Source organism: Eretmochelys imbricata, chromosome 14 (genome assembly GCF_965152235.1).
Source record: "Eretmochelys imbricata isolate rEreImb1 chromosome 14, rEreImb1.hap1, whole genome shotgun sequence".
Taxonomy (NCBI): domain Eukaryota; kingdom Metazoa; phylum Chordata; order Testudines; family Cheloniidae; genus Eretmochelys; species Eretmochelys imbricata.
This window is the reverse complement of record NC_135585.1, coordinates 41392561-41666667: the sequence shown is the minus strand read 5'-3', so window position 1 is coordinate 41666667 and position 274107 is coordinate 41392561. Positions and strand designations below refer to the sequence as shown.

Sequence of the window (274107 nt, the reverse complement as noted above, 5' to 3'; positions counted from 1 at the left end):
ACAGCACACTTACTGGCTACCAGCCCTGGGCTGGAGCTACCAGCTCTGCTCCCCTAGCTCTGGTCATGGAGCTGTCAGAGCTTTGCCACTGGCTTCTGCTGGTTACCTGTTGGTCCAGATGAACCCACCCTGGGCTCTATTTAAACCCCTTCATGTCTGCCCCCCTCCTAGGGATCCCCTCTGCCCATCTCCCAGCTGGCTCCCCCATGTGGGCACTGACTGCAGCTCCCTGTCAGGCACCTGGATGTCAGCAGCAAAGCTCCTGTTGCTCTGGGTCAGGAACTGGTGCTCTACCCTCTCAGGATTGTCTCCTTTTCCCCCCTCCTCATTTTCCAATTGTCACCAAAATCATCCCCCTTTTCCTGATGGCTGCCTAGAAAATCCACTGAAATGTTGGAATTGATCAGATGCAGCCATCAAAACAGACCAGTGTCATCGGGTTAAGTGCAGGGCCCAGGGATTTCCCTATATCCCCCCATAGGGGTGTTTGCCCCCCTGAATTTCCCCAAGCCCGCCCCCAATTTTGTGAACTAGTTACATACATTGTTGCCAATTTAGTGATTGTTTGGAAATTTGAATTAAAATTGAAACATTAATACACACTTTAAAAGCATATAAAGTGTATCATAAAATACATGTATCTGAAAAAGTATAATAGATTTGGAAAATATGAACATAGACTAGTTTCCTTATACAGCTGTTGTTTTTTGTGACAATGTCAGTGCATTCATTTCGGTAATGTTGGCCAACCTAATAATTTCAAATTATTATTTATAAGCAAAGTCTAAATGAGCTCTCCCTGACAGCGAGTGATGAGCTGGAGGCTGGGGGGAAAGACTTCAGAACCAGATTGCATTTACATTCACACCTAATCTACCTAGGTATCCAGCAAATAGATCTGTGTTGCCCAAGTGATAGATTTTGGCTGGGATTGGGTTACAAATCACTTGAATGTGGGGGGGTAAAGAAATGTTGTTGTTCTTATTGTCTGAGTAAAGGGCAGAAGAACTGTACTTAGCCTGTGCCGATTTCGGACATCAAGAGAGAGGGTGGGGACAGGTGTTTTGCTTGATGGTCTGCCTGAGTCACAAGTACTATTTGACCTGCCCCTCTCAATTGTTTAAAGACAGAGCTCTTTAGGCTCCATAGATAGGCTCCACTTTTGTTTTGTTAAGTGACCACTACAACTTAAATCACTGATAATCAGGTGTAAGTGCTTAGACTGCTGTGGAAGAGATGGCCCAGTCTGCACTAGCAGCAAGGTTCCCCCGCTGAGAGCTCAGCTGAAATCACTGAGAGCTGGGTGGAACCGCAAGAGACCAACTCACAGAGGTCACAGTGGCAGGTGGCAGCAGAAGGTGATGGTGCAGGGCCATTGGCAACAGAGCGATGGAGTGAATGGTGGCACAATGAACAACAGTGGCCACAGCGAACAGTGAGCAGTTGGAGGAACGAACAAGGTACCTTCTTGCCCCCCCACCTGGGAGGTGAACTCATGTGAAAGCACCTCTGAACTCTGAGTCTCCACTGACCAAGGACAACACCGGTGAGTGTTCATGAGGCTGTTAAGAATGCTGGAGACACAACACAGTTCATGCAAACAAACATGGCCATAGATCATACTTTCTATTTAAGCAAGAGATACCGCACACTACAAACTGGAGGCCAATGATAAGTGCATGGTCAGTTGTTCATCCTGAAGTTGAACACTGGTTCCAAACAAGACCAGCAGATGCTCACTATCTTTCTGCAAGAAACTCAACTGACTGGCTAGATGCAGATGGTGCAACAGTGAAAGACTCAACAGTTGAAGAAGTGAAGAACTCTCTCATCACATTCAAAAAATTTGCATACATGGCTGATGAATGCACCAATGCAAATGGGCATCAAGTATTAAGTCACTGTGTATGTTATCTTGATGTCAGTGGTAGGCCAGTAGATGCATTTCTAGACGTTCAAGTTATAGAAGACAGATTGGCTGCATCTGTGACAACCCACATCTTAGAAGAGTTAAATGCTTGTCAGCTGGACCCCAAACAGATGGCTGTGTGTGCTTTTGATGGAGCTGCAAACTTCTCTGGAAGACACAGTGGAGAATAAGCTTTGCTCAGAGAAAACTGTAACCCTAATTTCTCCTATACAAACTGCAGAGATCATCTACTCCAACTAGCACTAGTACGAGCTCCAGACTCTTCAAAAGACATTAAAAAAGCTATAAATGTAATGTCTTCATTATATTCTTTTTTCAGCAAGAGTCCAAAAAGACTGAATATCTTGGAAAATGTAGAAGATACGCTGGGACTGAAGTTCAATGGGAAAACCCTCTGGCTTTCTCATGAGCGATCCTTGGCTGTTGTCTTAAAATTACTCCAACCATTATTACTGGCTTTGGAAAGTATCTACCAAGATGGGATGGATCTAAGTAATGAGGCTGGTGGATTACTTTTGCTACTACGTTCAGAGAAGACTATTGCCATACTCTGTCTTGTAAGTCTACTGTTGAAACCACTTGGGTCATTAAACAATGCCATCCAGGCATCTGCTACAACAGTTGTAAATCTTTGTCTCGCAATAGAAGCTACATTTGGATCAACCAGAGAGCTATCCATTGGAAAAGTACTGGAAGAAGCAAAGACTTCAGTCCAGAAGTTGACTAATGAAGGCATTTATATTGAATCCTTAAGTGAAGAGGACAAGAAGTGTTTGTTAAGACAACTGAAAAAGTACAGACTTGATTCTTAAAAATCTACAACAGTGACTTCTAGATTCTACTCAACCTCTACGTAGCTTTTATAGATCCCTGTCTTATAAAACACCAACAGTTGAGTGGAGTGAGGCACTACCAGCAATGGGGCTGCTGTGGGATCAGGACAGAATAGAGAATTTGAACACAGAGTGGAATATCATATGACAATGTATGAAGATTTGACTTAAACTTCTTTTCTGTCATCACTAGTGGCTCGACCTGATCTTTGTGCTGTGTTTCCTGGGCTGAAAGAAGTAGGAATTCGTCTCTTGCTACTCCCAGTCACAACGCTACAGGTGAGCGTTCTTTTTCATCATTGAATAGAATTGTGTGTTTTGAAAGAAGTCGCCTTCTGCCTGATCATGTGAATGAACTAATGAGCATATCACTTGAAGGAATGGAAGTACCGGAGACACGAGAAGCCACCAAAGATGAACGCATTGCATTCAAGAAGTTCATTAACAGAGTTGTGCAAAATTATAACAAGAAGCCAAGAAGGATGTAGATGTATTTCATAGGAGGCTTGAGCAGCCAACTTTAATTTGTGTGATGATTTTAAAAATCTAATAAAATGGTCATGAAACATTTTTCAGTTTTTACTATGGTGCCATACAGCCTATCTTCACCCTCAGGGTCTCACCCCACATCGGCCCTGACACCCCCACCCCCGTAAATTTGACCCCCCCCCCATTTCAATTCCTGGGGAAAACACAGGGCCTCATTTTGCTAGGCCAAAAAAAAATCAAGATATTAGAGCTACTGATGCAGCTGCACCCCTGTAAGCTCTCTTGGGCAGGGGTTCTCACAATACATTTTCTGGTGGCCTTAGAGCACGGCCACCAGACCTTGTCTTGCTTGTGGCTGCTCTGACAGGTAGGCAGGGCAGCAGTGGGGGCCAGTGGCAATGGGGATGGTGTTGAGGCCCAAAGCCCTGCAGCCAAGGTCTGGAGCCTGCTGCCACATGGCCAGAGTCCAGGGCTAGAGGAGGCAGCAGGGGTCAGGGGTGATGCGGGTGAGGTTGAGCATGCAGTAGGGACTGGAGCCTGATGCCCCATGGCTGGAGCCTGCCACCTACCACTCCAGGGCTGAAGCTGGAAACCTGAGCCCTACCGCCCTCGACAACATGGGAACTCACACCAGCTGCCTGCTCCTCCTGCCTTTGTGGCTCCAGAAGGGGACAGAGCCCAACCCCAGCTGGCAGCCCAGGGAGGGGCCACTGCTTCTCCTCCCCATCACTGCCCAGGAGGCTGTGGCCTCAAGAAAAGCCCCTGGTTGCCACATTTGAGAAATGCTGCTCTCATGTACCTGCTCTAAGCCGGCAGGAGAGCTAATCAATCCACCCCCAATTAGGGTTGCCAATGTTCTAATTCTATAAAACCAAAGACCCTTGCCCCACCCACTGCCCTGCCCCTTCCCAAGGCCCCACCCCTTCCTGAGCCCCCCCCTTCCCTCCCATTCACTACCTTCCCCCTCCCTCTGTCGCTTGCTCTCCCCCACCCTCGCTCATGTGCTCATTTTCACTGCAAGGCCCAAACAGGCACATTTATTGTTTTGACAGGTGTATTATGCGAATTTCAGGTTTTATTTGTTACAGAATGCTAGAGTTGGCAGCAAAATAGTCAAAAAGGGTCATTTTTTAAAAAATGAAATTTCACAAAGGTTTTCATGATTCTTTCCCTCCGCTCTTCCCATTTTTGATAACCAGCTCCGTGTTTTTTGTTCACTAAAAGTGATTGTAATTTTATGTGTGGCCCACACATTAAAGGCTCGCTAACGGCCCACTCCTGAAGTCCAAATACAAATCCGTAGAGCACAACCACAGAAATGCACCTGTTCAGATACCTGTATAAATAAATCTGTAGAAATTGACTCCCACAGCTACACGTAGATACCCACGTCTATTCATGTGTACACATCTAGCATGCACGGACACATATACTTCCACATTATTTATTGTTACAATTGTTGTTTAGGGTCTAGAGACCCCAACTAAGATCAGGGCTCCAGGGTATTGGGGTACTACCTGGGGGTACGGGGGATGGGGAGGCAGAAGGCTACAGGTGCATGAGGATGTGGGGGGCACAGGGGTATACAGTGATACCAGTCAGTTCTATGTTTTTGGGGAACCAGGGAGCAGTATCTAGCCTGTCTGACTCATGAAAGACACCCCCCACACCCCACCTCCCCAGTCTCTGCTTGAACCAAAACCAATCAGAGAAAAGGCTTGCAGAGAGCAATGAAGGGCGGATGGGAGACACACCTAGACCCCTCCTGACAAGGGTGACAAGCTTAAGACATCTCCATTAGCATACAGAAAGGAGAACAGAGAACCGCACTAAACTCTGGAAACAGAAAAGCCGGGAAGCACTGCATCATGGGGGATCTCTGCTCCAGATGTTAACGAACCTATGCCTGTACACACCCAGCTCAGCAGTTATCAGACCAATTCTAATAATGAAGCCTTGACTGATATCCAAAATACTATAACATTATATATTATATTATAATATTATAATTATGTTATAATATTTTATATATTAAAATATTATAACATTCATAAACCAGTCGGAGAACACTTCAATCTCTCTGGTCACACAATTACAGACATGAAGGTTGCTATCTTACAACTAAAAAACTTCAAATCCAGACTCCAGCGAGAAACTGCTGAATTGGAATTCATTTGCAAATTGGATACCACATCGGCCCTGACACCTGACGAAGTGGTTTTTTTACCCACAAAAGCTTATGCCCAAATAAATCTGTTAGTCTTTAAGGTGCCACCGGACTCCTTGTTGTTTTTGTGGATACAGACTAACACAGCTACCCCCCCGATACTTGTAACTCTTATGTTTGTTTCGGCTCTCCTTCTGTAGTTATCACTATTATTCAGTAAATAACTTTTATGGTTAAGCTGGTTGCTTCTCTCTCTGAACTCTACTCTTTTGTGTTTTTAGCATCCCTATTTACTGTGCAGCAACGCTTCTTTTACCTAAGCTAAAGATCCCTGCAGCACCCAAAAATACTGCAGGGTTTGCTCATCAAGTGGGTTACTACCCCTACAATTGTGATATGAAAGTGGGGATAGGGACGTGCTGAACCTGTAACTTACGAGGGCAGCAGCTTGAAAGTGCTGCTTGACCCAGTCCGCTCAGACGTGTGTGTGTGTGTGTGTGTGTCGGGGGCGGGGGGGTCCTGCAGGACAGCTCCATTGGGAGGGGACTTGCAGAAGGGAGAAGTGGAGCTCCATGTGAAAACACAAGGGACACAAACAGTACATTGATAGAATTAAAGACCCCCACACACATGCACACCAGAAGAGTAACCCTAATAAATGAGCGTACCCCGAAGCAACGGGCAAATCTGGTAACAATAGGGACCTAATGGGAGGGCAGCAGTGTATGGAAGTGAACAGGGTGCAGGGCTGTGGCGAGTGAGGGACATGGGGCTGGCGGCTCTGGGAGATGGAGAGGATGGGTGGGAGAGTGCTGTAAGGGGTACAAAACTGGGATGGGTAGGGATGCACTGATGGCGGATAGGGGTGCAGGCCTGGGATGGGGAGGGAGGCAGTGAGGGGGATGAGGGTGCAGCATGCTGAGACTGGGATACATACCTCCAACTCCTGGGGGACGGCGACAGGGCGACAGACCACGCATCGCCTCAGGCCCCATGCCAGAGTGCCGGCCCAGCCACAGGGGGAGCGCAAGGAGAAGCGGGCCGGGCAGCAGCAGTGCCCGCCACGTGACCCCCTCAACAGCCACCTGCTAGGCGTGCTCATTTGTCCCCTGCCCAATGGGAGCTACACCTGTGGGGGGTGGGGCAGCACATGGCTGCCCCCAAGCCTAGGAGCCGGACACGCCAGCTGCTTCCCAGGAGCCACAGCATGGAGGTTAGCAGGGAGCCTGCAAGCCCCGCTGGAGGGTGCCGTCAACTGGACAGCCTACGGCCTGGTCAGCGGTGCTCACCGGAGCTGCCAGGATCCCTTTTTGACCAGGTGTTCTGGTTGAAAACCGGACACCTAGACACCTGGCGTTGTGTCTCCAGCATTCTTAGCAGCCTCATTAAGTTCTTCTAAAATTCGCTTTGACCGTGACAGGCTTATAAGGCTTTCTGCATGTTGATGCAGTCCACAGGCACGGTGTTTTGTAGCCTTTTCATATAGGCTATCAGTATTGGCTTGGCTGATCAGTCTGGCAAACCAAGTTCTCCATTTTTACTACATAAATCCATGATATGCCCACATCTTGAATAGTGCGTGCAGTTCTGGTCACCCAATCTCAAAAAAGATATATTAGAATTGTAAAAGGTAAAGAAAAGGGCAACAAAAATGGTTACAAGCCTGGAACAGATTCCATATGAGCACAGATTAAAAAGAGTGGGACTTTTCAGCTTGGGAAAGAGACGACTGTGGAGAAAATGAATAAGGAAGTGCTACCCTTTCACTGAACACAAGAACCAGGAGCTGCCCAATGAAATTAATAGACAGCAAGTTTAAAACAAACAAAAGGAAGTATTTCTTCACACAACGCACAGTCACCCTGTGGAACTCTTTGCCAGAGGATGTTACAGAGGCCAAGACCATAACAGGGTTCAAAAAAGAACTAGATAAGTTCATGGAAGATAGGTCCATCAATGACAATTAGCCAGGATGGGCAGGGATGCAATCCCATGCTCTGAGTGTCCCTAGCTTCTGTCTGCCAGAAGCTGGGAGTGGACGAAAGGGGATGGATCACTTGATCACCCTGTTCTGTTTATTGCCTCAGAAGCACCTGGCATTGGACACTGTTGGAAGACAGGATACTGGGGTAAATGGATCATTGGTCTGACTTGTTATGGCCATTCTTACATAAAAATGAATTATTATAATGAAGTTTAGTACAGAAACTCCAAGACAATGGCCTCTTGAGATAGTGATGATGTGAGATAATGACCTGGGCAAATAATGCATTTAAAAAATCTGGCCTACTAGGAAACCTATATTTATGTAAGTTTCCCAGTCACAAATGTAGCATTCTGGAGAGAAGTCACTAAAACACAGTCCAACAAACAAATGGTCTGGCCACTGTTTGTCGTGCCACTGTTCACTCCGCTGCTCCGTCCCCAGCCCCGGCAAGCCCTAGCACAAATTAAGCACTGAGGGAGACCCCCTCATTCAGGCAGGCTAAGTACAGTTCTCCTGCCCTTTACTCATACAATAAGGATAACAACATTTCATGACCCCCCACGCACACATTTAAGAACAGATTTAAAAACTTTATGAAAGCTAACCCTAAAAATGTATATAATACCCAGGTTAAGAAAAGGGTGTCTGTACATCCGGGTATGGTGCTTAGATTATCCACAAATACAAAGATTGTTTTTAAAGCCATAAGATACATATAGTGCATAATCAGCAATAACCCAAATTTAGGTGAATGAATTTAAGAATACAGTTTAGATATTACCATCCAAGTACAAATTCAGGTACATTTTGCATAACTTTTCATGAGTGAGTTGGTTGTGGAAAGCACAATATATCAATGAGTGAAGATTGTCCCTCAGTAATTGAGAATTTCGGATAGGTTGTCCATTTAGAACAAAAAAAAAAAAAACCAAAAAATACCAAACAGTCCATCAGGAAAGTATTTGAGTTACTTTCCCCACTGCGCTTCTTATCGGCACTCCAGCTCATTCCTCCTGGTATTGCTGATGTCCCCAATGTGTTCTAGGTAGATGTCCCTCGATCACCTGATGGTGTCCGACGCCATGAGTTGCCACATCAGCCGAGTGTAGCGTTTACCAACTCCACATTCTCTCAGCACTCGCTCGTTACCAGGGTCCCATGCGCCCTGGGCTCCGATGATTAGCGTCTGAATTTGAACCTGGTAGCCCCTAGCTCTCAAGGGGTCGGCTAAAGGGGCATATTTCTCCAGCTTTCGAGATCGGGCATCGTGGAAGACCAGGGTCCTGTTCTCAAATGGCATTTTGACATCCACCATGATGATCTTCTTCCAATCCTCGTTGGTGGTGACAATGTCCAGCCACAGTTGGCTGTCGGTACCGGGAATGGCGGAGTTTACGGCAACCTTCCCCACAGGTGGCGGGATGGCTCTGACCAGGCAATCTTGGATGGCGTTGTGTCGCAGATGCCAGGCTCTGGAATGGGGCTTGCAGCTCCGTAAGACCTGGGGTAGCGTCTTGTTGGCATAACCGCACTGCCTGCATCGCTTGTCCCGATTCCCGTGGCAGACGGCTCCGTTCAGCGGGACACAGTTGAGCTGGGCCCTGTGAATGAACCTCCAGTCAGCAAATGGGGTGAGGCTGTCCCTCGGAGGAAGTGGTTGCTGGCGTCCCACTCGCGTGTCACCTCGAACGCCTTGCCCTGGCCCGGCTTCCATTTCAGGTTTTCCACATACTGGCAGTGGATGGCATCCTTCAGGGTGTTCTCCAGCGTGGTTCTGGCTCTCGGAGCGATGATGGTGTGCTCCGTGTTCTTCACCCGCGGCACAAGGACTCCCAGCTCCTGGCGTTCCTCGCACCTCATCCAGTGGCAGCCGATACGCTTCTCCAGCTGTTGCATAGCGTTGCGGGCACATACTAGAGTGATTTGTAACCCAACACAAGCCAAAACGGATCACTTGGGCAGATACCTCGGCAGAGTAGGTGTGTTCATGTAAATACAATCTAAAGCCTTTCCACCCACCCCTGGCTCCTCACTAGCTGTCAGGGGAGATCTCATTCAGGCCTTGCTTACAAATCATCATTTGAAATGATTAGGTAGGCCAATATAGCCGAAACAAATGTGCCGACACTGTCATAAATAACAGCTGTGTGAGGAAGCCAGTCTTTGTTCAGACTTTTCAAACCCATTGTACTTTCTCAGGTACAGGTATTTTCTCATATACTGTATATGCTTTTAAAATGTGTATTAATGTTTCAATTTAAATTTAAAATTCCAACCAATGACTAAATTGGCAACACTGCATATAACTGGGGGGAGGGGGGAGCGTTGGGGAAATTCAGGGGCATGTAGGGAAATCCCTGCTCTGGTATGAGCATGGGCAGCAGGTATAATAGACCAGGGGAGGCTAAACATCCCCTGGCACAGTCGCCACCGGACACCTGCGCTGTGGTGGTCCCATCTGCGCTGCACCTCTTCTCCCCTCTGCTTTGCCCCTTCCCCAAGGCCCCCACTGCCTGGTGAGCCCTCCTCTCCTCCACTCCCCCTCCCCGAGGTTCCCACCGCTCGCTGTGTCCCTCTTGCGGGTGGCCCAGGCAGACGGCTCAGGCTGGTGCTCAAGCCAGCTTGGGAGTCGAGATGGCGCTTGGTCTGGTGCTCCTCCAGCTGTGGTGGGAGTGGGGGGACTCGGGGCTTCGGCGGGTGAGGAGGGGTGGAAGGTGCAGGGCCTCAGGCAGAAGGGGTGGGCCCAGTGTTGACCGGGAAAGGGTGCATTGTTCTGTGATGGCAACCCTATCAGGCCTGACAAACTCACTCATCCTCATGCATTGCGTTCATAGTATTTATCCACAACGGGTCATGGGAGGACGCTAATAAAGGCTCATGTCACACTGTTCCCAAGGATCATTGCAAGAAGCTTGGGGAAGACGATCTTTAAGAAAATACGTTTATATACGAGAAACTGTTTTAAAGTCTGAATCCAGGCAGGGCTGACAAACCAGGTTTGCCAGACAAAGGGATATCTAGTGTGACAAAGTTCCTCCTCTGCCTTGGTGGGTCCTGCACTTATTGGCAAATTTGCTCACCTCAGAGATTCACAGCAGCCCTCAGTTTGGCCACTCTTGGTAGTGGCTCAAACCTGCCATCCACTCAGCTAGCCTCATCACTGGCCAGCATGGGGAAACAGAGAACAATCCCCACAGTCTCTGTGTCCCACCTAGTGGGTCAGGGACAGGGCAGATCCCTTTCCAATTTAGGCCTTCCCTTCTGGTGCTTCTCACAGGCCAGGTCAACTCCTCCTGTGTCAGATCAGGAGTTGAGGGGATGGGGGGAAACTTGGGCCCACCCTCTACACCAGGTTCCAGCCCAGGGCCCTGTGGATAGTAGCTGTCCACAATGTTCCCTGTATCAGCTGCGTGACAGCTACAACTCCCTGGGCTACTTCCCCATAGCCTCCTCCCAGCACCTTCTTTAGCCTCACTGCAGGATCTTCCTCCTGAAGCCTGATCACACTTGACCTCTTCACTCCTCCAGCAGCATACCTTCTCGCTCCCTGCTCCTGGGACACCCCCCTACGAACTGATGGGAGGTCCTTTTTAAACCAGGTGTCCTGATTAGCCTGCCTGCCATAATTGAATCTAGAAAGTTCTTAATTGGCTCCAGGTGTCTTGATTAGCTTGCCTGTCTTAATTGGTTCTGGCAGCTTCCTGATTGCTCTAGGGTAGCCCCTGCTCTGGTCACTCAGGGAACAAAAAACTATTCATCCAGTGGGCAGTATATTTGCCTTCGACCACACTCCTGTACCCCACTGGTCTGGGTCTGTCACACTATCTCTCTCTCTCCCCCCTTAACCCTAACATGTAGGTTAAGCATTGTAAGCCCTGTTTACATATACCAGTGCTTCTCAACCAGGGGTAGTTGCACCCCTGGGGGTACACAAAGGTCTTCCAGGGGGTACATCAACTCATCTAGATATTTACCTCATTTTATAATATGTATAACTCCATATAACAGCCCTTAACATGGCTGCAGATCATCACCAGTCTGCTTTTCTCAAGACTAATAGACCCACCTCTTTTAACCTTCCCCCACCGGTCAGGTTTTCTAAACCTTTGATCATCCTTTGTTGCGCTCCTCAGGACTCAATCCCATTTGTCCTCATCTTTCCTAACGTGTGGTACCCAGAACCGGACACACGACTCCAGCTGCGCCCTCCCCAGTGCCCAGCAGAGCAGGACAACAACCTCCAACAACTTACCTACAACACTCACGTTAACACACCCCAGAATGATACCAGCCTTTTCCCCAGCTGCGTCAATGGGTGACAGCCAGACAGCGTCTGAGTGAGACCATCAAAGACCATTCTCCCTCCCCCCCATTATTCAAGACAAGGGGCACTGGGAGTTTGAGAAACTAAATTCAACTTTATTCTTTTCAAAGCAAGAAATAAAAGCTAAATCCTCCACCCCCACCCCATCCAACACCCAGCTCACAGAGAGTCTGCAACAGCTCTCAGTGGGAGGACTCAGCTTGGGCAATGGCCAGCACTCCTGTGCTCACCCCCTCTGGAGTGTAAACCCAAAATTATATTACCTTACGCTGTATAGAAATCCATATAGCATAAGCCATGAAATTCACCCGCTCCCTCAATGTGCAGGAAGACATGCACGGCTTTCTCCCCCATTCTGAATTGCACAAACTGGGTTTTGGTATAAACAAGAAATAAGTTGATTAACTACAAAAGGTAAATTTTAAGTGATTAGAAAGGATAGCAAACAGAACAAAGCAGATTACTGAGCAAATGAAACAAATGGAAAAAAAACCACACAAACTAAGCTTAGGTTTCAGAGTGGCAGCTGTGTTAGTCTGTATCAGCGAAAACAACAAGGAGTCCTTGTGGCACCTTAGAGACTAACACATTTATTTGGGCATAAGCTTCCGTGGTCTAAAACCCACTTCATCTGATGCATGGAGTGAAAAATACACTAAGCAGAATATATATTACAGCACATGAAAAGATGGGAGTTGCCTTACCAAGTGGGGGGTCAGTCTAACGAGGTCCATTGAATCAAGGTAGAAGTGGCCTAGTCTCAACAGTTGACAAGAGGGGTGAATGTCAACAGAGGGGAAATTACTGTATGTAGTGCTAACGAGGCCAAATCAAGGTGATTAGGTTAGCACCACAAACAATAATTTCCCCCCTGTTGACATTCACCCCTTCTTGGCAACTGTTGAGAATAGGCCACTTCCACCTTCTCACCCTAAATGTTGTTTTAGACAGGTTGCAGAGTTTCTACAGCTCAGAGGTCCAGTTATGTCTCTTTACAGGCTAGACCCCTGTCTCAGCCTGGACTCAGCCCTTGCCTTTCCCCTGCTTAGTTCCTTTGTTTCTCCAGGTGTTTTTAGCAGTCTTCCTTCTTGGGTGGGCAGGCAGTGGAGAAGACCCCGGATTGCCTTACTTCCCAGCCTTAAATAGAATTTACATAAGGCGGGAATCCCTTGTTTCTAGTGGAAAAGTACCAGCAGTATCCAAGGCGGGACTCCTTACCAGGTGACCTCATCACCTGACCTTGCAGGGTCAAAGCAGCATCCCAGGAAGCTTCTCCGGAAGGCGGGAGATTAGTGTCTTGAAAGTTCTATTGTCCTTAATGGCCCATCCAGGCTGATTGCCGACTGTCTGGTGGGCGTTCCCCCAAATACACACACAGTTGTAATTGTTACATAGTCAATATTCCTAACTTCAGATACAGAAACGATACATGTTTCCAACTGGATAAACACATTCAGTAGATCATAACCTGTTCAATGATACCGCACATGACCCATCTTGCATAAAACATATCTTCGCTATGCCATAGTCATATCATAACAATATTTCTATGAAGAATATGGGGTGTAACGTCACACAAGGCCATGCCCACCCACCCTCTCCCCCTCCTGAGTGTATCTTACATCTCTGCAGGGATCAGGCAGCAACTTCCTTCCCCGTTTCAGTCCCTGCCTCTCGGAGTGCGTATCCAGCACTCGCCCTCAGTGTTTTTGCGGATACTGATCATTTTCTTTGTTCAAAAAACAAGAAAATCTCATGACAAAGGCTAGGGAAACGTGAAAAGAAAATCAAAAGGACTATTTTGGCAAGTGCTCATTTGTCTTTTGAAATCCCTTCCCTGGTGCAGGCACCCCCGAGGTACGTGAGGCCCCACTCACCCACCCACCACCTTGTGCTGCCACCTGCCTGCCTGCACTCCACCTCTCCCCCCACAGGTCCCCACTGCTCACCATGTCGCTTCTCCTCAGGGGCGGGGCAGTGAGGAGGGACGCTGTGAGCAAACGGCGGGAATGGGAGTCTGGGGGAGGGCGGGGGAGTGAGGCGGCTTGGCTGGACACTGAGGCCATTGGCTCAGATGGGGGAGGAGGGTACCAGCTCTGCCTGGCACTCGGGCAGGGAGTGGAATGGTCCCATGCTCGGGTGGGTGTGGGGGAGCGGCTTGGCCTGGTGCTTGCTCGGGTGGCGGGGTGGGTGGGAGCGGCTCAACCTGGCGCTCGTTGGGGAGCAGCTTGCAAAGGTGCTTAGGCCGCCATGGCCCGGTGTGGGGGAGCCGCCTGGTATGGCGCTCAGCCCGGTGCTGGGCCTTTGGGGGCTGGCCTGGGGTGGGCAAGCCGGGGCTCCTCTGGTCATGGGTGTGTGTGTGTCATGGCTCCTTCTGGTATCGGGGGGTTTGGTTTGGGGGCTCTAGTGTGCGGGGGGAGCAGAGCTTCGGGAGGAGGGGTGGGGCCAGCAGGCTAGCCTCCCCAAAGCGGGGGTTCACCCACAGCCCATACCTGTCAAACTAATTTAATATCAAAATATGTGACAGAACAGCCTTCGGGAAAGAAAGAAATCCACAATGCAGGGTGGGCTCCAAACCACTTCCCCAAATTCATGAGGTGAAATCCAGAGAATCTTAAGACTCAAAATCTGGAGAACAAATTTACCCATTTCCTTCTGAACAGCCTGAAGCTGCTTTACTCAGCACCACTGCATTATCTGGCTTTGTTATTGACAAAAGATTTAGCATCATCATCATCATAAAAGAGGAAAAAAAGACAATCAAAAACTTCCTATCTGCAAATGATCTGGATTTAGCTGGAAAAAACTCCAGATGTCACTTTACCAATACCTGGAGGCTGGGCTTGCAGCTCAAACCGTGCTTTGGGGTTCATTTGAATTCCCCCTTCAGGAATGTGACATTTTCTTCTCCAGCACCCAGGGGCCTGATTGAGGATCAAAGAAATCAAAGCCTGATTCCTAAGCATGGTGGGAAAAGGACACTGGTAAATGACACACATGAAGGTGGAGGGGTAGAAAGGGAAAAGGATAAACTCTCCACGGCTTGGGCAGAGGCTGCTCTGTGAGAGAAGATGTGTGAGGTTGATGGGGGTAGGAGGGAATCCCCCAGACTCACCCCGTCCCCCTCATATAACACAGAAGTTAAAACACCACATTATTTTACTATCCCTGCTCCAGCTCTTATAGAATCTATTGAATTCTGGTGTATAAGGGAGAAACAGCACAAAAAATTAAATGTTTTTCAGCATAACATGGAGCAATGTGAGGATGTCTGGGAATGAGACAATCTCACTCCAAAGGGGCCACTAAGTGACTCTAACAATCACTTTGCTAATGGGGGATTGGAATAAACTGCTCAGGGTCAGTCTAGACTAGAAAAAGGGGAGGAGGAACAAAGGAGACGCACTAGCTAATCCCAACCACTCGGAGGCTGATATCATCACTCCCCATTTATTCCCTCTCTGGAAGGCACAGATTTGTGTCAGGTCACCGCGCAAGCTGCTGGCAGAGCTGGGAACAGAGCTTAGGTCTCCTGAGCCCCAGGCCAGTGCTCTATCCACTAGGCAACGCTGCTTCCCTCTCAGAGGCTGATGCTGCTGTAGCAGAGGTGGGAAATCCAGACTTCCAACAAAAGGCCCTGCGGGAATCAGTCTCTGCTAATGGTGCTGTCTGAATGCAGCGGGGGCAGGGAGAAGGGGCAGAAGGGGAGAGTGAGGAGGCAGCACCTCTCTACCCCTGTGCTCTCCCTCGCCTCTTATCCCATCATCCCCAAACACTCGACAGCCCAGCACCCAGCTCCCCCTGCTTCCCAGTTCCACCAGCCCCAACCATTCAGCCCCCAGTGTCCTCCCCATAACCCATCACCCTGGTCCCCTAATGGTTGATCCCCGGAGCCCAGCACCCTGGGGGATTTGGGGAGGGAGGAGTTACCAGCCCCCAGGGACACTCCCCCTGCAGGGAACAGCCCCAAGTAAATGGTGGAGCCCAGACCAGCAGCTGGTGCATTGGGGACAGAGGTCTAGAGTGAAGCGGCTGGGGGATGGGGACAGGGGTCTAGAGTGAAGGTGGGTCCTGAACCAAGTATCCTTCTCTTCATCTCCATGGCAGGGGGATCCCATCTGGGAGGGGAAGGGAGAGGGGGGGAACTTCAGCCAGGCAGAGGGAGCGGCCGGAGGAGTTTCTCTCTCTCTCTCCCTTACCCGCCCTGTGGCCCATCAGCTCAGCAGCCAGGGCTGCAGCAGGGAGGAGGGGCTGATCAGGGCTTCTCCTCCTCTGCCTGGGGTTTGCTTAGACCAGGCAGACCCAGAGGGTCACTGACCAGCTGATGCTCGGCTGCTGCTGGATCCTCACCCCAACAATGGGCAGTTGGGTCCTTGGGAGCCAAATGCCCCGGATGTGTGTGGGAACGAGGAAATGGGTTTGTCACCATGGCCAGCCCCAGTCAGGGCCCTGAGAGAATTTCCCTGCTGTGTGGAGGAGTCTCTGATGTCCAACATGGTGTTAACTCCACTTGGAGCATTTTCCACACTGAGAACATCTCAGAAATTTCTTCCCTGCGCAGATTTGCGGATGCCTGATACTCCAGGAGCACCAAATGAACCTTCCCCCACATTCAAGGTCTCTGTTGTGTGGGTCACTGAAGTATGAAGTCAAATTGAATCTTTTCCTGCAGCCAAGCTATTCCTAGGGTCTCTCACCCTTGTGCATTCTCTGATGTTTGGTCAGCTCTGAGGTCTTACTGAAGCTTTTCCCACAGTCAAGGCATTTAGAAGGTCTCTCTCCTGTGTGGATTCTCCCATGTTTAGTAAGGTGTGGGCGCTGACTGAAAGTTTTCCCACAGTCCAAGCATTTATACGGTCTTTCTCCTGTGTGGGTTCTCTTATGTGCAATAAGATTTGAGCTCTGACTAAAACTTTTGCCACATTCAAGGCATTTATAGGGTCTCTCTCCTGAGTGGGTTCTCTGGTGTGTAATAAGCGCTGTGCTCCGAATAAAACTTTTCCCACATTTACAGCATATAAAGGGTCTCTCTCCTGTGTGCACTCTCTGGTGTAGAATAAGTTGTGACTGCTCAATGAAGCTTTTCCCACACTCCAAGCATTTAAAGGGTCTCTCTCCTGTGTGCACTCTCTGGTGTAGAATAAGTTTTGACTTCTGAATGAAGCTTTTCCCACAGTCTAAGCATTTATGGGGTCTCTCTCCTGTGTGGATTCTCTGATGAACAGTAAGTTTTGTTCTGTCAGCAAAATGTTTCCCACACTCAAGGCATTTATAATGTGTCTCTCCGATGTGGATTCTCCCATGTTTAGTAAGGTTTGAGCGGTATCGGAAAGTTTTCCCACACTCGTGGCATTTATAGGGTCTTTCTCCCGTGTGGATTCTCCTATGGTTAGTAAGGGCTGAACTTGCGATAAAACTTTTCCCACACTCAAGGCATCCATAGGGCTTCTCTCCTGTGTGGGTTCGCTGATGCGTAATAAGCGTTGCACTCTGACTAAAACTTTTCCCACACTCACGGCATTTAAAGGGTCTCTCTCCTGTGTGCACTCTCTGGTGTACAATAAGCCTGGACTTGTGTATGAATCTTTTCCCACAGTCAAAGCATTTATGGGGGCTCTCTCCTGTATGGAGTCTCTGATGACTACTAAGTTTTATTCTGTCAGTGAAACTTTTCCCACAGTCGAGGCATTTATAGGATTTGTCGCTTGTGTGGATACTCTGATGCTTAATAAGGTCTGAGCACTTAATGAAAGTTTTCCCACAGTCAAGGCACTTATATGGTCTCTCTCCTGTATGTTCTCTCTGGTGTACACTAAGTTTTGACTTCTGAATGAAGCTTTTCCCACAGTCCAAGCATTTATGGGGTTTCTCTCCTGTGTGGGTTTTCTGATGTGTATTAAGGGTTGATTTCACACTGAAACTTTTCCCACACTCCTGGCATTTATAGGGTCTTTCTCCCGTGTGGATTCTCCTATGTCTAGTAAGCGCAGAGTTCTCAATAAAACCTTTCCCACACTCAAGGCATCCATAGGGTCTCTCTCCTGAGTGGGTTCGCTGATGTGTAATAAGCGCTGAGTTATGATTAAAACTTTTCCCACACTCACGGCATTTAAAGGGTCTCTCTCCTGTGTGGGTGATCTGATGTCTAATAAGCTCTGCGCTCCGAATAAAACTTTTCCCACACTCACAGCATATAAAGGGTCTCTCTCCTGTGTGGACTCTCTGATGTACAATAAGTCTTGACTTGTGTATGAAGCTTTTCCCGCAGTCAAAGCATTTATGGGGTCTCTCTCCTGTGTGGATTCTGTGATGACTAGTAAGTTTTATTCTGTTAATGAAACTTTTCCCACAGTCGAGGCATTTATAGGGTTTGTCGCTTGTGTGGATTCTCTGATGCTTAATAAGGTTTGAGCGGTGACGGAAAGGTTTCCCACACTCAAGGCATTTAAAGGGTTTCTCTCCTGTGTGTACTCTCTGATGTACAATAAGACATAGCTTCCTACTGAAGCTTTTCCCACAGTCCAAGCATTTATAGGACTTCTCTCCTGTGTGGGTTCTGTGATGTGACATAAGCTGTGACCACTGCCTAAAACTTTTCCCACACTCAAAGCATTTATAGGGTTTCTCTCCTGTGTGCAGTCTCTGGTGTACAATAAGACATAGCTTCCTACTGAAGCTTTTCCCACAGTCCAAGCATTTATAGGGCTTCTCTCCTGTGTGGGTTCTGTGATGTGACATAAGATATGACCTCTGACTAAAACTTTTCCCACACTCACGGCATTTATAGGGTTTCTCTCCTGTGTGCAGACTCTGGTGTGTAATAAAGTTTGACTTCTCACGGAAGCTTTTCCCACAGTCCAAGCATTCATAGGACTTCTCTCCTGTGTGGGTTCTCCAATGTCTAAGAAGGTTTGCACTGAAACGGAATCTTTTCCCACAGTCAACGCATTTGTAGGGTTTCTCTTCATTGTGACTTGTCTGCTGGACTGTGGTTTCCTTGGGATCCTTGCATCCTCTGCCACATTCAGTGGATTTATCCAGTTTCTTCCTGGGATGGTTTCCCAGCTGCATCTCTGAGCTGTGTCGATCTCCCCAGGTATTTCCCTGTTCCAAGCCCTGGGAAAAATTCTCTTCAGCTTTTCTCAAAAACCTCTCCTGTGGTTCCACTTGCTCAGGACTTTCCTGCTGCTGATTCTCCTCCTTGTTCTCACTCACTGTCCTATCACCTGCTGGGAGAGAGAGAATCCAGACAGGAGTCACTGCCTGTGCCGGGGAGAAAGGACCGCAAGGGGAATAGCAAAGAGGGAAAACACCACACAGTGACTGTTGGGGAGATGGAGACATTGGATTCTGCCTCCACATCCCACCCAAACACTCCCAGGGAAGGAAAGTCAGGGAGGAAATTCCCGACAGTTAACAAGATGGGTGGGAAGCCATGACTGATATTTGCCTTGATGATACAACACCTGCTGACTGCAGCCCTGACCTGGGTGAGATGGGACAGAACTGGGGGCTCTCGCTCACGGCACGTTTTGGGAGTCCCAGCTTTTTCCTTCACTTGCCAGAGGGTTCTGTCTCAGTTTCCCTGACTCCTCACCTGTGTGGATGTCTCTTGGGCTCCCACTTTCCTCAGAGACCTGGAGATCCGGGACCCACGGCTCTTCCCCTCGTTCCAGCCGGGTGATCAGGTCAGGTTTGGGAATGGGAAATCCTGCTCAGGGAGTGAAATCAGGGAAGCTCAGGGTGCATGGAGCATTGGTAGAGTATTTCTCACAAGGAACATTCCCCGAGATTAACCTGACGCTACATGGGATTATGGTAACTCAGACCCCTTGAGAGCAGCAGACATTTGGGGGTGAGGGTTCTTTTTACCCCCTCACTAGGAGATCTCAGGGTAGATGCGCTCTGGGGTACTTCCTGACACACAGACACAGTTCAGGTGTTAAACTCCTGCCTATTTCCAAGCTTGCAGAACCTAGAGCTCTCCCCACGGATGGAGCAAGGTGAACGGTGTGTGAAGGAGAAATATTACAGACAGGGCAATACCCTGCTTCTGGCCCCTGGACAGCTGGAGAGATGGGAATGAGTTAGCCTGTCCATTTCTGACTCCCCTGTTCCCTTGAATGGGGTCTTGAGACGCAAGTCTCTCTCACATTGGCATAGGCGCCGACTTCCCCTCTTTTCCGTGGGTGCTCGACACCCCCCTCTGCCTCTATCCCCATCCCCACTCCACCTCTTCCATGAGGCCCCGCCCCTTTCCATCCCTTCCTCGCCTCCCATTTCAACCCCTTCCCCAAAGTCCCCACCCCAACTCCACCCCTCCCCTATTCTAACTCCTTCCCCAAATCCCCACCCTGGCCCCGCCTCTTCCCCACTTCCTCCCCTGAGCACGCCACATTTGTGCTCCTCCCCCGCTCCCAGAGCGGTCAAACAGCTGGTTGGCAGCAGCCGGGCGAGAAATGCTGGGAGATAGGCGGAGGGGCGGGGACGTGGCGAGCTCGGGGGAGAGTAGGAGGTAGGGCAGGGGAGCTTGGCTGCCACAGGGTGCAGACCACCCACTAATTTTTCCCCGTTGCGGCTCCAGCCCAGGAGCACCCACCCACCCACGGCGCCTATGTGCACTGGAGCTGTGGACTATGCGACCCTCCTCCTCCAATCTAACAGACCAGGGAAGAACCTGACCAGATTCAGACACACAGACCCCACGGCTTCCATTAGCTGAGGCACAGGAATCCCTTACCCAGCGAGGTCACCGTCTCATGGTTCTCCTGCATGACGTCCCTGTAGAGGGCTCTCTGAGCGGGGTCCAGCAGAGCCCCCTGCCCCTCGGTGAAATACACAGCCACCTCCTCGAAGGTCACCGGCATCTGAAACATCAGTTCCCCCACTCAGCACCTGCTGCCCCAGCCACAGTCCCTCTAGTCACAGGGGAGGAATCCCAGAGAAGCAGAATCCCACCCCCACCCTGCTCAGAGCAGCCAGGAGGCTTTAAGGCATGGGGAGAAGGTGAGAGCTCCTTGTTCCCCCCAGCAGACGAAGCAGGGCAGGGTCTTCTCATTTCCCACACACCTGCCAGCCACAGGCTGAGACGGGAAGCAGAGCTTAAGCCGGGGGCAGGGACAGGAATCCCGACAGCTTCCCTTCGTATTTCACAGCAGCCTCTGGCCAGTGGGGTCAGGCTCCAGCACTGGGAGTCTGGTCAGTTTTCCCAGCCCTGCCCAGGGGGGTGTTTCCTGGTTCAGAAATGGGGGGAATGTTCCCCCCTCCCCCCACCCGGCCAATGGGCCTGTTCAGAAAATCATGCTCCAAGTTAAATGTGTCACACCCTGTCCTGCCCCTCCCCCTGTACAGCAAATACCCCTGCAGCTCCCTGAAAATCCCCTGCCTGAGCTGGCTCCATCACAGCCATTTCCCTTCCCTGTCCCCTGGAAGATGGGACGATCTGGAGCGAAACGTGGACATGATTCCTCAGCCTGTCAGGGTGAGAGGGGTGATGGGGGAGGTTTCAGAAGGGGCTTGAGTCCATTTCACACTCCGATTCCCCCCAGGCTCCCCCCTGCAGACAGACGCTCTTGGCTCTGCCAAGCTGGGAAAACCCTCAGTCACTTTATTCCAACACAGACCTTGCCCCTCCCACCAGCACTGAACCCCTGAGACTTTTAAACCCTCCCAGGGACAGATTCACTAAGACAAAGGCTAGAAAAGAGCAGAATCAAAGGAACCAATTTGGGGAATTCCCCCTGACATTGGCCCCAGGGCAGGGCAGGGCACTGCTGGAACTAGGCCGGGGCAGGGCCTGGCTTTTCCTCTGTCAGCTCCTCCCCTTGTTCCCAGGAGAGTCAGGCTGCCCAGAGGTGATGCAGGGAATGGATCCAGCAGGTCTGGGAGCTGGGAACCCCCCTCCCTACTTCTTGCTCCTGCTGCCCCTTTCCGTCTCACCATTCCCCTTCCTGTTTCCTTCCCTCTCCCCTCTGCCTGGGAGAACTGAGGACTGTCCCATTCACATGGGCATTCGCTCTCCAGTGTGAGCTTGGCTGTGTCACTGAGGGCAGCAGCTCGGGGATCCGCAGGTATGGGGGAGCCCCTCCCTCTTAGGTACAAACTCACCAGCAGGTCCCTGAAAGGGGCCCATTGTGCAGAGTCACTTTCCTGCCTGGCCCCAGCCCTTTCGCCCGGGTCTCTCCCAGTCACCTGCAGGCTCCGGCTCAGGGGCTGGTGTTGGCAGAGCCCAGGACTGCCCCGGGGCTGGTTCCAGCCACGGAAGTTGTCCGCTCATCCCATCCCCCTTCTCCCCCCTCCCCTGGTTGGACACAGAGGGGGGTTAATGAAGGTCTCTCCTTGGCAAAGACCCCGCTGGGGAAGCAGCAGCTGCTCAGTCTGGGCCCCAGATCACACTGCAGGAGGCAGCATCAACCGAATATCATGGGTAAGGCTCCTTAGAGTCACGGATATTTTTAGTAAAACTCAGCGACAGGTCACGAGCTGTAAACAAAATTTCACGGCTCATGATCTGTCCATGACTTGTACTATAACCCGGACAAAATCTTGGGTGTCCTGCGGGTGCTCGCGGCGGGGTGTGGTGGGGGTGGCTGGTCAGGGGAGTGGCCTCGGGGGCACTGCGGGTGCTGGGAGTTAGCAGCCCAGGAGGCTCCGCGGGAGTTCGGGGGGGCAGTCTAGGGGTCGCTGTGGGTGCTCGGGTGGGAGCAGCCCTGGACCCCCGTGCCGGTGCTGTGGGGTGGGGCTGGCAGGGCTCCCGGGCTCCCTACCCGGCTTCTCAGAAGCAGCGACATCTCCCTCCCTAAGCTTCTAGCTTCCATGACCTCCGAGACAAACTCGCAGCCTTAATCATGAGCAGAGACAGACACCAGCCTCCTCTAGGCAGTTTCCACAGTATGCATCCGATGAAGTGAGCTGTAGCTCACGAAAGCTTATGCTCAAATAAATTGGTTAGTCTCTAAGGTGCCACAAGTCCTCCTTTTCTTTTTCCCCAAATGAGGACAGTTCAGCAGCTGCGGATTTCATTGGCCCACCTGGACTCACACCAGAACAGAACCAGAGAACCAGGTTGAACCGATATGCTTAACTGAACTGGAACCAGAGTCAAACCATCATTTTCCCTCTTCCTCAGTGAACCTGAATCTGAATTGAACTTGGAAAAAAAATGGCTTCCTGTTGAAATAAAGTTTCAGCAATTTTTCAGCTCAATATTTGACAAAATAAAATAAAACCTGCTCTGATCTCACTCATGATAAAACAAGACAACAAAACAACACCCAGGCATGTGATCGCTACCGGAACGGCCTGTCCCAGTAGGAGAAGAGAAGGGGGCAGCCCACAGGAGCAGGGAGGGAGGGGGGAGAGAAGTGGGGCTCCCTGTCCCAGAAGTTAACATTAACTCTTCAAGCGCAAAGGAAAAGGCTGCTCAATTCTTCTTCCCCTTCGAGAGGCCTCCTCTCACCCGTCCCCACCCCTTGGGGCAGCTCCTCCCTCCAACTGCCCCACCTGAGGCAGGCCCCAATTTCAGTTCCCCACTGAAGCAAGCCACAGGGCTCACTCCTAACCCCCTCCCCCTTCTGCCACTGAACCCAAACCAAACCCCAATTCCACTCCTTGCGGCTAGCAGTGACTCTGGTTGGACACCAAATCCTGAGCAGAAATCAGACCAGCCCCTGTTCAGTCCTGTCAACCCAGGAGTCAGACCCCCTGAAATAAGGAGATAGTCTGTAAACACAAATATGAAATTGGAAGCAGGGTGTGAGTGTGGGGGGATTCTGTGTGAACATTTGCCTAGTAAATTCTCAGCCCTTTGGGGTAAATCTCCTGCCTGCCCCTATCTCTGGGTGACCACTTTTTCTAAAGGCAAAAGTGGGACACACGCAGGAGCCCCGGCCCTCCTCTCCCCACAGCCACACCCCCTACTCCACCTCTTCCCCCTGAGGTCCTGCCCCCTGGTCATACTGGAAGCTGGGCTGTGATAATATCTGCACAGGGAGCCTAGGCCACTGCAGAGAGCCCTGGACCCTCCACCTGCCCTTGGCAGGGGGCTGGAGTGCTGATTAGGGTGACCGGGTCTCTGATTTTGGACTGGAACAACCCGGTCGAAAAGAGATCCTGGAGGCTCCAGTCAGCTCCGATTGTGGTGTCCCACTCCATGTATCCGATTTCCACTAAGCTGGGGTGATGGGACAGGGGGAATCTGTGTGTGCTGCTGCCTCTCTGGGGCCCGCAAGTTTGTGTCTGAACAAGCCTTCAGGTGCCTGACCGACCCTGGGTGCTTTCTTAAAGAGACCGTGTGATGATGTCAGCATCAGGAGCTGCTGCTCTCCTGCCCTCTCCTTACACAGCCCAGGCGGGGAACAGGATCTGGATGCAGGGCGTCCCGACCTCGCTGCCCCCCTCACAGCCCCCTTGGGGTGCATTGGGCAGACAAGCATCAGTCCAGTGGGGGAGCGAGCAGCAATGCCAGCTGCTCCATCCCTGCATCCAGGTCAGTTTCCCCATGTGGGTGCAGGAAGGGGATGCAGAGCTTGGGGGTAGGAGTTGGGGTGAAGGGGGCACAACGTAGGGGTTAGCATGCAGGAGGGGGCAGGGTTAGGGACAAAGGGGGCTCACTGCAGGGGTTGGGGTGAAGGGAGGGTAGGGAGGCAATTGGGGTGAGGGTGCTCCATGCCCATGGGGGCCAGGGGCAGCAAAATGCAAGTTCGCCCAGGGTGCCATTTTCCCTAAGGCCGGCCCTGACATGAGACTGCCCATCTTGGGGCCCTGTGGCCTGTGGGGACTCCTGTGCCAGCACCTCCCCCGTAGGGCCCCGAGAAAGTTTGTGGAGAAAGAGTCTCTGTGTAGGCAAGTGTGTGCATCTCCCACATGCAAACCGTTGCACTCCTGGCCTTCTCCTGGTGCCCGTTTGGGCCTTGCAGTGAAAAGGAGACAGGAGAGAGGGTGGGCGAGGGTGACCAACGGAGGGAGGGGGGATGGAGTGAGCGGGGGGCGGGGCCTCGGGAAGAAGTGGGACGGGGCGGGGCCTCAACGAAAATTGCGGGGGCGGGACAAAGGTGTTCAGTTCTCTGGACTTAGCAAGCTGGCAACCCCAGTGCCCCTAGCATCCCCCGGCCCATCTGCCGGCCCCCCAGGGCAGGCGGAGAGTCTGGGACTCCCCACTGCAGACGGGGCAGCTCTTGTTATGGCCTGGATCTAGCTTCTGGCTGGCCAGGGGGCAGGGAAGAGGAGGAGCAGGGGGCGGGGGCTCGAGGCCAAGGGGGGGTCCCACCTCAATCCCACCCACGGGGAACAGGCTGGCGCTGCCCCGGAGCCTCGGGCAGGCGCAGAGCCCTGGCCCAGGGAATCCGGGACAAATGGTGTCCGGGAGTCCTTCAGCCCAGGACCGGGACTTGAACTCTGCACTTCAGGACTGTCCTGCCCAGTTCGGGAGGGACGGTCACCCTGCCCATCCCCCACTGCTGGTCTGACCATTTGTAGGGGAACAAATCCCCACTGGCCGCTGGGCAGGGCAGCCCCCTCACCCTCCCTTACCCCACGGGGCAGGGGAGCTGCCTTGTATCTCTCCCCACCCCTCTGCCTGCAGCCCTCTCCCTGCCCCCCGGCTCTCCCTTCCCCAGCCAGTTTCCTCTTGTTCTCGGTCTCCCCCCAGCCTCCCCTCCCCACATCCCCCTTTTCCCTCCCAGAGCCCCCTTATGTCTTCCCTCCATTCCAGCCTCTTTCCCCTTAGCCCCATAATTCCCCCCCTGCCCCCTGATCACCCTGAATCGTCCCAACCTCCCTGCAGTGGAACAACAGCCCAGCCCCGTCTCATCCTGCCCCCTGCATCCCCCTCTTAGAGCCACCTCCCCCTGCCCCCTGCATCCCCCTCCTGCCCCCTCTTAGAGCCACCTCCCCCTGCCCCCATCCCATCCCCCTCCTGCCCCCGGCCTCACACATCCCTGTTCCCCCCTCAATACCCCCTTATCTGACCTCCCTGCCATCTTCTGCCCCCTCCCGGCTCCCCCCTCCTCTGCCCCACCCCTCAGGTGTCCCAGCCCCACCCCCAGCAGGGCCCGGCCGGGCTCCCCCCGCCCCGCACACACCGGGGGCTGGCGGCAGCTTTCCCGGGCCCGGGGCAGGGAATCGCAGCCGGCTCCGCGGGGAGCAGCCCGGGGCCAAACCCGCCCCCTGCAGCCCGGGGGTGACGGGGGGGGCGGGTCTCTCTTACCTTCCCTCCGAGCGGGGCCCCCCCGGGGCCGGGGCTGGGCCGGGAAGGGGCCCTGGCCAGGCTGGGGGCTCTGCCCTGGGAGAGGCTCCTGGGGAGCAGCGGGCAGGGCCCGGCTGGAGGTTCCCCTCTCCCGGCTGCAGCCCGGGCTCCGGGCTCCCAGCACCAGCCGCCGGGGCGCGGGGATCTCGCCGGGAGCCTGGGAGCCGGAGTCCCCGCAGCGGCTGCGAGTCACTTCCTGCGGCCGGGCCCGAGCCCCGCGATCCTCCCCCCAGAGCCGCCTCCCAGCCGCTCCTGGGTCCTAGCGATCAACCCACAGATCTGCAGCCCCCTGGGGACCCACCTCCACTGGGCACGGGCAGCTTCTCCCCGCATTAAAGGAGCGTCATGCATAGAAGCAAATGTACCATTGGGCAAACAGACAAGAGACAATCCCAGAGAGCAGGGAGAAGGGGGGGTTTCTACAGAGACTGGGGATTGTTCCAGAGAGTCCCCAATGTCTACATGGACACAGGGATGATGGGGGTCCTGGTCCTGGAGACGCAGCCCAGAGATAGACCTGTAGACCGCGTTTCTCGGTGACACTGACACTGTGTATGATTTTCTCTGGTAACAGACGGGCACAGGGAGCAGTTGGCCAGAGCTGGTTTCTTGTCTGCACCCCACGCTCACTGGCTATCAGTCCTGGGCCGGAGCTACCGGCTCTGCTCCCTTTACTCCATGGAGCTGTCAGAGCTTTGCCACCAGGTTTCCTGGAGTTATTTGTGGGGCCGGATTAATCCATCCCTGGGCTCTAGGCAAAAGCCCTTCATGTCTTCCCCCCTGCACTAGGGATCCCCTCTGCCCCTCTCCCGGCTGGCTCCCCCCTGAGGACACTGACAGCAGCTACCTGTCGCACACCTGCATATCAGCGGTGAAGCTCTAGCTAATCTGGCTCAGAGGCTGGTGCTCTGCCCACTCAGCTTTGGCCTCATTAACACTCCCCCCACCCCCAATAGGACAGGGAGCATGGCATGGGGGACAAAATGGAGTGAGCTGTGTTGTGACCTGGTGCATGGGAGGTCACATTGCCACTCGTTCAACTTTGGCCTCATGCACCCTCCCCCCCCCAGAATGGGGTGCAGGCCTTGGGCCCTAGGCATATACTTAGGTTGCCTATGCCTTAATTCAGCCCTAACTGCACTTGATCTGTCCCAGGCTGGGGGCCTGCAGGGGAGTTATTCAGTCACTGTTATGTCCAGAGGGGTCTGGTCCCTGTTCAAAGAGAGAAGGGTGCGCTCGTATAGTGGATGCTTTGTCCCAGAAAGGGGTACCTGTTCTTCCCCAGCTCACTGGCTAAAGTGATCCCCACTCAGTTTGGCTTTGAAGGGGGAAGAGGTGTGACACAGTGGGAATTTTTTGTAATATTTTTGTATGAAAAGTGTCCGTGCCTCAGTTTCCCCTATACTTGTTAACTAGGTGTCCGGAAAAGATTGTTTACTCTCTGCAGAGATCCAGCTGTGACTGATGCCTAGATGTCTGCACTCCATGTCCATGGAGAGTCTGAGAACACAATGGCCACTTGAATTGCCCAGACATTTGGTACTTAGCACCTAACAACCATGGAAGGCCCTCCTCCCCTCCACAGTAAGCCAGCCCTGTTTGACCAGCTGGAGAACAAAGGGATGAGGAGGAGGACCAGGGAACAAGGTCTGCCCAGGGACAAGAACAAAGGACTGAGGAGGGCCCAGGTCAGGGGTTGTTAAGTGTGGGCTGTTGGAGGCTTTAGACTTTCTGGAACTGGGACGAAAGAGAGGCCGCAGGACTGTGTGCTCTAGGCTGGCCAAGATGGACCATGCTGTAACTTTCTGATCTCTGTGCTAACCACGGATGCTCTATGTCTCCCAGAAATCTATATCTATCCCTCCTGCTTTCCCGACACTGGCTGAGAGTCCAGTCCGATGCTGAAGGTGGGGGTGTGTCGCTCCCTTTGGGTGTACAAGTCTCCCTCGGGTGTCCAACTCAGGTGGACTTGCTGGGTGGGAAGGGAGCTGAGGGTTTGGTGAAACTAAGTGGCTTGCGGTCAGGAAAGAGTGAGACCCGCAGAGGGGGGCTGGCACACTGCAGAGGTCCTCGCGGGGCCTGTTCCAGAGCACTGGATTGGTAGATCCATGGCAGGATCTGTGTCTCAGTTTTTCATCTGGGGTCACATGCTGCTGCCTCCTCCCTTGAGACCTGGGAGCCTGAACTGAGCAGCTGCTGCTCCCCCAGCAGGGTCCGTGCTGGGGAGAGAACAACTCTGGCAGGCCAGTGGTGGGGTCCAGTCCTCTTTTTCAAGGACTCTGTAAAGACTCCTCCAAAGTGTCACAGGTTCAGCAGGAGAGATTAAGGGACCCCCACATCAGAAGATCCCATGGCCCAGAGGTGAGAGCACTGGGAACCCCCTGTTCAAATCCTTTCTCCCCATCAGGCAGAGGAGGGAATTGAACCTGGGCCTCCCACATCTGGGTGATTACTCTGACCCCTGGGCTACATGCTTAAGGGAGGGATCACACACACAAGGGCTATCACCAGCAGGAGAGTGAATTTGTGTGGGGGGGTGGAGGGTGAGAAAACCTGGATTTGTGCTGGAAATGGCCTAACCTGTTGCTCACTTTAGATAAGCTATTACCAGCAGGACAGTGGGGTGGGAGGAGGTATTGTTTCATATTCTCTGTGTATATATAAAGTCTGCTGCAGTTTCCACGGTATGCATCTGATGAAGTGAGCTGTAGCTCACGAAAGCTCATGCTCAAATAAATTGGTTAGTCTCTAAGGTGCCACAAGGACTCCTTTTCTTTTTGCGAATACAGACTAACACGGCTGTTACTCTGAAACCACACACACACACACACCCCACTCCTCTGGCTGTTTTGTGCAGCTTGACATCTGCCTAACTCATTCTCACAGGCAGGCACCTAGGCCACCTGACTCCAGCAGAGGGGTTCCCAGCGGTACATTCGCAGGCAGAGAGAGGTGCTGGGAGGCTGCTGAGTGCGCCCAGGGCTGGGATTCACCTCACTTCCAGCTGCCTCCGATGCCAGGAATCTTGCCTGTGCCAGCTGGGTGTTAGACCCAACCACAGCCAGCCTCTCACCACTGGAGCGCTCTCCCCCGGGCTACACCAGCCCTGCAAGCTAAGAATAGACCCACTCCAGCCCCTGGAGGATCCCTTTGACCCTGAGAGCATCCCAATGCCAGAAGCCAAGGGGCTCCCTGGTATTGAGCAGTTTTAGCTGGCTTAATCAGCCCAACTCACTGTTGCCATAATGTGGATCTAAAAGGTGCTGTGTCGTATAGCATTGGAAAACTACAAACTCACTGCTCAGTGATATTCTTGCATGAGGTACGTGCATATACAGGAGCAGGAATATGTTCTTAAAAACCTGGCTGTCAGGCTTAAGTCATCTTGCCCCAGATAAAGGAATGTGGTTCTTCTGCCTGCCTGAACCTGTCTGCAATGTAAATGGAGCGAGGGCAATGAAATTACATTTACACCAAGGGGGGACAATGTCAACCAAAGTGGAAGATGGCACTTCCCACTCTCAATGGGAGATGGAAGCCACAGCTCCAAGAAACCTTCCAGCCTCCTGAGGCGAGGTCATTGAACTCTGGAAGCTATAACCAGGCCACAAAGCCAGCTTGGCACACATTGCTGGGCAGATCCAAGCGGGCCGAGCTCCTGTACACCTGTGAAAGGTGGAATCTTCCAGCCAAGGGGTCTGAAGGTCCCCAGATACTGAATCTAGGCGAGAAACATGCTGAGACACAAGGCTCAGATTCACTGAAGATAAATGTACACACTAGAAAGCACGTTTTCTGTGTAACCTCTCCTGGCTCTTTCACACTTACTGGACATCCCTTAATCCTAGGTTCCCTGGGAATAAATTCAGTTTTAGTTTTACAACAAACCATCTCAGTGCCATGTGAATCCTCAGATAACTAACAGGGTGGGGCTTTGCACTGTCTCTTTAAGAGAGCAGCAGACTTACTAAAGTTCTGTGAGTGCGCTCAGGAGGATCTGACCCAACACAGGTGGTGACAGCCCCTCACTGGTCTGGGTTGAACCCCACAGCATCACAATGGCAGTAGGCCAGTTTCAGCTGCCTGGGACAAGGGCCTACACTCACTAAAAGTTGCATTTTCTACCTGATAAAACAGATCGTCACCCAAAAGGTCAGTCTTTCACCGTGGTTGCTGGGGCCAAGGAGCCAGCCCCCAGTTATCCAGGAAGTATCCCGTTTCTATGACTGGATGCAGAGTGTCTTGTGACACACTGAATCAGTCTTTTGTCTTTCTTCCCAGGCAGGGTGATCCCCTCGCTGTCAGATCCTCCTTTCAGTGTTTATAGTTCAGCTTTGATGGTTTTCCATTCATTTTCTGAATAGGCGCAATGGTGGACAGTCGGTCAACTCATTGCATAATGGGCTAGCCAGGAAAAACTCACTCCAATTTAAATGGGCTGTCACCAAAACGAGGGATTCCCTGGTGACTCTCTTCTACTCCAACACCATAAAGGGATAACTTTCAATATAGTTACGTTATTACTTCTCTATCACCTATACATGCATCTTGCAATATTTATGAGCATCAACACATACTGCTATTCTGATACAACACATTATAAGCTTTCAGGAGAGATCTCACATGCTACCCCTTATGGATAAATACCAGGAAAATATTAAGTGTAGTGAGTTTGTCAGGTGTGGGACAGGAGTTGCTTGTACTGAACAGTGAGCCTTTTCCCCTGGGCCTTTGTGTTACAAAGCCCCGAAACCTGGGCTGCAGGGAGAAGTTTATCTCCATTAGAGGAGCAAGGACTAAGTTGTACCCTCTCCTCAGCATCTCCCCTTGGCTGTCTTAGGCAGCTCCCTGCCTAGCACGCTGGCTTTTGTGGATCCCATTCATAGGCCCCTCTCTCTCCCTATGCTTTGTATAGGGAGACTGGGTGACTGAGTCAGGCTTTCTAGATCACGTTGATTGATTTTTCTAGTCTCTTTGTGGATCCAGGCCTTAGTAGCTGCCATCAGCCGGGTCTTTGGTCTCTAGACAATTGCAGACCAGGCTGAAGCAGAAGGGTCTAGTTACCAGATGCCATCCCATGTCCCTTTAGAGGTTTCTGATGTTCACCCAATAAACCAGCCTTCTCCTGAGGGGTACCTAGAACACCCCCTGACTTTTTTTTTTTTTTTAATTCACCAGTTGCAGCAAAATTATTACATTATGCATAGGTGGCAGGAGAACACCCCCTTTGGGGAGGCTAATCCGCCAGCCCCACCCCTTCCGCCAGTGGTGCCCCCAAGGTGGAGCTCCAAGCCCCCCCGCTGCTGGAGGAGCCCCAGCCGCCCCAAGCCACCGGCTGGCCTGAGTTCTGAGCTGAGCCACTGGACTGACCCCCACCCCGGGCTGGCCCAAGCCGCCCAGGGCAGCACCAGCCTCTGGCAGCTGGTGGACCCAAGCTCCAGGCCATCAGTTGGAGCTGAGCCCCACCCCGGTTTCAGGGAAGAGGGGGAGGGAGGCGGGGCCACACCCTGGATTAGGGGAGGTTTAGCCTGCCCTGGCCTTTGATACCCACCGCCCATGACATCGCATCCAAGAGACAAACACCATTGTGTTGGGTGTACGGCCTCCCTTTGCTCGGCTACAACTAAATGAAAACATACCTAGCTCTCAACAGCACTTTTGATAGCAGCTCGAGAAGCCCTTTACAAAATTTATCATTCCTCTCCACAACTGCTCCACCCAGATTAAAAAACACCCACCTCTCCATGCTGATTAACTCCCCTCCTGTAGGAGGTGGGCGAATGGGAAATGCTGGCCAGGGGACTGCCTCTGCAGATGGATTTTCCCCACTGACCCACAGAAGATTCAGAAAACCAACGAGTTGGCAGTTCTAGCATTTGTAGTCGTGGTGAAGGCTGGGGCTAGTGGCTTCCCAGACGGCCGCTGGGATCCTTTAGTCGAGACAAAGGACACTGGGAATTTGAGAAGCTAATTTCTACTTTATTATTTGAAAGCAAGAAAGAAAATATAACCATCCCCACCCATCCCAAGGTTCGGCACAGCCCAGCCCAGCGCTGTTCCCAGCTCCCGTGGGCACCAGGGAGAGAAGAATGAGTTAAAGCTGGTAGAAAAGCACAGACAGGCCACGAGAAATGCTGGGACCCAGTCACAAAAGCAAATGTTCCAGAGCAGGAAACATGGGGAGTTCAGGTTTGAGGGAAGCCATGCGGGGTGCGTGGAGCCCAGAGTGAGTCTATAGTCCACACACAGGAGACTGCGGTAGGTGAGGAGAAGACCAGCAGGGCCAACAGGCTCTCTTTGGGTTGATCAGGCTTCAGGGCTGGCCAGACCTGTTCATTTCCCTGGCTTCCTTCTCCCTTCTGCCCAGCCTCATCCTCTCAGCAAGCAGGAGACCCTCCCCCTTTCCCATCACACCTCTTGGGGTGTCATCTGTAGCCCTTTAGACTTCAGGGACAGCTTTGCCCAGCACTGGTAGGAGAATTCCTGTCTCTCTCTGGCACTGGTGTAGTGAGTTCACAGTTCTCAGCCTCAGCTGTCTGGCTCTCAAGAGCAAACCCAGCAGTTTACCAGCTCTGTTCCCCCCATCTCCCATCCTCTCTCCCTACTGACTGGATCTCACATCACTGCAGGGATCAGGCAGTAAATTCTTTCCCCATTTCAGTCTGCATCTCAGAGTTTAAATCTAGCGCTCACCCTCAGTGTCTGTGGGATAGATATTGATCATTGTCATTGTTCAAACCACGCAAAAATCACATGACAAGGTTAAAATGAAATATACAAAAGACTATTCTGACAATCGTTTGTCTTGTGATTTCCTCAATAAATCTGAGCTACATCCTGTCAAGCTAAACTAATATCAAAGTACGTGACCAAACAGCCTGTAGGAACAGAGAATAACCCACAGTCCAGGGTGTCTATAAAACACTTTCACATTCATAAGGTGAAATTCCAGAGAATCTTAAGACTCTATATCAGGAAAATAAATTTACCCATTTCCCTCTGAACTGGCTAAGCCTGCTTTATTTCACACCTTGTGGTTGTTAGTTACAAAAGTTTTAGCATGAAGAAAAAGAAAGAAAGAAAGAAAGAAAGAAAGAAAGAAAGAAAGAAAGAAAGCCCAACTTCCCATCTACAAATGACCTGAACTAGCCTAGAAAAAGCCTGGAAGGAATTTTTACCAATATATGGAAACAGCAATAAACACAGAAAGTTCAATCTGTGCTTTCTTCTCCAGCCCTCAGAAGTCTGATTTAGGATCAGGGAAATCAAACGGTCATTCCTAAGCACGGAGAGCTAAGAACACTGTGGCAAATGACACTTTGGGAGGTGGAGGGGCAGAATGAGGAGGATAAACTAGGGGTGGGCAAACGTTTTGGCCCAAGGGCCACATCTGGGAATAGAAATTGTACAGCAGGCCTTGAATGCTCACACAATTGGGGTTGGGGTATGGGAGGGGGTGAGGGCTCTGGGTGCGGGTGTGGGTTCCAGTGTGGGGCTAGAAATGAGGAATTCAGGGTGTGGGAGGGGGCTCCAGGCTAGGGCGGGAGGGTGGGGGGGGGTGAGGGCTCCGGCTGGGGGTGCAGGCTCTGGGGTGGGGTTGGCGATGAGGCGTTTGGGGTATAGGAGCATGCTCTGGGCTGGGACAAAGGGGTGATGAAGGCTCTGGCTAGGGGTGCAGGCTCTGGGGTGAAGCTGGGGATGCAAGGTTTGGGGTGCAGGAGGGCGCTCTGAGCTGGGATCGAGGGGTTTGGAGGGCGGGAGGGGGATCAGGGCTGGGACAGGGGATTGGGGAGAGGCTATGGGGTGCAGGCTTCAAGCAGCGCTTACCTCAAGCAGCTCCTGGAAGCAGCGGCATATCTCTTCTCCGGCTCCTATATAGAGACGCGGCCAGGCAGCTCTGTATGCTGCCCTGTCTGCAGGCACTGCCCCCGCAGCTCCCATTGGCTGCGCTTCTTGTCCAATGGGAGCTGCAGAGGCGGCAATTGGGGCAGGGGCAGTGTGCAGAGTGGAGCCCCCTGGCTGCCACTACGTGTAGGAGCTGCAGGGGGGCCATGCCGCTGCTTCTGGGAGCCATGTGGAGCAGCACCGAACACTACTCCCCAGCGAGAGCTCCAGAGGGGGACAAGCCCCAGCACCTGCTCCCCAGCAGGCCAGATCCGGCCCATGGGCGGTAGTTTGTCCAGCCCTGGGATAAACTCTGCAAGGTTTGGACAGAGGCTGCTGTGTCCCTGTGGAGCGTGAGGGTGATGGGGGAAGGAGGGAATCCCTCAGACTCTCCCCGTCGCTCACAAATAAAACAGAAGCTAAAACACCACATTTCACTGTCCCTGCTCCCACTTTTGTAGTATCTGTTTAATTCTGGCCCATAAGGGAAAAAATGTACAAACACTAAATGCTTTTCAGCAGGGCCTGGAGTAATGATAGACTATCTAGGAATGAGAGAACCTACCCCAGGCACAGGTGCCGGAATGAGGGATGCTGCCGCATCCCCTGGCTTGAAGTGGTTTCCATCATATCCAGGGTTTACAGTTTGGTTCAATGGCTCTCATCACCCCACTGGACAGATTGGTCCAGCATCCACAGAGAGGGAACTCAGTGACTCTAGCAATCACTCTGCTAATGGTGGGGTCCGAAGGAATTAGATGCTCAGGCTCAGTCTAGGGTAGGATGAGTGGGGGCGGGTCAGAGGAGACGAGCTGGCTGATGCTGACCACGTTTCCTACGGTAGACAGGCTCTCGGAGGCTGATGCTGCGGAGGCAGAGGTGGGATCTCCAGGCCTCCCACGAAAGGCCCTGTGGCATTGGTTCTCAACCTGCGGCCCGATCAGCACACAGCTGCAGCCCACATGACATCCTCAGGGCCATACAGGTAGTATTGGATGCGGTCCACATAATGCATTATGGGCCACATATGCAGCCTACAATGGTAAATAGGTTGAGAACCCGCCGCAGTCTGTGGGAATCAGCCTCTCTCAGTGGTGCTGTCTGAATGCAGCGGGGCAGGGAGAAGGGGCAGAGGGGGTGAGTGAGGAGAGGCAGCACCTCTCTACCCCGTGCTCTCCCTCACCTCTTATCCCATCATCCCCAAACACTCAGCAGCTCAGCACCCAGCTCCCCCTGCTTCCCAGCGCCACCAGCCTCAACCATTCAATCCGCAGTGTCCTCCCCATAACCCATCGGCCTGGTCCCTTAACGGTTGATCCCAGAGAGTCCAGTGCTCTGTGGGATTCGGGGAGGGGAGGAGTTAAGGAACAGCTCTAGGTAAGTGGGGGAGCCCAGTGCAAAGGCTGGTGGAAGATGGGAGATGGGGACAGGTGTGTAGAGTGAAGGTGGGGCCTGGCCCAAGTGTCCTTCTCCTCAACTCCATGGCAGGGGGATGGGCAGCTGGATCCTTGGGAGCCAAATATTCCTGATGTGTGTGGGAATGAGGAAATGGGTTTGTCACCATGGCCAGCCCCAGTCAGGGCCCTGACAGAATTTCCCTGCTGCGTGGAGGAGTCTCTGATGTCCAACACGGCGTTAGCTCTGCTTGAAGTTGAGTGGAGCTGACAATGCTTGATTCTGTGGGAGCACCAACTGAAGATTCCCCCACATTCAAGTTCTCCCTCTTCTGTGGATTGCTGATGGGTAATAATGTGTGAGCTCGGATTGAATCTTTTCCTGCATCTGAGGTATTTCTAGAGTCTCTCCCTCTTGTGTGAATTCTCCGGTGTTTAGTAAGATTTGAGCTGTTATTGAAGCTTTTCTCACATTCCAAGCATTTATGGGGCTTCTCTCCAGTGTGAATTATCTGATGTGTAATAAGGGCTGATCTGCGACTAAAAGTTTTCCCGCAGTCCATGCATTTATGGGGTTTCTCTCCCGTATGGATTCTCTGATGTGTAACAAGGGCTGATCTCACTTTGAAACTTTTCCCACAGTCAAGGCACTCATGTGGTCTCTCTCCCGAGTGGGATCTCTGATGTGTAACAAGGTTTGACCTCTGAATGAAACATTTCCCACACTCAAGACATTTATAGGGTTTCTCTCCCGTGTGCATTCTGCCATGTATAATAAGAGATGATCTCTGACTAAAGCTTTTCCCACACTCAAGACATATGTAGGGTTTCTCTCCCGAATGCATTCTCCCATGTTTAATAAGGGATGAACTCTGACTGAAGCTCTTCCCACAGTCCAAACATTTATGGGATTTCTTTCCTGTGTGGATTGCCTGATGCGTAATAAGGGTTGATCTCACAGTGAAACTTTTCCCGCAATTGAGACATTTAAAGGGTTTCTCTCCTGTGTGCATTCTCTGATGTGTAATAAGGGCTGGTCTCTGACTAAAACTTTTCCCGCAGTCCAAGCACTTATGGGGTTTCTCTCCTGTATGGATTCTCTGATGTGTAATCAGGGCTGATCTCACAGTAAAACTTTTTTCACAGTACAGGCACTTGTAGGGTCTCTCTCCCGTGTGCGTTCTCTGATGCGTAATAAGGTTTATGTTCTGATTGAAACATTTCCCACACTCAAGACATTTATACGGCCGCTCTCCTGTGTGGATTTTCACATGTTTCATAAGGGATGATCTCTGACTGAAGCTTTTCCCACATTCCCAGCATTTATGGGGTTTCTCTCCTGTGTGGGTTCTCCGATGGGTAAGAAGGTTCGATTTCCGATTGAAGCTTTTCCCACAGTCGAGGCACTGATACATTCTCTCTCCTGTGTGGATTCTCCGATGTTTAGTGAGGTTTGAGCTGTCACGGAAACTTTTCCCACAATCCAAACATTTATGAAGTTTCTTTCCTGCATGGATTGTGTGATGCATGATAAGGGCTGATTTCACACTGAAACTTTTCCCACATTTGAGACATTTATACATTTTATCCGCCATATGGATTCTCTGATGTGTAATAAGGGCTGATCTCTGACTAAAACTTTTCCCACAGTCCAAGCACTTATGGGGTTTCTCTCCCGTATGGATTCTCTGATGTGTAACCAGGGCTGATCTCTGACTAAACCTTTTGCCACATTTCAAGCATTTATGAGGTTTCTCCCCTGTATGAATTCTCTGATGTGTAGTCAGGTTTGAGATCTGATTGAAACATTTCCCACACTCAAAGCATTTATAAGGCCTCTCTCCTGTGTGCTTTCTCCCATGTATAATAAGGGATGATTTCTGGCTGAAGCTTTTCCCACAGTCCAAGCACTTATGGGGTTTTTCGCCTGTGTGGATTCTCTGATGAGTGATAAGGTTTGATTTCTGATTGAAGCTTTTCCCACAGCTGAGACATTTATAGCGTTTTTCTTCCTTGGGATTTGTCTGTGGGTCTGTGGTTTTCTTGGGGTCCTTGCATCCTACCCCACATTCAATGGATTGTTTCTCTTTCTTTATTGGGTGGTTTCCCAGCTGCCTCTCTGACCTCTGCTGACTTCTCCAAGCTTTGCCCTGGTCCAAGGACTGGGAAAAATTCCCTTCGGCTCTTCTCCAAAAGTTCCCCTGCAGTTCCACTTGATCAGGATCTTCCTGCTGTGAATTCTTCTCCTTGTTCTCACTCATCATAGCCTCATCAACTGCTGGGAGAGAGAGAGAATCCAGACAAAAATAATTCCCTGTGATGGGAAGAAAGGACAGAACAGGGAACAGCACAGAGGGGAAAACACAACATGGTGACTGTTGGGGAGACTGAGGGCTGGTCTACAGTACACAGTTAGGTCGATGTACAGCAGCTTACATCGACCTAATTATGTCAGCGTACACACTAGAGCCTTGTCCTGCCAGTGGAAGTGCCCTACTACACCCACATAACAACTCCACCTCCAGGAGAGGTGTAGGGCTTAGGTCGGTGTAGCGAGGGAGACGCATTGTCTGTGTAGACACTGCGTTCCTTACATGGGCTGTTGGCTGTCTTGTCAATTTGACGGCTCTGCTGGAGCTTTGAAATGGACAAGAAAGCCAGACTCCTAGCTCCACAGCTGGGCTGCTGCCAGCTCTCTGCTCCAAGCCGGGCTACCACCTAGGCTTCTGGCTTGGGCTACCGCCCATGCTCTCCACTCCCCACTAAAAGCCCTGCTGCCCCACCAGTCCAGGTGCCATGTTCCCTGCTGGCAGCCTGGCTGCCCTCCTCACTCTCGGCTCCCCACCGAGAGCACAGCAGCCAACTGGACTCCGGGCACAGATCTCCCCACTGGAGGCGAGAAGCCCCAGGCAGCTTCCCCCGGCTCATGGCTCTCAGCTCCCCAAGCTGCCCCTCTTCAGACAGTGGAAGCGCTCTGGTGAAGATGCAAACCACCGACAGAAGGAGGGGAGCGTGGACATCAGCCACAGCAGTAATTACTGTGGTGGCTGTAAGTTGACCTAACATAGGTCGACTTAAGATTGTAGTGTAGATATGCCTTCAGAAATTGGACTCTGCCTCCATATCCCCATACTCCCAGGGAAGTAAAGTCAGGGATGAATCTCCTTACAGTTAATGTAGGGTCTGATGCCTTTTTCTGCAGCCCCATTAGGACAGCAGGAGCCATGAGCCAAGAAGCAGAAAGTCACATTCCCTCTAAATTATATCAAAACAATGAAATATTGGGCTGCTAAGAAGTAGATCCTGTCCTAATAGCACCCACCACCACCAGATAAAGAAACAGATCTTAAGATGTTTACAGAAAACTTAGTTTGACAGCATTCTGTCTGGCAAGGAATCACTTATCAACAGTTGTGACTGTGAAATCCGTACTTCTTTACTGTTTGTCTTTATGGTCCCTGCTTTGCTATTGTTTATCTATATGGTCTCTGTCTGGTTCTTTGCTTGTTTCTGTCTGATAGTAGTGCGGCAGCTGCCCCACTCCTGGAGAACAGGGGTTACAAGCAGCCAAGCTAGGCTGATTGGGGAAGCAGCCACAGCTGGGGCCATGCCAATCAGGGCCCAGCTTGCCCTGATAAAAGGGCTGTGGGGCCAAGAGCCAGAGGAGTCTCTCTCTAGCTGTGGAGAGAGAAGGACCTGGCTGCCTGAGAGCAGAGCAGGACCGGACCTGGCTGCCTGAGAGCAGCTCAGCTCAAGCCTGGCAAATCCCCAGGCTGAGGCCTTGCTAAAGGCCAAAGCAGGTACTGGGGCTACAGAGGTGCAGCCTGGGAATAGCCCAAGATCAGAGCTGCCAGACCTCAACCCCCTGCTGACTCTATCATGCAGAAGCTGGAGTCCCCAGGCAAACCAATCCTGACTGGCCACCAGGAAAAGCTCATCTGCCTTATTGGGAGTGGTGAGCATTGTATGCGTACTGTGTGTATTCTGTCTTGGTAACCGTGTAAATAAATAGAGGTTAAGGATATTACTGTGTAAGGCTCTTTCACTGGTAAAAGGTCCTGTAACCACACAGAAGATTATGCCCTGACCCCTAGGAACAGGGCAGGGGGCCTAAATGAATTGCGCTATGCCTTGAGTCCTAGGAACAGGGTAAAGGTGAAGGCCATAGAGTGTGCGGGTAACACTCAAGGATGGTTGGGAAGCCATAGGTGATATCCACCATGATGAAACGATACCAGAGGGCTACAGCCTGACGAGGTGGGGTGAAACACAACCCGGGGAGCTTGCTAATAGCACAGCTTTGGGTGTCCCAGCTTTTTCATTCACTCGCCAGATGGTTTCTGTTTCAGTGTCACTGATTCCTCACCTGTGCGGGTGCCTCTGTGGACCTCCCATTCCGCGGAGCCCTGGAGATCAGGGACCCACGGCTCTTCCCCTCTTTCCAGCTGGGTGATCAGCTCCGGTTTGGGAACAGGAAATCCTGCTTGGAAGGGGAATCAGGAAGATGAGCGTGTATCTCAAGTATTGACAGTATCTGTCACAAAGAACATTCCCTGAGTTCAACCTGCCCCATGCTGAGCTGGGGGATTGTGGAATCCCAAAGGACGGGAACATGGTCACTCTAACGATGCGGATGTGGAATCTGAACAAATGTAGACAAGGCCACTGGGCCCCCCCCCGGGAGAGGCAAATGTCTGTGGGGGGAAGAGCTGTCACAGCATCGCTGGGGGTTTCCAGGATCTGTGCACTCTGTGGGACTTGCTGATGTAGACACAAACCCCTGCCTAGTTCTAAACCTCCAGAACCCTCCCCATGGCTGGAGCTAGTCCCAGGAATGGAGGATCACCGGGACGGAGAGTGTAAAGAGACACCAGGAGGGTGATGTAATGTCTTTTCTTGGGTCTTTTTCTTGAAAGCATGTGTCTTTCACGAACCAAAGTTGGTCCAGTCGAAGGTAGTGCCTCCCCGACCTTGTGTCTGTCCATCCTGGGACTAACAGGGCTACACCAACACTATAAATTAGTGAGAAATAATACAGACAGGGCCATACGCTGCTTCAGCGCCTTTGAAAGCTGGAGGGATGGGGATGAATCAGCAGGTTTATGACTCCCTGATTCCATTGGAGGGGGTATGGCAGTTGTAGTCAACAGGCAGACTGTGGGCTAAATCTGGACTGCTGGACATTTTTGAATGGACCCCAAAATCTTTGTATTTACTTATATTTATTTTCTTGAGTCTGGATCTTGACTATACTTTGACCAAGAAATATGCATGTGTAGACTCTGGGGTCCATTCCCTGATCAGTTAGATTAGAGGGGAAGAACTGAACAGATTCAGACATGCAGACCCCAAGGCTTTTAATGGTTGAGGGGACAGGAATCCCTTACCCAGTGAGATCACCATCTCGTAGTTCTCCTGCATGACGTCCCTGTAGAGAGCTCTCTGAGCGGGGTCCAGCAGAGCCCCCTGCCCCTGGGTGAAATACACAGCCACCTCCTCAAAGGTCACCAGCATCTGAAACAAGAGTCCCCCACTCAGCACCTGCTGCCCCAGCCGCAATCCCACTAGTCACAGGGGAGGAGGCCCAGAAAAGCAGAATCCCACCCCCACCCTGCTCAGAGCAGCCAGGAGGCTTCAGGGGGTGGGAGAAGGTGAGAGCTGCTTGTCCCCCCCAGCAGACGGAGCAGGGCAGGGTCTTCTCATTTCCCACTCGCCTGCTAGCCAGAGGCAGATACAGGAAGCAGAGCTCTGAGCCGGGGACAGGGTCAGGAATCCCGACAGCTTCCCTTCATATTTCACAGCAGCCTCTGGCCAGTGGGGTCAGGCTCCAGTACTGGGAGTCTGGTCAGTTTTCCCAGCCCTGCCCAGGGGGGTATTTCCTGGTTCAGAAATGGGGGAATGCTCCCCCCTGACCATGGGCCTGTTCAGAGAATCAGGCCTAGGTTGAACATTTCCCAGCAGGTTTATCACACCCTCGCCCCCCCCCCCCCCGCCTCACCCTGTGTCTTTCCTGCCCCTCCCCTTCTACAGCAACCCCCCCTTGCAGCTCCCTGAAAATCCCCTACCTGAGCTGGCTCCATCACAACCATTTCCCTTCCCTGTCCCCTGGAAGACGGGATGATCTGGAGCAAAACATGGACGTGATTCCTCAGCCTGTCGGGGCGATGGGGGAAGGTTTCAGGAGGGGCTTGAGTTCATTTCAGACTTTGATTGCCTCCGCAGGCTCTCTTCCTGCAGACAGATGCTCTAAACCACGGGTTCTCAAAATGGGGGTTGGGACCCCTCATGGGGTCACCAGGTTATTACATGGGGGGTTGTGAGCTGTCAGCCTCCACCCCAAACTCTACTTTGCTTCAAGCATTTATAATGGTGTTAAATATACAAAAAAGTGTTTTTAATTTATAAGGGGGGGTTGCACTCAGAGGCTTGCTATGTGGAAGGGGTCACCAGTAAAAAAGTTTGAGAGCCACTGCTCTAGACCAGGGGGTTCTCACAACAGATTGTTTGGTGGCCTTAGAGTGCAGCCACCAAATCTTGCTCGTGGCCACTCTGAAAAATTTTCCTAAAATACTTAGTCAACTTTAGGAAAAACAAACAAATATTAGGGCTGTCAATTAATTGCAGTTAACTCAAATTAATTGCAATTAAAAAAAATTAATTGTGACTAATCAGTTAATTGCACTGTTAAACAATAGATTCATAGATATTTAGGTCAGAAGGGACCATTATGATCATCTAGTCTGACCTCCTGCACAATGCAGGCCACAGAATTTCACCCACCACTCCTGCAAAAAACCTCACGTCTATATCTGTGCTATTGAAGTCCTCAAATCGTAGTTTAAAGACTTCAAGGAGCAGAGAATCCTCCAGCAAGTGACCTGTGCCCCATGCTACAGAGGAAGGCGAAAAACCTCCAGGGCCTCTTCCAATCTGCCCTGGAGGAAAATTCCTTCCTGACCCCAAATATGGCGATCAGCTAAACCCTAAGCATATGGGCAAGATTCATCAGCCAGATACTACAGAAAATTCTTTCCTGGGTAACTCGGATCCCACCCCATCTAATATCCCATCACAGGCCATTGGGCCTATTTACCATGAATATTTAATTACCAAAACCATGTTATCCCATCATACCATCTCCTCCATAAACTTATCAAGTTTAATCTTAAAGCCAGATAGATCTTTTGCCCCCACTGCTTCCCTTGGAAGGCTATTCCAAAACTTCACTCCTCTGATGGTTAGAAACCTTCGTCTAATTTCTAGTCTAAACTTCCTGGTGGCCAGTTTATATCCATTTGTTCTATATATCCAATAGAATACCAATTTAAATTTATGAAATATTTTTGGATGTTTTTCTACATTTTCAACTATATTAATTACAACACAGAATACAAAGTGTACAATGCTCACTTTATATTTTTATTACAAATATTTGCACTGTAAAAATGATCAAGAAAAGTAACCGTATCTTTCAATTCACCTCATACAAGTACTGTAGTGAAATCTCTCTATCATGAAAGTACACCTTACAAATGTAGGATTTTTTTGTTTGTTAAATAATTGCACTGAAAAACAAAACAATGCAAAACTTTAGAGCCTACAAGTCCACTCAGTCCTACTTTTCGTTCAGCCAATCGCTAAGATAAACCAGTTTGTTTACATTTATGGGAGATAATGCTGCCCTCTTCTTATTTACAATGTCACCTGAAAGTGAGAACAGATGTTCACATGGCTGTTTTGTAGCTGGTATTGCAAGGTATTTATGTGCCAGATATGCTAAACATTTCTATGCCCCTCATGCTTCAGCCACCATTCCAGAGGACATGCTTCCATGCTGATGACGCTCATTTTAAAAAAAAAAAACATACGTTAATGAAATTTGTGACTGAACTCCTTGGGGGAGAATTGTATGTATCTGACCCTATTTTATCCGCATATTTATCTGCCATATATTCCATGTTATAGCAGTCTCAGATGATGACTCAGCACATGTTGTTCATTTTAAGAATACTTTTGCTGCAGATTTGACAAAACGCAAAGAAGGTACCAATGTGAGATCTCTAAAGATAGCTACAGCACTCGACCCAAGGTTTAAGAATCTGAAGTGCCTTCCAAAATCTGAGAGGGATGAGGTGTGGCGCATGTTTTCATAAATCTTAAAAGAGCAAAACTCCCACGTGGAAACTACACAACCCGAACCACCAAAAAAGGAAATCAGCCTTCTGCTGGTGGCATCTGACTCAGATGATGAAAAAGAACGTGCATCTGTCAGCACTGCTTTCTATTGTTATGGAGCAGAACCCGTCATCAGCATTGACACATGTCTTCTGGAATGATGGTTGAAGCACGAAGGGACATATGAATCTTTAGTGCATCTGGCATGTAAATATCTTGTGATGCCGGCTACACCAGTGCCATGTGAACACCTGTTCTCACTGTCAGGTGACATTGTAAACAAGAACTGGGCAGTATTATCTCCTGCAAATCTAAACAAACTTGTTCGAGTGATTGGCTGAACAAGAAGTAGGACTGAATGGACTTGTAGGCTCTAAAGTTTTACATTGTTTTGTTTTTGAACGCATTTTTTTGGTACTTAATTCTACATTTGTAAGTTCAACTTTCATGATAAAGAGATTGCTGTACAGTACTTGTACTAGATCTGAAAAATACTATTTCTTTTGTATTTTACAGTGCAAATATTTGTAATAAAAATAAATAGAGCACTGTACGCTTTGTATTGTTGTAATTGAAATTAATATATTTGAAAATGTAGAAAATATCCAAAAATATTTAAATAAATGGTATTCTAGTTTTGTTTAACAGTGCAATTAATTGCAAATATTTTTAATAACTTGACAGCCCTAATAAATATGCACATATCCCTGTCCAAATCCTTGTAATTTATTTATGTAGGGTTCTTCTCCACCCCTCCGCCCCGCCCCACATTAACTAGAAAAAATAATCATAGGACTGGAAGGGACCCTGAGAGGTCATCTAGTCCAGTCCCCTGCCCTCAGGACAGGACTGAGTATTATCTAGAACATCCCTGACAGGTGTTTGTCTAACCTGCTCTTAAAAGTCTCCAATGATGGAGATTCCACAACCTCCCTAGGCAATTTATTCCAGGGCTTCACCACCCTGACAGTTAGGAAGTTTTTCCTAATGTCCAACCTAAACCTCCCTTGCTGCAATTTAAACCCATTGCTTCTTGTCAGTTAAGAACAACAATTTTTCTCCCTCCTCTTTCTAATCAACTTTTATATACTTGAAAACTGTTATGTCCCCTCTCAGTCTTCTCATTTCCAGACTAAACAAACCCAATTTTTTCAATCTTCCCTCACAGGTCATATTTTCTACACCTTTAGTAATTTTTGTTGTTCTTCTCTGGACTTTCTCCAATATGTCCACATCTTTCCTGAAATGTGGCACCCAGAACTGGACACAATACTCCAGTTGAGACTTAATCAGTGCAGAATAGAGTGGAAGAATAACTTCTTGTGTCTTGCTAACATACAGTTGTATTTTGGTGCTCCTGGCCCTCGCTGGCTCCCCTGGCGTGCCCCCCAACCCCATACCCTCTGGCCTCCACTGCCTCCCTCTGCCCCACACGGATCTCCCCTGACCACCACTGCCTCTCCCAGCCCTCCACTGCCCCCTGGGCTCCCCATCACCCCCTGGGCCCCACTGCTTCCCCCCAAATTCCCTTCTGCAGCCTCTCACCCTGCTGCTTGCCTCTTGACCACGGCTGCCAGTAAGGTCGGCCCTGATGAAGCCACACCACCCTGAGCTGAAGCCCAGAGCCGAAGCCCAGAGCCAGAGCCCCCTGGCTGGAACTGGGGGGTGCGGGGCGGCTGAAGCCCAGAGCCCCACAGCTGAAGCTGGGGTAGAGGGCCTGGAGCCAGAGCCCCAAGGCTGAATGGGGTGAGGGGGATTAAGTCCTCCCCTGGAGCCCCGCAGCTGAAGCTGGGGACGGGGACTGAAGCCCTCCCCTGGATCCATCGGGCACTGCAGGGAGGGGCCACTGCTTTGCCCCCTCCCCCCTCTTTGCCCAGGAGGCTGTTATGAAACGACTGCTCTAGACTCTGCCAGGCTGGGGAATACCCTCAGGCTACGTCCACACTGCCAGGGCTACAGCGGCACAGCTACTGTGCGGCAGGAACACGGCTACAGCCCCGTAGCGTGGACACTCCTACAGCAGCGGCAGAGGTTTGTCCATCAGATAATCCACCTCTCCAATCCGCAGTAGCTCGTTCGGGGGAAGAATTCTCCCGTCTGTCAAGCTGCGTCCACAATGGGGCTCAGGTCGACTTAACTATGGCGCTCGGGGCTCAAAACTTTGCCTTGCCCTGAGTGAAGCAGTAGATGGATCTGATTGTTCACTGTAGCCCAGGCCTTACAACACAGACCCGGCCCCTCCCAGCAGGCTCCACCCACCAACACTTCCAAACGCCCCCAGCATCAGAGCTGGGCACAGTTCATGGCAACTGCTCCTGTATTTCTGCTCAGTGGTCCAGCCAGGGCACCCGCTGGGCCCCGTCCCAGCGATCGCCTCTCATGCGTAGAGACCAAGTCTTCCCTAGGCCATGTCTACACGAGCACTTATGCAGGCAAAACTTCTATCGCTCAGGGGGGTGAAGAAAGCTCTCCCCCCGACACAGCGACTGCCGCTCACTGAGCGGGTTTTATTGTGTAGACGGGAGAGCTCTCTCCTGTCAGCGTAACGTGGCCACACGAGAGGTCTCAGAGCGGCAAACCTGTGCAGCTCCCAGTTTGTAAGTGCAGACGTGGCCCAAGGAAATCCATCGCACTCATACTGTTCCCAAAAGGCCTTTGAAATCCCTAATATCTCCCAGAGATGGCATCAGTCCCGTCTTCCCCCCAAAGGACACCCATACAACCGCACAGCAGCCCACAAGCAGTAGCATTGTCAATACAAGGGACTCCCAAAATGCTTACACTTAATTCAATAGGGATTAGAATCACAGACCCATAGGGTCAGAGGAACCACAAGGATCATCTACTCTAACCCCTGCCAAAATGCAGGATTTGTTGTGTCTAAGCCACCCAAGGCAGAGGGCTATCCAGCCTCCTTTGGAAATCCTCCAGTGAAGGAGCTTCCACGACCCCCCGAGGCGTCTGTTCCATTGTCCTCCTGAGATTTTTCCCGAGATTTATTGTAAATCGCTTATGCTGTAGTTTGATCCCATTGCCTCTTGTCCTGCCCTCTGGGGCAAGAGAGAGCAACTTCTCCAGATACCAGCCTCCTCTTCTCCCTCAGCAATAACCAGAGCCCTCTAGTCTGATGGCAACACCTAATGAACGAGCTGCCCCGGACTCCCCCTGCAGCCCCCAAGGACAGGCAGGTAGAGGCTGATCTCACTGGCCCATCCGCACTCACCCCCTGCCAGAGCCAGCCGTGACTCTGGTCTGACACCGGTGTGGGTGAGATCCGAATCCATGGCACAGGGAAGCTGCCATTGTCTCTCTCACCACTCCTCTTCCTTTTCACTGCCTCTGTCTCTCCCTTCCCCAGCCAGCCTCCAATTGCTCTCCCATTCCCCCTCCGGCCTCCCCAGTCCCCTCTCCCCGCATCCCTTTTCCTTCACTAGTTCCCACCACCCAGATTTCCCTCTATTCCAGCCCTGTGTCCTGTGGGCTCCACAATTCTCCCCCATACAGTGATCCCCCTGTGTTGTTTCATCCTCCATGCAGCGCCCCCCCCGCCCCCGCATCGCCCTTCAGCCTCTGCACTCATCACACATCCCTGTTCATCTTTAAATCCCCTCTTGCACACACCCTCTTCACACATCTTGGGGCTCCCACCCCCCTTTGTCCCCCCACGTGTGGTTGTCTCAGACCCCAGCGCACACACGGAGCTGGCGGCAGCTTTCCTGGGCCAAGGGCAGGGAATCGCAGCCCGCTATGCTGGGAGCAGCCTGGGGCCAAACCCTCCTGCTGCAGCCTGGGTGTGATGGCGGGGGGGCACCACTCCCTGGGGGGACGGATGGGAGGGTCTCTCTTACCTTCCCTCCAAGTGGTGCCATCCCTGGGAGCAGAGGTCAGGTTTCCCCTTAAGCGATGTCTTGGGCAGGCTGGGCTGTCTGGACGGATAAGTCTCTTGGGGAGCAGCAGGAATGTTACTCTCTCTATATTAACCTCTCCCATCTGCAGCCAGGACTCTGCGGTTGCCAGCAGCAGCTGCTGGGGCTCTGGATCTTGCAAGAAGCGTGGATCCCACAGTGGTCAGCAACAAAAAAGCCTGGTCTACGCTACAGAGAACCTCGACCTAATTATGTCAGTGTCTCCACCACAGTGCTGCTGCTTGTCAGTTTCAGGCCTGCTATTCTCTCCCCTCTGCAGCCACAGCTCACAGCTGGAGCCATGAAATTGACAAGAATGTCAATTTCACAGCTGGTAGGCTCCCTGCTGTGAAATTCAGCCAGGGGCTGGGCTCACAGCTAGCACCTCCCCACCCAACTGTCAGCCAGGCGACAGGCTCACACCTGGAGCCACCACCCCTCACCCCAGGGTGACAGCAGAAGCTGTGAGCCACCCCACCACCCACTGGGCTCAATTTCACAGCAGAGAGCCTACAGCTCCAGCTGTGAGCCCGGATGTCAATTTCATTCCTGGCAGGCTCTCTGCTGTGAAACTGAGCCCTGGGCTCGCAGCTTGGGCTCTCATCCCAGAGGCATGGGGGGGCTCCAGCTGTGAGCCCTGTGCAGCTGTCAGTGCCCCACATCCGGATGTCAGTGTCCCACATCAGTTGGTGCAAATGCTCCTGGTGAGGATGCGCTCCACCAGCAGAAGGAGGGCAGTGTGGACCCCAACAGCCCACTCAATTACAAGGGTGACCGTATGTCAACCTAAACTAAGTCGCCCTAATTTTGCAGTGTAGACAAGCCCTTACTGCACAGATTCTGATGCCGGGACCCGGTGGTCACTCCCACACCAGCTTTTTCTAGGTCCCAGCGATAAACCTATTGCATTGTCGCCACCCTGCCCCTCAGGGACCCCATGTCCCCTGGGCGCAGGCAGCTTCTCTCAGCATTAAGGGGTCATCGAACAAAGCAGCCACCACGTCAATGGGAGGACAGAAAGGAGATGTACCAGTCCCTGGGAGGCAGGAGAAGGGGGATTTCTATCAAGACTCAGGATGATTCCAGAGAGTCCACAATATAAACAGAGACGGGGGGAGATGGGGTCCTAGAGAGGCTACCCAGAGGCTGGAGCTGCAGGGGACACCTTTCTCAGTGACACTGACTCCGGGTGTGATTCACTCGGGGAAGTAATTGGCACAGGGAGCTGTTGGCCAGGGACGGTCTCTTGTCTCCACACCACACTCGCTGGCTACCAGCCCTGGGCCTGAGCTTCCCTAACTCGGGTCATGGAGCTGTGCTAGGCCACCAGGCTTGGTGGGTTCATCAGCTCCTAAGAATAACCGATCAAGGGGCCCTCATGTCCACCCCTGCAGGGATCTCTGCCGCCCCTTTCCTGGCCGGTACAATTTGCTACTGGGTAGCAGCTACTGACACCTAGTTGTTCTCTTTTGCTGCCCTTTCACAATTTTGCTGCCTCTGCCTTTCCCCAAGCTCTGGTGGAGGGGTCACAAGCTGGGATGGAGGGGGGGGTGTATTCCCCTCACAATCGGCTCTCTCTCACCTTTCCTCATCCTCTACTTTTCTGCATCTCCTGGTCCCAGAACAGCAAAGAATGATGGACGGGAAAGGAAGTCTGCTTCCTTTCCCCAGCCTCTGGTCCAGAGGTAGGAACTTGTGATGGAGGGGGGCATGCCTGTCACAATTTGTTACCACTGTGAAATCAAAATTTTAAATTTGGGCACGAAGAAAGCTGTCTCAGTAATCCAGAAAAGCATTGTACAGAGCTAAACCTCAGCGCTTTGTATGTAAATCCCGGAACAAAGGTGGTGTTATTTCTTTATTAGTCTCTTTCCACTGTAGATCGTTGGGCAGCGGGTAGAATAGGCCTGGGGAGGCTAAACCTCCCCAGCTAGGCTGTGGCCTTGCCCATGCGTCACCCCAAGGCCCTGGTCCTATGTCCCGCTCTTCCCCCGTGGCCCCACCCACATTGCTCCTCCTCTCGCCCTTGCTCTGCTTCTTCCCCAAAGCCAGCAGGGGCTTTGCGGTGCTGTGCCCGGTGGCCCAGAACTCAGGCTGGCTGAGGCAGGCATGCTGGGGCTCGGGCCGGCTGGTGGGCTGAAGCTTGGGGCAGCTGAGGTGGGCAGGCTGGTGCTTGGGCCAGACGGCAGGCTGGGATTCGGGCCAGCTGGCAGCCCATGACTCAGCGAGGCTGGGGTGGGCAGGCCAGGGCTCCTCCAGCTGCAGTAGGGGGCTCAGGGCTCCGGCAGGCAAAGAGGGGAAGGCCTCGGGCAGAAGGGAGAGGGCTGGGGGCTAGACTCCTCAAATGCAGGGTTCAGGTGCAGCCCATGTGTAGATCAGGCTGCACGGTTTCGATAGTAAACAAACACTGAATGCATACAAAACACTGAGTATACCGCCAAACCCTATAAACAGTATTTAAAATACTTACAAACACTTTTTAAGTGCAAGCCATTAGGCAGAAAATCTACCACTGTCCCTTTTACCGACTTATCCCCCTTCGTCACTGTTACGTGCCCTGAACAAGTTTCCGACACAACATTTGCACTGCTGTACTTCGGCACACGCGGGTGGGTGTAAACAAAGTGCACTGTGGTCCAGGAGGGAACAGAGAAAATACAAGGGACCTCCCTGCGTTCTGATCTTATTTCAGAGACATTTTCTCAGCCCTTTTCCTCACTGCTAAAACTCAAGTGCTCTCTCCTGACTGTATTTTTACCTCAAAATAATCCTGTACTTTAGTTACCCCATGGTAAAAAACAAACAAACCCTAAACAATAAAAACTAAAATAACACTTTTTAGCAGTGAGTAAAAGGCCGGGAGAGGGGGGGGGGGGGCTGGACTCACAATGGGATGGCGCCATCGGGATGCTGAGCATTGCAAGGACTATCTTTTAGGCCCCTAGCAAGTCACAGGAACAATCCTGTGATCCACAAAGCTGAGTTAGGTGTCTAGGCTCCCTATACTGACCCTGCGGAGAGGCAGGTGCCGGAGAATGAGATCCACAAAGGCGAGGAGCCACCTCAGCCTGCCCATGGGAGATGCTGACCTAAGACCTGCCTCGGCTCTCACAGACTTCGGCGCCTAACTCTCAGTGGCAGGAAGGCACCTAGCCCTGCCTAGCGCTCCACGGATGGGAGCCCAGCTCCTGGAGTCAGGTGGCTCAAGCCCCTCAACTGTTCCTTGAGCTAGGCAGGAGCCGAATACCACCCGAAACAGCCAGAGGTAGTGGTTGTGGTACTCCCCTTCTATCTTTCAGCGCTCACCTGGGATGTGGGAGACCCCTGTTCAAACCTCCTTTCCCCCTCTGCTTGAGGGGGGCATTGAACCTGGGTCTCCTACATCCCAGCCCACTTAGACGCCAGCAGAAGGGTTCCCATTCATGGATCCCTAGGCAGACCAGGCACCTTCCTGCACCTATGAGGCATTATGCGGAGCTAGCGACTGATCAGGGATTATTTTAAACACTAAAACTTTGGGAGGGGAGGGGGTATGTGAAATGTGCAGAATCAGGTCTCCTTGAGCAGCTCCATGCCTGTGGGATGCAACTGTGTGAGAACCCAGCCCTGGGAGCGGGTGCTGAGGTGTAGCATCCCCCAAGGGGGAGGGGAGCCCCTTTATACCTCAACATCCTTTTCTGCAACCACTGCAGATTGCTCATCCCCATGGCTGTCGCTTTTAACCCCTCTACACCCTGGGGTTTCCCCACTGATACTGTCTGGTTGGGCCTTAGCCACATTCTTAACCCTGGTTCCTACCCCGGTCTCTGATTTCCCCATCTCCTTCCCCTACCTCCAGCGCTTTGACCCTTCTGCACATCAGTTTGGCCCCTGCACGGATTCTGTCCCCCACATTTGACTCCTTTGCCCCCCTTCCCCATACGGCCAGCAGAGACCCCTTGGCCTCCCATGCAGGAGAGGTGAGTGAGCGGCACCCTTCACACGAGCACCTACACCAGCTGCAAAGCAGCAGATGGTGGGGGCAGCGGACGGCGGCACCCCCCGTGTGTCTGTCCAGCCCCAGCCCCGCCCGGCCGGGCTCCCCCAGCCCCGCGCACCGGGGGCTGGCGGCAGCTTTCCCGGGCCCGGGGCAGGGAATCGCAGCCGGCTCCGCGGGGAGCAGCCCGGGGCCAAACCCGCCCCCTGCAGCCCGGGGGTGACGGGGGGGGGGGCGGGTCTCTCTTACCTTCCCTCCGAGCGGGGCCCCCCCGGGGCAGGGGCCGGGCTGGGAAGGGGTCCCTGGCCGGGCTGGGGGCTCTGCCCTGGGGGAGGCTCCCGGGGAGCAGCGGGCAGGGCCCGGCTGGAGGTTCCCCTCTCCCGGCTGCAGCCCGGGCTCCGGGCTCCCAGCACCAGCCGCCGGGGCGCGGGGATCTCGCCGGGAGCCTGGGAGCCGGAGTCCCCGCAGCGGCTGCGAGTCACTTCCTGCGGCCGGGACTGGCCCCAGCGCTCGCTCCAAGCCGCCTCCCAGCTGCTCCTGGGTCCTAGCGATCAACCCACCGATCTGCAGGCCCCTGCCCCAGACCCTGCCCCCTGGGGGCCCCACCTGCCCTGGGCACGGGCAGCTTCTCTCCGCATTAAGGGGGCATCGTGCACAGAGGCCAAAGTACCCGTGGGAGGACAGACAGGAGGCGCCCAGATCGCGGAAAAGGGGGGTTTCTGTGCAGACTTGGGATTGCTCTAGAGAGTCCCAGTACCCAGGGACACACGGGGGACACTCTGTGTGTGATTTGCTCTGGTAACAGACGGGCACAGTGAGCAGTTGGTCAGAGCTGGTGTCTTGTCTGCACCCCAGACTCACTAGCTACCAGCCCTGGGCTGCAGCCACAAGCTCTGCTCCCCTCACTTGGCTCATGGAGCTGTCAGTGCTTTGTCACCAGGTTCCTGGAAGCGTTTGTAGGGCTGAATTAACCCATCCCTGGTTCTAGGCCAAACCCCCTTGTGTGCCCCCCCCCCGTCCCCACCCACCAGGGATTGCCTTTGCCCTTCTCCCAACTGGCTCCCCCACGTGGGCACTGACTGCAGCTCCCTCTCACACACCTGCACATCACCAGCAAACTCCAGCTGGTCTGGTTCAGGGACTGGTGCTTTGCACTCTTGTGCTCTCGTGCATGGTGGTTGCAGCACAATTCACTCCAATTTGGCCCTGGCCCCCACCAGGTGTCAACAGCAATCAGATTTGGCCTGATGCCCCCTCTCCCAAAATGGGGGCCAGGCCTCGGACAATCTTGAGTGGGCACTGTGACACCTATCACTGGATACCTACGAAAATCCCCAATGAGCTGTTCCCCAAGGACTAGTGTACCGCTCTGACCCTGAGAGCATCCCAATGCCAGAGGGCCAGGGGCTCCCTGGGAGCTGGAAGTCAGTTTCAGCTGGCTTGACAAACCCAACTCACTGGTGCCATAATCTGTGTCTAAAAAGGTGTCATTGGAAACTAATAACTCACTGATCAGTCATATGCTTGCATGAGATACATATGGGCCATACACAAAGAATTAGAAACACAGGCTGGAAATTGTTTTGAAAATGTGTTTGTCGGGCAAGGCTTATGTCACCCTTGCGCTAAACAAAAGAATGTGGTTCTTCCACTTGCTGGAACCTGTCTCCAATGTAAATGGAGCGAGGACAATGAAATTACATTTAAACCAAGGGCACACAAAGCCAGCAGGCGAAGCACAGTGGAAGATGCCTCTTCCCACTCTCAATGGGAGATGGAAGCAGCAGCTGCAAAAAAAACTTCCCGCCTCCTGAAGCGAGGTCATTGAACTTTAGAAACTATAACCAGGACGCAAAGCCAGCTTGGCATCCATTACTGAGCAGATACCACAAGGCCTGTATGTCTGAGAAAAGTGGAACCTTCCAGCCAAGGGGGCTGAAAGTCCCCAGACACTGAATCTAGGCAAGACACCTGCTTCGACCAAGACGGTAACTTACTGCAGTTAAATGTATGTTTCAAAGCATGTTTTGTCTGTAACCTTTTGTTTTGCTTTCACTCTTATTAGACATCCCTTAATCCTAGGTTCCATGGGAATAAATTCAGTTTTAGTTTTACAACAGGTTTCAGAGTAACAGCCATGTTAATCTGTATTCGCAAAAAGAAAAGGAGGACTTGTGGCACCTTAGAGACTAACCAATTTATTTGAGCATAAACTTTTGTGAGCTACAGCTCACTTCATCGGATGCATACTGTGGAAAGTGTAGAACATCTTTTTATATACACACAAAGCATGAAAAAATACCTCCTCCCACCCCACTCTCCTGCTGGTAATAGCTTATCTAAAGTGATCACTCTCCTTACAATGTGTATGATAATCAAGTTGGGCCATTTCAAGCATAAATCCAGGTTTTCTCAAACCCCCCCCCCCACACACACACACAAACCCAAACCATCTCAGTGCCATGTGAGTCCTCAACTAACCAACTTAAAGGTGGGGCTGTGCGCTGTCTTTTTAAGAGAGCTGCAAAGTTACTGTGAGTGCTATGCTCAGGGGGATCTGACACTACGGGGCAGATGGCTTTGGGGAGACTCAGGTTTGGGGGCCGAGTTGGGGTGACTCTGAAAAGAGGAACCAAAGCTGGTGGAAGCCAGTGAGAGGTGCTGGTGCTGTGCGCAGGCTGCTGGTGTGAAGGCTCTGAACCACGGCTGCACAACAGAGAGACACACCCAGGATTACAGGGCAGGCAGAGACACTGGTCTGGGTTGAACCCCACAGCATCACATCACGAGACCAGTTTGACTGGAGACCACTGCACTGGTATCACACACAGCACTGGAATTTGCTGACAGCAAAAGAAAAGGAAATTTATTGGAAGAGACACAAGAGATCTAAACAGAAACAAGAGGCATGATGGAGTCACATGGTCACGTGCAAAACCAAAATCAGATGGGTTGAACTAGGGCCTACCCTCATTAGAAGTTCTCTTTTCTATCTGATCAAACAGATGCTCACCCCAAAGTTCAGTCTGTCACAGCGAATGCTAGCCCCAAGGAGCCGGGCCCCTGCCTTCCACAAACCACCCGGAGCAAAGTGAGACCATCTCGGAAGGGGACAAGGGATCCCCGCAGGAGAACTCAGTGACTCAGACAATCACTTTGCTAATGGGGGCTCAGAATCAATAAGATGCTCAGGGTCAGTTTGACTAGGAAGAGTGGGGGAGGGGCAGAGGACATGTGCTAGCTAATCCCCACCACTTCTCCCCCCACAAAAGGCCCAGTGGGAATCAGCCCCTCTCAGTGGTACTGTCTGAATGCAGCGGGGGCAGGGAGAAGGGGCAGAGGGGGTGAGTGAGGAGAGGCACCATCTCTCTACCCCTGTGCTCTCCCTCGCCTCTTATCCCATCATCCCCAAACACTCGATACCCCAGCAAACAGGTTTCCCTGCTTACCAACTCCACCAGCCCCAACTATTCCATCCCCAGTTTCCTCCCCACAACCCATCGGCCTGGTCCCTTAATGGTTGATCCCCCAGAACCCAGCACCCTAGGGGATTTGGGGAGGGGAGGAATTACCAGCCCCCAGGGACACTCCTCCTGCAGGGAACAGCTCCAGGTAAGTGGAGGAGCCCAGTCCAGGGGTTGGTAGAAGATGGGGGTTGGGGACAGGTGTGTAGAGTGAAGGTGGGGCCTGGCCCAAATGTCCTTCTCCTCATCACCACGACAGCGGGATCCTGTCTGGGAGGGGAAGAGAGAAGGGGGGAACTTCAGCCAGGCAGAGGGAGCAGCTGGAGGAGTTTCTTTCTCTCCCTTCCCCCACTTGTGGCTCATCAGCTCAGCAACCAGGGCTGCAGGAGGGAGGAGGGGCTGATGGGGGCTTCTCCTCCTCTGCTTGGGGTTTGCTTAGACCAGGCAGACTCAGAGGGTCATTGACCAGCTGCTGCTCGGCTGCTGCTGGATCCTCACCCCAGCGATGGGCAGCTGGATCCTTGGGAGCCAAACCCAGATGTGTGTGGGAACGAGGAAATGGGTTTGTCACCATGGCCAGCCCCAGTCAGGGCCCTGAGAGAATTTCCCCCATGTGTGGAGGAGTCTCTGATGTCCAGCATGGTGTTAACTCCACTTGGAATATTTTCCATGCTAAAGGAAGCAAATCAGGGTCTGTCTACACAGCAACTAGGCACCTGCTGTGGTTGGTCCGTACCAGCTGACTTGGGCTCACGGGGCTCTTTCATTGCTATATAGATTTCCAGGCTTATTCTGGAGCCTTCTCTCTAGGACCTGCGAGGTGGGAGGGTCCCAGAGCCCAGGCTCCAGCCCATGCCCCGAAGTTCACGTAGGAATGAACCAGCCCTGTAGCCCCAGCCCCACGAGCCTGAGTCGGCTGTCATGGGTCAGCTGCAGGTTTTTCTTTGCTGTGCAGACAGACCCGGAGAGGTCTGTACCCTGAGTGGATTTGCTGATGCTTTATACTCCCCAGAGCACCAGATGAAGCTTCCCCCACATTCAAAGTCTCCCTCTTGTGGGGACTCTTCAATATATGATGATGGGTGAGCTCTGACTGAATCTTTCCCACAGTCAAGGTATTTCTAAGAGCTTTCCCCCGTGTGGAGCCGCTGATGTTTCAGTGAGCGTTGAGCTGTTCTTGAAGCTTTTCCTGCAGTCCAAGCCTTTTCGGGTTTCCTCTCTTTTGTGGATCATCTCACGTGAAATCAGGTTTGATCTCCACATCAAACTTTTCCCTGTAGTTGAGGCATTTGTGAGGTTTGTCTCCAGTATGGATTTTCTGATGTCTGATATGGGTTGACCTCTGAGAGAAACTTTTCCCACAGTCAAGGCATTTGTGGGGTTTATCTCCAGTATGGATTTTGTGATGTCTCATAAGAGTTGATCTCTGAGTGAAACTTTTCCCACAGTTGAGGCATTTGTAGATTCTCTCTCCTGTGTGGATTCTCTGATGTTTAAGAAGGTCTGAGCTGTCACGGAAGCTTTTCCCACAATCCAAGCATTTATGGGGTTTCTCTCTTTTGTGACTCATGTCACGTGAAATCAGGTTTGAACTCTGAATGAAACTTTTCCCACAATCCAAGCATTTATGGGGTTTCTCTCTTTTGTGGATCATTTCATGTGAAATCAGGCTTGATCGCTGAGTGAAACTTTCCCCACAGTCCAAGCATTCATAGAGTTTCTCTCCTGAGTGGATTTTCTGGTGTGTAGTAAGGGCTGATCTCTGAATGAAACTTTTCCCACAGTCGAGGCATTTGTGGGGTTTATCTCCAGTATGGATTTTTTGATGTCTGGTAAGAGTTGATCTCTGAGTGAAACTTTTCCCACAGTCGAGGCATTTGTAGATTCTCTCTCCCGTGTGGATTCTCTGATGTTTAAGAAGGTCTGAGCTGTCACGGAAGCTTTTCCCACAATCCAAGCATTTATGGGGTTTCTCTCCTTTGTGGATCATCTCATGTGAAATCAGGTTTGATCGCTGAGTGAAACTTTCCCCACAGTCCAAGGATTCATAGAGTTTCTCTCCTGTGTGGATTTTCTGGTGTGTAGCAAGGGCAGATCTCCGAATGAAGCTTTTCCCACAGTCCAAGCACTTGTGGGGTTTCTCTCCTGTGTGGATTTTCTCATGTGAACTAAGGGTTGATCTGTGGGTGAAACTTTTCCCACAGTCGAGGCATTTGTGAGGTTTATCTCCAGTGTGGATTCTCTGATGTCTGAGAAGGATGGATCTCTGAGCGAAACTGTTCCCACAGTTGAGACACTTATAGGGTCTCCCTCCTGTGTGCACTCTCTGATGCGTAATAAGGTGTGAGCTCTGACTGAAGCTTTTCCCACAGTCCAGGCATTTATAAGGTCTCTCTCCTGTGTGGATTCTCTGATGAGTGATAAGGTTCGATTTCTGATTGAAGCTTTTCCCACAGTTGACACACTTATAGGGTTTCTCTTCCTTGGGATTTGTCTGCGGGGCTGTGTTTTTCCTGGGGTCCTTGCATCCTACCCCATATTCAACCGATTCATCCTCTTTCTTCAGTGGGTGGTTTCCCCGCTGCCTCTCTGATCTCTGCTGGCTCCTCCAAGCTTCTCCCTGTTCCAAGGTTTGGGAAAAATTCCCTTCAGCTCCTCTCAGAAAGTTCCCCTGCAGTTCCACTTGCTCGGGATCTTCCTGTTGTGGATTCTTCTTCTTGTTCTCACTCATCATCATCTCATCAACTGCTAGGGGAGAGAAAGAATCCAGATAGGAGTCATTCCCTGTGGCGGGGAGAAAGGACAGAATGGGGAAGAGCACAGAGGGAAAAATACTACACAGTAACTGTAGGGGAGACGGAGAAATTGGATTCTGCTCCACAACCCATCTACACACTGCCAGGGAAGAAAAGTCAGGGAGGAAACTCCATACAGCTAAAGGATGGGTGGGAAGTCATAGGTGATCTCTGCCGTGATGATACCATACTGACTGGCTACAGCCTGACTGGGTGAGGTGAAACACACCCCAGGGAGCTGGCTAACAGCCCACCTTCGGGAGTCCCAGCTTTTTCATTCACTTGCCAGATGGTTTGTGTGTCAGTTTCACCAATTCCTCACCTGTGCGGCTGCCTCTTGGGATCTTCGATTCCTCAGAGGTCTGGAGATCCAGGACCCACGGCTCTTCCCCTTGTTCCAGCTGGGCGATCAGGTCAGGTTTGAGAATGGGAAATCCTGCTCAGGGAGGGAAATCAGGAAGATGAGGGTGTATTTCAAGTATTGAGAGAGTATTTGTCACAAAGAACATCCCTGAATATTAACCTGCCCCGTGCTGAGCTGGGGGATTGTGGAATCCAAAAGGACGGGAACACGGTCGATGTAATTACGCAGATGTGGAATGTTAACAAACTGGGACATGGCCTCTGAGCCCCCGGGGAGAGGCAGATGTCTGTCAGGGAGGAGCTATCACAGCATTGCTGGGGGTTTCCAGGGTCTGTGCACTCTGGGGGACTTTCTGATTCAGACACAGTTATGATATTAAACCCCTGCCTAGTTCTAAACCTCCAGAGCCTTCTGGCTGCAGCCCGTTCCAGCTATGGGGGATCATAGGGGATGGTGAGTGTAAAATAAGAGACACAAGGTGGGTGACATAACACTCCTCAACACTCCATACCCAAAGTATCTTTTCTTGGGCCAACTCCTGTGGGTGAACATAAGAACAGCCTCACTGGGTCAGACCAAAGGTCCATCTTGCCCAGTATCCTGTCTACCAACAGTGGCCAATGCCAGCTGCTTCAGAGGGAATGAACAGAACAGGTGATCATTAAATGATCCAAAACAATAAAAAACAAGCTTCAAAATCTTCTCTCTTTCATCAACCAGATTTGGTCCATTCAAAGGTACTGCCTTCCCCACTTTGTGTCTGTCTATCATGGGACAAACAGGCCCATACCAACAGTACAAACAAGTGAGAAATAATACACACAGGACCATACCCTGCTTCTGCCCCTTTGAAAACTGGATGGATGGGGTGAATTAGCATGTCCATTAGGTTTATGATTCCCCGATCCCATTGGAGGTGGCATGGAGATGAAAGTCTCTCTTACACTAGATCTATGGACTCTGGGATCCATTTGCCTCTAATCTAACTGAGCAGGGAAGAACTGACCAGTTTCATACATGCAGACCTCCCAGCTTGTAATAATTAAGGGCACAGGAATCCCTTACCCAGTGAGGTCACCATCTCGTAGTTCTCCTGCATGACGTCCCAGTAGAGGGCTCTCTGAGCAGGGTCCAGCAGAGCCCCCTGCCCCTGGGTGAAATACACAGCCACCTCCTCGAAGGTCACCGGCATCTGGAACAACAAGAGTCCCCCACTCAGCACCTGCTGTCCCAGCCACAATCCCAGGAGTCACACAGGAGGAAGGATAAAGAAATGGAAGCTCTGGGAATACCAGAGTAGTAGAATCCCACCCCAGCCTGCTCAGAGCAGCCAGGAGGCTTCAGGGGGTGGGAGAAGGCGAGAGCTCCTTGTCTCCCCAGCACACGGAGCAGGGCAGGGTCTTCTCATTTCCCACACGCCTGCCAGCCACAGGCAGATACGGGAAGCAGAGCTCTGAGCCGGGGGCAGGGACAGGAATCCCGACAGCTTCCCTTTGTATTTCACAGCAGCCCCTGGCCAGTGGGGTCATGCTCCAGCACTGGGAGTCTGGTCACTTTTCCCATCCCTGCCCAGGGGCGTTTCCTGTTTCAGAAATGGGGGAATGATCCCCCCTGACCATGGGCCTGTTCAGAAAATCAGGCCCAGGTTGAACATTTCCCAGCAGGTTTATCACACCCTCAACCCTCCCTGCCTCACCCTGTGTCTTTCCTGCCCCTCCTCCTCTACAGCAACCCCCCCTGCAGCTCCCTGAAAATCCCCTACCTGAGCTGGCTCCATCACAGCCATTTCCCTTCCCTGTCCCCTGGAAGACTGGACGATCTGGAGCGAAACTTGGATGTGATTCTTCAGCCTGTCAGGGCGAGAGGGGCGACGACAGGGGGAGGTTTCAGAAGGGGCTTGAGTCCATTTCACACCCCGATTCCCCCCTGGCTCTCTCCCTGCAGACAGACTGGTCCTGCAGGCTCCAGCTCAGGATTTGGTGAGGGCAGAGCTCGGGGCTCCCCCTGGGGCTGGTTCCAGCCACCGGAGAAAGTCCCCTCCTGGGCTGGGCACAGAGGGGGATTAATGAAGGTCTCTCCCCAGAACTGACCCCACTGGGGGAGCACCAGCTGCTCAGTCTGGACTCCCAGATCACAATGGAGGAGGCAGCAGCATCTGCCCCAGGAAGCTCAACTCCAGGGCTCTAATATCAGGAGCAGACAGAGACATATCAGCCTCCTCCTCTCCCTTAGCAATAGCCAGAGCCCTCTAGTTTGGTGACCACACCTGATGAATGAGCTGCCCTGGACTCCCCCGGCAGCCCCCAGGGACAGCTGATCTCATAGGCCCAACTGGACTCACCCCCTGCCAGAGCCAGCAGTGACGGGGTCTGACACTGGTGTGGCTGAGATCTGAATCCATGGCATGGGGAAGCTGCCGTTGTCCCTCTCACCACCACTCTCCCTTTTCACTGGCCTCTCTCTCCCTTCCCCAGCCAGCCTCCTCTTGCTCTCCCATTCCCCTTCCGGCCTCCCCAGTCCCCTCTCCCCACATCGCCCCCTTTTCCTTCACTAGTTCCCACCACCCAGATTTCCCTCTATTCCAGCCCTGTGTCCTGTGGGCTCCACAATTCTCCCCTGTACAGTGATCATAGAATCATAGAATCATAGAATATCAGGGTTGGAAGGGACCTCAGGAGGTCATCTAGTCCAACCCCCTGCTCAAAGCAGGACCAATCCCCAATTAAATCATCCCAGCCAGGGCTTTGTCAAGCCTGACCTTAAAAACTTCTAAGGAAGGAGATTCTACCACCTCCCTAGGTAACGCATTCCAGTGTTTCACCACCCTCCTACTGAAAAAGTTTTTCCTAATATCCAACCTAAACCTCCCCCACTGCAACTTGAGACCATTACTCCTTGTCCTGTCCTCTTCTACCACTCAGAATAGTCTAGAACCATCCTCTCTGGAACCACCCCTCAGGTAGTTGAAAGCAGCTATCAAATCCCCCCTCATTCTTCTCTTCTGCAGACTAAACAATCCCAGTTCCCTCAGCCTCTCCTCATAAGTCATGTGTTCCAGACCCCAATCATTTTTGTTGCCTTTCGCTGGACTCTCTCCAATTTATCCACATCCTTCTTGTAGTGTGGGGCCCAAAACTGGACACAGTACTCCAGATGAGGTCTCACCAATGTCGAATAGAGGGGAACGATCACGTCCCTCGATCTGCTCGCTATGCCCCTACTTATACATCCCAAAATGCCATTGGCCTTCTTGGCAACAAGGGCACACTGCTGACTCATATCCAGCTTCTCGTCCACTGTCACCCCTAGGTCCTTTTCCGCAGAACTGCTGCCTAGCCATTCGGTCCCTAGTCTGTAGCTGTGCATTGGGTTCTTCCGTCCTAAGTGCAGGACCCTGCACTTATCCTTATTGAACCTCATCAGATTTCTTTTGGCTCAATCCTCCAATTTGTCTAAGTCCCTCTGTATCCTATCCCTGCCCTCCAGCGTATCTACCACTCCTCCCAGTTTAGTATCATCCGCAAATTTGCTGAGAGTGTAATTCGCACCATCCTCCAGATCATTTATGAAGATATTGAACAAAACCGGCCCCAGGACCGACCCCTGGGGCACTCCACTTGACACCGGCTGCCAGCTAGACATGGAGCCATTGATCACTACCCGTTGAGCCCAACAATCTAGCCAACTTTCTACCCACCTTATAGTGCATTCATCCAGCCCATACTTCTTTAACTTGCTGACAAGAATACTGTGGGAGACCATGTCAAAAGCTTTGCTAAAGTCAAGAAACAATACATCCACTGCTTTCCCTTCATCCACAGAACCAGTAATCTCATCATAGAAGGCGATTAGCTTAGTCAGGCATGAACTTCCCTTGGTGAATCCATGCTGACTGTTCCTGATCACTTTCCTCTCAAGTAAGTGCTTCAGGATTGATTCCTTGAGGACCTGCTCCATGATTTTTCCAGGGACTGAGGTGAGGCTGACTGGCCTGTAGTTCCCAGGATCCTCCTTCTTCCCTTTTTTAAAGATGGGCACTACATTAGCCTTTTTCCAGTCATCCGGGACTTCCCCGGTTCGCCATGAGTTTTCAAAGATAATGGCCAATGGCTCTGCAATCACAGCCGCCAATTCCTTTAGCACTCTCGGATGCAACTCGTCTGGCCTCATGGACTTGTGCACGTCCAGCTTTTCTAAATAGTCCCTAACCACCTCTTTCTCCACAGAGGGCTGGCCATCTACTCCCCATGTTGTGATGCCCAGCGCAGCAGTCTGGGAGCTGTCCTTGTTCGTGAAGACAGAGGCAAAAAAAGCATTGAGCACATTAGCTTTTTCCACATCCTCTGTCACTAGGTTGCCTCCCTCATTCATTAAGGGGCCCACACTTTCCTTGGCTTTCTTCTTGTTGCCAACATACCTGAAGAAACCCTTCTTGTGACTCTTGACATCTCTTGCTAGCTGCAGCTCCAGGTGCGATTTGGCCCTCCTGATTTCATTCCTACATGCCCGAGCAATATTTTTATACTCTTTCCTGGTCATATGTCCAACCTTCCACTTCTTGTAAGCTTCTTTTTTATGTTTAAGATCTGCTAGGATTTCACCGTTAAGCCAAGCTGGTCGCCTGCCATATTTACTATTCTTTCGACTCATCGGGATGGTTTGTCCCTGTAACCTCAACAGGGATTCCTTGAAACACAGCCAGCTCTCCTGGACTCCTTTCCCCTTCATGTTAGTCCCCCAGGGGATCCTACCCATCCGTTCCCTGAGGGAGTCGAAGTCTGCTTTCCTGAAGTCCAGGGTCCGTATCCTGCTGCTAACCTTTCTTCCCTGTGTCAGGATCCTGAACTCAACCAACTCATGGTCACTGCCTCCCAGATTCCAGTCCACTTTTGCTTCCCCCACTAATTCTTCCCTGTTTGTGAGCAGCAGTCAAGAAAAGCTCCCCCCCAGTTGGCTCGTCTAGCCCTTGCACCAGGAAATTGTCCCCTATGCTTTCCAAAAACTTCCTGGATTGTCTATGCACCGCTGTATTGCTCTCCCAGCAGATATCAGGAAAATTAAAGTCGCCCATGAGAACCAGGGCGTGCGATCTAGTAGCTTCTGCGAGTTGCCGGAAGAAAGCCTCGTCCACTTCATCCCCCTGGTCCGGTGGTCTATAGCAGACTCCCACCACGACATCACCCTTGTTGCTCACACTTCTAAACTTAATCCAGAGACACTCAGGTTTTTCTGCAGTTTCATACCGGAGCTCTGAGCAGTCATACTGCTCCCTTACATACAGTGCTACTCCCCCACCTTTTCTGCCCTGCCTGTCCTTCCTGAACAGTTTATACCCATCCATGACAGTACTCCAGTCATGTGAGTTATCCCACCAAGTCTCTGTTATTCCAATCACGTCATAATTCCCGCCTTGCCTCATTCTCCATGCAGCGCCCCCTCTGCCCCCTGCCCCCTCACACCTCCCTTCCCACCTATAAATCGCCTCCTGTCCTCCCACCTCCAGTCCCTCTTCAGCCCCCTCCCCGCTCCCTCCCACGTGTGGCTGTCCCAGCCCCTGGCTCCCCCGGCCCGCGCACACCGGGGGCTGGCGGCAGCTTTCCCAGGCCCGGGGCAGGGAATCGCAGCCGGCTCCGCGGGGAGCAGCCCGGGGCCAAGCCCGCCCCTTGCACCCCGGGGTGACGGGGGGGCGGGTCTCTCTTACCTTCCCTCCGAGCGGGGCCCCCCGGGGCAGGGGCCGGGCCGGGAAGGGGGCCCTGTCCAGGCTGGGGGCTCTGCCCTGGGAGAGGCTCCCGGGGAGCAGCGGGCAGGGCCCGGCTGGAGGTTCCCCTCTCCCGGCTGCAGCCCGGGCTCCGGGCTCCCAGCACCAGCCGCCGGGGCTCGGGGATCTCGCCGGGAGCCTGAGTCCCCGCAGCGGCAACGAAATCCGAATCCGATTCACTTGCTGGCTCGCAGGCAGCTCCTCCTGGGTCCTAGCGACAAGCGGATTCCATTGCCCTGCAGCCCCCCCCGCCACCACAGCCACAGACCCTGCCTCTTGGGGGCCCCACCTCCCCTTGGCTCCCGCAGCTTCTCTCCGCATCAAGGAGGCATCGTGCACAGAGGCCAATGAGGCTGTGGGAGGACAGACAGGAGACCCAGATCCTGGGGGCTGGAGGTTCTGTGGGGACTGGGCATTGTTCCAGAGAGTCCCCAAGCCCGCACCGCTTCCCGCAGCTCCCATTGGCTGGGAACGGCGAACCACGGCCACTGGGAACTGCAAGTGGCCGTACCTGCAGAACAAAGTGTCTCACGGCCCACCAGGGGCTTACCCAGAACAAGCCACAAGCCAAGTTTGGGAACCACCGATCTACAGGAACACAGGGGTGATCGGGGTCCCGGTCCTATAGAGACAGTCCAGAGCTAAGAAGAAGTCTGGTTGTACCTTAGAGACTAACAGATTTATTTGGGCATAAGCTTTTGTGGGTAAAACACCACTTCTTCAGATGCAGTCCAGACCTAGAGCTGCAGGCAACACGTTTCTCAATGACACTGACTCTGTCTATGATCCACTCTGGTAACAGACTGGCACAGGGAGCAGCTGATCAGAGCTGGTCTCTTCTCTCCACACCAGGCTCACTGGCTACCAGCCCTGGGCCAGAGATACCAGCTCGGGTCATGGAGGTTTCAGAGCTTTGCCACCAGGTTCCTGGAGTTATTTGTAGGGCTGGATTAACCCATCCCTAGGTTCTAGGCCAAACCTTCTCATGTCTGCCCCCCCCACCTCCGACCAGGGATCCCTTCTGCTCCTCTCCCGGCTGGCTCCCCCATGTGGGCACTGACTGCAGCTCCCTCTCACACACCTGCACATCACCAGCAAACTCCAGCAGGTCTGGTTCAGGGACTGGTGCTCTGCCTACTTCTGCCCTGGTGCACGGGGATCACAGCACAACTCACTCCATTTCGACCCTGGCCCCCCCAGGTGCCGACAGCACTCACTCGAGTTTGCCCTGGTGCCCCCTCTTCTAAAATGGGGGCTGGCCTGGGATATTCCAGAGTGCGCAGTGGGGCAGCCAGCACTGCTCCTTCTCCCCAAGAAGCAGGCTCCTGTGCGACCCCCAACACACACAGGAATAGGGTTTTAGGTACCTGCCTATATGGCCTGTCGCTTAATCCAGCCCTGACTGCACTGGAGCCCTCCAGGGTTGGGGGTCTGGAGGGGAGGGGAGTGGGGGGAGTTGATTCAGTAGCTGTTGTATCCAGAGGTAGGAAAGAGAGACAGAGGAGGCTGCTCTCAATCTGTCTCTGTTTTTTGTCCTGGGTCACAAGCTCCATTGGGATCTGGGAGCTTGGACTGAGCAGCTGCTGCTCCCCCAACAGGGTCTGTGCTGGGAAGAGATCTTCATCAAAGGCCCCTCTGTGCCCAGCCAGGATGGGACATTCACTAGGCCAGACCAGAGCGAAAGACTGACTCTGCAGTCTGGGGGTTGGGGCACCATCTGGGAGGGCCTCGTCCCCTTTCCCAAGGACTCTGCAATGAAATCCAAAGTAAAACAGGAAATGGCGGAAGCCTGACATTGGGAGACCCCATGGTGAGAGCACTGCCCTGAGAGCTGTGGGTATCCCCTGAACCTGGGTCTCCTACATCAGGTTGGCTGCTCTGACTCCTGGGCTAAGAGTTTCCAGGAGGAATCACCCCATGCTCCCTTCTGCTGGTGTTTCTGGGTGGCATTTGACATTATTCTCACAAAAGCACAAGCATCTGGGCCCCAACACTCCAGCAGAGGGGTTCCCAGTGGTGCATTCGCAGGCAGAGAGAGGTGCTGGGAGGCTGCTCAGAGCACCCAGGGCTGGGATTCACCTCACTTCCAGCTGCCTCCGATGCCAGGAATCTTGCCTTTGCCAGCTGGGTGTTAGCCCCCTACCAGCCTCAGCCACTGGAGTGCTCTCCCCTGGGCTACACCAGCCCTGCCTTTGCCCTGCAGGGTAACAACAGCTCCCAGCCCCTGAGTCCCTTCAAAGTCTGCCCCTGGGGTCCCCAGCCCCTATCCCTGGATACCCACAGAAATCCCTGATTTGCAGCTCCCCAAGAACCAGTGCACCTCTCCGACCCTGCAAGCATCCCAATGCCAGAGGCTCCCTGGGAGCTGGCAGTGAGTTTCAGCTGCCTTGACCAGCCCAACTCACTGGGGCCATGATCAGTACCTAAAAGTTGTCACTGGAAACTAACAACTCACTGATCAGCTAGATTCTGGCCTGATATACCTACTGGCAATACATGAAGCATTAGAAACACCTGCTGCAAGATGTTCTTAAAATGTGTTTCAGAGTAGCAGCCGTGTTAGTCTGTATTCGCAAAAAGAAAAGGAGGACTTGTGGCACCTTAGAGACTAACCAACTTATTTGAGCATAAGCTTTCATGCATCCGATGAAGTGAGCTGTAGCTCACGAAAGCTTATGCTCAAATAAATTGGTTAGTCTCTAAGGTACCACAAGTCCTCCTTTTCTTTTTAAAATGTGTTGTCAGGCAAGGCTTACATCACCCCTCTCCCCCAGGCAAAGGAATGTGGTTCTTCCCCATGCTTGCATGTGTCAGCAATGTAAATGGAGCGAGGACAATGACATGACATTTACATGAAGGGCAGACAAAGCCAGCAGGCAAACCAGTGTGGAAGATGCCACTTCCCACTCTCATGGGAGATGGAAGCCGCAACTGCAGAAAAACTTCCTGCCTCCTGAAGTGAAGTCATTGACCTTTGGAAGCAATAAGGACGGATAAGATTATTTCATGGAAGTTACAGATTCCATGACATTCAGAGACCTCTACGAGATTTTCCATTTCAGAGGCGGAGGGTCCCCTGGGGCTCTCAGCTGCAGTGGGGCACTTGGAGCTGTCAGCCACTCCGCAGCAGGGAGGATTGGGCTCTCATCATCCCCCCCCTCCCAAAAAAAAACCCTCGAGCTTCAGTCGTCACCCGGTAAGCCTCCGTCCATTACTTTTAGTAAAAGTCACAGACAGGTTTCCGTGATTTTTTGTTTATTGCCCGTGACCTGTCCATGAGTTTTACTAAAAATAGCCATGATAAAATGTGAACCTTAGATATAACCAGGACGCAAAGCCAGCTTGGCATCCATTACTGGGCCAATGGGACTACCACTGGGCCGAGCTCCTGTACATCTGAGAAAAGTGGAACTTTCCAGCCAAGGGGATCGAAAGTCCCCAGTCACTGAATGTAGGCAAGACACCTGCTGAGACCAAGACACGGCCTCACTGAAGATAAACGTAGTCACTAGAAAGCACATTTTGTTTGTAACCTCCCTGGCCCTTTCACTCTTACCAGACATCCCTTAACCTATGGTCAATGGGAATAAACTTATTTTTAGTTTTAAAACAAACCATCTCAGTGCTGCAGATCACAGTGAAGTGCAAGTCGTCAGCTAACCTAACAGGGTGGGGCTCTGCGCTGTCTCTTTAAGAGAGCAGCAAAGTTACTAAGTTCTGTGAGTGCTACGTTCAGGAGGATCAGACACTACAGGACAGCCGGTTTTGGGGAGACTCAGGTTTGGGGGGCGAGTTGGGGTGACTCTGGAGTTACCAGCCCCCAGGCACACTCCCCCTGCAGGGAACAGTTCCAGGTCAACTGGGGAGCCCAGCCCATGGGCTGGTGGAAGATGGGGGATGGGGACAGGTGTGTAGAGTGAAGGTGGGGCCTGGCCCAAATGTCCTTCTCCTCATCTCCATGGCAGGGGGATCCTGTCTGGGAGGGGAAGGGAAAAGGGGGAACTTCTCCAGCCGCTCCCTCTGCCTGGCTGGAGTTTCTCTCTCTCCCTTCCCCCACCAGCTCAGCAACCAGGGCTGCAGGAGGGAGGAGGGGCTGATGGGGGCTTCTCCTCCTCTGCTTGGGGTTTGCTTAGACCAGGCAGACCCAGAGGGTCACTGGCCAGCTGCTGCTCGGCTGCTGCTGGATCCTCACCCCAGCGATGGGCAGCTGGAACCTTGGGAGCCAAACCCAGATGTGTGTGGGAACGAGGAAATGGGTTTGTCACCATGGCCAGCCCCAGTCAGGGCCCTGAGAGAATTTCCCCCATGTGTGGAGGAGTCTCCCATGTCCAGTGTGGTGGTAGCTCCCCTTGGAGCATTTTCCATGCTAAAGGAAGCATCTCAGGGTCTGTCTACACAGCAACTAGGCACCTGCTGTGGTTGGTCCGTACCAGCTGACTTGGGCTCACGGGGCTCTTTCATTGCTATATAGATTTCCAGGCTTATTCTGGAGCCTTCTCTCTAGGACCTGCGAGGTGGGAGGGTCCCAGAGCCCAGGCTCCAGCCCATGCCCCGAAGTTCACGTAGGAATGAACCAGCCCTGTAGCCCCAGCCCCACGAGCCTGAGTCGGCTGTCATGGGTCAGCTGCAGGTTTTTCTTTGCTGTGCAGACAGACCCTGAGAGGTCTCTACCCTGAGTGGGTTTGCTGATGCTTTATACACCCCGGAGCACCAGATGAAGCGTCCCCCACATTCAAAGTCTCCCTCTTGTGAGGACTCTTCAATATATGATAATGGGTGAGCTCTGACTGAATTTTTTCCTGAAGTGAAGGTATTCCTAAGAGCAACAGCCGTGTTAGTCTGTATTCGCAAAAAGAAAAGGAGTACTTGTGGCACCTTAGAGACTAACCAATTTATTTGCAGCTATAGCTCACGAAAGCTCATGCTCAAATAAATTGGTTAGTCTCTAAGGTGCCACAAGTACTCCTTTTCTTATTCCTAAGAGCTATCTCTTGTGTGGAGTCTCCAAAGTTTAGCAAGCTTTGAGCTGTTCTTGAAGCTTTTCCCACAGTCCAAGCCTTTATGGGTGTCTTCTCTCTTCTGCATCATCTCATATAACCCTCAGGAAACTTTCCCCCACAGTCGAGGCGTTTGTGGGGTTTATCTCCAGTATGGATTTTCTGATGTCTCGTAAGGGTTGATCTGTGAGTGAAACTTTTCCCACAGTCGAGGCATTTGTAGATTTTCTCTCCTGTGTGGATTCTCTGATGTTTAAGAAGGTCTGAGCTGTGACGGAAGCCTTTCCTGCACTCCAAGCATTTATGGGGTTTCTCTCCTTTGTGGATCATCTCATGTGAAATCAGGTTTGATCGCTGAGTGAAACTTTTCCCACAGTCCAAGCATTTATAGAGTTTCTCTCCTGTGTGGATTTTCTGGTGTGTAGTAAGGGCCGATCGCTGAATGAAGCTTTTCCCACAGTCCAAGCACTTGTGGGGTTTCTCTCCTGTGTGAGTTTTCTCATGTGAAGTAAGGGTTGATCTGTGGGTGAAACTTTTCCCACAGTCGAGGCATTTGTGAGGTTTATCTCCAGTGTGGATTCTCTGATGTCTGAGAAGGATGGATCTCTGAGCGAAACTGTTCCCACAGTTGAGACACTTATAGGGTCTCTCTCCTGTGTGCACTCTCTGATGCGTAATAAGGTGTGAGCTCTGACTGAAGCTTTTCCCACAGTCCAGGCATTTATAAGGTCTCTCTCCCGTGTGGATTCTCCCATGTTTAATAAGCTGTGAGCTGTCACTGAAGGTTTTCCCACAGTCCAAGCATTTATGGGGTTTCTCTCCAGTGTGGGTTCTCTGATGTGTAGTCAGGGCTGATATCAAATTGAATCTTTTCCCACACTCTAGGCATTTATAAGGTCTCTCTCCTGTGTGGATTCTCCCATGTTTCATTAGGGATGAGCTCTTGGTAAAACTTTTCCCACACTCATCGCATTTATACGGTCTCTCACCTGTGTGTTTTCTCTGATGTATAATGAGGGATGATCTCTGGTTGAAGCTTTTCCCACAGTCCAAGCACTTATGGGTTTTTTCGCCTGTGTGGATTCTCTGATGTGTGATAAGGTTCGATTTCTGACTGAAGTTTTTCCCACAGTTGAGACATTTATACGGTGTCTCTTCCTTGGGATTTGTCTGTGAGGCTGTGGTTTCCTTGGGATTTTTGCATCCTACCCCACATTCAATGGAATTATCCTCTTTCTTCATTGGGTGGTTTTCCCGCTGCCTCTCTGACCTCTGCCGACTTCTCCAAGCTTTTCCCTGTTGCAAGGATTGGGAAAAATTCCCTTCTGCTCCTCTCAGAAAGTTCCCCTGAAGTTCCACTTGCTCGGGATCTTCCTGTTGTGGATTCTTCTTCTTGTTCTCACTCATCATCATCTCATCACCTGTTGGGAGAGAGAGAGAGTCCGGGCAGGAGTCATTCCCTGTGCCAGGGAGAAAGGACAGAACAGGGAGCAGCAAAGTGGGGAAAACACTACACAGTAACTGTTGGGGAGACGGAGAAATTGGATTCTGCCTCCATCTCCTATCCAAACCCTCTTAGGGAAGAAAAGTTGAGGAGGAAACTTCATACAGCTAAAGGATGGGTGGGAAGCCATGGTGATATCTGCCATGATGATACCATACCAGCTGGCTACAGCCTGACTGGGTGGGGTGAGACACACCTCGAGGAGATCGGTAGCAGCCCACCTTTGGGAGTCTCAGCTTTTTCATTCACTCGCCAGATGGTTTGTGTGTCAGTTTCACAAATTCCTCCTGGGACCTCCGATTCCTCCGGAGCCTGGAGATCCGGGACCCACGGCTCTTCCCCTTGTTCAAGCCGGGCGATCAGGTCAGGTTTGGGAATGGGAAATCCTGCTCGGGGTGGGGGAGGCGGAGGGAAATCAGGAAGATGAAGGTGCATGGAGTATTGAGAGAGTATTTGTCACAAGGAACATTCCCTGAGTTTAACCTGCCCCGTGCTGAGCTGGGAGATTGTGGAATCCAAAAGGACGGGAACATGGTCAATGTAATTACGCAGATGTGGAATCTTAACAAATTGGGACATGGCCTCTGAGCCCTCAGGGAGAGGCAGATGTCTGTCGGGGAAGGAGCTGTCACAGCATCACTGGGGGTTTCCAGGATCTGTGCACTCTGGGGGACTTGCTGATGCAGACACAGCTCCGGTGTTAAACCCCTACCTAGTTCTAAACCTCCATAAGTTCCAGAGCCCTCCACAGGGCTGTAGGAATGGAGGATCACAAGGATAGAGAGTGTAAAATAAGAGACACAAGGTGGGTGACGTAATATCTTTTCTTGGGCCAACTCCTGTGGGTGAACATAAGAATGGCCATACTGGGTAAGACCAATGGTCCATCTAGCCCAGTATCCTGTCTTCCGACAGTGGCCAATGCCAGCTGCTTCAGAGGGAATGAACAGAACAGGTGATCATTAAATGATCCAAAACAATAAAAAACAAGCTTCAAAATCTTCTCTCTTTCACCAACCAAATTTGGTCCAATAAAAGGTACTGCCTTCCCCACCTTGTGTCTGTCTATCATGGGATGAACAGGGCCACACCAACTGCACAAACAAGTGAGAAATAATACACACAAGACAATACGGGGCTTCTTCCCCTTTAAAAGCTGGATGGATGGGGATGAATTAGCGTGTCCATTAGGTTTATGATTCCCAGATCCCATTGAAGGTGGCATGGAGATGAAAGTCTCTCACACTAGATCTATGGACTCTGGGATCTATTTGCCTCTAATCTAACTGAGCAGGGAAGAACTGACCAGTTTCATACACACAGACCTCCCAGCTTGTAATAATTAAGGGCACAGGAATCCCTTACCCAGCGAGGTCACCATCTCGTAGTTCTCCTGCATGACATCCCAGTAGAGGGCTCTCTGAGCGGGGTCCAGCAGAGCCCCCTGCCCCTGGGTGAAATACACAGCCACCTCCTCGAAGGTCACCGGCATCTGAAACAAGAGTCCCCCCACTCAGCACCTGCTGCTCCAGCCACAATCCCACTGTTCATTGGGGGTGGGGTGGGGGGGAGGGGAGAAAGTCAATAAAGAGAAAGCTCTGCAAGGGCCAGAGTATGACAATCCAACAGCCATTTCTCTTCCCTGTCCCCTGGAAGACGGGACGATCTGGAGTGAAACGTGGACGTGATTCTTCAGCCTGTCGCGATGAGAGGGGCAATGGGGAGGTTTCAGAAGGGGCCTGAGTCTATTTCACACCCTGATTCCCCCTGGCTCTCTCCCAGGAGGCTCCAGCTCAGGATTTGGTGAGGGCAGAGCTCGGGGCTCCCACCGGGGCTGGTTCCAGCCACCGGAGAAAGTCCCCATCTGGGCTGGGCACAGAAGGGGATTAATGAAGGTCTCTCCCCAGAACAGATCCCACTGGGGGAGCACCAGCTGCTCAGTCTGGACTTGAGTTCATTTTGCATCCCGGTTCCCCCCAGCCTCTCTCCCTGCAGACAGACACTCTAGACTTTGCCACGGTGGGAATATACTCAGGTTATGTCCGCGCTACAGGCAGACTGCTACAGCTCTGTAATGTGGAGAGTGCCTTCAGCAATGAAAGGGGTTTGTGCATCTGTGTGGATAAACCACCTCTCCAATTGACTGTAGCTCGTTCAATGGAAGAATTAACCCATCTATTAAGCTGCGTCCATAATGTAGGTCAGGTTTAAAACAAACAAAAGGAAGTATTTCTTCACACAACGCACAGTCACCCTGTGGAACTCTTTGCCAGAGGATGTTATGGAGGCCAAGACCATAACAGGGTTCAAAAAAGAACTAGATAAGTTCATGGAGGACAGGTCCATCAGTGGCTATTAGCCAGGATGGGCAGGGATGGTGTCCCTAGCCTCTGTTTGCCAGAAGCTGGGAATGAGCAACAGGGGATGGATAACTGGATGATCGCCTGTTCTGTTCATTCTCTCTGGGGCACCTGGCATTGGCTACTGTCGGAAGACAGGACACTGGGCTAGATGGACCTTTGGTCTGACCCAGTAGGGCCATTCTTATGCTCAGATCAACCTAGCTGGCTCAGGGCTTAAAACTCTTCCTAGCCCTGAGTTATGCAGTAGCTGGATCTGATTGTTAACTGTAGACCAGGCCTTACGACACAGACCTGGCCTCTCCTTGCAAGCTAAACCCACCAACACTTCTAAATCCTCCCAGCAACAGAGCCGTCACAGTTCAGGACAACCGCTCCTGTATTTACACTTGGTGATCCATCAAGGGCACCCACTGGGCAGCGCCCCAGCTATCGACTCTTGTGAATGGAGTCCCAGGTCTCTCTTCCTTCTGACCGGGGTATTTCTAGGTTGTTCCCTGAGTGTGTAAGGAGGCCTGCTTTACTCCTCGGTTCTGACATGGTACCGACTAATTCCCCCAGGGATAATTTTCCACACAGCTCTTCCTAGGTTTATTTCATTCTGATGGTAAAAACACTACAGGAAAAACCCCAAACATATTCAACACAATAAAAGAAACTAGATGCAGGGTAATAGCTTCTCAGAGACCACCCCTGCTCTGCCATAGGAGCTCGGGCAGCAGCAGGCCTTCCAAAGGTTCAAAGCCCCACCATGGCATTTCCCTGGGATTTCAGGTTCATCACACTCTTTGCTCAGAATGAGAACCCCTGACTCTGACCAAGCCTGTACAAGAGTGAGCTTACAGCTGTACCGACGCAGCTGCACCGCTGTAAGCTGGCTCATGTAGCCGCTCTATGCCCCCTCCCAAGCTCTCCCCCAGTGACACCCCTCCTGCCCCCTCCCGTCTCCTACCCCCGTTCTGTGCCCCCGGTACACACCGAGAGCTGGCGGCAGCTTTCCCGGGCCCGGGGCAGGGAATCGCAGCCAGCTCCGCGGGGAGCAGCCCGGGGCCAAACCCGCCCCCTGCAGCCCGGGGGTGACGGGGGGGGGGGCGGGTCTCTCTTACCTTCCCTCCGAGCGGGGCCCCCGGGGCAGGGGAAGGGGCCCTGGCCGGGCTGGGGGCTCTGCCCTGGGAGAGGCTCCCGGGGAGCAGCGGGCAGGGCCCGGCTGGAGGTTCCCCTCTCCCGGCTGCAGCCCGGGCTCCGGGCTCCCAGCACCAGCCGCCGGGGCGCGGGGATCTCGCCGGGAGCCTGGGAGCCGGAGTCCCCGCAGCGGCTGCGAGTCACTTCCTGCGGCCGGGCCTGAGCCCCGCGATCCTCCCCCCAGAGCCGCCTCCCAGCCGCTCCTGGGTCCTAGCGATCGACCCACCGATCTGCAGGCCCCTGCTCCAGACCCTGCCCCCTGGGGCCCCACCTGCCCTGGGCGCGGGCAGCTTCTCCCAGCGCTATGCAGGCGTCCTGCCTAGAAGCCACAGCATCAATAGGAGGACAGAAAGGCCACGATCCTGGGGAGGGAAGAGAAGGGGGATTTTTATGAAGATTGTGGATTGTTTCAGAGAGTCCCCAACAAGGAGTACCCAGGCGTGACAGGGTCTTGGTCCTAGAGAGGCAGCCCACATCAGACACATTTCCCAGTGACACTGACTCCACGTGTGATTCTCTCTGGTGAAAGATTGGACCAGGGAGCAGTTGGTCAGCGCTGGCATCTTGTCTCCATATCATGCTCCCTGGCTACTACAAGGTTTAGCCCGATTGATGAATCCTATGTTAATGATACTGAAGTTATCACTTTGAGGTTTGATAGGTTCTTGTCCCAAGATCCGGCCCAGTAGTATTAAAATTACTGTTCGATCAGATGGGAATCCCGATGTGCACGGTCGCAACACTCACACTATAGGAACCCTTCTGTCTTTGTACCAGTTTATTAACATTGTACATTTAGATAAGTCACAAACATTCCAACACAGTAAGGCAGACAGAGATAACACAGACTGTCCATTCACATACTCACACCCTCCCTTGCAGAACAACCTGAAATGTTAGCCATCCTCTTCATCATCACCATCACCTTCCTCATTGTCACCCACGGCCATCAACCTGGCACCTCCCGAGGGCTACGGCTCCCTATCCTCCCACATGCAGGCTGGGGTACGTTTATAATGTGTTATGCTGACGCTACTGTGTCTGATGCATATTGAGTGGGGGTTTCTCTCCTCTTTCTTATGTCGATTTCCTCACCCTACTAACGTTGGGGTGCCCTTCTCCTATAGGTTAGTATATTAATGATCTCAGCTTATTATCCCATACGTCAATCCGTTGCCATGGGCAGACATCTGCGGATGTTCCCATCCTAAGCTATCCCAAAGCTGGCGTTAGCTCATGTTCCTGTGGTTGGCTGGTGTTGTCATGGACAAACTTCCCCTTAAACTCTCTCTTCCCAGCTCCCCAAAACTGAGGGGGGGGGGTGCATTGGGCCATTTATCTGTGCCAAAGGTCATAGGCTTCAAGCCTTATGCTAACTGCTGAAGCCAGTGTCTTACAGGTAGGGCCCTACCAAATTCGTGGTCTATTTAGGTCAATTTCACAGTCACAGGATTAACAAAATTGTAAATTTCATGATTTCAGCTATTTAAATCTGAAATTTCACCTGTGAAATTGGATTGTGGGGGGGTCACAAGGTTATTTAAGGGGGGTCATGGCATTGCCACCCTTACTTCTGTGCTGTTTTTGGTGGGGTGCTGCCTTCAGAGCCAGCAGCCACTGCTCTCCAGCCGCCCAGCTCTGAAGGCAGTGCAGAAGTAAGGGTGGCAATACCAGGAGCCCCCTACAATAACCTTGCAACCGCTCCCCATGACCCCCTTTTGGACCAGGACCCCCAGTTTGAGAAACACTGGTCTCCCCCATGAACTCTGTATAGTACAGGGTAAAAGTACACAAAAGACCAGGTTTCATGGTCCGTGACGCGTTTTTCACGGCTGTGAATTTGGTAGGGCCCTACTTATAGGATACAGGCCTGGAGGTTCCTTGTGTTACTGCTGAATAAAATAAATGCTAAAGCCAGTTCTCTGGGCTACAAAGGTCTGCTCCCCTAAGCCAGGTCATGGATTGTCCGTGCTGTGCCACCAGGTTGGTCCAGTTATTTGTAGGGCTAGACTAACCCCTCACATCCACCCCACCTCCAGGGCATCCCCACTGCCCCTCTCTGGGCCAGTGCAACGTTACAAACTGCTGCAGGCACAATTTGCTGTGCAGAGCAATTCCTGACATCTTAGCTGGTCTCTTTTGCTGCTCTGTTGCAATTTGCTGCCTCTGCCTTTCCCCATCCTCTAATCCAGTGCTACTCAAAGTGGTGGTCCGCAGATCGGTGCCGGTCCGCGAGCCATCAGCTGCCAGTCTGTGCGCACAATTGGAAAAAAATTGGAAAAATTGGAAAAAAAAATCGCCGGTCCCCCACATCAGATAGCTTGAGAAGCCCTGCTCTAGTCAGTGCAGGGCTAGGAAGCTGTAATGGAGGGGGACCACGGCCTGTCATATTTTGCTCCCATTCGGGAATCTCTGTTAAATTTGGGCACACAAAAAAGAAAGGTATTTTTCCAATTTGGAGAAGCATTCTGTCGAGTTAAACTTCAGGGCTATTGTACGTAAAACCTGGCATGAAAGCGGTCTTCTTCTTAGCATACGCACAACGTGCCTCGTGCACAGGTGGTAAGTGAACCCCCCCTTCGGGGAGGCTAACCCACAGGCCCCTCCCCTTCCACCCACATCTCCCCCACAATGGCCAGAGCCCTGAAGCCTCCCCTCTGTGGTCAGAGGAGCCCCGCCCCATCTATCCCAGCCACCCGAGCCACTGGCCGGGCCCCGCACCACCCCGGGCCACTGGCCTGACCCCTAGGCCGACCCGAGGCACCCAGGATGGCTCCAGCCCCTGGCTGCTGGCGGGCCTGAGCTCCAGGTTGCCGGCTGGCACTGAGCCCCCACCAGCTTCAGGGAAGAGGGGGAGGAAGGCGGGGCCTCAGGGTGGAACATGGTGGGGCCACGGCCTGGGTTAGGGGAGGCTTAGCCTGCCCTGGCCTTTGATACCTATGGCCATGGGTGGCACGTGAGCAGGATTCGTCATTGAATTTGGTCCGCTAGTTGGATCATTAGCTTCCCCGGCCCGGGCTGGGTACTAATGCAGACTGAGACGCGTACGCTGATCCATGCTCCCCAAGAAGATGGTGGGATTTCTTTCTTAGTCTCTTTCCACTGTCGATCAGGCCGTACAGTTTCTAGAGTGAACAGACTTCTAATGCCCACAAAAAATAATGTAAAGCATTGAGAACAGGATTTGGAATACTTATGAATCTCTTGTAAACACAAATTATTGGTGAAATATCTAGCATTGTTCCTCATACAGACTGCCCCCCCCCCCCCCCCGCCCATCTCTGTTGCTCATATCAAACAAGTTGTCAACACCAAATTCTGTACTTTGGCACAGGCATGTGTCATTTCAGAGACATCATTTTCTCAACCCTTTTCCTCACTGCTACAAACTGAAGTGCCCTGTCCAGGCTGTTTTTACTTCAGAAAAGCTCCCACATCTTAGTTACCCCCAATGTAAAACAAAACAAAAGGAATCACCTTTAGCAGCGAGGAAAAGGCCCAAGGGCTAGATTCAAAAAGGACAATGTCCCTCTGCCATATACATTGGTCAAACTGGACAGTCTCTACGTAAAAGAATAAATGGACACAAATCAGACGTCAAGAATTATAACATTCAAAAACCAGTTGGAGAACACTTCAATCTCTCTGGTCACTCGATTACAGACCTAAAAGTGGCAATTCTTCAGCAAAAAACCTTCAAAAACAGACTCCACTGAGAGACTGCTGAATTGGAATTAATTTGCAAACTGGATACAATTAACTTAGGCTTGAATAGAGACTGGGAGTGGATGGGTCATTACACAAAGTAAAACTATTTCCCCATGTTTATTCCTCCCCCCACCTCCCACTGTTCCTCAGACATTCTTGTCAACTGCTGGAAATGGCCCACCTTGATTATCACTACAAAAGGTTTCCCGCCCCTCCCCCACCGCTCTCCTGCTGGTAATAGCTCACCTTAAGTGATCACTCTGGTTACAGTGTGTATGGTAACAGCCACGGTTTCATGTTCTCTGTGTATATAAATCTCCCCACTGTATTTTCCACTGAATGTATCCGATGAAGTGAGCTGTAGCTCACGAAAGCTTATGCTCAAATAAATTTGTTAGTCTCTTAGGTGCCACAAGTCCTCCTACACAGACTCACACGGCTGCTACTCTGAAAACACTCAGGGCAATTCTATGCCACAAAATTAAGGCAACCTACGTTACATCGATGTACAGCCGCCGCAGTAACTGAATCGGTTTTACACGTCCACAGTATGCTCCCTGTGTCGGCGTTGCGTGTCCTCACCAGGAGCACTTGCACCGATCCAACTGCCAGTGTGGGGCATTGTGGGATGCTTTCTGAAAGGCGGCAACAGTCAATGTAAGCAACGCAGTGTCTATGCTGATCCTGTGTTGACCTAAGCGCTACGCCTCTCACAGAGGTGGAGTTATTAAGTCGGTGTAGCGGGCGGGTTACATCGGTGAGAGCAGGAGTGCTGGAAGCTCCCTAGAAGTTGGAGGGCCACTGGTGCCCAAACCATGACCACGCCCCTGCTCTGCCCCTTCCCCCACAGCTCCATCCCTGCCACACCTTTTCCCCCCCAAGGCCTTGCCCTTGCTCTGCCTCTTCCCCCAAGGCCCCACACTCGCTCCGCCTCTTCCCCCAAGGCTTCGCCCCCCACTCACTCCTCTCCGCCCCCTCTCCCCTGTTGCTCGCCCTTAAAGCAGATAAAAAGTGGGAGGGCATAGCATTCCCCTGGGATGAGGGAGACCCCTGTTAAAATCCCTTCTCCCCCTTTGCCTAGGAGGGGACTTCAACGTGGGTCTCCCTCATCCCCAGCAAGCGCTCTAACCACTAGGCTAGAAGTTGTAAGGTGGCTCAGAGCAAGATGCGTCTTTACAATTAAAGCACCAAAAAAGTAAAATAAATTGGTTCATTCTAATGGGAAAGGTACTCCGAGACCTGAAGGAGAACTCTATGTGGCTTGAAAGCGTGTCTCTCTCACCAACAGATGTTGGGCCAAGAAAAGAGATTACCTCACCTGCCTTGTCTCTCTAACATCCTGGGACCAACACGGCTACAACTACTGGTGGCCAAAAAGAGTCATTTGACAAAACCGGAAATCCGCGATTCTCCCTCATTCGTTGGCTGCCTAACTGAGCTAACCAACACCCCACTCGTTGAAAAACCAACATGCACCCACAGAGGCACAGGATCCAATTATGAAGACATTTGGTCTTCCATGAGAACATTACAAACTGACTCCAGGTAGATTAGGCTTCTGATACATCATCTTTTGGGGGGATAGTGGGGGAAAGGTAGGGGTTGTTAGGGAATTCTTATTCCAGTTACTTATTACCATCAGTTTTCAGTTCTTTAGTACCTAACACATTTATAACACTTCCCAGGGTGCACTTGTCTTAAAGGCACTTTGAGGAGCATGGTTAGTACAGTTTGACTGCATTGGTCCAAAAGAGACAAGTTTAGACTGTTAAAAGCAATTGCTTAAAAGCAATTTTTTTCACTCTCTCTTAGGCCAATTTGCTTGGGCTTATAAAGGAGTTAAAATTCTAAAAGACGGTTACTTGAAGTCTCACTAGAGAGTGCAGACTCAGCAAGATAATCTACCATTATTTATATAAAAGGGGAAATACAACCCTTGAAATGAATTCTCACCACTTCTTCTCACCCTGTTAACCCTGGGATGGGGGAGAATTCTTTCTACCTGGCTGGTCCAGGCATCCATTGCACTTAAAGGATTCTGCAGCACCTTGTGCTGGGTTCAGTCAACTCTCTTTAGCACGTGTGATCTCAGTTTATATGCCCTAGTTTCAGGGCTCATTGGAGGAGGCCACCCTCTTATTCCTATTGGCACATGCCAAGGGAGCAGGCAGATTTCAGTTTAGTTTCTCTGCTCCTTCCACTGGTACCAAGTAGATGGAGCTGATGTATAACACATTTCTTTAATCCTCTTCTTATTGGAAGATTTTTAAATTTGATTCATTTTAAGGACTGTATTTAATTATTAGCCCCTACTACTAATTGAAACACACACCCCCTTAAGCAATTTCTCTTAATATTTAAAAATTATACCCTGGTTTATATCTTTTAACATTCCTCCTTCCTTATGCCAGATGATTCCTATTACTTCTACGAGTGCAACAATTATTTACAATGAAAACCCACAAAACCCTTACGAGCTTCTAAATTTGGAGGAGATATACATCCATATACATATATATTGATTATACATAAGGATTTCCCCTGATTTATGACTCAGAGCAAGAGACATTATTCACATATAGAAGGCGGTAGATTTGACTCACATGGCAGACAAATGTGAAGATTCCAATCTGGGTGAAATGAGGCAGTTTATCCCTGGTATACTTGATTTACCAGGAAAACAATGTGTAGTTTATAATTTGGGGTGAAAACATGGGGCTGGGATTTCTTGGGGGTAACAGGTAATTTGCCCCATTTGACCTTCAATCTTACAGCTACCTTTCTAGTTTACTTAATTTACAGATTTCCCCACTTGCCTCTTGATCCACTCCCAGCATGCAATGGGACACTTTGGGTAAGAAAGCAGGGGGGCACCCTGACTTGGTCACTTGGTTCTATTTAGCTAGGTTGGGAGGGAGAAAGAGGTTTTATCTATATGCAAATCCTGAGAGATTCTTGCCAATGTGATTAATAATACTCTCTTCTAGCCATTTGAATTTCTATTCGTGGGGCGGCAAAGACCCAACCTTGGCTGATCTGTGGGTCCTTAGACAAAGGGTATGTCTACACTGCATTTAAAACCCACTGCTGGCCCATGCCCGCTGACTGGGGCTGTTTCACTCCAGTGTAGGCTTCCGGCTCAGATCCGAGCTCCGGGACCCACACACCTCACGGAATCCTAATTGCAGTGTAGACAAAACTCAGTGTCACATAATGTGAACCATTTTCTTTCTGTCTTCATAGGTGGATCTTATTTTGGGATGAACAGAGGTGAGATTGCTATTCTAATTTCCGAGGGCCAGAAGGAATCCTGTTATTAATCCTTCAAGGCATTTCTGTTCCATATATCCCTCCCATCAGAGAGAGGAAGCTGTGTACGAGCTGCTTCTGTTTCTCTTCCTCCGTCAGAAGCTGCAATCTCCCCCCAGCCGTGATCTGGAAGCCTGAACTGAGCAGTTGCTGCTCCCACAGCGGGGTTTGTGCTGTGAGGAGACCTTCCTTAAAGCCCCCTCTGTGCCCAGCCGAGTAGGGGACTTTCACTTGGCCAGAGAGCATGAGAATGACCCTGCATGCTAGTGTTTAGGGAATCTGCCTGGGTGGGTCCAATTCCCTTTTCCAATGACTGTTTAATGACTAATCCAAAGTCGACCAGGTTCAACAGGAGAGATTGAGGGAGCCCCACATCAGACTATCCCATGGCCCAGTGGTTAGAGCATTGTCCTCATGGGATTTCAACAGGGATCTCTCACAGCTTTCTTCCCACCAGGCAGAGAGGAAAACAGACCCTGCATCTCCCCCATCAGGGTGACTGCTCTAACTCCAGGGTGAGAAGTTTTAGGAAGGACTCACTTCCCTCCTCCAGCTGTTTTGTGCATAGCTATTCACAAGAATAGAGTTTAGGTATCTGACTCCAGGAGAGGGGTTCCCAGCTGTGCATTCATAATTCACAACCTCAATCTGGGCTGGTATCTCCATGAGAGAGGTGGTGATTAGACACATCCCTCTCCTCAGCATCTCCTGTTGGCTAGCTTAGGTGGCTCCTGGCCTAAAGTGCTGGCTTTTTGGATCCCATTCCTAGGTGCTTGTCTCTCTTCATGCATCGTATAAGCAGGCTTGCTCTTTACACAATGCACAGTCAACCTGTGGAACTCCTTGCCAGAGGATGTTGTGAAGGCCAAAACTATAACAGGGTTCAAGAAAGAACTAGGTAAGTTGCTGGACGATAGGTCCATCAATGGCTATTAGCCAGGCTGGGCAGGGATGGTGTCCCTAGACTCGGTTTTGCCAGAAGCTGGGAATGGGCGACAAGGGTTGGATCACTTGATGATTGCCTGTTCTGTTCATTCCGTCTGAGGCACCTGGCCTTGGCCACTGTCAGAAGACAGGATACTGGGCAAGATGAACCTTTGGTCTGACACAGTCTGGCTGTTCTTATGTGATCAACTCAGGCTTTCTGGATCCTAATGTTGTTCCACTGATTTTCTAGGTGCCTAAAAGTTAGGCATTGCATCACGGAAATCCCTTTGTCCGTCCAGCCCTCAGTGGCTGCCACAACCCAGGTCTTGGTATATGGACAATTACAGACCTGGTTGAAGCAGAGGGGTCTAGTGCCCAGATACCAGAAGGGCCCCATTTCTGCTTGCAGTTTTCCGATGTTCACCAAAATATCACCAGCTATCTCCTACTGGCTGCCTCCAACATTGCCTGAAACGCATGATTTGATCAGATGCAGCAATTGGAAGTTATTGCATCACCTCCGAACACATAAAGGCCATTGATCTGGATGAAGGGCCTGACATGGCTTGGGGGAAAATAAATCAAAACTATACCTCGCTCTTAGAGAGTGCTTTGCATCCATAGATCTCAAAGTCCTTCACAGCACAGATTATTGCTCCTCTCCACAACGGTTCCATTCAGGTTAAAAGAAAAAGATCCTTCCCCAGGCTCATTGACCCTCCTTCCACAGGAGAAAAGTGAATGGATCAGGACAGCCAGAGGGGGTTTCCCCTGTGGATGATGGATTTTCCCCACAGAAGGGTCTGAAAACCCAAGGAGTTGGCAGCTCTGGTCTGCAGTGGTGAAGGCTGGAGAAATAACAACTCAGAGAGACAGCTGCTGGGATCATTTTTCCCATTATTCAAGACAAGGGCCACTGGGAGTTTGAGAAGCTAAATTCTCCTTTATTCTTAGCCAGCAAGAAATACAAGTTAACCATCCCCTCTCCCCACCTAGCACCCACCCCACAAATATGCATTTCTGCCCCAGGCCAGCACATGGATTCTCCCAGCATCTGCAGGCACCAGGGAAAGAGGAACAAGTTAAAACCAGTGGAAAAGTGCAGACAATTCATGAGAGATGCTGGGACCCAGTCACAAAGGAGCAGGAAACCCAGGGAGCTCAGGTTAGAAGATGGATGCAGTGTGGGGTGAGTGGAGCACAGACAGTCTCTGTTGTCCGCACAGAGGAAACAGCAGTAAACATTGGGGGAGTGACTAACTGGGCTGTCAGGATGCTCTTCTGCCTCTTGGTGACAAAGGTTTGCCTGGATTCAGGGTTGGTGAGGCCAGTTCACTTCCCTGGCTTCCTTCTCGCCTCTGTCCAGATTCCTCCTCTCCGCAAAGAGGAGATGGTGCCCCCGCCCTGGATCATTCTTCTAGGGGCATCACTCACTGTCATTTAGAATTCAGGGACTCGCAGGAAAATTCCTGTCTCTTTCTGGCCCCAGTGCAGTGAGTTCACAGTTCTCAGCCTCATCTGTCTGGCTCTGCAGAGCAAACCCTGCAGTTTTCCAGCCCCATCCTCCCCCGCTCCTGACTGCATCTCATATCCCCCTGGAGTGTAAATCTTGCACTCAGTGTGTGTGCTGATCACTATTGATCATTTTCAATGTTCAAACCACCCGAAAATCTTTAGAGGGAAGGGTAGAAAAGGGTGAAAAAAGTACGTAAGGACTATTCTGGCAAATGATCAATTGTTTGTGAAGTCTCCAATATAGCAGAGCTACATCCTGTCAAAGTCAACTAATACGAAAGTACGTGACCAAACAGCCTTCACCAAGGACAGAAAAACTCACAATCCAGGGTGGGCTATAAAACACTTTCACGCGTTCATAAAGTGAAATCCCAGAAAGAAAAGGAGGACTTGTGGCACCTAAGAGACTAACAAATTTATTTGAGCATAAGCTTTCGTGAGCTACAGCTCACTTCATCGGCTACATTCAGTGGAAAATACAGTGGGGAGATTTATATACACAGAGAACATGAAACAATGGGTGTTCCCATACACACTGTAACCAGAGTGATCACTTAAGGTGAGCTATTACCAGCAGGAGAGCGGTGGGGGGGGGGGGGGGGAACCTTTTGTAGTGATAATCAAGGTGGGCCATTTCCAGCAGTTGACAAGAATGTCTGAGGAACAGTGGGGGGTGGGGGGGGGGAATAAACATGGGGAAATAGTTTTATTTTGTGTAATGACCCATCCACTCCCAGTCTCTATTCAAGCCTAAGTTAATTTTTGTATCCAGTTTGCAAATTAATTCCAATTCAGCAGTCTCTAGCTGGAGTCTGTTTTTGAAGGTTTTTTGCTGAAGAATTGCCACTTTTAGGTCTGTGCTCGAGTGACCAGAGAGATTGAAGTGTCCTCTGACTGGTTTTTGAATGTTATAATTCTTGACATCTGATTTGTGTCCATTTATTCTTTTACGTAGAGACTGTCCTGTTTGACCAATGTACATGGCAGAGGGGCATTGCTGGCACATGATGGCATATATCAAGAGAATCTTCAAATTCAAAATAAGGAAAATAAATTGACCCATTTTCTTCTCATCTGGCTAAACCTGCTTCATTCAGCACCTCCTTATTTGGCTGTGTAACTTACAAAAGTTTTTGCATTACCTAACAAAAGAAAGGAGGGGGAGGGGGAACCTTCTCATGGGCAAATGATCTGGATTTAGCTGGGAAATCCCAGAAGCCACTTTACCAATAGATGGAAACAGGGACTGAAGTTCAGAAACCTTCCGCTGCGCTTTGGCCTTCATTTGAATTCCCCCTCCAGGTCTGCAACATGTTTTTCTCTTGCTCTCAGGAGTCTGATTTAGGATCACAGCAATCAATGGGCCATTCCTGGAGAGCAAAGGACACTGTGGCAAGTGACACTTCGGAAGGCGGAGGGGTAGAATAGGGAGAGGATAAAACTCTCCAAGGCTTGGACAGAGGCTGCTGTGTCAAAGATGGAGCATGACAGTGACCGGGGAAGGAGGGAATCCCTCGGACTCACCCCATCGCTCTCAAAGAACATAGCAGCTAAAACACCACCTTTTACTGTCCCTGCTCCAGCTTTTGTAAAATAAATGTAATTCTGGTATAGAAGGGAGAAAATGGGGGTGTGGGGAAACCCACAATGGAGCATTTTGTGAGAATCTGGGAATGAGACCATTTATCCCCAAAGGGAGAACTCGTGACTGTAACAATCACTCTGCTAATGGGGTGATCCGAATAAATAAGATGCTCAAGGTCAGTCTAGACTAGGAAAAGTGGTGGAGAGTCAGAGGAGATGAGCTGGCTAATCCTGACTGTTTTTCCTACCACAGACGGACACTCACAGGTTGATGCTGCGGAGGCAGAGGTGGGATCTCCAGGCCTCCCACAAAGGGCCCTGTGGGAATCAGCCCCTCTCAGTGGTGCTGCCTGAATGCAGAGGGGGCAGGGAGAAGGGGCAAAGGGGGTGATGAGAGGCAGCACCTCTCTACCCCTGTGCTCTCCCTCGCCTCTTATCCCATGATCCCCAAACACTCGATAGCCCCAGCACCCAGCTCCCCCTGCTTCCCAGCTCCACCAACCCCAACCATTCAATCCCCAGTTTCCTCCCCATAACCCATTGCCCTGGTCCCTTAACGGTTGATCCCCCAGAGCCCAACACCCTGGGGGACTCAGAGAGGGGAGGAGTTACCAGCCCCCAGGGACACTCCCTCTGCAGGGAACAGCCCCAGGTAAGTGGGGGAGTCCAGCCCAGGGGCTTGTGGAAGATGGGGGATGGGGACAGGTGTGTAGAGTGAAGGTAGGGTCTGGCCCAAGTGTCCTTCTCCTCATCTCCATGGCAGGGGGATCCCGGCTGGGAGGGGAAGGGAGAGGGGGGAGCTTCAGCCAGGCAGAGGGAGAGGCTGGAGGAGTTTCTCTCTCTCCCTTTCCCTCTGTGGCCCATTAGCTCAGCAGCCAGGGCTGCAGGAGGGAGGAGGGGCTGATGGGGGCTTCTCCTCCTCTGCCTGGGGTTTGCTTAGACCAGGCAGAGCCAGAGGGTCACTGACTAGCTGCTGCTCGGCTGCTGCTGGATCCTCACCCCTGATGTGTGTGGGAAAGAGGAAATGAGTTGGTCACTACGGCTATCCCCAGTCGGGGCCCTGAGAGAATTTCCCTGCTGTGTGGAGGAGTCTCTGATGTTCGACACTTATATGTCTTCAGCTTTCAAAATGCTCCCACAGGACTCTTGATGATGCCTGCTACTGTAGGAGCACCAGTTGAAGCTTCCCCCATATTGAAGGTCTTTCTCTCTCTCATGAATTCTCCGATGCGTAATCATGTGTGAGCTCTGAATCTTTTCCCACAGTTATTTCTAGGGTCTCCCACCCTTGTGCATTCGCCGAAGTTTCGTAAGGTTTCAGGAACAACTAAAGCTTTCCCCACAGTCCAAGCATTTATGGGGTTTCTCTCCTGTGTGGGTTCCCTGATGCATAACAATGGCTTATCTTTCATTCAATCTCTTCCCACGCTGGAGTTATTCATAGGGTCTGTCCCGCGTATGGACTCTCCCATGCTTAATAAGTGTTGAGCTCTCGCTAAAACTTTTCCCACACACTGGGCATTTATGGGGTCTCTCGCCCGTGTGGATTCTCCAGTGTTTCGTGAGGCTTGAGCTCTGGCTGAAGCTTTTCCCACAGTCCGAACACGTATAGGGTTTCTCTCCCGTGTGGTTTCTCTGATGTGTAATCAGGTTGGTTTTCACCTTGAAACTTTTCCCACAGTCAAGGCATTTATAGGGTGTCTCTCCTGTGTGGATTCTCCGATGATTGGTAAGGCTTGAGCTCTGACTAAAGCTTTTCCCGCAATCTAAGCATTTATAGGGTTTTTCTCCTGTGTGCAGTCTCTGATGGGTAATAAGGTTCGTTCTCACACTGAATCTTTTCCTGCAGTCGAGGCATTCATAGGGTCTCTCTCCCGTGTGGATTCTCCGATGTTTAGTGAGGCTTGAACTCTGATGGAAGCTTTTCCCGCACTCCCAGCATTTATAGGGCTTCTCTCCTGTGTGGTTTCTCTGATGAGTAATAAGGTTGGTTCTCACACTGAAGCTTTTCCCACACTCGAGGCATTTATAGAGTTTCTCCTCCTCGGGATCTGTCGGCTGGGTTGTGGTTTCCTTAGGATCTGTGCATACTCCCCCACATTCAATGGATTCATCCCCTTTCTTCCTTGGGTGGTTTCCCAGCTGCCTCTCTAACCTGTGCCAATTTCCCCAGGCTTCCCCCTGTTCCAAGGATTGGGAAAAATTCCCATCAGCTGTTTTCATAAAGGTCCCCAGGGGTTCCATTTGCTCAGGACCTTCAGATTGACAATTCTCCTCTTCGTTCTCACTCACTGTCTCATCACCTGCTGGGAGAGAGAGAATCCAGACAAGAGTCACCGCTGTTCCCCTTTCTCCTCAGCATTGGGAAACACAACACAGTGACTGTTGGGGAGATGGAGACATTGGATTCTGCCTCCACATCCCACCCAGACACTCCCAGGGAAGGAAAGTCAGGGAGGAAATTCCCGACAGCTAACAGGGTGGGTGGGAAGCCGTGACAGATATTTGCCTTGATGCTACAACACCTGCTGACTGCAGCCCTGACCTGGGTGAGACGGGGCAGAACTGGGGGCTCTCGCTCACAGGACATTCTGGGAGTCCCAGCTTTCTCCTTCATTCATCAGATAGTTTCTGTGTCAGTTTCTCTGACTCCTCACCTGTGCAGGTGCCTCTGTGGCTCTCCCTTTCCTCGGCGGCCTGGAGATCCGGGACCCATGGCTCTTCCCCTCGTTCCAGCCGGGCGATCAGCTCAGGTTTGGGAACGGGGAATCCTGCTCAGCGAATGAAATCAGACAAAATCAGGGTGCATGGAGCAATGGTAGAGGAGCCATCACAAAGAACATTCCCTGATTTTAAGCTGACCCCATGCCCTGCGGGAGGATGTGGAATCTGAACAGATGGGAACAGGGTCACTGAGTCCCCAGGGTAGGAGAGATTTGTCAGAAACCCAGTAGGAACATTCAGCTTCTGTGGGGCCCGGGGGGAGGCATGGCATGGGGACTTGCTAACACGGCAACAGCTCTGGTGTTAAATCCCTGCCAATTTCTCAACCTCCAGAGTCCTCCACATGGATGGAGCAAGTCCTAGGGCGAAAAGGGAACAGGGTGTAAGGGAACAGGGTGCACTGCTTCTGCTCCCTTGAAAGCAGGAGGAATGGCGATGAATTAGCATGTCCATTATATTTATGACTCCCTGACTCGACTGCAGGGGGTATGGAGATGGAAGTCTCTTTCAGACTGGATGTGTGGACTATGCAACCCACTCCCTTCAAATCTAACTGACCAGGGGAGAACCTGACCAGAGTCAGACACGCAGACCCCACGGCTTCTAATAACCGAGCGGACGGGAATCCCTTACCCAGCGAGGTCACTGTCTCATAGTTCTCCTGCATGACGTCCCTGTAGAGGGCTCTCTGAGCAGGGTCCAGCAGAGCCCCCTGCCCCTGGGTGAAATACACAGCCACCTCCTCGAAGGTCACCGGCATCTGAAACAACAAGAGTCCCCCATTCAGCACCTGCTGCCCCAGCCGCAATCCCACTAGTCATGGGGGAGGAGGCCCAGAAAAGCAGAATCCTCCCCCCACCCTGCTCAGAGGAGCCAGGAGGCTTCAGGGGGTGGGAGAAGGTGAGAGCTGCTTGTTCCCCCCAGCACACGGAGCAGGGCAGTGGTCTTATCATTTCCCACACGCCTGCCAGCCACAGGCAGATATGGGAAGCAGAGCTCTGAGCCGGGGACAGGGTCAGGAATCCCAACAGCTTCCCTTTGTATTTCACAGCAGCCTCTGGCCAGTGGGGTCAGGCTCCAGCACTGGGAGTCTGGTCACTTTCCCCAGCCCTGCCCAGGGGGGTGTTTCCTGGTTCAGAAATGGGGGGAATGTTTCCCCCTCCCCCCACCCGCCAATGGGCCTGTTCAGAAAATCAGGCTCCAAGTTAAACTTGTCCCGTGTCCCCTGTCCCCTCCCTGGCTCCCCCTGTGTATTTCCTCCCCCTCCCCCTCCACAACAACCCCCCTGCAGCTCCCTGAAAATCCCCTACCTGAGCTGGCTCCATCACAGCCATTTCCCTTCCCTCTCCCATAGGAATACGGGACAATTTGAAGTGCAATGTGGATTTTGTTAGCCAATATATATATGCTAAGAATAATTTCAATAAAGGCCCGGAAGGTATCTTCACTGAATCTATTACACCCTCCCCATAGTTCCGTTCACCCATGTCAAGATTAAACTCGCTAAGTTTATGGAGGAGATGGTATGATGGGATAACATGATTTTGGCAATTAATTGATCTTTAAATATTCATGGTAAATAGACCCAATGGCCTGTGATGGGATGTTAGATGGGGTGGGATCTGAGTTACTACAGAGAATTCTTTCCTGGGTATCTGGCTGGTGAATCTTGTCCACATGCTTAGGGTTCAGCTGATTGCCATATTTGGAGTCGAGAAGAAATTTTCCTCCAGGGCAGATTGGAAGAGGCCCTGGGGGTTTTTCACCTTCCTCTGTAGCATTGGGCACGGGTCACTTGCTGGAGGATTCTCTGCACCTTGAAGTCTTTAAACCATAATTTGAGGACTTAAATAGCTCAGACATAGGTGAGAGGTTTATCGCAGGAGTGGGTGGGTGAGATTCTGTGGCCTGAATTGTGCAGGAGGTTGGACTAGATGATCATAATGGTCCCTTCTGACCTTAGTATCTATGAATCTAAGTAGCCCAGAAAACTTTGCATTAACTGAAGTACTTGGAAAACTGTCAGGAGCAGGACCTTTGAGCAAGTAGCAACAGGTAGGAAGTCATTCTCTCAGGTCTAAACTAGAATGTCTCAAGGGATGAGGACAAGACATATAATGGTTTTACCTACAAACCTAGGAGATGCCTTCACGCCCTGTGGTACTTGGAAATCATGAGACAAAGGGTCCACTGTGGCACCAGAAAAACAAGGTAAAAAGCGGATTGGTTCAATCTCATTTCAGATGACGTACAGCAGCAGTTCTCAACCCGGGGTCCGCAAGTAGGTTTCAGGGGGGCCGACAAGCAGGGACTCGGTGGGGCCCAGGGCAGAAAACCAAAGCTGTGCCACACGGCGCCGAAACCTGGGGCCCCCGAGGCCCGCCACCCAGCGCTGAAGCCAAAGCCTGAACGACTTAACTTTGCAGGGGCCCCTCTGCTGTGGGACTCCAGGGAATTGCCTGGCTTGCTACCCACTAACACCGGCACTGGCTTTTTGTGGCACAGGTGGGCTGTGGAGTTTTTTACATGGGGTGTGGGCTCAGAAAGGAAAAGGCTGAGAACCCCTGACATACAGTGTACACACGTATAAAGGGATGGCATTAGGGTTGTCACTTTGCACACCCTGTGTAGAAGGTGAACGTACCAATGCTGCAGGTGACGACTTCCCGGAGACTGGTATCGTATGGAACGCTTTTTTCCCCTGTACTATATTGTCATTGGCTTAGAGCAACCAACCTGACTGGTCTTGGTTATTTGATCTCTTGCATACATTTCATAATGAACCAAAGGACAGTCAAGCCATCGACTGTACAGAGTCTCTGAGTCAAACACGCAAAAAAAAAATCAGAAGCAGAGGAGTTACTTTGGTGGATTCAATGATTTTACCTTCAAGGCAGTGGGTCCCCCCCAGCAGAGTGGTAACTCAGCAGACACACAAACTGGTTTTTCCTCTCTTTCCTCCTTACCACAGTCCCTGGGAAGTCAATCGCAGCAATTCAAAGCAGCACCAGACCCTGCCAAACCAACAGACGCAAAACCTGCAGCCATATCTCCGCTGCTACAGTGATCAACATCTCCCCGTAACACAGCTTTCAAGATCCATGGGTCCTACACAGCCTATCACAACATGGGGTGCACCTCATCCAGTGCATAAATGCTCCAATAACAACTATGTGGGTGAAACCAATCACTACTCTCGAACGACCTCACACTAAAAAGTGATAAAAGACAAAAACACCAGTGGGTGAAAACTTGTCACAGAGCGATCACTCCATATCTGACCTCTCAGCCCTCATCCTCAATGGAAACCTGCACAACATCTTCAAAAGACACCTGGGAGCTTAAATTCGTAACTCCATCAGACACTAAAAATCACAGTCTTCATAAAAACACTGGATTATTGGCTGATTACAAGAATCCGCAACCCACTAACTCCCCCCTTTTTTGTCCTGTGACTGCAGAGTTGTTAACAGGCCACTTCACCTTGAAGGGTCCCTTAGACAAAAAATAATTGACTACCCTCCGTCAAGGTCCAAAATTTCTTGGTCATGGTACAGTCGAGGTCTGGACTGCAGAGAAAATAATAAAAAAAACCCCCAAAGAATGCTAGTAATAATAAAGATAATAATAAGATTTCAGGGTCTGTTCAAAAGTGTCCCGTGGTCTGGATTAGGCGTGCGGTCCGCCGACTGACTACCCTGCCTTAGACTATGTGTTACCTACTTACGGTAAACAATCTGTTCCACCTTGTATTTAGCTGTGACACGCCGAGAACCTTTCCCAGCCCTGCAGAAGAGCTGTGTGGTTTGAAAGCTTCTCTCTCTCACTCACAGAAGTTGCTCCAATATATGATATTACCTCACCGACCTTGTCTCCACAGAGTGATGCAGGGAATGGATCTGGGCAGATTTGGGACCCTCCCTCCTTGTTCCTACTGACTTATTCACTGTCTCGACTCCTCTCTCCCCTCCCCACTGCGTGGGAAAACTGGCTACTGGCCCAGTACATGGGTGTTTGCTCTCCAGTAGAGATCTGGTTGCTGCAACTACTAACTGGCTGCGTCACTGAGGGCAGCACCTCTGGGACCTGCAGACACACAGGGAGCCCCCTCCCCCTTCGGTACAAACTCACCAGCAGGTCCCTGAAAGGGGCCCTTTGTGCAGAGTCACTTTCCTGCCGGGCCCCAGCCCTGTCCCCCAGGGCTCCCCATCACCTGCAGGCACTGGCTCAGGGGCTGGTGTGGGCAGAGCGTGGGGCTGCCCTGGGGACTAGTTCCAGGCACGGTGAAAGTCCCTAGCAGTGCTGGGCACAGAGGGGGGATTAATGAAGGTCTGTCCCTGGCACAGCCCCAGCTGGGGAGCAGCAGTTTCACAGTCTGGGCTCTCAGGTAGAGGAGGCAGCAGTGTCTGAGCCAGGGAGCTCAATTCAAGGGCTCTAATATCAGGTGCAGAGAGAGACACACGCACCAGCCTCCTCCTCTCCCTTAGCCAGAACCGCAGTCCTCTGGTGTCAGCAGCTAGTGCTTGAACCTCCCTGTCCTGCCCCTGCAGACCCCAGGGGACAGGCAGGCAGAGGCTGATCCCATTGGCCCATCCGCACCCACCCCCTGCCAGAGCCAGCAGTGACTCCGGTCTGACTCCGGTGTGGCTGAGATCTGCATCCTGCCCAGAAATCAGACCAGGGCCCCGGGCAGCCCCCAACACTCTGGAGTCACAGACTCCACCAGCATGGGTGTGTCTGAAAATAATACACTGGTAGCCGGGGGGAGCGGGATCTGGATATTTGTCTTGTAGCTTCTGAGCCCTGAGTCTCTTACCTTCCCTCCGAGCGGGGCCCGCCGGGGCAGGGGCCGGGCCGGGAAGGGGCCCTGGCCAGGCTGGGGGCTCTGCCCTGGGAGAGGCTCCCGGGGAGCAGCGGGCAGGGCCCGGCTGGAGGTTCCCCTCTCCCGGCTGCAGCCCGGGCTCCGGGCTCCCAGCACCAGCCGCCGGGGCGCGGGGATCTCGCCGGGAGCCTGGGAGCCGGAGTCCCCGCAGCGGCTGCGAGTCACTTCCTGCGGCCGGGCCTGAGCCCCGCGATCCTCCCCCCAGAGCCGCCCCCCAGCCGCTCCTGGGTCCTACCGATCAACCCACCGATCTGCAGGCCCCTGCCCCAGACCCTGCCCCCTGGGGCCCCACCTGCCCTGGGCACGGGCAGCTTCTCCCAGCGCTAGGTAGACCTCCTGCCTCGAAGCCACAGGATCACTGGGGGGACAGAAAGAAGCCGGGAGATCCCGGGGAGCGGGGAGAAGGGGGCTTTCCATGGGGGCTGGGGGTTGTTCCAGAGAGCCCCCCATGTCTGCATGGACACAGGGGTGATGGGTTCGGGTCCTGGTCCTAGAGAGGCTGCCCGGGACACGTTTCTCGGTGACACCGTCCGACTCAGCGTGTGAGTCCCTCGAGTACAAAACTGGTACACGGAGCCCTTTGCCAGAGACGGTCTCTTGTCTCCACACCCCCATCCGCGGCTACCAGCCCTGGGCTGGAGCTACCAGCTCTGCTCCCCCGGCTCTCAGGTCAGGGAGCTGCCAGTGCCACGGCAACAGGTTCATTCAGTGATTTGTAGGCCCGGATTCACCCATCCCTGGGGCTCTAGGCAAACCCCCCTCATGTCTGCCCCCCAGGGATTCATAGAATCATAGACTATCAGGGTTGGAAGGGACCTCAGGAAGTCATCTAGTCCAACCCCCTGCTCAAAGCAGGACCCATCCCCAATTTTTGTCCCAGATCCCTAAATGGCCCCCTCAAGTATTGAACTCACAACCCTGGGTTTAGCAGGCCAATGCTCAAACCACTGAGCTATCCCTCCCCCCCAAAATAGGAAAAGGATTGAAACAGCCATTTTTAGAGACATACATTTATTTCCAGGAAAGAAGAAATGGTTAAAATACCTTCCACTACCTTTTTTTGAAAAACTTACTTGCTTCGCCCAACGTGGGGCTCGAACCCACGACCCTGAGATTAAGAGTCTCATGCTCTACCGACTGAGCTAGCCGGGCTGCTTGGATTGTTAGATTTCAGCTTTGAAATCTAACTATCATCCTGGCAAATTCATATGTTGACTCCTTTCCATACTTATGGCTCTGCCTGCTGCCCCCACCCTGAGCACCGGCTCTGCACTCCCCTAGGAAAAGGCATAAGCATGGGAAGTAGGGGCCACCCCCTGACCTCATGGGCTCCACCAACTCCTGGGGTCCAGGCCACCGGCCCTGGGGGATCTACCACCAAACTCTGGGGTTCCACAGCTGCCCGGGGTCCCACTGCTGCCCGGGGGGCTCTACAGCTACCCCAGCTGTGGCCCCAGCCTGGGGCGGTGAGGGGTACAGACAGGGGTAAGGAGGGTACAGCTCAGCACACCCACGCTAAAAATTGTTCCAGCACCACTGGGAAATGGGCCACACAAAACTTATTCCACCTGCACTCAGGTCAAATGAGTGCTTAGGTTTTTTCTTTAATGCTTCTATGGGTATCCAGGAGATGGCATTGGTGTATCACAAATTTCCTCAATCCTTTTTTATCAGCAGCTTTATACAGCTGATTCATTTCAATAATTGTATTTCATCATTAGCCCCTCCTATCGATTGGGACACCCCCTTTTAAGCAATTTCTCTCAATGTCCCAAAGTTATACCATGGTTTATATTTTTTTTACATTTCTTCTTCTTTGTGCCGGACGATTCCTAGAGTGCAACATTTACAGTGAAAACCAACAAAACCTTTATAACCTTCTAAATTTAGAGGACATACTCCATACATTCTTTGATTGTACATAAGCATTTCACCTTATTTAGGACGTACAACAGAAAAAGAGACATTTTCCACATACAGAAGGATATAGATCTGATTCACAATCACACACTAACAAAGGTGCGGATTTTAATTTGGGGGGAAAGAGATGATTCACAGTCTATTTGATTTAGGAAAATGATGTATAGTTTATACTTTCAGGTGAAAACACTTTGCATAAACAACCAGGGTGTGACACTTGCTTGGTAAATTGGAGTTCCTTTTAGCTAGGTTGGGAGGGAGAAAGAGGTTTATACAGAAGCAAATTATGAGATATTCTTGTCTAGGAGATTAACAATAGTCTCATTTAGACATTTCAGTTTCTATTTCTGGGGAGAGGAACTCCCGACTGTGGTGGATCTATGGATTCTTAGACAAGGTGTCTCACATAATATGAACCATTTTCTTGCGGTCTTTACTTCTTAGGTGGATCCTATTTTGCGATAAACAGAGGCGGACTTTTCTATTTTTCTGAGGGCCAGAAGGAACAAGTAGCTATTAATCATTCAGAGGCATATCTGTTCCCTACATCCATCACAGAGCCAAGGGTGAAAGCTGAAAGCCAGAGTCAATGGGTGAGCTGGAAGCATGATCAGGAAGCAGAGGCAGGGATTGCAATGGAGAAGGACAGGAACTAGACAATTTGGAGGTTCAACAAGGACAAGTGCAGAGTCCTGCACTTAGGCCGGAAGAATCCCACGCACTGCTAAAGGCTAGGGAACAACTGGCTAAGCAGCAGTTCTGCAGAAAAGGACCTGGGGATTAAAGTGGATGAGAAGCTGGATATGAGTCAGCAGTGTGCCCTTGTTGCCAAGAAGGCTAACAGCATAGTGGGCTGCATTAGTAGGAGCACTGCCAGCAGATCGAGGGAATTGATTATTCCCCTCTATTCGGCACTGGTGAGGCCACATCTGGAGTACTGGGTCCAGGTTTGCCCCCACACACACACACAAAAAAAGGATGTGCACAAATTGGAGAAAGCCAGCAGAGGGCAACAGAAATGATTAGGCGACTGGGGCACATGACTTACGGGGAGAACCTGAGGGAACCGGGTTTATTTGGTCTGCAGAAGAGAAGAGTGAGGGGGGATTTGATAGCTGCCTTTTGTAATGGGTTCTCTCATCGGGACCCCCTTGGGACTGTCACTTGATGCACTAAGATACCACTGAGCCTAACCCTTCTGCCAGCATGGGCACCCCATGCCAGTGCCTTGCTGAGCCAGACTCTCCAGGCCTCCTCCAGCACAGACACAGAGATAGGGCCACACCCCTCTACAGAAAACAGACACTGAAATCAGCTCCTCTCTGGGGTGACTCAGTTAAAGGGACTTACCTCAGCACCCCAGTGTACAGCCCCAATGGGACCTGAACCCCAGAAAAATCCATCTTAAACTGTATAAAGTTTTATACAGTATAAGTTTCCATTATTCACCCTCTTTCTCAAGGTAAAGAGAGATATGCATAGACTGTTTGCTCCCCAGGTAACAATTACTTACACTGGGTTTATTAATAAACAAAAGTGATTTTATTAAGTATAAAAGGTAGGATTTAAGTGGTCAAAAAAGATAACAGACAGAACAAAGCACGTTACTAAGAAAAATGAAACAAACAAACCAGGCTAAGCTTAATACACTAAGAAACTGGTTACATGTAATATCTCACCCTCAAAGATGTTCCAGTAAGCTGCTTTCTCAGACTAGACTCATTTCTAGTCTGGGCCCAATCCTTCCCCCTGTTCAGTCTCCGTTAGTTCCAGCAGACATCTTGGGTGGTAAGCAGGGGTCTCCTCATGACCCTCTCTATGTCTTGCTTCACACCCTTATATAGATTTGGCCGAAGGCAGGAATTCTTTGTGTTCTTGTTTAAACATTTCCCCCAGCCTTGTGGAAAAATATCAAATCCAAGATGGAATTCCAGCATCAGATGACACAGACACATGTCTTCACATCACCCCTCCTCCTCACAGGTCCCACAGACTTACAGGGAAACAAATCCATTCACAGCCCATTGTTTCTTGCTTAAAAGTCATCAAGTTCCTGAAGTACCATTAATGGCCCTCACTTAGCATAACTACAACAGGACCTTAGATTTCTACTTCATATTTCTAACTTCAGATATAGAAATTATACATGCCTACAAACAGGATGAACACATGCAGCAGATTATAACCTTTCCAATGGTATGTCACATCACACATTTTGCATAAAGCATATTCCAGTTATGTCATATTCATTTTTCCATAAAGAATATGGAGTGCAACGTAACACCTTTAAGTACCTAAAGGAAGGTTCCAAAAAGGATGGAGCTTGGCTGTTCTCAGTGATGGCAGATGACAGAACAAGGAGCAATGGTCTCAAGTTGGATATTAGAAAACACTATTTCACTAGGAGGGTGGTGAAGCACTGGACTGCGTTATCTAGGGAGGTGGTGAAATCTCCATCCTTAGAGGTTTTTAAAGTCTGGCTTGACAAAGCCCTGGCTGGGATGATTTAGTTGGAATTGGTCCTCCTTTGACCAATGATGACCTCCCGAGGTCTCTTCCAACCCTATTTTTCTATGATTCTAACTGAAGCAGGCAACTGAACACAGGAGCGGAGTGGGGAGAAGTAGAAGCAGAAAGCAAGAAGCAGGACCAAATGCAGCTACAGACATGGGACACATTGAGCCTCCAGCAAGCTCCGGCTGGTGCTGGGTCATGTAGTAGCTAGCTCCACCCCTTCACCAATCAGGAAGTACATCAACCAGGCACACCCTACCAGATGCCCAGTGAGCTGCTGGGAGGTGGACCCTGCTGCACTGGGATCACAGACAGTCACAGCTACTGTAGGGAAAGACCAGGTGTTTAGGATTTTTCAGAGTTTGGATGCTCTTTTAGCACATCGTTGGAGAAGTGAGATTTTCATGATAGCAGGGGGGAATTTTAATTGTACTCCTAACAAGCGATTAGCTAGGAATCCTGGAACCGCATCCACTGTCTGCTCAGTGACTATCAACTCTTTTAAGGGTTCAAATCCATCATTTTTTTCTTTTCTTGTTTTCACTGTGTTTCGTGTACCGATTTTATTAAAGTTCTTTTTAAAAGTCAAAAATCTCTCCTTCTTGTGGGAATTCTCTGATGCGTGAGTTCCCACTGAATCTTTTCTCACCACTGGCATATTTCTAGGGTATCTCACTCTTGTGGATTCTCCGATGTTTAGTGAGGTATGAGTTGTTACTGAAGCTTTTCCCACAGTCCAAACATTTATGGGTTTTCTCTCCCATGTGAATTGTCTGATGCATAATAAGGTGTGATTTCTGAATGAATCTTTTCCCACAGTCCAAACATGTATGGGGTTTCTCTCCCGTATGGATTTTCTGATGTCTAAGAAGGGCTGATCTCTGACTAAAACTTTTCCCACAGTCCAAACACATATAGGGTTTCTCTCCTGTATGGATTCTCTGATGTCTAAGAAGGGCCGATCTCTGACTAAAACTTTTCCCACAGTCCAAACATGTATGGGGTTTTTGTCCCGTGTGCGTTCTCTGATGTATAATAAGGTGTGAGCTCTGATTGAAACTTTTCCTGCATTCAAGACATTTATACGGTCTCTCTCCTGTGTGAATTCGGCGATGTTTAATAAGGTGTGCACTGTGACTGAAACTTTTCCCACACGCAAGGCATTTATAGGGTCTCTCTCCCGTGTGCAGTCTCTGATGCGTAATAAGGTAGGAGCTGTGATTGAAACATTTCCCACAATCCAAACAAATATGGGGTTTCCCTCCCACATGATTTTGCTGATGTTTACTAAGGTTTGATCTCACGTTGAATCTTTTCCCACACTCGAGACATTTATAAGGTCTCTCTCCTGTGTGCACCCTCTGGTGTGTAATAAGGTCTGAGCTCTGAATGAAGGCTTTCCCACAGTCCAGGCATTTATAAGGTCGCTCTCTCATGTGCATTCTGCCATGTTTAATAAGGCCTGAGCTCTTACTGAAGGTTTTCCCACAGTTCAAGCATTTATACGGTTTCTCACCTGAGTGGTTTCTCTGAAGTGTAACAAGGTTTCTACTCACATTGAATCTTTCCCTACTCTCAAGAAGCATATAGGGCTTCTCTTCCTTGTGATATGTCTGTGGGGCTGTGGTTTCCTTGGGATCTTTGCATGCTGCCCCATATTGAATGGATTCATCCAGTTTCCTCCTCGGATAATTTCCCAGCTGCATAGCTGATCTGTGTCGAACTTCCCAGGCTTTTCCCTGTTCCAAGCCCTGGGAAAAATTCTCTTCAGCTCTTCTCAAAAACGTCTCCTGCGGTTCCACTTGCTCAGGACCTTCCTGCTGCTGATTCTCCTCCTTGTTGTCACTCACTGTCCTATCACCTGCTGGGAGAGAGAGAACCCAGGAGTCACTGCCTGTGCCGGGGAGAAAGGACCGCAAGGGGAATAGCAAAGAGGGAAAACACAACACAGTGACTGCTGGGGAGCTGGAGACATTGGATTCTGCCTCCACATCCCAACCAAACACTCCCAGGTAAATAAAGTCAGGGAGGAAATTCCCGAGAGCTAACAGGATGAATGGGAAGCTGTGACTGACATTTGCCGGGATGATATGACACCAGAACTGAGGGCTCTCACTCACCGCACATTTTGGGAGTCCCAGTTTTTCCTTCACTCGCCAGATGTTTCTGTCACGGTTTCCCTGCCCCCTCACCTGTGCAGGTGCCTCTTGGGCTCTCCCTTTCCTTGGCAGCCTGGAGATCCGGGACCCAAGGCTCCTCCCCTCCTTCCAGCCGGGCGATCAACTCAGGTTTGGGAATGGGGAATCCTGCAGAAGGGGTGAAATCAGGCAAGTTCAGGGCGCATGGAGTCTTGGTGGAGTATCTGTCATAAAGGGCATTCCCTGAGTTTAACCTGACCCCGATTTGTGCTGGAAGGGGTGATGATGTGGAATGTAAACAGATGAGGGACAGGGTCACTGAGCCCCCTTGGGAGCGGCAGACATGTAGGGAGATAGTGGGAACCGACATGGTCTCACTAGGAGTTCCCAGGATCTGTGCCCCCTGGGGGACAACACATCTAGATAGACTTACAAGCAGTGCTGGGGAGGAGCCAATGGTCATGGTACGTAGGTATCAATGACACAAAGGAAAGTTAGGATAAGGTTCCTGGGGGACAAAGTTAGTCTGATAGGTAAGAGATTAAAATTCATTCTCTGAAATGCTTCTGGTTCCACGCGCAAGGCCAGGAAGACAGGCAGAAATGCAGGGTGTCAATGCATGGATGAGATGATGGCATAGGAAGGAGGGATTTAGCTTTATTAAAAACCGGGGAAGGAAGAGACTCTATAAGACGGATGGGCTCCCACTAAACCAAAATCAAACCACACTGCTGGCATGTGAAATTAAAATGGTTGTAGAGGGTTTTTCAAACTAAGGGCTGGGGAAAAGTGGCCAAGTGCGGAGGAGGAAACGGTTCAGGCAGAAGCATCTCTTAAGAATGAATTTATTAAAAAAGTGACTCTATACCCTAGTACTGAGGGTAGGGAAGGAGTTGACAAAGTACAGATAGGAGCTAGAGAGGAACAGTTATGCAAAAAAATGTCCTATTGAAACATAACACATGACGGCAAGCATATTGAGAAAATGTACAAATGCTTACACACAAATACATATGAATGCTTACAAACAAATGCTAGAAGTCTACAAATACTAGGATGGCTGAACTAGAGTGCCTGGGTTAAAGGAGGTTATTGATATAACAGGCGTTGGGAAACACGGCGGAATGAGGATAATCAATGGGACACAGTAATACAAGGGTACAAAATATATAGGAACAATAGAGTAGATCACACTGGTGGGGCAGTGGTGCTATTATATGATAAATAAAAAACCCAGAGTCAAATAGGGGGTTCCAAAGAGGATGGCTCTAGACTGTTCTCAATGGTAGCAGATGACAGAACGAGGAGTAATGGTCTCAAGTTGCAGTGGGGGAGGTTTAGATTGGATATTAGGAAAAACTTTTTCACTAAGAGGGTGGTGAAACACTGGAATGCGTTACCTAGGGAGGTGGTAGAATCTCCTTCCTTAGAGGTTTTTAAGGTCAGGCTTGACAAAGCCCTGGCTGGGATCATTTAACTGGGAATTGGTCCTGCTTCGAGCAGGGGGTTGGACTAGATGACCTTCAGGGGTCCCTTCCAACCCTGATATTCTATGATTCTATGATCTAAAATGAATCCAACTGTAAATGATGGATAGAAATTCCAAGCTTGAAAAATAGGAGTATAGCAGTAGGAATATGCTACTGACCACCTGACCAGGATGGTGACGTGACTGTGATATGCTAAGGGAGGTCAGAGAGGCAGAAGAAAATGTAAAAATAATGGGTGAGTTCATCCATCCTCCTATTGACAGGATAAATGTCACCTCAGGGTGATTCAGAGACAACATTTCTAGACACCATAAATCAGAGGTTCTCAAACTGTGAGCTCCATTCAGGTGGTCCACGGACAGTTCCCTCTGAGCCAGTGTTTCCCAAACTGGGATTTGCGAACCCCTGGGGGGTTGCACAATGTTACAGGGCATTCTCTGGGAAAAATTCCTTAATGGCGGACAGAGCTGTCCCTAGGGACCCCGGGCACCATGGGGCCAGCAGCCTGGAGCTTCGGGGGCTTCCAAGAGCTAAGAAGATCAAAGCAAGCACATCCATCACACTGAGATGTAAACTTCAAGACTCCTTATAAGAAATGGAAAAGGAGGTAGATTTTTTTTAACTGTTTTTAAAATTAAATAGGCTGCTAGTATTGTTTTAAAATTCTTATGAAGAACAAGTTTAAGCTTTGTTGTAATGTGCATGGTTTGCCTGGACTGCTCCAGACCTGAATGCTTGTGTAGGAGGAACTCCTTGAGTTGGCTTCTTAAATCCCTTCCTGCTGTCTCACATCTGATACTCCTTGATGAAACATAGGAGCCTTGTCTTATAACAGGCTTAATCAAAGTGATACGACCTACAAAAGTGAGATCGTGGAAGAATGTTTCCATTTTCATAATGTAATAAAAATACAGTAATGATAAATAATAATAATAGTGTGTAATAAGCATGTAATAAAACCAAATTTTATATTTCCAAGATCATTGCTTTTCTAATTTATGCTCAGGTAAGGGAGAAAATCTCTGGAAATATTCATTTTTAGGAGGGGGTTTTCGAGACTTGACATTTTAGTAAAAGAGGTTTGTGGGTTGTTAAAGTTTGGGAACCACTGCTCTAAGCCTAAGAGTATTCCCATTGACTCTTAAGTAGCAAGCAGCACTAGGTTTGGTGGGGGTGCTGCTAGGTGTTTTGTAGGATAAAGACCTTATTTGCAAGCTCTTTGAAGCAGGAATCTGTCTGCAAACTCCAAGCCATGTGTTAATGTGCTCCAGGACCTATAAAAACTCAACGAGTCCACTGTGAGTTTTTGAGTTGGTGACACCCACAATGTGAAACCAGGAGAACTTTGCCTGTTTCTACAGGGCTCTGTTGCATTTGCACAGCGTGGGTCCTAAACAATCATTTAAACTCCCCCTCATCAAGCACTTGATATTTTACTTCACTTCATATTTTCAGTGTTGTTACTGGTTTGTGATTTTGTTTTGCTCTTTGTGTCATGTTGTTACTTATTTTTAATGTTCTATGTGTGTGAAGTATTAATCAAATTTAGAGTGGACATTTCAGAGAAATTGCAAATGCCTTTTACTCTCCTTTCCAGTATCAGAAAATATTGCATTAATATTTGCGATGAGAGCATGACTATTTCTAGTTGACTCACAGATTTGTTTAGCATCTTAAAGCTGAGCTATCTGTGCAGATAATATGCATGTATGAGGAACAGTTAATTAGTAAGGGTTTTTTTATATAGTGCTTTTATCCAAAGCGCTTTACAATAGCTTTACAATCAACATTTGGAAAGATCATTAAGTGTCTGCCGAGATCCTCAGCAACATTCACATGGTCCATGAAAAAAACATTTGAGAACCACTGCCATAAATTATTGCTTCTTGGAGCAGCTAGACCTCGAGTGCACCAGAGGAGAGGCAATTCTTGATTTAGTCCTAAGTGGAGGACAGGATCTGGTCCAAGTGGTAATTGTAGCTGAACTGCTCAGTAAAAGTGACCTGTAATATAATTAAATTTAATATCCTTGTAGGAGGGAATACACCAAAAAGTCTAACATCAGTACGGGCAAATTGGTTGAAACTATGGTAAAAGAAAGAATGATCAGACACATAGATGAACACAATATGTTGGGGAAGAGTCAACACAGCTTTTGTAAAAGGAAATCATGCCTCACCAATCTATTAGAATTCTTTCAGAGAGTCAACAAGCATGTGGACCCACCACAGTAACATTTAACTTTAACAAGGGAAACAACAAGAGAATGAGGATGCTAGACAGGCAAAAATTAAAAAGAGCAGTCCCCAGGGTAAAATGCCTGCAACATGGAGATTACTTAAAAACACAGTAGGAGGACCAAAAAACTGCCACCATGGCTAAATAGCAGAGAAACAGAGGCCATTAGAGGCAAAAAAACATCCTTCCAAATTTGGGAATCCTGGTGGGGATAATAGGAAACTTGGGCAAGTTAATTCTAAAAGTACAATATGGCAGGCCAAGAAAGAATTCAAGAAACAACTTGCTGAAGATACAAAAATTAACAGTAATTTTGTTTTTAAGGACACATGAAGGAGGAAGCCTACCAAACAGGAAGTGGGGCCACTAGATGACAAAGACTCTAGGAAAACAAAGCCACTGTAGGGAAGGTAAATGAATTTTTTGCATTGGTCTTCACTGCAGACGGTGTAGGGAGACACTCACATCAGAGCTATTCTTTTCTTTGAAGCCCATATTTGTCCCACATTGATGTTTCAATAGAAGATGTTTTAGACCAAACTGATAAATTAAACAGTAATAAGGAACCAGGCTCAGGAGGTATTCGCCCAAGAGTTCTCAAGGAACTAAAATATGAAATTGCAGAGCTACTGATTGTAGTCTGCACTTCAGCCTTGGTACCAGATTAATACACACAAGAGGAAGTATTTTTTCACACAACGCAGAGTTAGCCTGTGGAACTCATTGTCGATGTATGTTCTGATGGCCAAAAAAGTATAACTGGGTTCAAAAAAGAACTGGAAAACCTCACGGAGAATAGGTCCAGCTAGGGCTATTAGCCAAGATGGTCAGGAACGCAACCCCATGCTTGGAGTGATGGCGAACATCTGGCTAACGGAAATTGGGAATGGAAGACAGGTGTGGGTGACTCCAGAATTCCTGGTCTCACCCCAGAGCCTGCACCCCCAGCCAGAGCCCTCACCCCCTCGCATCCCAATCCTCTGTCCCAGCCCTAAACCCCTCATCCCCAGCTCCACCCCAGAGCCCACCCCCGCAGCCAGAGCCCTCACAGCTTTGCACCTCAACCTTCTGTCCCAGGCCTGAGCCCCCTTCCACACTCCAAATCCCTTGGCCCTATCCCCACCACATGAATTTTGTATGTGCACCAACATGAAGGTGATGTGTCACACATCCCCTCCATATTGGTGCACATAACAAAATTCATTCCACTCAGGAGTGGGAAAAAAATATAGGGAACACTGAGGCAACTGTTATGTTCTCACATTTCTGATACCCCCATCCCACTGGAGGGAGTATGGAGATGAAAGTCTATCTCACACTGGAGCTGGGGACTACACGACCCTCCCCCCCGAATCCAACTGACCAGGGAAGAACCTAGAGTCAGACATGCAGATCCCACAGCTTCTAATAACTTAGGGGACAGGAATCCCTTACCCAGTGAGGTCACCGTCTTGTAGTTCTCCTGCATGACGTCCCTGTAGAGAGCTCTCTGAGCAGGGTCCAGCAGAGCCCCCTGCCCCGCAGTGAAATACACAGCCACCTCCTCGAAGGTCACCGGCATCTGAAACAAGAGTCCCCAACTCAGCACCTGCTGCTCCAGCCACAATTCATGGGGGAGAAAGGTCAATAAGATGGAAGCTCTGGGAAAGCCAGAGTAGCAGAATCCCACCCCAACCCTGCTCAGAGCAGCCAGGAGGCTTCAGGTGGTGGGAGAAGGCAAGAGCTCCTTGTCTCCCCAGCAGATGGAACAGGGCAGGCTCTTCTCATTTCCCACTCGCTTGCCAGCCATAGGGAGATGCGGGAAGCAGAGCTCTGAGCCAGGGACAGGAATCCTGACAGCTTCCCTTTGTATTTCACAGCACCCTTTGGCCAGTAGGGTTAGGGTCCAGAACTGGGAGTCTGGTCAGTTTCCCCAGCCCTGCCCAGGGGGGTGTTTCCTGGTTCAGAAATGAAGGAATGTTCCCCCCGACCATGGGCCTGTTCAGAAAATCATTTCCCAGCAGGTTTGTCACACGCTGGCCCCCCCCGCCTCACCCTGCGTGTTTCCTGCCCCTCCCCCTCTACAGCAACCCCCCCCTGCAGCTCCCTGAAAATCCCCTACCTGAGCTGGCTCCATCACAGCCATTTCTCTTCCCTGTCCCCTGGACGATCTGGAGCAAAATGTGGACATGATTCCTCAGCCTGTCAGGGCGAGAGGGGAGGTTACAGAAAGGGCTTGAGTTCACGTCACACCCCAATTCCCCCCAGGATCTCTCCCTGCGGACAGACGCTCTGGGCTCTGCCACGCTGGGAAAACCCTCAGTGGCTTTATCACAACACAGGGTAGGGGCAGTGACAGGCAGGCAGAGGCTGATCCCATTGGTCCATCCACACTCATCCCCTGCCAGAGCCAGCAGTGACTCCGGTCTGACACCGGTGTGGGCGAGATCTGAATCCTGCAGGGAAATCAGACCAGGGCCCTGGGGAGCCTCGAACACTCAGGAGACAGACCCCACACCAGTATGGGTGTATCTGACAATAACACATCGGGAGCAGGGTGTGTGTCTGTGGGGTGGGGTGGGCTGGATATTTGCCTTGGTGCTTCTGAACCTTTGGGAAGAAGCCTCCACCGACCCCCAAAACATCATGGACTATTTGCAGTAAAAGATTTCCCCTCTAGCTGCTGGGTGGGGCAGCCCCTCCCCCTCTCCTGCCCATGGGGTGGGTGAGCTGCCCTTGTATCTCTCCCTCTCCTTCTCCCCGACCCCTCCCTTCCCCAGCCAGTCTGCTCTTGCTCTCAGTCTCCCCCCAGCCTCCCCTCCCCACATCCCCCGTTTCCCTCGCAGTGACCCCCCACTCAGTTTCCTTCTGTTGCAGCCCTGTTCCCATCCGCCCCATAAGTCTCCCCAGATTCTCCTGCATCGCCCCATCCCCTTCAGCGCACCCCCACCCCCATCCCATCCTGCCCCTCACACATCCCTGCTCTCCCTCAATATCAGCTTATCTGCACCCCCGCCCCGCGCACACCGGGGGCTGGCGGCAGCTTTCCCGGGCCCGGGGCAGGGAATCGCAGCCGGCTCCGCGGGGAGCAGCCCGGGGCCAAACCCGCCCCCTGCAGCCCGGGGGTGACGGGGGAGGGGCGGGTCTCTCTTACCTTCCCTCCGAGCGGGGCCCCCCGGGGCAGGGGCCGGGAAAGGGGCCCTGGCAGGGCCGTCCCCAGCTGTTCTGGGGCCCTACGCAGCCCCTCGTGCGGGGTGTGGGGGGCAACGCCTCGGGGGCGGGGGCGGGGCTGGCTTGGGGGCGGGGGGAACCACTCAGCGGGGGCGCGGCTGGGGCCGGCTCGCTGCACTTCCCACCGCCGGCGAGTGCAGGCGCGGCCCCGGGGCAGAGCTCTGGAAGTGGGGGCGCGGCTGGGGCGCGGCCCCTGGGGAAGAGCCGGAGCAGGGGCTGGAGCGGCACGCAGCTGTGCAGGGCACCCGGAAGTTTAGCGCCCCAAATCTCCTGGTGCCCTACGGAGCTGCCTGCTTTGCCTAAGGGTAAGGACGGCCCTGGCCGGGCTGGGGGCTCTGCCCTGGGGGAGGCTCCCGGGGAGCAGCGGGCAGGGCCCGGCTGGAGGTTCCCCTCTCCCGGCTGCAGCCCGGGCTCCGGGCTCCCAGCACCAGCCGCCGGGGCGCGGGGATCTCGCCGGGAGCCTGGGAGCCGGAGTCCCCGCAGCGGCTGCGAGTCACTTCCTGCGGCCGGGCCCGAGCCCCGCGATCCGCCCCCCAGAGCCGCCCCCCAGCCGCTCCTGGGTCCTAGCGATCAACCCACCGATCTGCAGGCCCCTGCCCCCTGGGGCCCCACCTGCCCTGGGCACGGCAGCTTCTCCCAGCGCTAGGTAGGCCTCCTGCCTCGACGCCCCAGTATCAATGGGGACAGAAAGAAGCCGGGAGATCCCGGGGAGAAGGGACTTTCCATGGAGGCTGGGGGTTGTTCCAGAGAGCCCCCCATGTCTGCATGGACACAGGGGTGATGGGTTCGGGTCCTGGTCCTAGAGAGGCTGCCCGGGACACGTTTCTCGGTGACACCGTCCGACTCAGCGTGTGAGTCCCTCGAGTACAAAACTGGTACACGGAGCCCTTTGCCAGAGACGGTCTCTTGTCTCCACACCCCCATCCGCGGCTACCAGCCCTGGGCTGGAGCTACCAGCTCTGCTCCCCCGGCTCTCAGGTCAGGGAGCTGCCAGTGCCACGGCAACAGGTTCATTCAGTGATTTGTAGGCCCGGATTCACCCCTCCCTGGGCTCTAGGCAAACCCCCCTCATGTCTGCCCCCCACCCCCAGGAATCCCAACTACCCCTTGCCCAGCTGGCTCCCCCATGTGGGCACTGAGTGCTGGTCCCCATCCAGAGCCTGGATGTCAGCGGCAAAGCTCCGGCCGGCGTGGTTCAGGTCGTCCTGGTGCTCTGCCCATTTAGGATAGGCTCCAGGGTCAAAATTTTTCCTGGGGGAACGGGGATTTCAGCGCCACTCACTGACTGGCACCCACTTTGTGGTCAGCCCTGGCTCCACTGGATCCCTCCAGGGTTAGGAGTCTGGCAGAGAGGGGCTGGGGGGGGAGTTGATTCAGTAACTGTTGTGGCCAGAGGGGTCTGGGCCCTGCTCAGAGAGAGGAGGCCCCTCTCCATCGCTCTTTGTTTTCCAGCCTAAGTCATAAGCTGCTGCCTCTCCATCGGGACCTGGGAGCCCGAACTGCACAGCTGCTGCTCCCCAAGCCGGGTCTATGCTGGGGAGAGACCCTCAGCAAAGCCCCCTCTGTGCCCGGAGCATCTGAAGATGTTCACTGGGCCAGACGAAGAGACTGACTCAGCAGCCCAGGGGTTGGGGCACCTGCCGGGGTGAGCCCCGTCCCCTTTCCCAAGGACTCTGTAATGACACCCAGCGTGTCCCAGGTTTAGCAGGAGAGATTGAGGGAGCCCGACGTTGGATGATCTCCTGGCCCAATGATGAGAGCATCTCCTTTGAGTGATATTTAATCACGGGTAGTTTTAGTAAAAGTCACGGATAGGTCACGGGCAATAAACAGGAATTCACGGAAGCCTGTGACCTGTCCGTGACTTTTACTATAAATACTATAAATCTCTGCTTCTGGGGCCCCACTACTCTGGGGGGGGGCATGCTCCCGTGGTGGGGGCTGATGGGCCTGAGTGGCCCACTGCTCTAAGGCCCCCCAGCGACAATTCTCCCGATGGCTTCTGGGGCTGCCCCTGGGCCACTGCTCCGGCCGCTCCCGGGACCACTGCTTCTCGGGCAGTCCCTGAGGCTGGCCCCCCAGGACTGATGCTTGGACACTCTCTGGGTGTGGGAATGTTGTTCGTTCAAGCAAAATTTATGTCCAAAAATACGTCAGAGGCCCCTGAGTTTCCTGGAATCCTCGGCTCAGACATGGCAGGATGTTGTAAGTAAAAGGAAGTTGGACAGCGGTGGCTTGCTGACTGATCATGGCTAGGGTACTGGTTGACAGAAGGGGGCTTTCTTGATCAGGGCAGAACATTAATCATATTGGGATACCTCGGGATGAAGTGCCCAAGTTCCCTGCAGTGTAGGCATAGGTCTACTGGTTCCTTACTGTGGCAGTACAACAGGGTTGAAGCTGGTCAGCCAGTGCGGGTTGAAAACTGGATTTCCTAGTCGGCATTCAGCCAGGTGATCGACGGTGATGCACAGCTTGGCCACAGCCTCTGGGTTGATTGGGGGCTCTATCTGGCATGGGAAATAGGAATGTTCTGCTGCTTCGTTCCATCTAGTGCCAGCTGCTAAGGGTTGGAATTCTGCAGCGAACCTGGTAACTGGGCTATTCCCCTGGCATAAGTCCTGAAGTGTGTTCTCAGCAGAATGGGTGCAATTTGGGTCATTGAAGACAGCCACCACGTCTCAGCTGAATTCCTCAAGATGCCCCGGCAAGGAGCTGGAAGTTCTAGTGGGTGGAAACACCCAGACTAGGGCTTCCCTCACTAATAGGCTGATTATGAACCCCACTTGGGCCTAGTCACTGGGAAATGAACAGGGTCGTAGCATGAACAGGAGCCTGCCCTGATTCAGGAAGCCGTGAAATTCCCTGTGGTCGCTGTCTAACTTGGCCAGCAGCAGAATCTTTAGTTCCTGAGTGACCTGGGCTCTGGGTAGTGAGGCCTCAGTCTGGGGTGGCAGCCTCTGAAAGGTATCCATTACCTTCTGAGAAGAAGAGGAGGCCTTACTGGAGGCCAATTTCTCAGCCAATCAGGTCTCCGGTTTTCTCTCTTGGGTGGCTCACACTGGCAGGATCACAATCAGGTTGTGGGTGGTTGTGTCTAAAGGTCAGAACCATGAGGATGACCAGGCACCTGGAGGGGAGAGTGGAATCAAGCTGGAGACAAGAATCAGGACCACAGGGCACGTGGGGTCATAGTCAAGAGCAGAGCTGTAAGCATAAAAAGGAGTCAATATATGAATTTGCCAGGGTGCCGGATAGATTTCAAAGCTGAAACCTAACAAACTCGGCCTATATATAATAGAATCCAACAGAATCCCTTGTATTCAGTCCAGGGAACATTAGCTTACTAGTTTTAATGATGGGTTCTTTTCAGGTCCATTTTTAAGTTGAACTGTGTTTCTCACATCAGGACACATGCTTATCCTCAACCAAACAACCATTTATTAATTCACCCAGAGTCACATCAATATACAATCAGCAGTTCACCACCAAAGTGCAGAAACAACCAAAGTGCTAGGTGTATACAACACACACAACAGTCTTGCTAGCATTGAGGCTCAGCAGTTATATCAAGTAGCAAAGTACCAAGATTTCTGATTACATTGACTTGTGACCGTCAATTCTAAATTCCTAACACATTTATCACACTTCCCAGGGTGCACTTGTCTGCAAGGCACTTTGAAGAGTGTGGTTAGTACAGTTTGACTGGACTAGTCTGAAAGAGACAAGTTTAGAGTATTAAAAACAAGTGCTAAACACAATTCTTTTCAATTGTTTAGGCCAATTTGCTTGGGCTTAACAAAGAAGTTAAAATATGATTACTTGACGTCTCACTACAGAGCACAGGCTCAGCAAGATAACTCTCAGTAATTTATATGAAAGAACAGAAGGGGAAATGCAATCCTTGAAATTCAATCTCACCACTTCTTATCCATATAACCCTGGGCTGGGGGAAGAGTTCTTTCCGCACGTCTTGTCCAGGAGTGAGTCATACTTAGGAATTTTTCACTTTCTTGTTGGGTTCAGCCAACTCTCTTTAGCACATGGTGACTTCAGTTTATATAGCCTAGTTTCAGGGCTCATAGGAAAGGGCCACACACACATTCCTACTGGACTCAGGTCAAATGAGTGCTTAGGGGTTTTTTTGCTGCCTCCATTGGTATCCAGTTGGTGGCGTCAGTATATCACAATTTACTTCAATACTTTTTTTTAATCAGAGGCTTTATACATTTGATTCATTTCAAGGATTGTATTTCATCATTAACCCCTCCTATGGATTGGGACAGCCCCTTCTAAGCAATTTCTCTTAATATCCCAAAGTTATACCATGGTTTATATCTTTTTATATTTCTTCTTCCTTGTGCCAGACAATTCTTAGAGAGCAACATTTACAATGAAAACCAACAAAACCTTTATACTCTTCTAAATTTAGAGGACATACTCCATACATTCTTTGATTGTACATAAGCATTTCACCTTATTTAGGACGTACAACAGAACAAGAGACATTTTCCACATACGGAAGGATGTAGATCTGATTCAGAATCACAACGCTGACAAAGGTGCGGATTTTAATTTTGGGGGGAAAGAGATGATTCACAGCATATTTGATTTACAAGGAAAACAACGTATAGTTTATTCTTTGGGGTGAAAACATTTTGCATAGGCAAGCAGGGTGTGACCCTTGCTTGGTAACTTGGAGTTCTTTTTAGCTAGGCTGGGAGGGAGAAAGAGGTTTATACATGAGCAAATTATGAGATATTCTTGCCTAGCTGATTAACAGTACTCTCATTTAGACATTTTAGTTTCTATTCTTGGGGAGAGGAAATCCCAACCTTGGCTGATCTATGGGTTCTTAGACAAGATGTGTCATATAATATGAACCATTTTCTTGCGGTCTTTACTTCTTAGGTGGATCCTATTTTGCGATAAACAGAGGCGGACTTTTCTATTTTTCTGAGGGCCAGAAGGAACAAGTAGCTATTAATCATTCAAACACATATCCGTTCCATACATCTCTCAGAGCCAAGGGTGAAACCAGGGATAAAAAGCTGAAAGCCAGAGTGGGTACGCCGGAAGTATGGTCAGGAAGCTGAGCCAGGGGTTGCAAAGATGGAGAAGGAAAGGAACTGAAGCAGGCAGCTGGGCCCAAGAGCAGACTGGTGAGAAGCAGAAAGCAAGAAGCAGGACCAAATGCAGCTGCAGGAGTGGAACGTATTGAGCTTCCAACGAGCTCCGGCTGCTGCTGGGTGATGTAGTAGCTAGCTCCACCCCTTTACCCGTCAGGAAGTGCAATCAATCAGTCACACTCTGCCGGGTTAGCTGTGCCCAGTGAGTGGACCCTGCTGCAACAAGATCCCGGACAGTCTGTGCTGGTACTGTAGGGAAAGACCAGGTGTGTGGGTTTTCTCAGAGCTTGGGTGCTCTTTTAGCATATTGTTGGAGAAGTGAGATTTTAATGTTGGGGAGGGGGGGCAATTTTAATTGTGCTCCTAACGAGCAATTGGCTAGGAACTCTGGAACCGCATCCACTGTCTGCTCAGTGATTTTCAACTCTTCTACAGGCTCGAATCTGTCATTTCTTTTTCTTGTTTTCACTGCGTTTTATGTACCGATTTTATTAAAAGTATTTTTAAAAGTCAAAAATCGCTCTCTCTTGTGGGAATTCTCCGATGTATAAAAATGTAAGACCTCCCACTGAATTTTTTCCCACCATTGAAGTGTTTCTAGGGTATCTCACCCTTGTGGATTCTCCGATGTTTGGTGAGGTAGGAGCTGTTATTGAAGCTTTTCCCACAGTCCAAACATTTATGGGTTTTCTCTCCCATGTGGATTGTCTGATGTGTGATAAGGTGTGATCTCTGAATGAATCTTTTCCCACAGTTGAGGCACGTGTGAGGTTTCTCTCCCGTATGGATTCTCTGGTGTCTAATAAGGGCTGATCTCTGACTAAAACTTTTCCCACAGACCAAACATGTATGGGGTTTCTCTCCCGTATGGATTCTCTGATGCATAATAAGGGCTGATCGCCGAACAAAACTTTTCCCACATTCGAGGCACTTATAATGTCTCTCTCCCGTGTGGGTTCTCTGATGCATAATAAGGTGTGAGCTCTGATTGAAAGTTTTCCCACACTCAAGACATTTATAGGGTCTCTCTCCTGTGTGAATTCGCCGATGTTTAGTAAGGTGTGAGCTGTGACTGAAGCTTTTGCCACAGTCCAAGCATTTATGAGGTCTCTCTCCCGTGTGAATTCTCTGATGAATAATAAGTTGTGATCTCACATTGAAGCTTTTCCCACAGTCGAGGCACTGATAGGGTTTATCTCCCGTGTGGGTTCTCAGATGTGTGATAAGACTAGAGCTCTGATTGAAACTTTTCCCACACTCAAGACACTTATAGGGTCTCTCTCCCGTGTGCAGTCTCTGATGCGTAATAAGGTAGGAGCTGTGATTGAAACATTTCCCGCAATCCAAACAAATATGGGGTTTCCCTCCCTTGTGGTTTTGCTGATGTTTAATAAGGTTTGATCTCACGTTGAATCCTTTCCCGCACTCAAGGCATTTATATGGTCTCTCTCCTGTATGCAGCCTCTGGTGTGTAATAAGGTGTGAGCTCTGAGTGAAGGTTTTCCCACAGTCCAGGCATTTATAAGGTCGCTCCCCTGTGTGCATTCTGCCATGCTTAATAAGGTCTGAGCTCTTACTGAAGGTTTTCCCACAGTCCAAGCATTTATAGGGTTTCTCGCCTGAGTGGTTTCTCCGACATTTAACAAGCTTTCTACTCACATTGAACCTTTTCCTACTCTCTAGTTGTTTATAGGGTTTTTCTTCCTGGTGATATGTCTGTGGGGCTGTGGTTTCCTTGGGATCTTTGCATCCTCCCCCATACTGAATGGATTCATCAGCCCAAGAAATGAAGCAGTTTCTCAGCTGCCTCTCTGACCTGCACCAATTTCCCCAGGCTTTTCCCTGTTCCAAGCCCTGGGAAAAATTCCCTTCAGCTCTTCTCAAAAACGTCTCCTGAGGTTCCACTTGCTCAGGATCTTCCTGCTGCTGAGTCTCCTCCTTGTTCTCACTCACTGTCCTATCACCTGCTGGGAGAGAGAGAACCCAGGAGTCACTGCCTGTGCTGGGGAGAAAGGACCGAAAAGGGGAATAGCAAAGAGGGAAAACACCACACCGTGACTGTTGGGGAGCTGGAGACATTGGATTCTGCCTCCACATCCCAACCAAACACTCCCAGGTAAATAAAGTCAGGGAGGAAATTCCCAAGAGCTAACAGGATGGCTGGGAAGCCGTGACTGATATTTGCCTTGATGCTACAACACCTGCTGACTGCGGCCCTGACCTGCGTGAGATGGGGAAGAACTGGGGGCTCTCGCTCACAGCACATTTTGGGAGTCCCAGCTTTTTCCTTCACTTGCCAGATGTTTCTGTCTCAGTTTCCCTGACTCCTCACCTGTGCGGGTGCCTCTCGGGCTCTCCCTTTCCTTGTCGTCCTGGAGATCCGGGACCCACGGCTCTTCCCCTCGTTCCAGCCGGGCGATCAGGTCAGGTTTGGGAATGGGGAATCCTGCTCAGGGGGTGAAATCAGACCAGATCAGGATGCATGGAGCATTGGTAGAGTATCTGTCTCAAAGGGCATTCCCTGATTGTAACCTGGCCCTGTGCTGTGCTGGAGGGGGGGATGTGGAATCTGAACAGACAGGGACATAGTCATTGAGCCACCTTGGGAGAGGCAGACATGTGGGGAGGTGGGGGGAATTGACTCCCACTAGGAGTTCCCAGGATCTGTACGCTCTGGGGGGACTTGCTGATGCACACACAGCTCTGGAGTTAAACCGCTGCCTATTTCCAAATCTGCAGAGCCCAGAGCCCTCCCCATGGATGGAGCTAGTCCCAGGAAGGGAGGAGAACAAGGATTCTGTGTTGAGTGAGCAATAATACAGGCAGGACAATACACAGCTTCCGCCCCCTTGAAAGCTGGAGAGATGGGATGAATTAGCACAGTCATTAGAATGCAACATGTTATTCACCTGCCTCACGGGCAGCTGGCGCATATGGCATATGTGTGTGTGCGATTCAAGCAACTCACTGCCCTTAGAGACAAAGTACAGGGTGTGGAGGCCAGAACGCCTTAACTGGAGGAGCAAAGGGAGACAGAGAGGTACAAAGAGGAGACTTTTAGTGACATAGTAGAGTGATCCCACCTCCTGTCCAACAGTCCCTGTGCTGTTGAGGAAGATGAAAGTCTTGGGGCTCGAAAGCATCACACTGGAACAGAGGGGACCATAGTTGGGACCTACCTTCCTGATGATGTCATGATATCCTCTGCCACTGAGGATACCGCTTGATGGGTGACCCCAATTATTAGGAAGAGACAGGTAATAGTAATGGGGGATTTGAATATTAGAAATATAGATAGTTGTGTTTGTGACAACCAGGAGAACCACATAGTGCATTGCCCACTGGATGCAAAGGTAGTAGCTCTCACAAGATATCTAGATAGCCTTACAAGTAATGCTGGGGAGGAGCTGATGGTCATGGTACATGCAGGTATTAATGACACATAGAAAGGTAGGACAGCGTTCCTGGAGGCCAAAGTTAGTCTGCTAGGTAAGAGATTGAAGTCCAGGACCTCCATGGAAGCATTCTCTGAAATGCTTCCAGTTACACGCACAAGGCCTGGAAGACAGGCAGAACTGTAGGGTCTCAATGCATGGACGAGATGATGGCGTAGGAAGGAGATATTTAGGTTTATTAGGAACTGGAGAACTTTTGGGGGAAGGAAGCAACTCTATAGGAGGGATGGGCTCCCACTAAACCAAAATGAAACCAGACTGCTGGCATGTAAAATTAAAAAGTTTGTAGAGTGGTTTTTAAACTAAGGGCAGGGGGAGAGCCTTGGATCAGGTGAAGACATCCCTTAGGGATGAATTTATTAAAGAGGTAGCTCTATATCCTTGTTTCGAGGCTAGGGAAGGAGTTGGTAAAGTACAGGTAGGAGCTAGAGAGGAACAGTTACACAAAAAAGTGTCCCATTGAAACGTAACACATGAAGGTAAGCATATTGAGAAAATGTACAAGTGCTTATATACAAATGCTAGAAGTCGACAAATACTAAGATGGCTGAACTTGAGTGCATGGATTAAATGAGGTAATTGATATAACAGGCGTTGCAGAAACTCGGTGGAATGAGGATAATCAATGGGACACAGTAATACCAAGGTACAGAATATATAGCCATGATAGAGTAAGTCACGCTGGTGGGGCAGTGGTGCTATTATATGATAAATAAAAAAAAACAGAGTCAAATTGGGTGAAAATCTAAAATGAATCAAACTGTAAATTATGGATAGAAATTCCATGCTTGAATATTAAGAGTATAGCAGTAGGAATATGCTACTGACCACATGACCAGGATAGTGACAGTGACTGTGATATGCTAAGGAAGGTCAGAGTGGCTACAGCAGTAGAAAATGCAAAAATAACGGGTGATGTCATCTATCCTCATATCGATGGGGTAAATGTCACCGCAGGGCATGATTCAGAGATAAAATTTCTAGACACCATAAATTACTGTTTCTTGGAGAAGCTAATCCTTGAAACCAGCAGTGGAAAGGCAATTCTTGATTTAATCCTAAGTGGAGGACAGGACTGGTCGAAGAGGTAACTATAGCTGAACCATTCAGTAAAAATGACCTGTAATGTATTAAATTTGATATCCTTGTAGGGCGGAAAACACCAAAAAGTCTAACTTCAGTTCTGGGCAAACTGATCGAAACTATAATAAAGAACAGAATTATCAGACCCACAGATGAACACAATATATTGGGGAAGAATCAATACAACTTTTGTGAAGGGAAATCATGCCTTACCAATCTATTAGAATTCTTTGAGAGTCAACAAGCATGCAGACCCCCCATAGTGACATTCAACTTTAACAAGGGAAATTACACAAGAATGAGGATGCTAGTTAGACAGAAATTAAAAAGAGCAGTCACCAGGGTAAAATGCCTGCAAACAACATGGAGACTACTTAAAATTACCATAATAGAGGCTCAGACTAAGTGTCTACCCCAAATCAAAAAAGACAGTGGGAGGACCAAAAGAATGCTGCCATGACTAAACAGCAGAGTAACAGAGGCCATTGGAGGCAAAAAAGCATCCTTTAAACTTTGGGACTCCTGGTAAGGATAATAGGAAGGAGCGCAAACTCTGGCAAGTTAATTCTAAAAGTAAAATAAGGCAGGCCAAGTAAGAATTTGAGAAACAACTTGCTAAAGCCGCAAAAATTAACAGCAATTTTGTTCCACTGCATGCATCCAATGAAGTGGGCTGTAGCCCACGAAAGCTTATGCTCAGATAAATTTGTCTCAGCCCGAAGTGCACGGGCTGAAATTGTGGAAAAGCAGCATCATTTGCCCCATAACCTCAGCCATGCAGAACACAATGCCATCCACAGCCTCAGAAACAACTCTGACATCATAATCAAAAAGGCTGACAAAGGAGGTGCTGTTGTCATCATGAATAGGTCGGAATATGAACAAGAGGCTGCTCGGCAGCTCTCCAACACCACTTTCTACAAGCCATTACCCTATGATCCCACTGAGAGTTACCAAAAGCAACTACAGCATTTGCTCAAGAAACTTCCTGAAAAAGCACAAGATCAAATCCGCACAGACACACCCCTGGAACCCCGACCTGGGATATTCTATCTACTACCCAAGATCCATAAACCTGGAAATCCTGGGCACCCCATCATCTCAGGCATTGGCACCCTGACAGCAGGATTGTCTGGCTATGTAGACTCCCTCCTCAGGCCCTACGCTACCAGCAGTCCCAGCTACCTTCGAGACACCACTGACTTCCTGAGGAAACTACAAAGAAGTATGGGCTGGATGAATGCACTATAAGGTGGGTAGAAAGTTGGCTAGATTGACGGGCTCAACGGGTAGTGATCAATGGCTCCATGTCTAGTTGGCAGCCGGTGTCAAGTGGAGTGCCCCAGGGGTCGATCCTGGGGCCGGTTTTGTTCAATATCTTCATAAATGATCTGGAGGATGGTGTGGATTGCACTCTCAGCAAATTTGCGGATGATACTAAACTGGGAGGAGTGGTAGATACGCTGGAGGGCAGGGATAGGATACAGAGGGACCTAGACAAATTAGAGGATTGGGCCAAAAGAAATTTGATGAGGTTCAATAAGGATAAGTGCAGGGTCCTGCACTTAGGATGGAAGAACCCAATGCATAGCTACAGACTAGGGACCGAATGGCTAGGCAGCAGTTCTGCGGAAAAGGACCTAGGGGTGACAGTGGACGAGAAGCTGGATATGAGTCAGCAGTGTGCCCTTGTTGCCAAGAAGGCCAATGGCATTTTGGGATGTATAAGTAGGGGCATAGCGAGCAGCTCGAGGGACATGATCGTCCCCCTCTATTCGACATTGGTGAGACCTCATCTGGAGTACTGTGTCCAGTTTTGGGCCCCACACTACAAGAAGGATGTGGATAAATTGGAAAGAGTCCAGCGAAGGGCAACAAAAATGATTATGGGTCTGGAACACATGACTTATGAGGAGAGGCTGAGGAAACTGGGATTGTTTAGTCTGCAGAAGAGAAGAATGAGGGAGGATTTGATAGCTGCTTTCAACTACCTGAGAGGTGGTTCCAGAGAGGATGGTTCTAGACTATTCCCAGTGGTAGAAGAGGACAGGACAAGGAGTAATGGTCTCAAGTTGCAGTGGGGGCGGTTTAGGTTGGATATTAGGAAAAACTTTTTCACTAGGAGGGTGGTGAAACACTGGAATGCGTTACCTAGGGAGGTGGTAGAATCTCCTTCCTTAGAAGTTTTTAAGGTCAGGCTTGACAAAGCCCTGGCTGGGATGATTTAATTGGGGATTGATCCTGCTTTGAGCAGGGGGTTGGACTAGATGACGTCCTGAGGTCCCTTCCAACCCTGATATTCTATGATTCTAAGTGAGCTGTAGCTCACAAAAGCTTATGCTCAAATAAATTGGTTAGTCTCTAGGGTGCCACAAGTACTCCTTTTCTTTTTGCAAATAAATGGTCAGTTTTCACAATGGAGCGAGGTGAATAGTGGAGCCCCCAAAGAATCTGTACTGGGACCTCTGTTATTCAACATATTCATTAATGATCTGGGGAAAGGGATGAACATTGAAGTGGCAAAATTTGCAGACGATACAAAATTGTTCAAGACAGATGAGTCTAAAGCAGACTGTGAGGAGTTACAGAAGGATCTCACTGAACCAGGAGATTGGGCACCAAAATGGCTGATGAAATTCAAGGTTCATAAGTGCCAAGTAGTGCACATTGAATATGTATAGTTAGGATTATTTTTTCCAGTGGTATGTTCTAAATTAGCTGTTACCAATCAAGAAAGAAATCTTGGGGTCACTGTGGATAGTTCTCTGAAAACTTCTGCTCAATATGCAGCAACAGTTAACAGTATGTTAGAAACTATTAGAAAAGGGATAGAAAATATCATAATGCTCCTATATAAATCCATACTGCACCCACACCTGGAATGTTGTGCCCAGTTCTGGTCGCCCCACCTGAAAAAAGGTATAGTGGAACTGGAAAAGGTTCAGAGAAGGGCAACAAAGATAATCAAGGGTATGGAATGTCTTCCATATGAGGGGAGACTAAACAGATTAGGGCTCTTTAGTTTAAAAAAAAGATGACTAAGGGGGGATCTGACAGAAGTCTATATAATCATGAGCAGTGTGCAAAAACAGAATAGAGAAGTGTTATTTATCCTTTCATACAATACAAAACAAGGGGCCACCCGATTAAAATAACAGGCAGTTGGATTAATACACACAAGAGGAAGCTTTTTTTTCCACACAATGCACAGTTAACCTGTGGAACTCATTGTCGATGGATGTTGTGATGGCCAGAAGTATAACTGGGTTCAAAAAAGAACTGGAAAACTTCACGGAGAATAGGTCCAGCTAGAGTTATTAGCCAAGATGGTCAGGGATGTAACCCCATGCTTGGAGTGATGGCAAACATGTAGCTAACAGAAGCCAGGAGTGGAAGACAGGTGCGGGTCACTCCATAATTGCCCTGTTCTGAACACTCCCTATAAACCTCTGGTACCAGCCATTGTCAGAGACAGAGTCTGACCCAGTATGAGAACTGTTATGTTCTTACGTTTCTGATTCCCCAATCCCACCGGCGGGGATATGGAGATGAGTCTCTCTCATGCTGCAGCTGTGGACTCTAGGACCTAGTCCCCCCTAATCCAGCTGAGGAAGGAAGAACCTGACCAGATTCAGACACGCAGACCCCACGGCTTCCAATAACCGAGGGCACAGGAATCCCTTACCCAGTGAGGTCACCGTCTCATAATTCTCCTGCATGACGTCCCTGTAGAGGGCTCTCTGAGCAGGGTCCAGCAGAGCCGCCTGCCCCTGGGTGAAATGCACAGCCACCTCCTCGAAGGCCACCAACATCTGAAACAACAAGTCGCCCCCATTCAGCGCCTGCTGCCCCAGCCACAATCCCACTAGTGACAGGGGAGGAAGGATAAACAAACAGAAGCTCTGGGGGTGACAGAGTAGCAGAATCCCACCCCCACCCTGCTCAGAGCAGCCAGGAGGCGTTAAGGCATGGGAAGAAGGTGAGAGCTCCTTGTCCCCCGCAGCAGATGGAGCAGGGCAGGGTCTTCTCATTTCCCACATGTCTGCCAGCCACAGGCTGATATGGGAAGCAGAGCTCTGAGCCGGGGACAGGGACAGGAATCCCAACAGCTTCCCTTCGTATTTCACAGCACCCTCTGGCCAGTGGGGTCAGGCTCCAGCACTGGGAGTCTGGTCAGTTTTCCCAGCCCTGCCCAGGAGGGTGTTTCCTGGTTCAGAAATGGGGGGAATGTTTCTCCTTCCCCCACCCGGCCAATGGGCTGTTCAGAAAATCAGGCTCCAAGTTGAACATGCCCCAGCAGGTTTATCACACCCTGTCCCCTCCCTGTCTCCCCCTGCGTGTTTCCTGCCCCTCCCCCTCTACAGCAACCCCCCCTGCAGCTCCCTGAAAATCCCCTACCTGAGCTGGCTCCATCACAGCCATTTCCCTTCCCTGTCCCCTGGAAGACAGGACGATTTGGAGCGAAACGTGGATGTGATTCCTCAGCCTGTCAGGGTGAGAGGGGTGATGGGGGGAAGTTTCAGAAGGGGCTTGAGTCCATTTCACACCCCAACTCCCCCCAGGCTCCCTCCCTGCAGACGGACACTCTGGGCTCTGCCACACTGGGAAAAACCTCAGTCACTTTATTACAACACAGCCCCAGCCCCTCCTCGCAGCACTGAGCCTCCGGAGACACTTTTAACCCAACCCCCCCGGACAGAGTCTCTAACACAAATTCTGGAAAAGAGCAGAATCAAAGGAACCATTTGGGGGGATCCCCCCCGACACTGGCCACAAGGATTTGGCCGGGGGAGGACCTGGCTTTTCCTCTGTCAGTTCCTACTCTTCTTCCCAGCCAAGTCAGTCTGCCCAGGGGTGATGCAGGGAATGAGGCTTGGAACCTCTCTTCTTGCTCCTGCTGCCCCTTACAGTCTCTCCACTCTCCCTTTCCCGCTGCCTGGGAGAACTGGTTTCTGCCCCACTTTCATGGGTGTTTGCTCTCCAGTAGACAGATCTGCTACTACAACAGCTAGGTCTGTGTCACTGAGGGCAGCAGCTCTGGGCTCTTTGTGCAGAGTCACCTTCCTGCCCAGGCCCCAGACCTTTCCCCCAGGTCTCTCCATCACCTGCAGGCTCCGGCTCAGGGGCTGGCGTGGGCAGAGCCCGGGGCTGCCCCAGGGGCTGGTTCCAGCCACTGGAGAAAGTGCCCACCCAGGCGGGGCACAGAGGGAGGAGTGGGGGTTAAGGAAGGCCTCTCCCTGGCACAGACCAGCTGGGGAGCAGCAGTTTCACACTCTGGGCTCTCAGGCAGAGGAGGCAGCAGTGTCTGACCCAGGGACCTCAATTCAAGGGCTCTAATACCAGGAGCAGAGAGAGACACACACCAGCTGCCTCCTCTCCCTGATCAATCAATAATCGGAGCCCTCTGGTGGCAGCAGCTAATGACTGAGCCTCCCTGTCCTGCCCCTGCAGCCCCCAGGGACAGGCAGGCAGAGGCTGATCCCATCGGCCCATCCGCACTCACCCCCTGCCAGAGCCAGCAGTGACTCCGGTCTGACTCCGGTGTGGCTGAGATCTGAATTCTGCCTGGAAATCAGACCAGGGCCCCGGGCAGCCCCGAACCTCATTTAATCCATGCACTCAGGAGACGGACCCCCAAATCATGACTGTGTCTGAAAATAATAAAATAAAATAAATTGGGAGCACAGGGTGTGTGGGGGGTGCAGGGGGCGTCTGGATATTTGGTTAGTAGCTTCTGAACCCTCGGGCAGAAGCCTCCACCTAAGCCCAAAGCATCGACTATTTGTGGTAAAAGATTTACCCCAGGCTGCTGGGTGGGGCAGGCCCTCCCCCTCTCTTGCCCCATTGGGGTGGGGGAGTTGCCCTTGTATCTCTCCCCCTCCCCTCCCCACATCCCCCTTTTCCTTCGCAGTGCCCCCCACTCAGTTTCCCTCTATTGCAGCCCTGTTCCCATCCGCCCCATAAATTTCCCCTGATTGCCCGACATGGACCCATCCTCCCTTCAGCGCACCCCCGCCCCCATCCCCTCCTGCCCCCCCCCCACATCCCTGTCCCCCCCGGTATTTGAAAAGAAGCAGTATAATTCCAGAAGAGGGTGAAGATTGCTGGTGTGCTGCCACTGTAATCCCCCCTTAGCTACACCCCCGCCCCCCTTCAGCTCCCCGTCTGCCCCCCCGTCACTGTCCCAGCCCCCCCCCGCGCACACCGGGGGCTGCGGCAGCTTTCCGGGCCCGGGGCAGGGAATCGCAGCCCGCTCCGCGGGGAGCAGCCCGGGGGTGACGGGGGGGCGGGTCTCTCTTACCGTCCCTCCCAGCGGGGCCGGGCAGGCTCCCAGCCCCAGCCGCCGGGGCGCGGGGATCTCGCCGGGAGCCTGGGAGCCGGAGTCCCCGCAGCGGCTGCGAGTCACTTCCTGCGGCCTGGCCTGAGCCCCGCGATCGCTCCCAGCTGCTCCTGGGTCCTAGCGATCAACCCATCGCGCTGCTGCCCCCGTGCCCCAGAGCCCTGGGCTGGGGCAGCTTCTCCCAGCGCTATGTAGGGATCCTGCCTAGAAGCCCCAGGATCAATGCGGGGACAGAAAGGAGCTCAGCAGATGGTCCAGCTTTGCTCTTTCACTTCCATTCTTCTTCACTTCTTTGGTTTGAGAGTAACAGCCGTGTTAGTCTGTATTCGCAAAAAGAAAAGGAGGACTTGTGGCACCTTAGAGACTAACCAATTTATTTGAGCACAAGCTTTTGTGAGCTACAGCTTGCATCCAATGAAGTGAGCTGTAGCTCATGAAAGCTCATGCTCAAATAAATTGGTTAGTTTCTAAGGTGCCACAAGTCCTCCTTTTCTTTTCACTTCTTTGGGTGGCTGCAACTGCCATTGAGCAGCCTGATGGAAGTACCTGAGTCCTCTGTCTAGGCACGCAGGCCCAGTAGCTAAAGCCAAGCCCCACTGAGAGCAGTGGGAGATTAGCCTGGAGTTTCAGGAGTGGAGGCTTGGCCCATGGGGACCCCAGGCACTGCAGCTGCTGCCACCTACATTGTGAATCCTCCAACACATCGCCAAAGGGCTCTTCCACATTCTACAAACTGGCCTCACCGGCTGACTGTCTAAGAGAACAGAAATCCTTTGTTAGAGCAGGAGAGTCTCTTCAATGCAGCACTCTTTCCACGGCTCCCAGAGGGTCACAGTGAAACACCTGCGAGTCTCTAGGAGGCTCTCAAGAAATTCCCTTCTCAGTCACTGGACACCCACTTGCAATGGTCTCTGGCAGTGGCATTGCACAGGGGAGCTCAGCAGATGGTCCCTTCTATGGCTTCCTGAGTGGGAGGGAGGTTGGTCTTGTCATTTAAGGCCTAGCTGTCAGAGTCAGGGCTCCTGGGTTCTCTGACTTTGGAAGTGGGTGGAGTCTAGTGGTTGGAGCTGGACTGGTATCAGTACCACGCTTCCTTCCTGCCTCTGTCAGTGACGTTGTGTGTGACCTTGTAGCCAGTTGCTTTCTATCCCTATGCCCCAGCTAACAGGGATAATACTGACCCACCTCAGAGGGGCTGGCAGGGGTCACCTTGGTCATGACTCAAGTTGGAATGAGTTGTGCTCTTGGTAGTGAAGGACCCAGATTCAGTCCCCATGGATGCCCACGGTGTCTCTATTGTGGCCGTGCTTTGACTCACCTAGCATTACAGGCTGTTTAGCCCGGTCCTGGCCAGGCGTGGTGCATCTTCTCCTGGCCCTCTCTGGCCCACAGCTCCATCACACACAAGAACATGGCCCACCAAGGACAATCTCTCGGCTCCCATCTGGTGTTCAGCTCCAAGATGGATGGTGAGCCTAGCCAGACCATAGAAAGAGAGGGTGGTGTTCTCTGGTGGAAACTGCTGGAGCTTCAGCCTCTGCTCCCACCTCCACCCCCATGCTAAGGGCTTCAAAAGTGGTCCCTGACCCCAGGTAAACAAAGTAGTTGAGCTGCGGCCAGGGTGGGTGGAATTACAGCTGGGACTGATCCTAGGAGAAGGGCAGATTTCTCCTCTGCTCTAGGGAGATTCCCATCGGAAAAGTAGCTGAGGTGGGGGTGGGGGTAATACAAGCACCACCCCTCAGCCCTTGAATAGCAGGCAACTAGGACTTTGGGAGCCAAGGGACTGGTGTATCTTGCTGGAGAGCAGAAAAGGGCATTGGAGAAATTGTACAAAAGTCAATGTCACGGCTGGGTCAAGGGCAGCCAGGTCTACTGGTCAGAGCCAGAGTTCACACTCACATGACAGGAGTTGAGAGTCAGCTGGGTCAGGATACTGGAAGATCAGCAGCAAAAGGCAAACTTGCGATCACAACCACAAATCAGATGCCAGGAAACCAAGCCAGGGGAGTGGCAGCAGAAACAGGTAGCACATGGTCCTCAAACTGGGGCTGAACTTCATGGGTCCTAGGTAAGCAATTTTCAGCAGGCTTCCAGGTGGAGGGTTGGAGGGTGGCTGCTCCCATGAACCCTGCAGACCCAGGTTGAAGACCCGTGGGTCGTGACAGTGAGTGGTCTCTCCCCACTCAAATCTCTTGCAGCAGGAAACAGGCTCCAGGATCTTGGACACATCCTTTGAGAATAAAATGAGGATATCATGATGAGAAATAGGTCTCTCTACCAGGGCTGGGATCTGGGAAAGCTCCCAACCAGGATATGTTTCAGGAGGCCCCTGTTTGTTGCAAGAGCCCCAAATGGCAGGACGAGTGAACAGTTCTTACCTCCAGGAGGTGCATTGGATCTTCCATCTGAGCCTCAACGGGACACATGTTGCTTAGTTTCGCAGGATGAGATGACCTGTCCCCACTGCTCCCTGAGCTGGGCTGGCTGCAGGATATATCTGTGTGAGAGGCTGGGACAGAGCCTGAAAGGCAGATGTGACAATCAGGGTTCTGTCACCTCAGGGGGAGAACAGGGGATCTGAACCCCAAAGACTAAGCAATTGAATCAACTGATTCAATGAAGAATTATTGTGCCATACAGGTACATCATAAGGTCCTCTCATGGATTGGTAACCGGTTAAACACTGCTCTGCACTGACTGCCCTGACCACATGTGGCCCAATGGCCCACCGCAGCTCCAGCTACCAAGAGAGCAAGAACCAGAGGCCTTCCTGCTCCTGGGACAGATGAGTAGGTTGACAATCTACCTGGATGTGAGTGTTGGCCTTCCCCATGCCCATGGGCTACACTTCATTCAGGGCAGCACACAGGAACTGCGATTCCTATTCTGGATCGGGGCTGGGGGGGGGTTCAGTTTGCTAGTGGGAGACTGTACATGAGACCTTGCAGTTGCAGGGTGACCCAGGCACTAACATGGGCATGGAAGTTTGAGGAACAGGGAAGAGGCCTGAGAGGGGCAAGGGGGGCAGGGATCTGGGAAGCAAGAGCAGAGGATCAAACACTTTCTTAATGTGGGACAGGATGATCCCCATTTCAAAGACAGGGAAAGTGAGGTACCAGGTGGGAGAGTGACCTGGCCAGGATCACGTTACCACTCAGTGGCAGGGCTGCAGTATAACCTGTTCCTTGCTCTCATCACTGGACCCTGCTGCCCCTTCTGTATGACCACTCCAGCCATCCCCTCCCATAGGCCATCCCCACCACTCTCCAATATCACACTGTTTCCATAACGGAAGCAGGCTTGTAACAGAGTTCACTCACCGATAGGTACCCCTTCCTGGCAAGGCCTGGTGTCACAGCTTTCTTGTGGGGCTTGCACCCCTGCCGAGAGTCGCTAGGGCACTCTGGCAGTTTTTTGCCTGGGAACTCAGCCCTTCAGCCAGGTGACTATCTTTTAGTTTACTCCTTCCTGGGTCGCCCTCATCCCAAACGAAAAGTCCAAAAATATCTTCAACAGAAACAAGGTCCTCCGTCCCTTTGGGGGCTCTTCCTCAGCCTGACTTTGGCTCAGCCTGCCCTTGCTGGCCTTGGTAGCTCTTTCTATGGCCTTGTACGTCCCCTTCCTTAGAGACCATGGGAGAACCAGTCCTACCCTGGATTCTAGGTCCCGCCCCAAGGCCCTGTACCGAACAGTTAGGCCTGCTCCTGTACCTTTTCTGTGGTTTTCCCTGGCTTTCCTCTCAGATGGAGCTCACTCTGTAATCCATTTGGCCTAGCTCCAGGCTTTATTGCCCACAGGCCAAGCCCCCCTGTCATATACGCTCCTCTTTAGAAACTGTCCCACACGAGGGGCAAGTTCTATTCTTGTCCAAGCTTCATCCCTCGTCATCTCGTTGCTGTCACCAGCTGCGCGCTTGTACAGCCTGCACCCACAGTGTCTCCCACTCCACTGCCAGCTTGCTCACCAGAACTCAGAGGCCATCCTTCTCTTTTGCAGTATCCCAACGCTCTTCCTGCAGCCACTCATTCCCATTAACAGCTGCTTGCAGAGCCTCTTCTGAAGCCTTTAGCTTCTTCTGCAGCCTTTTTGCTATGCCACTGCACACACCAAAACCTTTTCCATCAGGGTCGGAGCGCCCACCATGAACTGCTCCACCCTTGGGTGTTTGTCCCTCCTTCAGTCTGCTTCATCTCTGGGCCAAGCATTTCGTCCTTCACCAACCTGCAGCACCTGACAAGGTGTATTGGTGGAGGGTCTGCAAAGTCCATGGCCATCCCTGCCACTTCCACGTTGCCTGCCTCATGTGGGTTTCTATCAGAGGAACCTTCTCCTTTCTTTCTAACTTCTTGGGGCCCTGGCCCCTCCTTTTGCCACTCAGCAATTTCCTAAGCAGGCCGGGTCTTTTGATATGGCCTGCTTCTCTGCACCCAAAACAAAAAACTCTTGTCCCCATCTTGGCATTAGGCCACGCGTGTACACTTGCTCATGCCCTGCTCTCCTGGGCTAACCTTCTCCGCACAGCCCAGGCATGCTCTCCGGGTCTGCTCTTTTTGTCCATGGGTGTTCCCTTTGCAAGATCTCTCACAGGCATTGCTGCTGCTACGTCTATAGCTCCGCCTGCATTTCCTTCTGCTCCTGTTGGTTTTCTAGGAGCTGCTGGAGAAACCCCTAGACCTGCTTTGGCTGCTTAACCAGTCCCTGGAACTCAAAAGGGAAATCCAGTGACCGGCTCGGTCCCTCAATACACCCGCTTGGGAGGACAGACCTTCCTTCAGCAACAAAGACTTCCTTCCATCAGTCCTCATGGATCACAGGCAGAATTCAATCCTCCTGACTATGCCAATCATAAATAAATCTACTCACTGTTACGTGCCCCCCCGGCGGCCAGGCATGGCATCACAGCCCTCTCGCTGGGCTAGCGTCCCCCGTCCATGGTCGCTCCAGCACCATGGCAGTTTCTCTGCCTGGTAACTCAGTCCTCCAGCCAGGTCACCACCTTTAGTCCACCCGTCTGGGGCCCAGCTTGTCTCACACTAGAAGTCCAAAGAGGTCTTTCCACAGAAAGAAGTCAATCACTGGGGCTAGAAGTCCATCACTAGAAGTCTATCGCTGGGGCTCTTGCTCAGCCTGCAGCCTCCTTGCAAGGCTTGGTAACCTCTCCGGGTGTGTGTACACCCCCTACTTTGGGGCCAGTAGGGGAACCCAGTCTCACCCTGACATTAGTAGCAGCCCAGGGCCCTGTACCCAACAGCTAGGTCTGCTCCTTTCTCTTTGCTGCAGGTTTCCCTGGGCACTTCCTGCCTCTTTTCTCTAGTTTCCTTGCTGCTCTGAACTACCTCGTTCTCATTCCTGTAGATACCCCAGCTGGGCTGTGTCACCACTGAAGTCTGGCTCTTTATGGGGAGGTACATGGTGCCTCTCAGTTAGGGCTCATTCTGTAATCAGCTTGGCTAGACCCCAGGCTGTGCAGCCCAGGGGAAAGTACCCTGTTACAGGCCTGCTCTGCCCACTCCTACTGTTACTTGGCTGGGGTCCTTGCTCCCCATTTCAGACCTGGTTTCCAGAGGGGCTGAGTACACAGAGGCCCCACTGCCTGGAACTGGAGTTTGCTTGTTCTGGTGACTTTGACATTCAGACCCTTCATCATTCAGAGGCTGACAGGTGTGGTGAGGGGGCTGGAGAAACCCTACTGCTGAGTGGAAGGAAGTCAAAGAGTTGGGATTCTGGGAGATGATGGGTTTGTTTGCCCTGCTGTGGGAAGTGGAGCTGGAGACCGGAGATGCCATGTGAATGAGATGACCTGATGCTCGCTTCATGCCCGAGGGGCTGGAGCCTCCTGCCAGAAATGCTCTCAGGAGCCCAGGTTTGAGGACGTCTCTGGGGAGCCCCTTCCTAGGAACAAAACCAGGGTGGTACGGTGATGGAGACATCTCTGTCCCAGAGCTGGGAGCCAGGGACGGGGGAAGCTCCCAGCCAGGCTATGCATCAGGGATGCCATTTCTCCCCCAAGAGACCCACAGCCCCAAGGAGTAAATGGCTCTTTCCTCCATGAGGGAGCGGGGTCTTCCATCTAAGCCTCTTTGAGAGCCAGCGTTGCTTGCTTGGATGGGATGAGGTGCCCTGTCCCCACTGCTCCCTGATGTGGCTCAGCTACAGGATGCACCCCTCTGGGAGGCTGTGCCAGATCCCAGGGCCTGGAAGAGAGCTGGGAAGGAGGCTCCTCTTCATTTCACACCCAGAGACCCCATAGAAGGGCCAAGGGGAGAATAAAAGGCAGGAGGTGAAGCTAGCCCTGAGCCTCTGTCCCACTCCCACTTCCTCAAAAGTGGAGCTTCAGTGGGGCTGGGGCAGTGGCCCTAACACAATGGCCTTTCTGCATCATATGGGGCAGGGAGAGCTCTGCCTGGGCACAGGGGAATGGGATGGGGTCAGACCAAGGAAAGGGGGGGAGGGGAATGGGTGTGAGGGAAAGAGCTCCTGCCCCAGAAGAAGGAAATCTGGGGGACAGAGGGAAGGACCCAGCTCCACAGAGAGGGGAGAGAGTTTCTCTGAGTACCAGGGGCCTCCATTTCCCCTTCCATTAGCTCCCCATTTACAGGGAGCCAGAGCAGCAGGGAGTGGGAGTTGCTGGTGGCCTCAGAGGCAGAGCCCCTGCAGCGCCTTGGGCATCTGGCGCAAGTGCCGGATGATGAGGAGCTGGTGCATCACATTGGCTGTGACGTCCTCCTGCTGCAAGGGAACGAGGACCTGTCAGAGACTCAGACGCCCCTGCAGAATCAGGGCACCTGGAACCAGCAGCATTTCCACCCAGCACCCGCCCACCTCTGAGGGATAGATCCCCCCTCCTGGCCCCCAGAATGGAGTCTTGTTGTCCTTTCTAGTGACCTCCAGTGTCAACCCCCCTCCTTGCAGGGTGAGCTCCTGCCACCTCCCCATCCGTGCCCCTGACAGCTGTTCCCCCTCCAATCCACAGCTCAAGTTCTCAGGCCCCACTGCTCCGCCCCCACCCAGGTTGGGCAGGGAGGGGGCTCTAGAAGGGGGGGCAGGAGGGATTCTGGCAGCAGTGAAGTGGGATGTGGGGAGGTTGAGACCTTTCCCCAAGTCATCCCAGCCACTAATGCTGAAGCCGCAGGATGGCAGCCCTGGTGAACAGGGCAGGTCAGCAGCCCCTGCTGACTGAATCCTCCCGTTCTCTCTAGAGCGGGTCCAGCCCTGCCAGCAGCATGACAAATTTCCCCCGCCCATGTGCCTCAGCCCTTCCTGGTCAGTCGCCATCACCCGTCAGTCCTTGGCCTCCCAGGCTGCCAGTGATGGGAGCAACTCTGGGTGGTGGCTCGGGTGACAGGAGAGGCTCGCAAAGGGCACTTAGAGGACTCTGCTGCCCTTCCCAAGAACATAAGTCCGTGATGAGGCAAAGCTTGTCATTAATTAGCCTTGCTGAAGCCGCAGGATGGCAGCCCTGGTGAACAGGGCAAGTCAGCAGCCCCTGCTGACTGAATCCTCCCATTCTCTTTAGAGCGGGTCCAGCCCTGCCAGCAGCATGACAAGCTTCCCCCGCCCATGTGCCTCAGCCCTTCCTGCTCAGTCGCCATCACCTGTCAGTCCTTGGCCTCCCAGATTGCCAGTGATGGGAGCAACTCTGGGTGGTGGCTCGGGTGACAGGAGAGGCTCGCAGAGGGCACTTAGAGGACTCTGCTGCCCTTCCCAAGAACATAAGTCCGTGATGAGGCAAAGCTTATCATTAATTAGCCTCGCTAAAGAGCTGGGTTGGAGCTGCTCAGGGGACAAGCTGGTTCCCTCCTGGTCATGGAGGTGAATTCTTCTCCCTTCCCAGTAGCACCTGCTCTCACTCTCATTCCCCACCAGTCTCCTTGCTGCCAGGCCAGTGAATGGCCATAGGATGGGAATGAGGCCTGGGCCCCACCCCAATCTCCTGAGTCTAATGCAGCTGCTTACCTTGTCCACCATCAGCTGCTGGGCTTCCCTCAGGAGGGAGTAGGTGAGGAGCAGCCCAGCCTGGCTGACACGCAGCAGGGGGTCATGGATGGCCAGCACTGCCATCCGGAGGAAGAATCTTCTCTGCCCCTCCGAGAAGAATTTTCCAAAGACCTAAAGCCAACCAGATGTGAGGCTTGAGCAGATTGCCCAGAATCAGGCTCCAAACCCTGGACTAGAATGGCATCTCCACCTAGTGGCTCCAGGAGGCAGCCACCTGCACTTCCAGAGCTGTGTCATGCCCTGGCAGAGTGTCCTTACCTCCCCCACCTTGGCTGTGTTCTTGTAGCCCAGGAGCCTGCTGTCCTGGTGCCAGTCCCAGATCCACAAGACTTTGGCCTCATGGATGATCAGGCGTGGGAAAGACACAGACACACACATTTGTCATTCTGGTTGCAACTTTTAGGTCTGTAATCGAGTGACCAAAGAGATTGAAGTGTTCTCCAACGGGTTTATGAATGTTATAATTCTTAACGTCTGATTTGTGTCCATGTATTCTTTTACGTAGAGACTGTCCAGTTTGACCAACGTACGTGGCACGGGGCATTGCTGGCACATGATGGCATATATCACATTGGTAGATGTGCAGGTGAACGAGCCTCTGATGGTGTGGCTGATGTGATTAGGCCCTATGATGTTGTTCCCTGAATAGATATGTGGACACAGTTGGCAATGGGCTTTGTTGCAAGGATAGGTTCCTGGGTTAGTGGTTCTGTTGAGTGGTGTGTGGTTGCTGGTGAATATTTGCTTCAGGTTGGGGGGCTGTCTGTAAGCAAGGACTGGCTTGTCTCCCAAGATCTGTGAGAATGATGGGTCGTCCTTCAGGATAGGTTGTAGATCCTTGATGATGCGTTGGAGAGGTTTTAGTTGGGGGCTGAAGGTGACGGCTAGTGGCTACTACAGGACAGGCCCAACAAAGAAAATAACAGAACACCACAAGGTGCCACAAGTACTCCTTTTGTTTTTGCAAATACAGACTAACATGGCTGCTACTCTGAAACCAGATAAAATAGAATATTTCAGCTATTCTATTATGTCATAATCTGATCTTCTGATCTGAGTAAACGTGATAGGACACCTCATATTATGCACTACTCCTATCCAAACACACACACACACACACACCTCCTGGTGTTGGGAGGGGAACAGGAGAAAGGACAAAAGAAGCAAGAGAAGAAGAGAAAGGAGGGAGGGAGGGAGCAAAAGGTGAAACAAAAAGGACAAACCCTAATGTCCCCAGTGATTCTAAGGGACAAAATTCTAGGTGCGGAATTAAATTCTGCCTCCTTAAGCTCCTGTTTTCCACGCCTAGAATTTAACTGTCACCAGATGGATCAGACTGAACAGGTTTCAAACCTCGAGGAGGCTCTTACCTTCTAAACAGGGACGTCTGTTTTCTAGTAAAATCAGTAAAAGGAAAGGAGAAAACTCGAAAGAGGTTCCTCCTGGTGCTCACGTACGTGAACCCTAATACTCTCTCAGTCCTCAAAGAGAGACCTGGAGAAGGAGACTTGCTGAAGCAAAGCCACAGGGGTCTCTGAGGTTTCCCTGGCCCCTCGCCCCTGTCCTGCCTGGCTGATGTCAGCATCTCCCTGTGAGGTCACCACCTCCCCACCACCTTTGATCAATAGTCCTAGGTCCTGCAAAAGGCCTTTGTGATGTCACTGCCACTCCCCTCCCTTGCTGTGCTAATGTCCTGCCGCTGGACAGACACTTTGGAGGTTTGAGCTGCTCCCTGTGGATCACCCCAGCCAATGAGTGTTCGTTCTAGGAAGCAAGCCGGCTAGACAGTAAAACATCACACGCTGCTCCCCATGCTACACTCAGTTTTTCAGAAATGAGCAGACTTTATGGCCAGAAGAGAACATTAGAGCATCTAATCTGACTCCCTGCGTATCACAGGCCTCCAGTATGACACAATAGCTACTTTTTGGGCAAACACATTCCAGAAAGGCATCTAGTCTTCAATAAATGACATCAAGCGATGGAGAATCCACCACTTTCCTTGGTAGCTTGTTCCTGTGGTGAATCATCCTTGCTGTTGAATATTTGTGCCTTATTTGTAATATGAATTTGTCTCTTTTCACCTTCCAGCCATTGGGTCTTGTTATGCCTTTCTCTGCTAGATTAATGATCCCTTTAATACCCGATATTTTCTCTCCGTTAAGGCACTTCAACACTTCAATGAAGTCACCTTTCAATCTTCTTTTGATAAGCTAAACAGGTTGAGCTCTTTCAATAGCTCACTAGAAGGCATGTTTTCTCCAGCCCTCAGAACATTTGGTGGCTCTTTGCTGTCCCATCTCCAATTTCACAACATCTTTTTCAAATGAGGACACCAAAACCGGATGCAGTATTCCAATATCAGCCTCACTGATGCCGTGTCCCCTCCTGTGATGTTATTGACATAATCTGTAACTGGATAGATCACTGTTGCAACCACTGTTATATATTTGCAGCCACTATTGTATAAAGGTTGTCACGTAAGGGGTCTATGGAGAGGTTATGATTGGCGGATTTTCATTATGCTATCTGTATATGTGTATCATTTTTGTAGTTGAAGTTATGAATACTGACTCTATACTGTCTGTATTTCAAACTTGTGCTATGCTTCCGGGGAACACCCCAAACAAGTTGGTGTCAACTCTGCCTAGCCTGCTTGATGGCCCATTAAGGACCATCAGCTATACAATCGACCCATTGAGAGAAGGCAGATACACCTTGTGACTCAGCAAGGTATGCAGGGACCTGCCTATGGACAGAACTATGCCACGGGCTGGGACAAAGAAAGCAAAGACCACATGGCAAGAGACTATAAAAGGCTGATGCCTCGCCTCCATCTTGTCTTCAATCCTGCTTCATAACCTCTGGAGGGACTTTGCTACAAACTGAAGCTCTATACAAAGGACTGAATGACCCATCCCAGCTGTGGATGTACTCCAGAGACTTGATTTGAACCTGCACTTTATTCTATGCTACAAGCCTGAACCAAGAACTTTGCCATCACTGTATGTATTTCATTTAACCAGTTCTAGTTCTCATTTATATGTTTTTCCCTTTATGAATGAACCTTTAGATTTTAGCGTGGGACAGCAGCGGTGACTGCGGGCGGGGGGTGGAGGGGGCCTGGGCTGGTGGAGGGTCCCACCGAAAAAGGGAAGGATCTGAGGGGGAAGGGCAGGCTCAGAGTCAGTCTGCCCTGGCAGTAGAGGAAGGGGGGCACTAGGCCTGTAGTGTAGGAGTCTGCTCTGATAACTGAGTATGCTCAGTACACCATAAGTAGCACATTCCTATGCAGAGCAGAATCCTACACTACACCTGGACTGATCCCAGTGATCGCTCCCCCCAGAGCCGCCTCCCAGCTGCTCCTGGGTCCTAGCAATAAACCCACCACCCTGCAGCCCCCCCTGCCCCAGGCACTTGTCATCACGGGCTCCATACAGAGGCAGCTTCTCTCAGCATTAAGGGGGCATCATGCAAAGAAGCCAATAGACTCATGAGAGGACAGACAGGAGAGGATTCCAGGGAGGGGGAGATGGGGCATATGTGGGGAGACTCCTGGTGCGTGGTGGGGTCTCGGTGCCATTCACCCAGTGTCACCCTGGTGCCCCACCTGTTTCATGGGGGGAGTGCCTAGGTCACACCTGAGTGAGCAGTGGGGCAGCCAGCACCGCTCCTCCTCACCGCTGCACTGTGGGACAGCCTCCTGACCCCACCCCCCTCCACATACACACACAGATTGGGCCCTAGACTCATGCCTAGATTGCCAGTGCCTTAATCTGGGTTTGACCTCACTTGATCCCTTCAGGGTTGGGGTTTTGGAGAGGAGGGGAGTTGGCTCATTAGCTGTGCCCAGCCCAGGCGGGGCCTTTCACTGGGCCAGAGAGAGAGAATAACTTTGTAGTCCAGAGGGCACCTGGCTGGGAGGGTCCCTGTCTCCTTCTTTAAAGACTCATCCAAAGTGGCACGGGAGGACACATGGAGGGAGTCCCACACCAGAAGATCCCATGGCCCAGTGGTGAGAGCACTTTCCTAAGAGCTGTGGGGGACCCTGATCAAATCCTTTCTGCAGTGCAGGAATTGTAGCTGGGCTTCCCACAGCAGGGTGACTGCTTGCACTCCTGGGCTGAATGTTTAAAGGAGGAATCCCCGCCACACACTTCTCTCTTCTGGCTAGGTGGAGCAAGGCGCCTGTCTAACTCACTTGCTCCCATAAGGAAAGAGCTTAGGAACCTGCCTTCCTTCCCAGCTGTGCATTCACAATCAGACATAGGTGCTGTGATGCTACTCAGGGCCGGGTGTTACCTTGCTGTCACCAGCATTAGGGAGTCTTGCCTTTGCCAGTTGGGAGTTAGCACCTTAACACAACCAGCCTCTCAGCCACCTCTCTCCCTCTGGGCTACACCAGGCCTGCCTTTGCCCTCCAGGTGACAATATATGTACCCCAGCTCCTGCTTCCCTTCAAAGTGCCCCCCAGTGGTATCCAGCCCTTAATCACTGGATATCCACAGGTGTCCCAGTTCTATTGTTCCCAGAGGAACAGCGTACGCTGGTTTACCAGTTACACCATACACCACCATCCCAATGTCGCATGCAACACTGGAGTCTGATAGTTTTTTTTAAAAAAAGTTTCTTAAGGATAGAGATTCAAATAGAAACAAATGTGAGGTACTCCGGAGAGAATTCTGCGCCAAAAAATTACAAATTCTGCACACAATATTTTAAAATTCTGCTGGGGAATCTCTTCCTTGTTCTCACTGCCTCTCTCATCACCTGTTGGGATAGGGAGTGAGAATCCAGACAGGACTCATTGTCTGTGCTGGAGAGAGAGGACAAAGAAAGGAACAGAAAAGAGAGAAAAACACCAGAACTGTTGGGTGGAGAAATTGGAGTCTGTCTTCATGTCCCATCCAGACAGCAGAGGGGAAGCAAAGGCAGGGAGGGAGTTCATACCAGCTGTCGGCCAGGATGGGTGTGAAACTGTGTGTGACATCTGCCATGAAGATATGACACCTGCTAGTTACAACCCTGACCTGGAGAGATGAGGTGGAACTGGGGAATCCCTCTCATAACATTTCTGGAGGCATCTGGCACTAATCAGAGGGTTTCTCTATCAATTTCATTGGTACTTCGCCTGTGCGAGTGCCTTTCCTAGCTTTCCTCAGCGCGCTGGAGATCGGGGACCATCAGCTCTTCCCCTTGTTCTAGCTGGGAGATCAGGTCAGGTTCGGGAATGGGGGTGAAATCAGGATGCATCATGTTTGATTAGTTTGTCAGAGGAACATTCCTTGATTGTGCCTTGGCCCTGCACTGTGCTGGGAGAGAGACATGGAATCTGAATGCGTCTGAACAGAGGGGAACATGGTCACTGAGCAGCAGATGTCTGTTTAGGTGTGTGGGGGGTTGCACCCTCAGGAGGGGCACTTTCTGTGTCCCCTGTGACCGGGGGAGTGGGCTCTCCCCACCCACCCCCCGCAGCCGAAGGGGCTGGTTCTCCCTGACGCACGCAGCCCTGGGGCCGGTGGAGTTCGCTCCCCCCAGCAGCCAGAGGAGCTGGATCTCCCTACGCCGGCCCCAGAGGAGTTCTCTGCCCCCACAAATTGGGGGGATCCCATGTCCCTGCTTGCCCCCCCCTTGTGCACAGCCCTGGGTGCAGCCGCATTGTGCATTGAAGCATCCACCTCAATGTGGGATTGAAAGGGGATGACTTCAATATCCCAGGGAGAGCGGACAAGGGGGATTTCTATGGGGACTGAGGATTGTTCCTGAGGGTCTCCAAAATCAAAGGGAACACAGGGCAATGGGGGCCTGGCCCAGGCAGTGCTTAATTTGTACCAGGGCTGAGCCCCGGCACCTCTATGCTTGTTGCATCAGTTATGAATGTAAAAAAATTGCTTGAGCCCCCCAGTCCCTCTTTCATTACAAATTAAGCCCTGGATCCTGGCCCTAGGGAGGCTGCCCGTAGCCCCGAGGCGTTTCTCAGTGGCACTGATCTGTCTGCTATTTCCTCTGCAGGTTTCTAGAGTTCAAGGGCAGAGAGAGAAGGGCTCTGGCCCCAGATCTTTCCTGGGCCAGGGCTGTGCTAGGTGAGGGGGGCAGAGAGTTTCATTAGCTGCTGTATCCAGAGGGCTCTGGTTCTCGCTGGGGCCGGGAGGGGGAAGCTGTGTTTGCTCTGGCTCTGTTTATCTTCCTGGGTCAGGAGCTGCTGTCTCCTCCCTTGTCATCTGGGGAGGAACCAGCAGCTGCTGCTCCCCAGCCGGGTCTGTGCAGGGGAGAGACCTTCATTAAAGCTCCTTCTGTGCCCAGCCCAGGTGGGGATTTTTTTGGAACTATCCCCTGGGCCTCGGGGGCATCCCCAGGCTCTGCCAACACCAGCTCCTGAGCCGGAGACTCCAGGTGATGGAGGGATGGGCAGGAAAGTGACTGCACAAAGGGCCCCAGGAGACTCGGATCTGGCAGCTGTGTGAAGTTGCCTGGGAGTTGATCTCTCCTTTGCAGCACCCCTTTGTGGGGAATCTGCTCCGGGGGCAGGGGGGCAAACTGGGGGATTCAGGAGGGGAAACAGGGAAGGGGAGACCAGGAACGGGCCCCACCCACTGGGTTTTCCCCTTTGTGTTTCTGGATTGTCAGAAAGGGAAGGGGGTGAATAAGGAGGCAGAAATGAAGGAAAAGCAGTGAGGGGAAGGGGGAGGGTGTGTTTGTGGAAGGGTGGTTATTCTTCCTTTAAAAACCAAACCCATTACTTCCCACCCATCTGCCCTCCCAGCCCTGGGGTCCCCCCCCACAATTTGAATTCCACAGAAATCTCTTCACTATTCAGCTGCTGACAGGGATGTTTCCTGCAGCAAATACATCCCAGCTACAAGGAGGCAGGGTCCTGTGTTAACGAATAGTGCAGTATGTGATTCTAGCATTAGAGATTGTATTACAGTATAATGCGCTGGACGAAATTGATATTCCCCAGATACCCTTGATTCTGGTACAGCCTAGCTGTGAGTGTTGGACTTTGCAACCTTAATAACATTTTCTTAATGTAAAAAGAAAAGGAGTCCTTGTGGCACCTTAGAGACTAACCAATTTATTTGAGCATGAGCTTTCGTGAGCTACAGCTATATGTATGCATCTGATGAAGTGAGCTGTAGCTCACGAAAGCTCATGCTCAAATAAATTGGTTAGTCTCTAAGGTGCCACAAGGACTCCTTTTCTTTTTGCGAATACAGACTAACACGGCTGTTACTCTGAAACCTTTCTTAATGTAGTTTTTGAGGGTAATATAGAAAAAAAAACCCTCCAATTCTGATGCTTCTCTTTATAATTATCTTCTCTGGCCACTTTTCTCTCCAATAATCAAACATTGCTGGACCATCCTTCAGCTTTTTGCTCTTCTTGAATTTGGATATAAAATCCTATCTGATTTTGATCCGTTTCTCTGTATTTATACATTATTAATCTCTGTGTAAATATTGCTTATTGTTTTCATCTACATATGCATTATTAATATAAAAACCTATCAGATTTTGCTGGCTTTTTTGTTTAATTAGTGAAGATATGTACATTTTCATAGATTTGCCTAATTTTCTCACTCACTTATCAATCCTGATAAAAAAAATCTCAGTATTCACTGATGTTTTGCCACCTCTAATTATTGAATTATAGATGATTCCCTCCGTTTTGCAGAACTATTGCCATGAATTATTGATTTGATTACAGGGAGAAAATATCAGGTACTTAAAATTTCTTTCATCTAGCAGAGAAAGGCATAACAAGAACTAATGGCTGGAAATTAAAGCCAGACAAATTCTGATTAGAAATAAGGCCCAAATTTTTAACATTATTAGCCAAAGATTTTAGTACTCCTGCAATGTTGGGAGACCCACATTCAAATCCCTTCTCCACATCCCAAGCAAGTGCCTTAGCCGCCGGGGTAAAGGTTATAAAGGAGGCATCACTCTTCTCTTCTGGCCATTTTGTGAAAGGTGCCTTGGCCCCTCCACACTTTTGAGAGGTGCGGGGGGGACAAACTATTTGGGGAGTTCAATCAAATTCACAAATAGTTTCAGATCGACTGAAACTATGTTCTTCAGCAAATAAACTCTGGCCAAAAAATTCAACCCAGCTCTATTTGTGAACAGACTCCCGCAGTTCTGCTTCACCTCCATCCAACCAGGGTTGAACCAGAAGGTGTCATCATGCACTCATGAACTTGTCTCTCTCCCCAGCGGAAGTTGGTCCAATAAAAGATGTTACCTCACCCACCTTGTTTCTCTAATACCCTGGGACTGACACGGCTACACTGCACTGCATACATCATATACTCCTAGCTTCTCACCTGTCCTAACTGACAGCTGGTAGGAGTTCCCGCCCTGACTTTGTTTCCCTTTGAGTGTTTGGATGGGATGGGGAGGCAGAATCTAATTCCTCAGTCTCCTAAACAGTTATTATATTGTGTTTCCGCTCTTCGCTGTACTCTTTTCTTTCCAGCCCAGGGAATGACTGCTCTCTGGATTCTATTTCTCTCTCTTTCTCTCTCTCTCTCTCTCTCCCAGAAGGTGATGGGACAGTGAGTGAGAATGAAGGAGGAGAATCCTCAGCAGAAAATCCTCAGCAAGTGTAACTGCGCGGGACGTTATCAAGAAGAACTGAAGGGAATTTCTTCCAGAGTCGTAAGACAGGCAGCTAGGAAAAAGGTGGATAAATCTATTTATTGTGGGAGTGGCTGTGGGAATCTCAAGGAAACTACAGCCCAGCAAGGAATCCAAATGGGAGAGAGAAAAAACACATCCACTGAGTTTGGGAAAAGTTTTAATGACAGCTCACATCTTCCTAGACATCAGAGAACGCTCATGGGGGAAAGACCCTTCAAGTGCTCGGACTGTGGGAAAAGCTTCAGTCTGAGCTCAAACCTTCTTACCCACCAGAGAACCCACACGGGAGAGCGACCCTATAAATGCTTGGACTGTGGAAAAAGTTTCAGCCTGAGCTCAAACCTTCTTACACACCGGCGACACCACACGGGAGAGAGACCCTATAAATGCTTGGACTGCGGGAAAAGTTTCGTTCAGAGCTCCGATCTTATTTCACATCAAAGACTCCACACGGGAGAGAGACCCTATAAATGCCTTGTCTGCGGGAAAAGTTTTATTCAGAGCTCGCACCTTATTAGACATCAGAGTCTCCATTTAGGAGAGAAACCCCATAAGTGCCTCATCTGTGGGAAAAATTTCACTCAGAAGTCACACCTTATTAGACACCAGGGAATTCACACAGGAGAGGAGCCCTGTAAGTGCCCTGACTGTGGGGAAACATTCGTTCAGAGCTCACAGCTTATTGTGCATCAGAGAATCCATACGGGAGAGAAACCTTTTAAATGCTTGGACTGTGGGAAAACCTTCAGTCGGAGTTCCCACCTTATTGTACATCAGAGAACCCACACAGGAGAGAAGCCGTATAAATGCTTTGACTGTGGCAAAAGTTTTAGTGTCAACTCAAACCTTATTACGCATCAGAGGACCCACACAGGAGAGAGGCCCTATAAGTGTCTGGACTGTGGGAAAAGTTTCCAGCGGAGCTCACATCTTATTAAACATCAGAAAACCCACACAGCAAAGAGGACCTGAATGTGGGTGACTCTTCACTTGGGGCTATGATCATAACAGGCTTCTGCAAATCCATACAAGATAGAGACCTCCTAAACATCCTCTGTGTGGAAAATGTTTCAAGCAGAGTTCACATCATATTGGACATGAGAGACTCCACACAGCAGAGAAATTGTAGCGGGCTGCCAGCCTCTGTTGTTGTTTAACTCTGTAGCTTTCTGTTTAATGCTTATCTCTTCTAAGTGCTCTGAAACTTGCATGGTTACTCGGATTGCTCTGATATTTGGTGTACCGCATGGGATCATGGGGTAGGGTTAGTGAAATAAAATTGGGGTCACTTGAATATGGGGTTCCTGAGATACAGCCCCCTGACCACAGCTTCTTTTTGCAAAGTTGAGCGGTTCCACCAATGTTTTTTTGCCCAGATCTGGGGATCTGTTACAGGGTTCGAGGCTGCATCACCTCTAACCCTGTAACTCTGAGAGCCTCACAATGCTTTGCTACTGTAACTCCCTGCCTGGGACGGTCACAGTCAGCAACAAGCATGCAGGTCACAGTTTGAGTGTCTGTGTATAACTCCCACCCTGGTCCAGCCACTCTGACCCCAGCAACACAGCAGTCACACTCCCTGCTCTCTACCAGCCTGGGTTACCACCAGCAGCGTGACCCCAACACACTCCCAGTCCCAAATTTTCCCCGAACTGTGTGCTCTGCAATGCCCAATGTCAAACAGATTTATTAACAAAAGGTCATAGGTTAAGTGATGCTGACTAAAAGGAATAAAAATAGAGATGGTTACAAGCAAATGAAAGTGAAAATTTGCATCTAAAAGTTGAAAACTGAATCTAGTGAGGTACAGGCTTTATTCAAGATGGTTTCTCTCAGCAATCTTCCTTCTTGCCAGCCAGAGCTGACTTTCTCTCCATCAGGATCTTCCGCAGAAGCCCAAGGGGCTGGCTTCCCTTGTCCTTCTGGGTGAAAGACCTTTGCCTTTTGATTTCTTACCTATATTCAGTTCCCAGAGACTTCAACCCCCGCCCCTTTGGTTGAAGGGCCCAACTTTCTCAGCTCGCAAGAGTGCTGTTCCTTTGTGTCTATCTAATGAGGGATCCCAAAGATGGCTTCTGTCCTTGCTTATGTTTTCCAAATTTCAATGACCTTGCTTCAAGAGGCAGGATGACCTCATGCTCTACTTCCCTTTCTGTGGACTTCCCAACCCCCTACTGATTTCTGTGTAAATGGGGCTTCCATTGTTTTTGGTTAAACCTTGCGTTTAGGGTGACCAGATGTCCTGATTTTATAGGGACAGTCCTGATATTTGAGGCTTTGTCTTATATAGGCACCTATTACCTCCCACCCTGTCCTGATTTTTCATACTTGCTGTCTGGTCACCCTACTTGCATTTCACCTTTCATTGCAGCCAGGTAGATAGTTGCCTTCTCTCCTACGTGTTTCTCCCTGTCTGGCCACAGACTTTAAAGCATAATATCATTAGGTGTCCATATTTCCTCATATAGTGTTAATAAGGACCATTCATAATGCTATTAATCACCAGTGTGTCATTAGCTTTCAGAAAAGACCTTACTCTATATACTTCTATAAGTACAGTAATATTATATCCAATCAGTTGATTCAGTCGCTTATCACTTGAGGTTCAGCTCCTCCGTCTTTATACACCAGTAAACGTTTGCAATATATTCTCCTGAATGTTACTCCTCCAAGTAAAGTTTATGTGAGGAAGGCAACATGGGGTCGTGTGGTGATGGAAGCTCCATGCTGGGTTTTCCCCCTGCTGGTATTAGCTAAAATTCAAATTGTTCTGTTCCCTGCAATCTCTTTCCTCAGATGTCTGGATAGTCCCGTTTATAGGTAAATTGAGGTAAACACACATTCCTTTGTTTAGGACAAACCTATGTCACACCTTTACCAAGGCAAGGCTGTCTGGTCTTGAACATGTTCTAGTAACATCATATGGGGGAACTTGTAAGTTTACATATAGTGTTGCTACGTACATTTCACCATGGTATGGTTGAGCAGCTAGTGCTTTGTTTTTAAATGATACCTCACAAAGGCTGTTTTGTGCAAAGATCGTTGCAATAGTGTGGCGGGGTGTGTGTACCTGGATGTTGTGGGTCACAGGGTCAAACCATGGCTCTGATCTGGGCACAGGGATCTCCGGGGCTGGAGCACCCAGGGGGAAAGAAACAGTGGGTGTATTTAGCGGCGGAGAGGAGATGCTCAGGGAGGGGGCAGAGCTGGGGCGCAGCGGGGTGGGAAGAGGCGGAGTGAGGGTGGGGTGTTGGGGGCGGGGCCTTGGGGCAGAGTGGGGGTGGAAGCACCCAATCAGCAAAATGAAAGTCAGCACCCATGCTAGCACTGCACATGTATCACAGCTAATGGGTGGCATCTACTGTCCCTTTAAAACTGATGTTGACAAGAGAGCTAGGTCTCAAGTTAGTCACTGACCTAACACTCATGAGTTAAACGGATGCCACTGAGCATGCCCAGAAAAGGCAGCCAACAGGGTTTTGGGTGTACCATTTCTCATGAAGTTGAATAGCTCAAGGGCACGTGCAGTTGCCACTGTTCAACCCAACCTTCGGCCAGTAGTAGCTTGTATCCAAGCGAGGGCTAAACTCTGTCTCTCTTAGGGGACAAGGCAGGGGAGATAATACGTTTTATTGGACCGACTTCCCTTGATGAAAGAGACAAGCTTTCGAGCCACACTGAGCTCTTCTGCAGGGCTGGGAAAGGTACTCCGAGCATCACAGCACAATGCAAGGTGGAGCAGGTTGTTTAGCAAAAGCAGTTAGCACATATTGTAAGTGACCATTCAAGGCAGACCATTACCACCTCTGCAGGCATAGGACAAAAAGAGAGGGGTAGCGGGTTACAGGTTGGCCTAATAAGCCATAAATCCAGTGTGTCTGTTCAGTCCTTGATTTTAGGTGTCTAGCAGTTATGAATTTAAGCTCCCAGGCTTGTCTTTTGAAAGTGTTGGGCAGGTTTGCTTTGAGGATGGGGACTGAGAGGTCAGATATGGAGTGATCACCTTGTGAAAAGTGTTCACCTCTTTTGTCTTTTAGCATTTTCTTGTGTGAATTCGTTCGAGAGCATAGTGATTGTCTTGTTTCACCCACCTAGTTGTTATTGGGGGAGTTATTTTGGGGAAGTGTCATCAAGCTACTTTTTAGAAATAAAATAAATTAGACACACGATTGCTTGTTGAGAGCGAAAGGGAATTTGGGGACAGAGGTGATGGGTGGGAGAGGGGTTTGGGGCTGCAGTGACTCGGGGGAGAGGGGCTATAGGGCCAGTGACTGTTGAGGCAAGTTTATATCAGCATTTGATAATTAAGAGAATATGAGGAAAACTCTGAGAAGATTACACAATTTGGCTATCTTGAGACAGGGGAAAAAGCAAAATCTGAAAGATTTGATATTGATAGTGGGCATTTAGAGGAAAAATAAGCAATATTTGTGCACACAATATATTAGTAATCCCTAAACAGAAAACTTTATCAACAGCTGTAGGGGTTTTATATTAAAATTCAGTATGTGACTAAAAGGGAGAATAGCGAGAGATTGTGCAGCCATATTTGAATACTGGAGAGAAAAAAGCCAAGAACAGAGGGGATTATAGCTACAGATTAGCTAATTATATAGAAGAACAGAAAAAACAGGAGGGCTTTATATTAACATTACCCTCGACCTGTTACATTAAAAGGTAGTTCTTAAGACTGAAAAGTCAAGCAGTTTCAGTTAGGCAGTGCCAGAATCAAGGATGTGTGGGCAAAGTTATTTCTTTTCCCTTGTGTCTTGGCATTAGGATATAATCTCTCATGATAAGATCACATGCTACTGTGCTTATTAGCACAGGACATCTCTCCTGGAGCAAACATGTCCCTGTCAGCACTTAAAACTGGGAAGATTTGCCCATCTCTGTGGAATTCAAGCTTGTTCCCGGGGCAGGCATGGGGTCAGATTAGTAGATGAATAATCATCCCCAAAACAAACACATTCTCCTCTCTGCTGTGTCACCATCTCTGCTCCATCTTAGTCATGGCAAAACACACTGACTCCCTTGAAACAGCTGTGTGTGGTGTTAGTTACATTTTCTCTGTGTGGGCCACAAATTGTGCTTTTGCTCTTTCTGCTTGTCGTTTTGAACAATTTAAAACTGAAATCCATTTTTCTGAAGCTTTACTGGAGTCTGGAAACGGGCGTGGATGGGAACTGTTGACTCAGAGAAGTCATAAAACTTACACAAAAAAAATCACTCTTCGGTTCAAGGGTCGCCCTGTACAGAAATCTTCATGTTCCGGGTGAAGACGAGAGAAAATACTGACAGAATCAGCCCACAGCAAGTAGGACACAACTTGTTCCCAGGTCACAGGATGCCTCTGATATTAAGCCAGGAAGTGATTGTAAGTCTGGCAGTCCCTGGGATGGGGATGTTAGACTGTTCAGCATCTAACGCAGCACAGCCAGGCCGGATCGACGCACATGACTGTCACTGACACAACTATATGGGTTTAATTCCCCCCGTTGGTTATTTCAGTGCAAATCTGTATGTGTCTGAGACACTCTTGTTTCAGATGAAGAGCAGCCTAAATTTGTTTCTTTTCATATTCATCACCCACTTACTTTATCCTCCCCCCGCCTTTTCTTTCCATTCCCTTTTTATTTCTCTACCCCCTTCCCCTCGCATTCCTTCTCCCCCTCGCCCCATGTAGGTCAAACTTCCTTATTTTCTTATCTTTCCTCTATTCCTTCTCCCACCCCCTCCTTTTTCTGCACCTTCTGCTCCTGTGCTGGAGAGCAGCTGATAGCAGATCAGGCAGGGACCTTTCATTATCAGCAAAATCACTTCTGATTTGGAGCAGAAGGCAGAGAGAACGGAAGCCCAGCTCCGCGCTGCCATGGCTTCAGGGGCTTCTGAACAGGGACTCCAAGAGGAAACCAAATGTCCCATCTGCAGAAACTATTTCACGGAGTTAGTGAGCGTAGACTTGGGCGCAGCTTCTGCCGGGGCTGCATCTCTCAGCACTGTGACACATGGACAAAAGGGGACTATGACCCTTTGTGCTGTCCCATGTGCAGAGCCCTGATCCAGAAAGAGAATCTCTGGGTTGACTGGGACCTGGCAAGATTAGTAGAAATCTATTGAAATAAAAGATTTTGTTTCAATATTGCCTTTATTCCTTTTATCGTATTATATACAATAAAATGTTAAACAAAGGTCATTTTGAAAAAAAAATCAAAATGTTTTGTTCTGTAAGTATCAAAAGGGGCATTTTAACATTAATGAAATGCGGTGTTTAATTTTTTTTCTAAACTAAGTTTTGTTGAAATCAACACACTCCCATGGAAAGTTCAGATATCGATGACATGGTATTTTCCAAAGAAAAAACATTTTGTCTCTCAATTTTCAACCAGCTCGACTAGATGTTTCCCCATCATCAGACATTTTACCAAAAATTTTTCCTGTGTGCATCTAACATAGCTAGAAAATTGTAATGGTAGTTGTGAATGACAATGTGTCCTTCATTGGCAGTCTATAACTGGGCAGATGGTCAGGGGAGCATCCTCTTTAGATCCATGTATACCTGGACTGAAGAAAGGCCGGAGTGTCCCAGGGAAGCTATATCTGAAAGTGTAGATATGGGAGTCATCAGATAAATTGTAAAATGAGAGCTCTCCTGCCTCATAGTCCAGAAAAATCCCAACCCTCGTGGGTTTTGTTTCCAAGGTGATTGTTGTCCGAGGAGTGGAGAGGGCTTTGTATTCTCCATTCCATAACCTTATGGCCCAGTATCCATCTTCAGGTGCTATACTTTTGTACCTCTCCCTGTTTTCTGATTCAGCAGAAACCCCCAAGTGCCACATAGTCTTGTTCTTAAGCTCCACTTCCCAATAATGTCTCCCAGAGTTAAATCTCTCAGAGCCCAGGACACAGCGATAAGAATCAACAATGTCCAGATCTTTAGGTTGTTCCCCCGTTATGTCTGCACATTTCACACTTTTGAGGTTCTTTGACACCCAGAGTTCAGGATGTGCTGTTTCTCGATCCAGAGTCACATTCACTGGAAGGAGGAAAGAGAGAGTTTTCCTTTTGGTGGAGATAATCCAAAAACATATTTAATAATATTTACATATTCACACCTAGTCATTTTAAATCTGTTATTCCTTTAAGTTAATAACATCTGGGAAGCCATCGCAGTCTATCGAGCCCATGTTCATTTTACCATAAAAGTAGTAGAGTTTCAGTATCTTTGTGTAGAAAAATTACAAGTTAAATGATCAGGTTTATAAGCATATTGTTATTGGTTTGAATGTCATCATGATTCCTTCCACTAGCCCAAAGGTGCCGACTCTATGGGTGCTCCGGGGCTTGAGCACCCATGGGAAAAAATAGTGGGTGCTCAGCACCCATTGGCCACCTGCCGATTAGCTGTTTGGCAGGCCCCATCAATCAGCTCTTCCCCCATCCCCTCCAGAACCTCCTGCCCACCACCAATCAGCTGTTTGGTGGCATGCAGGAGGCGCTGCGGGGGAGGGAGAGGAGCAGCCACGGGAACAGGAAGAAGTGGAGTGAGGGCAGGGCATGCTCGGGAGAGGGGGTGGAGTGGGGCTGGGAAGAGGTGGGGTGGGGTGGAGCAGGGGTGGGAAGAGGCAGAGCGAGGGTGGGGCCTTGGGGGAAGGGGTGGGGCCAAGCAGTGGTGGAGCACCCCTGGGGAAAGCTGAAAGTTGGCATCTGTGCACCAGAAGTTCATAAATAATGTTTCGTTGTCCTGGATCTAGAGAAAGAGGTCTTTAAATCCATTTATCCCCTACAGGATGGGCTATCTTCTCCTCCATCTCCTCCAGCCACCTCCTAAACACAGCGAGTGGAAACATGATCAGGCATATTTTCATTAGCTATTTCTGGGAGGGAGTTATTTGCGGGTGGGGTATTTGGTGCGGGCATGGTGAGAAGACAGGAGTGTTTGGCATTTATTCATTTATGGAGTGAGCATTTGGAATGGTATTTGCTCCTTTGATGGAAGGGGGGCTACTCATTCAGTGTGGAGGAAATTGGTTTTGTTGTGTTTTGTTTTATCTTTAGATTTCTATTACAGGGATTGTGGTAGAACTGGTAGTTGGAGAAAGAGGGGTATTTGGGTACATTCAGCTGGGGTGACAGACCTACCTCTTTTGGATGGCTAATATTGTGCACGTAGAGAGGGTTGAGGGTAACGAGAGAGGTGAAAGTGATATCCCTGGTGTTAAGTGGAAGAGGGAATAGGAGGATATAATGACCCTCCTGTCCTAGGTGTGGATGAGAAACCTGCTAGAATGAGCTGGCCAAATTTTCAAAGGAGCTCCAGAAAAGTGATGAACTCTTAAAAATCTAGCCCTAAAAGCCAGAAATCACCTGCCTTATCTCCCTGTGACCATCACTAAAGGAAATTCAGAGAATCCAAGCAATCGTACAGAATCCCTGCAATCAGATCTCTCTGTTCTTGGCTCACAGCATCATTGCTCAAACATCTCAGTTATCCATATCAGGACCTACAAAACGGGGTGTAATAACCATCTCCTCGAAAAGCCTATTCTTCCCTCACCCTTCCCTTTACCAGACTAATAAAGTTATCTCCAGCTATGATAGGAAGAAAATAACTTACAGATAACATTTAAGGCCCAGATTTACCTCCATCCCACATAAAATATGGAGTTGTCTCATTTTGTATGTTATTTACATCAAAGACGCTGAGAACAGTGGTAGCTCTTAGAGGAGCATTTATTAAAGCACCTAAATCATGGGTGTTTTAGTTGCACTGACACTAAGAACATAAGAACGGCCATATTGGGTCAGACCAAAGGTCCATCTAGCCCAGTATCCTGTCTTCCGACAGTGGCCAAGGCCAGGTGCCCCAGAGGGAATGAACAGAACAGGCATCAAGTGATCCAACCCCTGTTGCCCATTTCCACCTTCTGGCAAACAGAGGCTAGGGACACCATCCCTGCCCATCCTGGCTAGATGAACTACTGTTTGAGTGCTAAGCTACATGTTAAGATGGCTAAACATTCATAGCCAAATAAGAAAACAATTCTTTCAAGATGGTCTTGTTCTGAGGTGGGACAATATTTGAACCACAGGGGCAGGACACTTCAGATACAGGAGATCTCCCATCCAAATTTGGATTGGCTTGTGTTTTGGGAGTGAATGTGGGCGGATAATAATTATGTCTAACAAGTCATGGATTTAAGCATGATTCTTCACATGGAAGCAAGGCACTTAGATACATGTTCCCTTCTGAATCTCACTCTACTCCAATGGAATAAATTAGGGGCTACAGCACAGATCTCTCAATGCATCAGATTTCATAGAATCATAGAAGAGTAGGACTGGAAGGGAACTCAATAGGTCATCTAATCCAGTCCCCTGCACTAATGGGAAGGCTAAGAAGAATATTATCTAGACCACCTCTGGCAGATGTTTGTCTAACCTGCTTTTAAAAGCCTCCAATGATGGAGATTCCACAGCCTTCCTAGGCAATTTATTCCAGTGCTTAACCACCCTGACAGTTAGGAAGTTTTTCCTAACGTCCAGCTTAACCTCCCTTGCTGCAATTTAAGCCCATTGCTTCTTGTCCCATCTTCAGATGTTAACGAGAACAATTTACCTCCTTCCCCTTTGTAACAACCTTTTATGTACTTGAAAACTGTTATGTCCCACCTCAGTCTCCTCTTCTCCAGACTAAACAAACCCAATTTTTTCTATCTTCCCTCATAGGTCATGTTTTCTAGACCCTTAATCATTTTTGTTGCTCTTCTCTGGACTTTCTCCAATTTGTCCACCTCTTTCCTGAAATGTGGCACCTAAAACTGTACACAATACTTCAGTTGAGGCCTAATCAGCGTGGAGTAGAGCGGAAGAATGACTTCTCGTGCCTTGCTTACAACACTCCTGCTAATACCTCCCAGCATGATGTTTGGTTGTTTTGCAAAAGTGCTACACTGCTGACTCATATTTCCGTTCCTCTGAGCTCTTTGTCCTGTTTATAATGTTATGGGTTGGGCTAAACCCATAAAAATTGGTGGGTCTAACAGCTGCCTTTCATTCAGTATCAGTGGGGAAAGGAATTGAGCTCCTTTATGTAACCACGTAGCTGAAACAATAGTGTTTTCCACCAATAACACAAGCAAATAATATGGCCCAAGAGAAAGGCATATGTGAGGTGTATGTGGGCAGAGGGGTTTCAGTGGGTATTGTTTCAGTGGAGGTGTATGTGTGAGAGAAAGGCAGGAAGAACAAAGCAGAAACAGACACAGATAAGAAGCAGAAAGTGAGGGACACATCCTGAATAGACATTGGGAGTTTGGCCCAGGGAAAAAGCCTAGAGCAAAACTTTTGTGGACTGAATGTTAGCTGAAAGAGGCTTGGGACTGTGCAAAACGAAATTATTTCCTCTTGTTTGATTCTTCCTGTATTCAGGGATTCATGGCTTTCTACAGTCTTTGTAAATAAACAGGATTGCATCAAAGACATAGCTGACTCCAACATCAATTTTTCCTCCTAACAAACAACCTGCAGGACCCCAAATGCGGCTGACCGCTCAGGTCTAAAAGGGGTAAACGGTTACTTGCATTTTTATATGATCACCTCTTACATCTCTCTTGAGAGCCAATACTTTTTTATCCTGTTAATTTTGAGAAGAAAAGGGAGCACAGGTCTTTGAAAGAAAGGTATTTTGACATTGGTAACATGTCAATTTCAGTTACCTGCAAATCTTGCGGCTTTTCTGAGCACTGAAACAAAGGTACAAAAACAGCTGAAGACTTGTCCAAATACATGCAGTCTTAATATAATAAAACTTGGTACCACTTTTATGGCCAGGAAAAAATATTTGTTAAACCCAAATCAGAATGCTACCAGCCTTACAAGAATACTGTGGTTTTGAACTCTAGAATCATAGAACATCAGGGTTGGAAGGGATCTCAGGAGGTCATCTCGACCAACCTGCTGCTCAAAGCAGGACCAATCCCCAATTTTTGCCCCCAGATCCCTAAATGGCCCCCCAAGGATTGAACTCACAACCCTAGGTTTAGCAGGCCAATGCTCAAACCACTGAGCTATCCCTCCCCTTTAACAACAACAATGGATTTGCACAGCTCTATTTGTATAAACTGTCCACTGTGGGAACATGCCTTACCTCTGCTCTGAGGCTCTAGACCAGTTTCCCTTTGTTCAATATATGTTGATGAAAAGCTTGTTTCCCTGACAGGGAATCGAATCCTAACCACTAGACCACCAGGGAAGTGGTAAATGGTGACTATGGTGACTATCTGTTTTTCTGAGTACTTTATCTCAAAAATGCCTTCTCTCAATAACCTCAAATACACTCATATTTCCTCTGCACAAAGATTACGTATCCTAAGAGATAAAGCTAAAATACCCTTCACTTGGTATATTAGAAAAGGGGAGAGAACCAGGCTTACAATGGTCAGGAATATTCAGTCTTAACTATGGAGTGGCTGCTTTTTCATAGTAATAGAGGAAAATGGAACTTACCAAATCCTGCAAGATATTTTTCTGAAACAAACAGAAAACAAGACCTGAAATGAATAATGCTGGAAAGAAAGACACTCTAGCAGCCGTGTTAGTCTGTATTCGCAAAAAGAAAAGGAGTACTTGTGGCACCTTAGAGACTAACACCTTAGAGACTAGATTTATTTGAGCCTAAGCTTTCATGAGCTACAGCTCACTTCAAGTTGTTAGTCTCTAAGGTGCCACAAGTACTCCCTTTCTTCTAGCACTGTGTCTCCTGCCATTTTTAATTAGTTACATTACCTAACCTCTGATTTACTTGATAAGTGGTTAAAAGATACATTCACTCTTTTGCAGTGGGCCATCAATATTATGCATCGCTTAAATCAAACGAAGGTTTAAGCACGCTTCAAGCAGTGCGTGGGTCTGTGAGGTGACCCCTCTCCACAGAGATCAATTTCACCTTCTAAGATTTCCAGTTGCCAAGATACAGTGCGCACATTTAAAAAGTGCATTCAGGTTTTACAGGTATTACTGGTTCCAATGATATTCCCTATGCTGAAAATGGGGGATACCACTGACACAGGTAATGGCCAGATTCATTCCAATGCTTAACCTCTAGGTGCCCTGATGCCTTCAGGAATTCTCAGCGAGTTGAGTTTGAGGAAAGTTGCTCTGGTAATTTTAAAGTTATAAACGTTTATATCATATTCACTCCAGTGATGTCCTGGCTTATAAACAAAAAGGCTCTTCAATGAAACCTAAAGTCACAGCCTATCTTTCCTTAGGTACACAGCTATGGAAAGAAAGCTCTGTTAGCAAACGTGTAATAAGCAGTTTCCGAAAGCGCATCCGAGCAGCAGCAGCCTAAATATACCGTCCGATGTAAAGCTCTTTGAAATTTTTCAGCTTTTGATTTTATAGTGATGTTTTTTCATCAAAAACTCAAATTTTGATTAATACAGTAAAATATCTTGAAAAGGGTTTGCAAGTTGTGCTTATTTGATTGATTTAACCAGCTGCAATCAGAATGTTTGATATCTCTAATTTTTCTCTGTAATGTTTCCTCTCTATGAGGAAAACATTCACTTTTGGTTTACTTAAAAACACCTCTTCTACCAGAGATACAAAGATAAGCTTTTATTATTTTTTCTTCATTTTAGAGACACATTTAGGTAAATGAAATTTACCTTTCTCTTTCTCCACTTGAAATCGTAGTTTATCTAGAGGAAGAAGAGAATGAAATACGAGATTCCATATTGTCGTATTTTTGGTGATATTCCTACTGTTATTTCATATAATTATGCTAAAATTATTAAAAACAATGTGAGACAGAAAGATTGAAAATCTTTCTCCTATTAAAGACAAGATATTGAACTAGATGGGCACACATCCAATCCAGTATGTCCATTCCTGTTGCCTATGTTCCTATGAAATAAGGACAGACACAAGTTGATCTTTCTGTGGAAGCCCAATTACAATTTATTAAAATTAAAAACATACTAAAATAGACTTTTTTGATCTTTTCCCTGAAATCAAGACCATAAAGACCACTTGTACAAAGTCTCATTCTAATAACGGGTTGCAGCGTTGCTCTCACAAGATGGGTTGGTCCAATAAAAGATATTACTTCACCCACCGTGTCATCACAGACATGGACCAACCCCACAAGTTTGGGGTGTTTTTTCTATATAAATAGGTTTTGTTATACTATTTACTGAAGCCTTCAACTTCTACTGTTCAGAGGATGTTCTTTTAGTGAAAATTTGACAGCCAATTGGCAGTTAAATGGGTGATAGAGGGTCTCAGAGGGAGAGTGGTGGTCTTTGTCTCCTAGTTTGGTAATTGTGGTGTATTAGGACAGTGAAACCCCACAGCAGAGATTGATGGAATCTAGCCGGTGCTACTTTTGGCCTCCCTGGGAGTGTTTTCTGGTTTATGACCTTTGCCTGCAGCTCAAACTATGGTAGGCTGTGTGGCCAAGTGAGTTTCTGGAGAATCAGAGGTGACCAGAAGCTGGGAATGAGCGACAGGGGATGGATCACTTGATGATCACCTGTTCTGTTCATTCCCCCTGGGGCACCTGGCACTGGCCACTGTCAGAAGAATTTAGAATTTGCTGCTTATCAGCTGGAGCAAGAAGCAGTCTATGGTTGGAAAATTGGCCACTGTCAACTCCTTGCTATAAGAATTATTCTTTGATTTCACTGCATTTATTAGCATTGATACAGTCAATAAATCTGTGGCCTATGTGCCATTCTTTCCAATCAGAGTGTGAGGACCCTCCTTATCTATCCTGGGTAAAGTCTCTTCTATCTGATCGTTCAGATAAACCACTCCTGGGGCTACAGACTGAGCTTCTAGGGGGCTTTACTGAAAGGTTTGCAAATGTAATGGCTGCCAAATCCATGGCTGCCAAATCCCTCTGACCACACTTCCCAGCATTCGTGGAGTCAGAAGTGTGGGCAATAGGGACTGAAACCCATGTTGAGGCCAGTAGCAAGGCATCTGCATGGGGTGGCCATATGTCCTGTTTTGGCCAGGACAGTCCCTTTTTTAAGCCCTGTCCCGGCCGTCCCAACTTTTTTGACAGGAGTGTGAACTTGTCCCATTTGCTCAGTTGGCAAGAGCAAACAGGACAAACGCTCTGTTTTGTCAAAAAGGTGGGGTGTAAAGGAACAAGGGGGGAGTGGTGATGCCAGCCCCATGCAGGGCTGGGGTGGGGGGCAGGCAGGCTTCGGGCGAGCAGCGACTCTAGCCATGCCTGGGGGTGGGGGGCAGGGTTTGGGTGAGTGGTTCAGGCCAGCCCTGCGTGGGGAGGGGGCCTTGGATGAGCATCTTTGGGAAATATGGTCCCCATCTGCAGGGGCTGATCTGGACATGCAGTCCGCTGGCCCAGTGTCACCAGCGCCGCACAGCCCCCATCCCGAGGACAGCCTGATTTAAGTTTACACACAGAGTTTAGGACCATTTCGGCTTTGAGTTCGGAAGGAAGCTGGGGGAGAGACAGTGCAGCTCAGAGAGCCCCTGCTAAACTCCCAGTCCCCCCGATGGAGTCCTTGCTTCTCTGTGAGATCTAGCTGCATGGACCAGGCATTTCCAGCACTGCAGTGACCGGCATCCAGCAGAGAGAGATCTGACCCAGCGTCAGTTCCAGAGAGACAGCTGAGGCTCCGGGAGAATTCCAGATTGAGAGAATACCTGAGCCTGGCTGGCATCCGGAGAGGACCCTGCCCCACCCAGGGGTGAAGATAAACTAAGGGAACTTTTATTTAAGCTGGCCGATACTACAGCTCTGCAACACTCCATCTTGGGACACCCGACCTCAGCCTGCAGTGTTGGGAAGGTGCCAGGGTGGGAGCTGGGGTTTGGAGGACTTTGTGAGTGCTCAGAGGCAAGGAAAAGGGTTGTTTATCAATGTTTATTAAGTATTAGTTAAACTTAACCCCTTCCTTCTCCACATCCTAATTTTCCTGTTCCCAATAATGTCCCTACCTCAGTTATGCTCTTATTTTGGGTGTATTATGACGTTGCTAAGTTTGTTTTGTTTGCCTTGTTGTCCCCTGTGTACTAGGCTTTACATTCCTTGCCAGCTCGCAGTAATTGTACTAATTTTCTCAGGGGACAGCACCCCTGCGTACATAGGTGCTGACTCAATGGGTGCTCAGCACCCACCTGCCACAGCTGTTTGGTGGCTGGAGGATGCACATGGGGGAGGGGGGAGAGCAGTGAGCGGCAGGGGCCTGGATTGGAGCGGCGGCAGGAAGAGGCAGAGCGAGGGGGGGGCCTCAACAGAGGGAATGGGGATGAGGGAAGAGATGGAGCGAGGGTGGGGGCCTCGGCGGAGGGGGCAGAGAGGAGGGAAGAGACAGAGCGAGGGCAAGGCCTCAGGGGAAGAGGCAGAGTGGGGGTGGGGCCTTGGAGTGGAACGGGGGGGAGGGGGCGGGAGCACCCCTGGGGAAAAATTAAAGTCAGAACCTATGCCTGTGTATATGTAAACTCTTAATATTGGCCATTGCAAGCACCAGAGAGAGAAAAAAGGGAAGAGGCGTAAGCCACACCTCCGGGGGGGGACTACAGATACATGATAATAAATGTTGTTTTCTTGACTTACCTTATTGCATGGACTATTTATATCAGATAGTTCACTTGCCCCATATAACCCATAAATTTACCTTCAAAGTCTTTCAATTTACAGCGCAGAGAATCTATTGGAAGGAAAAGATCAGATATGTTAGATGTCATCCTATCAATTTATGGTGACATTTCAACTAATATTTATTGTCATTTTGCTACAATTGTGATAGAAACAGAGATAACTGAAAAACAAACAGAAACTGGTGTACATGATGTGGAAGGTAATTTACAGTTAATCAGAAACCAAAAAAAGGTTAAAATAGTTTTGGGTTTTTTTAATCTCACAGTAAGTAGATGTACGTTTGGATTGTTTTCCATACCAAGAAACAGCATTCAGCTTTGTTTCACTATGTGCAATTCACTATAGACAAAAGAAGCAGAATTATATCTTTTGTTTGTATCTTGCATTTCCTCATTACTATGCCAAAAAAAGAAGACATTCTAATAGTATAAAAATGATTTCTGTACAATTTCCATTTCATAATGAAACTTTTAAGATGAAATTATTTTTTCTAAAGTCTTCTGACTCAGAGAATTGCATAACATTTCTTCATTGTATTGTATTTTAACTTGTCTTAATTGTACTGTATTTTGTAATATACAGAATTTGTAGGAGTTCTCTTTCACATACAGCAGGGGTGGCCAAACCGTGGTTCACAAGCCCCATATGGCTCTTTTACAGTTAAAGTGTGGCTCGTGGAGCCTGCCACACCCATCCCTTCTCCGCCTATCAGGCTGGGAGCGGAGCTCGGGGTTTCTGCCCTGCGGCAGGGTGGTGGGGCTAGGGGCTTCTGTACAACAGGGTAGGGGGCCTTGTGGCTTCTGCCCCATGGTAGGCATTGTCGGTGCTTCAGCCCCAAGCCCCAGCAGGCACTTCTCACAGGGCAGAAGCCTCTAACCCCACCACCCCTCCACAGGGCAGGAGCCATGGCAGGTAAGCCCTGCAGGGCTGAAGTCCCAAGCCTTGGCAGGCACACCCAGCCACAAGTACTGGCTTCTTCCGGGGGTGTTCAAACCCCCGTTCCACCCCAGGCCCCACCCCCACCCGACCCCTTCCTCCAAAGCCCCACTCCTGCCCCCACTCTGCCCTGGGCCCCACCCTAATCCCACCTCTTCTCTCAAACCCTCACCCCGCCCTGCCACGTCCCTCCCAGTTCTGCCCCCTCCCCTGAGCACACCCTGTCCCCACTCCTCCCCTCCCCCCAGCGCCTCCTGTATGCTGCGGAACAGCTGATCGCGGCAGGCGGGAGGCACTGGGAGGGAGGGGGAGGAGTTGATCAGCAGGGAGAGGAACGGGGGAGCTGGCTGCCGGTGGGTGCTAAGCACCCACTAATTTTTTTCCATGGGTGGTCCAGTCCTGAAGCACCCACGGAGTCAGCGCCTATGCGCCCAGTCCTTGACCTTCTGAAGATTATCGTATGTGGCTCAGAGGCTCAGTACGTTTGGCCACCCCTGACACAGAGGGTCAAGATGCCTCTTCCAGAGGGACGGTTTTAAGTATCTGAAGGCTGCGGCTCTCTTCCACGCTTGGTTTACAAAGGGGCAGAGTTTCCAGATAACCTGCCGACAGTTAGACCGTGACACGGTGTAACGATTGGCCACAGTGGAATTGGCTCCCTAGGGAGCACGGGAGAACCCCAAGGGAAGCTGAACACTGAACTGAAACCCTCTGTTAACCCTTCTCTACACCACCCTCTCTCATTTTAAAAATCTCTCCCTGACTATATCTGTATCACGGCCGTCCCTAGGGGGGGTGCGGGGCCTGGGACAACCCCCCCACTCTGGCCCAGGTGCCGCCCCCACTCTACCCCTTCCCCCAAACCCCCCGCCCCGCCTCTTCCTGCCCCTGCTCTGCCCCTCCCTGCCCCATTCCACCCCTTCCCCCAAGCCTCTGCCCCGCCTCTTCCAGCCCCTGCCCCACCCCACATCTTCCTGCCCCTGCTCCGCCCCTCCCCGCCCCATTCCACCCGTTCCCCCAAGCCCCTGCCCCGCCTCTTCCTGTCCCTTCACCGTCCCACCTCTTCCTGCCCCTGTTCTGTCCCTCTCCGCCCCGTTCCACCCCTTCCCCCAAGCCTCTGCCCTGCCTCTTCCCACCCCTTCCCCACCCCACATCTTCCTGCCCCTGCTCCACCCCTGTCCGCCCCATTCTACCCCTTCCCCCAAGCCCCACCCCACCTCTTTCTGGCTTCCGCCCCCTCCCCCAAGCAATGCCAGGAGCCGGAGGGATGGGGCAGAGCGGAGCGGGCTGGGGCCGGGTCACTTGCTGCTGCTGGCATCAGGCCCTCACTAATCACCCAGGCCCCCCTGGACTCCATGTCCCGAAGTGCAGGGCCCCCCAAAGCACGGAGCCCGGGGCAGTTGCCCCGGTCCGTCCTATGGACAGGACGGCTCTGACTGTACTGTCCCCTTTATTTCATGTATTACCTTTTTCTTTGTGTTGCTTCCGTAAACAGTAAATAAGCAAGGGAATGAAAAAACCCAAAACCAACAGGTTTAGTGACAGGCGAATCACTGTCACGTGGGAGACCTTTGGGAAAAAAGAATCTGAAAAACAAATGAATATTATTAATTTATTATGAATTATTATTATTTTTTATTAAACTTATTATTGTCTCTCTTTTTTCCAATACCAGCATCCCAGTTTTAACCCCAGTGTCAACCGTCTGTCGAGTGGTAGCAAATATCTGGGTCTTGCACGTCAGTTTCCCGCAGAGGAAAACCAGTGACATGAAGTCAGGGCATATTCTCAGTGTAATTGACTTTATTTACACAGGGAGACTAGTCCTGAAATGAATGTAGGCCAGTGGTTTTCAACCTTTTTTCATTTGTGGACCCCTAAAAAATTTCGAATGAAGTTGCGGACCTCCTTAAGAAATCTTAAGACACAGTCTGCTAAACCCCGGGAGTCCATGGACTACAGATTGAAAACCACTGATATAGGACAGTTTCTCGAACCAAACTTCATATCAATGGATGTATGAACTGACCTGCTATATAAACGCTTGATACTTCTTCTTCATTCAGGATGTTGTTTCTGATTGTGCAGGTCAGATTCTGGTTGGAATTTTCTGTTACAATAAGTACCGATTCAGTCTGAAACAGCCCATTTTCATCACGGAAGCATTTTCCAGGCAATGATGGGAGAGGCTGTCCTTTGAGATCCTTCCACAGTGACTGAGGCTCTGGATACCATCCTCCCGATCGACACACCATTTGGATACCTCCGTCCTGGTAACCCTCAATAGAGATCAGGGGATTAGTACCTGAAACTGGAGAATGAAGTAAATCTGCATTAATTGTATATTCTGGGTTAAAAATTTAACATATTTGGCAACAGAGCATTGAGGGCTAGACTGATCCTTTAGGCTCAGCCTTGAGTAAGGGAGGACACATTTATCCTAAGGATAGGATAAATGAGGAGCAGCCTTGAAAGGAGCAGCCTTGAAAGGAATTATGACTCAGAGAGCCACAATTACCCCTTTACTACTCTTTTGCTGTGGGGAGGGAAGTAAGAGGCTACAAAAAGAGAAACCCCTATAATAACAGGGGATTTCAACTGTCCACATATTGATTGAGAACATGTCTCCTCAGGATGGCATGCAGAGATCAAATTTCTAGACATCGCTGAGTGACTGCTTCTTGGAGAAGCTAATCCTGGAACACACAAGGGGAGAGGCCATTCTTGATTTAATCCTAAGTGGCACACAGGATCTGGTCCAAGAGGTGAATATAGCTGAACCGTCGGTAATAGCAACTATAATGTAATTAAATTTAACATCCTTGTAGGGGGGGAAATACCAAAGAAGCCCACCACAGTAGCATTTAAATTCAAAAAGGGGAACTACACAAAAATGAGGAGGCGAGTTATACAAAAATTAAAAGGAACAGTCACAAGAGTGAAATGCCTGCAAGCTGCATGGAAACTTTCTAAAAGCACCATAATAGAGGCCCAAACTATATGTAGACCCCAAATTGAAAAAAACAACAACACAGTAAGAGGACCAAAAAAATGCTACCATGACTAAACAACAGAGTAAAAGAGGCAGTTAGAGACAAAAAGGCATCCTTTAAAAATTGGAAGTTAAATCCTACTGAGGAAAATAGAAAGGAACTCTGGCAAGTCAATTGTAAAAGCATAATTAGGTAGGCCAAAAAAAGAATTTGAAGAGCACCTAGCAAAAGACACAAAAACAAGCAGCATTTTTTAAACTATATCAAAAACAGGAAGCCGACCAAACAATCAATGGGGCCACTGGATGATCAAGGTACTAAAGGAGTACTCAAGGAAGATAAGGCCATTGCGGAGAAGCTAAATAAATTATTTGTGTTGGTCTTCACTGCACAGGAGCAGCAGATTTCCACACCAGAGTCATTCTTTTTAGGTGACAAATCTGAACTGTCCAAGATTGAGGTATCAATAGAGAAGGTTTTGGAACAAACTGATAAACTAAAACAGCAATAAGTCACCAGGACCAGATAGGATTCACCCAGGAGCTCTGAAGGAACTCACAGGGAAGAAAGGTAAGCAGCAGGATACGGACCCTGGACTTCAGGAAAGCAGACTTCGACTCCCTCAGGGAACGGATGGGTAGGATCCCCTGGGGGACTAACATGAAGGGGAAAGGAGTCCAGGAGAGCTGGCTGTATTTCAAGGAATCCCTGTTGAGGTTACAGGGACAAACCATCCTGATGAGTCAAAAGAATAGTAAATATGGCAGGCGACCAGCTTGGCTTAACGGTGAAATCCTAGTGGATCTTAAACATAAAAAAGAAGCTCACAAGAAGTGGAAGGTTGGACATATGACCAGGGAAGAGTATAAAAATATTGCTCGGGCATGTAGGAATGAAATCAGGAGGGCCAAATCGCACCTGGAGCTGCAGCTAGCAAGAGATGTCAAGAGTCACAAGAAGGGTTTCTTCAGGTATGTTGGCAACAAGAAGAAAGCCAAGGAAAGTGTGGGCCCCTTACTGAATGAGGGAGGCAACCTAGTGACAGAGGATGTGGAAAAAGCTAATGTACTCAATGCTTTTTTTGCCTCTGTCTTCACTAACAAGGACAGCTCCCAGACTGCTGCGCTGGGCATCACAACATGGGGAGTAGATGGCCAGCCCTCTGTGGAGAAAGAGGTGGTTAGGGACTATTTAGAAAAGCTGGACATGCACAAGTCCATGGGGCCGGACGAGTTGCATCCGAGAGTGCTAAAGGAATTGGCGGCTGTGATTGCAGAGCGATTGGCCATTATCTTTGAAAACTCGTGGCGAATGGGGGAAGTCCCAGATGACTGGAAAAAAGCTAATGTAGTGCCAATCTTTAAAAAAGGGAAGGAGGAGGATCCTGGGAACTACAGGCCAGTCAGCCTCACCTCAGTCACCAGAAAAATCACGGAGCAGGTCCTCAAGGAATCAATCCTGAAGCACTTACATGAGAGGAAAGTGATCAGGAACAGTCAGCATGGATTCACCAAGGGAAGATCATGCCTGACTAATCTAATCGCCTTCTATGATGAGATTACTGGTTCTGTGGATGAAGGGAAAGCAGTGGATGCATTGTTTCTTGACTTTAGCAAAGCTTTTGACACGGTCTCCCCCAGTATTCTTGTCAGCAAGTTAAAGTATGGGCTGGATGAATGCACTATAAGGTGGGTAGAAAGTTGGCTAGATTGTCAGGCTCAACGGGTAGTGATCAATGGCTCCATGTCTAGTTGGCAGCCGGTGTCAAGAGGAGTGACCCAGGGGTCGGTCCTGGGACCGGTTTTGTTCAATATCTTCATAAATGATCTGGAGGATGGTGTGGATTGCACTCTCAGCAAATTTGCGGATGATACTAAACTGGGAGGAGTGGTAGATACGCTGGAGGGCAGGGATAGGATACAGAGGGACCTAGACAAATTGGAGGGTTGGGCCAAAAGAAATCTGATGAGGTTCAATAAGGATAAGTGCAGGGTCCTGCACTTAGGACGGAAGAACCCAATGCACAGCTACAGACCAGAGACCAAATGGCTAGGCAGCAGTTCTGCGGAAAAGGACCTAGGGGTGACAGTGGACGAGAAGCTGGATATGAGTCAGCAGTGTGCCCTTGTTGCCAAGAAGGCCAATGGCATTTTGGGATGTATAAGTAGGGGCATAGCGAGCAGATCGAGGGACGTGATCGTCCCCCTCTATTCGACATTGGTGAGGCCTCATCTGGAGTACTGTGTCCAGTTTTGGGCCCCACACTACAAGAAGGATGTGGATAAATTGGAGAGAGTCCAGCGAAGGGCAACAAAAATGATTAGGGGTCTGGAACACATGACTTATGAGGAGAGGCTGAGGGAACTGGGATTGTTTAGTCTGCAGAAGAGAAGAATGTGGAGGATTTGATAGCTGCTTTCAACTACCTGAGAGGTGGTTCCAGAGAGGATGGTTCTAGACTATTCTCAGTGGTAGAAGAGGACAGGACAAGGAGTAATGGTCTCAAGTTGTAGTGGGGGAGGTTTAGGTTAGATATTAGGAAAAACTTTTTCACTAGGAGGGTGATGAAAACTGGAATGCGTTACCTAGGGAGGTGGTAGAATCTCCTTTCTTAGAAGTTTTTAAGGTCAGGCTTGACAAAGCCCTGGCTGGGATGATATAATTGGGGATTGGTCCTGCTTTGAGCAGGGGGTTGGACTAGATGACCTCCTGAGGTCCCTTCCAACCCTGATATTCTATGATTCTATGATTCAAATGTGAAATTGAAGAACTACAAACTGTGGCATGTAACCTATTGCTTAAATGAGCCTCTATACCAGATGACTGGAGGATAGATAATGTGACACCTGTTTTTAAAAAGCCTCCAGAGGCGATCCTGGCAATTACAGGCTGATAAGCCTAACTTCAGTACTAGGCAAATTGGTTGAAACTATAGTAAAGAGCAGAATTATCAGACAGATAGATGAGCATGATATGTTGGAGAAGAATCAACACGGCTTTTGTAAACAGAAATCATGCCTCACTAATCTATTAGAATTCTTTGAGGGGATCAACAAACGTGGACAAGGGTGATACAGTGGATATAATGTATGTGGACTTTCAGAAAGCCTTTGACAAGGCCCCTTACCAAAGACTCTTAAGCAATGTAGGCAATGATGGGCTAAAAGGGAAGGTCTTCTCATGCATCAGTAACTGGTTAAAAGATAGGAAACAAAGAGTAGGAATAAATGGTCAGTTTTCACAGTGGAGAGAGGTAAATAGCGGAGTCCCCTAAGGAACTGTACTGGGACCAGTACTATTCAATATATTCATAAATGATCTCGAAAAAGGGGTTAAACAGTGAGATGGCAAAGTTTGCAGATAATACAAAATTACTTAAGATAGTTAAGTCCAAAGCAGACTGTGAAGAGTTACAAGGAGATTTCACAAAACTGGGTCACTGGGCAACAAAATGGCAGGTGAAATTCAGGGTTGATAAATGCAAAGTAATGCACATTGGAAAACATAATCTCAACTATACATACAAAATGATGGGGTCTAAATGAGCTGTTAACACTCAAGAAAGAGATCTTGGAGTCACCGTGGGTAGTTCTCTGAAAACATCTGCTCAATGTGCAGCAGCAGCTATAAAAGCTAACAGAATGGTCTGAACCATTAGGAAAAGGATAGATAATAAGACAAAAAATATCATAACGCCACTATATAAATTAGGGCTGTCAAGTGATTAAAAAATTAATCATGATTAATTGCACAATTAATTGCACTGTTAATAATAGAATACCATTTATTTAAATATTTTGGATGTTCTCTACATTTTCAAATATATTGATTTCAGTTACAACACAGAATACAAGTGTATAGGGCTCACTTTATATTTATTTTTGATTACAAATATTTGCACTGTAAAAAAGAAACAAAAGTATATAGTATTTTTCAATTCACCTAATACAAGCACTGTAGTGCAATCTCCTTATCATGAAAGTTGAACTTACATATATAGAATTATGTACAAAAATAACTGCACTCAAAAATAAAACCATGTAAAACTTTAGAGCCTACAAGTCCACTCAGTCCTACTTCTTGTTCAGCCAATCGCTCAGACAAACAAGTTTGTTTGCATTTATGGGAAATAATGCTGCCTGCTTGGCATTTACAATGTCACCTGAAAGTGAGAATGGGCGTTCGCATGGCACTGTTGTAGCCAGCGTCGCAAGATATTTACATGCCAGATGAGCTAAAGTTCATATGTCCCTTCGTGCTTCAAACACCATTCTAGGGGACATGCATCCATACTGATGACAGGTTCTGCTTGATAACAATCCAAAGCAGTGCAGACCAATGCATGTTCATTTTCATTATCTGAGTCAGATGTCACCAGCAGAAGGTTGATTTTCTTTTTTGGTGGTTCAGATTCTGTAGTTTCCTTGTGGGAGTGTTGCTCTTTTAAGACTTCTGAAAGCATGTCCCACACCTGTAGCTATCTTTAGAAATCTCACATTGGTACCTTCTTTGCATTTCATCAAATCTACAGTGAAAGTGTTCTTAAATCGAACAACATGTGCTGGGTAATCATCCGAGAATGCCATAATACGAAACATATGGCAGAATGCGGGTAACACAGAGCAGGAGACATACAATTCTCCCCCAAGGAGTTCTTTCACAAATTTCATTAACGCATGATTTTTTTAATGAGCATCATCAGCATGGAAGCATGTCCTCTGGAATCGTGGCCGAAGCATGAAGGGATATACAAATGTTTAGCATATCGGGCACATACCTTGCAATGCCAGCTACAACAGTGCCATGTGAATGCCTGTTCTCACTTTCAGGTGAAATTGTAAATAAGAAGCAGGCAGCATTATCTCCCGTGAATGTAAACAAACTTGTTTTTTTTTAGTGTTTGGCTGAACAAAAAGTAGGACTGAGTGGACTTGTAGTTGCTAAAGTTTTACAGTGTTTTGTTTTTGAGTGCAGTTATGTAACAAAAAAAATCTACATTTGTAAGTTGCACTTTCACAATAAAGAGATTGCACTACAGTACTTGTATGAGGTGAACTGAAAAATACTATTGCTTTTGTTTATCATTTTTACAGTGCAAATATTTGTAATAAAAATAATAATATAAAGTGAGCACTGTACGCTTTGTATTCTGTGTTGTAACTGAAATCAATATATTTGAAAATGTAGAAAAACATCCACAGATATTTAATAAATTTCAACTGGAATTCTATTGTTTAACAGTGCAAACAATTAAAACTGTGATTAACTGCAATAAATTTTTTAATTGCAATTAATTTTTTTGAGTTAATCATGTGAGTTAACTGCAATTAATCAACAGCCCTAATATAAATCTATGATACTCCCTCATCTTGAATACTGTGTGCAGATCTAGTCACCTCATCTCAAAAAAGATGTATTAAAATTGGAAAAGGTACAGAGAAGGGCAACAGAAATGATTAGGGGTATGGAACAGCTTCCATATGAAGAGAAATTAAAAAGACTGGGACTGTTCAGCTTAAAAAAGAGATGCCTAAGGGGGGGATATGATAGAGATCCATAAAATCATGACTGGTGTGGAGAAACTGAATAAGGAAGTGAAATTTACCCTTTCACACAACACAAAAACCATGGGTGACCCAATGAAATTAATAGGCAGCAGGTTTAAAATAAACAAAAGAAGTACTGCTTCCCACAACGCACAGTCAGCCTGTGGAACTCATTGCCAGGGGATTTTGTGAAGGCCAAAAGTATATCTGGGTTTAGAAAACAATTAGATAAATTCATGGAAGATAGGGCCATCAATGACTATTAGCCAAGATGGTCAGAGACCCAACCTCATGCTCTGGGTGTTTCTAAGCCTCTTGCTAGCAGAAGTTGGGACTGGACAGCGGGGGATGGATCACTCAGTAATTGCCCTGTTCTGTTCATTCCCTCTGAAGAATCTGACACCAGCCACTGTTGGAAGACAGGCTACTGAGCTATATGAAGCATTGGTCTGAATCTGTATGGCCATTCTTATGGGAGAAGTAAGTTGCTGCAGCCCATGGAAGGGCGTATCTTACTGCCATCTTCACACCTGGCCAGCTGTTCTGGCCAAACACAGGGGCGTGGGGAGTGGGGAGAGCAAAGGATCTATCCATTCTCCTCCTTTCTCTCTCTACCCCCTTCTTCACCCTCTGACTCCCAGTGGAAACCGGGGGAAGAGCTCTCCAACACTCAGACCCAAGATCCAAGGAGGGGAGTAAAGCAGGACAGAATCTAGTCCAGGGGTTCTCAAGACAAATTATTTTGTGGCCTCAGAGTGCAGCCACCGACTTTTGCTGGTGGCTGCACTCACACTTTTCCCCTAAAATACTTAATTAGCTTTAGGAAAAACAAAGAAATATGCACATAGACACGTCCAAATCATTGTAATTTATTTATTGCTAGCTAGTAAGTCTCCTGTGAAAAGTGATATTAACAAACACACAGATATCACTTTTCATTACAGACTTACTCAGCCCCAGGCAAGTCTGGAGACTAATTAAGCCCTGGATGGGGGGAGGGGGAGGCAGCAGGGGCCAGGGACGATGGGGGTGGGTGGGTGGCTGCGAGAGGCAGCAGGGGGCTGCAGCCTGAAACCCCGTGGCTAGGGGACAGAGTCCGATGCCATGTGGCCAGAGCGCGGGGCTGGAGCCTGATGCCACGCAGCCAGAGCCTGCCACCCCGCCATGCCCAGGCTGAAGCCCAAAATCTGAGCTCCACCACTCCTGGGAAGGTGCGGAACTCACCAGCTGCCTGCTTCTCCAGCATTGTGCCCAAGTGTCTCCAGAGAGGGGCAGGCACCAACCCCTACTGGAAGCCCCAACACCAAGGCTGTGCATCCAGGAGCACCAGGGAGGGGGAGGGGCTGGTCTCCCCCGCACCCCCATCAAAGCCCAGGAGGCTGCAAGAAAAGCCCCCGGTGGCCACATTTGAGAAATGCTGATTCTAGTCTAGCATGTCTCTGTGTATTACCATATGTTACAAAACCACTGGATTATCTTCTATATAATCCCATAGGACTAGACTGTGCATTTTAGGGACATCCCGGGTTGCACTGGGAGGAGAAAAAACATTTCTTTTTCTTGGTGCAGCGTATTCTCACTGGGTACCTAGCCAGCTGTGTTGATGGGCACATGGGGGTAAAGGACCGCAGACATGGCTGTGCTTATGACTCACTTTTCTTTGCCTACTCGTCACGTATTTGGTCTGGTGGGTGAGCATCTGGTCCCTGCACTCCCACATGCTAAAGCTGGGGTACCTAAAAACCTAACATGGCCACACTTACTCTCTGCCATTCCCCTGCATGGCCGAGTTAGGGCTAGTGACAACCGAGCCCTGTAATTTCAAAGAAAATCAGCAAGACTGGGCATAAATCTTTCTCCTGTCATGTTAGCTGAAAGTAGTTTTCACCAGACAGAGTGGTGCAGGGGATTGAATGCAATGATAGGTTTCAGATATTTTGTATCACCTTAAATTAATATACAATATTTTCCTCAAAAACCACAAATATGGAGGAGAGGGAAGAAAAAACAGCTTTTCCACACATCTCGATTGGCAATCAGCGCTTAGAAATATAACTGCAGTGCACAGGCCAAAACTTTCAAGTGTCTCCTCAGATCTCAGACACTTAGCAAGGCTGGCAAACAACAGCTGATATCAGAAAGACAAGTGCTGTAATTGCCATTTAAAGGAGACATAGGCGCTGACTCCATGGGTGCTCAGGGGCTCAAGCATCCATGGAGAAAAAATAGGGGGTGCTCAGCACCCATGGACCTGCTCGGGGCAGCTGCAGTGGCAGCCCTAGGGCTGGCTGCCAATCAGCTGCTGAGCCACTTGCTCCTCTCTGCCCCCACCCCCACTCACTGCCCTTAAGGCAGGAGGGGGCAGAAAGGAGTGAGCGGCAGGCAGGAGGTACTCAGGAGAGGGGATTTCGGGGGAGGGGTAGAGCGGGCCTCTGGGGGCGGAGTGGGGGTGGAGTTTCGGGGAGGGGGTGGAGCTGGTGTGGGGCACCCACCAGCAAAACCAAAAGTCAGCGCTTATGAAATGAGATATAACGATGTCCTCTCAACCTAGGGAAGGCAATATAGAAAATCAAGTTTACTGACCTGATACCTGTAGTTCCAATGCAGCTTCTTGATATGAGAACTCTGATCGAAAGAAACATGAGTACAGCCCTGAATCAGAGAGTCTGATATTGCCTATCCTCAAGGCAACTCTTCCATCAGCCAGGCCCTCTTTCAGAAACTCTGTCCTTCCCCGATATTCTGACATCTGCTCCGGATACTGATCCTTCCCTTCACGGTACAGGTGCACAACTGAAGAAAACTGAGCCCGGTACCATCTCACCTCCATGTTCTCAGCACTCATCCTGGGTGACAAGCGGCAGGCTAATCTGACTTCATCACCTACAGAAGCAGTGATAGGGCGATCGGGTCCAATCACTGAAAAGTGTACTGTTAAATGGAATAGGACATAAAAACAATTGAATTTGAGAAGAACTGAGACTAGGATTTTAATTTCCTGGTCAGGCACAATATATAGAAAATATATCCCTTACAGCTTTACAATGCATTGTGGTTGTTCATGGGTCCTGACTTCATATGTGAATTTTAATACACTTCCCTGCTAGTATTTGATGGGAAATTATTCAAATGGAGAATTAAAATTGGAATTTATTACAAAAATGGATGAAAAATATTGCAGATCAAATTTTGCCTTCAGATGCACAGACATACAACCCTCGGTGACTTGAATGAGCATTGTATAGTTTGTAGGTAGTATGGCCTAGTGAATGGGGTACTAGCTATAGACTCTGGCATGCAGGGTTCTAGCTCTCTTTCTATCGCTAGCTTTTGTGGCAACTTGGGCAATACACTTCCCCTCTCTATGCCTCAGTTCCTTCATTTGTAAGAATGACCTTCTTTTGTATGGGTTTTGAGATATGCAGATAAAAAGAGCTAAGCAGTATTTATCTGTGTGCAATATTTGGCCAGACTATTTTCCAATATAATTTTAAGACCCATATTTTCTAAAATAGCCTCGAACTCAACATTCTACACCCAAAATCTTAGGTCCACAATATTGGAGGTCCAAATCTATGTACATTAAAAAGCTAATATTTGCATATGCAAATAGTGTTTTTGTGAACAACCCTGATAGATAAGTTTCATTTTAAAAACTCCCTTCCCTGAAATAACATTTATACACTAATGGTCAAGATTTTGGCCAAATGGTGTCAAATGATTTTATTGGTGCTTCAGTTTTTAGATGCCTTAATTGGCACTTCTTGAAAATCAGGGCCCTTCCATGACTTATAATAGGTTTCCATTATACATCTGATTTCAACTCTCTTTCCCTTCCTTCCACCTTGTATGTATTAGAAGCTGGGCTGAATAATTATTGTTGTAGCTTAGGCTAAGTGGGTGTGGCTGCATTTTGGATGGCCATGGGAAACAGCTAGGCTCCCTCATAGCAGCTCCCCATTGGGCAGAGGAGTATGCAAGCCCATATACAAATTAAAAATATGTAGCTGGATGGCTTTGCTGAGTATTGTTGGACCAGAGAGGTGGGTCAGGAGTTGGGTGGGTGTCTTAGAAAAGCAGGAGACATGGCACACAGAGAGAAGCAGAAAGAAAGGCAGGCAGATGCAACCTGGAAGCACAGTGTGAGGCCATGGGTGGTGTGTGACTCCTCCATTTGGGGAGGTTGGGGGTGCCCGGACTGTGGCCCCATCCCTGCTCAGCCTCTTCCCCTGGAAGCCCCGTCCACACTTCACCTGTGGCCCCGCTCAGCCCCCACCCTGAGGCACCCGCGCCTCCGAGCCTCTTCGCCCCTGCCCCCCACCTGCCAGCCACTCACACACCTCTTCGACCCTTCCCTCGGCCCACATCTCTTCACTCCCTTCCCTGGCCGCTCACACACCTCTTCGCCCTCTTCCCCAGCTCCCCGCCCTCCTGCCCTCTCCCTGGCTCCCCACCCTCCTGCCTCTTCACCCTCTCCCCGGCCCCCCCACCCTCCCGCCTCTTCACCCCCTCCCCCAGCCCGCCACCCGCTGCTCACACCTCTTTGCCCCCTCCCTCGGCCTCCCGCCTCTTCGACCCCTTCCCTGGCCCCCCCGCCTGCTGCTCACACCACTTCACCCCCTCCTGCCTGCCACTCGTCCAAGATGCCTGGGAATAGACCTGCTCGAATAATGTGTAAAAAACCCTGTCACTAGATTCTTTTTAAAAATTTGTAACTGGGTTTTTGAGTTGGTTTTGTGGTTTCCAAAATGCTGACAACATTGTTGACATGAAGTGCCTGTTCCTCTTCACTTATTCCTGTTCCCCCCGCAACTTCCTAAGCTTCCAGGGGCTCCCCAGCTGCAGCCATCCTGACCCCATGAGGGTCGAGAAGGGGGGAAGAAAGGGTGTCCCACAAGAATGGAGAACCTCTGTCACTGTCTACCCCTTTAAGGCTACTGTCTTGCTGTAATGTGAGACCGAGGCCTGGTCTACACTGGGGGGGGGGGGGGGAATCGATCTAAGATACGCAACTTCAGCTACGAGAATAGCGTAGCTGAAGTCAACGTACCGTAGATCGATTTAGAATCACTTACTTCGTGTCCTCGCGGCGCGAGATCGACGGCCGCCGCTCCCCCGCCGACTCCGCTTCCACCTCTCGCCGGGGCGGAGTTCCGGAGTCGACGGCAGAACGATCGGGGATCGATTTATCGCGTCTAGTGTAGACGCGATAAATCGATCCCCGAGAGATCGACCACTACCCATCAGCGGGTAGTGTAGACATGGCCCAAGAGAGAAGCGGCAGGACATGCAAGCTCTGGGAGAAGGAATCTGAACCTGTCTGTGCCTGAGTTTTCAGTACATGAACAACCCGAAGAACATTTTTAATTAAAAAAAATATTGAGACACATTTATGTTTAAAAATGTCATGAACATTCTTCCCGAAAATTGTTCCATTTCCAACCCTTCAAAAGAGAAACAACTTGGAACTTTCATATTTTTTTCCATGGAATTAATATTTTATTTCCAGGAGGTGCCAGAAAGTATGTTCAAAAGTAGGAATTCTTACCTGAGTCCAACTTGTGAACAAGAAGAGAAATGAAGATTATGGTGTAACCAAGAAGGGAGGAGCTCCCTACTGAGCTCTTGGAGACGGAGAAAGGTCTCATCGTGATTTTGGTTGGTGCTGGGCAAAATAAAAAACAAAACAACCCCCCCCCCCCCGAGGGAAATAAGTGAGTGTCAGCCAGTGAATTTGATGCAAGTATGGTGAATACTACATAAACACCCTGCATATTTTATTTGCTTTGAAGGTTGAAAACTGGGTGACCCATTAAAAAATATCTCCTGAGTAGCTTCCAAATATTTATCTTACCATCTGCACTCTGACCGGGATGTAAAATTGAAGATAATGAGATTGTGCTTCTCTTTATACTCCTGGGATTACTTAGTTTGTAAACTTTTTGAAGTAGAGGCCAACTGTATGTTCTGTATTTGTACAGCCCTTAGCACAACGGAGTCCAGGTCCAGGACAGGGACCCATGGGCAGCGCATGAACCGCCTGTTTGGGGAGGCTAGCCCCCAGCCATGCCCCTTCTGCCCGAGGCCCCGCCCCTCCACTGCTGGAGCCCTGAGCTCACCATTGTGGCCAGAGAAGCCCTTCCCCAGCTGCCTCAAGTCCCGGGCCCCGGGCTGGCCCCGGTTGCCAGCTCCCCCATCCCAGCCCATCCCAGCGCCCCCAGCCCCAGAGTGCCGGGCGGGCAGTCCCAGTGCCCCAGCTCCGGAGCACTGAGCAGCCCCAGCACCAGGCGGCCTGAACACCATCCCCAGCTGTCCCAAGTCCTGGGCTGCCAGCCCTAGCCCCAGCCCCAGCCACCACCCGCTTTGGGAAGAGGAATCCTGGGCTGGGGCCATGGGGGAAGAGCAAGAGGCAGGAGGGGGCCTCGGGGTGGAGCGTGGGCAGGGCAACATCTGACTGTTTGGGGAGGCTTAGTCTCCCCTGGGCTGCAATACCCACTGCCCATGCAGGGACCCCTAGACACTATGATAATACAAATTATGATTATCATTAATAAGAAGCCAGGATGAAAATCCTCCATATCTTTGCTCTGGAATTCAGTCTCTTAATTAATGGATGAAGTAATGAAAGGATGGATATAGCTCCATTACACATCTCAGTCCTCTGCTAGTGGGAGGCTATAGAAGCAGAACATCCATATTCCGAATATGGGAAAATATAGGTAAAAAGGGCATGAGAGAATTAATTTCCTACTCTGCACTAGACACACACTCTTAGAGAAAAAGCTGAGAAAGCAGCTTACTCCCCTCCATATGCTCCTATCTTTGAAAACCCTCTTGACACAGCACATGCAGGTAAAATATATCCTCTTACCACCAGTAATATACAAGAGGTAAACTATATAAAAATGTCATTACCTGCAGCTATAATATCCCATCAGTCCTCCTGCAGAACTCTACATTAATGACCTTGGAGAATTCTGCTTGAGAACTGAATGTTAGTGTCCTAATCATAATAACGAAAGAAAGTACCAGCCTCTGACATAAGCTAATATTTCTAACATCATTTAAATGCAAAGAAAGAAACTGACGGTTTATCTGTGGATGTCCTAGGACCAGTGTCTATTTGACATTAACAATTCATCGAAAGAATAAATGCCACAGAGTGAGTAGGGAAACCTAGAAAAAAGCAGACTAGATGGTATTCAGATGAACAAAGATCACCTACCTGATGAATCCTGGAGCAAAAATACTTCTGCGTATTTTCAAGCTCCCCACAGTGTTCTCAGCCACTTTAACATCCACTTCAAGGCATTAGTGTTAACATAATATTTTTAGTGAATATGTCAGTTGAGCAGGGTGCATCTTTACCTCTACATATAAAATCGGAGTTTTACATTAGCCTGATTGTATTTTTACCCCTTTACCTGACCTGTTTTGCATTGATCTGAAATGTTCTTTCACTGCGCTCAGTAACTTCAGAAGTGAAAGTAGATCAGCAGCCATGATCCTTATCATGTGCTGGTTATATTAGAGAGATAAAGACACTACCTTAAAGAAAAACACAATAATAAACAGTATTTCCAAGGCAGCCGTTTCAAGGTTCTCTGCTTGCCTGATGATAATTGTAATTATGAAAATGTTCTTTTTCCCCTTGCCGCCAAGCATTACAAGGCTAAAATAAAATTGTATTTAGAGGGCAACCATCTGTCTCATTTTTCTGCTGGGGAGAATCATCTATGCGAAATTTATCTGTATTAATTCAGCTGTAGCTAATATTACATCACTTCATAATTGTGCAGAGCAAATAGGCTGCGTTTCAATGGGGCCAAATAATACACAGAATTCCTTGTGTAACCGTTCTGCCCGTCAGAGCTGGCAGCAACGAGAGCCGGGTTCAGTATCTAGGGGTTCCGTTCCAATAACACAATGCAAAACCAGCTCGAGCCCCCACCCAGTGGCCTGGGACAAATATATACCACCCCCCTGGGCGCCTCTAAGAGGCAATACTTCCCCTCTCGCAAGCACGGAGTCTGAGTGTAGCAAAAGCTTTTTGCTAAAGGAGGGAAACAATGTGGCATTATGTTGGGGAAACACCATCAACAAGATTCCTAACACAAACCATGAGCAAATGACTCACCCCCAAGTAAGTTTGGTAGTGTCCTTTTCCCCTCAGGGTCTTAAGTCCAGCAACCCAACTGTCACCCCACCCACAGTTTCTGACCTTGGTCAGGGCAGCCCCAGAGTTCAGAAGGTCATCTGCAGAGTTTACCTCCCAGCCCAGGTGAAGGTGGAAGGAAATAGGCAGGGGGCATCAGGTTGACGGCCGAGTGCCATACCTCTCCATGGGGTTCTACTGCAACCTTCACCACCAGCCACCCTGCTATCCACTCCGCTCGCCATCCTACTAGCAGCTCACCAACTTGTCTTCAGTCCCCCCCAGCCCCTACAGCTCACCAACTTGTCTTCAGTCCCTCACAGCCCCTACTTAACCACAGCTCTCAGCGAGTTTAGCTGGTAGTAGGGGAGCCTCAGTGCTGGTGCACCACTAGCCCAAAGTAGGTCCAATACTTAGACCTAGGTATCAGTGATTTCAGCTCTGCAGCATGTAACAAGATTCCTAATAGAGTCAAAATTAGGTCTGTTATTACACAATGGAAAGAAAAGAAGTCAAAGCAGCATTTAGGTCCCTCAGAATAGGCCCACACTACCAGGTACATATGCCTACCCCCAACCTCACCCAAGTCACTGGTTTTGGAACCCATGTCCCTTGCCTAGCAAGTGCTGCTTAGTTGAGGGCGAGTCCCTCCATCATAAAATGCCAAGTACAGTTCTACTGTCTTTGATTCACATAACCAGAATAACAACCCTTTATTACTCCTGCCCCAATAACAAAGAGACTGGGGATCCCACAGCAGCCAAAGTGACCATTTGGGCAGGCAGTCCATCGTGTTAGGCAGGGTGGGTGTGCTCATGCAAATGAGATCAGCCCCTGAAGTCCTTTTCCATAGCTCACCACCAGATATCAGGGTAGAGTTCATTCTGACTCTGCTTACACTTGTAAACTAGAAACTCTTGAAGAAAGGTGGAGGATTGTTCAAAGGGCAGGGACCATATATGGTAAGTTAACAAAAATGGAGAAAGCAGAAGAAAAACAGAGACGTCATGGAGGTTTCCAAATACATTCTGCAAACATTAGTAGCATACAGGTATACGGAACCAAATTGGGAGTTTCTGTTTCCTCTTTCTCATATAATAGAAGGAGAAATAGAGCAACTAATGAAATGTAAGGGCAGCTATTTTAAAAACAGATAAAAGGAAAACCTTTTTCACAAACAAATAGTTAACCTTTGAAACCAACTGGCACAGTCATTACCTGAGGCCAGAGGTTTATTGGAGTCAAAGGAGAATTAGTTATTGCTATGGATAACGAAAACAATTAGAGTTAGAGCAAGGGTAAAAATTACACAGGACTTTCTGTTTCATGGCCCAAAGTATAACTAGGTTCAAAAAAGAATTAGATCAGTTCATGGAGGATAGGTCCATCAATGGCTATTAGCCAGGATGGTCAGAGACACAACCTCTGACTGCCAGAAGCTGGGATTGGACAACAGTGAATAGATCACTCAACAATTGCCCTGTTCTGTTCATTTCCTCTAGGCACCTGGCAATGGTCACTTTTGGAAGACAGGATACTGGGCTAGATAGACCTTTGGTCTGACACAGCATGGCTGCTCTTATCTTCTTTCGGCCTCTCTTAAGTTCTTATATGTAAGACATATTTCAGTCACTCACTAAGGCCCAGATCCTAATTTCAGAGGGAGTTTGGCACCTAAATGCCTGTGAAGATCTGGACTTAAGTGCCTGAGGTTAGGAAGAAATGTGCCCTATTGGCAAGTTATTTCAGAATTGTCCACTACTGTTTAAGGTTTCTTGCCTTTTCCTCCAAAGCAGCTGGTACTGTCAGCTCAGAGACAGGAGATTGGATGAACGGCTGCTCTGATAAAGTACAGCAATTCCTGTACACCAGACTTCCATTGACATCAATGAGAGAATGTTTATGGAGTAAGGACTAAGTAAACTCAAGATCCCAGGACACAGTTCCCCAAAGAGCTCAATCACATGAGAGGCGGTGTGGATAAAACAGTGTAGTGAGTACAACAAGAAACTCCTGCAATCCAATCCTGGCTTTAGCATCAACTCTTGGCATCTGTAAAACTGATATTTCTTCTCTACCACTCAGAAGTGTTGTGCAGATCAACTAGCTAATGGTTGGTTTCAGAGTAACAGCCGTGTTAGTCTGTATTCGCAAAAAGAAAAGGAGTACTTGTGGCACCTTAGAGACTAACCAATTTATCTGAGCATAAGCTTTCGTGAGCTACAGATCACTTCATTGGAGCTGTAGCTCACGAAAGCTTATGCTCAAATAAATTGGTTAGTCTCTAAAGTGCCACAAGTACTCCTTTTCTTTTAGCCAATGGTTGTTTAGCACTATGCAAAACTAAAACTCCCTGTACAACGAGACCTCCAGCAATTGGGGACCTATTTTTCCTCAAGCTCTTTACCTTTGTTGCAGAATTGTTCCTTGCAAAACTTCTCTGAAAGTTGGCAACTCCACAGAGACACCAGAACAAACAGCCAGGCATAACTTCTGCAGCAGAGGGGTGAAGAGAGGGGTCCTGTGGTTTTTCACAACGGTTCATAAAAAAGTAGTCAAGTTTAGGGATGTGCCACAGAATTCTCTCACTAACATAGCTTCTGCCACCCCCAAAAGAAGACCAACCTTCAGGCTGATCCTGTGTATAGTGTTGTGATTAAAAATGGATGAGTTTTTTCAGCAAATAGTAAATAGACATTCTATTCTAAACAGGACTTTTGTTAATGAAAAGTCTGAAGGTAAAAGCCCATCCCATATCAAAATGCAAGGCTGCCTGGAGATGGCTAAACCATAAGTTTTATTAGCACAATATGCTGACAAAAGATTAATCATGCATTCTCTTTTACCAGTCTCATATTCTAGCCCCTTCTCCTTTTCTCTAATCTTCGTCCCCGATTTCTACATTTGAAGACTTTTATTGACTATACTAAATTCTCTCTGCTAAAGTTTCTGAGGATTTCTTCTTGGTCATATCACAGGGCATCTACTAAAGGTGCTCAAAAATTTTTCATTTAAAATTTTTCACTGGATTTAGTCTTTTTTTTTTTTTTTTTTTTGGACAAAACACCAGTTTCGCAGCAAGTGTCTGCTTTCCTCAAAAATATTCTTGGAAAACTCAACACCTAAAAGCTGGAAAAATGTGTACTTTTCTTTTTTGTTATTAGTCAACATTAAAAATCAAGATTGGGTTATTTGTTTGTTTGTTTGTTCATTTTGCATTTTGAGCCAAAACCCTTTTGGTTTTCAGTTGCCAAAAAACTGGAAAATCGGTTTTCTCATTTTCATCTTTTTGACAAAAAGTGAAAGTTTCAGCTGAAAGCATCAATGAACATGAAATATTTTTTTGCTTCCATCAAAATTTTCCATGGGAAAAACTCATTTTCTAAGCCGCTTTGCTTCTACTCTTTACTCACTGTCTTCACCTTCTCCACTGCTTGTGACACCACCAATCATACTCTCCTTCCTGAAACCTTCTCTTCCTTGGGATTTTGTAATAATATCCCTCCTCTGGAGTTTTGCCTCTTATTACATTGACACAAAGTGTAGGTCTGATGGTGAGTTTCTTGAAGAGATTCTATTTATCTGCATGTCAGGAAATGAGTCTTGAAGATGCTGTAATTTTCCAACCTCACATCTTCATCAAGGCTAAATAAATCAATGACATTTTTCATGTAGATTATTTCAAAGCGGATAAACAGGATTCAATATGTCATGATGCCCCTGTTTGGGACTGAACTTCAAAGCACTTGAATCTAAAAGCACAAGCTCTGCTTGAGATAAAGGACTAGTTACATAACCTAAGATGCAGTAGTAGACTCAAAAACATTTATATATGGTCTAGGCCAGCATTTCTCAAACTGGGGGTCACGACCCAAATGGGAGTCGCAAGGCTATGTGGGGGGGCTCGCGAGATCACAAAAAATAGGGTTACTTTACATCCAGGTTTTCCCAGACATGACCTCTTTTTCGGTCCTTGCTCATCCTTTTTTCTTCCTTCAGAGCTGGGTGCCTGGAGAGCGGCACGTGGGTGGCTGGACGCCCAGATTTGAAGGCCGCCAGCAGCAGCGCAGAAGTAAGGATAGCATGGTATGGTTACTTAGCTCTATAGGGATCTGCATGGATGCCATGAAAGCTATGTCCAGTATCTTGGGGAGGCAGCGGGCGGGGGGGGGGGGGGGTAAGAGGGGTTGTCACAGCCTGAAAGATTTTCAAAGGGAGGCCAAGCAAAAAAAGTTTGAGAACTCCTGGTTTAGGCCAATAGACAGGGACACACAGTGACACTCAATTCAGCCTCAATTACACATGCACTTTGAAGAAGGAGTTGTTTTAATTTGATCACAGAGAGAAAAGTTTCAACAGACTGTCATGACCTACCAGATGTGAAGCAAAGGGTTGCGAAAGGGAAAGTGATGGATTCTAGCCCTTCACGGATGTTTCAGAGGGCAGCAACCGAATTGAGTGAGCTCTGCTGAGGCTGAGCACCCACAGAGCTGAAGGTCCAGAGATCAACAAAGCATCACAACCTCTAACTTTTAAGCACCTGGAAAATCACTGGAACCACACTGGGATCCACAAATCCTGAGTTAGGCGCTCAGAATCCCTACACAATGAACGGGGAGAGAGATAGGTGCTAAGAATGGACAGCATAAAAGCTTCCAAGCTAGGCAGGGAGCCACCTATGCTAACCAAGAGGAGATGCCAACCAGAGTAGCGTGTCCTAAAACCCCTGCCCCTCTCTCCAAGTTCAGAGCCTTCTGGGCCTGGGCTGCTGGGGGGTGCTTCTTTCTGCTTCTGATCCACAGCCGGGAACCCCTTTCCTGGAGTCGGGCAACTTAGGCACCTAAGTCATTTTTTGCAAGATGGAGTTAGGCATCTGCCTCACTCCACACAAAATGGCGGGGGTGGGGATGCTAGAAGAGGTGGTATTCTCCTTTATAACCTTTAGCCAAGCGGTTAGGGCACCCACCCCTCTGCCTGAGGGGGATAAAAAAAGGATTCGAACAGGGATCTCACGTGTGTGCCCGTAACCTCTGAGGTATAGAATAAAGAAAAGGAGGACTTGTGGCACCTTAGAGAATAACCAATTTATTTCAGCATAAGCTTTCGTGAGCTACAGCTCACTTCATCGGATGCATACTGTGGAAACTGCAGAAGACATTATATATACACAGAGACCATGAAACAATACCTCCTCCCACCCCACTCTCCGGCTGGTAATAGCTTATCTAAAGTGATCATCAAGTTGGGCCATTTCCAGCACAAATCCAGGTTTTCTCACCCTCCGCCCCCGCCCCCCCCCCCCCCCCCCACACACAAACTCACTCTCCTGCTGGTAATAGCCCATCCAAAGTGACCACTCTCTTTAAAATGTGTATGATAATCAAGGTGGGCCATTTCCAGCACAAATCCAGGTTTTCTCACCCCCCCCCACCCCCCTCCAAAAACCACACACACAAACTCACTCTCCTGCTGGTAATAGCTTATCCAAAGTGACCACTCTCCTCACAATGTATATGAAAATCAAGGTGGGCCATTTCCAGCACAAATACAGGTTTTCTCACCCCCCCACCCCCTTTTTTCAAAAAAACACACACACAAAAACTCACTCTCCTGCTGGTAATAGCTTATCCAAAGCGACCACTCTCCCTACAATGTGCATGATAATCAAGGTGGGCCATTTCCAGCACAAATCCAGGTTTTCTCACCCCCCCACCCCCATACACACACAAACTCACTCTCCTGCTGGTAATAGCTTATCCAAAGTGACCACTCTCCTCACAATGTATATGAAAATCAAGGTGGGCCATTTCCAGCACAAATACAGGTTCTCACCCCCCCCCACCCCCTTTTTTCAAAAAAACACACACACAAAAACTCACTCTCCTGCTGGTAATAGCTTATCCAAAGCGACCACTCTCCCTACAATGTGCATGATAATCAAGGTGGGCCATTTCCAGCACAAATCCAGGTTTTCTCACCCCCCCCCCCACAAACTCACTCTCCTGCTGGCAATAGCTCATCCAAACTGACCACGCTCCTTACAATGTGCATGATAATCAAGGTGGGCCATTTCCAGCATAAATCCAAGTTTAACCAGACCGTCTAGCGGCATGGGGGGCAGGAAAAAACAAGGGGAAATAGGCTACCTTGCATAATGACTTAGCCACTCCCAGTCTCTATTTAAGCCTAAATTAATAGTATCCAATTTGCAAATGAATTCCAATTCAGCAGTTTCTCGCTGGAGTCTGCAGGTGAACGAGCCTCTGATAGTGTGGCTGATGTTATTAGGCCCTGTGATGGTGTCCCCTGAATAGATATGTGGGCACAGTTGGCAACGGGCTTTGTTGCAAGGATAGGTTCCTGGGTTAGTGTTTCTGTTGTGTGGTGTGTGGTTGTTGGTGAGTATTTGCTTCAGGTTGGGGGGCTGTGTGTAAGCAAGGACTGGCCTGTCTCCCAAGATTTGTGAGAGTGTTGGGTCATCCTTCATGATAGGTTGTAGATCCTTAATAATGCGTTGGAGGGGTTTTAGTTGGGGGCTGAAGGTGATAATAACATCAGCCACACTATCAGAGGCTCGTTCACCTGCACATCCACCAATGTGATATATGCCATCATGTGCCAGCAATGCCCCTCTGCCATGTACACTGGTCAAACTGGACAGTCTCTATGTAAAAGACTAAATGGACACAAATCAGATGTCAAGAATTATAACATTCATAAACCAGTCGGAGAACATTTCAATCTCTCTGGTCACGCAATCACAGACATGAAGGTCGCTATCTTACAACAAAAAAAACTTCAAATCCAGACTCCAGCGAGAAACTGCTGAATTGGAATTCATTTGCAAATTGGATACTATTAATTTAGGCTTAAATAGAGACTGGGAGTGGCTAAGTCATTATGCAAGGTAGCCTATTTCCCCTTGTTTTTTCCTGCCCCCCACCTCCCCAGACGGTCTGGTTAAACTTGGATTTATGCTGGAAATGGCCCACCTTGATTATCATGCACATTGTAAGGAGCGTGGTCAGTTTGGATGAGCTATTGCCAGCAGGAGAGTGAGTTTGGGGGGGGGGGGTGAGAAAACCTGGATTTGTGCTGGAAATGGCCCACCTTGATTATCATGCACATTGTAGGGAGAGTGGTCGCTTTGGATAAGCTATTACCAGCAGGAGAGTGAGTTTTTCTGTGTGTGTTTTTTTGAAAAAAGGGGGTGGGGGGGTGAGAAAACCTGGATTTGTGCTGGAAATGGCCCACCTTGATTTTCATACACATTGTGAGGAGAGTGGTCACTTTGGATAAGCTATTACCAGCAGGAGAGTGAGTTTGTGGGGGGGGGGCATGGGGGGGCGGGGGCGGAGGGTGAGAAAACCTGGATTTGTGCTGGAAATGGCCCAACTTGATGATCACTTTAGATAAGCTATTACCAGCAGGACAGTGGGGTGGGAGGATGTATTGTTTCATGGTCTCTGTGTATATATAATGTCTTCTGCAGTTTCCACAGTATGCATCCGATGAAGTGAGCTGTGGCTCACGAAAGCTCATGCTCAAATAAATTGGTTAGTCTCTAAGGTGCCACAAGTACTCCTCTTCTTTTTGCGAATACAGACTAACACGGCTGCTACTCTGAAACCTTTATTTATCAAGTGATTTTGATAATATTTGAAACGAGTCAGTTTTTTCTTTTTTAGAGGCCCCTCATATTGCAAGGCCCTAAGATGTAGCTTAGTTATCTTACGCGTTAATCCGGCACTGCTGCCACCGCCAGAGCAAGTGTCCGACGCGCAGCATCCCGCAGCGCAGCCAGGGCCCGGGCAGGAGGCCTGGGACATGTGGGGCACAGACTGTGAACTGCCCTGACATTCCAGAGATGGTTGTTTCTGGTTGCCCCGTGCCACAGAGCAGGGTGACGTGTGTTTTCTTTGAACCTTTCCCATTTTTTCCTTTTTTTTCTTTCATTGATTGCTGTTTGTATTTGTATTTGCTTTGAACTGTATGTAATGATTTAAATTGTATTTGCTTTGAACTGTATGTAATGATCAGTGGGTCAGGGAAGTGTCCAGTGCAGAGAGAGCACCCCAGAGTGGGGACACCCTAGCCCCTGCCCTAAGTGACCACGACAAGGTTGGGGGTCGAGCCCCCCAGGAATCCTGGACCCAGCCTTGTCAGGGTTACTGGGACTAGAATGGAAGGGGATCCCTCAAGGTCAGGCAGGCCTCTGGGTAGAGAGAGTGGGAGCGAGGACTGAGATCCTTTCGCTAGCCCATTCCACCAGGGCGGTGTATAAGCCAGGAAAGTTCTTCCCCGCAATAGCTGGACCATTCCCCGCTTACATGTGGGCAAAGTTATTTCTTTTCCCTTGTGTCTGGGCATTAGGATATAACCTCTAATGACAGGGTCACATGCTACTGTGCTCATTAACACAGGACATATGTGATATCTCTGCTGGAGCAAACATGTCCCTGTTACTTACAACTGGGGAGATTTACCCATCTCTGTGGAATTCAGGCTTGTCCCCAGAGCAAGTCATGGGGTCAGATTAGTAAATGAATAATCATCTCCAAAACAAACACATTCTCCTCTCTGCTATGTGTCCCGTCTCTGCTAGGTCTTAGTCATGGCAAAACACACTGACTCCCTTGAAAAAAGCTGTGTGTGGTGTTAGTTACATTTTCTCTGTATGGGCTACAAATTGTTCCTTTGCCTTTTCTTCTTGTTGTTTTGAAAATTTAAAACCAAAATCTGTTTTTCTGAGGCTTTACTGGAGTCTGGAAACGGGCGTGGATGTGAACTGTCGACTCAGAAAAGTCATAAAACTTACCGCAAAAAAAATCACCCTTCGGTTCAAGGGTCGCTCTGTACAGAAATCTTCATGTTCCGGGTGAAGTCGGGAGAAAATACTGACAGAATCAGCCCACAGCAAGTAGGACACAACTTGTTCCCAGGTCACAGGATGCCTCTGATATTAAGCCAGGAAGTGATTGTAAGTCTGGCAGTCCCTGGGATGGGGATGTTAGACTGTTCAGCATCTAACGCAGCACAGCCAGGCCGGACCGACGCACATGACTGTCACTGACACAACTGTATGGGTTTAATTCCCCCCGTTGGTTATTTCAGTGCAAATCTGTATGTGTCTGAGACACACTCGTTTCAGATGAAGAGCAGCCTAAATTTGTTTCTTTTCATATTCATCGCCCACTTTATCCTCCCCCCGCCTTTTCTTTCCATTCCCTTTTTATTTCTCTACCCCCTTCCCCTCGCATTCCTTCTCCCCCTCGCCCCATGTAGGTCAAACTTCCTTATTTTCTTATCTTTCCTCTATTCCTTCTCCCACCCCCTCCTTTTTCTGCACCTTCTGCTCCTGTGCTGGAGAGCAGCTGATAGCAGATCAGGCAGGGACCTTTCATTATCAGCAAAATCACTTCTGATTTGGAGCAGAAGGCAGAGAGAACGGAAGCCCAGCTCCGCGCTGCCATGGCTTCAGGGGCTTCTGAACAGGGACTCCAAGAGGAAACCAAATGTCCCATCTGCAGAAACTATTTCACGGAGCCGGTGAGCGTAGACTGTGGGCACAACTTCTGCCGGGACTGCATCTCTCAGCACTGTGACACATGGACAAAAGGGGACTATGACCCTTTGTGCTGTCCCATGTGCAGAGCTCGGATCCAGAAGGAGAATCTCCGGCCCAACTGGGACCTGGCAAGATTAACAGAAATACTTAAAGAATGGAATCTGTGCAAGAAACACCAGGAGAAACTCAACCTGTTCTGCGAAGAGGACGGGGAAGCCGTGTGTGTGGTTTGCGAGAAATCCCCCGAGCACAGATCTCACACGGTGCTGCTCATGAAGGAGGCTGCCCAGAAATATCAGGTAGGAAACACTCTGGATCTGGGATCATTTGGTCCTTTCCTTTGCAGTCTAATCTGAACTTTGCTCCCAGGGCATCTAGAGTCTTTTTGGAGTCATTCTAGAAGCCACAGAGTCCCCTAATTTCCTACATTTTTTCCCCTAGTCTCTAGCTCCATCCAAATCTCTCCCCTGCAGGTTCCTCCCTCTGGGCAGGTGTTGTCCCAGCCTGCCAACCCTGCACTATTCATTAGGGAGAGATGGTCACCTGAGCTCACAGTGAGGCAGTTTCTGCTGCCAGGCCGGGAATGGAGGGGGAATGAGCTGCTCCCAACACATCCCTGACAGCCCAGGCACTTCAAGCAGGGCATTCACCTTCATGATGAACACAGCAGTCCTCCCTCTGCTGCATGGAGCACATATGGGGCTGGATTAAGGCACAGGCATAAGGACCCTAGCTCCTGGAGTCACCCGCTTGCATCACACCTTCAATTTCCAGTCTCAACAGAACCACCAAAAAGTAAGCTCCTGGCCTTCATTCTTGCAAAGAATAGCTTGGAAATGAGAACCAAGCATAAGTGATATGGCAAGGCCTGCCTGAGTTTGCAGAGAGCCTGAGACAATAGCTCCAAGGGGCTAGAACTGATCCATCAATCCAAAGAGGGTGTTAACTCCAAGACCTACTGCTCTGGGGTCCCCATCAACCACACCCCAGCAGGGGGCTCCGGGTGTGTCATCAGGGGAAGAGCTAACTAGATCCAACCAGTTCTCCCAAGCAGATAAACCCTGACTGCTGCGGGGAGCATTTGATGGGGCCCAGCTGCTCCCCTGACTCTGAGGACCTGCTGCCTTTCCCGCTGTTCCTGGGGGGTGTGGCACCTTTGTGTCTATTCCTGAGCGGGCAGAAGGGCCCCATGCTGCTGGATCTGGTTCACTAGAAGAAGGGGGTGCACCCAGCATTCCAAGTGCTGGAGCAGGGGGGTCATCTCTAATGCAAGGGCTGGGCCACGAGAGCAAGGGCAGAAAGATCCAGCATGCTGGTGAATGAAGCTCTCTAAGTTGTCTAGAATAGAGTCCTGGCTTACCTTACTGCAGTTTTCAGAGTAACAGCCCTGTTAGTCTGTATTCGCAAAAAGAAAAGGAGTACTTGTGGCACCTTAGAGACTAACCAATTTATTTGAGCATGAGCTTTCGTGAGCTACAGTTCACTTCATCGGATGCATACTGTGGAAAGTGTAGAAGATCTTTTTATATACACACAAAGCATGAAAAAATACCTCCTCCCACCCCACTCTCCTGCTGGTAATAGCTTATCTAAAGTGATCACTCTCCTTACAATGTGTATGATAATCAAGGTGGGCCATTTCCAGCACAAATCCAGGGTTTAACAAGAACGTCTGGGGGGGGTAGGAAAAAACAAGGGGAAATAGGTTACCTTGCATAATGACTTAGCCACTCCCAGTCTCTATTCAAGCCTAAGTTAATTGTATCCAATTTGCAAATGAATTCCAATTCAGCAGTTTCTCGCTGGAGTCTGGATTTGAAGTTTTTTTGTTGTAATGTAGCAACTTTCAGTCTGTAATCGTGTGACCAGAGAGATTGAAACACCACTGACTTCCTGAGGAAACTACAATCCATCGGTGATCTTCCTGATAACACCATCCTGGCCACTATGGATGTAGAAGCCCTCTACACCAACATTCCACACAAAGATGGACTACAAGCCGTCAAGAACACTATCCCCGATAATGTCACGGCTAACCTGGTGGCTGAACTTTGTGACTTTGTCCTTACTCATAACTATTTTACATTTGGGGACAATGTATACCTTCAGATCAGCGACACCGCTATGGGTACCCGCACGGCCCCACAGTATGCCAACATTTTTATGGCTGACTTAGAACAACGCTTCCTCAGCTCTCGTCCCCTAACACCCCTACTCTACTTGCACTATATTGATGACATCTTCATCATCTGGACCCATGGAAAAGAAGCCCTTGAGGAATTCCACCATGATTTCAACAATTTCCATCCCACCATCAACCTCAGCCTGGTCCAGTCCACACAAGAGATCCACTTCCTGGACACTACAGTGCTAATAAACGATGGTCACGTAAACACCACCCTATAGCGGAAACCTACTGACCGCTATTCCTACCTACATGCCTCCAGCTTTCACCCTGACCACACCACACGATCCGTCGTCTACAGCCAAGCTCTGCGATACAACCGCATTTGCTCCAACCCCTCAGACAGACAAACACCTACAAGATCTCTATCAAGCATTCTTACAACTACAATACCCACCTGCGGAAGTGAAGAAACAGATTGATAGAGCCAGAAGAGTTCCCAGAAGTCACCTACTACAGGACAGGCCTAACAAAGAAAATAACAGAACGCCACTAGCCGTCAGCTTCAGCCCCAACTAAAACCCCTCCAACGCATTATTAAGGATCTACAACCTATCCTGAAGGATGACCCAACACTCTCACAAATCTTGGGAGACAGTCCAGTCCTTGCCTACAGACAGCCCCCCAACCTGAAGCAAATACTCACCAGCAACCACATACCACACAACAGAACCACTAACCCAGGACCCTATCCTTGCAACAAAGCCCGTTGCCAACTGTGCCCACATATCTATTCAGGGGACACCATCACAGGGCCTAATAACATCAGCCACACTATCAGAGGCTCGTTCACCTGCACATCCACCAATGTGATATATGCCATCATGTGCCAGCAATGCCCCTCTGCCATGTACATTGGTCAAACTGGACAGTCTCTACGTAAAAGAATAAATGGACACAAATCAGATGTCAAGAATTATAACATTCATAAACCAATCGGAGAACACTTCAATCTCTCTGGTCACACGATTACAGACATGAAAGTTGCTATATTACAACATAAAAACTTCAAATCCAGACTCCAGCGAGAAACTGCTGAATTGGAATTCATTTGCAAATTGGATACAATTAACTTAGGCTTGAGTAGAGACTGGGAGTGGCTAAGTCATTATGCAAGGTAACCTATTTCCCCTTGTTTTTTCCTACCGCCCCCCCCCCCCCCCCCCCGCCCCAGACGTTCTTGTTAAACCCTGGATTTGTGCTGGAAATGGCCCACCTTGATTATCATACACATTGTAAGGAGAGTGGTCACTTTAGATAAGCTATTAGCAGCAGGAGAGTGGGTTTGTGTGGTGGGGGGGGTGAGAAATCCTGGATTTGTGCTGGAAATGGCCCAACTTGATTATCATACACATTGTAAGGAGAGTGATCACTTTAGATAAGCTATTACCAGCAGGAGAATGGGGTGGGAGGAGGTATTTTTTCATGCTTTGTGTGTATATAAAAATATCTTCTACACTTTCCACAGTATGCATCCGATGAAGTGAGCTGTAGCTCACAAAAGCTTATTCTCAAATAAATTGGTTAGTCTCTAAGGTGCCACAAGTACTCCTTTTCTTCTTACTGCAGTTCTGCGCGTACACATCCCTTTGTTCTAGTCTGGAGGGAAGGTGCAGACAGAAAGGAGGACAGGGAACATGCTTTCCTTCAGTACTGCCCCTGGGAGTGAGAAAAGCTACACGACTGCACTCTTCATTATTATTATGATTCAATAATAGACCAGCCAAATCTGCAAGTAGGTCCCTGCCCGCTCAAACCCCCCCCCCCCCCCCCCCCCGTCGCAAATATTTACAGCCTTTCAGGATGGCCAAAGACCAAGGGGAGGTAGGAAAGAAACTCGGAGTGGCCTGTCCCATCTGCTGCCTCTGTTCGGTACATGCTCTGCAGGGTATGTACACACCGTGCCTTAAATAGATCACAGTCCTTCACTCTCCACCCCCAACAGAGCTGAGCTCAGCACAGGGTCACAGAGTGGGGGCAGAGGTGGCTATATGACATCTTTCCACCTCCTGAGAATATCTGCTTTTCCAGGGGCCCTGCCTGGATCCCCAGCCCCGGGGGCTGCTCTTACACTCTGCTTCCATCGGTGATTGTGGCAGCTGAGAAAAGGCAGAGTGCAGAGCGCCCCAGCCACATTCCTGCATGTCCCCAGCAGGTCCCTATGAACCAGGGGTTGGTGAACACTCACTGTGCTCGCCCCATGTCATCCCCTTACTCAGGAGATGAACAGATTGATCATGTTTCTAGAGCCTTACAGTTACACAGGGGCTGTGATCGAACCCAGAACTGCCCCCCTTTTGTCTGTATCACTCACTTCCATCCCAACAAGGGTAAACTCATTTATGAGGACCAAACCATCCGGATCACTCAAAGCCAGAGCAGCGCTGGGTGCAGGGCCCCTTGCTGCTGTGCACTGGGCAGCCGAGAATGATCACTGTCAATATTACTGCCTGGTGAGAGGATCTAAGGGAATCGCTGGAGAGAATCATAGAATCGTAGGACTGGAAGGGACTTTGAGAGGTCGTCTAGTCCAGTCCCCTGCACTCAAGGCAGGACTAAGTATTATCTAGACCATCCCTGACAGGTGTTTGTCTAACCTGTTCTTAAAAATCTCCAATGATGGAGATTCCACAGCCTCCCTTGGCAATTTATTCTAGGGCTTAACCCAGCATCTCCAGCCAGTGGGCTTTCAGGGAATTGGCTTTATTTCCTCCTGCCAATGGAGACACATTAGAAAGAGTTTCATCAAAGACTAAATTCCAGCAATGCTGTTTTTTCTTTCCCATGGTGGGAATAGACCCCTGCCCACTCCTGCCAAAGCAAAAAAAAAACCACACCAAGTCTTTTTCTTCCCTCTCAGGATCAATTCCAAACCCATTTGCTGATGCTGAAGGAAGAGAAGGAAAAGCTCACAAAATGTAGACAGTCTGAAGAGAGGAAATTGCAGGAATTCCTGGTAGGTCCCATTGTCATTAACCAGTAGTTATTATTTGGGGTAACAATCTTTGAGGGTATATTTTGCTGTGGCATTATGGAGGAGTGTATGTTTTTCCTCTGTGGCCATGTGGTGCTACGGGAGATAGTGTGTTTGTCCCTATCTCTCTGTAATTGTGTTCCTGTGTGTGCACACTTTTGTGCATGTCTGTTTTGTGTGTCACAGCTCTCGGTGAGTTGTTGCTCTCTCTGTGTGCATGTAGTGTGTGTGTGTGTGTGTATGTGTGAGTAACTGTTGTCAGGATAGCACCATTGACCCATTTAAATGTTGTTTTTGTGTGTTGTGGTTTTTCTCCTCATGGATGTCTGCCCGGGGAATTCTGAGTCCTACCCCCTTCTGCCCTTTCTATTGATAGACTTGGGTTGTCAGGGGCCAGTGCAAAAGAATTTCTAATCATGCCAGATATCAGACATGATAAACAGAAAATGGGGCTGGCTGCGGGGGGGTCTCTAGGAAAATCTTCTCTCTCATCCATAGGGAAAATTTCTAAGGCAATATCTTAAGCTGAATTTTAGAGGTTGTGGTGAATTTTCCCTCCTGCACATCTCAAGGGCACTGGAACGGGGTGGTCAGGGGGCAATGGCCCCATCACTTTTTATCAGCCATAGGGGCAAGTGATTGGAGGAGGGGGCAGAAAGGAGTGAGCCAAGAGTGGGGTTTTGAGGGGAATAGGCGGCACGGGAGCGGGGGAAGGGATGGTGCGAGGGTGGGGTCTGGGGGTAACAGGCGGTGCAAGGGTAGGGTCTCAGGGGAAAGAGGCGGCCTGGGAGGCAGGCCATGGTTCAACTGCCGGTGGGCCCCCACACACACACTTTTAGGGTGCTTCTGGCACAAACTCACCCTGATTGTCTCCAAAACTCTGACCTGCCCTTTCCTGATTTGTCATTGTTCACTAAAGGAAAAGACGGAAGCAGAGAGGCAGAAGATTGTGTGTGAATTTGAGCAACTGCGCCAGTTTCTGAAGGAACAAGAGCGACCCCTGCTGGCATTACTGGAAGAGCTGAAGAAGGAGATTGCGAAGATTCAGGACGAAAAGGTCGCCAAACTCTCCGAGGAGATTTCCCATCTCAGTGAGCTGATCGGTGAGATGGATAAGAAGTGTCAGCAGCCGGTGAGGGAATTCCTGCAGGTGAGCCTGTGTTAGAGCCACACCAGGAAATTTATTTGTATCAACCCCCTCCCCTGCCTCTGGCTCACTGGCAATGATTACCCTGGCCACAGAACCCTCCCCTTCCCTTCCTCAAACAGGTATGTCACTGGAGGGGAAGGTGGTCAATTTCCCCCATTTATGGTTCTACTCTGTCAGCTCTTCTGAGCTCCCAGAGTGAAGATCTGTTTGAGGACAATTCCTTATTTCCTGACTCAGGGGTCATAAAACAGCTGGCCCCTCAACAGTTGCGCCACAACACACCTCCAAAGGCTGGCAAAGAGGCCAAACCCCGACCCTGCATCCTCCCAACCCCAACATCCCTTGCACTCCTCCAACACCGTCCACACACGGATTCTCCTCTCTGCGCTGACCACTCATATTGCCTAACTCTGCACAAAGAAGTTACATGACGCTAAAGATGCTATGAGCAATTCCTGGTAGGGGCTCTGGGAGTCAGGAACCTCTCAGCCAAATGTCCCAGAAACTTGCTTTCCTTTGATCACAATCAGTCAAATTGTTCAGGATATGGTTGAGGAGCATGATTACTTTACATGGACGAGTAGAATCTTTCATCATGCCGCTAATTAATGTGAATTCCTTTGACAATACATCTAAAGTAAAATCAGAGTCTTCTTGTGGATTTTAGAGCACTTTACAATATTGCTTTTAAATCAGGGTATGTCTACATTTAAAACAATACAGCTTTGCCGCCGTAGCGCTTCAGTGTAGACAAGGTGATAATCCATTTTAGCTGTACCAGAGCTTCCATTTCACTATAACTTGCTTGCGTTATTCCATGGGACTATCCGGTGGTTGCTGCTGAAAACCTGGCCTGTTTATCCAGGTATTCATAGTTGAATTTGGAAAGTCACAAACTCCAGTGAAGCATGTCGGGAGCTCACGTGTGATGGCACAGCGAGTCCTGTCCAGAGCAGGAGAGAGCCCCAACGCATGGTGCATGAAACTGAACTGCCTGTTTCTCTCTGTTTCCCCTATAGGGCATCAGATGCACCTTGAACAGGTAGATGGCTCCTTCTCAATTGCCTTCGTACTTCATTATTCTAGGAACAGGCTGGGACACCACGTTACCAAAAAATCACCTCCAGGCCCAACAGCAAAGTGGGGCAAGGTGACACGTGGAGTAGGCCTCTCCCTCTGTTTAATAGAAACCTGGGGTTCCTGCATTTCATGCAAAGCTAACAGTATCATAGGCGCCGATTCCGTGGGTGCTCTGGGGCTGGAGTACCCATGGGGAAAAAATGGCGGGTGCTGAACACCCACCGGCAGCCCCCCATCAGCTCCCCCCGGCCTCCCCAGTGTCTCCCGCCCACCGGTGGACCCCACGGATCAGCAACTCCCCATCCCTCCCCACGCCTCCGCCTGCCCCAATCAGCTGTTTTGTGACATATGGGAGGCTCTGGGAGGGAGGAGGAGGAGCGAGGACATGGCATGTGTGGGGGAGGGGGCGGAACTGGGTGGGAAGAGGGGGGGTGGGGTGGGGCCTTGGGGTAAGGGGTGGAGTCAGGGCGGGGTCTGGGGCAGAGCCAGGGGGCGAGTGCCCCCCGGCACTTTGTAAAATTGGCGCCTGTGAACACCTGCCTTCCCAGGGCGGGGGAGATGTCCCAGGCCTGTGGAATGGAGTATGAGCCTTTCACCTCTTGGGGGTTTGAGTTCTGTAGGGCCCAGGTCAGGAGCAAATAAAAGTCTTGATGACGATTTGGAAACCTAAGGAATGGGCTGGTGAGAGGGGAGTTGATCTCAGTCCAGATCCAGGTGGACAGGTGCCCACAGCCGAGTGACTAGCAGACATATGGGAACCTGTTGGCCACCAAAGCACAGAGGACAAAGAGTCAATTGCACATGGGGATCGAACTTCCTTCCTATCCCTAAAGCTGGTCCCACTGGGCCAGGTTGAAGCACACTCATGGGACACCATGGGGAAAGCTTGAACTGCCACTGGCTGGGATATAACTGCTCTGTGGCTGGGACACACAGAGAAATTCTGTCTCTAGGCCCCACAGCTCAGTATTTTCATAGTAAAATAAAATGCTTGTTAACCGGAAAAAGTTTGTTGCTCTCTAGATGTGAAAAAAGGAAGTTCCAGCAGCCAGAGGAGATTTCTCCTAAGCTGGAAATCAAACTTGATTTTTGGTGTCAGCAAAATATTGCCCTGAAGGCTACTCTGAGGAAATTCAAAGGTACTAAGGTCTAGTGAGGAAGCTGAAACCTGTGCTTTTGGGAGGTGATGGGCTCCAGCTGATTACTTATGATTATATGCTTACATCAAACTGAAATAAACCAGAGCCTAACTTTCAAACACAGCTCCTGAATCAGGGGGCAAAGGGCTGGGGAATTTCCAAGCAAAAATAAATTATTGTTCACAATCAATAATGATACAAATGTGATTCCTTTTTCCATTAAGAAATTTCTTCTAAGTAATGAGAAAAACAGAATCCAGGTGAAGGGAGCCATGTCACATTCTCCTGACAACATTCAGTTATGGCTTCATCCTGTTTATAAATGGAGACAAGAGCCCCCCAAACTGCTATTTAATAACAAAGAGAAAGGAAATATATCTAAAGATAGTGCAGCAGTCTGGGAGTCGGGATTGCTGGGCTCTGTTCCAGCTCTGCCATTGACTCGCTGTGCAACCTTCATAAGAACATAAGAATGGCCAGTCTGGGTCAGACCAAAGGTCCATCTAGCCCAGTATCCTGTCTGCCGACAGTGCCCAATGCCAAGTGCCCCAGAGGGAGTGAACCTAACAGGTCATGATCAAGTGATCTCTCTCCTGCCATCCATCTCCAACCTCTGACAAACAGAGGCTAGGGACAGCATTCCTTACCCATCCTGGCCAATAACCATTAATGGACTTAACCTCCTTCGCCAAATCAGCCTCTCCCTGCCTCAGTGTCCCCATCTTCAAAATGACAATTACAATCATTCCAGTCCCCACAGGAGGGTGTGGATCTGATGCGCAACTGGTGGATGTATTAAAATGCTTCCAGATCCCTACATGTAACAAACACTGAGGGCCTGATATACAGCAGTGCTGAGCACCAGCGCGTCCCATTGACTTCAGTTAGAGCTGTGGGTGCACAGAGCCCTTGAAAATCAGACCCTGTGTGAGCAGAGTGTTCACCTGAAATCCTTGGATGGACCGAGTGATATAAGGCCTGGTCTTTATTTACACTAACACCTTTACGGTTATTTATAACACCTTTACGGACTGACAGTATGAAGGGGCTTTAAAGTGTGTAAAGGCCTCTTTACACTGTCAGAGCCATACAAAGGGTCCTCAGAGCAAATGAGAATCAGGCCCCTCGTTATGCAAAGTGTTCCCAGAATATTCCTGATTCTGTTTAATTATACTTTGCCCTTCCTAGAAATTCTTCCTGTATGTCTTCATTTCTCAACCTTCCTCTGTCTCTCAACCCCCTTCCTTCTGCTTGGGTTTCAAAATTAAAGAACAGTTGTGTCAATTAATAGCAGAAAGCTGGCCATAAACATGACAGCCCGAAATCTCATCTCTCTCTCCCCTTCTCCTCACTCTAGACATGCTGTCATCTGAACTGAAGAGAGAATGGGAATTGTCTCTGCCACAGGGTGTAACAAAAACACATACAAAGGGTGAGTTTTACAGGGATTTGGGCCTCAGATTCTCAGTGATTGTGGAAAAACCTTTCTGGGATCAGAGACCCAACTCATCTCAAACTAGGCTCAACATGTGAATGAGAAGGGGGTTGCTGTGACAGGTAGAGATTGATTCTTCCTGCCCGGGGAATCCTGTGCTGGGCACACACTGTGACTGAGGATTGGGATGGGTTGGGGGGGGGGGGTCACGATACCCCAGACAGACCATGTTGACCGTCTTTTTTCAGCGAAAAGCTAGAGCATTAAACATTTATCCAATGGTTATTTTATCCAACATTGCACCTGGGTCCCCTGAATGTGTCTTTAAAAAAAATTATTTGAAGAAAATTAGAAGGATGAAATTAGAGGTTGGTGAAACTGCTGATGTAGAAATAAAATAAAACTGGGTGTTTGTAATGAACATGTACACTGAAAATGGCTGTGTGACCTTTTCTTTAATGGAACATACCATCTGGTGGATCTGTATCACATGGTTGTTTGACCATTCCTATGCAAACACAGCCCAGATGCGGTTTTCAACCTTTTTTCACTTGCGGACCTCTAAAAAATTTCAAATGGAAGTGCGGACCTCTTTGGAAATCTCAGACATAGTCTGCAGGCCCCCAGGGTCTGTGGACACAGGTTGAAAACCACTGGTCTATGGTAATGACGACCTTTCACGGATGCTTTAGACATAGTCTGCAGACCCCCAGTGGCCTGTGGTCCACAGGTTGAAAACCACTGGTCTACAGCATCTTAGGTACCAATGTGCCGACGTTAGCATGTCCCTTAAATTAACATTATGCACACTCGAGTGCAAACATGTTAATTTGGACATGAGGAAAAACTGGGGCTGCTGGGGATTTTTAAGAGCAGGTTGGACAAACACCTGTCAGGGATGGTCTAGATAATACTTAGTCCTGCCATGAGTGCAGGGGGCTGGACTAGACGACCGCTTGAGCAGTAGCGTAGCTACGGGGGGAGTGGGGCAGCGGCCACTCCCACACCGAGCACAAGTGGGGCCTTTTTAATGTCTTGGCACCTTTTTAATTTTTACTCACCCAGCAGTGCTCCGGGTCTTTGGCAGCCGGTCAGGCGGCGCTCCGGGTCTTCAGCAGCTCTTCCGCGTCGGGTCCTTCACTCGCTCCGGTCTTTGGTGGCGGGGGGGGTCCTTCAGTGCCGCCGAAGACCGGAGCGAGTGAAGGACCCGACGCCGAAGACCCGGAGCGCCGCCGGGTGAGTACAAGCGGGTGGTACCTTTGTTATCTCTGCTCCCCCTGTTTTCTCCACCTGGCTACGCCACTGCTCTCGAGGTCCCTTCCAGTCCTACGATTCTCTGATTCTATGTATGGGGAAACCTTGTCTGGAAAGCGACATTTATAATGCTTACAGGCTAATTCCCCCATGTTTGTAACAGTTTTAGTGCCATGAGTGGATGGGTCTAGTGCTGCACAAAATCGTATTTTAAAAAATGGAGTGAACTTATTGACAGTTGATTAAAATCTTCCTTGAAACCAGTATATAGGTTGTGGAGAGGTAGAAAGAACTTGCAAGACCTGTCCAGGGAGAGGTAATAGGAAAAAGACAGAGAGCCAAGCTCTGCAACCACAACAGCAGCTGTAACAGCATCTTTAGTGTCTGGAAGGAGGGAACTGCAGTGAAATCCCGGCTCAGCCCCAGCACAGAGGCAATTCCCTGGGACCCAGGACAGAAAGACAGAAAACTAGGGACTGTCCCAGCCAGAACGGGGCTGCTGGGGAGTGTGAGAAATGGTCCCAGCCTCCCCCAGATCTGAGCTCTGCCCCTAACGCTCGGATTCTCTCTCTCTCCCCAGCGAATGTGACTCTGGATCCAGACACGGCTCATCCCAGGCTCATCGTGTCTGCAGATCGGAAATGCGTGAGATGGGGAAACACACAGCAGGATCTCCCTGATAATCCCAAGAGATTTGATTTTATTCTCTGTGTGCTGGGCTGTGAGGGATTCACCTCGGGGAGACATTTCTGGGAGGTGGACGTGGGAGATGGGGGACGGTGGGCCGTGGGGGTGGCCAGAGAGTCTGTGAGGAGGAAGGGAGAGATCATCCTGAATCCTGAGGGGGGGATCTGGGCTGTGCGACAGTGGGAGGGCCAGTACCGAGCTCTCACCTGCCCAACAACCTTCCTGTCCATGAGCTACAGCCCCCAGAAGATCCGTGTTTCTCTAGACTATGAACAGAGGCAGGTGACATTTTTCGACGCTGATAACAAGGTTCTGATCTATACTTTCCTGCTGGTCTCTTTCACTGGGGAGAGAATCCACCCTTGGTTCCGAGTGGGGACAGGATCTCAGCTCAGGCTCTGTCCCTGAGACAAGAGGGGAATGTCCCACTGGGGACCCTGCAATTTTTCCTTGTAACCTCTGATGTCCTCATCTCCATGGCCCTGGTCAAATCCCAGCTTCCCGCAGACCTTCTAATGCATACTCTGGAGTGTCCAAACCACAACAGGCTACCAGGGAGAGATGGAGATACAGAAGCCAATCGCATTGCCACAAGGATTTGACACCTATTTGTCATGTTCCTCAGTGATCCAGAAGAACTCTAGCTGCCTGTAGGGTCGGAGACTGATAGATGGGAGCCGTAGTTAATTAAAGTGAAGGGCAGTGAAAAGGAGAGAGACACAAAGTACGTGACAGTGGGATTGGTGAATGCTAATGAAAGCGATGCTGTCACTCACGGCATAGTTCATCCATTCAATGCACTATTGGGGCATGAAAAGTAGGGCCATTTCTGTGCCTTTATAAAGGCTTTGTACAAATTTTGCAACTTTTTTCTTTTTTAATTATTCAGTGATCACTGCCAGGGAAAAATTGTGCCAGGTAAAGGGCTGGTGCAAGGCACTTGCATCACAGAGCAGAGGGAGCAAGGTCTAGGTTGCAAGAGGGCAGACTTTGGGAAATTAAGGGAATTAGTTAAAGAAGTCGCTGGACTGATGTTCGCAAGGACTGAAATGGAAAAGCAGCTTGGAATTTCTTTGGCCCAACTGTACAAAAGCTAGCTGAAATTTACATCCCAAACAAGGGGGGGAAACTTGTAGGGAAAGGCTCCAGACCTGGCTGGCTGGATAACCACCAATATGGAAAGGGAAAATGACGAGCAAAGAAAGCTACATCAAGGAAGATACAAAAATGTTCAAATAAAGTGAGAATTGCTGAGAGTGACGCGGAATTAGCTCTTGCCAAATGAAATAAAACAAATACTGAGTGGTTTTTTAGTTACATAAATGAAAAGAGAATAAGGAAGGAAGTGGTAGGCCCACTATGCACTGTGGATGGGAAAGAGATTAAAGATAAGCTACAGTATAGCCCAGAAGCTAAATTCGCATTTTGCGTTGGTTTTCAGTGAGGATGATCATATGATCTTACAAAGTGTTAGCCGAGGCATTTCCAGCAGAGGCTGAGAAGTATTAATGACATTGCACAAGGCACTGGTAAGATCTCATCTGGCATACTGTGTAGAGTTCTCGTCTCCCATGTTCCAGAAAGATTAATTTAAACTGCAATAGGTACAGAGAAGACCTAATAGGATAATCAGGGGAATGGAGACAGGGGTACTGGAATGGGGGGACCAGGAGGCCACGGTCCCCTTACTTTTCCCAGTGGCTGGGCCAGGCCCATCCACTTCTTAACATGAGCGTAGTTTGAGGGGCAGGGAGCTGCATTGCCCCGCCAAAATGCAAGCATCAGGCAGGCACGGAGTGACGCAAGCAGGGGCTGCACTTCGCGACCCCTGCCTGCAGCACCAGCCTCTTCCCAGCCGGCCCCTCTCAGTGGCCCCACCTCTGCTCCTCCTCTTCCCCCCAGGGGCCCGTCCCCTGGCCAGGCCAGAAGGCAGAGCCAGCCTGCTGCCCAGGGAGTCCAGGCCGCTGTGGGGAGCCCTGGGCCCTCCATCTGCCCTGGGCGACGCGGTGTAATCGTGTGACAGAATACAGCTCTGCAGTCACACCCTACACACTATTGTAATAATCTTTGTTCAAAGTATGACTTGTAAGTGAGGCTGCGAGTTTGTCACGGAAGTCACAGATTCCATGACTTTCCAGGACCTCTGTGACTTCTGAGCAATTCAGGCAGCCCTGGGCCAGCCACTGCTGGGGCAGTCTCGCTCCCCACTCCTCCCGTCAGCAGCAGTAGGAGTTTTTGTCTGGGAGGGGACTCAGTGCTAGGGGTTGTCGCACAGGAGGGGGTGAGGGACAGCGCTTACCTCAGGGGTGGTCTCCCCAGAAGCAGCGACATGTCCCTCGCTCCCTCAGCTCCTAGCTCCGTGCACTGCCTCCGCCTGCAGACACCGCCCCCGCAGCTCCCATTGGCTGCGGTTCCCGGCAATGGGAGCTGCGGAGCCAGCGCTGGGGCGGGGGCAGCGCGCGGAGCTAGGAGCTGAGGGAGGGACGTGTCGCCACTTACGGGGAGCCACAAGGAGCCGGGTAGGGAGCCTGCCAGCCCCACCAACCCCAGCACCAGCAGGGGTTCTGGACTACTCCTGCCCAAGATTTAGTCAGGGGTATATAGTACAAGTCATGGACACGTCACAGGCTGTGAATTTTTGTTTACTGCCCGTGACCTGTTCATTACTTTTACTAAAAAAAACCTGTGACTAAAATGTAGCCTTACTTGTGAGGTATCATATGAAAACTCATAATTTTCTGGTCATTGTTGTCCTGGTAATATATGTGTGGCAACTCTGTGTGTGTGAAGTGATAAGATCCCCCTATATGGTGTTGTTAACATGTGTTCAAAACCCCACAGTACTGTCCAAAGAGAAGGTGGCAAACAGGTCTGTCCTAAACGAAAGAACGTGTGCTCTGCTTCATTTGCATTTGAGCAATAAACAGAGTTATCAAGCAGAAGGGGAAAACAAAGGAAGTTCAAACAGGTGAAAAAAACAGCAGGGAACATTCTTCTACATACATTCTCTGGCTCCTGGTACTCTGTTTTTCAAGAGGGGGACTGAAGCTATGAAAAGAAGGGACAAACATCCCCAAACACTCCTCTGTCTCTCATCACATTCACTGTACCTGAAGAGACAAAGGAAGCATTTACTGGGAGAGGGAGTCCTGACCTAGATGGTTTGGTCAGTAAGGATGCTGAAAGCATGTGGTGAGAAACTTTGCTTGAATCTAATATAGTTTGTTAAGTTAGGCATTAGTAAGTGTTCTATCTTTATTTTTCTTTTATGCCTCATGACTTGTAGTCACTTAAAATCTCTCTTTGTGGTTAATAAACTTGTGTTATTGTTTTATCTAATCCAGTGCACTCATATTGAAGTGTCTGGGTACCTCCATTTGGGGTGACAATTTGTGTGCATATTGCCTTAAAGGAATAATGAACTCAAGCTATTTGCGTTGCCCAGGAGGGGAATAAAGGACTTTCATTTCTGGGGGAAGAGCCAGGACTGGGAGTGTGCTGGGGTCACCCTGCAGTATAACCAGGGCTGGTAAGAGCCAAGGTGTGGCTGGCTGACCACAGCACTCATAGAGGCTTATTGGAGGCTGTTTGTGAGCAGTCCAGGCTAGAGGTTACAGCAGCAAGGCAGTTTAAAGGGCACCCCAGGTTACAGGGCAGGGGTGACACTGGATTGTACCCTGGCATGTCACAAGTAGCTTGGTCTCATTCTAGTTTCGGGGGGGTAGAGGGGGTTCTGGTGGTATTTGGTGGTGGTAGCCTGTGTGATGCAGTTTCTCCATGATCTAGTGGTCCCTTCTGGCTCTAAACTCTTGCTCAGTGCCCATGGCAAAGCCACATCTGAATACTGGATAAGGACTGAGAAAGAACCTCCGTGGAGATTACAGTAAGGTAGCGTTTCTCAAATGCGGCCACCAGGGCTTTTCTTGTGGCCACAGCCTCCTGGGCAGTGATTTGGGGGGATGGGGGGATGCGACAAAGCAGTGGCCCCCTCCCCAGGGCCACAAGCAGGGTCTGGGCCCTGCCCCCCCTCAAGTCACAAATGCCAGAGAAGCAGGCAGCCAGTGAGAGTTCCCCACCTTCCCAGGAGCAATGGGGCTCGGGCTTCTTGCTTCAACCCTGGGGTGGCAGACGGCAGGCTCCAGCTGTGAGGCTCCAGGCTCCGGCCATGCAGCAGCAGGCTCTGTCCCCCGGCCGCAGGGCTTCAAGCTCTGGCCCTGGCCTCACCATGACCCCCATCACCCCTGGCTCCCACTGCCTCCTCTGGCTCTGGCCTGGTCCAGGACTCTGACAGCAAGGCTTCAGGCTCCGGCCCTGGGCTTCAGCAAAGTGGCAGAAGGCTCTGGCCCTGGACCACAGCCATGGGGCCCCAGGATTCAGGCGCCGGTCCCAGGCTCACCACCATCCCCATCGTCTCTGGCTCCTGATGCCTCCCCTGGCCCCCATGCATCCCCCCATCACCTCTGGCCCCGCTGCCTCCCTCCCCACCTCCCCAACCAGGGCTTACCTGGCTTGCCAGGACTGAGTAAGTCTGCTGTGAAAAGTGATGTTTGTTAATATCACCTTTCAGGCAAACTTAGTAGCAAGCTGGGAGGCTGTGAAAAGTGATATTAACAAACAGACAAATATCACTCTTCACAGCCACAGAGGTACTAGCTAGTAAGTCTAAAAAAACAACAACAACAACAACAACAAAAAAGGACAAGAACATGCAAAGCACCTTATTTGTGTTTCTATTCTGTTTAGGTCCAGCAAAGAATAGAGACAACTGTACAATATTTTTATTATTGAGTCTGCAAAAAATACTCTTCATAAATACATTACAATGATTTGGGCATGAATATGTGCATATTTATTTGTTTTTCCTAAAATGAATTATTTTAGGAAAAATTGTCAGAGTGGCCACCAGCAAGAGGCCACCAAAAGATTTGTTGTGAGAGCCCCACTAGACCATATTCCCCTTTGTAAGCCAGGAACAGAAACAAAGAGGCCTAATTCTCACACAGCTGCTCTAACCACTAGTTCATTCTTCCTCCCACATCTGGGAATAGGAATTTGGGTGCTGACTCCTAGGCCTTCTGCTCTAACTAGTAAAACATCCTTCCTCTCAAAGTCAGGAATGGAACTCAGGAATCCTGCCACCTAGTTCTGTCTTATTCACTGGACCATGTTGTCTTCTCGAGGCCACCAATAATACTGGCCATGACGGTCCACATCTAGAACCTCAAATCACAACTCCTTGCACTGGTAGAGAGTGGATAAGCCGCCTCGGATCAGAGCTGTGGCCAGATCCTTTATTCTGAGGCCAGATCCAAAATCAGATGGGAGTTCAGGCCAGATTTACAGAGGTATTTAAATGTCTAAAGATTGCAGAGTCCTGCCTAACTCACATAGGGACATTTGAAATCCACGCAGACACAAGGATAGTCAATGGGAGTTCAGCCCCTAACCTACGTAGGTGCTTTTGAAAATCCCAGTAGGCACCTACCTGAGCCTTTTGGCACCTTTGAAAATCTGGTCCTAAATTTTGAGTCTACTTGAGGTTATAGGTAGAGAGATCTTCATGCTGACCAGGCACTGTATAGACCCAGCTCCTAATGGGCCATGAAAGATCAGAGAGCTGCTGGGGCATGTTGGTAAATTTCACAGGAAGCAGAGGAAATGTGATCTGGGCAGAAGCACTCTGTGTAACCTTGAAAGCTTGTTTCTCTCACCACCAGATGTTGGTCCAGTAAAAGATATTACCTCACCCACCTTGTTCCTTCAACTTGTCATCTTGCATTTGCACATATAAAATTCCAAATGTTGACATAGCAACCCCCTGTATTTGCATGTTTCTTGTGTGCCTATGTCTCTCATCCCCCAAAATTTCACCTGCAAAACTCTGAATAAGCAGATGTTAAATCCTGAATTGCAAAAAACTCGTCACATTCAAAACCTTGAATATGAATGTATGTCACACTAAATTTGTGCCTATTACTTCCTACATTTTTTCATCTGAACCCTAAGGCTCTGATCAAATGCAGGGTTGTAGGCATATAAACATCGAGATTTACCCATGTAAATTCACGGGAGTTGGTGCGAAGAATTGGGTGTTCAGGTGTTAAAGAAGGCTAATTTGTAGGGGGTGTACATAATTCAGTGGTTCATGCATGAAATTCAGGGGTTCACCTTTGCTAAATTGCTGGTGTTAATATGAGCAAAATTTGCTAGTTCATGGGTATAAATTCACAGGGTCTCTTATGCTAATTTGTGTGGTTGTCAGAGCAATTTAAAAGTGACTGTTCATAGAAATTCTGGGGTTCAAGTTGCAAATTCAGGAGTTCATCTATACCAATTGGGCGGGGGGGGGGAGCAATGCAAATTTGGAAGTTCATGTATGAAAATACAGAGGGGGTTATATGCACATTCCAGGATTTCTGCATGCAGATTCAAGGGTTCACCTGTCCCAATTTGCGCAGTGTGGAAATTTGGGGCGGGGGAAGTTAGCCCAGCCAGTTCCTAGGTTCCCCTATGCAAACATGGGAAAGGTGCATGCCAAATAAATACATAAACAAATAAATCCAAAGTAGGGGTTGTGCATTCATGCTGGTATTAAGGATCACATGTGCCAGTTTGGGTGGGGTGCAAATTCTGAATTTTCCACGGGTCATATGGGGGATTCTACACAAGCAAACGTGCTGGACTTTTACGTGCAGATCCCGTTTTTCCAGACCGTGGGGATCCCTGGTGCTTAGACTCTGCATCATTAAAGACGCGCTGCATTGAGAGCCCAGCTCCTTAGCCCAGCCACGTGCAAGCCGCTCCCTTTCTGCGGCTGCCCTTAGACCTGCCCAGCTTGGTAGCCCCTCCAAGCAAACAGGCTGTATCTGGGCCCCGCCAGCCGCAGCGCCACCCGGCGGGCCCGGACTGTACTTGTCTCTTCAGGGGCTAGACTGACTGCCCGTTCTCTATACTGCACAGATAGGAGAGGGTTGTACGGAAAGCACAGACATGGCCGCCTCCAGGTTGTATTCCCCCCTAAAGCCGCCGCCATTGCCACGTTGCGTCTGTATTTCCAGCACGGAAGAACATACGGGCATTTCCCATGGGGGTCGCCATGATACGTTCCGTATACAGGCCGCCATATTGTGCTCATACCGGTACCAACCTGAGGCGCCGCCGTATTGGATTCCTTTGAGGAATATGAGGATTTCTCAGAAATGTCGCCATCTAGGGGCCTGTACAGACGTCACCATATTGGATTCGTCTGATGCACATGAGCTTTCATCATAGACGCCACCATATTGGATCCATTGGGACCACGTAGCCACCAAGTTGAATACCTACACGGGCGCCGCCATATTGCGACCCTCTCCTGCCGGCGGCCATATTGACGTACAGCCGCGCAGAGGGAAGTCTATTTCCACTTCCGGGTGACGTCAGCGCTTCCTTTCTCTTTGGGCCGCTAGCTGAGCGAGAGGACGGGACGGGTTGGGCCCGCCGCCGAATCCGCCTCCATCCTCCTTCCCCGCTCGAGCTGAGCCCCCCGCGCCGCCGCCGCCATGACGGAACAGATGACCCTGCGCGGTACCCTTAAGGGCCACAACGGCTGGGTGACCCAGATCGCCACCACCCCGCAGTTCCCGGACATGATACTGTCCGCGTCGCGCGGTGAGCGCCGTGGGCCGGACCAACCGCCGCGGGGTGGGGTGCGGGGGGGCGAAACCATCTTATAGTTGAGGGGGCGCATTGTCAGGCTGCGCTCGCGGGGGTGGGGGGCGCGGAATGGAACCGATTCACCCACGATGGGGGGCGCGGTGGGAGGTTCTATCTCTCCAAGTGCGGGAGGGGGGGGATGGGTGAGACCATCTGGTAGTCACCCGGAGCGGGAGGTTTGTCACTGCAGAGGGGAGGACATGGGAAGAAGATCCCATCTCGCTGGGGGAAAGGGGGGGGTCATGGGGAGACCAGCTATCACTCGTGGGGGCAGGCAAGGGAGGGACCATCTCAGCCATGGAAGGGGGGGAAATCGATTCTAGGGGAGGGGGGCGAAGTCAGTGTCATCCCGGGGGGGGGCACAGACTTGGGTACCTGAGGAGGAGGGGCAGGGCAGGGTGGGTCCAGATATTGGGGGCGGGGGGGGGGTGAATAACAGTGAATTACTCCTCCCCTCACAGCCTAACTCCTTGGGTGGGGAGGTGGCAGCGAGGACTCTGGTTTGGGGCTCCGGACACCTGGGTTCAATTCCTGGCTCTGGCTCCTATTTCCCTTCTCCTTCCCCCCAACCAGGTGACACCACCTGTCTGTCCCAGGGCACTTCCCACCTGGGGCTCTCTGAGTGCTTCTCGATCTTGGGGGGGGGGGCCTCTTGTCCCATTGTTATGGCTCCTTGTGATCCTCTGCAAATCAGGGCTGTGGCCCACCTCGGTTTTCCTGTCAGAGACGGAGGCGCTTACTCCATCTCGTGGGGATGACTGGGAGCATAGAACCCAGTGAGAGGCCCTTGGGTACCACGGAGATGGGGGGGCTGGTGTATAAGGGCCTTAGATAGATACACTGGAGGGGACGTGCTGCAGGGGGCCAGGAAGAGGTTTTAGGCCTAAATACCATAGCCCAGGGGTTAACTCAGTAGAAGGGATGGAGGGGCATACCCATGATGCGGCCACAGGGGCAACATTGGGGCTTTGCAAGCCCAACCCCCCTCCGCCTTGAGCTGCCACAGGCAGTAATGACACAGTTTGTTGGCAGCTCAGCTCAGGCACATTCCCCCCTGCTTTGCGCGTGGGTCCCTGGGAGCATCCCTGTCAAAGCATCAATATCCACCTCCGGTTCCGCCACTGGGCTGCTCGATGCCTCCTTTTCCCAGCCCTGATGATTAGACTTGGCTCGTCCACTGACCCTTTCCGGGGTCTGATGACATGTCCTGCAATGATGAGGGGATGCCGGGAAGGAGCATGAGTGGAGCCCTTGGCTGTGAGAGGCAGAGCTGGGCTCAAGGGAAGCCTGTGGCTATAAAAATAGAGGGGGGCAGGGGGTGATTGGCTGGTGCAGGGTGGGATATGAGATCTTTTCCTCTCTAGGGGGTGCCGGCTTCAATCCTGTCCCAGGTTGGGGGACTGGCTGGTTCAGGGATGTGGGATCTTTCTCCTCTAGTTGACGCTGATCTGCTCATAAATGCAGATAGGTCCTGTATCCCATTCCTTGTATCTTCTCTAGGGGCACTGGCTTCAGTCGGGTCCCAGGTTAGGGGGTGACTGGCTGTGGGGGGGATGAAGTGGGATACAAGGCCTTTCTCTTAGCAGCACCAGTTTGGATTTAGCCCCAGGCTGCGGGAACTGGTGGGGAATAGGCTGTGGTGTATTTGGCTCTGGGCTCGGGCCACAGAGGCCGGTCTCCTGGGAGGAAATGCCCGTTGGGGAGGTGACTGGCTGACTTGGACTCTCCCTGCTCCCTCCACGCAGACAAAACCATCATCATGTGGAAGCTGACGCGGGATGAGACCAACTACGGGATCCCCCAGCGCGCCCTGCGTGGCCACTCACACTTCGTTAGCGATGTGGTCATCTCCTCAGACGGGCAGTTCGCCCTCTCTGGCTCCTGGGACGGCACCCTGCGGCTCTGGGACCTCACCACGTGAGTGACACCATGGCCATCAGATGGGCACCCTTTGCAGAGCTAGCATCTGTGCGGAGGAGGGTGGGAGCGCAAAGGGGAGAGGATCCCATGGGTGGCAGAGTCAGTCGGGCTCTTCTCAGCCATGTGTTCTGTCTGCCCTGCCCATGGCAGCTCCCCCTAGTGGGGAGGGGCTGGTGTGCCAGGGAGGGGAACTGGCTGCCCACCCCAGAGTCCCTTGGCTTGTTAGGTTTCAGAGTAGCAGCCATGTTAGTCTGTATTCGCAAAAAGAAAAGGATTACTTGTGGCACCTTAGAGACTAACAAATTTATTTGAGCATGAGCTTTACAGATCACTTCATCGGAGCTCACGAAAGCTTATGCTCAAATAAATTTGTTAGTCTCTAAGGTGCCACAAGTACTCCTTGGTTTGTTGTAGCTCCCCTTAGTGGTGCCCTAGGGTAGTGTTTCTGTAATGGGCAGTTACAACCCCCAGGAGGGGTCATGGAAGGCAATTGGGGGGTGGGGTCATGAGGCATTGAAATTCACAACTTAAAGCAAAACCAAATATTGCTCCCCTACACACCTTTCCCCTTCCAAGTCAAGTGTTCTCTGTCGATGTCTGGAAGCACCCCAGTCATGTATACAGGCTTAGTGGTGTCGACCCTTTATTTATTCGTTCATAGTCAATGTCAGGAGGGCTGCAGATGTTTGACATCAGATCGGGGTCTTACACTGCTGCAGAAGCTGCTGCAGGGAAATGATGAGTCCAGGTTCTAAGACCACAAATGGGGAGGAGATTTCCTGCTGGGGGCTGGATTGGCTCTACCCAGCGGCAAGACACTCCTGCTTCCAACTGTTGGGGCATCAGGGTTTTCTGAGGTGCCCCCCTCTCCTCCCAGTCCCAATGATTAGACCTGACATGTCTGCTGACCCCCCAGGGGTGTGAAGACATGTCCTGCAATTATGATGGGACAGAGGGAGAGATGGGGAGGTGTTGTGCTCTCCTTTGGCTTTTTTCCCTCCTGTCGCCCTGAAAGAGAGACATTATTCACGATCCTTCGTTCCGTTTAACAGCCTGCCTGGATCTTCCTCTGATCCATCCCTTTGCATCTGGCTGAGCTACCTCCGCAGCTGCTGGGTCCTGGGTTCCCCTTCATGCTTAACGTCCCGGCTGCTTTCTGTCCCTGGTGTGTGCTTATGACTCAGTGGGATGCAAGGGGAGGTTCCCATAGCCAGGCTGGGGGTGACTTAGTCTCTTCCCTTGCAGAGGTACCACCACCCGCCGCTTTGTGGGCCACACCAAGGACGTGCTGAGCGTGGCCTTCTCGTCAGACAATCGCCAGATCGTCTCGGGCTCCCGAGACAAAACCATCAAGCTCTGGAACACACTGGGCGTCTGCAAGTACACAGTGCAGGTGAGGCATAGGACGGGGCTGCTGAGCCATGGGGTGGGTCAGGCATCGGCTCTAGTCCCCGCTTGCCTCCCTGAGTCAGGGATAGAACCCAGGAGTCCTGATTCCCAGGCCCCTGCTCTAACCCACTAGTCCCTTCCCAGAACTGGGGATAGAACCCAGGAGTCCTGATTCTCTGTCCTATGCCCCTCACTGTTTCTCTTCAGATTTGGTGATGGTAACAACCTGCTTGCATTCTGAATGTGAGCCTACTCGCCTGCCGCTCTGGTGGTGATGTGGGGGCGGGGGAGGGCCTCTGAAGTCTTGCAGGGCAGGGGGTAGTTGGCAAACAGCTGGCTAAGAAGTGCTGGGGGATGGGATCTGGGGCTTTTCCTCTCTGCAGAAGGGGAGGATTTATATGGCCTTGGTGGAGAAGATGGCCCCTGGGTCTTCGGGGAAACCCCTCTGAGTTAAGCTGGATTTGGAAGCATCTCTGCAATTGCCTCGTGTGTCCCCTGCTGGGAACTGGTCCTGCTCCCAGCTGTCAAGAATCCAGGGCTCTCTGCTGCCCTCCCATTCCCAATGATTAGATCTGACACGTCTGCTGACCCCTCGGGGCCTGACGACATGTCCTGCAATTATGATGGGATGCAGGGAGGGCTGGCAAAGCCCTGGAAGGCCAGGGGTTTGGGCAGCAGCTCACATGGGGAGTCAGCAGAGTCCTGGATGGTGGGGAACGGTGAGGGGCAGTGAGCCTAGAACAGGTTGGGTAGAGCCCTCCAGGGTCAAGGGAGATGGGTGGGCAGTGGACATCAGAGCTCCGGGTAGAGTGGGAGATACCTGGTCTCCCGATCTCTCTCCTTGTTCTGACCTCAATGCCGTTCTGACTCCCCTGAATCACCTGCCTTCCCCCCCTTTCTCTCCCCAGGACGAGAGCCACTCGGAGTGGGTGTCCTGCGTCCGCTTCTCCCCCAACAGCAGCAACCCCATCATCGTCTCCTGCGGCTGGGACAAGCTGGTGAAGGTGGGTTTGAGGCTGTGGTGTTCTGCAGAGGTTTGGCTCTTCATGCAGGGAAGGGCATGGACCATCGATGGGGTCTCGGCCTGGGCTGCGATCGTTTGTGTTCCCACTCCCAGTGGTGCTGGGTTGGAGCATCTGAGCAGACATCTGGCAATTCGCATTGTCCCGCAACTGCTCGGTTGCCCTGGGGTCAGGAGATAGACTGGGGGTGGATGATCTCTTGGTTGCTTTTGGGTGGTGGAGGGGGCATTTCAGCACTAGGGATTCGTGTCTCGTCTCCGCGGCCTGCTGCCCTGTCCTTAAGACGCTGGCGTCCTACCCTGTGGGTGGGTTGGTCTCCAAAGAAGCAGGCGCTCCATTGCTGGGCTGCTGAGGGCCGTAAAAAGTGACGGGAAGGGGGGATTTCGGCTGCAGAGGGTCGGTGGCCTGGGAGATTCTCGAGCTCAGACTGGGTGATCACGTGGTACTCTTCTCCCGCCCCCCAGGTGTGGAACTTGGCCAACTGCAAGCTGAAGACCAACCACATTGGGCACACCGGCTACCTGAACACCGTGACAGTCTCTCCCGACGGCTCCCTCTGCGCCTCCGGCGGCAAGGTCCGTTCCCAGCCCGGTTCAAGTGGGGATCCAGGACTGGGAGGCACGGGTGGGATGGACAGCAGGACTGGATCGAGGTCCCTGTCCTCCTTGGGTTCTGTTGGCCTTGAGGGGTCATAGATCTCAGTTGAGCTACCCCCCACCTGGAGGCTGGGGGATGTTGTCTGTCTCTGTCTGTCTCTCTCTTGGCCTGTGGGAGCGGGGCTGAGCCGTGATGAAACCCACTGAGTTTCTGATTGCGTCTGCGTGCGGAAACCCAGAGGCTGTTTCTGAGCTGCCCCTGTCCAGCTCTCCCTGGGCTGACGGGGATTCACTCCAGCTCAACTGGATTCTAGTGGTTGGGCAGCCGCTGTGCTGAGTTGACTGCTTCCTTGTGCTCCTCTCTCTTTATGCGCCTGTCGTCTCTTGCCTTCCACTGATGTTATGAGCTTTTGGGGGGCAGAGAGCTCCCTTGTCATTCACAGCAGCATCCTCTGTGCCCGCACAGACAGAGACACGCTATTGATCCCTTCACCATGCTGCTGCTAAACTCCCCTTGACTCCCTGACCAATACTGGCTCCAACTCCAGTTTCTTGCAACCACCATCAAAGCTCTGTGTGATCAACCACCCTGATCCTGCCTGTTCCCCTTCACCGCTGCTTCCAATCTCATTCTACCCTGTCAGAGTCTCACAAAGCCACCGGACAGCCACTCTGATCCCCTGCCCAAGTCCACATGGCCCCATCTCTGCCTAAGGGGAACTTTGTTGGTTTTGAATCTGAGAAGTTTGTTACTCCCCTTCCCCTCATCTCTGAGTCTCTCAGTACAGGGCCTGTCCTTGGGCATCAGGGAAGTATATAGCAGGCAATAACAAATATTAGTTACCCTTTTTCTCGGTGCTATCCTGCAGCAGGGAGTGCCACTGGTTAAAGGTTTGCTGCCTGACCCCCGAGGTGCCTCATTTCCTTGGTACAAGTTGCAGGCTGCTGGCTGGTTGGTTATGGGGTGGGTGTGGGAGAGGGACTCTTTCTCCGTCTGACGCTCTCTCTTCCCCCAGGACGGCCAGGCCATGCTGTGGGACCTGAACGAGGGCAAGCACCTGTACACGCTGGACGGCGGTGACATCATCAACGCCCTGTGCTTCAGCCCCAACCGCTACTGGCTCTGTGCTGCCACCGGGCCCAGCATCAAGATCTGGGTGAGCGGGCGCCCCCTGGTGGGCGGGGATGGGCCTTTCAGGGGACTTCACCCCCCTTTTATACAGAGCGAACAGCCTGGGGTTTCTAGGGGCCACTCCCCTATCTCCGTGACTCCTTTCCGTAAAGCACAGAGATTCATTCTCTGTCTCCTTTCTCTAGGGAGTAGGGACTGGGTGCGTGTAGAGGGCACACCTCTGGGAGTCGTGTCTGGTGTGCTTCCTTTATATAGCAAACAGGGCTTATGCTTTTCTATAGGGAATACCCAGAGAGTTGCCTTCCTTGTCTGTTTGTGTAGCCCCCTGGTATGTGGGGCGAGGCCGTGCTCTGATACCATGGGGTCTGGAGCCCCCAGGAGATGTGGGGTGAGGCCATGCTGTGGGGTTTGTGCGTCTGGAGCCCCACAGGGGCTGTGAAGGCCGAGAGGCTATGCTGTGATGAAACGTCATGCCGACTGACTGCATCTCCGTGCTGAAACCCAGAGGCTGTTTCTGAGCCAGCTCCCAGCACCTGCCCTGATGTGGGCACAGTGGGGAAGGGGTTCCATGGCCCTCCTGGGGCGGGGGGGTCCTGGGTCAGTGAGTCCCAGCAGGGGTCCTTTCTCTGACCATCTCCCCTCTCCCCTGCAGGACCTGGAGGGGAAAATCATCGTGGACGAGCTGAAGCAGGAGGTGATCAGCACCAGCAGCAAAGCCGAGCCGCCGCAGTGCACCTCGCTGGCCTGGTCCGCGGATGGACAGGTAATGGCCCTTTAACATCCCACCTCCCTCACCCAGGGGGAGGGGTTGGGAACTCAGTGCCAGGGCAGAATCTTAAAGGGCCGGGGCCAATATTTCAGTGGGGGTGGAGGTGCCTTATGGATCCTCACCACTGGCCCCACAGGGTGGAGGCAGCCAAGGGACGTGCTCTTGGCTCAGCCTATGGGAAGGTGGTCCTGTGAGCCACTCCCCTTCTCACACCCCGTGGGAGGGCAGATGTGCCCATGAGTACCTGAGCCCCTCCTTGCACTGACAACAGCCCTGATACCTCCCAGGGCCTGGCCTTCGTCCTCCTCCCTGCCAGAAGACCTGAGCCCTCTCTGCCTCTGTCCCTGCCACCATCCCAATCCTTCCCATGGTCCATCCACTCCAGCCCCCTGTCCAGCATGGAGCCCAGCCCCTCCCAGCCTCCAACCCTCTCCTAGCAAGAGATTCAGCCCCTCCAACATCACCCCTTTCTTGTCTCCACCCGCCTCCCTATCCTCCAGCTTTGCTGCTCCTCCCCCCTGCAAGAGACCTGAGCCCTTGCCTTCAGCCCCTCCCAGCCTCCACACCCGCCAGCTTCCTGGCCCTTCCCAGAGCGCCATGTCGCTGATGGGCTGAGGCCCAGCCCTTTCTCCCTGCCCCCTAACAAACCCTGTCGCCACTTTCCCGGCTGGGCACTGGCATCAGGCGAGGGAGCTTGAGCCCCTCCCAGACGCGGGCCCTCAGTCTGGCTGTTCTCCTGGGGGCTGATCTGTCCCCAGGCCAGCTGTAGCTACCCCGTTACTGACCCACTTTTTCTCTCCTCCCCAGACCCTGTTTGCTGGGTACACAGATAACCTGGTCCGCGTCTGGCAGGTCACCATCGGGACCAGATGAGAGCCCGCCCGCAGGACGCAGCCTACCTTTGTGTAAAAATATTGAATAAAAAGTACATTTTGGAGGTTGGGGATTGTTTGGGTGTCATCTTTGCCATACGGGGCCTGTCTATGGCAGCTTGAACTTTCAAGGAAGCATGGCCCAGTGCCTATGGACCTAGCCCCAGGTTCAGGTCCTTGGGTCAAATCCTTGCTCTGCCAGAGATCTGGAGCAAGTCCTGTAGGCCTGGATTTGTAAAGGTATTTAGCATGCGTTGCATTCGGTATTGTGAAGCCGAAGGGTAGAGGGTTTTCAGGCATCTAAAAATTGCAACTACACACCTGGCATGGGCAGTGCCAACGGAAGCTCATGCCTCCAGAGGGGTGGGGGCAGCGGCGGTTTAGGGGGCCCTTGAGAAAAATCTCCTCCTGCCACAGCCCCAGGGCTGGAGGAGCACAGTTTTTCCTGTCTCGGAGCTGTGGGGGGTGGCCTCAGCAGGAAGAGGCAGACTTGGGGTCTCCAGGAATTAAAAACGAGTCTTTAATTCCCAGAAGTTGGGAATGAACGACAGGGGATGGATCACTTGATGATCACCTGCTCTGTTCATTCCCTCTGGGGCACCTGGAACTGGCCACTGTCGGGAGACAGGATACTGGGCCAGATGGACCATTGGTCTGACCCAGTCTGGCCGTTCTTTCGTTTTAATGAAAGATTCTGTGCTGTGATGAAATCTCCAGGAATCCGTCCAACCAAAACTGGGAACCCTCCACCTGGTGGGATTTTCAAGTGTCGGAGTCCTGCTGCTTTCACAGGGAGGGAGGTGCTCTTGCACTTTTGAAAATCACAGCAGCTGCCCAACTTCTCAAAATCTGGTGCCAAGTGACTTCGAGGGCCATGTCCTGTTTTCAGAAACGACTTTGGCATTGGGGAACCTATGTCTCATTGACGTTCAATGGGATGATCTGGGCCCCCAATTACTCTTGAACAGAATTTAGCCATCTGAGCTACCTTAGGGCTTGAGTGCTAAGTGGAGCAGTCTGGGACTTAGCCTCAGTCTCAGTTCCCCCGAGGGGGGCAAACAGCTCAGCCTGGCCTCCCTGAGGTGTTGGGAGAATCGAGGTGTTAAAAGATGAGGTGCTCAGGTGTTTACGTAATGGGGTGACATATACATACCTTTGCTTGATAGGCTGTGGCTAATGGGTGAGCCCCACTTCACATCAGTGCAGTGTGTCTACATTAGAGTTGTGCTCTGATGTAATCCTGCCTCATGCCTAGAGATCTCTTAGGTTCCTTCTACCCCTATGATTGATGTAGCCGGGTGCACTGGCACAAATCAAGCCATGTGGCTTAGCGGGTAGATGGGACATGAGGCCTGTGTTCCCAGTCCTCCCATTTTCCCCTTCCCTGCCTCACTTTCTCCTCCCATCCTTTGTAAGATCTCTGAGGGGAGGGCTGATCTGGACATAGTGCCCGTTAGTACAACTTGTGCTTTTCAGGCCCTAATGTAAACTAGGTTTAAACTGATCCAACTTTAAGTGCAATTTCTGTGTGTAATCAAGTCCTTACTATGGGTCTGTGAAGTGTGTCGCACAAGGGAGCCCCAGTCGTGGGTTGTAATACAAGTGATAAATACAGGCAGAGTTAGATCCATCCAGGTCAAGCCATCGAGAGTGAAATTCACCCATGACTCAAAGACCAGAAAGGACCATAGAGCAACTGATGTGGCCACCTGTGTACCACAGGTTAGAGAATTTCATCCAGACCCCACTCTGTTGAACACAAAGACTTAAAATAAGTATGCCAGGTTTCAGGAGCCTAAACTGTTCTGTGCTATGAACCAGGAACAGGAGGGACTTGTATTAATTTAGATGGTGTATTTGGGCTAAAGGGGTTAATGTAAGCTAGTTGTTTTCCAACATTAAATGATAGATACAGGGGCTGTGGTGATCTCTCTTATTGGACCAACTTTGCTAAATGAAAGAGACAAGCTTTCCAGCCGCACCTAGCTCTTCTGCAGGGCTGGGAGACTCCCAGCATCACAGCTAAATACAAGGTGGAACAGATTGTTTAGCATGAGTAGTTAACATGTAAGGGACCAAAGCATGGATTTAATAAAGACACTGGATTTAGGATGTATTACAGCAGTGGCTCTCAACCTTTCCAGCCTACTGTCCCCATTTCAGGAGTCTGATTTGTCTTGCCTACCCCCAAGTTTCACCTCACATAAAAATGACTTGCTCACAAAATCAGATGAACATTCAAGAATCACAGCCACGCTATTATGCAGTTTTTCAGTATTTCTCATTTTTACCATATAATAAAATTAATCAATTTGGAATATAAATGTGTTTACATTTCAGTGTATAGTCTGTAGAACAGTATAAACAAGTCAGTGTCTGTATGAAATTTTAGTTTGTCCTGACTTTGCTAGTCAGGCTACAACTATCTAGATGTGTCGATGTGCCCCCTGGAAGACCTCTGCAAACCCCCAGGAGTATGTGTACCTCTGCTTGAGAACTACTGTATTACAGCAATGTGTAATCCACTAATCCCCTTTGTGTCCTAAGACTGGAGGGGTATTAATGGGCCATTTCACCTTGAATGGTGCTTTAGAATGTGTGTTAACTACTTATGCTAACAATCTATTCCACCTTGTGTTCAGGGCTGGAAAAGGGAGTACCTTTTCCAGACCTGAAGAATAGCTCAGTGTAAGATGGAAAGCATGTCTCTCTCTCTCTATCACCTGCCAAAGGTGAGCCCATAAAAGATATTACCTCACTCACTTTGTAATCCCTGAGACCAGTTTGGCGGTAACAACACTGCAACTATGAAATAGTTAAACAAGCTCTGGGATGTGGTATGCAGAGACCAACCTGCTTAGCACCGTGTCAAATACACCATTAAAAATCCTTTTAACCTTTTATTAAAGAGACAGAAAATGAAGGAAAACTAGTTAAAGCAGCTGAAAGGTAAAATATTGAACAAGGTTTTCATTTTAACCACTCCCTTGTATGACCACTTCTTAGATGGTATCAAATATGGTCATAACAGGGCACAAGAGAAGTTAGGGGAATCAGGATGGAGCTGTTGCAGTTAAACGTCCAATCCTGTTTCCAAAGGAGACAAAACAAAACAGGCACACGCAAAGGGAGAGGAAAGGGCAGCAAACACAGCTGCTGGGGCTGGGGCTGACTTTCACTTGCAACCTCACAGACACGGCCCAGAATCCGATCAGCCCCTCTGAGACCTGGCAAACTTGTATCAGCACTGGACTGGGTAGGGCATTGCTTTAAGCAGCCTGTCTGCTCTCAGCATGAATCATTGTAAGGTCTGATTGCTGCAAGGGGGGGGCGTTGTTATGTGAACACAAGGGGTTACATATTGGGATGGCTATTAAGAGCCTGTCTGCAGGCAGGCAGGAAAGCAAACCAGAGCTGCAGCCAGCCTCTCTACCAACACTTGAGGGACAATGCTAGAACTATTCACCTTGATGTCCCCCCTACTGAGTGCTTGGGACTTCGGAAGGGGAGCCCTGTTTGTAACCTCAGGAGAATCAGAAGCCCAGAAACCTGAGCCAAAGGCCCTTGGAGGGATGAAAAGAGGCACTCTTGAGAAATGAGGGGGCTGGTGGGTGCTGCTACTGAGCAGCTGGTCTCCCCTTCCCAGCCAGAGATCCCAGATGGTTGGAGTAAACAGGGTCCTGCCTAGCAGCTCTGCCAAGGGCTGGCAAGCATCTAGGTAATATAACCACAGGAGGGTTTTAAAAGCCTTGATTTTTTTCCTCTTATGCTCTGCTCTCTTCCGGCTGGGGGAAGCAAACCCTACATTCATCACAGCATTTACTGCTGGTCAGAACGCCCAAAACAGGAAGCGCAGCTGGCGTGCAGGGTGCTGTAGCCCAGGGATCCAGGCTAGGAGTGGTAGAAATAAAGTTTAAGGGCAGAAGGTGCCACCCGATCCGGCTGACCCTGAATCACAGGCTACCGCCACCGGCCCGCTCAGCCCAACACCTGGAACAAGACCACAGTATTACGGCCTGCAGGAGACTAGACTATTACGTGCCACAGGCAGGGACCAGGAGGGACCAAGGTGCATTTGTGCCTATGGACCCCACAATGGCAGGGAAGTGATTAAGTGAGATATACCCAGGTAATCCTGACAAGCGACCCACACCCATCTGCTGGACACGAAAGTGAAAAACCTCCCCAAGATCACTGCTAAGCTGTCCTGGGGGGCAAATTCCTTCCTCACCTCACATGTGGCAATCGGTGAGACCCCAGGCATGTGTGCAAGAACCAGCCAGCCAAGCACCTGAGAGAGCAAGAATGGCTGGTGCCATCTCAGCACCCTGGCCCACCCACCTCCCTCTAATTGTCCCATTCCATCCATGGTCACCCCTGATGCTTCAGAGGAAAGAGATTTGAAAAGCCCTCCCAGAAGACCTTGGGGAGGGTGCAGAAGAGAAATCCTTTCCTGACCACTGCCAGGTGAAACCCTGAAGCATGAGGATTCCACCCCAGGGAGGTAAAGGCATGAGGCCAACACCGGTGGGAGTGCCCTCAGAGAGGCAGAGGAGGGTCAGGGAGGCAGCTAGCTCTGCGGCTGGGACAACGGCTCTTGACTTCTCTGATGGAAGGGCTGGTTCAGGAAAGTACTTGAGCAAAATGTAAGATAACCACATGCTTCGATCTCATTGCTGTCAGGATGTGAGCAAATGTTTAAGCACTTTCCTGCATCGAGGACTCCCCTGGGGAGAGAGCTGGGGTGAGAGCTGGGGTAGCTGGGCAAAGAGACAACTTTGGTCATCACAGAAGGGACATGAAGAGCAAAGGGTTAACACCAGAGCTGGGTTCGTATTTTTCACAGGACGACTTTGGTATACAATGGCTTCCTTCTGTGGTCCCCCCCCCATCACTTTTTTGGGTTTTTTCCATTATTCAGTTAAAAATATTTGTCCCCCAAACACAATTGAAAAATGGGTTTTTCCACTGAATGAAAAAAATTGTTGACCAACCCCCCTGCCCTCCTTTGTTTTTGTTAAATCAGTGGCTCTCAAGCTTTCCTGACCACTATACCCCTTTCAGGAGGCTGGTTTATCTTGTGTACCTCAAGTTACACCTCACTTAAAAACAACTTGCTTACAAAATCAGATATAAAAATACAAAAGTGTCACAGCCACACGATGACTGAAAAATTGCTCCCTTTCTCATTGTTACCCTATAATTATAAATCAATTGGAATATAAATATGGTGCTTACAATTCAGTGTATAGTCTGTAGAACAGTATAAACAACTCAGTGTCTGTCTGAAATTTTAGTTCGTCCTGACTTTGCTAGTGCTTTTTATGTAGCCTGTGGTAAAACTAGGCAAAGATCTAGAGGAGTTGATGTACCCCCTGGAACACCTCTGCATACCCCCAGGGGTACATGTACCCTTGGTTGAGAACCTCTGTGTTAAATGTTAAATATCTTCATAAGTAATTCAGGGCAGATCATTTCATTTTAAAATTTGGGTCCATTTCATTGAAGGATTGGAGGGGACGGATTCAGAGAAGGGCAATGAGGCTCATACGGTGTCCTGAAAACTCTCCCGTGATGAGAGACTGAAAAGACATAGCTTTAGAAAAGAGACATGATGAGAGTCTATACAATATGGGACTGATTAGAGGAAGGAGAGCAGGAATTTCTGTTCTCTCTGTCTCACCAGACAAGAGCAAAGGAGGCATTCAATGAAAACGAAAGGTGGCCAGTGAACAACGGATAAAAAGGACACACTTTTTCCACACCACGTGGGATTAGACTATGTAATTTGTTACCACGGGGAGTGGTTGAAGCCAAGAATTTAGCAAGATTTTTTTAAAAGGGAGTGGCTATTTATGCAGATAACTTGAATATTCAGAGTTAGAACAGCTAATGCTCACTTCCACCTTAATTGAATTGGCTCGTCAGCACTAACCCCCTCACTTGGTAAGGCAACTCCCATCTTTTCATGTGCTAGAATATATATTCTGCTTACTGTATTTTTCACTCCATGCATCTGATGAAGTGCGTTTTAGCCCACGAAAGCTTATGCCCAAATAAATTTGTCAGGTTCTAAGGTGCCACAAGGACTCCTCATTGTTTTTGCTGATACGGACTAACACGGCTACCACTCTAAAATGCCGGAAGAGAGGCTACAGGCCTTAAACCAATCTCTAATTACTACAGAAAGACTGATGGCAGGGGGCTGATTACCCCACGACAAATGTGGACATCTTTGTGATACTGTTATGAACGATCTGTAGGACTCTGTACCTACTCACTTTTATTGCTACCCTTTGAAAGGAAAGAGTTCACCTTCTCCCTAGGACAGCGGTTCTCAAACTTCATTGCACTGCAACCCCCTTCTGACAACAAAAATTACTATACAACCCCAGGAAGGGGGACTGAAGCCCGAGCCTGCCCCAGCTGCGCTGCCCCAGGCAGGGTGAGGGCTAAAGCTGAATTCCAAAGGCTTCTGCCCCGGGCAAGGGGCATGTAACCTTAGGCTTTGGCCTCAGCCCCAGCAAGTCCAACACCAGCCTTGGCGAACCCATTAAAATGAGGTCGCGATCCACTTTGGGGTCCAGTCCCACAGTTTGAGAACCCCTGCCTGAGGACATGGGAAGCAATGTCTCTCTGTCTGGGCTGGAATCAACACAGTTGGATGGAAGACCAGACAAGAGAGAGTGCGGAAAACTCAGTGACCAAACATCAACTGCTAAAGCAAGTTCCTTCCCTCCCAGAGCAAAAAACCCGTAGCTGGAGAACAAAGACAGGAGATACAAGACTGTGTCTTAATGTTGCTTCTGGGAACAGAATGGAGGGACAAGAGAGAACCTGGATCTACAGGAACATTGATCTTGGTCCAAGGTTCCCACCAGTATGAACTGTCTTAAGCTTCCCTTGCCCAGGCTAACCTTAGGACCTGCTGATGCTGTATTCCAGGTGACTAATAAAAATCCCTTCTCCTCACAGCAGATCCTTAATGTTGACATTGCTTGCCTGGGGCTCTGATCTCAGCTGGACTTGCTGCTGAGAGCCACTGTGAGAAACACTGATTGCTGGAGCTTGAAGACTCAGCCCAAAAGCTGTGGAGGCTGCATGGCCTGCCCTGGTGGATGAGTTTGACCCCTGGGGATCTGGTGCACTAGAGGGTTCCTGCTGCGTTAAGGGCCAGGGTATAGCCCAAGCCTTGTAAATCTGCATCATGGGGTTCTTGCCCCTTCCTCTGAGGCACTCAGTGCTGTCCCGCATCAGAGACAGGACAAGCCTTTGTCAGATCCAGTCTGTCACTTTCCATTTTCATAGAATTGTAGGACTGGAAGGGACCTGGAGAGGTCATCTAGTCCAATCCCCTGCACTCATGGCAGGACTGAGTATTATCCAGACCATCCCTGACAGATGTTTGTCTAACCTGCTCTTTAAAATCTCCAATGATGGAGATTGCACAACCTTCCTAGGCAATTTATTCCAGTGCTTAACCACCCTGACAGTTAGGAAGTTTATCCTAATGTCCAACCTAAACCTCCCTTGCTGCAATTTAAGCCCATTGCTTCTTGTCCTACCCTCGGAGGTTAAGGAGAACAAATTTTTCTCCCTTCTCCTTGTAACAACTTTTTATGTACATGAAAAGTGTTATGCCCCCTCTCCGTCTTCTCTTCTCCAAACTAAACCACCCCAATTTTTTCAATCTACCCTCACAGGTCATGTTTTCTAGACCTTTAATCATTTTTGTTGTTCTTCTCTGGACTTTCTTCAATTTGTCCACATCTTTCCTGAAATGTGGTGCCCAGAACTGGACACAATACTCCAGCTGAGGCCTAATCAGTGCGGAGTACAGCAGAAGAATTACTTTTGTAGCCTTTGAAACAAATTCAACATCCTTTCCAAAACCCCCTTTTCAGATTTTATCCTTCCACCAGCTCCAGCCAAGGCCGGACTGAAGAGGCAGAGACTAAACTGTACAATCCTCTCTTTATTATTAATTATTATAACATTTCAAAAAACTAAATCTCCATTTAATTCTTGGTTTAGCCAAAAATATTTCAAACTAGCTTTGTAACATCAACAGAAAAACAACCAACCAAACCCCAACACACAGCAGGTATGGGCAGTGTCTTTCTAGTGGGGAGAGAGATGGGTTGCTGGAAACTGGACAGCAACGGGGTGGGGTGGGGTGGAAAACAGCTCAGAGAACAATTAAAATAAATACCCAACCCTCAGAGAGTGCTGGAGGCGGCCTAGGATTCCCAGAACAGGGCTCGCAATGAAAGCATCTCACATGATTCTTGGCACCTCCAGACATTTTAGCCAGTGATTCTCTTGTAGCATCTCAGCTTAGGGAGCAAGTTGCCCCATTTGCCTCGGTACTACAAGCTGTTTCAGACGTCCTCAAATAAATGCAAGGTCTAGGGTCACGAAGGGTGATGACAATGGGGAAGAGAGATTCAGAAGCACGTGTGATGGTTCTGGATAAGACCTGGGGACCAAGACCAAGAATTGCAGACAAGAGGACCGTTGAGAGGAAGAACTAGAGGACAGACACTGGGACTGTTCTGGGTGGAAAGCACTGGGCTCTGGAGGCTGGACACAAGGGGGTGGGGTGGGGAGCAATGTTTTTGCAGGGCTGGATCTTGGTCTGAACACCAGCAGGGAAGGGAAGGCAGCATTATGGTACTGGGCATAGAGCAATGGGGTCTTGTGCCTGTGGAAGAAGAGAGAAGATGGTCTGGAGCTAGCTCCAAATGCCACCAGGAAGTGGGGGAGGGGGGAAGTTGGATGGCTGGAATTCTTCCAGCAGGGCCAAAGGAAATTCAATGAGATCCGGGTGGCCAAGTCCCTTGGGGCTAGTCATAGGAGCTTGACTCATTATGGGACAGAGCAGGGGGCTAGTGCTTCTGGAGATGCTCAGAGCTCCCTCTCCAGGTCTGAGGCCTAGATCTTCCGTGACATCGCTCACCTCTACCTGCTCGGCCCAGAGACACAAGCGAGGGTTTTGCAGGAGCACCGGTGCCCTACAGCAGAGGGACAGGTCGGGGGCTGGTTACAGTGGTGCATCAAGAGCAATTCACACGTTATGCATCGGACAGGACGGGGGATCGCCTGACAGTGGAGTGAAAACCCACCCGTCATCCCCGTAACCAATCCCTCCCCTGCCCTCACACTTTTGAAACAGAGCGACACAAAGGGACGAGGCAGGCTTTGGAATGTCAGGTTGGCTGAGGCGGCCTCCCCCCGGCCTCTGTGCGGTGCCGGACAGGGTGGGGAGGATCCGTGCAATGGTGGGAGGGACCCAGCGGGGGAGGAGGCCCGGGAAAGCGGGTCAGGTGCAGATCTTGATGCGTGTGCCCTTGGCCAGGATGCGGAAGAAGGGGAAGATGCGCTCGCGGAAGGTGGCATTGAAGGTGTGGATGTGGGCCATGTTCTCGGCATTGTAGAAGCACAGCTGGCCCCGCTCGTAGTCCAGGTAGACCCCAAAGCGCCGGAGCTTCTCCCCAGGGGGCAGTGCTGTCTGCTCCGTGGCCGTCAGCGCCTGGTACTTCTTCCCATTGGCGCCCACACACCAGATCTCCCGCTTCTGGTAGGGGCCGCCAGTCTTCTCCTTCCGCCGGGCTGTCTCCCGGGCCGCCCCCACCGCCCAGCCCCGCCGGCCCCCAACCTCCACCTCCCAGTAGTGGCGCCCCGTGCTGAAGCCCTGAGAGCCCAGCACACAGTAGTCGGAGTCGAAGCGCTTGGGATTGTCGGGTAGGTCTTGGCGACGCTCGCCCAGCTTCACACTCCGGCGGTCCAGGGACAGGCTCAGGTGCGGGTGGGCCGTGTCGGGGTCCAGGGTCACGTCGGCTAAGGAAAGAGACCCACACAGAGTCAGGAGAGTTAGGGTGAACTCAGTTCTGTCCCGAGCGTCAGGACACCTGGAATCCCTTGCCCAGGGTCAGCTGGGAATATATTGCCTCTGTTTCCCTTCCCACCGTGTCTTGTCTATTCAGACTGTGAGCACTTTGGGGCAGGGACTGGCTTTCGCTGTGTGTTTGTGCAGCACCCGGCACAATGGGGCCCTGATCTCATTTGAGGCAGGGAACTGTCTTTCGCTGGGTGTCTGTGCAGTGGATAGGGACTTCTTCAATGTTTTTAATGAAGTAAATACTAATGGGAATTGTGTGATCATGGGAGACTTTAACTTCACAGATATAGACTGGAGGACAAGTGCTAGTAATAATAATAGGGCTCATTTTTCTGGATGCGATAGCTGATGGATTCCTTCACCAAGTAGTTGCTGAACTGACAAGAGGGGATGCCATTTTAGATTTGGTTTTGGTGAGCAGTGAAGACCTCCCAGAAGAAATGGTTGTAGGGGACAACCTTGGTTCAAGTGATCATGAGCTAATTCAGTTTAAACTAAATGGAAGGATAAACAAAAATAGATCTGCGACTAGGGTTTTTGATTTCAAAAATGCTAACTTTAAAAAATTAAGGAAATCAGTTAGGGAAGTGGATTGGACTGAAGAACTTGTGGATCTAAAGACGGAGGAGGCCTGGAATTACTTCAGGTCAAAGTTGGAGAAGATATCGGAAGTCTGCATCCCAAGAAAGGGGAAAAAATTCATAGCCAGGAGTTGTAGACCAAGCTGGATGAGCAAGCATCTCAGAGAGGTGATTAAGAATAAGCAAAAAGCATACAGGGAGTGGAAGATGGGAGGGATCAGCAAGGAAAGCTACCGTATTGAGGTCAAAACATGTAGGGATAAAGTGAGAAAGGCCAAAAGCCATGTAGAATTGGACCTTGCAACGGGAATTAAAACCAAGAAAGGTTCTATAGTCATATAAATAAGAAGAAAACAAAGAAAGAAGAAGTGGGACCGCTAAACACTGAGGATGGAGTGGAGGTCAAGGATAATCTAGGCATGGCCCAATACCTAAACAAATACTTTGCCTCAGTCTTTAATGAGGAGTTTAGGGATAATGGTAGGATGACAAATGGGAATGAGGCTATGGAGGTAGATATTACTACATCCGAGGTAGAAGCCAAACTTGAACAGCTTAATGGGACTAAATCGGGGGGCCCAGATAATTTTCATCCAAGAATATTAAAGGAACTGGCATACAAAATTGCAAGCCCATTAGCAGGAATTTTTAAGGAATCTGTAAACTCAGGGGCTGTACCGTATAACTGGAGAATTGCTAACACAGTGCCTATTTTTAAGAAAGGAAAAAAAAAAAACATGATCCGGGTAACTACAGGCCTGTTAATTTGACATCTGTAGTATGCAAGGTCTTGGAAAAAATTTTGAAGGAGAAAGTTAAGGACATTGAGGTCAATGGTAATTGGGACAAAATACAATGTGGTTTTCCAAAAGGTAGATCATGTCAAACCAACCTGATCTCCTTCTTTGAGAAGGTAACAGATTTTTCAGACAAAGGAAATGCAGTGGATCTAGTTTACCTCAATTTCAGTAAGGCATTTTATATGGTTCCACATGTGGAATTATTAGCTAAATTGGAAAAGATGGGGATCAACATGAAAATTGAAAGGTGGATAAGGAACTGGTTAAAGGGCAGACTACAACGGGTCACGCTGAAAGGTGAACTGTCAGGCTGGAAGAAGGTTACTAGTGGAGTTCATCAGGGATCGATTTTGGGACTAATTTTATTTAATCTTTTTATTACTGACCTTGGCACGAAAAGTGGTAATGTGCTAATAAAGTTTGCGGATGACACAAAGCTGGGAGGTATTGCCAATACAGAGAAGGACCGGGATATCATACAGGAGGATCTGGATGACCTTGTAAACTGGAGTAATAGGATGAAATTTAATAGTGAAAAATGCAAGGTCATGCATTTAGGGATTAATAAGAATTTTTGTTATCAGCTGGGGACGCATCACTTGGAAGTAACAGAGGAGGAGAAGGACCTCAGAGTATAGGTTGATCACAGGTTGACTATGAGCCGCCAATGTGATATGGCCATGAAAAAAGCTAATGCGGTCTTGGGATGCATCAGGAGAGGTATTTCCAGTAGAGATAGGGAGGTGTTAGTACCATTATACAAGGCACTGGTGAGACCTCATCTGGAATATTGTGTGCAGTTCTGGTCTCCCATGTTTAAGAAGGATGAATTCAAACTGGAACAGCTACAGAGAAGGGCTACTAGGATGATCTGAGGAATGGAAAACCTGTCTTATGAAAGAAGACTCAAAGAGCTTGACTTGTTTAGCGTAACCAAAAGAAGGCTGAGGGGAGATATGATTGCTCTCTATAAATATATCAGAGAGATAAATACCAGGGAGGGAGAGGAATTATTTAAGCTCAGTACCAAGGTGGACACAGGAACAAATGGACATAAACTGGCCATCAGGAAGTTTAGACTTGAAATTAGACAAAGGTTTCTAACCATCAGAGGAGTGAAGTTCTGGAACAGCCTTCCAAGGGGAGCAGTAGGGGCAAAAGACATATCTGGTTTCAAGACTAAGCTTGATAAGTTTATGGAGGGGATGGTATTATGGGATAGCCTAATTTTGGCAATTAATTGATCTCTATTTGAGGTAAATATGCCCAGTGGCCTGTGATGGGGTGGGATCTGAGTTACTACAGAGAATTCTTTCCTGGGTGTCTGGCTGGTGAGTCTTGCCCACATGCTCAGGGTTTAGCTGATTGCCATTTTTGGGGTCGGGAAGGAATTTTTCTCCAGGGCAGACTGGCAGAGGCCCTGGGGGATTTTCACCTTCCTCTGTAGGGTGGGGCACGGGTCACTTGCTGGAGGATTTAATGCACCTTGAAGTCTTTAAACCACGATTTGAGGACTTCAATAGCTCAGACATAGGTTAGGGGTTTGTTACAGGAGTGGGGGGTGAGATTCTGTGGCCTGTGTTGTGCAGGAGGTCAGACTAGATGATCATAATGGTCCCTTCTGACCTTAAAGTCTACGATTCACTGAGATAATGCAAATAAACAGTAGGCATGGTATCTGAGACCTCCCTGTTTTCCCTGCATGGAGAGCCAATGCCTTACCTCATCATGTGACACTCCATAGGCCAATCAGCAAGCCCCCAGTGCTAGGTTTATATTTATTACTACTGGCTGGGAGCTGCTACCAGCACCGGCACTGGTTGTCCAGTAGGGGGCATCCTCCTCCTGAGCAGCAAAGAGCTGGGGCAGACTCAGGGCAACAACCCTGCTGTTCCCCAGTGCCAGGAGCACAGTGAGCTCAGGGACAGGATAGCAGCAGGCTGCGGGTCAGGATTGAAGGGCACCAACAGAGCTGGGCAGGAGCCCAAGGCTAACAGGACAGGGGGCTGTGGGTCAGGACTGCGGTGCATTAGCAGAGCTGCATGGGAAACCAAGCAGCTGGGATGGCTGGAAACTGGCAGAGCCGGGAGTTTGTGGGGGCAAAGCCCAGGGCTGGGACAGCAGGTGAGGGCTGTGGGTCGGGATAGAGGAGCACCAGCAGGCGTGTGCACTGGGGGAGCCCAGGGCTGGGACAGCAGGGGGATGTAGGTCAGGACAGAGTTGTGAGCGAGTGCTGATGCACTTCAGTGGAAGCAGCCTGTGGGAGAAACTCATGCTACAGCTGCCAGCTCTGTACAGCTCCACCACACACAGGACGTCAGCGTAAACAGAGTCCTGGCTTTCCCCAGTCCACTAGCCAAGGGAAGAAAAAGCTGTTCTCCTTTACCTTGAGGGACTTTCCTGAAGACCTTCTCCATCTTCCTCATCACCACGTCCTGCAGGAAGTAATTGCGGTATTTCTTCCCCACGTCTACCGGCACAGTCTCCGGCTCCTGGAATTTGACGCTCTCGCACCTGGCAAAGGGAATACAGCAGTGAGTCAAGGGCTGGGTGTGGTGGGCAGAGCACCGAACAGTCTCGGGGGACCTGAGGTCTATCCCCAGCTCTGCCACTGCCTCGCTAGGCGACCCTGGGAAAGTTAGTTTCCCTCCTGTCTCTTTAGACTGTAAGCTCCAAGGGCAGAAAGTCTCACTATGGGGGCGGGCCGACAATCTTCTGTCAAAACACTTTTGCAACAGAAATGTAGGTTTTTGACGAAGCAATGTTCTTTTCTTTTTGCAGAAGATTTTGATTTTTTTCACTCAAAAAGAGACCACCCCCATAATCGAAATATTCGACTTAAAATGCCGCAGGGCCTCCTGGGAGTTGTAATTCAATTGCCTCATGTCTCCCTTCTCCTCTACTGGCTGGGGTCCCAGGCAGACTACATGCCCCATGATGCATCGGGAGAGTCCCTGAGCATGGTGTACTGCCTCCCCTCTCCAAGAGGAGACACTGTGCTGCATCATGAGAGATGAAATGTAACCAGGAACTCCAGCCTATACAGGAGAAGGGGAGTACAAGGCAGCTGAACTAAACTCCCATGAGCCACTGGGGCAGCACTTCTAAATTGAGTTTTCTGGTATTGAAATTTTCCATAAAACATTTTCCGGCCGGCTTTACTCATTACGCACAGCTACCACATCCAACGCAGTGGGTCTCTAACTCTAACACAAATGACCTAACAGAACCTAAGATCAGAGAAGTTTGCACACACAAGTAACGTCTTTAACTACAGTCCGTGGATCAGGTCTACCACGTTCGGACCGTGTGTGACCCGCTGGTAACTATGACCAAATCTGTTTGGAAGACTGCTCCTTGAAGCACCATAGTTCGATTCCAGAGTTAATACAGCGTGATGTAAATGGGGAGAGGTGTCCCCCGACCTGTTTCAGGCCAATCTACACTAGAAATTTTGGCTGGTATAGGAAGTTCAGTTAGGGATGCAATTTTTTTGATGACATTTCTCTACCGACAAAAGCCCTGGTGTAGACCAAGTCTCAGCATAACAATCCTTGTGCTGGTACTTCGTTTGGAGAACCAAAATAAGTTATACTCTTTTGCTGTCGAAACTGCATCTCCACTAGGCAGGTTTGTTAGTATAGCTATACTGGCAAACCCTTTGCTAGCATAGACTGGGCCTAAGACAATACCACTTTGGTTCATGTTTGAGAGTTTCTCTTTGCAGCCACAACAGCTGGGATCCGGTTTAGAATGAAAGCTTAACTCAGGACCCGTCACGAGGGCTTAGTAAATACATCACATCCATTCATCTGGCACGACTGCCTAAGATCAACGGTTCTCTGGGGTAACTTTCCACTCTCTTTGGGTCTTTCTGTTCTGTGATTGCGCAGTGCCTAGCTCAGTAGGGGCCCAGTCCATGACTGGGGCTCCCAAGTGCTAAAATAATCCAAATAAATATTATAGAGAAAGCCAAGTGTGTTCAAGTCTAGGCTGCACAGAAGTCTAACTGCCATGACTGTAACTACATTGTGGGGACACCAGAGATGTTTAGATCTTAACGCAGTGTCCTGGTTGGCTTTATAGTCTGCAGAGGAAGCAGTGTGGTCTAGTGAATAGACTCTCCTAGCGAAACTCAGGAGACCTTGGCTCTATTCCCGGATCTGCTGCCCTGCTAGGTAAGTCACTCCCCCACACACTCCCGTGCCTCAGTTGCCCCATCTGTAAGACGGGGAAAATAAGACTATCCTCCTTCGCAACGTGCTTTGCGATCTATTGATGAAATACACTATAGAAGAGCTAGCACTATCCTTCAGTGCTAACCACAGCTAGTCAGTTTCAACAAGTGACATCATGGAGTATTTCCATATTTCTACAACACGACATTCTTAAAAGCCGTTGGTTTCCTTCCTGTAGCAACAGGTGTATCAACAGAATTAGCCCAGGACTGACCTGATGAAGGTGTCTTTGATGTCCTGAGAAGAGTGGGAAGAAAAGAGAAAAAGATTAGTAACAAGCCAGTGACAAACACCACTGTGTCTCATAGAAGACTTTGATCAGCCACGACTCAGCGAGGTCTGTGAGCACCTCTCTTGCTTTGAGCGTGGGAGTGACCCCATTGCAGTCAGGGGGACTAATCACATGCTTGAAGTTAGAAAACCACCCCTGATGTATGTGCCTAAGGCATACAGGGGAGTTAAGGGAGGTGCTTTTCAGTGGGTGTTGCCATCTGTGCCCTTGGAAGTCTCCCCCTAAGCATAGCTGGGTAGGGAACATTTTTGGCACAATTTAATTTCACTGGAAAATGTTGTTTTGAAGCCGGGGATGTATCGGTTTCAATGAAGTGTCCCTTGGGGACAAAGGGACAGAAAATGTAGCGCTGGCCTGGGAATTGGGAGCAGAACTGGTTCAAGTCCCCCTGCTCTGAGTCAGGGCAGTTTTTTGTTCCAGATCATAACCCAAATCAGAGACTTGAAGCTTGGTCCCCCTGCCGGCCGGCGCCCCCCTCTCAACCTTCCCTGCACGCAAACACTCTCCCAGGAGGAGAGTGGAAAGGGTCCAAAGATTTCGTTTTCATTCCAGCGGGGAACAAAACACCTTGGAAGTTGCCAGGAAAGGTCACCCTCTGGGCGGCTCTGCCCTCAAGTCCCTTGCCGAGCTATGGCTCGAATAGATGTCCCTGGCTGGAGAAAGATGCTTTTGTGGTGTGGAACGGGGTGTCGGGTGATCTGGAAAGGAGCTGGGGGTGACAGACCAGGGCTGGGAGGGTGTGGGGGTCAGACATCAGATTGTGTGCTGGGGGCTCTCACCTTGAGCAGCTGCAGCCCGTCCTGCCTGCTCTTGTCCTCAGCCTCAGCGATGAGGCGCCCGAGGGTGGCGCCCTGCTCCTCCAGCTGGCTTATGTTGCTGCTCTGGCGGGCCAGCAGCGCCTCGTAGCGCTCCTCCAGCTGGTGCAGTAGCAGCACCTGCTCCCCGATCAGGAACTGGTGCAGCAGCTCGAAGTCCGACTCGAACTCCTTGATCTCTAGCTTCATCTTGTTCTGGAGCAGGGAGGGGAAGGGTTAGACACAGCTCCTCCCCCACCTCCTGCCTGCCTGGGCCACCCACTGCTTATCCAGCCTGGGCAGCTGGCCCCAAAGTCCCAGCTTCAACCCCTGTTAAATGACCTGTCCTAGGGCATCGCTGCCCCTGCAGGGGAATATTTGGACAGCGTCATCAGAGCGAAGCCAACACTATAATCTGTCCTTGCCAAAGAGCAGTGGGATAAAATCCCCTAGGGCATGTCTAACACCAGGCCAACAGAGCTACTTATAGCAACAGGATGGGCAGCTCTTGGCCTGTTAAACCTGCTAACAATGGCAAAGCTCAGTCTGGCTGCCAAAGCCTAATCCGCACTGGGCTCCGGCTAGGTGGGAATCTTCCAGGTAGAGCCCTGCAGTGGGTCTGGGATCCCGCGGGTCCTACAGGACCCGCTGCCATAACAGCGTGTAAAATGTACTTTGTTGCAGACAGGATTGGGTGGGCAAAAAAAACCCAGACGGTGGTGATTTGCAGGAAAGCAATCTTTCATCAATTTGCCAGAAGCTGGGAATGGGTGACAGGGGATGGATCACTTGATGGTCCCATGTTTTGTTCATTTCCTCTGGGGCACCTGGCATTGGCCACTCTCGGAAGACAGGATACTGGGCTAGATGGACCTTCGGTCTGACCCAGTCTGGCCGCTCTTATGTTCTTATAAACAGAATTTCAGCCACATAAAGCAAGTTTTTCTTTTCTTTTTTAAATAAAGGTTTTAAGACTTAAATTTAAGCCAGGGATAGAAAGAGATTTGATGTCTATTATAACAGGAGTTAAAGCATTTTTTTTTAACATGGTTTAAGCAAGATTTATTTTATTCTTTTAGTGGTAAAAATTGTGTCTGAATTCCATTTATAATATATTAACTGACTTTTATTTTTTCAAAGGAGCAAGGTGGAATCTGTCTCTCTTGCAGGATTTTTTTTGCAGCAGGAGTTTTTGCAACAATGCATGAGTGGATGTTGCGGGACAGGAGCAGGATTAAAAAAATAGTCCCCCTGCAGGGCTCTGCAGTAAAGTTTCCTAGTGCAGACACAGCTACAGAACCCGTGGAAGGCGTTTATGTGGAAACACAGGGCACTGTTATCTTTGGCAACATGCTATAGATAAGGTACAGCTATCTACAACGGGGATGCCAGATATGCGGGGATCCAGCTCACATGGTTTATTTAAGTATGCAAAAAAACCTTCTCAGATCAATTTTTCCCAAACTGTGGGTCATGGGAAGGGTCCAGATAGGTCACCCTCTCACTGTCCCTCTCCTCCCCAGAATGGGGCAGGGCTGGAAGGCCAGAGCAATGGGGCTGGGAGAGTGGGAAGCAGGAGGGAAGATGGGATACAAAAAGAAACAAACAATTGCTGGGTCGCTTTACTAAAAAGTTTGGGAACCACTGCCTTAGGCGAACCAGAGGACTTTGATATCACATGATTCTTGGGGAGGCTGTGTATCAGGAATCCTGCAATCAAATGACTCCAAATTTTGATCACTAACCCTACCCCACCACCCTCAGACAGCACAGCAAATTTCAAGAAAAGCTGAGTCTGTGGGTGGATTTTAGGGCACTTAGAAAAGCCATCTGTCAAACAATAAGTGAGTCACATGTTAACTCTATCAACACTGCTGCTGTACCACAGTCTGCATTACGTGGTCTGGTTGGCTAGTATCTCAGCTTCCATTAAAAAAGAAAAGAAAAAAAAAAAGGCTCTAGCCCTTGCGGTTGTCAAGAAAACCCGCTGAACGTGAGCCGAGCATGAGTGACATCTGCCTGAGTCTGCAGAGAGCCTGAACCAATAGCTCAGAGGAGAGCGAACTCCCCGTCCGCCTTTCTGGGGCATCAGCTCTGACAGGTCAGTGACGACACTTCACTAACTATTTCAGTGCTGATGTCTGAGCAGCTGGAATAGGGAAGGAGATAGGAGCCCCAAGGGAGGTGAGACTTAGGAGTGGCTGCAGAGAGGGAAGAGGAGGAGACACCAAGGAGATATGCAGCAACATGGGAAGGGCAGGATGGACATAACCTCTCATCACCTGACCTTCAAGTTGAGAACCCCCCTTAACCATGCAATCCCTGGTTGGGGTGGAGAGCAAAGGTGGTGGGGAGGGGGAGCCTGGCACCTGCCTTCAGCTCAGTAATTTTCTCCTCTTCGCTTGATTTCTGTTTCAGAACCGCATCCAGCTTCTTCTTCAGTGGATCCAGGTGGCCCTGGAGTTTCATCTACAAAGAAAAGACAATAAACATCCTCCCCACCCCTGACAAGTTTATCACCAAATCTGTCTTTTCTATATGTGTTTTCCCTTACTGGGCTCATGGGTTTTAATGTCAAGAGTGGCCATCTAGTCCGGCTTCAATGGACCAGGAGGCAGCATGGTCTAACGGTAGAAGCAGCATAGCAGGAAACCTGGGGTCAATTCCTGGCTCTGTCGCAAAGTCCCTGTGTGACCTAGAGCAAGCCACTCGATTTCTCTGGGCCTTGGCTCCCCCTGTGTAAAACAGGGGACAATCCCTGGTCTGTCCTGTGTTTACACTGTAAGCTCTCTGAAACTCCCCCACCTGCACGTACAGAGCCAAGAACAACAGGGCTGCCATCAGCTGGAGCTTCCAGGAGCTGCTGAAATATCCAGACTCAGGAAATCTGTAGAGACTCCAGCCTGAACTATTCTGGTTTTGCTGGAGGACTAGAGAGGGCGAGGGCGGGACAGTAACATTGCAACAGGTTGAAACTTGAGCTGCGGTTGCACGCACTTAGGGCTTGTCTACACTTGAAACGCTCCAGCGCAGCGCTTTGGTGTAGACACTGCCTACGCTGATGGGAAGGGTTCGCCCGTCAGCATAGGTCCTCCACTTCTTCAGAGGAGGTAGCTAGGTCGAAGGAAGAATTCCGTCAACTGAGCACTGCCTACACCAGGGGTCAGGTCGGCTTACCCACATTGCTCAGGGGGGTGGATTTTTCAGACCCCTGAGCGATGTAGCTGGGTCGACTGAACTTTTTAGTGTAGGCCAGGTCTATACCTACATCAGTTATATCACTCTGATTGAACACAAGTTGGCCCAGCAAAAGATATGACCTCACCCTCCTTGTCTCTCTAATATCCTGGGACCGACACAGCTACAACAAACACTGCAAACGCACTTTAAGCCTTGTTAAAAAAGCAAGTCTGAGGTCCGTTTAAAAACTCTCCCTACTCTGCTTCAACCCAGATGTTTTGATAACATTTTCCTGGTTTTGTTTTTTCCTTTCCCGTTGCTGTGGAAAAGTCCCCCAACAAACAGGGAATGGACTAATTATACAGAGGGCCAGCCATGGAACTGGTAATCCACACAGTGCTGTCCATTGCAAACAGGAAAAACTGAGAAAAGAGATAAAACACCTCCCTGGATCTCTTCTATTTACAGGAATATTGGGCCTTGATCCTGCAAATGCTTATGAGGGTAATTTTACACAGATATGTAGCCCCCCTCAACTCAACAGGGGCTAGTCACTCTTTGCAGGACCAGGGTGTTAGCTGTAACTTTTATAAGTATTTATGATTTTAACAGTGGCAGCACCTAGGAGCTCTAGCCAGGGATCAGGACACCACTGCGCTAGGTGCTGTACAAATAGAACAAAGAGGCAGCCCCTGCCCCAAAGAGCTTACGGTTAGAGCCCTGCCTGGATACAAAATTTAGATCCGCAGATGCGGATATCCATGGATATAAAGCAGATATCCGTGGAGCTGCAGGGCTCTACCAGGAATACAGACCACTGTGTGGACAGTACTCCTGTCTGGGAGCATGCAAGCCACTTGCACAGACTTGCGCAACCAGGGACAGCTGCTGGTGAGCCTGGTGCCCGTCCCAGTGGGCAGGGCTGGGGGCAGCACAGCCATACTGGAAGAGCTGCCTGGGCTGGAAGCGTCAGCCCAACATGCTGCTGCTTTAGCTGCTGTGGTTCCTGGTAGAGCCCTGCAGCCTGCAGTCCAGAGCTCATTGCTCTGCACGGTTGTCTGCCTGCATTCCAGCTGGAAGGGGTCACCTGGGCTGTATGGGCCTGCCCCCACCGCAGTCATGCCAGCAGGGGTGGGGTGGCACGCTCTGCTGAATGGGGTCCTCGTCCCAGCATGACCTCTGTACAGGGACCGTGGAGGTGACCCAGAACTAGCATCTGGCTCACACCATTGAAAAGGTCAGATCACCCTTGTGACACTAGCAGTTGCCACATTTCCAGGCAGAGTTTTAAGCTGACAGCATCTCTCTAAAGACTTCCTTTTTCTACAATGCCCAGAAGAGTCAATGATCACAGAAATAAGCTCTTCAATTGAACCCAGACACTGAGGTTCAGAGTGTCAGAGGTATTTAGACAGCTAAGTCCCACTGAAGTCAGCATCTAAATGCTTGTGATGATCTGAGCCTGAGTAACTGATGGTCTTATTGGTCTGATCCTCTCCCAGTCTTGCTGCTTGTTATCCCCCATCAAGAGGTCAGACCCTGCTCTGAGCTCCACTCACTCAGTGGGACTCAGGAGCTACTCACAGCAGCGCTGACTCTGGGAAACGCCTGCATAGAGCTCCTCCCACAAGGGAGGCCTTACAGTGTAAGCTGCCTATGACCTGAGAAGGGCCCAGAAAACACACCCGTGGGAGCCGGAAAACAACCAAACAGCTCCCATCTATCCCATTCCAATGCAATCCAGCACCAGCAGCCTCTGACCAGACTTACCAAATGACTCAATTCAGCCAACCCCATCCCATTGCAGATCAAACCAACTCGTCACCACACCCAGCTGCGTGAACACCTGATCAAGCCAGCAACTCCCAGCCCCCCACCCCAACACCATCAGTCACCAAGTGAACCCAACTCCCTCACTGAAGCAAAGCAGTACCTCCAGCCACTAACTAGCTTTACCAAAGCCATCACTGCCAATGCAATCCTCTGCAAATGAAGCAGATCTCCTCTATTCAAACCACCTGGTCAAGCCAAAACTTCCCAGCCAACTAGCCCCCAACTTCAGGCACATCGTGCCTGGGGTAGTCGAATTTGGTCTGCTGGTTGGACCATTAGCTTCCCTGGCTCGGGCCAGGTACTGATGGATAGTGTGACGTGAACGCTGATCCATGCATGCTCAACTACCATCAGACAGGAACCAACTCAACACAACCCACCAGCCTCTAGCTAGCCTTTACCAAACCCAACGCTGCCAACTGCATACCTTGTAATCCTGCACCACCTCCTCCAGCGGGACAACGCTGTGGTGCTTATGGCTCCGGGACTCCCGACACACCACGCAGATGGCCTGCTCGTCCACCTCGCAGAAGAGCTTGAGGGGTTCCTGGTGTTTCTCACACAGAGCTCGTTTCTCCAGCTCCCCTGCTACTCCTGCCGCACCCCCAGACGCTGAAGTCCCAGCAGCCGGTGATGCGAGTCGCTGTGGGTGTGGGTGCATCTGTCGGATGATGTGCACCATATTGGCCAGCTGGAGGTTGGGCCGGAAGTTCCTCTGGGGGAAGGTCTTGCGGCACTGGGGGCAGGTGAAGGTTGTGGGGTGTCGAGGCCGCGTGACCACTGCTGCTGGCGGAGGCGGTGGCAGTGGCTCTTCTTCTTCCTCCTCCAGATCCTCTTCCTCCATCACCTCCTCATCGTAATCGTCCTCCTCGAAGAAAAGCTCATCTCCTACCTCATCCTCCCACATGTCGTCCTCCCCTGGGTCGTCCCATAGATCAGTGTCCTCATCCTCCTCACTCCACATATCGTCTTCCTCCTCGGCCCCGTTGTCCCCATCCCCCTCTTCCTCCTCATTGTACTCTATATTGTCATCATCGTCCAGCTCATCCACATCGTCCTCCTCGCCACCCATCCCCACGTCGTCCCCCGCGGCCTCGTACGCGGCCTGGCCCTCGCCCTCCTCCTCGCCTCCCCAGAGCTGAGTGATGCAGACGCGGCAGAAGTTGTGGCCGCAGCCAATGGAGACGGGGTCGGTGAAGTAGTCGAGGCAGATGGCGCAGACGGCCTCCTCCTGCAGCGTCTCCACCGCGTTGGGCCGCCCACCCCGGCCCCCCATGGAGCCGCCTTCCCCGGCCACCGCCATGGACCCCCTGCACCAACAGAGCCTGCAGCCCCCACCCTCAGCTTCCCCCCGGGGTCCTGAGCCCCCTGCCCTGAGCCCCCCCGGTCCTGAGCCCCCAGCCCTGCTCTGAGCCGCCCCCCCCGGAACTTGAGGGCCCCCCTGGAACCTGATCCCCCCCCCTTATCCTAGGCCTCCCTTTGCCCCAGACACCAGCAAGGCCCTGAGCTTCTTCCGTCTCCTCCCTCCAGCTCCTGCCCCCCACTCAGGGCCCTGCCCCCCTCCCCCCACTTGGGCCCTGCCCCCCTCAGGGCTCTGGGTCCCCGGAGCCTCCTGCTCCCCCGGGGCCCAGCTGACAGCTGCCCCAGCCAGCCAAGTGTGGCGAAGGACGCTCTACCCTCCCCGGCCACCGCTCTCTATGGTGTGCGAGCTTTTTTTTTTTTTTTTTTTTTCCCCTCCTCCCCTTCACCGGAAGTGGCTGCGAGACAATCTATCCCGCACAGACGGGCTCCCCCATGCGATGGTACGTGGTCATGTGACCGGAAGTGGCGTCAAGACGCTCTCTCGCCCCTCGAGAGGGAAGCGGTCTTTTGAGCGGAAGTGCCCGCCGGACGCTCTCTCCCCACCCCCTCTCCCCAGCACTGGAGTATAATGGCACGTGACTGGAAGTGCGTGCGAGACGCTCCATCCCCCTCTCTCACTGTCTATGGTATAAGGACATTTAAGCGGAAGTGCCTGCGAGACACTGTACCTCCTGCCCTCTATGGTGAAAAGTTCTTTGTGCCGCAGGCCCTGCGAGGCGATCTAACCTCACGGACACGCCACTCTGCGGTGCGAGTCTCGCCCCCTACCCCGATCTGCGGTGCCTGCAGGACGCTCTATCTGCACCCAGCGCCTCTCTATGGAGTTTACAAAAAGACCGGAAGTGAACGGGTGGGACGCGCTATCTCCTGGAAAGGGCCTTTTCTCTATGGCCTCTCTGCGGGAGGGGTATGACGCTCTGGCTTCTGCCTCCCTCTAGTCTCTATGGTCAAAGGGGGCGGGAGCTGACGTTCTGGGGGCGGGGCTGGCATAGGCCCCGCCCTCAGTGGAGTGGGAGGAGCCACTGGGGCCATGACGGGGGCGGGGGGCACTTAGTGGGGGAGGTCAGAGGCAGCCCTGGGGCTTGTGGGGGAAGGTTGGAAGCAGCCCCTGCGGTTGCAGCCCTGCAGAGCTGTCTGCCCCTGGCCTGGTGGCGGGCACTGGGTCAGGCCGACGAGGGTGTTGTGGGGCCACGAGAACGAAGGAGCTGAGAGTGGGGGGACGCTGGTGGTGGGAGGGGCTGGTGAAGGCGTCTGGGGGGCCACGGTCCGAAGCACTAGGGTCTCCCTCTCACCGCCTACGGGGCAGGCATTGGGGACTCTGTGAACCCTGCTGAAGGAATCATATCCCCGGTGGGCCATGGGATCAGGGCGCAGTGGAGGCTGGCCTGCCAGGGCTTCCCTCCCCCCGTAGGTGGCTGCAGGTCCCCCCTACTTGGCATTGGGCCTGTGTCCAAGACAGATCTCCCCAAAGGGGATCCATCCACCACACCCTTCTACAGGGCAGCGGGGTGAGGTGTGGGGGAACAACAGAGGGATCCCCTGAGTCTGGGAAGAGGTCAACAAATGTGAAAACAGGAAAAGCATGTGGGTACAAGGTTCAGAATTAGGGATCCAGAGGGGGCTGCCGAGCAGGGGAGTCCGGAGAGCGCCCATTGGTCTTTGAAAGAGTCCAGGGAGCTGGGGGATGCCAGCCACAGGAACTCTGCCTGGAGACTGGAACAGACGAGTAAACGTAGGTCAGCCCCGCAGTCACAAAGAACACCCACCCCTGCCCAACCTTCTCGTCCTCAATGGATAGATGGCCATTTTAGCCAGGGCGAGGAGAAGGGCCCCAAGACGGCATGGGGCCGCGGATAGGGGGTGAACAAATAAAGAGGTGTGAGGAAAAGTGCAGTCGGGACCTTGGCAGGAGGTTCTGGAGGAGATGAAACAGGGTCTGCAACCAGGCCTGCTGCAAATACTCGTGCAGCAGGATCTCCTTGCCACAGAAAGAACAACTGTGGGAGGACTCTGTAAACTGTGTCAGCATCACATCCGTGCTAACAACTCCATGAAGGAGCTTCCAACTTATATCCCCAGTGGGCTGTGGGATCAGGGTACAATACAGGTTGGCCCACCTCCGCAGGTGACAGCAGGTTCCACCACATGGTCTTGGGGCGGAGCTGGCTGAGTACCCGCCTCTCCCAAGTATCTCACAAGCGGAAGCAGGTGGGAGATGCTCTGTGCCCCTCACCTTGTAGTCTATCTGGTGCCTGCAATGGGGAGCTGGATTATCTAGCCCCCATCTCACTGGCCTGGGAGGTATCCAAGGGGAATCTCTCTCCCTAGCCAGAGGGGGTGGGGATAGTGGGGGAGGGGTCTAGTGGAGGGTAAGGGGCTTGTATGGGGAGGTGAGAGGGGATTAACAGAGGGGAGGGACTGGATGGGGAAAGGGCTGGTTGAGGGAGGGGTCTAATTGAGTGGGTGTGGTTTGTGTATGGAGGAGGGAGGGGTTTCAGTGAAGGACCCTAATGGTGGGTGGGAACTGTGCAGAGGAAGAACTTATGTGAAGGTTCCTCATGGGGCAGGAGCCTGTAGGAAAAGGGGGTGGAGTAGAAGGAGAAATGGGGACTAAATCCCCCAAGTTAGAGGAGTGAGAGAGCAGGGGAAATAAAGAGGCCAAAGCAAAAGGAAGAGCATGATGGATTTGAAGCTGCATGTAATAGTCTATGAATTCGACATGCTCTGAGTACTGTAGAGAGGTTTACTGGTTGCAGATGTTGGGTTAATTCAATAATCGAGTGATCAGGACACTCCCCAGAAAGATGGGCAATACACAGATAAGAAATCCTCAGCAAATGGCCAGGACTAACCATAAGATGTTGCCTTTGTCTCCCAGTGGGCTGCAGAAACTGGTTTGACCAGCTTCAAGAGACTTAAGTAGAACAAAGAACTTTGAGTGAATTAAAGGGCAACCCAGCAAATGGAAGGAACACTTGAAGAACAGGGTCTGCTGGTGTACAGGCCTGTGTTCTTAAAAGCACAGCATCCCAATGCCAAGACAAGACAGCTGTTCCCTATCAGACATGATGTATTGAGCAGCAAAAAGAAAAGAAGTCCTTGTGGCACCTTAGAGACTAACCAATTTATTTGAGCATGAGCTTTCGTGAGCTACAGCTGATGAAGTGAGCTGTAGCTCACGAAAGCTCATGCTCAAATAAATTGGTTAGTCTCTAAGGTGCCACAAGGACTCCTTTTCTTTTTGCGAATACAGACTAACACGGCTGTTACTCTGAAACCTGAGCAGCAAAAGGAGATTTGATCCAGTAAAATATTTTACATCCACCCACTGACAAAAATTGCAATAGTCATACATGATTTTAGTGTTAAAGAATCCCTGATCAATGTATCTGTCTGCATAAAGCCTCCGAGGAGCTCACAAATTTGTCTTACCTGGTGTTCTGATTACCTGAGTTGGACTGGGATTTTTTGTTAATCCACTGTTCATGGAGTTTCACTCCTTTAAATTGGTGACTTTTACAAATGCTATTTTGATGACTCTTAGCACTTCATCATTTCCCGTCATTAACATGGTGCAGATGGTTGTCTGTGTGTTCATTCATTTCTGTTTTCATAGCAAATAATCATTGAAAATATAAATAGTTACTAGTAGTTTCAGCAGTCACCTCTCACAGTGTTTCGAGTGTAACACATCCTGTTTGTATGGCAGACAGCAGTATGAGGTTTTAATGCTAAATTTTTGTTCTTTTTACCCAGTTTATTCTTTGGGATCATATGACTTCAAGGCTGATGCTGATTATGCAGTGAACGCTTCTCTTTCCCGAGCAGAGGTATTTGCATCTGAATGTCCCCCTCCCGCCCCATTCATGTGGATGTAATGGAAATAAAAAAAACCCAAATTTTATACTAAAGGAATTAACAGAGGCTTCAAGCCCTTCAATTCCCCTTATTCAGGGCTTGTCTACATGGTGTGATGCTAAAAGTGTGAAGTTATTGCGCCGTAAACCCATATGGATGATCTTGTTCAGAAGTAAAGTCACGTTAGTTATGACTATAGCAGTCATGGCAACCATAAAAGATTGCAAGAGTCCTTCCCAAAAACACTATTATTCATCAGACCTTTGATGTGTCCAGAACGCTTACAATTTTTTGAATAGTCCAGGTACAACCCACATTTGATTTTTCAAAAAGAAGGAGTGAAGCAATGGGGCACTCATCTTAATTTCCCTGAGTGTTGCCCTGTGTGGAAAAGTCACTACGATATTTCCCAGATCTCAATTTTGGCCTGACAAAATTGCAATAAATGGTTTACGGTTGAAATTTAAGATGATCTCACCTCTTCTCTCTACTGGTCAGGGTATCTGTTATGACCAGGAGAATGAAGGCTGGATAGTGTCATCATGTTAGATCCTCTTGTGCGCACAGATGGTCTTGGCTTGGCTGTACAGGGATCCCCTCTATAAGTGATGTATAGAAATTCTTGTCCCAATAGAATTAACCAATTGATCCACATTTTTGGTGCTCTAACTGTAAAATTCCTCTTTGATCTCAGCCTCTAGCTGCTCACTAATCACATGTCATATAAAGCATACCTGTTACTATGTACTCCCTGGGGAATTTTTCTCACAAACACAGCATTGTCTCTGACACCTTTCTGACATTTTCATGGTAATATTAATGACTGCGATATCTGCCTAGGTGTGAGGACACAGCCTGAGAGGCTGTAATAAAAATATTTTCAGCTCACTTAACACATTGTGGTGTTGCATCTCAGCCCATGGGCACAGTGCAGGGCCCATCACCCGGCCCAGAAATAGGCTGTGATTGCCCTTACGACATATGCTCTGTACTTTGTTTCTGAAGCTGTGTAGGATGTTTTCATTGTAGGCAAACCACCTGGCAGGCCGCTCCCTCTTTACTCACCTGACCGATATGCTGATCAGACATCAAGGGGGGGAAATGTTATAAACATATCTGCTTAAGACAGCCCTGTGATATCAGCGGCTGCTCAGTGCAAGAGCATGCCCATGTGCTGACAGCGCTGAGAAGTGTTTTGAGAAGAAGGATGGAGGATGCTGACATTCTTATGCAGCACTGAAGAAGCCAGGTGCACACAACTGCACGTTACGCCCACATTATAGAGACCCCAGGCAAGATTCACAAAGCTCCTTAGATGCCTAAATTTGGGTTTCGGGGCCTAAGTCTCAAGTTTTGGCTCCACAACTATTCCCACAACTCCTGTCAAATCATCTAGGCTCCTAAACTCACCCAGTGCCTACATTTTCAGGGAAAAAGTTCCTTTGGTGCCTGCCCCTGGGTGGGGGGACATGAGGGGGTTTGGGCCCAGGGATGGCTTAATCCGGCCCTACAAATAACTCCAGGAACCTGGCGACAAAGCACTGACAGCTCCATGACCTGAGCTAGGGGAGCAGAGCTGGTAGCTCCGGCCCAGGGCTGGTAGCCAGGGAGTCTGGTGTGCAGACAAGAGACCAGCTCTGACCACCTGCTCCCTGTGCGCATCTGTTACCAGAGTGGTCACATACAGTCAGTGTCATCGAGAAGCATGCTGCCTGCAGCTCCAAGCTCTGGGCAGCCTCTCTAGGACCAGCACCCCCATCACCTCTGTGCCCCCATAGACAGGAACAATCTCCATAGAGGCCCCCCGCCCTTCTCCCTCCTCCCCGGGACATTGACGCCTCCTTTATCTAGTCACTGACACGGTGGCTTCTATGCACGATGCCGCCTAATGTGGGGAGAAGCTGCCCGTGCTTAGGGCTGGTGGGGTCCCAGGGGGCAGGGTCTGGGACAGAGCGCTGCAGCGCGGTGGGTTGATCGCTAGGACCCAGGAGCGGCTGGGAGGCGGCTCTGGGGGGAGGATCGCGGGGCTCGGGCCCGGCCGCAGGAAGTGACTCGCAGCCGCTGCGGGGACTCCGGCTCCCGGCGAGATCCCCGAGCCCCGGCGGCTGGTGCTGGGAGCCCGGAGCCCGGGCTGCAGCCGGGAGAGGGGAACCTCCAGCCGGGCCCTGCCCGCTGCTCCCCGGGAGCCTCTCCCAGGGCAGAGCCCCCAGCCCGGCCAGGGCCCTGCCCCTGCCCCGGGGGCCCCGCTCGGAGGGAAGGTAAGAGAGACCCGCCCCCCCCGTCACCCCCGGGCTGCAGGGGGCGGGTTTGGCCCCGGGCTGCTCCCCGCGGAGCCGGCTGCGATTCCCTGCCCCGGGCCCGGGAAAGCTGCCGCAGCCCCCGGTGTCCGCGGGGCGGGGGGAGCCAGCCCGCGGCGGGCTGGGGGCTGGGACACCTGGGGGTGGGAGCGGGAGGGGGCTGAAGAGGGGCGGGGGGAACAGGGGTGTGTGAGGCCAGGGGCAGGAGGGGGATGGGATGGGATGGGGGCAGGGGGAGGTGGCTTTAAGAGGCGGCTGAGGGGGGCTTTAAGAGTTGTCCAGCCTGGTGGGGACTTTCTCCGGTGCCGTAGCCTGCAGATGAGGGGAGAGCCCCGGGGGAAAGGTCTGGGGCCTGGCAGGAAAGTGACTCTGCACAAAGGGCCCCTTTCAGGGACCTGCTGGTGAGTTTGTGGTAGATGGGGAGCGAGTCCCAGAGCTGCTGCCTTCGGTGACACTCCCAGGCTCACACTCCTTCTAGTAGACTGGTGTGGAGACAGTAAATCAGGAAGTGTTATTTACTCCTTCTCATAACACAAGAACTAGGGGTCACCGAATTAAATTAATAAGCAGCAGGTTTAAAACAAACAAAAAGAAGCGTTTCTTCACGCAACGCACAGTCAACCTGTGGAACTCTTTGCCAGAGGATGTTGTGCTGGCCAAGACCATAACAGGGTTCAAAAAAGAACTAGATAAGTTCTTGCAGGACAGGTCCATCAATGGCTATTAGCCAGGCTGGTAGGGATGGTGTCCCTAGCCTCTGTTTTGCCAGAAGGTGGGAATGGGCGACAGGGGATGGATCAGATGATCACCTGTTCTGTTCATTCCCTCTGGGGAGCCTGGCATTGGCCACTGTCAAGACAAGACATTGGGCTAGATGGACCTTTGGTCTGATCCAGTGTGGCTGTTCTTGTGTTTTAGACGAAGTAGCTGATCTGTGTACAGGAGAACAAATGCCCAGAAGAACAGGACAGTCACCAGTTGTCCGAGGCAGAGGGGAGGAGAGAAAACGAAGGAGACAGAAAGGGAAAGAGAAGAGACTGAAAGGGGCAGCAGGAGCGGTAAGTGAGGAGGGAGGTTCTCAGCTCCCAGCCCTGGCCGGATCCATTCCCTGCATCCCCCTGGGCAGCCTGACTCTCCTGGGAACAAGGTGAGGAGCTGACAAAGGGAAAGTTCCTGCCCTGGCCGAGCTGCTGGATGCGCTGCCCTTGGGGCCAATGTCAGGGGGAATCCACCAACGCAGCTCCTTTGATTCTGCTCTTTTCTAGTGTTTGGCTCAGACGATCTGTTATGGGGCGGGGGGGGGGATTTAAAAGTGTCTCGTGGGGGTTCAGTGCTGGTGGGAGGGGCTGGGTCTGTGTTGTAATAAAGTGACTGAGGGTTTTCCCAGCGTGTCAGAGTCCAGAGCATCTGTCTGCAGGGAGGGAGCCTGGGGGAATCGGGGTGTGAAATAGACTCAAGCCCCTTCTGTAACCTCCCCAATGGCCCCTCTCGCCCTGACAGCCTGAAGAATTACGTCTATGTTTTGCTCCAGATCCTCCCGTCTTCCAGGGGACAGGGAAAGGAAATGGCTGTGATGGAGCCAGCTCAGGGAGGAGATTTTCAGGGAGCTGCAGGGGGGATTTGTTGTAGAGGGGGAGGGGCAGGAAACACACCGGGTGAGGCAGGGAGGGGACAGGGCGTGATAAAGCTGCTGGATCAACCTGGGCCTGATTTTCTGAACAGGCCCATTGGTGGGGGTGGGGGAGAAACATTCCCCCATCTCTGAAACAGGAAACACCCCCCGGGGCAGGGCTGGGAAAAGTGACCAGACTCCCAGTGCTGGAGCCTGAACCCACTGGCCAGTGGCTACTGTGGTATTTTGATAGGTCCATAGATTCCAGGGACTGTTTTCATCATCTAGTCTGACCCACTGTATAAACCAGGCCTGAGAACTTCCCCAAAATAATTCCTAGAGCAGATGAATAACATCTGATCTTGATTAAAAACTTGTCTGTGATGGAGAATTGGTAAATTCTTCCAATAGTGAATTACTCTCACCATTATAAATGTACGCTTTATTTCCTGTCTGAATTTGTCTAGCTTCAGCTCCCAGCCCTTGGATTGTGTTATATCTTTTTCTGCTAGACTGATGAGCCCTTTATTAAATATTTGTTCCCTCTGTAGACTGCAATCAACTCACTCCATAATCTTCTCTTTGTTCACCTAAACAGATAGAACTCCTTGAGCCTATCACAATAAGGCAGGTTTTCTAATCCTTTGATCATTCTCCTGGCTCTTCTCTGAACCCTCTGCAATTTGTCAACATCCTTTTTGAACTGTCAGTACCAGAACTGGACACAGGATTCCAGCAGTGCCTGCACCAGTGACAAACACAGAGGTAAAATAACCTCTCTAACACCTACGCAAGATTCCTCTGTTTATACATCCAAGGATCGCATTCGCTCTTTTGGCCACAGCGTCATACTGGGAACTCATGTTCAGCAGATTATCCACCATGGCTCCCATAGAGTCACTGCTTCCCAGAACGGCATCCCCCATCCTGGAAGCATGGCCTACCGTCTTTGTTCCGAGCTGTATACGTGTACATTTAGTCATATTCAAATGCATATTTTTTGCTTGCACCCAGTTTACCAAGTGATCCTAATTGATCTGAATCAGAGACCTGGCTTCTTCACTATTTACCAAATCCCCCAATTTTTCTGCCCTCTGCAAACCTGTTTAGTTATGATTTTGTTTTCTTCCAAGTCATTTCTTAGAAATGTTAAATAACGTAGGGCGAAGAACCAATCACTGTGGCCCCCCACTTGAAACACCCCCTTGATGTTGATTCCCTTTGTAAAATGACATTTTGAGACCTATCAGTTAGCCAGTTTTTAATCCATTTAATGTGTGCCATATTAATTGTGTATCATTTGAGATTTTGATTCAAAATGTCATGTGGTATCAAGTCAAACGCCTTACAGAAGTGTAAGTATATTATGTCAACACTATTACCCTTGACAACCAAGCTTGTGATCTCATCAAAAAATGATATCAAGTTAGTTTGAAAGGATTTATTTTCCATAAACCCATGTTGAATTGCATTAATTACATTACACTCCTTTAATTCTTTATTAATCAAGTTCCTGCATCAGCTCCTCCATTATCTTGCCTGGGCGCAGTGTTAGGCTGACAGGCCTATAATTACCCAGGTCATCCTGTTTACCCTTTTAAAAATTGGCACAACATTAGCTTTCTTCCAGTCTTCTCGAACTTCCTCAGCACTTGAAGACTTATTAAAAAATCAACATTAACGGTCTAGCAAGCTCCTCAGCCAGCTCTTGTAAAACTCTTGGATGCAAGTTATCTGGATCTGCTAATTAAAAAATGCCTAGCTTTAGTGGCTTCTGTTAAACATCCCCATGAGATACTAGTGGAATGGAGAGAGTGTATATGATGAAGCTGTACTGTCTGGTTTCCCCCCAGATATGGAAAGGAAGCCATTGGGATTCCTGACCCTGTCCCTGTCCCCTGCTCAGAGCTCTGCTTCCCGTATCAGCCTGTGGCTGGCAGGCATGTGGGAAATAAGAAGTCTGTGTCTTCCTCCATCTGCTGGGGGGCAAGGAGCTCTCACCTTCTCCCTACCCCCTGAAACCTCCTGGCTGCTCTGAGCACGGTGGGCTTGGAATTCTGCTACTCTAGTCCTCCGAGAACTTCTGGGTTTTTGCCTTCCTCCTGTGTGACTAGTGAAATAGTGGCTGGGGCAGCAGGTGCTGAGTGGGGGGACTCTTCTTGTTTCAGATGCCGGTGACCTTCGAGGAGGTAGCTGTGTATTTCACCCAGGGGCAGGGGGCTCTGCTGGACCCCGCCCAGAGAGCCCTTTACAGGGACGTCATGCAGGAGAATTACGAGACCGTCACCTCGCTGGGTAAGGGATTCCCATCCCCTCAGTTATTAGAAGCCGTGGGGTCTGCGTGTCTGAATCTGGTCAGGTTCTTCCTGGTCAGTTAGATTAGAAGGGAATGGGTCCCATAGTTCACAGCTCCAGTGTGAGAGAGGCTTGCATCTCCATCCCCTCCAAAGCGGTCAGGGAGTCGTAAACCCAATGGACATGCTAATTCATCCCGATCCCTCCGGCTTTCAAGGGGGCAGAAGGCATGTATTGTCCTGGCTCTGTTAACTATAACTCACATGCAGAATCCTTGTTGGTCTCCTTTCCCAGGAGACCGAACTTGACCTAAGAGACTCCTCCAAGCATCTGGGAAATGCACTGAATTGAAACTGACCCTCCTGCCCCATCACCTACTTTGAGATTAAACTGCATTCCTTTGCCATTCGTGTTTTTTTAAAAATTCAGCTGCCTGTTGAGCCCATCTGCTTCAAAAGCCTCCAGCCCATGGTGCACATAACAGTATACATCTTGTGAGCAGGTGCTGTTGCTCTGAGGCTGACTCGGGAACCAAGGATTTTGACATTGGGGGTGTGAGACTAAGGCAGGAAAAAATGTCTCTCACCTCATATTATGCAATCTAGATCCCTGGTATCAATAACAGGCAACCCCAAAACTATCACTATTCACCATGAGGTGCAAAGAGGTTACTGCAGTGCAGCTTTTTGATTACATTGATGAGTCTGAACTGGATAACTGCTCATTGATTTCAGTTTCCGGGTTTATGCTAATTGAGTCTTGGTGGTAGACTAGTTCCATCCATGGGGAGGGCTCTGGAGGTTTAGAACTAGGCAGGGGTTTAACCCCAGAGCTGTGTCTGCATCAGCAAATCCCCCAGAGTGCACAGACCCTGGAAACTCCTCGTGCGGGGATGGTCTCCCACCCCCAATGTCTGCTTCTCTCAAGGCGGCTCAGTGATCATGCTTCCATCTGTTCAGATTATTCATGCTCCCAGCACAGTGTGGGGCCAGGTTAAATTCCGGGAATGTTCCTTGTGACAGATACTCTCCCAGTATTCCATACACCCTGATTTTGTCTGATTTCACCCCCCGAGCAGGATTTCCCGTTCCCAAACCTGAGCTGATCGCCCGGCTGGAACGAGGGGAAGAGGCGTGGGTCCCGGATCTCCAGGCCTCTGAGAAAAAGGAGGTCCCGCGAGTCACCCACACAGGTGAGGAGTCAGTGAAATTGACATAGAAACTGTGTGGTGAGTGAAGGAAAAAGCTGAGACTCCCAAAGATGTGCTGTGAACGAACTCCCCCAGGTCTGCCCCGTCTCACCCAGGTCAGGGCTGTAATCAACAGGTCGTGCCTCACCATGACAGATATCACTTACAGCTTCCCACCCATCCTTTAGCTGTATGCAGTTTCCTCCCCAGCTTTACTCCCCTAGGAGTGTTTGGGTGGGATGTGGAGGCAGAATCCAATGTCTTCAGCTCCCCAGCAGTCACTGTGTGGTGTTTTCCCTCTTTGCTGTTCCCCTTTTGGTCCCTTCTCCCCGGCACAGGCAGTGACTCCTGTCTGGATTCTCTCTCTCCCAGCAGGTGATGAGACCGTGAGTGAGAACAAGGAGGTGACTTGGCAGGTGGAACCAGAGAGGGCCTTTTTGAGAGGAGCTGAAGGGAATTTTCCCCAGGGCTTGGAACAGGGAGAAGCCTGGGGAAATCGGGGTGGGTCAGAGAGGCAGCTGGGAAACCAGCCAAGGAAGAAAGTGGATGCATCAATTCAAGGTGGGGGAGGATGCACAGATCCCAAGGAAACCACCGCCCAGCAGACAAATCCCAAGGATGAGAAACCCTACAAATGCCTCGACTGTGGGAAAAGCTTCAGTGTGAGAACGAACCTTATTACGCATTGGAAAAACCACACGGGAGAGAAGCCCTATAAATGCTTGGACTGCGGGAAAAGTTTCCGTCAGAGCTCACACCTTATTACACATCAGAGACTGCACACGGGAGAAAGACCCTATAAATGCCTGGAGTGTGGGAAAAGTTTCAATGTGAGATCGGCCCTTATTGCACATCAGAGAACTCACACGGGAGAGAAACCCTATAAGTGCCTGGACTGTGGGAAAAGCTTCAATGTGAGATCAGCTGTTATTAGACATCAGAGAATCCACACGGGAGAGAAACCTTATAAATGCTTAGATTGTGGGAAAAGCTTCAGTCAGAGCTCCAGCCTCACTAAACATCGGAGAACCCACACGGGAGAGCGACCCTATAACTGCCTCGTGTGTGGGAAAAGTTTTAGCGACAGCTCGTCCCTTATTAAACATGGGAGAACCCACACAGGAGAGAGACCCTATAAATGCCTGGACTGTGGGAAATGTTTCAATCTGCGATCAGCTCTTCTTGCACATCAAAGAACCCACACGGGAGAGAAACCCCATAAATGCCTGGACTGTGGGAAAAGCTTTAGTCAGAGCTCAAACCTTGTTACACATCAGAGAACCCACACGGGGGATAAACCCTACAAATGCCTCCACTGTGGGAAACGGTTTAACGTCAGTTCAGCCGTTATTACGCATCAGAGAATCCACACGGGAGAGAAACCCTATAAATGCCTGGACTGTGGGAAAAGCTTCAGTCATAGCTCAAACCTCACTAAACATCAGGGAATTCATGAGGGGGAGAGAGCCTATAAGTGGGACATGTTTTAATAGGAAGTCAACCCTTAATACTCATCAGGAGACCCCCAGCATGGGAGAGAGACCCCAGAAATGTCTCTGTTGAGGGAAAAGTTCGATTCAGAGATCAGCCCTTGTTACGCATCAGACAATCCACAAAATAGAGAAACCCCATAAGTGCTTGGACTGTGGGAAAAGCTTCAATAACAGCTCAGGCCTTAGTTAATGCTGGAGAACCCACATGAGAGAGAAAAACCTTGAATGTGGGGCAGGCTTCCCTTAGTATCTGGCAGCAGCAAATCCGTGCAGGGAAGAAATCACTGAGATGTCCTTAGCAAGGCAAATGCTCCAAGTGGAGCCAACACCATGTCAGACATCAGAGACTCCTCCCCACATGGGAGAATTTCTTTCAGGGGCCTAACTAGGACTGGCCATGGTGACAAACCCATTTCCTCGTTCCCACACACATCAGGGGCATTTGGCTCCCAAGGATCCAGCTGCCCATCACTGGGGTGAGGATCCAGTAGCAGCTGAGCAGCAGCTGGTCAGTGACCCTCTGGCTCTGCCTGGTCTAAGCAAACCCCAAGCAGAGGAGGAGGAGCCCTCATCAGCCCCTCCTCCCTGCTGCAGCCCTGAATGCTGAGCTGATGGGCCACAGGTGGGGGAAGAGAGAGAGAGAAACTCCTCCAGCCACTCCTTCTGCCTGGCTGAAGTTCCCCCCTCTCCCTTCCCCTCCCAGATGGGATCCCCCTGCCATGGAGATGAGGAGAAGGGCACTTGGGCCAGGCCTCACCTTCACTCTAGACCCCTGTCTCCATCCCCCATCTTTCACCAGCCCCTGGGCTGGGCTCCCCCACTTACCTGGAGCTGTTCCCTGCAGGGGGAGTGTCCCTGGAGGCTGGTAACTCCTCCCTCCCCAAATTCCCCAGGGCGCTGGGCTCTGGGGCACCAATCGTTAAGGGACCAGGACGATGGGTTATGGGGAAGGGACTGAGGATGGAATGGTTGGAGCTGGGAAGCAGGGGGAGCTGGGTGCTGGGCTATCGAATGTTTGGGGACCATGGGATAAGAGGCGAGGGAGAGCACAGGGGTAGAGAGGTGCTGCCTCTCATCACTCACCCCTCTGCCCCTTCTCTGCGTTCAGACAGCACCACTAAGTGGGACTGATTCCCACAGGGCCTTTTGTGGGAGGCCTGGAGATACCACCTCTGCCTTGGCAGCATCAGCCTCTGAGCGTCCGTCTGTGGTAGGAAATGTGGTCAGGATCAGCCAGCTCGTCTCCTCTGACCCTCCCCCATTCATCCTACCCTAGATTCACCCAGAGCATCTAATTCCTTCTGATCCTCACCGTTAGCAGATTTCAGGGTAGCAGCTGTGTTAGTCTGTATTCACAGAAAGAAAAGGAGGACTTGTGGCACCTTAGAGACTAACAAATTTATTTGAGCATAAGCTTTCCTGAGCTACAGCTCACTTCATCTTATGCACAATTAGCAGAGTGACTGTTAGTCACTGAGTTCCCCCTTTGGGGGTAGATTCTCTCGCTCCCAGCTAGTCTCACCTTGATCCAGGCCGTGCTGGCAAGCATTTCTTTTTGTACATTTTCTCTCTTACAGACAAGAATTAAATGGAGTCTAGAAGAGTAGGAGCAAGGATAGTAAAGGGTAGTGTTTTAGGTGCTGTGCTATTTGAGAGCGATGGGGTGAGTCCGAGGGATTCCCTCCTTCCCCCTTCACTGTCACGCTCCATCCTTGACGCAGCAGCCTCTGTCCAAGCTTTGGAGAATTTTATCCTCTCCCCATTCTACTCCTCCAGCTCCCAAAGAGTCACTTACTACAGTGCCCCTGGCTCCCCGTGCACAGGAATCACACTTGGATGCTAAACCAGACTTCTGGAGGTGAAAGTGTCACCGACCTGGGCCAGGGTGGGGGAGGATTCAGATGAACCCCAAAGCACAAACTGAGGTTTCTGAGCTTAAATCCCTGTTTCCATCTATTGGTAAAGTGGCTTCTGGGCTTTTCAGAGCCAAGTACAGATCATTTGTCAAGGGGAAGGTTTTTGTTTTTGTTTTTTTTTCCTGTTTCCTTAGGAGGATGGCAAAATGTTGTAACTAACACAACCGAATAGCGAGGAGGCGCTGAGTGAAGCAGGGTTAGCCAGCTCAGAAGAAAATGAGTAAATTTGTTCTCCTGATTGTGAATCAAGATTCTCTGGAATTTTGCTTTCTGAATGTGAAAGTGCTTCATAGCCCCCCTGTATCGTGGGGTTTTCTTTCCTGAAGGTGTTGGGTCATGTACTTTGATATTAGTTTGGTTTGACAGGATGTAGCTCAGGTGTATTGGGGACGTGATGTGGCAAATGACCATTTGCCAGAATAGTCCTTTCCTATTTTCACCTCTATCCCGTCGTGAGATTTTCATGTGGTTTGAACAATGCCGATTGTCAATATGTGTCGGCACAAACAGAGGGTGAGCGCCAGATTTACACTCCAAGAGGCAGAGACTGAAATGGAGAAGGAAGTTACTGCCTGATCCCTGCAACGATGCGAGATAGAGTCAGGAGGGGGATGGAGTGGGAGGTGAGGGGTACAGAGCTGGAAAACTGCACATTTCGCTCTTGAGAGCCAGACCGCCAATACTGATAACTGTGAACTTGCTGCAGCTGTGCTAGAGAGAGACACAAAATGTCCTATGAGTGCCATGGGAAGATGCCCCTGAAATCTAAAGGGCTAGGAATGATGCCCCAAGAGAAGAGAGGTGGGGAGAGGGCAGTGTCTCATCGTTGCTGAAAGGACGAGACTAGGCAGATGTAAGAAGGAAGCTGGGGAAGTCACGAGGCCTGAGCTTCCCAGAATCCAGGCTGACCCCCATCAATGAGGCCAGAGGGAGAGGAGGACCCTGAAATTTTAGTTCCTCCCCTCCCCATCCGCCGCAGAGTCCTGGGTGCAGATGAGAGAACCCCTCTGTGCCCCGCTCGCCCCACACTGCATCCCTTGAACCTGAGCTCGCGGGGTTTCCTGTTCTCGGAGCATTTACTCTTGTGACTGGATCCCGGCATCGCTCGCAGATTGTCTGCGCTTTTCTACCAGTTTTAACTTGTTTCTCTTTCCCTGGTGCCTGCGGGAGCAGCACAGTGCTGGCCTGGGACAGAAGTGGACCGTGCTGAGCCGGGCTCCGGGCCCTGGCTGGGGAGGTGGGTTTAGCTTGTATTTCTCATTTGGAAATGATAAAGCAGAACATAGTTTCTCAACCTCTCAGCATCTCTTGTCGTGAATATTAATCAAAATGGGCTTTCATGGAAGCCTCTTGGAGGTGTTATTTCTCTTTTCCTGAGCACCACAGACTGCAGATGCCAAAGCAGCCAGCTCTGTGGGATTTCAGAGTCTTCTAAGGCGAAAATCCATCATCCGCAGGGAAAATCCCCACTGGCTGTCCTGTCCCATTCACCCGCCTCCTGCGGAAGAAGAGTCAGTCAGGCTGGGGAGGCATTTTTTTGAACCTTGGTGAAGCAGCTATGGAGAGGAATGATGATAACCTGTTCTTTAAAACAGTGGTTCTCAACCAAGGGTACACATATCCCTGGGGGTACGCAGAGGTGTTCTGGGGGGTACATCAACTCATCTAGATATTTGCCCAGTTTTGAAATAGGCTACATAAAAAACACTAGTGACGTCAGTACAAACGAAAATTTCACACAGACCATGACTTATTTGTACTGCTCTATATGCTATACACTGAAATGTAAATACAATATTTATATTCCAATTGATTCATTTTATAATTACATGGTAATGATGAGAAAGGAAGCAATTGTTCAGTACTAGTGGCTGCGACACTTTTGTATTTTGATGTCTAATTTTGTAAGCTAGTTGTTTTTAAGTGAGGTGAAACTTGGGGATACGCAAGACAAATCAGCCTCCTGAAAGGGGGACAGTCATCTGGAAAGGTTGAGAGCCACTGCTTTAAGGCACGTTGAAATCCACCGATGAAAAGTGCTATCTGAGAGCCAGGTATTCCGATTTATTTTTGGCCGCACAAAGTGAGGCCCTGCGCTCAGTGTGATGGCATTTGTCCGTTTGGACGCCACGCAATAACTTTCGATCGCTGCACCCAATCAGTTCTAACGTTTCAGGGAATGTTCCTGGCAGCCCTCAGGAGAAGGCTGCTGAGTTCGGTGAACGTCGGAAAATTCTGAGGGGTAATGGTGGATGCATGGGGCTCTCCAGGCATCTGGTCCCTAGCCCACTCTGCTTCAACCAGTGAGCAATTGTCGAATGTCTGGTGCATGGCTGCCACTGAGCCCTGGAGGGCTGAAGGGACTGTGATGTTGCAATACCTAACTTTTAGGTGTCTAGAAAATCACTGAAACAACCTTGGGGTCTGGAAAGGCTGAATTAGTCAGCTAAGCTCCCTGTACCGTGCATGGGGAAACTGAGGCATCTAGGGATGGGATCTACAAAAGCCAGCATGTTAGGCAGGGAGCTGCCTAAGCTAGGCGATGAGAGATGCTGATGTGAGGGGGTCCCTCAGTCTCTCCTGCGAAACCTGTCACACTTTGCAGCAGTCCGACGGAAAGGGGCCCTCCCAGGCAGGTGCCCCAACCCCAGACTGCATAGTCGATCTCTTGCTGTGGCTCAGTGAATGTCCCACCTGGGCTGGGCACAGCACAAAGGGGCCTTTGATGAAGGTCTCTCCCCAGCACAGACCCTGCCGGGGGACCAGCAGCTGCTCAGTGTGGGCTCCCAAACCCCAGTGGAGGAGGCAGCAGCTCATGACCCAGGACAAAAAACAGAGACAGATGGAGTGCAGCCTCCTCTCTCTGAGCAGGGACACAACAGCTCCTGAATTGCGCCCCCCACTCCTCTCCCTGCCAGACCCCCAACCTTGGAGGAGATCAAGCATAGTCAGGGCTGGATTAAGGCATATGCTATTTGCTAGCCCCTGTCCAAGGTAATAGGAAAAGGCAGAGGTAGCAAATTATAATAGGCGGAACCCTGTCCATCATAATTTGCTGTCCCAGACAAGAAGATGGAGAAAGGTGAGAGAAAGCAAATTATGATGGGAAAGCCCGCCACCCATCACGATATGGTACCCCTGGACCAGAGGATGGGGAAAGGCAGATGCAGCAAATTGTGACAGGGCAGCAAAAGCGATCAGCAACTGCTTCCAGTAGCAATTTGTGCTCCCAGCTGTTTGCAGCGTGACCCTGGCTGGAGTCTGGGAGATCCCAGACCTGGCAGCTGTCCCTTTCCATCTAAACTCCCATAAGGGAGAGTGTGCCAATTTTAGGAAAGAGCTGGACATACAGAGGGGGGAGAGGGAGGATCCTGCACAAAATCTCTTTCTTTTCCAAAGCAAATATCTCAACCCCTAGGTCATTTTCTTTCCCCTTTCCTTTGAGGCAAAGGAAAATGAATGGAATGTAGGTAAATAAAGATTAAAAAGTGAGCATATTATATGTTGAGTCTTTGCCCCTGCTCTTTGCTGTTTTAAGCTAAACCTCTGACTGCCAGAAGCTGGGAGTGGGCGACAGGATGGATCGCTGGATGATCACCTGTTCTATTCATTCCCTCTGAGGCACCTGGCATTAGCCACTGTTGGAAGCAGGGAAGTTGGGAAAGGGGTGGGGTTCACAAAGAGGAATTGTATGGAGCCTAAAACTGGGACTGAGGCACTTAAGGACCTTTGTGGGTCCAGGCTTATGTTCCAAATTCACTGTTCTTCCTCGAAGCCTCCACTGGCCAGTTTGCCTGCTCTGGCCCCCATGCTGTTCTGCCTCTGGCATCGGCTCACAGCCCCTCTGCAAATGTTCATGGGACCTTCCCATCTTTGCAGCCTGTCACCTGCCTGCCTCTCATCAGGGCATTGCTAATGGGGCCCACTGTAGAGCTTCAGGTCCGTGCTCTATTCCTCAGTACTCCTTGGTGCTTTTTGCACTCTGGTGTGGAAGCGGATTCTTGTGTCAGCTTCATCCTTTGTAGATACACAAAGAGCTTCAAAGTGGGCTAGCACCCACCAAGATCAGCACTGTCCGTGGGTGGGAGCTGAAAGCTAGTCTCCATTTCTAGAGCCTCTGGTGGCTAATAAGGCCAGTTACCTGGCACGGCTTTTTGTGTCTGTACTCACTGGAGGGGGAAAGAACCTTTCTTGGTGCAGAGAATGGCCAATGGGAGGGAAATACTTGGGCAGAGACAAATGAAAGAAGAAGGAAGGGAAATCCCTGCTGGTTTTGTAACACTGACAGACCCCACTCGTTGGCAGGTAGAATTGAACCTGGGGCTTCTGGAGCTTAGTGTACGAGCCTCTACGCCTATGGCCCTTAGGTAAGGCTGTAGAACAGACTCATTAATCTCTCTGTCTCTAAGTGGTCTCGGTGCCACTAGATGGGACAGAACACCACACCCAGGAGGTGTGTGGGTTACAGTTTCATGAGGGGTTATTAGGAGTGGAGGTAAGGGGATCATTTCCAGAGGGAGTAACTGTAGAGTCCTGGCCAGGATCCATTTTGGGGGTTTAGTGGGGGGAGGGCAGAAGGGTGCATTGTGGGACCAGAGAGGAGACTTTCAGTGAAGCCAGCTCCTGGGGATTCTCTGGCTGTGGGAGCTGTGAGACGGAGCTGCAATCTCGAATTGGGACACCCCTTCCCTGTCTTGGGCTGATCTGACCCTTTGACCCTTCCTCCCCCAATCTTCCTGTAGTCCGACAAGGGCTCTCAGCAGTCAGGAATTCTTGGATGCTTCTCCAGAAATAACTGTGTGGCACGAATGAATGGTGGAGCTCAAATGGAGTAAACTGATTTTGAAGTCACACTGGATTATTCCATACTTTCCTTAGTACATCTTTCTTTCTTTTCTTTTTTCCTTTCAGTTTAAAATTCTCTTTGAATTTCCTGGGTTTTTAAAACTTGATTTGGGGATAACTGGCTGAGTCCATGAGGTCCTGCCACCCAGCCCTCAATTTGATGGCATTTCTCTGCCTGGCCTTTCCTCCCAGGAATATTCTAGGAGTCATTTGGTAGAACCCTGCTGAGTTTTGTGATAACTAGGAAGGGGAAATCCCTTCCCTCTACTCTCAACCTTAATTTCACACTAGTATACTTTGTGTCGGGGAATTTCCTCATTAAACAAAAATCATACACGAACACTAAAGAAGACAAGAGATCAATGCAGAAACCTAGCGATGCTTTAATACAATGATTCTGTGCCTCAGAAAAATGAACTAGGATCCAGATGAGCTGTAGAATTCTGAACCATAGTTCTGGAATGTGGAAATTAATATTCACAATCCCCTGCTAGATCCCCTACCCCCACTGTCTCAACCCAAAGGTTTTCCTCTCCAGTCCTCGCCTTCTCCTGCCCGTCACCAGGCCTCCCCATCTCAGTCTCTGATCTAGGACAATGCTAAAGTCCTCCAGGATCACAAAGAACAGTCACCATACAGGCAGATCAACACCTTTCTAGCCTCCTTTCCCCCCTACTCACACTTTAGCCTCCTAGCTCATAAAGACTGGGATGTCAGAGCCTAGAGGAGCCCATTCTGTGGGGTCCTAATGGAATATTCCCTTCCTGTCTCAGTGACACAGTGTGAGAGGGGGCCATGGCCCTCACACTTTTTGAAAGTGGATGGGCCTGGCAAATCCACTTTTCGCCATGGCCCCCTGACACACACCTCCCCAGCCAGGCCGCAGCTGGAGCCCGGCCGGGGAACCCTGGTAGTGGGGGGCATCACACCATGGACCCTCCACCTGCCTGGGGTGGGGAGGAGGCCGAGAGTAGCCCCTGACCCATTTCCTCATCCTCCAGGTCCCCCACCCAGGGAAGGTGGAGGATTGGTGGCTCCTCACAGCTGCCCTGCTGCACAGCTCTCACCATGGCCAGGCCCGGGCTGCAGCTCTGAGGCCCCAACCAGAGCCAGGTTGGGATAGGAGCCACGCTGGTAGCTGTTGGGGGCTGCGAACCCTCCACCTGCCCTGGGCCAGGGGGCCTGCACTGCAGGGACATGGGCCAAAAGCTGCTCTTGGCACTCCCATCCCCATGGGTGGAGGGTCTGCAGCTCCCGGCCCACTCCGCTTGGCTGGGGCCAGGGCCTTGGGCAGAAGGGGTGGTGCCATGGAGGGTGGGGGGGGGCCTCTGGTCCTCCTCTTTTCATCAGACTACACTGCCCCTGCTCGGAAGACAGGATATTGGGCTAGATGGAATATTGGTTTGACCCAGTGTGGCCTTTCATAAGAACATAAAAACGGCCATACTGGGTCAGACCGATGGTCCATCTAGCCCAGTATCCTGTCTTCCGACAGTGGCCAATGCCAGGTGCCCCAGAAGGAATGAACAGGACAGGTAATCATCAAGTGATCCATCCCTCGTTGTCCATTCCCAGCTTCTGGCAAACAGGGGCTAGGGACACCATGCCTGTCCACCCTGGCTAATAGCCATTGATGGACCTGTCCTCCATGAATTTATCTAGTTCTTTTTTGAATCCTGTTATAGTCTTGCCCTTCATGACAGCCTCGGGCAAAGAGTTCCACAGGCTGACTGTGCGTTCTGTGATGAAATACTTCCTTTTGTTTCTTATGTTTTGCTTGAAGTTTCTTGTTTCCTTTCTTCTTATCTTCTGTTCTGAATTCCCCCTGCTCTTTGTGTCTATAATTTTGCATCCTGTGGCCTGGCATTCTGGCGGTTCCCAGAAGGTGGTTAACTCTGGAAAAGCAGCCGGATGGATCTTAGGAAGGTTCCCTGGGGTTATTGCAACACAGGACTAGAAATTTGGGCAAGTAGAAATGGCAACTGAAGAAACAGAGCTCCAGCTCTATTCTACTTGCTTAAAGCAGACTATTGCATAAGCAGCCCGGCTAGCTCAGTCGGTAGAGCATGAGACTCTTAATCTCAGGGTCGTGGGTTCGAGCCCCACGTTGGGCGAAGCGAGTAAGTTTTTCAAAAGTTAGTGCAAGGTATTGTAACCATTTCTTCTTCCCTGGAAAGAAATGTATGTCTCTAAAAATGGCTGTTCCAACCCTCTTCCTGTTTTTTAAAGAGAGCGAGAGGGACACGCCAGATGCCAGTTCCTGCTCCAGGAGTAAGACCACCCTCTTTCTTACAATCAAAAGATATTATTCTGATCTCCTCTTCTTTCTTTTTCTGTCTCAGCTAGGACAGAAAAACAGACCAGCTGCAATTCCCTATCATCTTTTGTCTCCGTCGACTGGGTTGATTATTAAGGGGGATTGCTCTGGAGACGGACAAACAGCTGATGGATAATTGAATCACACAAAAAAAGTTCAGAGACAAAATTAGTAAATAATGATTTTTCTATCCAGCAAAATGGAAAATAGGTGGAGTGTAGGGATTGTGCTTTTCTCCTGTGCATTTATTATACAGTTAATCAATTTTATATTTGAAACAGCAGAACCTAAAATAAGAATATGTTTAAAACATTGCTTTATTATTTTTGTAAAGTGTTTGAAACACATTTGGCCCACAGCTTCAGTAGATTTGCCCCAAGGCTGACTTTGGCCTAACACTGGAGTGGGTTACCTAGGGAGGTGGTGGAATCTCCTTCCTTAGAGGTTTTTAGGGTCAGGCTTGACAAAGCCCTGGCTGGGATGATTTAGTTGGGAATCGGTCCTGCCTTGAGCAATGGGTTGGACTAGATGACCTCCTGAGCTCCCTTCCAACCCTGATATTCTATGATTCTATGATTTCAGACAAACAAAAACACCCCTTTGATTTAGATGGATGTGCACTGCCCTGTGCTTTATACTGTCTCATTTTTATACATTTTTATAGAGCAGATTTGTGTTAAGTTCTTAAAGGGAGGCTGAAGTTAATTTTATTTGAAACTGACACAATTTTTTACCCAGTGTTTAAGGGAACAGCCATTAAATGGCATAACCTAAACTTTTTTCTTTCTTTTTTTTAAAATAAGGGTTTATTGGGCGCCCCTTCTGGTGTCTGTTTTACAAATGTCCTTTCAGGATGGGAGAAACTGACTAAACTAACTGACTAGACACAAACTTGTCAAAGGCAACAAGTGAACACACCTAAAAAAATAGAGAAAAATAAGATTTAATAATGCCGGCATATTTAACACATTTTATCCTCTAATAAAACATTTTTGTTCTGATTTGCTGAAGTGTCTTCTGATTCACCAGAGGTACATGGGAAATAAACGAAAAATGGTATATTTGATTAAATAGTGAAACTGCTTTTAGTTTAGCAGACGCTAAATAGGGACGAGAAAAGCGGTAGCTGTCAATCCCTATACTCGCGTGTTACTTTTTCAAAGCCAGGGGCTTGTATCCCAGTAGGGAATGAGTTTTATTCCGTACAGCAGTGGTCTCCCCAGTGATCAGCCACACAAAACCCCTATTTTAAAACCGAAAGGATTAATTTGAATATACTTTCCCCTTATTCTTTAACATGTAATCACTTTGAATTGTCATGCAGCTGATACCGTAAATAATTCAATTCTTAATCTTCCGTCTTTACAAGTCCTGTCCATTAACTTTCAACCCCATCAGCCCTCGGTGTATTACATGTCTCTTATCATTTAAAACCAGCTATACAGAGTTGATCCTTAGATTCCTTCGGGGCAGGGTTGCTTTATACTGAGGGTATCTGGATGCTGGAGTTCTTAGCATTATCCTGAGTGCATTTTTCTTTCCTCGTGTGTTTGCGTGTGTTATGCCTGGACCCCGAGGAGGCTCACGTATGTGTCTCAATTCTGATCCCCCAAAAGTGTCTATACAAAACTTTCTGCCCCCTGCACTCTTCCAGATCTAAGTGTTGCCCAGATCTGGCTGGACCCTGGTCTTTGTTTAGCAGCCACGCTGCATGCAGGGGTGTGAATGAAAGGGAATGTTACACAGGGGGAGATAAAGCAGCCTCTGTGGGAGGCGCCCGTTAAACAGCTGCCTGTGTGATATCCAGCAGCAGGAAAGCATCAGCACTTGGCAGGAACAGGCCTGCCACTCTCGCACCAATGGCTGTAGCCGCTATGAAGAAAAATGCAGCCAGCTGGTTTCTGTAGTGTAGTGGTTATCACGTTCGCCTCACACGCGAAAGGTCCCCGGTTCGAAACCGGGCAGAAACAGCTTATTCCTTTTCCCCACACCCCTCCCAGAGAACCTGTTTTGTTTTGGTTTCAGAGTAACAGTTAGTAAGTAGCCTGTTAGTCTGTATTCGCAAAAAGAAAAGGACTACTTGTGGCACCTTAGAGACTAACCAATTTATTTCAGCATAAGCTTTCGTGAGCTACAGCTCACTTCATCGGATGCATACTGTGGAAACTGCAGAAGACATTATATACACAGAGACCATGAAACAATACCTCCTCCCACCCCACTCTCCTGCTGGTAATAGCTTATCTAAAGTGACCACTCTCCCTACAATGTGCATGATAATCAAGGTGGGCCATTTCCAGCACAAATCCAAGTTTAACCAGAACGTCGGGGGGAGGGGGGGGTAGGAAAAAACAAGGGGAAATAGGCTACCTTGCATAATGACTTAGCCACTCCCAGTCTCTATTTAAGCCTAAATTAATAGTATCCAATTTGCAAATGAATTCCAATTCAGCAGTTTCTCACTGGAGTCTGGATTTGAAGTTTTTTTGTTTTAAGATAGCGACCTTCATGTCTGTAATTGCGTGACCAGAGAGATTGAAGTGTTCTCCGACTGGTTTATGAATGTTATAATTCTTGACATCTGATTTGTGTCCATTTATTCTTTTACGTAGAGACTGTCCAGTTTGACCAATGTACATGGCAGAGGGGCATTGCTGGCACATGATGGCATATATCACATTGGTAGATGTGCAGGTGAACGAGCCTCTGATAGTGTGGCTGATGTTATTAGGCCCTATGATGGTGTCCCCTGAATAGATATGTGGGCACAGTTGGCAACAGGCTTTGTTGCAAGGATAGGTTCCTGGGTTAGTGGTTCTGTTGTGTGGTATGTGGTTGTTGGTGAGTATTTGCTTCAGGTTGCGGGGCTGTCTGTAGGCAAGGACTGGCCTGTCTCCCAAGATTTGTGAGAGCGTTGGGTCATCCTTTAGGATAGGTTGTAGATCCTTAATAATGCGTTGGAGGGGTTTTAGTTGGGGGCTGAAGGTGACGGCTAGTGGCGTTCTGTTATTTTCTTTGTTAGGCCTGTCCTGTAGTAGGTGACTTCTGGGAACTCTTCTGCTCTATCAATCACTTCCGCAAGTGGGTATTGTAGTTGTAAGAATGCTTGATAGAGATCTTGTAGGTGTTTGTCTCTGTTTTGCAGTCTCTCTTTGGGCACCTTCATCGGTAGGAAATTGCCATATTTCTCCACCTTCATTTTTCTTGCATAAGGAAAGTTCATGTCAGATCTTTAATCAGCATGTCCCTACGTCGCCTAAAGCACAGCAGACTAATAATAATGAAATAATGGTCTGCAACTTGATCTAATATCTAGGTATGTTTGATTTTGTCCAGAATTGCTCAATTGCCTGTCAATGGGATTTATGTCACATTAAGGATTATGATGGTTGTTTAGGGAGGAAATGAGTGCTATGCTGTGGGTAACAATAACAGAGAAGTAACCTGACCTTGGGTATTGACCAGCGTTTTCTTTGCCTTTAGATTATGTATTAAACTGGAACGGGAATAAAAGGCATGGAGTCGAGTTGAAGGAAAGGGCTGCCTGGTTATTGACAAGCTCATTCAGACAGGGAGAAAATGTTCTTATGAAAGTTCTCGCGGTTTGCGAAATCACTGCCTGTGTGTTTTGTGGGTGTATGGGGGATTTTAACCCTCCGCCTGGTTTGCTGGATTACCTTTAGTATGGCCAAATTCTGCACTCAACCAGTTTTCCGCTTTACCTTGCCAGGTATTTTCACCGTGACTTCCTGAGTCTTTCTGGACACCGATTTTTTTTTTTTCATGCTCACTTCCCTACAGGGGGATCCATGTGTTTTCACCATTATTTCCCCTGCACTGGGATCCACGTGTTTCCACCATTATTTCCCCTGCACTGGGATCCATGTGTTTTCACCATTATTTTCCATGTATTGGGATCAGTGTATTTTCACCATTATTTCCCCTGCACTGGGATCCACATGTTTTCTCCATTATTTCCCCTGCACTGGGATTCATGTGTTTTCACCATTATTTCCTCTACACTCAGATCCATGTGTTTTCACCATTATTTCCCCTGCACTGTGGGATCCACGTGTTTTCACCATTATTTTCCCTGTCGTGGGTCCATGTGAGTTCAACATTTATTTTTTCTTGCACCAAGACCCATGTGTTCTCCCCACTCCAGTTAGAGTTTGTCTACACGCGGTGTCAGTCAGGAGCAGCTATTCCTTCCTAAGAATGTGTGGACATTCTTATTCTGGACTAAGGCCCCTCTTGTGCAGTTTAACACCCTTGCAAACAGGAACAAGGTAATTCTGGACTATGACTGAATCACTCCATGGGTTTGCACTGTGTTAGCCCCATGCATCTTCACCCTGTTCTTGACTAAATCCTTCCCTGTACAGCCAGGCATTTGCGCAGTGAATTCTCAGGCGTTCAGATGCACACGCGTGTGCACTTTTCAGGGGGTTTCCCCCGCTGTTTCCCCAGTTATTGTGCCTGGGTCCTGCCAGATCCTGCCTTCTGGTTGGGTTTTCTGTCGGGACTGAGTCAGGATGTTTTATAAAGCGCCTGAAACGTGGCCTGCATACCAGCAGGAATGCAACTTTCATGCCTTCTTCAGCAAACTGCAAATACGGAAGGAACTAGATTAAGAGTCTAGGGTGAATCCTGGGGAGGGTCTTGTGTCCAGGCGTGTTTTCCAGGCGGTCAGTTGGGAGAAAAGGCAAACTCCAGTCTGCAGCAAATCAAGAGACATGACACAGCGCTTTCTGAGTAGTCCCTGCTAAAACCCAAATGGTATAGCAAGTGCCCGGCTAGCTCAGTCGGTAGAGCATGAGACTCTTAATCTCAGGGTCGTGGGTTCGAGCCCCACGTTGGGCGCAGTTTCCTTTTCCCCCCCCCCCTTTCCCTAAAGAATTTTTTCTAGATGAGCCCGCTGCATACAAAACCGTGCATTTAAAATTAGGGCCATGTTTTGATCTGGGGAGAATAGCCCGTAGGCTTTGATCAGTGGAGAAAAAACACGTGTCACTACAGTGGGGAAAGTCTGAGAAATGAGCACCTTCTTTTAAGTCGCTTCAGCCACCTTCCCATTCCCTCTGATCATTATCCTGTCCCCCCCCCTTGCTGAGATCACTGTCCCCCACTCTGTTCTAGTCCTCTAAGGACAGGAGGAGAGTTTCAGCGTCTTGTCACTTTCAGGGAGTTCCCCCCCAGTACCAGATTCAGGTCTATTTTACCACCCCGCCCGGTGTGAGAGGAGACGAATTGTAGGGAGCTCTAATTCATTGCCTTTCTCAGCTCAGGTGACAGGTGAAATTGAAAGCTATTCAGCAACTGGTAGCACCCAGATCTGCCCCCACTGAGGGCTTCATCTTGCACCATTGAAGCTCCTGAGAGGCTTTCCAGTGACTTTAAAGGGAAAAGAAGCAGAGCAGGGAGCTGTCAGACATTCTATTTTGATAAGCTATTACCAGCAGGACAGTGGGGTGGGAGGAGGTATTGTTTCATATTCTCTGTGTATATATAAAGTCTGCTGCAGTTTCCACGGTATGTATCTGATGAAGTGAGCTGTAGCTCACGAAAGCTCATGCTCAAATAAATTGGTTAGTCTCTAAGGTGCCACAAGTACTCCTTTTCTTTTTGCGAATACAGACTAACACGGCTGTTACTCTGAAATCTATTTTGACAGGAGCGTGACCACAGCTGAATAAACTGTGGCCTCTGTGATTGGATGCAGTTAGATCAGATTATTTGGATGCTGATCCTAGGGTTTAACAGATGCACAGCATAGCAGATAACATAATGTCATTAAGGAAAATAAAATATAAATATATTACATAACAGGGAACAATAAAGTAAAACAAGGATAACACTTGAATGGGCAGAAACATTTTTGAACAAAGGTTTTTAATTGCAAAGTGGGCTGCTGTGAAAATGGATAAAAAAATGCAAAAAGGTTGATTTTTTTCCAGTTTTTATTCATTTGCCATTTATATTTTCAACCTTTAGTATCATAGGCATTAATGAAAGGGGTACGAAACGCTTTGGTTTACCGAAAAAAGCCTGTTTTCATGAAATGAAAACCATTTTTTAGTATTTTAAATTGTTCCCTTTCAAAGCTGGTGAAAGGGCGACAACTTTGATTTTTTTTTCCCCACCAATTTTTTTTTAATGGCCAACCAACTTGATAAACTAAATTAAATAAAGTAGCAAAAACAAATAAATTAACAAAGTGGAAATAAAATATGTTGTTGTTTTTAAAAAAGGCTACTGAATGAGCATAATAATATAACATAAAATATAATGAATAAAGGCCTGATCCAGAATACACGTTACCCGGTGTAGCACTTGGTACCTTGGGCCCCAAGCCTGCAAATACTTATGCACATGCATAAGTCTTCATGGTAGCAAAGTTGAACACCTGTGTAAGTGGTTGCAGGATTGCATGCTAATTTAATAATATTGGCTGAGATCCTGCAAAGAGTTAAGCATATGCTCAATTTGCACAATGAGAGCTTCACTGACGGCCATGGGATTATTCAAAGTGTATAAAGTTAATCACGTGTGTGGGTCTTTGTAGCACCAGGGCCATTGTCTATTTAGCACTGATTCCTTCAGAAAGACCCAGCTTCACTGTTGCCTCAACTGTATTTCTTCCCACTCCCCATCTTCCTTCCTTTGTAGCTGGCCATGGGTATATTTTTGAAGCCCCGTCCTGTAACTGTAGCACAGAACTGCACCGGTTGACAGTTGTGATCAGTAGCATTAATGTGAACGAGAACTAACTGTGTACAGCTTCAGCGACCTGCCGGGTTGAATGTATTCACTCGAGATTGACACAACAAAATTCTTCACAATATACCAACCCACTAAATCTAGGTAGTTCCTGTGGTCAGCTTCTCACTCGTGCCATATACGCATCTGATTTCTCCTGGGGGAATTCTGTGCCAAAAAATAAAAGATTCTGCACACAATATTTTAAAATTCTGCATATTTTATTTGTCAAAATAACACAATATAATCATGCCTATTTCAATTATTTTGGTAGTTTATTTCAAAATACCTGTCAACAAGTATGTCAACAATACAGACAACAAAAAAGATTCCATCAGCAGTACAGAGTTAAAGAAACCCCTACGTCAACCCAGTCCTCTCTACCCCCTCCACCCCTAGAGCCCAGTTATGGGGTGCCCCCCAGCCCAGACACCCCTGCCCCCTCTCCCCTAGAGCCCAGCTGCAGGGCCCTCTCTAGCCAGACACCCACACCTCCTCCCTCTGAGCCCAGCCATGGGGCCCCACAGCCCAGACACCCACCACACCCCCTCCCCTCAAGAGCCCAGCCATGAGGCGCCCCCCTACCTAGACACCTCCCCCCCCCACCCCCTGAGCCCAGCCACAGGGCCCTCCCAGGCCCAGACACCTGCATCCCCTCTTCACTCAGAACCCAGGGATCCAGTGGGAGAAACAGCCTGATCCTGGGTCTTGAGCACATATGTAGTTTACTGCACTCCACGTCCTTCCTTCAGGGCATGCCAGGAACCCTCCAGCTCAGTCCCCCTCCCCCCAGCAGTGTCTTCTATTTGTGAGCTGGGGATCTTGGCTCTGCCACGTCCAGCGGCTCCTAGTGGTGGCCAGAAGCCCTGTAGCAGAAGTTCTGCCCGGGAAAAGGAAATTCTGGGCAGAACGTTAATTCTGTGCAAATTCTGCATTGCACAGTGGCACAGAATTCCCCCAGGAGTAACATCTGTTCGGGGGTCTTCATCTGCATTTGCAGGGTTATTTGCGGGTTCCTCTATGGAACCATCTGGTGTGCTTTCTACATCCGATGCTATTGGAGAGTCAGACTCCAAGGGGCCACCGTGAGGCTTGTCAGAAGTAGAGGGGGACCCGTCCAGAGAGCCTTCTGGGGAATCTTCTAAATCAGACTCTGTGTGAGAGTCACCACCACCCTGCAGGAGCCTGGGGCTGGATTCCATCTCCCCCTCCTCAGACACGACAATTTGAGGGTCTCCACTAGGGATCATTTCTTTTTGTTTTTTTTCACCTCTTTAGCCTTTTAAAAAATGTTTACAATGACCCTGGCCCTTCTGTCGGCCGTCCGTTGATCCCCCAAACGTTGACCCCCACTGTTTCCTTACCCCTCAGCTGATGTGTATCCTCAAGGATGCCCCCTTTGCCCCTTTCCACTGCTAGTTGCATCTGCTCAGAACCACCCTCTGGAAAACGGAAGTGTTTTTCAAAGTCACCCACAAGAGCTTTTGAATTTTTGATGTAGTTTCCCATTGTCCTTTTCTTGAGAACCCCTGAGGACACAGCGGCCATCAGCAACGAAGCGTCATGTTTTTCCCAAATCTTTTCCAAATACCCAAAAGCTGTGCCTAGACTTATTGAGGTAGAAGAACAGTTCATAACAATTTTTGGATCCTGCATAAGGAGATACCTCTGCATCGCAGGAGCTTTCAGTCCTTGGATTTTTATTCACATGCTCACGCTCCGGGTTTGTGAAGGTGTGTGTTTTCACTCACAGTTTTCTCAGGGCTTGGTGTGGTGTTGACCGCGGAGGAGCTGGACTTGTGCTTGCGTTGTTGCTTTTTTCCGGAGTCTTGTGTTTTGTCCTTCAGCCCGACATATCGGAGCTTTGGACTGACCCGATGCTTCGTCTGCGCCCTTCTGCTGTTTTGCATTGGCGTTGTTGGTGAAGGTCTCAGAACACATTCCTGGTTCTTTGGCGGTTCTGCTGGAGGTGTCCCTCTAGCTCTGACTATGGCATCGTCAGGAGAGCTGCCCAGGCCTGATTAGGAAAACAGAGATGTTCCAATTGAGCAGCAAATAAATATTTTACAAAATTCACCAAAACCACAAAACTGAACTCTACAAAGTGGTCCCCAAACTTTTCAGTGTCGAGCCCCCCATTACCTCTGTCTGCACACAACACCCCCCCCACACCGGAGCTGGGGCTGGAAGCAGGGCTGCAGCTCGCAGAGTGGGTGGTGTGGACAGCGATAAGGGGGCCAAGGCTGGGGGCGCAGCTGGGGGTGGATCTGGGGCAGGGAGTAGGGCTACAGCTGGGCAGGGACCATGAGTCGGGGCTGCGGCTAGGGGTGTAGCCGGGGCAGAGCGGGTAGCAGAGCAGGGCTGTGTGGAGCTCTCTCTCTGCCCCCGTCTCTCCCTGAACATTCCTCCTCTGCTTTACAATCTCTCTCACCAAAATCCATTTCAGGCTGTACCACCCCATGTTTTGATTCATTTCTACCACTAGTGTTTCTCCAAAACCTAGACAGACATTTTTAATACAAGCACATGTTTTCACCATGCACCCCAAAACAAAGTGTGAAATAAAATACCTTTAAAACCCCACACCGCAACTATGTCTTGCATATACCCCTAAATCACAAACAGTTTTAATTTTTTTTTAAACCCATTTTAAAAACACCACATTTTCCAGAGGAAATACCCCAGTAGTTTAAAATAGTCAAAACCAAACAGTTTGCAACAAAATACTTTAAACACCCCCCCATACCTATCTCCTGCATATACCCCTAAATCAAAAACAACAATTTAAACATCAAACCCAACTATTTTAACCATTTTAAACACACACACACACACACACACCCCCTTAAAAAACATAGTATTTTTAAACAATAAAATGCTTTTCAAGCAACCAACACCTATTCACTGCATATGCCCTCAATCACAAATAACAGTTTAAACATTAAAAACAGCTTTTTTAAAGACTTGTTTTAAAACACACACATATAAAAGCAAAGTGCAGAAATGTACCTTCCCCCATAAGGTAAAGGGATGCTGGCACATAGTTATTCTGTTTTCCCCCATGTGTTCTGGGGCCTTTGGGTTAAAGAACAAGCAAAATTTTAGTTAGTATTATTCTCCGAATGCACGAAACACCTATACAAGCTATTAAATACTTATTTAGTTTTTGTTTGTTAAACAGTATTAAGCACTCTATAGTTTAAATGGGTTGTTACCTTGTCCTGGTGAAATACAGCTTGAAGTTGCTGTTTCCATGCTAAACAGCTCACACTGTAATAAAGACATGTATCATTATTAGTAAGGACAGTCTGGACACAGTAACATTACATAATATATATTTTCAGAGTTAAAAAACAAACAGCACATACCTCCTCTTGCAGTCCAGCAGCAGCCTTTCTGGTCAATTCAAGATAGTTTCTGTTATCAAACAGTCTCCAAAAAGAAAAGGAGTACTTGTGGCACCTTAGAGACTAACCAATTTATTTGCCAGGTTTCAGAGTAACAGCCGTGTTAGTCTGTATTCGCAAAAAGAAAAGGAGTACTTGTGACACCCTAGAGACTAACCAATTTATTTGAAAAAAGAAAAGGAGTACTTGTGGCACCTTAGAGACTAACCAATTTATTTGAGCATGAGCTTTCGTGAGCTACAGCTCACTTCATCAGATACATACCGTGGAAACTGCAGCAGACTTTATATATACACAGAGAATATGAAACAATACCTCCTCCCACCCCACTGTCCTGCTGGTAATAGCTTATCTAAAGTAATCGTCAGGTTAGGCCATTTCCAGCACAAATCCAGGTTTTCTCACCCTCCACCCCCCCACACAAATTCACTCTCCTGCTGGTGATAGCCCATCCAAGGTGACAACTCTTTACACAATGTGCATGATAATGAAGTTAGGCCATTTCCTGCACAAATCCAGGTTCTCTCACTCCCTCACCCCCCTCCAAAAACCCACCCCCATACACACACAGACTCACTCTCCTGCTGGTAATAGCTCGTCCAAACTGACCACTCTCCAAGTTTAAATCCAAGTTAAACCAGAACATCTGGGGGGGGGGGGAGGAAAAAACAAGAGGAAATAGGCTACCTTGCATAATGACTTAGCCACTCCCAGTCTCTATTTAAGCCTAAATTAATAGTATCCAATTTGCAAATGAATTCCAATTCAGCAGTTTCTCGCTGGAGTCTGGATTTGAAGTTTTTTTGTTTTAAGATAGCGACCTTCATGTCTGTGATTGCGTGACCAGAGAGATTGAAGTGTTCTCCGACTGGTTTATGAATGTTATAATTCTTGACATCTGATTTGTGTCCATTTATTCTTTTACGTAGAGACTGTCCAGTTTGACCAATGTACATGGCAGAGGGGCATTGCTGGCACATGATGGCATAAATCACATTGGTGGATGTGCAGGTGAACGAGCCTCTGATAGTGTGGCTGATGTTATTAGGCCCTGTGATGGTGTCCCCTGAATAGATATGTGGGCACAATTGGCAACGGGCTTTGTTGCAAGGATAAGTTCCTGGGTTAGTGGTTCTGTTGTGTGGTATGTGGTTGTTGGTGAGTATTTGCTTCAGGTTGCGGGGCTGTCTGTAGGCAAGGACTGGCCTGTCTCCCAAGATTTGTGAGAGTGTTGGGTCATCCTTTAGGATAGGTTGTAGATCCTGTCAATTTATTTGAGCATGAGCTTTCGTGAGCTACAGCTCACTTCACTGGATGCTGTAGCTCATGAAAGCTTATGCTCAAATAAATCTGTTAGTCTCTAAGGTGCCACAAGTACTCCTTTTTATTTTTGCGAATACAGACTAACACGGCTGCTACTCTGAAACCAGTCTCCAAAAAGCTCAGAGTTTTTTATACCATCCCAAAACTCTACTGTACTCAAACCTATGTCTCAAACATCCCTGTTTTATATGGAATATAGGAGCTTTTTTACTTTATTTTAAACACATTTGGGGTTTTTGTTTTGTTTTGTCCCCCACCTGCCCCCCAGATTCTTCTACATGCATTCCAGATTTTTGCTGTAAATAGGTCTCTTCCCAAAGGCACAATAGCTGGGTTCTTACAAACTATTTTTCTTCAAAAGACATACAGTTTCTTGAAAACAAACCAAGATATCCCATCATAACTTTTATCTTATTTAAGTGCCCCACAGTCCTAACAGAAACATAGAGAGTCATCAAGCCCTTTTCAATAGAGATTTTTATTTACTGCTACCAAGTTTTACATCACGTTTGTTCCCTCACCATTCTCTTTTGTCCCCGTTTGTCCCCTCATTGGTTTTCTTTAAAGCATTGTCAGGGTCTTGTGCACTTTGCACAGCATTTACCAAGGTCACCCCTTGTGCTAAATTTTCTTGGGTTAAGCACAGACATTGCATAGCATAACCTATTCCTTTTTCCTCGTTAATAAATCTTTAGATAGTTTATTACAGGATTGGCTACCAGTGTCATCTTTGGTGTGAGATCTGGGGTAAGTGTGAGATCTGGGGTAAGTGACTGGTCTCTTGGGACTGGAAGCAACCCAAATAAGGTATGATTTTTGGTATAAGTGACCATTTATCACTAAGTCCAGTTTGTCTGGGTAGCAACATAGTCTAGGTCAGGGGTTCTCAAACTTCATTGCATTGCAACCCCCTTCAGACAACAAAAATTACTACAGGACCCCAGGAGTGGGGACCAAAATCTTAGCTCGCCCTAGCCCCACCACCCTGGGTGTGGGGTGGGGAGAAAAGCCAAATCTCCACTGCCCCAGGCTGGGGGCCCAAAGCTGAAGCCCAAGGGCTTCAGCCCTAGGCAGGGGGCCTGTAACCTTAGCCCTGCTTCCCAGGGCTGAAGCCCGCAGCTTTGGGCTTTGGCTTTAGCCCTGGGCCCCAGCAAGCCTAAGCCAGCCCTGGTAACCCCATTAAAATGGGGTCATGACCCACTTTGGGGTCCCGACCCACAGTTTGAGAACTGCTGGTCTAGAGAGTCTAATGGGACTGTCTGTGACACCATGGTAAGACTTTTATAGCGATCCAGAAGTTCACATTTGTTATCGGCTTGGTGAAATCTAATTATAGAATACACTGCCAGCTTGGGGTATCTGCCTTGTTTTTAACAGTATGCCCTGAGGTCGGCACCCACAGTTGGCAGACAACATCACCAGCTCAATTACATGAATTTGAAGACATTTGGACTCGATTTCGGGATACATTTAGTTAAAAAACCATTGAGACTACTGAAAGAATGCCTGACCTCCATTCCACGTACCCTCCCTAGTCCCCTCCTTCCTTGGTTTTCCTGTTTAAGAGTGTCTTGTATTTTATGGTTGTAACATCCACCCTACTGTGTTACGTCTACGTACCGTTTGGTTTTGTATCGGCTGGTCTTGCAGCTTTGATGAGTTGTAAAACTGTATAATTCTGTTGGCGAACCTGTGCAGTGTGTTGGATTCAGAATCATATACAAGCTGTAACTCATTTACCTTTATGTGCTGTGTAAGGGGGCTTATTCCTTCACGCACTTACTTCCCTGGTCCTTCTCGCATGAACAGAGAGCCACAATACCCGAAGTCCAAAGGTGCAAACAATTCAATGTTTATTGAGGTGAACTTCCAGCAAACATGATTCCAGTTTCCTTCCTTAGTGTCCCTCTTCCCAGCTCTGACACCACAGAGCCTTACACCTGTGTCGCTGTTCCCATTCCTGCCCTTAGCCAAACATGATTCCAATTTCCCCACCTCATTCCCTGTTCTCATCCCTCCCCCCCACACACAGCAACTCACTTCCTGATTGACTGCAGACTATATAATAAAACTTGAGTTCTGCTTAGCTATACCTTAACCAATCATTTTCCTGAAATTTAACTAACCAATCCTAACATATTGTAACATGATTATGTAACCAATTATATCCCACCACCTTAATTAGTTTACACCCAGCAAAATTAATTATACAGCAGACAGAAACAATCACAGAACCAGACAGAGATTATACAGACAAACAATAGCAAAGTGGGAACTATAATGACAAAACAATACAGAAGTGAGGATTTCCCATCCCAGCTATTGATAAGTGAGTTCTTGCCAGACAGGATGCTATCAAACTAAGTTTCCTTTTACATTTTCTAGGCACTTCCCTTTCTCTGGAGGCGATGGGCATTATCAGGAGAGGATTGTATTCCTAACAGCCCAATAGCACCTTATTTCAATGTGAGGAGGTTGGAATGTGAGGAGGTGACCGGTCGCTTCCCGGCTTATGGCTACCTCTGCTGCTTAGCCAAAGGCCTTAGCCTAAGCACAGGACCTCAGACTGTCACAGTAAGAGAAGGCCCTTACACCCGCAGGCAGTGATTTTGATTCTTTCTTTTATACCTCTAGAACTAGCCAAGTGATAAGAATAAACCTAAATTCTTAGAGTGTAGGCCTTTACAGACAGGCCTGAATATCTATATCCTAACATGCTGTTTTATTGGTTTCGGTTTTACATAAAAACAAACAAACAAACAAACAAATGAATTTCACATCCAGACACACAAAATGGTTCTCTTATTCTCAAAACAGAGTTTCCACGCAGGAAGTGATTCCAGACTAGCGATTCCAGTCAATTTCTCTGTATAGACGTAGGGTGACCATCCATCCCGTTTCTCAAGGGACAAACCCGTTTTTTGGGACTTTTTCTTATACAGGCCCACACCCCCATCCTGTTTTTTCACAGTTGCTATCTGCTAACCCTACATAGACGTGTCCTTAGCAACTAAGGTCCAGATTTTAAAGATACTTAAGGACCTAGAAATCAACTGGTGTTAGGCCCCTGGGCACTTTGGAAAGCCCACTGGACTCCTAGCTGCATCTTTAGGCATCTAAATATCATCTGCAACCCAGCCCTAGTAGCCTGTGTGATACAGCATGGCCAGAAGGCAGCAGGAGAGTGATATAGTCCCAGGATGAGGAGAAGCCTTATACCCAGTAGGGGGAAGAAAGGTTTCTATAGATTAATTAAAAGCACCTGAAGCCAATTAGAGCACCTGAAGCTAGTCACCTGATAAAACCCCCCTGCTTCCATCAGCCAGAGAAAGGAGTTGGAGCAGAGTGCAGTTTGAAGGAGTTGAAGTAGAGGAGAGTTTGGAGAAGTGCCGTGGCTGGCTAAAAGACCAAGACCCTAGGTAAAGAGACACCCGGCTTGTACAGAGAGAGAAGGCAGGAAGCCCCACAAGCTGAAGAGCAGGAGAGGGAAGTAGCCCAGGGGAAGGAAGCACTAGTTCAAGTGGTTTACCACTATCCCTAGGGCCCTTGGGCTGGGACCCGGAGTAGAGGGTGGACTGGGGTCCCTCCCTCTCCACTACCCTTCTCTGGGTTACTAGTGGAACAGTAGATACCCTAGTTCAGGGGCAGGAAACTGCGCCCTGAACCTCCCCCAAGAAGAGGAAGCATAGCACCCATCATGAGCCCGGCTAGCTCAGTCGGTAGAGCATGAGACTCTTAATCTCAGGGTCGTGGGTTCGAGCCCCACGTTGGGCGAAGCGAGTAAGTTTTGGAGCGGGTGGTGGTGGTCGGGGACTCTCTCCTCAGGGGGACTGAGTCATCTATCTGCTGCCCCGACTGGGAAAACCGAGAAGTCTGCTGCTTGCCAGGAGCTAGGATTCATGATGTGACGGAGAGACTGCCGAGACTCATCAAGCCCTCGGATCGCTACCCCTTCCTGCTTCTCCATGTGGGCACCAATGATACTGCCAAGAATGACCTTGAGCAGAGCACTGCAGACTACATGGCTCTGCGAAGAAGGATAAAGGAATTTGAGGTGCAAGTGGTGTTCTCGTCCATCCTCCCCGTGGAAGGAAAAGGCCTGAGTAGAGACCGTTGAATCGTGGAAGTCAACGAATGGCTACGCAGGTGGTGTCGGAGAGAAGGCTTTGGATTCTTTGCCCATGGGATGGTGTTCCAAGAAGGAGGAGTGCTAGGCAGAGACGGGCTCCACCTAACGAAGAGAGGGAAGAGCATCTTCGCAAGCAGGCTGGCTAACCTAGTGAGGAGGGCTTTAAACTAGGTTCACCGGGGGAAGGAGACCAAAGCCCTGAGGTAAGTGGGGAAGTGGAATACCGGGAGGAAGCACGAGCCGGAGCGCACGAGAGGGCAGGGCTCCTGCCTCATACTGAGAAAGAGGGATGATCAGCGAGTTATCTCAAGTGCCTATGTCAAGGTTCCTCCCCACTCTGAACTCTAGGGTACAGATGTGGGGACCTGCATGAAAACCTCCTAAACTTACTTTCACCAGCTTAGGTTAAACTTCCCCAAGGTACAAATTAATTTTATCCTTTGTCCTTGGAATTTCCACTGCCACCACCAAACTTTAACTGGGTTTACTGGGAAACGTAGTTTGGACACGTCTTTCCCCCCAAAAATCCTCCCAACCCTTGCACCCCACTTCCTGGGAAAGGTTTGGTAAAAATCCTCACCAGTTTGCATAGGTGACCACAGACCCAAACCCTTGGATCTTAGAACAATGAAAAACCATTCAGTTTTCTTACAAGAAGACTTTTAATAGAAGTAAAGAAATCCCCTCTGTAAAATCAGGATGGTAGATACTTTACAGGGTAATTAGATTCAAAACATAGAGAATCCCTCTAGGCAAAACCTTAAGTTACAAAAAAGACACACAGACAGGAATAGTCATTCTATTCAGCACAATTCCTTTCTCAGCCATTTAAAGAAATCATAATCTAACACATACCTAGCTAGATTACTTACTAAAAGTTCTAAGACTCCATTCCTGTTCTATCCCCGGCAAAAGCAGCATACAGACAGACACAGACCCTTTGTTTCTCTCCCTCCTCCCACCTTTTGAAAGTATCTTGTCTCCTCATTCGTCATTTTCGTCAGGTGCCAGCGAGGTTACCTTTAGCTTCTTAATCCTTTACAGGTGAGAGGATTTTTCCTCTGGCCAGGAGGGATTTTAAAGGGGTTTATCCTTCCCTTTATATTTATGACAACCTATACACAAATGCAAGAAGCCTGGGAAACAAGCAGGGAGAACTGGAAGTCCTGGCACAATCAAAGAATTATGATGTGACTGGAATAACAGAGACTTGGTGGGATAACTCACATGACTGGAGTACTGTCATGGATGGGTATAAACTGTTCAGGAAGGACAGGCAGGGCAGAAAAAGTGGGGGAGTTGCACTGTATGTAAGAGAGCACTATGACTGCTCAGAGCTCAAGTATGAAACTGCAGAAAAACCTGAGAGTTTCTGTATGAGCAACAAGGGCGATGTCGTGGTGGGAGTCTGCTATAGACCACTGGACCAGGGGGATGAGGTGGATGAGGCTTTCTTCCGGCAACTCACGGAAATTACTAGATCGCAGGCTCTGGTTCTCATGGGAGACTTCAATCACCCTGATATCTGCTGGGAGAGCAATATAGCGGTGCACAGACAATTCAGGAAGTTTTTGGAAAGTGTAGGGGACAATTTCCTGGTGCAAGTGCTGGAGGAACCAACTAGGGGCAGAGCTCTTCTTGGCCTGCTGCTCACAAACCGGGAAGAATTAGTAGGGGAAGCAAAAGTGGATGGGAACCTGGCAGTGACCATGAGATGGTCAAGTTCAGGATCCTGACACAGGGAAGAAAGGAGAGCAACAGAATACGGACCCTGGACTTCAGAAAAGCAGACTTTGACTCCCTCAGGGAACTGATGGGCAGGATCCCCTGGGAGAATAACATGAGGGGGAAAGGAGTCCAGGAGAGCTAGCTGTATTTTAAAGAATCCTTATTGCGGTTACAGGGACAAAACATCCCGATGTGCAGAAAGAATGATAAATATGGCAGGCGATCAGCTTGGCTTAACAGTGAAATCCTTGCTGATCTTAAACACAAAAAAGAAGCTTACAAGAAGTGGAAGATTGGCCAAATGACCAGGGAAGAGTATAAAAATATTGCTCGGGCATACAGGAGTGAAATCAGGAAGGCCAAATAACACCTGGAGTTGCAGCTAGCAAGAGATGTTAAGAGTAACATGAAGGGTTTCTTCAGGTATGTTAGCAACAAGAAAAAAGTCAAGGAAAGTGTGGGCCCCTTGCTGAATGAGGAAGGCAACCTAGTGCCAGAGGATGTGGAAAAAGCTAATGTACTCAATGCTTTTTTTGCCTCTGTCTTCACGAACAAGGTCAGCTCTCAGACTACTGCCTTGGGCAACACAGCATGGGGAGGAGGTGACCAGCCCTCTGTGGAGAAAGAGGCGGTTCAGGACTATTTAGAAAAGCTGGACGAGCACAAGTCCATGGGGCCGGACCCGCTGCATCCGAGAACGCTAAAGGAGTTGGCGGATGTGATTGCAGAGCGATTGGCCATTATCTTTGAAAACTCATGGCGATCGAGGGGAAGGCCTGGACGACCTGAAAAAGGCTAATGTAGTGCCCATCTTTACAAAAGGGCAGAAGGAGGATCCTGGGAACTACAGGCCAGTCAGCCTCACCTCAGTCCCTGGAAAAATCATGAAACAGGTCCGCAAGGAATAAATTCTGAAGCACTTAGAGGAGAGGAAAGTGATCCGGAACAATCAGCATGGATTCACCAAGGACTAGTCAAGCATGACTAATCTAATTGCCTTCTACGACGAGATAACTGGCTCTATGGATGAGGGGAAAGCAGTGGATGTGTTGTTCCTTGACTTTAGCAAAGCTTTTGACACGGTGTCCCACAGTATTCTTGCCAGCAAGTTAAAGAAGTATGGGCTGGATGAACAGACTATAAGGTGAATAGAAAGCTGTCTAGATCCTCGGGCTCAACGGGTAGTGATCAATGGCTCCATGTCTAGTTGGCAGCCGGTATCAAGTGGAGTTCCCCAAGGGTCGGTCCTCGGGCCGGTTTTGTTCAATATCTTCATAAATGATCTGGAAGATGGTGTGGATTGCACTCTCAGCAAGTTTACAGATGACACTAAACTGGGAGGAGAGGTAGATACGCTGGAGGGTAGGGATAGGATACAGAGGGCCCTAGACAAATTAGAGGATTGGGACGAAAGAAATCTGATGAGGTTCAACAAGGACAAGTGCAGAGTCCTGCACTTAGACAGAAGAATCCCATGCACTGCTACAGACTAGGGACCGAATGGCTTGGCAGCAGTTCTGCAGAAAAGGACCTAGGATATGAGACAACAGTGTGCCCTTGTTGCCAAGAAGGCCAATGGCATTTTGGGATGTATAAGTAGGGGCATTGCCAGCAGATCGAGGGACGTGATCATTCCCCCTCTATTCGACATTGGTGAGGCCTCATCTGGAGTACTGTGTCCAGTTTTGGGCCCCACACTACAAGAAGGATGTGGAAAAATTGGAAAGTGTCCAGCGGAGGGCAACAAAAATGATTAGGCGACTGGAACACATGACTTATGAGGAGAGGCTGAGGGAACTGGGATTGTTTAGTCTGCGGAAGAGAAGAATGTGGTGGGATTTGATAGCTGCTTTCAACTACCTGAAAGGGCGTTCCAAAGAGGATGGATCTAGACTGTTCTCAGTGGTAGCTGATGACAGAACAAGGAGTAATGGTCTCAAGTTGCAGTGGGGGAGGTTTAGGTTGGATATTAGGAAAAACTTTTTCACTAGGAGGGTGGTGAAAGACTGCAGTGGGTTACCTAGGGAGGTGGTGGAATCTCCTTCCTTTGAAGTTTTTAAGGTCAGCTTGACAAAGCCCTGGCTGGGATGATTTAGTTGGGGATTAGTCCTGCTTTGAGCAGGGGGTTGGACTAGATGACTTCCTGAGGTCCCTTCCAACCCTGATATTTTATGATTCTATGATAATCATACTGGCAATTTGCCACACCTGCTACTTATTAACAGTAGCACGGGCTGTATTTTCAGTGCTGAAGGTCCTTTGTTCAACCCTCCCCAGTGACTATGGTGCTTGTATGCATTTGGCCATAGCCAGGGGCTACATAGGCACTGGAAAACTTTAGTTTTTTCATAGGCGCAGTTTGACTTCTATATTTGGGGGGTGGGGAGGGTGCAGGGCTTGAGCCAGCTCCATGCGGCAGAGCCCGGGGGGGGGAACGCCACCTCCACCGCCAACTCACCTCAGCAGGCCACCCAGCCTGTCAGGGATTGTGGGTGGGGGCACAACCAAACACTGTAACTCAAAGGGGTGGGTGGGGGGACTCAGCTCAAAAAGTTTGAAAACTGCTCAGCAGTTGTGCTAGAACATGGGGGCGGGGGGGGGCAGAGGGCATGGCCCCATCACTTTTAAAAGTGGTTGGGTCCCACTTTTATGGGGCCGTAAGGGTGAGCGATTGGAGAGAGGGGGCGGAGAGAAGCATGCAGGTGGCAAGGCCTCTGGGGAAGGGGTGGCATGGGGGGGCAGGGACATGGTTTGGGTGCTGGTGGCACCCCCACTTTTAGGGAGCTGGAGAGACAATGGAAGACCCAACGACCTTTTAATGGCTGGCAACCAAGGCAAGCAGAGTTACTGATGACCCAAAAAACGAAATTCCTTTATCTGGTGTCTAATTTTGATAGGATGGAGTGGTCTAAAATCCTACACAGATGATTTTATGAATACGGGACACTTTGCTTCCCTTAGATTGAGAAATGAGGAGATTCTCAGGCCGGGAGACCATGGTGGTGGGTCAGTATAAGAACCCAAAGGAATAGAATATCTTACACACCGCAGAGGAAACTTGGAGACAAACAGGAATTTCATTGGTCAGGTCCCTTCCACCAAGCAATACAGAAGGTTCAACAACAACAACAAAGGCCTTTCTTTGTTGGCTGCTGAGAACCTTTGAATAACTTCGCACTTCCTATTAGGTGCCTAAATGGAAGAAGTTGGGTCCTGAGCAATTTTGCAAATCCAGCCATTTGTGAATAATTACTGGTAATCTAAGCAGGGCCTGAA

General features: G+C 49.8%; 10 protein-coding genes, 1 long non-coding RNA gene and 5 other non-coding genes across 25 annotated transcripts; 8 read left to right on the top strand and 8 right to left on the bottom strand.

Annotated features, from left to right (window-relative positions):
- Positions 1–13342: 13342 nt before the first annotated feature.
- On the bottom strand, positions 13343–20597 carry LOC144274360 (uncharacterized). The gene is made up of 3 exons (XM_077833126.1): positions 20471–20597; positions 19328–19441; positions 13343–18959 (listed from the first exon to the last, which is right to left on the bottom strand). Exons 1-3 carry the CDS (start codon positions 20595–20597, stop codon positions 16414–16416), a joined length of 2787 nt encoding a protein of 928 aa, XP_077689252.1. The 3' UTR covers positions 13343–16413.
- Positions 20598–33536: 12939 nt separating this feature from the next.
- LOC144274363 (uncharacterized) lies at positions 33537–66873 on the bottom strand. 7 transcript variants are annotated; one of them, XM_077833135.1, is made up of 6 exons: positions 66543–66873; positions 59695–59782; positions 58998–59124; positions 57891–58004; positions 56042–57521; positions 33537–37239 (listed from the first exon to the last, which is right to left on the bottom strand). In XM_077833135.1, the coding sequence occupies exons 1-6, from the start codon at positions 66656–66658 to the stop codon at positions 35436–35438; spliced, it is 3729 nt and encodes a 1242-aa protein (XP_077689261.1). In that variant the 5' UTR covers positions 66659–66873; the 3' UTR covers positions 33537–35435. The 7 variants fall into 7 exon arrangements, with proteins under 7 accessions (XP_077689261.1, XP_077689260.1, XP_077689254.1 ...); XM_077833134.1 differs by lacking the exons at positions 56042–57521; positions 57891–58004; positions 58998–59124; positions 59695–59782; positions 66543–66873 and adding exons at positions 39620–39733; positions 40641–40767; positions 41319–41406; positions 47277–47400 and having other exon boundaries at positions 33537–37528; XM_077833128.1 differs by lacking the exons at positions 56042–57521; positions 57891–58004; positions 58998–59124; positions 59695–59782; positions 66543–66873 and adding exons at positions 39620–39736; positions 40641–40767; positions 41319–41406; positions 47277–47298 and having other exon boundaries at positions 33537–37567.
- Positions 66874–66928: 55 nt separating this feature from the next.
- On the bottom strand, positions 66929–92547 carry LOC144274050 (uncharacterized). The gene is made up of 7 exons (XM_077832747.1): positions 92317–92547; positions 88134–88260; positions 87434–87547; positions 86214–87082; positions 71557–71683; positions 70413–70577; positions 66929–70108 (listed from the first exon to the last, which is right to left on the bottom strand). Exons 2-7 carry the CDS (start codon positions 88258–88260, stop codon positions 68775–68777), a joined length of 2736 nt encoding a protein of 911 aa, XP_077688873.1. The 5' UTR covers positions 92317–92547; the 3' UTR covers positions 66929–68774.
- Positions 92548–93432: 885 nt separating this feature from the next.
- Positions 93433–119371, bottom strand: LOC144274049 (uncharacterized). Its single transcript, XM_077832746.1, is given in 6 exon segments — positions 93433–98447; positions 100908–100917; positions 103762–103795; positions 111543–112988; positions 113354–113467; positions 119245–119371. Coding segments are annotated over 6 exon segments (2700 nt in total). The 3' UTR covers positions 93433–97478.
- On the bottom strand, positions 93462–93534 carry TRNAK-CUU (transfer RNA lysine (anticodon CUU)). The gene has a single exon. It is a non-coding gene; the product is annotated as a tRNA-Lys (tRNA).
- Positions 119372–119957: 586 nt separating the features above from the next.
- Positions 119958–121971, bottom strand: LOC144274373 (uncharacterized). The gene is made up of 3 exons (XR_013347865.1): positions 121861–121971; positions 121063–121210; positions 119958–120045 (listed from the first exon to the last, which is right to left on the bottom strand). It is a non-coding gene; the product is annotated as an uncharacterized LOC144274373 (long non-coding RNA).
- Positions 121972–136138: 14167 nt separating this feature from the next.
- Positions 136139–139836, top strand: LOC144274371 (uncharacterized). Of its 3 annotated transcripts, none has more exons than XM_077833150.1 (2): positions 136139–136293; positions 138447–139836. In XM_077833150.1, exon 2 carries the CDS (start codon positions 138468–138470, stop codon positions 139512–139514), a length of 1047 nt encoding a protein of 348 aa, XP_077689276.1. In that variant the 5' UTR covers positions 136139–136293; positions 138447–138467; the 3' UTR covers positions 139515–139836. The 3 variants fall into 3 exon arrangements, with proteins under 3 accessions (XP_077689276.1, XP_077689273.1, XP_077689274.1); XM_077833147.1 differs by having other exon boundaries at positions 138444–139836; XM_077833148.1 differs by having other exon boundaries at positions 138379–139836.
- A 4856-nt stretch (positions 139837–144692) lies between these two features.
- On the bottom strand, positions 144693–171048 carry LOC144274368 (butyrophilin subfamily 1 member A1-like). Its single transcript, XM_077833143.1, has 10 exons — positions 170886–171048; positions 169209–169325; positions 166244–166591; positions 157151–157432; positions 156588–156707; positions 154202–154234; positions 151217–151249; positions 150051–150071; positions 149261–149287; positions 144693–145578 (listed from the first exon to the last, which is right to left on the bottom strand). Exons 2-10 carry the CDS (start codon positions 169306–169308, stop codon positions 145040–145042), a joined length of 1503 nt encoding a protein of 500 aa, XP_077689269.1. The 5' UTR covers positions 169309–169325; positions 170886–171048; the 3' UTR covers positions 144693–145039.
- A 10051-nt stretch (positions 171049–181099) lies between these two features.
- On the top strand, positions 181100–193695 carry LOC144274048 (E3 ubiquitin-protein ligase TRIM39-like). The gene is made up of 6 exons (XM_077832745.1): positions 181100–181682; positions 186429–186524; positions 187462–187692; positions 188712–188734; positions 189796–189911; positions 193181–193695. The coding sequence occupies exons 1-6, from the start codon at positions 181287–181289 to the stop codon at positions 193693–193695; spliced, it is 1377 nt and encodes a 458-aa protein (XP_077688871.1). The 5' UTR covers positions 181100–181286.
- A 7013-nt stretch (positions 193696–200708) lies between these two features.
- On the top strand, positions 200709–208751 carry RACK1 (receptor for activated C kinase 1). Its single transcript, XM_077833151.1, has 8 exons — positions 200709–200937; positions 202728–202899; positions 204148–204295; positions 205200–205295; positions 205778–205888; positions 206926–207066; positions 207694–207804; positions 208618–208751. The coding sequence occupies exons 1-8, from the start codon at positions 200829–200831 to the stop codon at positions 208681–208683; spliced, it is 954 nt and encodes a 317-aa protein (XP_077689277.1). The 5' UTR covers positions 200709–200828; the 3' UTR covers positions 208684–208751.
- A 7891-nt stretch (positions 208752–216642) lies between these two features.
- TRIM41 (tripartite motif containing 41) lies at positions 216643–231615 on the bottom strand. Its single transcript, XM_077833139.1, has 6 exons — positions 230729–231615; positions 227662–227757; positions 225274–225504; positions 224417–224439; positions 222351–222478; positions 216643–218522 (listed from the first exon to the last, which is right to left on the bottom strand). Exons 1-6 carry the CDS (start codon positions 231602–231604, stop codon positions 218005–218007), a joined length of 1872 nt encoding a protein of 623 aa, XP_077689265.1. The 5' UTR covers positions 231605–231615; the 3' UTR covers positions 216643–218004.
- A 5960-nt stretch (positions 231616–237575) lies between these two features.
- On the top strand, positions 237576–247617 carry LOC144274369 (uncharacterized). 2 transcript variants are annotated; one of them, XM_077833144.1, is made up of 5 exons: positions 237576–237779; positions 238737–238876; positions 241599–241725; positions 242804–242917; positions 243287–247617. In XM_077833144.1, exons 2-5 carry the CDS (start codon positions 238769–238771, stop codon positions 244402–244404), a joined length of 1467 nt encoding a protein of 488 aa, XP_077689270.1. In that variant the 5' UTR covers positions 237576–237779; positions 238737–238768; the 3' UTR covers positions 244405–247617. The 2 variants fall into 2 exon arrangements, with proteins under 2 accessions (XP_077689270.1, XP_077689271.1); XM_077833145.1 differs by lacking the exon at positions 237576–237779 and adding an exon at positions 240029–240195 and having other exon boundaries at positions 238753–238876; positions 243287–246568.
- Positions 247618–253209: 5592 nt separating this feature from the next.
- On the top strand, positions 253210–253282 carry TRNAK-CUU (transfer RNA lysine (anticodon CUU)). Its single transcript has one exon. It is a non-coding gene; the product is annotated as a tRNA-Lys (tRNA).
- A 2100-nt stretch (positions 253283–255382) lies between these two features.
- Positions 255383–255455, top strand: TRNAV-CAC (transfer RNA valine (anticodon CAC)). Its single transcript has one exon. It is a non-coding gene; the product is annotated as a tRNA-Val (tRNA).
- A 2820-nt stretch (positions 255456–258275) lies between these two features.
- TRNAK-CUU (transfer RNA lysine (anticodon CUU)) lies at positions 258276–258348 on the top strand. Its single transcript has one exon. It is a non-coding gene; the product is annotated as a tRNA-Lys (tRNA).
- Positions 258349–268675: 10327 nt separating this feature from the next.
- Positions 268676–268748, top strand: TRNAK-CUU (transfer RNA lysine (anticodon CUU)). The gene has a single exon. It is a non-coding gene; the product is annotated as a tRNA-Lys (tRNA).
- Positions 268749–274107: the final 5359 nt, after the last annotated feature.

Bases quoted from the DNA above. Each gene is read 5' to 3' on its own strand.
- LOC144274360 (XM_077833126.1), bottom strand. From the start codon at position 20,597: ATGCCGGTGACCTTCGAGGAGGTGGCTGTGTATTTCACCGAGGGGCAG. The intron at 19,442-20,470 runs GTAAGGGATTCC...CTCCCTGAGCAG, and splicing joins TGAGACGGTGACCTCGCTGG to GATTTCCCATTCCCAAACCT. The intron at 18,960-19,327 runs GTGAGGAGTCAG...TCTCTCTCCCAG, and splicing joins CCCAAGAGACATCCACACAG to CAGGTGATAGGACAGTGAGT.
- LOC144274050 (XM_077832747.1), bottom strand. From the start codon at position 88,260: ATGCCGGTGACCTTCGAGGAGGTGGCTGTGTATTTCACCCAGGGGCAG. The intron at 87,548-88,133 runs GTAAGGGATTCC...TTCGCTGAGCAG, and splicing joins TGAGACAGTGACCTCGCTGG to GATTCCCCGTTCCCAAACCT. The intron at 70,578-71,556 runs GTAAGGGATTCC...CACCCCGAGCAG, and splicing joins CGAGATGGTGACCTCGCTGG to GATTTCCCATTCCCAAACCT.
- LOC144274371 (XM_077833150.1), top strand. From the start codon at position 138,468: ATGAAGGAGGAGAATCCTCAGCAGAAAATCCTCAGCAAGTGTAACTGC.
- TRIM41 (XM_077833139.1), bottom strand. From the start codon at position 231,604: ATGGCGGTGGCCGGGGAAGGCGGCTCCATGGGGGGCCGGGGTGGGCGG. The intron at 225,505-227,661 runs GCAGGTGCCAGG...TCCCTGCTCCAG, and splicing joins AGAAAATTACTGAGCTGAAG to AACAAGATGAAGCTAGAGAT. The intron at 222,479-224,416 runs GTCAGTCCTGGG...TCCCTTTGCCAG, and splicing joins ATCAAAGACACCTTCATCAG to GTGCGAGAGCGTCAAATTCC.
- LOC144274368 (XM_077833143.1), bottom strand. From the start codon at position 169,308: ATGAGACCTTTCTCCGTCTCCAAGAGCTCAGTAGGGAGCTCCTCCCTT. The intron at 166,592-169,208 runs GTAAGAATTCCT...TCCATTTAACAG, and splicing joins TGTTCACAAGTTGGACTCAG to TACACTTTTCAGTGATTGGA. The intron at 145,579-149,260 runs GTAACTGAAATT...TCCTCCTTCCAG, and splicing joins AAAAGCCGCAAGATTTGCAG to TGAATGTGACTCTGGATCGA.
- LOC144274048 (XM_077832745.1), top strand. From the start codon at position 181,287: ATGGCTTCAGGGGCTTCTGAACAGGGACTCCAAGAGGAAACCAAATGT. The intron at 187,693-188,711 runs GTGAGCCTGTGT...TTTCCCCTATAG, and splicing joins CGGTGAGGGAATTCCTGCAG to GGCATCAGATGCACCTTGAA. The intron at 188,735-189,795 runs GTAGATGGCTCC...GTTGCTCTCTAG, and splicing joins ATCAGATGCACCTTGAACAG to ATGTGAAAAAAGGAAGTTCC.
- LOC144274363 (XM_077833135.1), bottom strand. From the start codon at position 66,658: ATGACTTCACTTCAGGAGGCAGGAAGTTTTTCTGCAGTTGCGGCTTCC. The intron at 59,783-66,542 runs GTAAATGTCATG...TCGCCCTGACAG, and splicing joins TGGCTTTGTCTGCCCTTCAT to GCTGAAGAATCACATCCAAG. The intron at 37,240-56,041 runs GTTTGATGTGGA...TAAATGTCTCAG, and splicing joins TGCCTCAACTACAGGGAAAA to CTGTGGGAAAAGCTTCAATC.
- LOC144274369 (XM_077833144.1), top strand. From the start codon at position 238,769: ATGCCCAGAAGAACAGGACAGTCACCAGTTGTCCGAGGCAGAGGGGAG. The intron at 241,726-242,803 runs GTAAGGGATTCC...CCCCCCGAGCAG, and splicing joins CGAGACCGTCACCTCGCTGG to GATTTCCCGTTCCCAAACCT. The intron at 242,918-243,286 runs GTGAGGAGTCAG...TCTCTCTCCCAG, and splicing joins CCCGCGAGTCACCCACACAG to CAGGTGATGAGACCGTGAGT.
- RACK1 (XM_077833151.1), top strand. From the start codon at position 200,829: ATGACGGAACAGATGACCCTGCGCGGTACCCTTAAGGGCCACAACGGC. The intron at 202,900-204,147 runs GTGAGTGACACC...CTTCCCTTGCAG, and splicing joins CGGCTCTGGGACCTCACCAC to AGGTACCACCACCCGCCGCT. The intron at 207,067-207,693 runs GTGAGCGGGCGC...TCTCCCCTGCAG, and splicing joins GGCCCAGCATCAAGATCTGG to GACCTGGAGGGGAAAATCAT.